Source organism: Anolis sagrei, chromosome 1 (genome assembly GCF_037176765.1).
Source record: "Anolis sagrei isolate rAnoSag1 chromosome 1, rAnoSag1.mat, whole genome shotgun sequence".
Lineage (NCBI taxonomy): Eukaryota > Metazoa > Chordata > Lepidosauria > Squamata > Dactyloidae > Anolis > Anolis sagrei.
This window is the reverse complement of record NC_090021.1, coordinates 235,158,503-235,426,258: the sequence shown is the minus strand read 5'-3', so window position 1 is coordinate 235,426,258 and position 267,756 is coordinate 235,158,503. Positions and strand designations below refer to the sequence as shown.

The following is a 267,756-nucleotide window of genomic DNA, read 5'->3' as shown; positions in this document are numbered from 1 at the left end:
AACATGAGGTACAGGGAAAGTTGCCTCAAAACTCTCCTGGAACATAATACATATGGGAAAGCTTCCAGGATTTTCTCCATGGCAACATAAATATATCCTGATTTATTATTCCTTGATATTACATTTCATTTATTGAATGACTGCTTTAAGGGTTGTCGACTTTGGCAAAAAATATATACATCAATCAGGTCTCACCCCCTAAATGGAAGACTAAGATGGATAACACTTAGTTGCATCAATGATACACAGCTATATCTGGTCAGTATCAAAGAGGGTTTTTTTATTTGTTTTAACCCCATTTTTGCCCCACTTCGAGCAAAGTCAGGGTATACGCTGGAATTTACTGGAAACTAAAGGGAAGTTGGGATAGCTGAATCACATCCTATCCCCCTTTCCCTGTACTCATCAATGCAAGAAAAGGGGATGAATCGTGCCCTTCTCAGTGCCACCACTGGCTAGATGTAGCTAGTCATGGAGATCCATGTGAGCTCCTGCCCATCACAGGCATTTCTACAGACATGAGAATAGGCTGCCAACATGATATGCATGAAGGAGTTATGTGTCTCTCTTCTTTCTTCAGGGTCACATGCCAATCTAAGAATGGGGCACTTCCATGACCAGGAAGGAGGAGGGGTTGCATGGGCATGCCATTCTGATGTCAGCAGAAATGCCCATGGCAGGCAGGAGCTGACATAGAGCTCTGTGGTCAGTTCCGAACAACTGCTGAGATGACATGAAGGAGGTGAGATGCATGTCACCAGAGTGGAGTGGATGCACTCTTTAGCCATATGAACAATGACCCCAGGTTAGGCATGAACATGCTGCATCCAGGACTGTTCCAGGACACATTTACAATAGGCTAAACTTCCAGGTCTAGACCTGCCCTGAGAAATACAGTATATTGTACATAGGATCACTCTTATCCTCTTTATCCACACATGTCTTTGGTTAGAGGGAGGCCTAAATACCTTAACGGCACACAATCCTATCTGATCTTGGTGGCTAAGTTGGATAACCTCTAATTGGTACTTGGAAGGAATACTGCTGATAGATACTAAGTGCTATAAGTCCAATTGTTTTGGACTTTAACTTTCCAGAAATCCAAGCCATCTTACCAGTTGTTTGGAATTGTGGGAGCTGAAGTCCAAAACACCTGGAGGACCAAAGGTTGGGAACCATTACAACAATGGTTTAAAATGTGCATCTACAATGCAGTGTCCCCTACAATGCAGTGTCCCCGCAGCGCACAGCCTCCCAAGTTCTAGGTAGTGAAATGTCATTGATACAAATAAAGCAACTAAAGGGTTGATTTGAGGATTGTACTGTTTTTGAGGGCCACAAACACAGCCCTAAAGGACCACAAGTAGCATCAGAGCTTTACCTTAGCTATAGTGTAAAGCAGTAGCTCTCAACCTGTAGGTCCCCAGATGTTTTGGCCTACAACTCCCAGAAATCCCAGCCAATTTACCAGCTGTTAGGATTTCTAGGGGGCTGTCCAGATAGTAACTTTATCCCAGGAGCTTCCATAGCAAACAGGAGAGTGGCCAGATCCTGTTCTCTATAAAAGCTGAAGCAATCGCTACAAAAAAGCAAAAAACGCGATATTTCCAGGTGCAGGAATATTGCAATTTTAAACCGAATATGGAGATCGTTGCATGTGTTATGTCTCTGCAATCGAAAATCGTGGGATTTTTTATCTGGGCTTGTTCCTAGGTTTGAGATGTTTGTTCCTGATTGGTCAGTTCCTAAAAAGAAGGTGACACTTGAGTAGAAGGCAAAAATTTTGTATGCCATAAACTTCATGAAATGTGTGGAGGGCACAATTTATCTGACCAGAACAAAGAAAAGAACTTTTTCTGTGATTCGTTGCAGTGATTCTCCGCATATCTGCATCTTGAGGATTTTTTAAAAAATCAAAGTTTCTGGCAGAAGTCCCATGGTGGCCATCTTAGGAGCCTCTAAATCTCACAACAAAGCATCAGGTCTGGACAAGAGAGGCAGAAATCCTGAGACCAACAGGTTTGTATGTGGACCTTTTCTGAGGTCCCGAGATTTTTTGTCCTGTTTAAAACCCGTGATTTAGTGCTGTCTGGAAGTGTGCTGGGAGTTGAAGGCCAAAACATCTGGGGACCCACAAGTTAAGAACTGGTCTAGAACCCAATCCAAGTTCAAATGATCCATAAGGAATACAAAGGTGATTCATGATTGTCTTTAATTCAATTTTCTCATAGCAACCACAAAATAGTTGACATTTCTCTTTGACATTTGGGTCCTACCTTGCCAAAAACAAGGAAAAAACATTGTTCAAGAAGACTCAATAGCTGAGACAGAGCAGTAAAGGTACAGGACCCCACCAGTGGGGAAAAAAAGCTCAAATGTGGCCCTGAACAGTGTGCTATGCTTATTTTTAATATTGTTTTTGTTACTGTATGCCTTTAAGTTGTTTTCGACTCATGACAACCTAAAGTGCCCTATCACAGATTTAAATTTGTTCAGCGGGGTGTTTCCCTTTGCCTTCATCCAAGACTGAAGGAGTGTAAGTTGTCTAAGGTTACACAGTGGGGTTTCTTTCATGTCTTTGTGGAGATTCAAACCCTGGTCTTCAGAGTTCAGTGCTCAAACCACCACATCATGCTACCCCCACCCCCACAATTCATAATTAACATATTCTGGTTTCAAAGCCGAAAAACTCATGGTTGGAATGCATACTGATGACACCCCCCCCCCCAAACCCCTTTTCCACCTCCCCCAGCAGCGTCATGTAGATATTGAAGAGGATGAGGAGTAAGATGGATTAATAGCCATAGGACTGAATAGGAACACTTCAATCCTCTGGAACCAATCTTCTGGAACCAGCCTTCTGGAGCCAAATGTAGTAGCCAGCCACTGCAGAACAAAACCTCCTGCCCCTGTTCCACAAAGCCAGGTCAGCAAAATCCCATGGCCAATGGTGTCAAAAGCACTGAGAGATCCAGAAAGATCAACATGATAGCACTTCCCTGTCTCTCCCTCCACCCCAGAGTAAGTCATCAATCAGAGCAACCAAGGTCACTTCATTGCTGTGACTTGGTCTGAAACTAGACTGACAAATGTTCTGATTTGAAACACATCACCAAAATGTCTCTTCAGTTATCCAAAACAATAGAAAATGCCTTTACATTATCATGGAGGAGAAATGGACCTGTAAATAATAGGTCCAATTTCAATGCACTTTCAACTGAAGCACCGCACATTAATACGATCTTGTCATGCAATACACAGTCAAACATTGCATTTGATAAGGTTGGTTTTTAAATAAACACACACACAAAGCATCAGTCATTAAAAACAAACCAAAGCTTCTTAAAAGCTTAACCCACTACTATTATAGCTCACTGGCTGCTCATGTCAGGGATGGAATGGATTGCAGTGTGATGAAATACACTAAGAATCTGCTGTAGTTGTGCTATCACTGACAATCGATACATAACAGGTTGAACACCTCTCTCCAATCATGCATTTGTGACATTCTGACAATTCATGTTCCTGTAGTCATACTTCCAAGTACCCACATAACTCCACCTTTTTGCACTATTGCTGTTCAATGTTTTATTTTTATTTTAGAGCAATTTTGCAATGCCAATGTGAAAAAAGGCAAATGTAAATATGAATAGAAATATGAATGTGGAAAGAACAGAGCTGTTCAGCAGTGGAACTCTCTGCCCTGAAGTGTGGTGGAGGCTCCTTCTTTGAAGACTTTTAAACAGAGGCCAGATGGCCATCTGTCAGGGGTGCTTTGAATACAATTTTCCTGCTTCTTGGCTGGGAGTTGGACTGGATGCCCCACAAGTTCCCGTCCAACTCTATGATTCTATGAAGAGGAGGAGAATCTGACTTCCTGATGCCATTTTATTGGTACAAGAAGACAATGGATTCCCACCAATACAAAAAACACAAATCCACTAAAAGTTGTGGTACATAAATGACAAAGGTCAATATTACCTAACAGTTTGTATATTACAATATTCAACAAACAACAAATTTATATAGTATAGGCATAACACAGTGTATAATGAACAACAACACTTTATTGGTGGCACGCCAGGCCAAAATTGGAATGGACCTATTGCATCAAGGTAGGTAACGGAAACATTACAGAATTTGGAGCTATTGGTTGGTCTTATCTATTAATAGTAAGCTATAAACACAGAGACAGGGCCTTCTCGGTGGTGGCCCCTCGGCTATGGAATGCCCTACCTGCGGACATCAGGCAGGCCCCTTCGTTGCTGGTGTTTCGGAGGAGGGTCAAGACGTGGCTCTATGAATAATGCAACTGAACTCATGAAGACGGCATAATTGAACAAGGAATGGTAGAAGGATTATGAGAACAGGATCTGATTTCAATGAGGCGTTGATGATTATGTGTGTGTCGTCTGTGTTGGTGTGTTTTATATTATTGTCACTGTTACATAAATTGTACTGTAAACCGCATTGAGTCGCCGAATAGGCTGATAAATGCGGTATAAAAGCGAAGCAAATAAATAATAAATAAATAAATAAAACAATAATCGAGAGGAGATGGACTGATAGCAGGATACCCATACAATGTGCGATAGGGATCATCACCAAAGGTGGCAGTCCAACTGCAATACGGGTATGCCTGTCTCATGAGATAAAGTCCCTTGAGCATGTCACAACCCAAGAGGAAAACATTGACAAACCTCCCCCAAATAAATCATGCCCAGAAAAATCCTATGCTAGGATTAACATGCACTGGAAGGCAAATAACAAGCTAAATAAAGAGTGTCCCCTGGTGACAATATGTACCCATTAGCTACATTGTCTGCAGGATTTTGAAAGCCACAGCCAAAGAGGAAAAGACCACCAAAGTGGGATTCATATTTAAATAGAAAACTACCAATGCAACTGGTGGTTTCTATTTCAGTGATGCAGTAAGTCCTCTCCAGGTTTAAGCCAGAGCTATCCAAGCTGGTAAATCTATTTGGGGGATAAGATTTAACACCTAGGATGTCTTATTTAAAGTTCAGGCCGGTGTTTATTTTAGGTTCTCTCAGGACAGAATAAGTTCTCACATTTTTCTACTCTACTCAGAGAAATGATGTTCATATATATATATATATATATATATATATATATGGGGTACAATACTCACAATCACCTGTGGATAGGTTGATACAAGGTTTTTATTTGATTTTTTTGACTAAAATTTCTGATACACAAAAAATACCCGGCCATAAAAATAAGACAAGCCAATGTCATATATGTACCCAGACGCATGATCAAAGCTGGTCCCGTGGGATTTCAGCTCAGCTCAGAAACACAGCTTTCAGAAGCTAAAGACAAGCAAAAGTGCAGTCAGCTAATGGGTTAGTCAGTACAAATGGTTCCCGGCAAGTAACAATTTCTTTGAATGTCTCCAGTCATTAAAGATAAATGCTGGATTCAGATTGGGTTTAGCAGACAATTAGCTAATATTTCATAGAAAGTACTTAACTGTAATGGAAAACAGTTTGAGATTCCATTAGTCGCTCTTTGTCAAGAAAGATGTGTTATTTTTTTGCTTTCTGAAAGTAACATTATACTGTATCACTCTGCCTAAAAATATACATGCTGCTAGACAGAATATCATCATAAAATCCAATGTTAAATGCTGAATCGTACTCTTGTCGATAGCTCTTTGCTCATCATAGTGGGCGGAAAACATGCTGTTCTTTCTCCAAAAATCCTTTTTTTTAATTGGATGACTAGAATTTCAGTTCTTCCTTTACTCAGTATCTAATTGGGAAACAACGTCATACACCATGTCAAATCAGCAACTGACCAATATGAGGAACCTGCATTATCCCTCTTGTACGTGGTTCAGTTTGGTTAGTGCAGTGTGGGTCAAAGGTGATTTCTGTGTCAGCGAACCACCCTGAGTCCCTTCAGGGAGAGAGGATGGGCTATAAATAAAGTTATTATTATTATTTGAAACATAGCAAGATTAGTACACAGCAAACAAGATCACTCTGCTTGCTTATGTATTGGATCACACATCAGACACTTCCCAAGTGTCTAGGACTGTGTGATGTATTGGTGAATAATGCATGCAAATCCCAGTGGGGTGGCTTTTTGCAGCTGACAGATGGTAATTTTGTCAGCGCCGATTGGTTTAAGTGCAGGCCAAGGTCTTTAGGCACTGCACCCAGTGTGCTGATCACCACTGGCACAACCTTTACTGGCTTGTGTCAGAATCTTAGCAGTTCAACCTTTGAATCCTCGTATTGTGTCAGCTTTTCTTCAATCCTGCTGTCACCTGGGATTGTAATATCAATGACCCATACTTAGTTTTATAACACGATTGTGAGATCAGGTATATTGTGCTCCAAACTCTGTCAGACCGTCAGAAATCCCAGAGTATTTTGACGTGTTCATTTTCGGTAACTTTTTCAGGCTTATGATCCCACCAGTTCTTTGTCGCAGGCAGATGGTATTTGTGGCACAGGTTCCAATGAATCATCTGAGCAATGTTGTTATGCCTTTGCTCGTAGTCTGTCAGTGTGATCTTCTTGCAGCAGCTGAGGATGTGATCTATTGTTTCATCTGCTTCCTTGCAAAGTCTACACTTGGGATCTGTCATCAACTTTTCATTGTTGGCTTTGATGGCATTTGTTCTAATGGCTTGTTCTTGGGCTGCCAGAATCAGGCCCTCCGTCTCCTTTTTCAAACTTCCATTTGTGAGCCATATCCATGTTTTTTCTTTGTCAATTTTACTCTCAATTTTTCCCAGGAACTTTCCATAGAGAACCTTCTTTTGCCAGTTTTCTCTTCTGCTCTGCATTGTATTTTGACAGTATTACCTCTTTGTCTTTGTCTTCTTCTTCTTCTATAAATAGATGAACTGAAAGAAGTAGATGTGAAAAGGATCCAGGGGTCTCAGTAGACCTCTAGTTAAATATGAGTCAACAAAATGATGCAGCAGCCCAAAAAGCCTGTGTGACTCTGAGCTGCATCAAGGCTCCACCAAATTTCAGTGACTGATCAGCATAATCCAATGTTTAAAGTGTAAAGAAGTATGCAATAGCCCAATAAACCTCTCTGCCTGAGATAGAACAGCAAAAGCCCACCATCCCCAACCCAAGCAAGGTGAATCCCTTCTGTCTCTTGGGTTTGAAGTAACACAAGGGGTATGTTACTTCAAACACAAGAGGCAGAACACTGCACAAGCTTTTCTTTCCCTCATTCTTCGTTTCCATTTATGTTAGAATCATAGAATCAAAGAGTTGGAAGAGACCTCATGGGCCATCCAGTCCAACCCCCTGCCAAGAAGCAGGAATATTGCATTCAAATCACCCCTGACAGATGGCCATCCAGCTTCTGTTTAAAAGCTTCCAAAGAAGGAGCCTCCACTACACTCCGGGGCAGAGAGTTCCACTGCTGAACGGCTCTCACAGTCAGGAAGTTCTTCCTCATGTTCAGATAGAATCTCCTCTCTTGTAGTTTGAAGCCATTGTTCCACGTCCTAGTCTCCAGGGAAGCAGAAAACAAGCTTGCTCCTCTTCCTCTCACATATTTATACATGGCTATCATATCCCCTCTCAATCTTCTCTTCTCTAATGAAAAAATTATATATTTTTTTTCATTATTGCCAAGGAGAATGAGGGAAAGAAGAGCCTGTGCAGTGTTCTGCCTCTTGTGTTTGAAGTAACATACCCCATGTGTCACTTCAAACCCAAGAGGCAGAACACTGCACAAGCTCTCCTTTCCCCATTCTCCTTGGCAATAAGGACCAATATAACAACAACAATGGAAACGATGAACCATTTCCTAACCTTTCTCCTCCACAAGATCTCCTACCTGAGACAGTCACCTCACTCTGCAACATGAAAGAGCAAGCCTTCCAAATGAGGAATTGTGCTCCATTGAATTCAGTGGGTGTTGCTCCTCAGTCAGTCGCTTGGTCTCGGTGAAATTCTGTTCCACATAAACAAGAGCCATCTCACTGATAACAAGAAGATGCTGGCCCTGTTTAAATGGGACATAAATAGTGCTTTGTAGAGGCCCTTTCCCCAAATGTAAAGGCCACCCTGTTCACAAAGAACAAAAGCTCTTAAAGAATGACTCAAGACCTCCACGTAGCCTTTTAGTAAAGCTGGTATGGGGGATATTTGGGGCAGACGCCTGCAGGGGTCTTTCTCTTGATGAAGAGGAAAAGCTCTGGTGAGTCATAGAGGAAGCCTTCCCCTCCCCTTTGCTCTGTGTGAACTCAGCAAACTGCATGGCGTTGACAGTGATGCAAAGAGAGAGTGGGAAGAAGCAGGGAGGGAGGGAAGAAGGCGACTCCATCTGTGTTCAGGCAGCAAAAGAAGGGAGAAGGGATAAGAGGGAGGCAGCTCAGGAGCAAAATCAAACCTCGGGCCTTGGAGAGTACATTGGCAGTGTGTGCAAAGGGGGCCTCTTCGACAGCCTAAGCATCTGGTGGCAGAACCAGAATTGTGCACGATTTATGTTTGTGACCATGCCACAAGGACGCAGGAGGGCTCTCAAAACCAGGGCTGACAGCTCTTCCCCACACAGCCTTTTCATCTGGGTGGAAAGCAAACAAACGGCAGAGCTATAAGTAGGCACAGATGGAATCAGCGCAGCTAAAAAAAGCACCAGCCACTGAAGCATCGCATAAAGCTCAGCCCCCAAGGTTTGAAAGCCTTCCATCATTTATTTTTCCCAATCTTCCAACCCCTCCCTGCAAAAAACACACCTCCTTCTTCATGTTATTTCAAACCCAGTCAGTTGCACGCTGAACTGAATCCCCAGTCGTAGTAAACCAGCATAGCTTTGTCAACAGTTTTAAAAGCGGAAAACAGGCACACTTGCGGATGGTATGACGGATGGGGAAGCGTGCATCGTGACTGCTGGTTGCACTGGAGCACATGAATGCAAGCAGGGGGGTCTCCAATACTAGTCCTCATTCCTCAGACTTTGGAAAAGGGCACACATGAAGCAGCTGCAGAAAAAAATGGATGAATCATGTAAACCCCAAGAACCTTGGACAGAGGAATACGCCTGCGGGGTATCTGCGTAACTCCCTGCTCTGCTTCTTTCCATCAGATTCAGCAAGGGAGAGGAGGGGGAGTGGATAGGAAAACTTCCACTGCATTACTGCATTGCAGACTGGAGCATTCAACCAGACTTAATGCAGAGGACCAGCTGAGATGCCTGTTTATAAAATCTTCTTGTGAAATAAAATAGAAAATAAATAAATACATATGAATGTATCTGCCCTGCCACTCAGATCTGCTGGGCAGGCCCTCCTCTGTGTCTTACCAGGAGGAGCAATATTTTATATGGAGGCACTGGAGAGGGCCTTTTCTGCTATGGCACCTAGATGTGAACTACCTTCCCCTTGGAGTTCTGAATTGTGACAACACTGGGCTCATTTCAGCACCTCTTTGCTTTTGAGGCCTTGGAATCATGCTCTGATTCAGTTGTGGGTTTCTCATACAAGTTGAGTATTCCATATCAAAAATGCTTGGAACCAGAAGTTTGAATTTGAATTTGGAATGTTTACATAAAAATAATGAGATATCTTGGAAACAGGACAGAAATCTAAACAGAAGATTCTTTTATGTTCCACATACACTTATACACACAGCTTGATGACAACTTTATACACAATATTTTTTAAAAAATTGTGCATGAAATAAAGTTTGTGTACATCGTACCTTCAGAAAACAAGGTTGTCAATATTTCAGCCTTGTGAGCAGTTTTGGATTATACAGCACTTCTGATTTCCAGATATAGGTTGCTCAGCCTGTATGGCAACTGCTGCATACACTGTTTTAAATCCTTTAAATTAGATTTCTCAGCTTAAAACAAATTTGAAATTCAAGATTTTTGTGTTACTGTAATTTGATAACTCTATATCTGATCAAAATCAAAAAGTAAAAAAGTCATAGGGGCGTTTTGTGGTTTCCTAACTGTACGATCATGTTCTAGTAGCATTTTTCCTGATGTTTCACCAGCATCTGTGGCTGGCATCTCTGGCTGACATTTTTAGATCCTCTAAAGATTCTAGCTACAGGTGCAGGTGAAATATCAGTAAAAAAAATGCTACTAGAACATGCCCATACAGCCCAGAAACCACACAACATCCCAGTGATTCTGGCCGTGAAAGCCTTTTGACAATACATTAAAAATTCATAATCTTTTTGTTTACTAATTTTTATGAGGAGCCTCCAGTGATGCAGTGGGTTAAACCACTGAGTGCTGAACTTGCTGATCAAAAGGTCGCAGGTTCAGATCCAGGGAGCAGCATGAGCTCCCACTGTTAGCCCCAGCTTCTGTCAATCTAGCAGTTTGAAAACATGCAAACGTGAGCAGATAAATAGGTACCACTTCTGTGGGAAGGTAATGGCACTCCACACAATCATGCTGGCTACATGACCTTGGAGGTGTCTACGGACAATGCCGGCTCTTCAGCTAAAAAATGGAGATGAGCATCAACCCTCAGAGTCGGACAAAACTAGACTTAATGTCAGGGGAAATTTTTACCTTACCTTTACCAATTTTTATTAAGAAAAAGGGAATCACAGTAAAAAAAAAAAACAAAAAGACTACAAAAAGCAGAATTTTTGTAATAATATATAATTTTAAAACTACAGTGCTAATTATCAGTTACAACAAACTACAAAACTAAATTAGAAATAAACATACTAATAAAACATACACTTATATAAGCATATACATACAAACTATACTATCAAAAGAAGAAATGACAGGTACAATTCTACAAATTTTACATTCACAATCCATTGGTTTTTATCCCTTATTGTGAATTGCAAATCGTTTGATTTATGAATTAGAAAAGTATTAGTAGAAGTATGGTTATATTGTATTATTGGAAGCAGAACAACAATTCATAATCTTTCTAAGTCACATCCTATTACATTCTAATAAACCGATTTGTTTTTTAATATAAACATTAATAAATACCTTTCCCATGCAAATAAGTTCAATTTACCCTTTATCTGAGATAGATTATTGGTCAGGGTGATTGAAGTGGTTAGGCTACTGTGACCAGCTTTAAAACTGGACTGGAAAATGGTTTGGATATCTAACATCAGACCTGGTTGTCAATCCCGGTGCCCTGAACACAACCTAAACGTTGCCATACCATACTGCTGGGGGAGATTAGATAGATAGATAGATAGATAGATAGATAGATAGATAGATAGATAGTGTCTGTCCTACCCATTGTTGTGGCATGCCTTCAAGTTGTTTGTGACCTATGGCAACCCTTAAGGTGAACCTATCAGAGTTTTCTTGGCAAGATTGGTTCAGGTTTGTCATTGCCTTCCTTTCAGGCCAAAGGTGGTTCGACACTGACCACTTATCCCAAGGCTGATCTGGAGCAGTGAATGTTGGATCAGCCCTCTGCATGGTTTAGATCAGTGGTGCACAACCTATGACCCTCCAGGTGTTTGGGATTTTAACTCCCAGAAGCCCTAGCCAGCTTGTCTAATGGTCAAGATTTCTGGGATCAGAAGTCCAAAACACCTGAAGGGCCACAACTTGTGCAGAACTGATTTAGTCTGCCACAACCCCCTTAGCTTCTATAGAGAAAGAGTCCTGACTTTCCAGTGATGTCAAACCCAGTTCAGTGTCATCAGACAGCCACACTTACCATTCTCTTCCATTCTCATTGCTGTGACAAGTGTGTACAGCATGTGTGGCTTGTCACCTGAAGTGATGTCAGCCAAGGCGTCAAGGGAGGAAGGAGTGTAGGAACTGCCCACTCCAGGAGACAAACAATCAGCATATCCAATGTAGCACCCACTAGCCATCACAACGAAAAGAATGGGAAGGGGGACAAGCCCAACTGTTTATATGGGCCCAAGTTCTCTGTTTGGTTCATATTCTGGGGGAGAATTTAGAGCAACCCGCAAGTTTGATTAATGCGTCTGAATGCTGCATTAAGCAGCTTTAACCCAGAGCAGGTCCATGTGTCATTTAGCCACCATGGAGTTGATTTGCTTTGTGGTCTGTAGATATGTCCTATGAGAGTGTGATTTGTCAAAAAGATTACCCAATAGGTTTCATGGCGAAGCAGGGAATTTAAATCTGGGGTGTATCTATGCTTATGGGAATTGTACTCTCACAAGTTCTCTAGCTGAAGTACTTTGGCCACATCATGAGGAGACAGGAAAGCCTAGAGAAGACAATTATGCTGGGGAAAGTGGAAGGCAAAAGGAAGAGGGGCCGACCAAGGGCAAGATGGATGGATGGCATCCTTGAAGTGACTGGACTGACCTTGAGGGAGCTGGGGGTGGTAACGGCCGACAGGGAGCTCTGGCGTGGGCTGGTCCATGAGGTCACGAAGAGTCGGAGACGACTGAACGAATGAACAACAACAAGTTCTCTAGCTTCTCTGCCAATGAGTGCTGGTGTCTTACCAAACTATAAATCCCAGGATTCCATAGCATTCCGCTATGACAATTAAAGTGACGTCAAACTGCTTTAATTCAACAATATAGGCTGCCTGGATCTACACTGCCATATACTGTAATTCAGTTTCTGAATCCAGATTATCTGCTTTGAATTGGATTATATGAGTCTATACTGCCATATAATCCAGATCCAAGCAGATAATTTGGATTCAGAAACTGGGCTATATGGCAGTGTATATGGGGTCATAGATACATCCATGGGCTTCAGAGTCATAGTCCAACACTCAAACTTTCACTATGCCAATTCTGGCTTTGCCCCACCCCTACTCATATTTTCTTAAATTGTTTAAATAAAATAGGTGAAATCAGCAACTGCATGAAAAGTACTCTTGCTGCTTTGTGATATTGAACATAAAAAGGTTTTGAATATATTTTTGTGTCTGCTGTGCTAAAGATTCATACTTGAATGCCTCAGGCTTCAACAGAACCCCATCTATCTATATTCCCATGTTAGTTTTATAAGTGCCGCCAACCCTCCTTAGGCACTGTATTTGTATAGAACTATTCCAAACTAATTGGTTATAATCTCTTTTTTGCACAACTGCAGGTTTCTGTATCTGAATCCTTTAATTAATAACTTGAACTGGCTTGAAGTAATGAGCTTTGTCTGAACTTAGTGTAACCACAAACATTGGGGCCCAAAGCTACTTGGTTATGCAGAGGGAATTGCAAAGGCTGTTCTCCCTTCTCTCCAAAAAGCTGCAGGCATGAATTCCACATGCCCAGATCTAATTAACACAATCGAAGCAGCATCTGCTGATTACTAGACAAGAGACATTCTCTTCTACCTCACCAAAAACGATAGAGGGCATATACAATTTCACAACACACACACAAACCACCAATTATTTTGGCACTTGAGGTGGAAAATCCCCTGACCACTTCCTCCCCTTTTCCATAGTAAAAGTGCAACAATGATGCATTACTCAATTAACCATAATTACTTTGTTGCCCTTTCATGACACCACCCAAAATCAGCGGTGCACGGTGACTGCCTCATGTGGCTCAATTATTAAGGTGGTCAGGCCCTCAAGTTCCATAGTCCAAAATCTAAAAAAAGAAAACTCAAGCCCAGTAACATTATACTCAAAATGTCATAAGCATAACACAGGAGGCCCTCCACTTTCAAGAGGGTTAGAAGTACAGAATGCCTTGAAAGTGGAAAATCAATGAATAAAAATAATTTTTTTACCTGACAGAACACTTTTCTAGGAAGATCTATCCTCCAGAGTGATTTTAAAATTTGTATAACACAGGTCAACCCCACTCCACCCCCAACATTCTTGGTGTCTTAGTTTTTAGGCCTGTTCCTGGGGTTCTTTGAGGGACTGATTCAGAAAATTGCATTTGATAGACCACTTCAATGCTAATTTCTTAGGGTGCTTCAAAGTGTTGTCAAGCAATTTAGAGTAGCTGTGGATAGTGAGATCCAAGCCACTGTGGGTTTAGCCTGGTGAGAAAAAAAGAAGCCAATATTCCAGAATAAATCTCACCAAGTTGAAACAGAAGCCACCGAGGTATTTATTTCTGTTCCAGCTGGAAAAGAATGAAGGCTGTAGTAATCTGCTGAAGAAACCGCCATCTCCCAGTACAAGAAATTACACATTTTATACTTTTCCCAGTATGAGTTTCTCCTGCCTGCCCCCAGAGCCAGCTTTGCTGTGGTTGGTCAGGGGGGAGTCCTGATGTCAGCAAGCTGGGAGGAGCGGCCAGGGGCTTGTGCAGCTCAACCAATGGGAGCCTGGGCCCTGCTTCGGCCGCTCAGCCAATGGTGTGAGAGGAGGCATGGCTACAGTACAGACAAAGGGGAATAGTTGCTTGATGGTGGGATTATGAGTGGCCCATACTGGACCCTATTGATAGGCGATCTAGGTGATTGCTGTGAGCCCTCAAGCCCCGACTTGTCTATTGACATAGAGTTTTGAAATAACATTTCTGTCTGGCCCCTCAGAGCCAGCCCACTGTCCAAAAGTGCAGTGATGCAGATATCTTGATGAGGATCTCCTGATTCAGCTTACTTGGGAAGGGAATGTCATTGTTTGGGAAGCTGCAACATCCCCTTCTCCTCACAGAGGGGAAATATCCTCTGTGAAGAATGATCAGAGTGTCCAAAAGGTTACCCAATAATTAAGTGGCCTGATCCTCCGAGGCTTAAGAAAAGGGGCCATCAAGCTATTGTCTATATTTTGAAATGCTTGAGAATCCATTCAAAAAAATGCAGACCCAGAGCAGCCTTTGGCACCTGGGTAAGGAAATGCTGGCCAGAGTTCATAAAGAGGTCACCTTGCCTCAAGTTTTACACAGACATACACATAAATCATATAAAAACAGTGACTTTAAAATATACATTTACATATTAGGGTGTATGGGAATTAGGGGGACCCCTGACACACTAAGGAGAGAGGCGCAAGGGCATTTGGGATCATGCAGGGACAGGCTAAGAGAAGTTCTTTTGCAGATTGGCCAAAATTTAACTCTTATATCATTCCAGCCTGGTGTCCTTCACAAAACTATGAATTCCCTGATTATGAACTATCTTTTATGGGGGGGGGAGGGGTCACCTCTGACTACAAGAGCAGGTTTAAGAAACCCACTCTGAAGTGTTTTTTAGTTCCCACGCCCTGGGGAAAAAAACGGGCCTTGCCCATTGGTTGTCCCCATGCATCTGGCCACCCCCCCCCCCCCACAGGGCCCTATACTCCATTAAACCCAAGCCTTTCAGGAAGGCCTGGATCTAAGAGTATCAAAGTAATTTGGGATAAAGCAGGGTTTGCCTGCTTTGTCTTGAATTTCTTCGCTTTTACTTGAGGTGTCGTTTGGACACCTCAGCTAAAAATCTGACAAGGCCTGGGATATGGGCCCTGACTGGAAGGGTCCCAAGATATCGTTATTATCATGGTTTTCCATGGCTGAGCACATGAAAACTGGTATATGGCATTGTTGGAGTTTTAAAATATACGAACCTATTTTGAAAATAAATGCTGGGTTACTTTAAGTACTGTAAGTGCTGAGTCACAGTTACAGTGATTAAGCATGAGGATAATGAAACCTCAAAGTTAGATTTGTATTAAGTGTATAAGATAATGAAATACAAGTGTATATAAGAACACCAACAGAATAAACTGGTGTCAGTTGTGATGATGTATGGTGAATTGGAGGATTCGGGAGAGAGCTGTGAATATTGTAGATAGCTGCAACAAAAGATAAAGCCTTCCAGTGGAAAGAAGCTCCTACGTTTGCTGTTTATTGCAAATAGTGCTCACATACTATAGCAGTGGTTCCCAACTTTTTTTTGACTAGGGACCACTTTGACCAGGAATCATTCTCCAACATTAGTACCAAAAGGATTACAAATCAGTTTTTGGTCAACTTTAGATTCAGTTTGGGATGCTGATTCAGAAAGTTGCATTGGTTAGATCTAGTATCCGCTCTAGTTTCTGATATAAAACATATACCATTATTATTATTATTATTATTATTATTATTATTATTATTTATTAACTTTATTTGTACCCCGCTAGCATCTCCCGGAGGACTCGATGCGGCTTACACAGGCCGAAGCCTCAAACACAATACAATAGAGAATATAACATCACAACAACAAGGCAAATCAAACAATAAGCAAAATAACATAACACCGCAATACTAAACAAATCAAACAATAAGCAAAATAACAACAATGGCAGTACGTCAGGACATTATTAAAAACTGGTTCGGCCGGCGCACTGGGGTACAAGGGTTAAAAGTGCTGAATGGCAGGAGGCACGTAGGGTTAAAAGTGCGATGTGCAGCGACAATTTGTTATGCTAAGGTGCTACTAGGACTTGGGGTGGGGATTCCTAGTCTGGGAAGGCACAACGGAACAGCCAAGTTTTTAAGTTCCTTCTGAAAACGGCTAGAGTGGGGGCCTGTCTGAGATCTTTTGGGAGGACGTTCCAAAGTCGGGGGGCCGCCACAGAAAAGGCCCTGTCACGTGTCCCCACCAAGCGCGCTTGCGACGTGGGTGGGATCACGAGCAGGGCCTCTCCAGATGACCGTAACGAGCGCGTGGGTTCGTAGATGGTGATGCGGTCACGCAGGTAGGGTGGTCCCAAACCGTTTAGGGCTTTGAAGGTGAGCACCTGCACCTTGAATTGGGCTCGGAAAACAAATGGCAGCCAATGGAGCTCCTTAAACAGAGGGGTAGACCTCTCTTGATAATGAGCTCCGGTTAGTATCCTGGCTGCTGCCCGCTGGACCAATTGAAGTTTCCGAGCCGTCTTCAAGGGCAGCCCCACGTAGAGCGCATTGCAGTAATCCATTCTAGAGGTGACCAAGGCATGGACCACCCCAGCCAGATCAGCCTTCACGAGGTATGGTCGCAGTTGGCGCACAAGTCTCAGTTGCGCAAAGGCCCTCCCGGATACTGCCGACACCTGAGCCTCAAGTGTAAGCGAAGAATCCAAGAGGACGCCCAAACTGCGGACCTGTGGTTTCAGGGGGAGTGTAACCCCGTCCAACACAGGTGACCACCCTATACCCCGATCTGGTTTGCGATCGACCAGGAGGACCTCTGTCTTATCGGGATTGATCTTCAGCTTGTTCTTCCTCATCCAGATCGACACAGCGGCCAGGCACTCGTCTAGCACCTGAGAAGCCTCCTTGGAGTTAGGTGGAAAAGAGTAGTAGAGTTGTGTGTCATCCGCGTAGAGATGGCACCCAACTCCAAAACTCCGGATGACCTCTCCCAGCGGTTTCATGTAGATGTTAAAAAGCATGGGCGACAAAATAGAGCCTTGCGGGACCCCACAGGTCAAAGGCCAGGGGTCAGAGCAGGCGTCTCCCAGCTTCACCATCTGAGTTCGTCCCTCCAGGAAGGACTGGAGCCACGACAGAACCGTGCCCCCAAGGCCCATCCCGGAGAGACGACCCAGAAGGATACCATGATCGATGGTATCGAAAGCCGCTGAGATGTCCAAGAGAACCAGCAGGGTCACACTCCCCCTGTCCAGTTCTCTGCGGAGGTCATCCACCAAGGCGACCAAGGCTGTCTCGGTGCCATGACCAGGCCTGAAACCAGACTGTGACTGATCTAGGTAGTTGGTATCGTCTAGGAAACCCTGAAGCTGAGAGGCGACCACCCTCTCCAGCACCTTGCCCAAAAAGGGGAGGTTGGAGATCGGCCTGTAATTATTCAGCACCGTGGAGTCAAGGGAAGCTTTTTTGATAAGTGGACGGACCACGGCCTGCTTCAAATTGGATGGAAAAATTCCTTGCTCCAGCGATGCATTGACAATCAGTACAAACCAATCAAGCAACCCCCCTCTGGCTGATTTAATGAGCCAAGATGGGCATGGGTCTAGAGATGAGGTGGTCGCTCTCACAGCCCCAAGAATCTCCTCCACTGTTTCAGGGAGAACAAGCCTAAAAGAATCCCATAAAACTGGACAAGCAGGTGCCTCCGTCACCTCTTCTGGCACTGCGATGGAATTGGAGTCGAGCTCGAGGCGTATCTGGGCGACTTTATCTGCAAAATGGTGTGCGAAATCACGACACCGAGTTGCGGGGTCGTCAGGGACCTCCTCCACCGCAGGTGGGTGGAGGAGTTCTCCCACGACCCGAAACAGCTCCGATGATCTATTTGCTGCAGATGCTATACGAGCGGTCGTGAATGACTTCCTGGCCGCCCATATGGCCACGGAGTATGCCTTAAGAGAGGCTCTAGCCCGTGTTCGATCAGATACATCTCGAGATTTCCTCCATTTGCGCTCTAGCCCCCTTCTCGTATGCTTCATCACAGCCAGCTCCTCGGTAAACCAAGGAGATGGCCTGTCACGACGCAACGAGATGGGGCGTTCGGGTGCGATCGTATCTAACGCCCTGGCCATCTCCCCGTTATAGAGAGTTACCAAGGCGTCGATAGAATCGCCAGGCTCCAAGGCAGGAAGAACCCTAAGATTCCTCAGGAATCCGTCCGGATCCATCAGTCTCCTAGGGCGGACCATCTTAATTTGTCCTCCACCCCTGCAGAGGTTTAGGGTCGCAGTAAGTCTAAATGTGATCTGATGATGGTCAGACCATGACACTGGAAGGATGTTTTGATCTTCCACTCTGATCAATTCATCGTCCGCCACAAAGACAAGGTTGAGAGTGTGCCCAGCTTGATGCGTGGGGCCAGATATTATCTGTGACAGTCCTATGGCCGTCATGGTGGCCATAAAGTCCTGAGCTGCGCCAGATAAAGTGGTCTCGGCGTGGATGTTAAAGTCTCCCAGCACCACCAGGCGCTGGGAGACCAAGGCCGAATTAGAGACCACTTCCGCTAACTCAGACAGGGAAGCTGCTGGATCTCGGGGTGGGCGATATACCAGCAGGAACCCCACACTGTCACGGCTCCCCACCTTCAAGTGGACGCACTCAAACCCAGAAGCTTGCGGGACAACGCATCTGGTCACGGCGATGGATTGCCGGAAGACCACTGCGACCCCTCCTCCCCGCCCCCCTTGTCTGGCCTGTTGATGCACTCCAAAACCTGGAGGACACAGCTGGGAAAGGTTTACACCCCCCACCTCGTCCAACCAGGTCTCGGTAATGCATGTCAGATCCGCCCTCTCATCCAGGATCAAGTCCTGGATGGCCGCGGTCTTACCATTAACGGTCTTACCATGGTTTCACGTTGCCTGCCACAAGGAAGGAGTGGCAGGCAACGTGAAATAAAATAAAGTGAAAGGAGGCTCACGGACCAGATTTTTGTCCTCACAGCCCACTGATGGTCGGGAGTCCACAGGTTATGAACCACTGTACAATAGACAGTACTTTAATATTGCTTGGAGGTTTTTGCTGACAAACTCTGCTTCGGGTTGAAAAAATACATGACAGGCATATATTCTGTATCTCAAAAACTAGAGCTTTTAGGGGGAAACTGGTGCCATTTTGGGATCAGCAAGTCAAATATACCCAGAAACAAATCTAGCATTGTATGTTTCCCAGTATAATCTATCAGTATTTTTATATACTTTATACATCCTTCAATTCTTTAGCTGCTGGCATTGAAAAGAAATTTAAAGGAAGATTTAATTATTGTGATCAAACATCTGCTGAGTTTCCCCTTTCTTGAGCCAAAGCAATAAACAGAAATGCTAAGGAAGTACTCAGCAATCATCTAATACAATCTTCTGTGCAAAATGATTTGTAGCCACCTTTCATTGGTTTCCTATAGCTATACATCATATTCCTCATTCAAGACATAGTCTTTGGAAGCTATAGCCACAATAAATCAATTAGTCTTTGAGGTGCCAGAGTATTTTAATGTCAGAATATTGGCTACTGCTGAGCTATCATCCTTAATTTTGGAATCTATATCCTGAGCATCATTTCATTATCTCAATTTCAAGAAGAACACTTGCCCCCCCCCCCCCCACTTTCTTAATAGATTTTTGGATCTACACCCATCTTTGGAAATTCTTTATTTCTGTGGAACATGCCCTGCAGTCTTCGTTTTATCAGCTTTTAGAACAGGTGGAGAAATTATGATATTATTATCATTTATTTATGTTGTTCCATCAAATGTACATGCCATTTTATGGTAAAACAAGACATTGCTTGTTACTTAGTGGCTCAACACACTAACTTACTTACTTAGTGGCTCAACACAACACCAGCTGAAATTCTTTCTACACAGTCATTAAGGAAAGAGGAGCCCTCTCCAGTTTTTTTAATATGGCAAAACTGTAAATATAAGCTTCAGATCATAGAGACAAGGTATGTCATCAGGCTTTTAAAATGTTTGATGGGATTATGGAGAGATTGTGTGCTGCCTAGTTCTTTGGTCCTCCAGGGAGAGCAAAGCTATGAAGAAGATTTAGGGTATTTCATTGAGGGAGCCACATTTCCACCTTCTGGCAAGCATTCAATTGCTTGCCAGAAGCAATTCAACCCTAAGAGATACTTTGAAACTGTGGTGCCTATAGTAAGGGAACCAAGTACAGTACTCTGTGTGTGGTTAGAGAAATGTGAAGTGCAAAGTTTACATTGATTCCCACATCCAACAAGCCTTTGGGGTTTTTTCTTGGAAAGGTAGGTTTCAAACATTGCTAAGGGGTACCTTTGGATCATTTGAAAGCTTCTCACACAGAAAACAGTAGAAAAGCTGAACAGAAATAATTAATATCCAGTTTGTCCATCTCAGTCGGATCTTCATCTGAAAGGCAATCTGGGTGGGGCACAATAATTCACAGATAATAATATGGAGCTTTAAATGCCTACACAGAACTGGATGTGAAATGAACATGTGCATCCCAATGCATCCTCTACAAAATGCAAGGTCTCTATGGGTGGTCCATAGAGATACGGAAAAGATTCCTGAGAGATAAGAAATCTAACAGAGAATGGCAACTTCTACAGCAGTACTGTGCAACCCGTGGCCATTCAGATGTGGCTGGATGACAATTTCAATTAACATGGGAGTTGTTTTTCAATGTCATTTGGAAGGCCCCAAATTGTGTGCCGCTGGTTAAACAGGCAACTTTGACTGGATGGCCCTGAGGACCTACCCCATGCCACACAAAGCTTCCAGAGGTGAGAAAGCCTCCCCTTTTTCTCATGGTGAAGCTGGTAATTGGTTTGGACAATCAAAAATGGATTTGGGACCATGTGGAGCTCCTGGGCTACATTTTGCTCACCCCTGCTTTACAAATAGATTTATTTGCATCTCTGTTTGTAACACAGTGGCATCTAGTGTCTTTACTGGGAAGTTGTTGGTGACTCAGGAAAAACTCTTGAGCTTCCTGTCTTATTACAAATCTAACTCAAATATTGATACGAGTGTATAGCATAAAAGTTGAGTTCTTGTCATTAAAAACACATAATTTTGTTTAGTTTCTTTATTATTATTATTTTTATTATATTTCTATCCCACCTTTCTCAAGCCTGAAGACAACTCAAGGCAGCTTACAAATTTTTAAAAAGGTTCCTGTTTTTGTGTTGTGGGTTGTAGCAGTGGTGCTGGTAGGTCTCTCAGTTTGCCTAGCCACCTGCTCTGGTGTCCTCACAATCATATATGGGGTACAACAGTTGAGGAAATGGCCATTTAAGGATTGACTGCTATATACGAGCAACAATTAAAGAGATGAGGTGAGGACAAGGGATGCAGAATTACAGGGGTGGGTGGGATTTCTGACATTCCTCAAATACCTTTCAGAACAAGATTGTCTGATAGTGTTCAGCAAGTGGTCCATGCAACCCAGCATGGCTACAAAAAACTTGTATGACAGAATCACCGCAACAACCTGAAGGTCCGCAATAACCGCAGAATTAGCCAAAGTCTAGTTATATGCATAAACAATGGATAGAGGCAAGCTTTCTCTGAAGAGTTATTTCATCAAACTCTTCTTTGTGTCCCTTTATTCTCCCTCCCTACAATTTCTGTCATGCTCCTTTCCCATTCCCACTCCCAGCCAGCCTTGAAAAAAAGACATTTATCTTGATGATGAAAGCAAGTCAGTATTTTGATTGGGAAATAAAGAAGAAACACTATGCTTTTCTCTGATTTCTTGTTTCCATGTGCCTTCAGCAGCCAAAAGTCTGTCGAGCAAAACAAAATCCTCCCATGGTGAATGTAAATCTAAGCATATATGCAGTGCCGGATTTACCATTGTGCTTAGGTGTGCTTAATCACGGGGCCATTAGCCTGGGGGCCCGTCTTCCTGCCAAATAAATAAATACATTTTTACGATTGATTTTGCTTATGTGGTGCAATTTTTAAAACATTTATATTTCTAAGATCTAGCCTTGGGGTTCTGTGGTTTTTAACTTTGAATATGTTTTGATGGATTTTTTAAACTGTGAATTATTTAGTGCTGTTTGTGTTTAATTCTGTTTTAATATTGGCATATTTGTATATTTTAAATTGTATACTAATGCTTTTATGTCAAGCCACTTTGAGTCCCCTTTAGGAAAATAAAGCAGAGTATAAATAAATATTATCATAATTTTTTAAAAAATTCTAAATTTGAAGGCATTCTGTTTTGGGGTGATGCCAGACAAAATGAAAGAGTTGATAGTCTCGGAGTGTGCCAAAAAACAGGCAGTGTAGGCGTACTGTGTCTACCTCCTTCAGGCCTCAAATAAGGGGGTGTCATAACTTAACTAGCACAGGGTCTTATTCGTCCTAAATCCGGCACTGCATATATGTGACCTTCAACATTTCTGAAAAAAAATCTGAAATCCATTACCAATCAAGAAGGCACTGCTGAGCAACTATACCATGATTACAATCAATCAAAATGCTATCGAAAATATGTCTGTTTCCAGCTTAATTGAATAATCATGGCATTTTCATCTGGTACAGGCAGGTAAACACAAAAGTACTGGATTCCCCCAGAGGATGGGAAAAGACTTGATCCAGATGAGTCCCAATATGAACTCGTCAAAATCGCACCAAGCACCAGGGCCGTAGCCAGAAAAATTTTTTGGGAGGGGTTGAAATTTTTGAGGGGGGGGGTTGAAAATTTCACGGGGGGGGTTGAAAATTTTGCGGGGGGGGTTGAAACCTGCCTCCTAGCTCATGCTGAAGCAAAGAGCACATCAGGGGGCAGAGCAGCCTTTAATAGCCTGCAGCTCTGTCCCTGTCAACCACCTCCACCAAGTCTGGCCTCCTTAATGAGAGCATTCAACACTCCCCCCCCCCCCCAACTTGGTTCCTTCGCTACATCGGCTATTGCTGCAAGTAATGACAGTGTGAATAAATGGTCAATATTTGCTTGAGATAGTGCTTGCAGTTCTGGAGGGACTCTTAATTTTTTGCATCTCATAGACTTAGCAGCATGGGGATTTGGTTAACCAGTTAAAATTCATGAGTAAACCAGGTTTTTTTAAAAATCTGAAACATTTCGGGGGGGGGGGTTGAACCCCTAACCCCCCCCCCCCCTCGCTACAGGCGTGCCAAGCACACACGTACCCTAGGGCAAATCACTTCATCCAGGAAATAACATAATCCCTTCACAATAACCCCATTAGTTTCACAATGTACTTGGGAAGAGCCCTGGGGTTTTCAAGATGCTGTGGAGCCTTATATCTGGGGTCTCATCCTAATCTCAAACATCCATTCAGACCCCCTCCCTAGGAATCCATTCAGGTCATGCCAACATCCTTGTCACTCATTTTTTGGCCAGCTGAAACCCATTGACAGGAATGAAGCTATTAGCCCCTATTAACTCAGACCTACCCTCATTCTTTTCCTCAGGCAGACCAAGAAAACAACCATGAGACTTCAAATTGAACAATGACAGTTTATTAAAATTCCCCCAGTACTATGAGCCAATCAGCGATGACAGCGGATAGCACATCTCAGTCAACCAGCATACGAATCCTAGCTATCCCCAGTCTGGACCAATCAGCAATTACAACAAAGTCATTTGTTCCAAAATGCTATCAAATTGCTATAAATATATCTGTATATTTGCACTGAGTTATATCACTCTTTAGAGCACAGATTCTGCTACATCTATGTTGGCCAAGGTGAATAAATGACTCTTTTCCTTTTGCCTTCAACCCGTCTGTGTCTTATTTGGCTTTGGAGCTTGGCATGCTGGGCCCCCGAACCCACAGTTCTGTGGAAGCTGAAATCACATAACATTGGCAAGGTTTGTTTGGGAAGGGTGGGCAGGGGCGGCTTTTCCATTACGCGAAGTAAGCGACCGCGGAATACTTTGTTTGTCCCAGGGGCGGTCACGCGCCTCCTTAAATGCCCCTCCCTCCAATTGGGCCTCGTCCCATGAGCAGCGCCGGTGGTGGGGGCAGCAGCGGGAGGAAGCAGAAAAGCCGCGCATGCGGCAAGGGGGAAGGGAAAGGCGCGTGCCTTTGTCCTTCCCCTCTCGCCCTGCATGTGCCTTTCCTAGCGGCAGAGGCAGGAAAGGCGTGCGAGGGAGAAGAGAAAGGTGCACGCCTTTCCCTCCCCTCATGCCCCGTGCACCTTGTAGAGTGGCGAGAGGAGTGTGGGGCAGCAGCGAGGCTTGGCCATCTCCTTCTCCTCTGGGCTCTTCTTCCTCCCCCTCTCCGTTTAGACACCTCCAAATGGAGAGGAGGAGGAGGAAGACCCTGGAGGAGAAGGGGGGCATCCTCGCTGCTGCTGCTGCTCTGTGCCACTCTCTTCTCGCCCCCTTCGAGGCCTCGCCTCGAAGGGGGCGAGAAGAGGAGCGTAGGGCTGCAGCAGCAGCGAGGCTTGGCCATCTCCTTCTCCTCTGGGCTCTTCTTCCTCCCCCTCTCCGTTTAGACACCTCCAAATGGAGAGGAGGAGGAGGAAGACCCTGGAGGAGAAGGGGGGCATCCTCGCTGCTGCTGCTGCTGCTCTGTGCCACTCTCTTCTCGCCCCCTTCGAGGCCTCGCCTCGAAGGGGGCGAGAAGAGGAGCGTAGGGCTGCAGCAGCAGCGAGGCTTGGCCATCTCCTTCTCCTCTGGGCTCTTCTTCCTCCCCCTCTCCGTTTAGACACCTCCAAATGGAGAGGAGGAGGAGGAAGACCCTGGAGGAGAAGGGGGGCATCCTCGCTGCTGCTGCTGCTGCTCTGTGCCATTCTCTTCTCGCCCCCTTCGAGGCCTCGCCTCGAAGGGGGCGAGAAGAGGAGCGTAGGGCTGCAGCAGCAGCGAGGCTTGGCCATCTCCTTCTCCTCTGGGCTCTTCTTCCTCCCCCTCTCCGTTTAGACACCTCCAAATGGAGAGGAGGAGGAGGAAGACCCTGGAGGAGAAGGGGGGCATCCTCGCTGCTGCTCTGTGCCACTCTCTTCTCGCCCCCTTCGAGGCCTCGCCTTGAAGGGGGCGAGAAGAGGAGCGTAGGGCTGCAGCAGCAGCGAGGCTTGGCCATCTCCTTCTCCTCTGGGCTCTTCTTCCTCCCCCTCTCCGTTTAGACACCTCCAAATGGAGAGGAGGAGGAGGAAGACCCTGGAGGAGAAGGGGGGCATCCTCGCTGCTGCTGCTCTGTGCCACTCTCTTCTTTAAGGTAACTCTTTATTCACCTCTACCTTTTTTTTTCAGTGATTGGTTTTTTTGGGGGGGGGGCGCCAAAATAATGTTTGCTTACCATTGAAAATTACCTAGGGCCGGCCCTGAGGGTGGGTTTGCCTTTGCCTTTCTCTAAGTTGAAAGAGGGTGACTTACCTGAGGTTACCCAGTAGGTTTCCATGGCCAAGCAGGAATTTGAACCCTGGTCTCCAGAATCATTGTCCAACTCTCAAACTGCTACACTCCACTGCACTTTATTTATCATTTATTATTTATTTATTTAGAACTTTTATATACCGGTCTTCTCGACCTCTAAAGAGGGACTCACTTTGTTAATGATGACTAAGATCAAATGTACTGGGGATTTTGGTGAAGACCATTTGCTTTTGTTTTCACTCACTTCTGGAATGTAGCCACTGGCAGATTGTCTGGAGTAGAATTTGGCTCACAGGCTAAAAATGGTTCCTAGCCTTGTTGTAGTCTTTTAAAGTGCCTTTTTGCCAATTATTTTCAGCTGCTACTGTTGCTATTTAGTATACCATCCCACTGCTTTAATTGGGCATAAATAAATGCAAATAAAATTAAAACAAGCTTTTTAAAATGTCATTTGTCACCAAAGATTAATAATAATGAATACTAGTGTTGTTACTGAAATTGCTTTTTTCCAAGGACATAAGTAGATCCTTCCAAAGAGAGAAATATCTTAGATAGAATATACTACGCCCAGTTAATTTACTGCAAACTATCAAGGATGAGCAACTCTAACAGATTTGGGAGGCAATGTTCTGTTCCTGTGACACTCCAGAGCCACAAGGATTCCTAAATGCCATGCAAATAGGAGTGGAAGGACAAAAGAGGGAGGAAATCCATGTCTTCTTTTTTAAAAAGGGGGCATTGTTTAAATGTTAAACAGCACAACAGTCTATTTGAAAGGTCAGTGTATGTACCCAGAGGCTTCTTGATGTAATTTATTCACTCACTCATGCATATATGTGTGTGTGTAAATACACACACAAACATACGTGCACACACACATACACACACATATATACAGATATACATATGTGTGTGTGTGTGTACACACAGAGAGAGAAAGATTGATAAACATATATGACAGAACAATGGTAATCTGGATTAGGGATATAGTTTGTCATTAATTTCATCCTGGAAGGAGAGGGTGTATTTATTTTTGCTTCCCATTATGCAAACTGAACAGTATTCTGCTTGAGAAAGAAGGTCTCTCACCTCCCAATAGATCAGTTGTTCTCAACTTGTGGGATCCCAGGTGTTTGGCCCAGAAATTCCAGCTAGTTTACCAGCTATTAGCATTTTTGGGAGTTGAAAGCCAAAACATCTGGAGACCCACAGGTTGAGGACCACTACAGTAGAGCATTTTCTTATCTCTGGCCCACCCACATGGCAAATACTGCAGTATTTGATTTACCATAGATATTTAAATATTTGTTGTGTATGTGTGTATACCGATTCTCTCTGTTTTCACAAACTCCTACCCTGACAGCACTACTGTTTATATCAGTGCACTTGCTCTACTGTGGCCCCTTTCACACAGCTGTATAAAATCCACATCGAACAGGATTATATGGCAGTGTGGACTCAGATATTCCAGTTCAAAGCAGATATTGTGGATTATCTGCCTTGATATTCTGGGTTATATGGCTGTGTGTAAGGGCTCGTAGTTACAGTAATTTAATACTTTAATGTCATCTTCTAAAATCCTGTGATGTATAGTTTGCTGAGAGACAGATAATCCCTGTAGACAGTCACTAAAGCTTCATCCCAGTACATTGTAAGTACATCATTGGACTAGAAATCTCAAGATTCTATAGGATGGATTCATAACAGCTGAAGTATCAGGGTAGTTCAATTATGCAAAGAGGCACCCAACTACTTCATAATAATCCTTGTAAACCACAGCTGCTGCTTTATCTTCTTTCTTCCTCTCTTTTAAAGCTTCTTGTTTTTAATTCAGCAATGACAAACAAATCAATCACTACCACGAAATCCCCTCAACTGAACATGATTATAACACTAAATCGAGTACATTCATGTATTATCAAATCAGTTTTTCTTTTTATCCATATAGAATGTTCATTATCAGTTGCAGTGTTGCTATGATATATTAATATCTCTACAGCAAAACTGATTTGTCAAAGATCCATCTTTAACATTTTTTTAAAAAAATACATTAAAATGAATACCAAGTTGCTACAAAGTTCTCTGTTATTTCTCTTCTCACCATATGCATAACAGCTGGTTAATTTTTCTGCCAATGCAACTGACCATATTAGGATATTTCTGGAATGAATTGCCTTGGGCAATTTTTCAAGTTCTTGTCTTAACTCTAGACCTATCTTTTCTGGCAGGCCTACCTGGCCAGTTTTAACTATGAATTTTAGACTCACATCTTCTGTTCACTATATTTTAATATTTGTTCTTTTAATATGTGTGTTTTGTAGAAATACACTGCAATATGTGCATTTTATATAATGTTTGTGATGATTATATGTTTTTAGCAATGTTGCAACCCACCTCGAGCCATATGGAGAGGCAGGTAAGACATAAAAGATATTATTATTATTATTATTATTATTATTATTACACCTCCTACAAGTATTGCAAGCAGTTCTTTGTAATACAGTTCCTTGTTTCCCTCAGCAAATAATGAAATAGCAATACAGATTATATGGGTTTATTACTGTTTGTTTTGTTATTTTACATTTATTATTCCACTTCTTTTGGCAAAAAAAATCCATGACATTCAAGTGTTCCCTTTATGGCACTTCCAGACAATACCAAAACGCAGGATTAATATGCGGGATAAATAAACCCAGGACCTCAGAGCAGGTCCCCAGACACATGGTCCTGGGCTTTCTTCCCCGCCATCCTCACAGCCCTTCTGTGTCTCAGAATAAAATGGAGCGCAGACAGGGGGACATCTGCCAGAAGTTTTTTTAATCACTCAATTACTCATTGATGCTTATATGCGCACATGCAAATATCCTAATACAAATATGGAGAGATTTCATCAGCATATAACGGTGAGATTTTTTTTAAAAGGTCACTGGATTTCCCTCTTTTCCCAATTGCTTTTTTTACAATCTATTTGATATTATAAAGTTTAAAATAAACACTTTCAGATACCTCTAATGGCTCTTTGTTTCTCCTCTCTTGAAACCAGCTGGAAATCAACTGTGTCTCCATTGGTGCCCTGTGAAGAAGCCACCAATTTGTAATGATGCCACCAGTTTGTAAACATTTGTAAAGAAGCCACCACTTTGTAAGGACTTACTAAATTGATAACTAATAGCTTGTAATATTGATATGTTCTTTCTTCAATGTGTAGCGTGGCTAAACTTGAAAGTATTTGTAATGGAGACTTGGCTTTAGAAGGAACTGTAACAAGTTTATTGAAGTATAGAAGAAGCTTGATGATTTCAATGTTTCTTAACTCTTAGAGGCACATATCTTCAAAGGTTACATTTATAACTTCATAAAAAAACTCTTAAGAGGATGATTCCTTCTACTAAACAGGTTTTAAACTTATTTTCCTTCAAAATGTGTTTTTTTCTTTAACAGATTACTTCAGGTACAAACTTGTTTCCTTATGTTATTTCTGTTGCAGTAAAGATTCTTATTAGGGTTCTCTCCCCTTTTTACTCATACACTAACCACTAATCTAAATAAGTCAACTCGACTTATCTAAACTACACAGGTTAAAAGCCAAAACCTTCCTGATTCTCAACACAGTAGAATCAGGCTTTCCCTGTAGTTCTGACTACAGACTACCTTTCAGGTTCTCAACACACAACAGAATCAGCCTTCCCTGTGGTTCACTGACTACAGACTAACTGTTTTAAAATGGCTGCCCTGCCAAGTGGCAGTTGGCTCCGCTCCTTTTTCCATGGCAACCCAGTTCGAAGTGAGTTGAACTGGCTACCATCCCCCCCCCCCCATCCAGTTATGCTAGTTTAAATACTTACCCTTTTAAATGCCTGTCTATTATTATACATAACTGTTGATTAAAGCTCACACTTCACCACAGCCCGAACAGCTAAACAGCTGTTTCGGGTTTTTTAAAACCCGCATGGGCAGGAAGCAGTCTCCACAGGTGGTAAAGAGGGAAATCCTGAACTTTACATGACAGCAGAGCCACACAGTCATGAGAAAATCTGCTTTTTTCACTTGGAACCAGGATAAAGGAGGACCTTTTTGAACTGAGTTTTCCCTTCATTGCTGCTATTGATAATACTAATAACAACAACACTTTATTTATATTCCACCCTTTTCCCCCGAGGGGACTCAGAGTGGATTACAGCATATAAACAAACACAGGCAAATATTCAATGCCTTGTTACAATGAAATACAATGACATACAAATACACAAACAAAGGCAACTGCTTTTCCTTTCATTTCCAGCTCTGGAGGCGGAGCTCATCTTGGACTCGGGCGAGATGCTCATTTCTAAGCCAAGGAGCCTGCAGTGTCCGTACACACCTCCTGGCCATGTGGCCAGCATGATTGCATGGAGCATCTTTTTGCCTTTCCCGCCAAGGTGGTACCTATTGATCTAATCATATTTGCATGTTTTTGAACTGCTAGGTTGAATGAACATTTAGCACAAACGTGATCTCGCTACCCCCCCCCCCCTTTCAACTCATTCTCTCCTGAATTATAGGTACTATTTGGAAGTGCCCTTTGACCACATTTGCTCCAAAACACACCAGTCAATAATTTTGTGGAACACGAGGAAACATAAAATCCACCTGTCAATTAATTCTGATACCATTTTAAAAAGAAATAGCTGATATACAATTATAACGCTGCAATGACCAAATTCTAGCCCATACATCCTCTGACATGCTAATATTTATGTTCACTTTCCACATTAGTTTGGTTGCTCTATAATTACCATATTTATCCTTAATAATAATTTGATAAATAACTGAGACTAATTGTTTCCATTTGATAAACTCTTCAGCATAATAGTTTCCAAATATTGTTAAGTGTCCTCATTAGGCCATATATATTATACAAATACAATTAGCCATCAACATTAAATGGGATTAGGGGCACTAAAATGAAAAACCATTAATAAAAATGCTATTTTTTATTTAAGAGAATGTCTCACTGGAAATGTTGTCAGAAGTTGATCATAGGGTTACACTAGAAAACCTTGAGATTTCTAAAAAAAAAAAACAGCTTAATCAAATCTGTGAATAATCACTATCTCCAGCCTCATCTACACTGCTATATATATTGTGGTTTCATAATTTTAAATCCTATTTTTAAGTAACAATTCAACAAATTAGATACAGGTTGGTCACTTTTTATTGGAAATCTGAACATCCAAAATACTCCAAAATCATCCACATTGGCTGAGGCCAAATATACACTGCCATGTAATTGCAGTTTCATAATGCAGTTTAATTGCATTGAACTGTATTTATATGGCAGTGCAGACTCACATAAAGTAGTTCAATGCCATTAAACTGCAATTACATGACAGTGTATATTTGGACTCAGCCAATGTGGATGATTTTGGAGTATTTTGGATGTTCAGACTTCCAATAAAAAGTGACCAACCTGTATCTAATTTGTTGAATTGTTACTAAAAAAATAGGATTTAAAATGTGTTTGTGTTCATAAAAATCAATTGTAATTGGACCTATGGAACCCAGAAATTAGCACATACTGATACAGAATGAGGGAAGAGGAGTCTGCTGGTATTTAGATGAGGCTTTGACACTTTCTGTCTCTTGATGCCCTTCCACACAGCCATATAATCTATAATATCAAGGCAGATAATCCACAATATCTGCTTTGAACTGGATTATCTGAGTCCACACTGCCATATAATCCAGCTCAATATGGATTTTATACAGCTGTGTGGAAGGGGCCTGGGTTTCAAGGTCTTTTCAGTTTAGGATTTTGGTAGATTTATCCCAAATGTCAGAAAAACTACGTCATGGAAAAAAAAGCAAAATTGCCACCCACCTTCTTGTTCTCTTGGCTTCCCATGTGTCTCTAGAACATAACAATTATCACATTTTTTTGAGATGGGGCTGTCATAGCTGAGAAAGAATGAGTGATTGCTGGATTGCAGTTGAAGAGTGTGAATAAAGAGAGACTAAGATCTTACACAGAGTTACAGTTTACTTCTATGGGAATATACACAGAAACACAACGTAGGTTCATGAGGCAGAAAAAGCTAAAGACCTTGTAAAACTGCAATGTGATTCCATAGCTTTGCTCCATGGCAATTAAAGTGGTGTCAAACTGTGTAGATGTGACCTTAGTTTCATTTTAATATTAAGATCATACACCTTGTAGTTCAGGGATTGAAACCATTTACTGTTGGGCTGCAGTTCCCAGTGTACCTGAATATTGACTGTGCTGGCTACAGCTGCTGGGAGTTGCAGTTCAACAACATCTAGACACCCACACAATTCCCATCTAATCTAGGGCCCTTGTACATATCCATATAACCAATAATATCAAGGCAGATAATCCACAATATCCGCTTTGAACTGGATTATCTGAGGCATCTTCCACACTGTTGAATAAAATCCTGCATTATCTGCTTTGAACTGGAATATATGGCAGTGTGGACTCTGATAACCCAGTTCAAATCATATATCGTGGGGTTTTCTGCCTTAATAAATGGCTGTGTGAAAGGGCAGAGTACACACTGCCATATAATCCAGTTCAAAACAGATAATGTGGGATTTTGTACAGCTGTATGGAAGGGGCCCTATCCGAATCACATCATAGTTCAGAGTTTATACGGTTGCAATGAGGCTGACACTGCAGTCATTCTATTAATATTTTTTCTGGCAGATGTTCTCTAAGCCTTTGTTGAAATTATTAGTCTTTTAGAGAATAATATTTAGAATCTGCAACCAGAAAGCACCTCTGATGCCTCCCGCAAACGACAAACCCCACAATTCCATAGGATGCAGCCATGACAGTTAAACAGGAATCATAGGCATCTTCTACGCAACCCTATTTCCCAGGATCTGATCCCAGATTGTCAGCTTTGAACTGGATTATATTAGTCTCTACTGCCAGATAACCTGGGATAAGCGGATAATCTGGGATCAGATCCTGCGATATAGGGCAGTGTAGATCCAGCCATAGTGTTATAATTCTGCAGTGTGAAAGGACACATTGGGTACATCTTCCTTATAGAATGAGTACCATCTGACACTACTTTAATTGTCATGACACAATGCTATTGAATCCTGGAAGTTCTAGTTTTATATGGTCTTTGGTTTTCTCTGCCAAAGTGTGCTGGTGCCTCACCAAACTACAACTCCCAAGATTTGTTGTGAGCAGATCTGCTCATTTGCATATCTGAAGTAGCTGCTCTAGTTGTGATATCCACTCTGACCTGTTATGGCACAGGCTGTTCCTTAATTATGTTTATGAATTACCTGATCTAACAGTGGAGATCTTCTAGGATTCAAAACCAAGAGTGACATTTAATTTTCCCTTTGGAACTGGACCAACATACTGTGCCTTCATCAGTTTAATTATAATCCTGCAGTGATTCTTCCTGTAGGTTTACAACTTTCCAGGAAGTTTCACACCTCCCACTTGCCTAGACAGAAGGAACATGCAGGGGACCTTTTTTCTTGTTTTCTTGAGAGGATGGAATATACTGAAGGCTTACTTGTGTAATATCTGATTATTAACAGATAGCAGTTGAACAAGGGAGGCACATGGAAAAGGTTGTGCTAAACCATCACCAGTATCACCAAAGCATTGGCACATCTTTACAACTCCCATAGGCTACCCCTTGGAAATAGGTCCAGCGTTATTTGGACAGAATAAAAAAGATCTCTATCTTGGCCACATTATTTCCAGCATGACAAGAAATATGTGACTGACCCATATTCTACATCCTAGGGGCATCAGGTGACCCATCAGGGAGCACTATGCAAACATCTTTCTTTAGCTATTTATTAAACTGTCGGAAACCCAGATAGGTGCCCAACTGTGCACAGATTAGCAAAACAAGTGAATTGTGTTTTAGTAAGCAAGTCAAGCTGGCAACAACATCAGAGTTGGCTAAAGTTATATTTTTGGATTACAGTTTTGAAAATGTTCTAATCGGAATGGCTAGTGGTTGTACTTACTGAGGCTGAAAGGAGATATTTCAGAGGCTAATATCTTCCGGCTCCAGAGAATATCCTTAGGGTACATCAACACTGTAGAATTAATGCAGTTTGACACCATTTTAGCTGCCATTGCTCAATGCTATGGAATCATGGGAGATGGAGTTTAGTGAGGCACCAGTATTTATTGAGAGAAGATTGAAGACTCTGTAAAACTGCAACTTTCATGATTCCATAGCAATGAGCCACAACAAACTACATTAATCCTACTGTGTAGATGTACTCTCTGTCAGAGTATTGGAGTATTATTCCAAACCTTGCTACCTCCAGGATACAAGAAGCTGTACAAAGAATAAGCAGGATATATTTATTATCCCTATCCTTTTCAATTCTTCTTTCCAAGCGAATCCCCAATTTTATTTTTATTTATTGTATCACAAGCAAGCCAAAGGTACAGTTGTAATGTTTTTTTTTTAAAAAAAAACACACACACACAAAGGTTTTTTTTTTAAAAAAAACTTGGCATTATACTAAATGTCCACTTGAAATGCCTCTGGTGTTGCTATAAGAAGGTCCTCCATTGTCCATGTAGCAGGGCTCAGGTTGCATTGTAGTAGGTGGTCTCTTCTCCACACTTGCATGTTGTGGACTCCACTTTGTGGCCCCATTTCTTAAGGTTGGCTCTGCATCTCGTGGTGCCAGAGCGCAGTCTGTTCAGCGCCTTTCAAGTCATCCAGTCTTCTGTGTGCCCAGGGGGGCGTTTCTCATTCAGTATCAGCCATGGCTTGAGGTTCCCCCAATGCCCCATTGCTACTGAACATATTCAGTATCCACTGGGTTTCTGTTGGGGAGAGAATTTGGATTTTATATACAGTTGGCTTTCACGTTTGCAGGTTTATTTGATTATTGGCAGTTTTGAGTTGTATGTTCTCTTTAGAAAACTCAGATCCACCAGGTTGACTCTATAGTCAACTTCCATAGAGTCACACTATAGAATTCTAGGAGTTGTAGTTTTTCAAGGTGTTCAGCCTATTCTGACAAATATTGCTGTTGCCTCACCAAGCTACAACTCCCAGGATCTCATAGTATTGAACCATGGCAATTTAAATGATGCAAAACTGCATTAATTCCACACTGTAGACGTGCCCTTAGAAATGACCATATTTTCACATCCAGGTACGTCCCAACAACAGGTACAGCAGTTTGATACCACTTTCCATGTGACAGCCACAACCTGTGGACTGCTGGGATTTGTAATACAGCAGATCTACAGATCGATAGAGCTAATACCTGTATCTCACAAAATTACAGATACCAGGATCCCATATGATTGAAACATACAGTTAAAAGCGATAAGACACTGATATAAGTGTCTGGTGCAGATGCACCTAGAATTTCCCTTTTTCACCAAATGATTAGATGGGAGGGAGATAGATCTGTGGCGACATCTGGTGGACATGTTGAGCACTACAGCTGATAACAGCGGCAGCGTCACACACACTATATAATATTTCCAAGCTGTGTGTCAGGATACATTGGTCAGCTGCAGTGTGTAGTTGTGTAGGATACCAAACTAAGAAACATCAAGACTTGTTTGATGAAAATGATAACAAGAACCAACAGTTAATCGATAAGAAAAGGAAAGCCTTCCAAATATGGCAAAGAGACACCAACTGTGCTGGTAAAAATAAGATCTACACTAGTGCAAAAGCTGAGGTCCAAAGAAGAACCTGAGAACTCAAGAACATCTGATGGACAAAAAAGATGTCTATGCCGCAGGGGGATTCTTTAATACTTCAAAGATCATCTATGGCCGAACAAATCATGGCACACACCCTCTGCACTCATCGGATCAGGCATGTAGCCGGGGGGGGGGGGGGGGGCTTGAGGGGCTTGAGCCCCCCCCCCCCCCCGAAATTCTCATGGTGGTTCGCAAAAAGGCCTTACTGGTGCATTATTTAAACTGTTATGTTTATTCATATCATGATCTGATCACCATGCTCAATATATCTCATATGCATGGGGGTATTGGGGTAACGATACAAAAGGTTTGCTAGGGTAGACCCTCTTTCACTCAGACTCAGCCCACCCCCCCCCCCCCCGAATCGAAATCCTGGCTACGGGCCTGCATTGGATGAAACAAAATCACTAAAGGACAAAAATAAATTGCACTACATTGGACAGAGAAGACTTCAAGGACACCACTATCATCACCCTTTTCAAAAAGAGGGAAAGAACAGATTGTGGGAACTATCAAAGTATCTCCCTTCTAACCTCCGCTGGGAAAATCCTCGCATGAATCCTTGTAGACCGCTTTCTGCCCCTCTCAGAAGACACCCTCCCAGAATCCCAGAACAGCTTCGGCCCCTCCAGAGGAACAGTGGATATGATCTTCACTGTACGACAGCTCCAAGAAAAATGCAGGGAACAAAATCAACCACTGAACATGGCATTCATTGACCTTGCAAAGGCATTCGACACAGTGAATCACAATGCTCTCTGGATCATCCTCCTAAAAATCAGATGCCCTGTTAAATTCATGAACATCCTGTAGCTCCTCCTTGATGACATAATGGCAACAGCCTTGGCCATGCTCCTGTTGCTGCGTAAGTGTCCCTTCTGCAGATTGAATAAAACTTCTATTGTTTGCCTTCATACTGGTGAGAGCCTGATTTCTCGACTAGGAACATTCACAGTTAGCAGAACACACCAGGTTTCCCCTTCAGTATCCGCTTGTTTGCAAAACCTCAAATTTTTGGCTTCACGTTGAACTATGTAAGTGGTGTCAAACTGCATTCATTCTACAGTGTGGCTGCACATCATGACAAATCCTGGGAGGTTTCCCTTAGAGGAAGTCCAATTGTTCTCATGGTCAAACTTGTTAGTTCTTAAGGTCTGGACACAATGCAAAAATGTATCTACACCAAGCCTGGGCAAACTTGGGTCCTCCCTCCATATGTTTTGGACTTCAACTCCCACAATTCCTAACAGCTTTTTCCAAAAGTACCAATCAGAGCCCAGGAAAATGCTGGCTGACTCCTCCAGCGTGAGCCAATCGGGGGGGGGGGGGGGGGGCTGGGCGGGAGTTTCAAACACATAGCAATGTTAATGCATGGAACCCTTATGTATATATATGCCCGCCTTTCCCATATTCAATATGCTTATATACTTTGAATACCCATTGCTATGCAAGTGTTCCTTCTGCAGATTGAATAAAACTTCTGTTGTTTGCCTTCACGCTGGTAAGATACTGATTTCTCGACTTGGAACATACGCAGTTAGCAGAGCCCGCCAGGCTTTCCCTGGGTATCCGTGGGTTTGCAAAAACTCAATTTTTTGGCTTCACGTTGAACTATATAAGTCAGGGGTCCTCAAACTTTTAAAACAGAGGGCCAGGTCACAGTCCCTCAAACTGCTGGAGGGCTGGATTATAATTACAAAAACATGAATGAATTCCTATGCACCCTGCACATATCTTATTTGTAGTGCAAAAAACAATACAATAATCAGAATGAAGAATTTTTTTAACTAATATAAACTTATTAGTATTTCAATGGGAAGTGTGGGCCTACTTTTGGCAGATGAAATAGGATCGTTGTTGTTGTTGTGTGCTTTCAAGTCATTTCAGACTTAGGTTGACCCTGAGTGAAAGCTAGGTAAGTGACCTTGGAGGGCCATATCCAGCTCCCGGGCCTTAGTTTGATAACCCCTGATATAAGTGATGTCAAACTGTGTGGCTGCACCCCAAGACAATTCCTGGCAGATTTTCCTCAGAGGAGGTTGAATTGTTCTCGTGCATAAATGTGTTAGTTCTTAAAGTTTGGACACACTGCAAGAATGCATCTACATCAGGCATGGGCAAACGTTGACCCTCCCTCCAGGACATTGGACTTCAACTCCCACAATTCCTAACAGCCTCAGGCCCTTTCCTTTTCCCCTTCAGCTGCTTAAGCCTGAGGCTATTAGGAATTGTGGGAGTTGAAGTCCAAATGTCCTGGAGGGCCAAAATTTGCCCATGCCTGATCTACACTGTAAGATTAATACAGTTTGACCCCACTTGATCTGCCATGGCTCCATGCTAAGGAGTTGTAGTTTTATGACGGTTTTCACCTCCTCTGCTAGAGAGAGCTGGTGCCTCACCAGCAACGCTCAGGATTTATTAATTTATTTTGAATATTTGTACCCCACCCTTTTCAACCCCCGGGGGGGGGGGGAGGGGATCAGGGCAGCTTCTAATCGACAGCAATTTGATGCCTCAATATATACATAATAAAAACAAACAGTCAATAATTATAAATAGTTAAAAACATTAAAACAATCCAATTAAAATCTACTAAGAATTACCACTCTGGTAGCATTAGCCAAAAACTGTGGTTGGATGCGCCATCAAACTTATCCACAATCCATTTCCAAGCTATTGTCAACATTGTCATTGTCACTGTTCGCTTAATGACCTGAAGGCCTGGTCCCACATCCAGTTTTTAACTTTTTTCTAAAGGTGAGGAGGGATGAAGACGACCTAATTTCCCCGAGGAGTGAATTCCACAGGCGGGGGGGGGGGGGGGGGGGGCACCACTGAGAAGGCCCTGTCCCTCATCCAGGCCAAGCGTGTATGAGACATACTAAGGATTCCTTAGTATGGAGCCATGCCAGTTAAAGTGGGGTCAGACTGCATTCACACACATTATCTGAATGTGGACTCAGATAACCCAGTTCAAAAAAGATACTGTGGGATTTCCTGCCTTGATATTCTGGGATATAGGGCTGTGTGAAAGGGCCCCTACAGTGCAGGTGAAACATAAGGCTTTCCTTTACAAGAGAGGCCTCAGGTGGAGGTGGCCTCAGGTGGAGGTGAAACCTGGGTGGGATCCTAGCCTAGCTCTCCTCTAAAGGCTCAGTGCGTTCAGTGGGGCTCCTTCCTAGGGAGAGGACGGGGGGAGGAGTCCTTTTGAGCCTCTTCGGTCCGCTTTTCTGGCCATTTCCAAAAGGGAAACCAAGCCCACAGCAGTTGCTGTTTTGGAGACGGACACAACGGATCCCAAGAGCAAGAAAAGAGGTGCCACCCAAACATGAGGCAGAAGCTCCTGGTGGTAAGCGCTGCTCTGCGGTGGAATATACAGCCTGGGAGCATGGAGTGTGGACCCTTCTCTAAAGCAGAGACTGGATGGCCAATCTGTCGAGGGCACTTTGAATGTGTGTTCCTCCAATGGTAAAGTGGGGTTGGCCTGGATGGCCCTTGGGAGTCTCTCTCTTCCAACTCTGCGGGGCGAAAGAAGGGCAGAGTTCGCGGAGGCGAGGGCCCCGTTAATCATTGCAGTGCTTTCCTTTCAGTGGGAGCCGCAGCGCCGCGGTTTGCAAGCGCCTCTTTCCCGGGGGCACCTTCCGCCCTGCTTGCATTGTGGGCCTTGTAGTTCAGCCGAGGCTGAGGCCAGAACTACAGCTCCCAGCAGGCGCGGCTCCCCACGTGCGAGCAGGCGGGCAGTGCCCACGGAGCTGGCCCTGGTGCAGATAACTGGACCCAAGCCGGAGGTAAGGAGAGTCTCGGGAGAAGTGGCTCCCTCTCGTTTGCTCTCCGGAGGGGGAGCTGGGCTGCATCTGCAAGGTAGCATTGATACAGTTCGGCACCACTTGGCTCCATGATGTGGGATCCTGGGAGTTGTAGTCTGGGGAGGCACCAGAGAAGGCGAAAGACCCTGTAAACAAGCAGCACCTCTCCTAGGATTCCATAGCCTTGAGCCCTGGCAGTGCACGTGGTGTCAAACCGCATTAAGCCTACAGTGTAGCTGCACCCAGGCTCTCTTGGCATGTGCACCTTCCATCTGTGGCCGAGGGAATGCCTGCCTGGCTCTCTACGGAGCTCTGCCCTGCTCATCTCATCAGCCAAGCGGGTGTTTGTGCAGCTAAAGCTTTTGTCTTACTGGGTTTGTTTGTTTACCATTAGGATGCCTATAATTAGGACCAAATGTGTTTGGGATTCTGGGTTTTGTACCTCCAGATTTTGGGATATTTGCATATACTGTTGGCCCTTTCTATTCAGAAAGTCAGCAGTCCTCAGCCTGAGTATTCTCTCCCGCCCCCTCTCTCTATATATGTATCAGGCATGGACAAACTTGGGCCCTCCAGATGTTTTGGACTCCAACTCCCACCATTCCTAACAGCCTCCGGTCCCTTCCTTTTCCCTCTCAGCCAGGGGAGGGGGAGGGGGAATGTCCATTGACAGAGAGCTATGGTGAGATAAAAAACAATAAAAGAAATATTTTAAAACTAATTTGTTTTCTGTTTTAGAAAGAATATACAGGCAGTTCCCAAGTTACTAACGAGATAGGTTTTGTAGGTGTGTTTTTAAGTTGAATATATTTGTAAGTCAAAACAGGTAGTTTTTTGAAGTGTAATTTAGCCAAATGTGTGTGTGTGTGTGTGATTGTGTGTGTGTGTGTGTGTGTGTGTGAGGGGCCATGGTGGAGCAGAAGGTTAAACCGCTAAGCTGCAGAACTTGCTGACTGAACGGTCAGTGGTTCAAATCCACGGGACAGGGCGAACTCCTGTTGGTTGCCCCAGCTTCAGCCAAACTCGGAGTCCGAAAACATGCAAATGTGAGTAGATCAATAGGTACCACTTCGGCGGGAAGGTAACATTGCTCCATATAGTCATGCTGGCCACATGACCTTGGAGGCATCTACAGACAATGCCTGCTCTTCGGTTTAAAAATGGATATGAGTCGAGTCCAACCCCCCAGAGTTGGACTCGACTTGGATTTTGAAAAAAATGGCTTGTTGTGGAAACAAGGATTGGTGAGAAAGCTTCAGTGGAGACACCTTTTCCTCATGATAATTCCTTCAGAAGTAAATTTCCCTTCCTAGGCATAGATTTATCTCACGGGTTGCCTCATAAGTCAGATGTTTGTAACTCAGAGGCTACCTGTACATTCAATGTGCAAAGCAGTCGTTTGGAACTAAATGAAAGTGACTGCAGAATAAAAGTAAAGAATTATGCCACCAAATCCCTATTTTCAGATATTAAATAAGGTGATGAACTTAAATCAGCTTTGTGGACCAACCTATAGTAGTTATTATCGCACAACTGCCTTTACTAGCCTTTGAGTCCTGAAAGGGGAATAGGTTATGATTACTGTTCCAACTTGTAATTCCATTACATGATAATTATTTTTTAAACACCTCCAGGTGATAAACTTGGAGCTATTCTTTATTATCAGAAGTCAATTAGAAAGAAGGTTCAAATAAGAAATAAGCTTTAACTTTCATCTTGAAATGCCTGCCATTTACCCAGAGCCCTTCCACACAGCCGTATAACCCAGATTATCAAGGCAGATAATCTACAATATCTGCTTTGAAATGGGTTATCTGAGTTCACACTGCCATATAACCAGTTCAAAGCAGATAATGTGAGTTTTTGTACTGCTGTGTGGAAGGGGCTGTAGAGTCTTCTCCATATTCTGCTTATTGAACAGAGTATTGTTAATGGCTTTGTTTGGAGTACTGCATCCATTGGGAAAAAATGTTGAGTAGCAACATCTTATGTAAAACAGAAACTTCAACAACAAAACTGGGTAGATTGAAATTATGAGTAAATAACAGTATCATATTTGGGTTGCTGTAGGATTTTTCAGGCTATATGGCCATGTTCTAGAGGCATTCTCTCCTAATGCCTCTAGAACATGGCCATATAGCCTGAAAAAAACTACAACGACCCAGTGATTCCGGCCATGAAGGACTTCGACAATACAGTATAATATTTCCCAAAATGATGGTGAGTCATTATTAATTTGCAGGATGTTCAATTCAGATTTTGTCCTAAGCAGGTGTGGACCTGGAAGTAGGATGCTGTAAATCTCAGGAGCGCTATGAAGAAAGGAAGGCAAGGTTATATCTGCTTGGCAAAACTAACCCAGGGCCAGTTTCTAAATCAGGATTGCCACTTTTCTTTGAAACGTGCCTTGACTAAATACAGTTAGCTCTGCACAGCAACAGCATTAAGGCAACCTGCTTTATCTTTATTTTTACAGTTACAGCCAACTCCAGGAATGTTTACTCCCAACTTGAAAGAGAAAGAAATAATTCCCCGTCAACAGCATGCCAAAATACTTTCAGAATTGAGAATTATACATTGTGCTTCTCTTGCACTTTTCTGGCTTCTCTCTCTCATTAACAGAGTTTTCTGCTGTCTCAACTGGTCAGCAAATAGCATATCTGTTCTTTGTTTGGAGAGCTTTATAGTAGATTGAGCAAACTTGTGAGACACCTAGCAGAATAGTTCGCAAGGCAGCAAAGACAAAAATTTGTAAAAATATTTTAAAGCTGTATTTCTAGTTATTTCTACAGCCACATAGCTAGTTGGTGTACTGGTTGTGGCATTTTGGGAATTGTAGTAAAAAGAGAACCTTCTGAATGTTAAAGCATTTCTTAGGTTTGTCTCTTCAGAGAGTCAAGACACTACCATAGGAACGTGAAGCATGAAAAACGGAGGTCCCTTCCACACAGCTGAATAAAATCCCACATTATCTGTTTTGAACTGGAATATATGGCAGTGTGGGCTCAGGGTCTTTCACACAGCCATATAACCCAGAATATCAAGGCAAATCCTATAATAGCTGCTTTAAACTACGTTATCTGAGTCCTCACTGGCATATATTCCAGTTCTAAGCAGATATTGTGGGATCTTCTGCCTTGATATTCTGGGTTATATTGTTGCATGGGAGGGCCCTTAGATAACCCAGTTAAAAGCAGATATTGTGGGGTTTCCTGCCTGGATATTCAGGGATATAGGGCTGTGTGGAAAGGTCCTGAGTGTGTGGGCACTTGTAACCCATTGGACCTTTATCATACTTGACAGTGTATAATGGATAGTGGGATGGTAGAGATCATTTTATGGCAAGTTAAAATATATAATTTAAGACAATCAAAATCATATGGTGGCAGCCAGTAAAGACATTGAAGGAGGGAAGCTTTTAAGCAGGTGTGAGGGGGGGGGGTGCAGTAGCAATTTTCCTCCTTTCTCCTGATGTGTTATTCCTATGTGCCAGGAGAGCTCATGGAGGACAGGTACAGTCTTTTATTTTTAAAGGGGGTTTTGGGGAAGGGATTGGTGTCCTCACTTTTTTGGGCTAATTTAGCCCAGAAAACCACAGGACTACTGCCCTCTCAAAAGCCCAGAACTTTTGAGGGTGCAGTCCAGACAGTGGAAGTAGTGGGTTTATCCCATGCCTTCCAAGAAGATGTGGAGTAAACCTACTAACATTAAATTTGTGACAAACCAGGGTTTTCCTGGTTTGGGGCAGATAAATTTGTGTTTCTCTGGGATGTCATCTGGATGCCCCCCTTTTAATTGCTGAAACTCCCACATTAAAGGGGCTGCCTGGATGTGCCCTTAGTCCTGCAGTAAGAGGACTTTGACCACCTAGATATTTCTAGAGAGATATACTCTCAAGAAAAAAAAATCTTTACATTGCTTATTTGCAATTTTCTCAATTTCATAGAGGTTCCAAACTCCAGAGAATGCAAAGGACTGACTGTATTATGTATCAAAAGTTGTTTAGGAAACTTGTCCTGCAAAATCCAATGCCTTTATTGTTCTCTTCATTGTTATCATGTGAACTCCTCCATCAGGAGTGGTGAGACCATAGGCAAATAGGGACTTGGAAATACCCAGTTAATAGTGCAACATAACCGGAGGGCCCCCTGATCCTTTTATGCCACAATGTTGCTTTTGCTTTGTGTCTGCACCTTTGTGCTACAGTTTCACATGAGTTGAGGGCTTGTATGTTCTTTCAAAGTCTCAAAGAATTGCTACTTACTAGATTTGAGCAATTTAAGGAAAAGGAAGGTGATCAGATTTAAGGATGGGACCCTGGGTGAGCAGTTTAGACTCCATGATCTAAAGAAACTCCTTGAATTTCTTTTCAGCCATTGTTGTACAAGAATTGTGTTGCTAGGTTTTTCTAATTAAGTTTACTAAAGAGAGGTTATTTTATCAAAAATGCTTTCCTCCTCCTACATTAATTCAAAACAGTGTGATCAAGTGTGCGCTTCACAGGCAATTTTCATTTTTCTAGAGCACTTTAATCATGCTAAAGATTAGTGAAGCACATTATGTTCTTATTCCTGGAACTGCCTCATTGGACTAATATTCTCATTTGATATCGCATATAAAGAAATTATATTAGCTGAACGATTCCTTTGGGTTTTATAAAGGCTTGTCAGTTTCCCCATCATTTAATTCTGGACATGGTAATTGTCACAAAATATGGGTGTCACTGAAATTATGATTAAAGGGAAAATTGCCTTGAATTGCTTGTAATCATTAATATAGAAGCATTGATTATTTATTTTTGACATTTCTGCCACACATATCTAATTATAGTGACCAATAATTGCTTTTCAGACAAACATATCACTTATCAAAATGTTACAGATCGATTCAGTAGCTGCCAGAAAAGTATTATGTATTGCAGATATCTACAAAATTGCCAGAGCAATTTATAAATAGTCTGTGAGAAGCTTTGGAAGCCAAAGAAATGGAAAACACTAGTTTTAAAAAGTATATCATCATACTTCTCATATGATTATCTGTCCAAAGGCATGCCAAAGCAAAGCCCTCCCTGACCTTCCTCAACCTTTGCTGTGTTGGAGAGCTGATCCAAAGAAGGACCCTAATGCTGATTATGTATTTATCCTTATATAGAGATAGACATGCTCCACAATGCCGTCTTCATTGCAATTGTGGGTTTTATAATGTAGAGTTATAAATCGTAACATTTCTTTATTCACTAATGCTACATAGTCACAATTTGGCAAAAGTAAATGCCATGCAAAACCTACTTTATAAAGCAGTAGATGCCCCAAGTGATGGAGATCTGTTCAGCATGCAAGTGAGCAGCAATCTCTGCAATCTCTTATGAAACCCCGTGCCTTACAGTTCCTGGGAAGCCTGGTCAAGAAACCCTGAGCTATTCTAACCTCTTTGGCCCAAAAGCAGGAATCTGATGTAGTAGGTGAAAGGATGGTGCAGATGTTTACCAGTCAGTTCTTCCAAGCGGTTGCACAAACTCAGTTTCGTGACAGTCTTCTTGGGGGGGGGGGGGGGGGAACAGGGACACAACAGCTAGAATATCCCCCCCCCCCAATGGTTATAAGTCTAAATATATAAATCCATACTTCTCTGACTACGAAGTACTTCCTATACTACTTCTCCTAATCCAAACCTACTAATATCAAAACTCAGTTATTATATTGTTGTATTGTTGAAGGCTTTCGCGGCCGGAATCACTGGAGTATTGTGTGGTTTCTGGGCTGTATGGCCGTGTTCTAGCAGCATTTTCTTCTGAAGTTTCTCCTAATGTTTCAGCTGACATCTTCACAGGATCCTCTGAAGATGCCAGCCACAGATGCAGGTGAAATGTCAGGAGAAAATACTGCTAGAACATAGCCATACAGCTCAGAAACCACACCACACTCCTATTATATTATATTATATTATATTATATTATATTATATTATATTATATTATATTATATTATATTATATTATATTATACTCTCTGTTTTCTGTAAAAAGATATTCATTCAAAAATGTTTCTAATTTTTTTTCTCTGATCAAGGTGAATACTTTGTTCATTGGGGTTTAACAACCAGTCCTCTTTTGATGGTGTTATTCTGTCTTTGTGCACTTAGCAATCTTGCTGCAGTGATCATGTATCATAGTAAGTTTAGGTCAGGCAATTTCTAATGTCCTGATCTGGCAGCCTTTGAGCATTCAATTGTGATATTTCTTGGTGTTGTGTACAAACAAGTGCTGTGTGCCTTTAGAGACATTTCAGTGACTGCAGGAGAAGACAGAATGTTTTTTGTTCTTGTAGACTTGTATTTGCAAAATTAAGTAAACACATTCCTGTTGGGATGGTGACAGGCATTAATTCATAAGGCTGCCTCACAGGAAATCTGATGCATTGCCAATTTGTTTGCTTTTTTACAGGCGCACTGACCAGTGCTAGGGACTGTATGCAGCCAAAGGGCCAAGCAGCTGACCCAAGAACGCTGCTAGTTGCCTGGAATTGGTTGAAGAGAACTTCTTCTTTCAACAAGTGAGCAAGTGACATTTGTGAGACATGTCTACTGAGGATGAGAAACCTGAAAACCAGCCCCCTGACCCTCCACCAGATTCCAAGTGGAAGCTCCTGGTCTTCTACCTCTGTTTCTATGGCTTCATGGGCCAGATCCGACCTGGAGAGAGTTTCATCACGCCGTACTTATTGGGAGCAGAGAAGAACTTCACAAAAGAAGAGGTGAGTTTGTCCAATTAATCAGTATAAAAAGATGGTTGCACCCTCATCTGGAAATGCTTGTAGTTTTATTCAGACTGGCTAACTCTAGTTTACTATCCTGCTTTGTGCTGGGTAAATTCATGCCATAGTATGACTTCTTGTAAATTGCATTAGTTTCAAATCAAGATAGGAGGCTGGGAACTACCATGCATTTAGATGCAAAGCTCATGAATGCTCATTTCTAGAGCATGAAATCATAGTTATGTTTGAACTGTCCCCTTCTCTATAAAGGAATGTTAACCTTCATCTGGCTGTAAAAATGCCACGGCATGCAAATATTTACTTTTACCTGCAAGCAACAATTCTGGTGTGATTGACTAGATAGGGGATAGAATGGGACTTTGGAAATCCAGCTCAGGTCCCTGTTAAATTTCCTTTTTAGCTTTGGCATTATTTCAGAGAATGTTTAGTGGTATGGACGTAAATACAGTGTGGGATTTATACCACTCAGTTGCAGAGGTTCAATTCAGGCAGAGGTATGCGAGAGGTAAAGTGGGAGAGAGAAGGAGGAGGAAATTAATATACAGTTCAGGCCAGAAAATGAAATTAAGGAGAGTTAGAAAAAGAAATAAGATGTAATGATCATTCTAAAAATAAAATCCAAGCTGACTAGTCACAGTTTCAAATATTATAAAGATCCCATGCTGATCAGACCAACTAATCACTTCTTTGTGGTTTCCATGTTTTTCTTTTGAACATTGTATTAACCAGTCCAGCAGGAAATTCAGGCTTTCTTGTTTTATAATCTGTCCCAGTAGACAAGGGCTAAAACCTGTCCCAAAATAGTGTATAAAATGAATGAGGTCTGTTTGTCATAACTAATCAGCCCCATTGATTAATTGAATCTACTCCAGTTGGAATTAACATTGGATTTACTTCTAACAGTGAAATTCATTAGGAGTGGCACAGTGGGTTAAACCCTTGTGCCAGCAGGACTGAAGACCAACAGGTCGGAGATTCGAATCCAGCCAGAGCGCAGATTAGCTCCCTCAGTCAGCTCCAGCTCCTCATGCAGGGACATAAGAGAATCCTCCCACAAGGATAGTAAAAACATCACAACATCTGGGCATCCCTTGGGTCCTTGCAGATGGCCAATTCTCTCACACCAGAAGTGACTTGCAGTTTCTGAAGTCGCTCTTAATATGAAAAAAGTGCAATTCAGTACTTTATATATAATAGAGTGAGAGTTAGAGTTCATTTGACCATAATCCCAGGTAAGCAAGTATAGAATTGCAACCTCATTTTATTTGTACACAACCTTGAGTCCCAATTTTTGGGGGAAATGGTAGGATATTATCTGTTGTGCAGTGTTTACAATTAGCTCCGCAGAAGTTGCTTCAGCTGTACTTAATAAAAAGAAAAATTAGTTTGTTTCGCAAGTGCTGATTTCATAACTATAAATGTTTGGTTTTGATACCTATTTTGTGTAATTTTATACTTAGGATCAAATAAAAATATCTCGGGTCAATAGGGGTCCCAAGTGGAAAAGTTTGAGAAGCCTTGATCTAGGCTACAGTGGGAATTTTGCAACTTCTTTGAAAATTTACTGCATTTCCCACATTTTTCAAAATACATTTTCGCTAATTTCACCTTTTCATATTATGGTATTATAATATGGTAATGAATACCACATTGTCAACAATATTGACAATAGCATGTTTAGTCTCCTTATTCTGAGGAATGCTGGTAAAATGCTATATTGATTTATCAGTTTACTGGAGTTAAGTGAGCAAATATTCTTGTTTTCTTTTACTTTTAGAGAACTATGAACTGCACTAAAGGTCATTTGAAATGTTTCAGTGGCCTTGCTGAACAAGTCTGACCTACTGTCCTAATTTCCTTCTAGCTTATGGTTAAACCTTTGGCCTGTTCCTGTTGTATTAGTAATTTCTAATGTCTTTGACAATGCAGCTTCTCTTTGTGCTGAAATTTGTCCCTCCCAGATCTGGCACAGAGAAGAGGGCAAGGGAGGCAATCTGTGTGCCATGGCTTCGTCATGCTGTCTAGTGTTGCCCTTTGGAAGGGCCAAAGCTCAGGCTCTCTCAGACACATTGACTAGGCATGAACAGCAAGTGCTGAGTGAGCACATGGGGTGAGGAGGATCTACTCAAATACCCGAAAACTCTATTTTCAAATACATTCCCAATCACAGTTCGCCTTCTTAGTGTCTAGTGGAGCAGTCAAGCCAGATCATGAGGAATGTCCTTCTAGTTTCCATTTTATGGAAGATTCATTGACCAGAAGCTCATATCACGTAATTGCAGAGTAGTGCATTGCTCACCAGAATGCCTCCCCACTACCTCCTAAAGTGCCAGAGCATAGTGTCATGGAGATTTATGAGCCATGGATAGATGGGAGACACTTGGGTAACATTTGGCTGTAAATAAATAATAAATATTCCACCCTGTCTCTCCGAGAGGACTTGGGACAGATTCCACCACAGAAGGCAAACATTCAATTCCTATACAATTATAATTCTGCAGCTAGGAAACGAATGCTGACATCATTCTCCTGGGTTGATGATGATTTGGAAGAGCAATCTCAGTTTTCATTCTTCTGCAAGATGTTGCCCAAATGCCTCCTAACTATACCATCCTGCTGGGAAATGACTGGGGTAGCATATTCCACTGATTCAAAGCTGCCTTTTGGGAGTGGGGAAGAGAGGCATTATATACCTCCTCCTTTAACATCGCTGTTAAGACCTACAATGAATCTCCACTGTGGAAGTAATTCAGTCTGACACCCTTGTAACTTCCATGGCTCAAACCCTATGGAATCATGAGAGTTGTAGTTTTATAAAGTCTTTAACCTTCTCTGCCAAAGTGCTGGTGCCTCACTAAACTACAACTCCCATGTAAATGGTACAATAGTCATAGGTGGGTCAAACATAAGTGGATTTTCTTCGTTTTACACTTTCACATCAGTTTCAGTATGAGGCAATGGTTTACTTAAAGATTGATGTATAGGTGAAATCCTGTACCATTCATGGATTGGATGTCAAAACAAATACAAAATCTGACAAGATGGTTGGGAGTTAGATCTGTTTACAAGCAGTCTCTATCTCCTCTCTTTGCTTTTTTTTTTTTTGTTTTTTTTTTGTGGAAATGGGACATAGCTTCCTACAGGGCCCGTCCCCCTGCACTTTCCGCATCCCTCCTCTCCTGTGGGGAGAAGTTGTTTGTCCATGTTCCAGGAAGCCCTATTTGGCCAGGGATCAGAGTCCCCTGCTGCTTTGTTTCCATGGACAAAACACAGCAAGTTCCAATAAAGTTGCTGGAAGAGGCTTAGCTGACCACCTTGGCAAGGGACATTTGGGGAGGGCAGAATTTACTGTTGACTTCAGGCACAAGATGCCCAAGATTTTTGTTTTTTAAAAAAGAGTAAATCTTTTTAATTAAGAAGCTGTGACCCAGCAGGTGTTTTTTTAAAACCCAGGGAGCTCTAGTACATTTTATGTAACCCAGCGAATTTGAATAGCACTAGATCCCACCTCTCCTGAACACAATCATATGCAGTGTTAGAGTTTGGAAATGTTACTTTTAAAATCTCCACTCCCAAAGCCTTCTATGTTGGGAATTGTAATCCAAAAAGGAGAGCTCTGGTATTGGTACAAATGCCCTGCTGTGCCCTGAATCCTATTGTTTGCCCTGACAAAAGCATTGAATGAGTTGGAATTACCTTTGTGTTGACTAAGCATTCCACCATTGATTCAGTGGGTTGACTTAAGTTAGGACTAACCAACAGGATTGCAGCCAGGGACCAATATTCAGTTAGTTACTTCTGTGTGAATAAGATGTGCCATGCATACAGGGCAAATTATTGGCAAGAGCACAACCAACATGCTCTGATGATAGAAGCAGAATTGCTCATACATTGAATCATAAAATCATAGAGTTGGAAGAGACCTCGTGGGCCATCCAGTCCAACCCCCTGCCAAGAAGCAGGAAAATTGCATTCAAAGCACCCCCAACAGATGGCCACCCAGCCTCTGTTTAAAAACCTCCAAAGAAGGAGTTTCCACCGTACTCCAGGGCAGAGAGTTCCACTGCTGAACAGCTCTCACAGTCAGGAAGCTCTTCCTAATGTTCAGATGGAATCTCCTTTCTTGTAGTCTGAAGCCATTGTTGTATGAGCAATTCTTTCATGTCTTGTGCAGTGCTGCTGTTCTGTATGGGGTTGTGAAGTGCTGGTGTAGCATGTCTCCACATCTGGATATTTACACTACATTAAAGGGATGTTGGATTGTGTTCTCTGTTCATTCTGATGTGATATTGGAAAACAGCAATCAAAATAGTCCATGCACATATTTTCTCAACCCAATATGCACATTGCTCTTTTCTTTTATTAGGGTGGCAGCAGTCACCCAAAAGACTTTTCCTTCCTCCACCCTGAGATTGTGGAATGATCTTCCAAAAGAGATCGACAACTAAGTACATTGTCTGAATTTAAAACCGTATTAATTACCGATCTCTTGCAGTAGACCTACCTATATGATTTTTGAAACTATTATATTATTGTATTGTCGAAGGCTTTCATGGCCGGAATCCATGGGTTGTTGTAGGTTTTTCCGGGCTATATGGCCATGTTCTGGAGGCCAGACCTCATTACCTCTGAGGATGCTTGCCATAGATGCAGGCGAAACGTCAGGAGAAAAATTGCCTCCAGAACATGGCCATATAGCCCGGAAAAACCTACAACAACCTATTATATTATTATTAATAATAATAATTTAAAGCAACTCTTCAGGATCATGGTTCTCAATATTGATTACAATGAGCACCTCTCCTAGCCATTGTTGCCCTCTGTTCCAAGTATCCTTTATCTGAAATGCTTGAAACCAGACGTCTATTGCATTTTGAATTTATTTTTTTTTAAGATTTTGGAATACCTATGTTTGCATGTACATACAAAACGAGATGTTTCAGAGATGGAACCCAAGTCTAAACATGAAATTCATTTATGTTTCATAGACAACTTATTCATATAACCTGAAGGCAATTTTATTTATTTATTTATTTATTTACAACATTTATATCCCGCCCATATCAGTCCGAATGCAATTTTTAATAATTCTGTGTATGAAACAAGGTTTGTGTACATTGAATCACTGGAAAGTAAAGTAATTACTATCCTAGCCACCCATGTGGACAGTTTTAGTTTTTGGAGTATTTTGAATTTTGACATTCAAGATGAGGGATGCTCAACCTGTGGTCATTTTCCTCTGGGGTTCTGTGTCTCTCCTGCCCAGTAGCAACACTTTGGTCCTTGCTTTCTGCAGTGGCAGAGTCCTGGGGTTCACCATGAGAGGGTGCTGCTATTGGCTTGTGTTTTATGTCTTGCAGGTCACCAATGAAATCACCCCTGTTCTCTCCTATTCGTACATGGTGGTGCTGGTGCCCATCTTCCTGCTGACTGACTATCTGCGGTACAAGCCAGTGCTGGTGCTGCAGTGCTTGAGCCACATCTCCATCTGGCTGCTGCTGATCTTTGGCACCAATGTCCTAGCCATGCAGTTCATGGAATTCTTCTATGGCATCACGATGGCTGCCCGGGTGGCCTACTCCTCCTACATCTTCTCCCTGGTTGCCCCATCGCGTTATCAGCGGATGGCCAGTTACTCTCGCTCCTCCGTCCTGATGGGTGTCTTCATCAGCTCTGTGCTTGGACAGCTCTGTCTCAGCATCGGGGGCACCACTTTCATGACTCTCAACTATATTTCTCTGGGCTTCATGTGTTTTGCATTGGTGCTCACCCTGTTCTTGAAGCGCCCTAAGCGCAGCCTCTTCTTCAACAGAAGCGACCCCGTGTGCAATGGCACATCTCCTTCTGAGCTGGACAAGATGAACCCTGGGAAGCCGGGGTGGCAGAAGGCCTCAGCTTGGCAGAATATGGTCATTATCCGGATGTTAAAGGAGCTGGCATCCATTGTGCGTTTGCCTCAGCTGAGGCTTTGGTCTCTCTGGTGGATATTCAATTCTGCCGGCTACTACTTGATACTGTATTATGTGCATATTTTGTGGAATGACATTTACTCTACCACCGATAACAGAAAAGTCTACAACGGAGGCGTGGAAGCTGCTTCTACACTCCTTGGTATAGAACCTTCCCCCTATCTTCACTTTTTAAGCTTGATATGTATTTAATCTCCCTCTTTCTCTTTTGCTCTTTCTGCTTCATTGTTCTTCAAACATGAAATGAAAATGGCTTAGCAGACTGTCCCAGGCACCCTCGTGCAAAGGCAAGTGCTGCTGAAATTAATTGGACTTAAACATTTGGTTTGGCTCTTCAAGATAGCTCTGTTCCTGTGGTTCTTAACTTGGGATCTGTGGACCTCTAGGGGTTCTGTGAACTGGTGCAAAAATTATTTTTATTTTTTCAATATACTTTACTCTGGAATTGGTGTTTAAGTGCTTTTTCAGCAGGTAAAGGTCCATACCTCTCTTCAGATACTTATAGGGAGTCCATGACCCCTGCTCCCAAAAGGTAAGAACCTCTGTTGTGTGTGATCCACACACAGGGATCTCCCCCCTGCCCCCAGCATGAAACCCACGGCATCTCCAGATCATTTGGGACACCATAGAAGCAGACCTTGGAAAAGGAACTTCTTTAAATTACAACTCCCCGGATCTGCTTGCATGGGACTATATTGTGTGAGTTAGGTCACCAGCACTTCTAGAACTGTGGTGCTGAGAAGATCTGATAGTTGCAATGCAGATATTATTGTGGTGACTTTAAAATATGCAGCCACTATTGTGGAAGTCACTGAGATGTTCTCAGGTGACCCAAGCCAATTTTTTACTATGGGAATTTGAATGCCCTCACACAACTTAGAGTCGTAAGATCTCAGAACTGGAAGATACTGGAAGGGCTGTCTGCTCCAATCCTATTCCGCCATGTAGGAACGCACAACTAAAGCACCCAACCTTTGGTTTTGTTCTTTGTTTTCTCCAAGACATTCAGATGTTGATTATTTATCTAAGTGATAAACTTTCTGACTCACTCCACAAGGTCTGTGTATATTGGACCCCTGTGGGTATGTGCGTCACATCTCTGCAGTAGAGAAACATGGTCAGCATGTAAAAGGTCCCAACTTCAATCCATGGCCCAAGGCAGAGAAAAGTGCTGTTGCCAAGGAGGAAATAGAACAATTGCTGGTTGGTTGCAGCTTCTTTTAGCTGTCTTGTCTGAAGGAAGTTATGCTTAGAAATAGCACTGCCCTTGTGTTCTGCAGTTTCCCAATCCACAATATCACGTTTTGTTCTAAACATAACATCCACTTGAATGTTGCTATGGTCTTACATTTAAAAATGCTGTTTGGTTGTATAGTTGAGTCATGAAAGGACATTAAAGAAGTATAAGAAATAATATTCTGGCACCATTAAGACTAACAGATTTATTTTATCTTAAATTTTTGTGAACAATCCACTTCCTCAGATGCATTGACAGAACATGATACTCAAGCTTCAGGTGCATAAGCCTCAGCTAGAACTGTAGCATGCAGTTATTCAGCTACGTCTCCGGTGCAGATTTTTCTTGGGTCTGAAGGCCATTCTCCTCTTCCCCATGATATTGGGACGAACCTGCTGATTTCAGTAAAGTTCAAGTCTAGCTGGTTCTAAAAGTAAAAAAAACAACCAAAAAACATGTCATGATCAGAATGATGAAATGTTTTAGGTTCAGTTTATGTTAGCTGGTGTATAAAGATGGTGGATATGTCACTTTAAAAAACTGAACTGACTTGAGAGGGTCTGTTGGGTGACATCTGGGTGTTGATCTGTTTTGGCGACTGTTGTGTCTTTTCCCAGGTGCCATCACCTCCTTTGCTGCTGGATATGTGAAAATCCGCTGGACGGTCTGGTCAGAGCTCATGATTGCTATTGTGACGGCATTCCAGGCAGGCTTGCTTTTGCTGATGAGCACAACAGGCAACATCTGGCTATGTTATACAGGCTACATCCTTTTCCGGGGTTCCTACCAGTTTCTGGTCCCCATAGCTATGTGAGTGGTAAGAACAATTGTCAAAGTCTATACAGGAAGGCTGTGGTGAACCTAAAAAGGGCCCGTCGGTCTCTGGAAAAAGTACTTCTCATTATTTCATCATGAGGGGAGAAAGTATATACATCTGCCTGTTTTTGTGCCTGATGGGTAATTGCATAGAACAGCTTGTCTTTCTAATATTCGTTCTTTGTTCAAAGAAGGCTTCTCAAGACGAATTTAAATGTTGCTAATAGTCCCAACCAGAGTCGATCCATTGATTTAACTATGGAATAGTAAAGCAACATTTAGTTAAATCCTGTTGATTTAGTAAGTCTGCTGTATTTGGGATTGCCAATATGATTCACCCCCCCCCCCCCATATATATATATATACACACGTGGCAGATAGATAGATAGATAGATAGATAGATAGATAGATAGATAGATAGATAGATGGCACATGTAAAGATGCTAGTGATCTGTATGATAAATCAATTACGTATATTAGGAATGACAAGGATCTAAGTACCAGTATATCTAATCTTTTTTTTTATTCCCATGACGTGTATGTCATTAGAGGATTCTGGTTTGTTTGTTTTTTTAAAATATATACCAGAAATGTGACAATAAATGTTCAAGAGATATGAGCTAATCTCTGGAAAATGACTGACAGATAAGGATATACCTAAATGCAAAATACCACAGCTTTAAGATATTTTTCCAGTATCTTTCAAAGGCAACAGGTTGTAGGTATTGTGATTTGTGGCTGGTATTCACAAAGGCAATTCCAAATATATAACCTATGCCTGGCTTATATCCACGATCTCTCTATATTCACCTGTTTAGGGGATATATATTTCTTTTATTATTTATTTGCAATATTTATAACCTGCCTTTCTCTATCCCAGCAGGGGGACTCAAGGCAGCTTACAATGGCACATACACGGTGCCTCAAAACAACAAATTCACCTAAAAATAGTTTAAAATTACAATATATTAGACACGATTAAAATATAGGGATTGTGAGGCTCCCAGTCCTCACTTACCAGGCAGCAGCCACTGGGATCTACTGGGATCTGTTCCCTTGCCATTGTTTGGGAACCAGAAGTCTGATTTTCCCACCTCCTGTCTTTGAGAGAGATCTGGTGGAAGGAAGAATTGGAACAGGGACACCTTTTATTGTGTCATCCAAGATTGCCCATGTTGAAAGGATGGACACATCTTTCAGCTGCTTCCCAGAATTTGTGGCCATCACAAAACTGCTAGCACCCGCTGTATTGTAATTTAGCACCTCAGATTTTAATACAAAATCTTTTCAGCAGTTCCCGGCATTAGTGCTTTAGCATGCCAGCCGAGACCACTATCCAAAAAGTCAGTCTTTTCTGTCCTTAGTATCTTTTGCGCTTGCTGACCAAAGTGACTTCCATTCTTCTCTCTTTTGTTAAAGCTTTCAGATTGCAACTTCCCTCTCCAAAGAACTCTGTGCGTTGGTGTTTGGAATCAACACTTTCCTTGCCACAGTTCTCAAGACTATCATCACCATCATCATAACAGATAAAAGGGGCCTGGCTCTTTCAGTCCACCCTCAGGTAAGGGGCACATGTTCACACGGTGTTCATAGTAGGTAGCTATGAAGATACTTGGTGAGTTAGAGAGGTTCAATTCAAAACGGCCCTCTCCTGCTTTGCTTGACCCAGCACTTTCTTTTGCCTCTTGGTTTGTACACTTCCCTCAAACAGCACAATTATTTTCAAATTCACTCAGAAGTTTCCTCCAATGATTTTGGTTGAAGTGTCCCTAATTGGAGCTGAACCCTCAACACCAGATAGCTTCCCAAAATATCTGGTGTTGAGGGGTGGCCCATTGGCTACAACTGTTTCTTTCTGGCAACTCACTGAGGACTGGAAGTTAATGGATTAATAATAGTCCACGGAACACTACTTTGCATGTCACTAATGTAACGGAAGCAATGGTAGTAATGATGGGATGTATTTTATTATATATGTATTTTAATATTTTACTGTTGTATGATGTTTTAGACTGTATTATTAGCACTGAATCCTTGCTGTGAGCCGGTCTGAGTCTCTCTATGGAGGTAGAGAAGATCGGGATATAAAAGTTTTAAATAAATAAATATTGTATACACGTATAATATTGATAATAATATTATAATAGAATACAATATAATACTAATAATACAATATAATAATTATATATTTCATATCACATGTAATATTACTAATATTATTACAGTATAGTGGTATAGTACAATATGGGAATGTATAGTACTAATTTTGTGCTATGCTAATAATATAATATATTGTATTTACATATAACTTATAAGCCTTCGGGGTGAGAAGGGTGGCATATAAATGGCATAAATAAATGAATAAATTCTGCCCCAACCTTGCCATATGTTCCCAAGTTGACCTGCAACCATTCCATTGAATTACTTCAAAGGTTTAACCGTGGGTGCAAGAGTCTTGCTGTAATATGCCAGTCCTATGATTTGAGTAAAATTTGTTGCCAGGGAAACTACTGGGCAAACAAAACTACCTCCAGAAACATAGATACAATTACTGTAAATGATCCCCATTTGCTTATTTATCTTGCATGGTCTTAAAAGGGAAAACATCAACAGTAAAAGGATTATGCATAAACATTGGAAATCTGCAAAGCAGATACTCTGGTGGATTAATGGAAGAAGCTTGATTTATGTGGCAAGGGGGAAAAGCGAGCGAAAATGGCAGGATTTATGTCCCCTGCACCAGTTGTGATTTTTAGGTGGAATTCCTGTGCTTCACAGGAAGGAGATTTGGCTTTCTTTCATTCACAGAGAACACCGTTTTCAGAGGTGCTGTGCCAGCAGACAAAAGTTGGGAGGACTGAAGTCAGTTTACCCACTTGGGAGCTTTGCACAAAAGGCAACTGGGTCGCAGAGCTTGGAAATCTTACTTTGGATCCCAAATCAAGTTGCTGCATTTTTCCTAGAGTCACACAGAAGTGAGGATGTAAGCTAGACCAGCAGCTTATTTCCCCAGTGCCTCATTTCCTTTATGGAAATATGAGATAAATCTAAAATTGGATCTTACTGTTCCTTTTCACTTGAACAGTGGCTGGGATTTTAAATGAATGATGTTGTCTGTAATTTTAAAATGCTGCTTTATTGTTATATTGTTTGCCTCGTTATTAACTGTTGATTTAATTGTATTGGTTATATTTATGTGTGTTGTCGTCGTCGAGATGATTTGTATAATTATATTGCTGTGAGACTTTCCAAGTCTCCTTGGGGAGATGGGGTGGGATACAAATAATGTTATTATTATTATTATTATTATTATTAGTAGTAGTAGTAGTAGTAGTGTATTATTTGAAACACAAAATTAGTACACAGCATGCTGGCTTTTGCATTTGATCACACTTCAGACACTTCCCAAGTATCTAGGACTGTGTGATGTATCAGCAAATAATGTGTGCAGATCCCAGTAGGGTGGCCTTTTGCAGCTATCAAATGGTAAATTTGTCAGCGTCGATTGTGTTTAAGTGCAGGCCAAGGTCTTTAGGCACTGCACCAAGTGTGCTGATCACCATTGGGATCACCTTTACTGGCTTGTGCCAGTCTTTGCAGCCTTTGTATTTGTATTTGTTGTTGTTGTTGTTGTTATTATTATTATTATTATTATTATTATTATTATTATATTGCTACTGTGCTCCCATCTTTTGGTAGCACAGTGTACTAACAAGATTCTGGCCTTTGACTACAGCACCCAGAATTCTTCAGCATTCTGAGATTCCTGGTCAAAAAGTAAACTTGCAAAGTAGGATGGTGATCTGATAAGCCTTTGGTCTAATCCAGCACATTCCTTCTGTGGATCTTTTTCAGCAATGTTTTGTGCTTCTCTTTGTTTTTGATAAAGAGCCATTGCAATTTCAGTTCTTTTTGGTGCTGTGTTTTTGCTTTCATTTCAGTGTTGCCTCTCTCTCTCTCTCTCCCCTCCCCTTTTCCAGTTCTATGTGTACTTTGGCTACTTCACACTCCTGGCTGTGGTGTACCTTGCAGCAAGCTTGTATGTGGCCATGAGGCACAATGTGTGCAGAAAGCCGCAAGAGGCGCCACCCGCGGAGGAACTCTGCAGCCCAGTTGTGGAAACCCTGGGCAAGGACAAAAATACAGAGCTGGCTAGCTCCGAAGCCTGAGAAACCCAACGGATGGCAGAGAAGAGAGGGATCTCCATGCACGCTCCCAATTGGGACGGGACTGAGCCTTACTCGCATGACAATCAGCACTTACAAGGTCAAGACACCTTTGATTTCCAGAATATCATGTTGCTGTAGAAACGAAGGAGATAAAAGCAGTGCTTGACATTAAGAAAAGGAACATGCAGTGTGTAGCTGACAGACTGCAGATTCCTGTACTTGGTCTGGGTCTTCAGTGTGCAGTCATTCCACTGCCCCACATATTGACCAAAGCTGCCATTTGCAGGGACAGCATTGCTGATTCTGTGGGTGTGCATTCAGCAATCGTGGATTTGATTTTAAATGTTGCTGTTACTCCTCTTCACCTACAGGGGAGCCAACGGACAGGGCAAGAACTTTTTTTTTTTTACAAATAGACAAAGTTGTTTTAACTTTTTCAAAGTTTCTGTATTAATTTGACACCAGTAAATGTACTGCGCTGGAATTCTTGAGTTAGCACCCTTTGTTGAGGATTGGGTTGCTGTGAGTTTTCTGGGCTGTATGGCCATGTTCCAGAAGCATTCTCTCCTGACACTTCTCACACATCTGTGGCAGGCATCCCCAGAAGTTGTGAGGTCTTTTGGAAACTAGGTAAGTGAGGTTTATGTAGATGTGGAATGTCCAGGTGTGGAATGTCCAACAAAGGATTCAATAGGTTGTAAGTTTTTCGGGCTGTGTGGCCATGTTCCAGAAGCATTCTCTCCTGACGTTTTGCCTGCATCTATCCTCAGAGGTTGTAAGGTCTGTTGGAAACTAAGAAAAGTGGGTTTATATATCTGTGGAATGTCCAGGGTGGGAGAAAGAACTCTTGTCTGTTGGAGCTAGGTGTGAATGTTGCAGTTGGCCACCTTGATTACCATTTAATGACCTGGCAGTTTCAAGGTGTGGCTTTTTACTCCTTGGGGGGGGGGGGAGTCCTTTGTTGAGAGGTGATTAGCTGTCCCTGATTGTTTCTTGTCTGGAGTTCCTGTTTTTGAGTGTTATGCTTTACGATTCAACCTTTGTTGAATCTGCTTGCCCAAGAAAACTGAGTTTCTTCTTGAATGGGCCTTTGGCATTCCAGTCTTCCCCACCATGCTGGCTCAGGACCCTTCCGCGCAGCCATATAACCTAGAATATCAAGGCATATAATCCATCATTCAATGCCATTACAGTGTAGACTCAGATAACTGTGTTATCTGGGTCCACACTGCCATATAATCCAGTTCAGTGTGGATTTTATACAGCTGTGTGAAAGGGGCCTCAGATGCAGGTCTTCAGCTCCACAGGGGAAATGACTGGGGGATAAAGGAGTACCAAAGAAAGTATCTAGGGCTCCTTCTTAGCAATCAGGAGCTGGTGTTTTGTTCTGACACATAGTTTCTCCTTCTGTTCTCCCTCTACTCACAGCCATAAAACACCAGGGTTTATTTTCAAGCCATTTTCAGTATCCCAGGATAATGACAGTGTGCCAAAAATTAGAACTCCAGGGTCTGCTTGGGATCTTCTGTGGTTAAATATTTAATTTTAAAGAGGTACGACTCACTGTAATGCCGTTGGATTTCTGTCCCATCTTCATGCCATTTTTGAAAGGCACTCTGCACTTACTCAGAGGCATCTCTTTTATTAACCCATTCAGTTAAGGCCCACCACTCTCTAGATTCCCATGCATAAGGACACCAAATATTTAAAAGAGAATACTTTCCTTTATTCAGTGCCTTTAGAAAACAGTTTATAGAACACAACACACAACTGACAAAAGATATAGAGTCCCATAGTCTTTAACGAACTGTGTTGAAATTTCACAAAATACAGTAGACAGTTAGAAACTGACTGTGTGACTTCCACAGATTCTTTTCCCTCCTGCCCCCAGGTATTAAAAAAAAGTTCATTACAATAATGAAAATAACAAAGCTCGGTAGAAATTTAGCACCTTGCTGTCTGAAAACCAACACAAATGGTTTGCACGTTAGTGTTTAAAACAACTGGCAGGCAAGAAGCATTCTGGTACTGAAGTGGTGGATGGGTTGCGCTGTCTAGATATCAGGCGTTCAGTCACAGTGGGGCCTATAAAATAGGAAGATTTCTGAGTGCTTTGGGGTCAAGGGTGCTGCGCTATGAACCTGTCTATGATTATGAACACCCCTTCCCCTCCTCCCAAAAAAAATAGTTTTATATCCGATATTGGACATATTGTACTATTTTGTTTGAATTCTAGCTCCCAGAATCCTCCTGCCATGATTGTAATTTGAGATTTGCAATCCCAAAAAGTACACACACCTTTTTATACTGTATAGCACAAGACAGTAGTCATTTATTTGTATGCCAGCTGTTCCCTTGTCGTAAAATCACAACACCCTTTTTGCTTTAATACTTTGGAAGAGAGGCTGAACTTACAGCTGTTTGGAATGGCTTATTACCTAGTGGTTCCTGCCACAGTGCTGGGGGTGGCTAGGAGTCGGGAAGGTGATTCTCAATTGGGACGGGGCTGGGCCTAATTCTGATTTGGGAACAGTTGCTAAGAGATTTTAGATCTGGTGCAGATTAAGACAAGGGTTTAATAAAAATCTGAGAGAGATCCCTTGATGGAGCATCACAGTTGGAGCGCTCGTAAGCCGCTTCCTCTGAGTAGATCTGGCTCTGTCAACAAAGCCATACAGACAGCTCTCCACATGTGGACCTTTTGCAGTGTCTGTTCGTTGATTCTTTTAAGGCAGAAGGGCCTTCTACATGCAACACTCGGGGCTTGGCAACTCCAGTATGGTCACTCCTGTGAGGTCAAAAGACAGGGTGGCAGTAGTTGCACTCTTTGGCAAAGCTTTTATATTTGCTCGTTCATTAGGAAACTGTCAAGTAAAGCGTGACATTGTCTCTAAAAATTTTTTAAAAGATTTTTAAAAAATCAACATTGATTTTTTAAAACATCAATTTTGCACTATTTCAGTTTCTTTCCTGGATTCATACGGAAAACATCTTGGTAAAATCACCTGTCAGTTTGTAATATTTACTATCTCTGGCTCACTTGCAAAGCTAAGACATAGTGAATTAGGGAGAAGTGAAAAGAGAGAAAACTGTGCGGTGTAACTATTATCTCAGCAGAGGTTAGAATCAGTTCAGCCACAGAAATTGTAAACAGGCTATGGAGATAGTAATGCATGAGCAGTTAAGCCAGCTTGTGAGTTAGGCAGCGGCGAGTAGTTGGGGAGGCTGTCTTGTAAACACATTGCATATAGTGATTATTCTCAGAAGGATTACCAAGGATAATCTGGTGACCCCACTTTGTTTTTAGCGATGTGTGCTAGGCATACACAGAAAAGCCTTTTAACTATGGCCATGTCCAGCAGGGTCTAGTTTATGTCCTTGAGCACCACACTCCTAAATATAAAGGCAAAGGCTGCCACAAGTGCCTAGCTGTGGGGACCTTTTCCTGCAGAAGCTTCCACAGACTGTGCCCACATTTGCAGGCTCCAAAGAGCATTAACCCCATTACCCAGCACTCTGCTTCCCAGAAACCATCTTCTGTTAAGTCAACTCAAAATAAATAGAAATTCTGGCATGTCCCACTTGGTCTTGGCTTTCTTTTTTCATAGTAGTAATTATGGAAGGGAGGGAAACAAACAGAAATTCAAGCCAGTTAAAGGGTTAAAAAAGAGGGGTGGGCTATTTTGTGCAGCACTCTTGCCTGGAGATTGCTTTGCATTCACAAGCCTGTTCTGCCCCTTCCCCTCCAGCAAGCCTGTACACTGGTATTCAGGGAAACCTTGCCAAGAGGAACACATAAACAAACAATACATAAACATTCAGCACCAGAGCTGCACTGGGAATCATAGGAAGACACTCTTTGGCTTTTTTGCTCGCGTTTATCTGCTTGGCGGGGCTGGCTGGAGACATTATCCTGATTGGGGGGTAAGGGGACCATGGCTCATTCCCGCTCCTTAAAGGAAACATTGGGGTTCCCATCCTCCACTTGCAGTCAGCGCTTCCGAGTGTGTTTGTGTGTGTATGTGTGCTTTTATTTTTTGGAAGAAGTCATGAAGCTGTTTTCAATGCAGAGGACGATATAGGCATTTTTGCAGTTGCTGCTCTTCTGCTCCAGCAGCTTGCCCGATGCCAACGAAGAAGCCTGGCCTGTCACCACTGTGTCATCCGTCCGCCACGTCTCACAGTAGCTCTCTGTTAGCCGGCGTCCCTTGGAATCAGAGCCATGCCAGATGTACTTCTGAGGCCTGAAATGCATTCAAAATTAGAATCAATTCATATGTAACCACAACATCTTTCCAGGTCTGGCAATGACAACTCCTTGACATTATGGTTTTGTATCAGGGCCTGCTGTACCAGATGGCATATTGGTTGTCATAGTCAATGCCCTTCTTAGTACTTGATGGGGGCCGGCCAAGGAAAACCAGGTATTGTAGGCAAACATTCAGAGGCAAGCAATGGCAAATGGGAGTATTCCTTGTCTTTAAAAACCCATAAAATTCATGGGGGTCACCATAAGCCAACAGACAATGTTACAGGCACATACACAAGGTAAAAGAGGCCTGGGTAGAGTATCACAGCAGAGCTTGAAATGTATTCTGTTTTTGGACTGTAATACTCACAGTTTTTAGTCCAAAACAATATTCAGCAAAATAAATGGTGTGTATAAATAAATGATTGATCAAAGCCATTTGCTCTACCTCTTTTTATTATTTGGACTCGCTCTTTGCGGGGGGGGGGGGGAATTCTGCAAATGTGATTTAGATGGAACAGGGACTATCAAAACCAAAAACGCCTGGCAAAGCAATTCCGCCTCCTCCCCCGCCATGTCTAAAAACATTTAGCACTGCAAAAGGAACATCAGGTGGTATTGGAACAAGCAAACAAACCAGCAGCTGTAAACACATCCATTCTGTTTGTGAAGAGCAGGCAAAGAGGCGACTTGGCTTTGAGGCTTTTTAGTGTTTTGGAGCCATAAAGAGACCAGGCCCAACAAGTAAGATGGCAAAATGTAACCAACACACATTCCCAAGATGAAAAAAGTCCTGTCCCCATCTCCAACCTACCATGCAGGGTTTCTCAGGACATCCCTTCCGTCAAAGGAAAGAATCCGAACTCCAGTTCTGAACGAAGCCTCAGAGCCTGAGAAGAGGTTCTCCCAGTTATTAAACAGCACTTCATCCTAGAAAAGGAATGAGGAAAGGATATATTCACCTAACCATTATTGCAAGAATAGCTTTCTGACTCTCTGGAATAATTTCACTCTGCCTGAGGAAAATCTCCCGCCTTTAATTGCTAAATTGATGATTCACTGGGAAAACATACGACTTGTGCAGCAAAGTTCAATCCCTGCTATCTCCAGTCAAAGGATTTCAGGGAAAAGGTCTGGAAGGGACCCTTGGAACACTGTTGCCAGGCAAAGTAGCCAGTACGTTAAAGCAGCTTTTCACAAAACCAATTCTGTTCCATCGTTTTGGAAACTGAGTGGCTATGACTAGGACCAACTGTTCCTCATTGCTCTTTGAAAGTCTGATACTACTATTCCCCAACTTGTATGAAACTCATGCATTGGGAAAAATGCCAGAAAGGATTTTCCTGAACAGCAAGTCCTCCCATGAAATGAGTCTAATACGCAAAATATGCCAGCTATTCGCTAATCCATTTTTTATTCCTCTGCAGTAAAGCTGGATATAAATATTGAAGTGTGGTTTGCACTTCTTCGAACTAAACACATTCTGCATTGTTGAAACCATCGAGCTGCTACAAAAAATCCCCTTAATTTCAAAACTATTAAAATGAGCTGCCTCAAATTATTTTACATTTTCCTTATATTCAGGTAGTGGCTCCATGCCATGAATTAAGATCAAGATAGTAGAAGTATTTCACAATCCTGAACAGAGGAGTCTCCTTTCTCTGTCTCTCTTATGGTGTGAGGAAAGTGCATTCTCATTTATGAGCTCCACTAAGATCCTGCTGTTCTCTAAGGAGGCAGGGTGTCCTCCAGAAATCCTGAGAAGATCCTCCTTGTTTGCTGATTTTACCTGGTAACAGAGGAAGAACCTCAAAAAAATCATCTACCCTGTGTGATGCAGAAAGCCCATTTTGACACCTTCCCAGATAGGTGGTCATCCAGCTTCTGGTGACTAGTAACTGTCAAAAAGGGAGATAAAATTAAAGTTGGCCTTGACCACACCTACCCTGAGATTGACAATGGGCACTGTGCTCCTGTCGGCTCTACGCACGATGCTATAGAGGTCTTGCAGGCGAGAGGAGAGGAATGCTCTGAAAGTACCCGTCAATCCAACCTCCCGGGCTTGCTGGAAGCACTGGAAGTCTGCTCCCCGGATTCCCCGCATGCTGCCACTCAAGGGAGTGTTCAGAGCAATAAGGTGGAGCTGCAAAGGCAAAAAGAAGACCAACACGTGAGAAAGAGCTAAGTTCTAATACTGCAAGTACCATACTGATGTCACTGTTCTCTAGATTAGACGAGGCACTAAGAAGTAAGGCTGAATCATGAGCAACACAATTCAAGCAGCTAAGAATGGGTGCTGGTTCTCATTGCATCTTGGCTGGCCTCTACTCTGCTTCCTGGCAATGGCAATCTTGTCAAATGGGGACATCCAGTCCTCTCAGACATTGCTCAAGAGATGTTCCCAGGAAGATCAACAGTTGGGCCCAAAGGAAGCCAGCATGGTGCAGTGATTAGAGAGAGAGGCAAATCAGCATTGAGGAAACCACAATTTATTTTGTCAGCCACCCACATTACTATCTGGACTATCCTAATCTACTTCCCAGGATTGATGTGAGACTAAAGCGCGTGTCAGGGCAGAGTCCGCTATGTCAACATGCAATAAATAAAGAGTTTGGGAAGTTACATTTAAGATAAAAGATAAGGGATGACTACAATAACATACGGAAACTTTTTATAACTTGTGCAGATGAGAAAGTTTAAGATTGTTGCCTAGAACCTCTTGGAAGAAGGCTGAGAGACCAGCAATTGAATAAATAAATTACACAGGAAACAGTACAAAATAGTATCCCGTGTCTCAGTGCAGCTACCACAAAATGGAGCTAAGATACATTCTGTGAAATAAATGCCAGAAATGTACTGCATTTCTTTTAAAAATAATATCCAATTTAATACAAATAGAAAAATGATGAAAAATGTTTACACTTCCTTGAATTGCTGATATACATTTAACAGTACATTCTAAGTAATTCACTGTGTGCATGTTAATTATGCTCTCCCCACCCCTGCTTCCTAATTTCCATTTCCATTTTGTGATTAGGGAAATATACCCTTCCCCTTTTGTGTCTCTTTTTACCCAAAAGCAGGAAGGAAAATATCAGAATCTGAAATTTGTCCCAAAAAAAATCCAATGCTTGCATTGCTTCCAGGAAAAGAAAACAGCTGCTTTCTAGTCTGGCTAATGTGTTGTGTTGCTTTCTAACTGTGCCAGGAGATCTCAAATAGGAATGCTTACCCAACAACTTGGGCCCCTTTTTGAGATCAGAAAAAGCAGCTTTCTGTCTGAAATAGGGCACAAGCATACAGCTTCCCCTTCCCCCCTCTCTTTCACACACACACACACACACACACACACACACACACACAGTCATGTTAGTCTGAATCAGAATGCAAAGGCATGTAGCAGCACCTTTTGAGAGACAGAGAAAAAGTTGGTAGCCTAAGATTTCATACTTCATCATATCCCTGGAGTGAGGTGTCTAAGAGCAGACCTTTATAGCTATGAATAAGTAGGTGGTATGGGAGCTCTGGCGTGGGCTGGTCCATGAGGTCACGAAGAGTCGGAGACGACTGAACGAATGAACAACAACAAAATGTATGAATAGTAATTGAAATGTGGGTAGGGTAATGAGGTATCAATTTCAATTTTAATTATGGTTGCTGGGGGACAAAGACAAAAGAAAATGTGTTTATTTATTTTTATTTCATGCACTTCTACCCCCCAAGGTGGGACTCAGAGTGGCCAAAAGCCAGAGTGAATGGATAGCCATATGAGTGGTGAAAGGAGTTACTGTGGCCCCTTCCACACAGCTGAATAAAATCCTACATTTTCTGTTTTGAACTGAAATATTTGGAAGATCAAACAATATCTGCTTTGAACTCAGTTCAAAGCAGATATTGTGTGATTTTCTGCCTTGATATTCTGGGTTATATGGCTGTGTGGAAAGGCCCCAGATGTAGGACCAAAAAGGAAATGTGATAAACTGACCAAGAGAGCTCCCACGAAGCTGGGATGTTAGCTAGTGTCATAATAGGCAATTAATACATCTGACAAAGTTAAAACAGTCTACAAAAGCTTATGCTATCAACTTCTTTGTCTCAGTCTCAAATGCACTACAAGATCCCTTTGCACACACACACAGCCATACACAGAATGCCCACAAGCAGTTTCCATGTCTGGACTTTTTCAGGGGGGTCAGGGTCATTTTTGATTATGCAGCCTTAAGTCTTTCCATCCCTATTGCTGCTGAAGGAAAAAACAAACAAACTCACTGAGGTGAACAATACTTTCAACCCTACATGAGGATTTTGGGACTGAAGCTCACACCATCCTTCAGAACTGGTTACACTATTCTACAGTTCAATCCAGATCTCAAAGCCACACTTTGTCTACTGTTGTCATACTAGTTGTTCTCATTGTCCCTGGACCAGGCCAACACTTCTTATCTCATCCAATCTGAGGCAGCCCTTGGTTACTAGAGTCAGCTAAACTTATATACCACCATACAAACCTCTTTCTGCCAGGTCAGTTGAGACACCATCGTAATGATAGTGCTCCCAACCCCAGCAGCTTCAGAAGTGAGAACTTTACCAAAATATGTATAGGGCACACTCACAGCAGGTTGGAAGTCATGATGAGTGTGGACAGCAGAAGGCACAGGCTCGGGTTGGTGAAAGAAGGCATTCAGTGGCTCTTGTTGGTGATGGGCGCCTTGATGAGGTTGTTGGATTGCAGGTTGCTCGGGAAGGCGGTGCTGATTGGTGGCCCCTTCATCCCCTCTCCACGGCTTGGCAGTGGAGTAAGTGCTAGACTCTCGGCGTGAATGCACAGGCAAATGTTGCGGGAATGTGCGCTGAGATCCAGAGGATGCTGTGTCTCCATGTGAATGGTGGACGCTGGAAAGTCTATCATACACCTCATTGTCCTAGAATGGAATGAAAATCATTATTACCATCAGCATCTTTGTGTTCCCACCTTTTCCCACCCAGAGTGAGACTCAAGGGAGCTTTCACATTAAAAATATTAAAATTAAAAACATACAAAAAGTCAACCTTTAAACCAAATTAAACTAGTAACCACATTTTAAAACTCTAAAATATTTTAAAAGTTAATCAATACAGCTTAAAACAATTAACAGCTGTAACCATGAAAGTTGCAGGATTGAGAGAAGGGACTTTTGTGAATCCCAGGGTCTGGAGAGGCTCATATTGGGAGATTCGGTCTATCAGATAGCCTGGACCAAAGCCATATAGGTCATAATCAGCACTTTGAATAATACTGCTGCACCATCTTCTATGTGTCTTCCTGTCTGTGCCATGGAGTTTGAACTACAATGTGCTCCCTTGTGCTATAACTCACTAAAGGTGATGTGAAATCTTATGTGCTCTGCTGTGACCAGATCATTCAATTGCACCCCCAGATTTTTGCTATGTGCTGACCTTGAGAGCAGAGATGTAAAGTAGTGATTTAAAGTAATATAGTTATCTGCAACAATTTACCTTTGGGGGCAGTAACAAGGAGATCAGAAACTTTTATTTCAGAAGTAATGTAAGGGATTGTAATGGCATAACTTGTATGTTTAATATGTTATGTATTTTTCAAAATTATTTTCAAATTGCATTTTAGGCATTTTAAAGTAATTTCGAAGGATTCCACCCCACCCCCCACCCCATGTTATATGCCATTCTTTCTTAATAAAGCCACATATTTTCCATATAATTGCTGGTGAGTGCATGTATTTCATATTTATAATACATTTTTAACATGTTACATTTAAAATTTTAAAAAACCAGACATACACAAAGACAGAGACTTGATTACATTTTAAGACAAGCCATTTATTGATATGTGGCTCATTGCCTCCTGGGGGACTATAGTGGACCACAACCCTTGTCTGAACCCCTGGAAAAACATGGGTACTTGCCCTCAAGTACTCCTAACCTAACATGTTTTTGCCCTTCTCTGAGCCATTTTAGATCCACAGAGGCGCCTTTTTAAATAGGGGTCACTTTCTTTTGGGAAAAAGGCCTCTCCTGGATTGAAAATGAACTTGGGAAAGCAAAAATATGCTAACTGAACACATGAACACCAAATTGCATAATGCTAGATAACAGTGTTTCACTTACCAGCCCAGGACCAGAGAGCGATATTCTTTCCTCAAGCTGAAATCAACCCAGAGTCATTATTTTAACATTTATACTTTGCTTTTTATCTATTTCAAAAACCTATGTAACAATCCTGTCTGCTGGTCTTCTTATCACTGTATTGGAGCAGCCCACCATTTATTCCCTTAGCTGTGACCACTACACTACACTGCATCAGTCCCAATTGTTTTTGTTTGTTTGTTTTATTTTCCAGGATGAATTTTGTAATTTCCCAATGCAACCCAAGGCTGGGAACAAATAGTTACCAACCGCATATCTGAACAACAAGGTACCAAACAGATAAAGACCTAACTCCCTAGCAGGCAAAACAACTGTCTCTTGGCAATATGACAAGAGTGACATTTAAAGGAACAAGGGTTGTCTGAATAAGTATGAAACAACTGGGTGTGTGCGCATGGGACATGTGTGTGTGTGTGTGTGTGTGTGTCTGTCTGTGTGTGTGTTAAAGCCAAAGAGTAAACATGCTTTCTACCCACTAAGCATTGCCTGCTAATAAAAAACCAGATCTTTCATCACAATGCTTTAGACAAGAGACCTTTGTTAAGGAATGCACTGTGGACCCATTTTTGACAACAACAGCCCGTGTTACAGAGGAAAACAGGGATGCAGCTTAAGTTTGCAGCAAGAATGGGCAACTACCAAGAGTTGGTGGATTCACAAAAACCTCTAGGATCTGAAAGACATCTTCATCCTCTGAAAAGGCTTGAACACTTAAGCTTTTTCATCCAAACTCATTTGTGAAAACTATCACCTCCAGAAAGCCTATTCTAAAACAAGTCAGGGCAGGGGTATTTTGCCTGTCACAATAGGGGAGTGCTTCTTTCTAACCTCATATTCCATTTCCATATAAATGAACAGTGTTGCATTACCCTCAGCATCTGCTTCCCATCCTACAAAGAGACAGCATTCTTTATGGCAGCTGTCCATATACAGCTAAACACTTAGCCTCCACATACATGCATACTTACAAGGATTTTCCTGAAACCATTGCGAACACGGATGTAGAGCTCTTCTCTATCCCGGATGAAAATGAGTTGCCCTTCTGGCACTTCATGAGATCTGCTCATCATGTTCTGATAGGTTGGCAAAATCCGCGGCTGTCAGGAAGCAGGTAATTTGATGAAAGAGAAAACAAAGATGGGAACCTTTCCTGCCACTGATCAGTTTGGACAATGCACCACATTTTGACTCACTGTTTCACTATGTAAATCTGCATCTACTCTGCAGAATTAATGTACCTTTGGCACAATTCACTAACAGCTATGGCTCAGTGCTATAGAATCATGGGAGTTGTGATTTTATCAGGTCTTAAGCCTTTTCTGACAAATAATGTTGGCGACTCATCAAACTATAACTCCCATGATTTCATGGCATTGAGCAGTTAAATTGATGTCGAATTGCTTTAATCCACCCTCTATCTGCAAGGCTTGTTTAAAACTAATGAACTACTCAAATTGAATCTTTCACACTATGTATTTCAAATGAAGTACAAGTTATTCCAGTGGGGGATTCATCTATAAAGCCAGGCATGTCTCTCACACCAAGAAACCCTATGGTTAAAAAAAGACCAGAAGCCACTTCATGTTTCACCAGGTTGGCCAAGTAGAGCCTGTAGAAAGCTTGACATGTGTAGGAAATGGTCCCTGGGCCCTCCAAAGTTGCCCGTCTGTCCCTACATGTTTGACATGCCATTGACTTCTCTTCTTACCCCAGATGGAGAGGATGCATCGCTACTGCCTGGAGGTCCTGGTGGCCCTGGTGGGCCAGGTGGGCCAGGGATACTGATAGCTGGAAATGAAAGGAATTTGGGTTTGTAAAGGTTCAAACCGCCGCAGAGCTGAGCTAAGTGCAATGATAGAATACAAAAGCTGCAGATGTCATCTACTCACCTTGTCTATGGGGTCCAGGGAAAGAGGGAGGGCCTGGCGGGCCAGGAGAGCCTGGGGGTCCTGGAGGCCCTGGGCGACCCTCAAATCCTGCACCAGGAGGTCCTTGGGGTCCTGGAGGGCCAGGAGGACCCCTAACACTATCCCCTTTAGGGCCCTGAAAAAATAAATGTGGTCTGAATTATGGACACAGAAGGAACTGAGGATCATTTAGATCTAGAGTGTGCAAAGGGCCACCCACAAGCCACAGGCAGCCTCTGAGATCTTTCCAGAACCCTCAGGTTTCAACAAGTGTCAACAATGTCCCCAAAATATATTCTAGGAGGTATGGGTGAAGCTTCGTCATGTTTCTGAGACTGCTCTGGACAATTTTTTTAAATAGGAAGTGAACCCAAAGTAGCATCTGCTCATTCTTGGACTAAAACATATCAAACATACCACACACTCCCTAGAATAGTGGTTTCCAGCCTTTGGTCCTTCAGGTGTTTTGGACTTCAACTCCCAGAAATCCCAGCCATCTTACCAGTTGTTAGGTATTGTGGGAGCTGAATCCAAAACATCTGAAGGGCCACTGCCCTAGAAATATATATATATATATATATATATATATATATATATATATATATATATACACACACACATACATACACACACACACACACATTTTGGAGCCAAACATGACTTCATTTAATTTAATTTCACTTTGGGATGGGATGATGTGGGGTGGGGCCCTCCATAGTCTAGCGTTCCACAGTTGGCCACCCTTACTCTAAGCCGATCCCTTGTCTAATAGCAGGTTCATCCACCATCAATATTGATTAGGTCAAGCAATGAATTTGATTCAAGCAGCCAAATCACCCTACTCCTCTTCTTGTCGCCATTTTGGCCAAGCTGTAACCAACTTGTCCTAGTCCCTCATCTAGAAACAATAATCCCCTATTTGGGCTCTGGCAAATTCCCCAAACATTCCTGCTTCCATTCCTGAACCCTAAAATGAGCAAGTTTTCCCTATCCTTCCTACTCAAAGAAACAACCTGCACATTTGCAGCTTTCCTCTGCTTTCCCTCTTGTTACTGCATTCACTGATGGTATTACTGCTGTGTTGGAAAAAAGAAAGATTTGGTGGGTAGGTTCATGGCGGAAGAAATAACAATACTATTTGCAGGACAGGTATTATCTAAATTACACTGCTCCCATTTTCTCATCACTTATAAGCAGTAACAGTCTGTTGAAGTGAAATCATGTTTGCCACCTGAAGTAGCAAGAGTGTTCCATCCAATGGTAGGGCTGGTCCTGCAAAGTGCCCTGGCAAAGGGGAAAACATAACTCCCAGAGTCAACAGTGTGGACAGGATGATCAAAAAGGCAAAGGTACACTGAGGTGGGGATAATAATTAACTGTCCCTGCATTAAACATAAGAATTCCTGGACCATGCTAAATTGATACAAGAATCTGTTTGCTTTTCCAAATGGACTGCAAAGCAGCTGTCAACCTGCTCCAGATTGTTATGGCTTCACAGCAAGAATAAGTAACACTTGACACAGAGCAAGAACATAAAATACTTTCTGTTCTTGGGGAACTACTTTTTCCCCCTTTTTATACCATCAGCAGCTTGGTGTAGCAGTTTGAGCTTGGACTATGACTATGGAGACCAGGGTTAATTTTTTATTCAGCCATGGCATGGAAATGCACTGGGTGGCCTTGGGTGAATCAAAAACTTTAAGTCCCAGAAAATCCCATGATAAGACTACCTTAGTGTCACCAGATTGGAAAAGACATGAGAGTACAAAACAACAACAACAACAACAGCCCTATCTAGGTCACCCATTCTGTCCACTTCATAAAAAAAAGATTCCAGCAGATTATACCACTCTGCAAAGACATTAGCCACCCTCCCCACTGTGTGATGTGGGATCTCTCACCGGAGGACCAGGGTATCCTGGGTGACCCGGAAGTCCAGCGGCTCCTGGTCCAAATAATCCTCCACCTCCTGGCTCTCCTTTTTGACCTTTCTCTCCAGACTCCCCTTTCTCCGGTCTTTCTCCCTAAGGAAAAGTTATTAAATACATAAATATACAGGTACCAAACCAAAGGCGCCCATCTGCCTCACCTCCAAAAGTGAGGCAAGTGTCTTCTGGAGTACATACTCCATAACTAACAGAAGGCTAAGAAAAAAATGGGGGTTGAAGCACAGTCCCAGTTTCCGCTACTAAACTGAAAGCTACCATTGGCTACAATTCCCTGCAGACATAGAAGTACCAATTTGAGTGTACCTACACTTTAGAATTAATGCAGTCTGACACCACTTTAACTGTCAGGGTTCAATGCTATGGAATCCTGAGGTTTGTAGTTTGGTGAGGCATCAGCAGTCTGGCTGAAATGGTTAAAGACTTTGTAAAACTACAACTCCCATGATCCCATAGCATTGAGCCATGGCAGTCAAAGGCATCAAACTGCATTAACAGATACCTGTGGTGCAGGTTGTATTTATCTGGCATTGACTCATTCAGTGGACTGCCAAACAACAATGCCAATAAAGAGTAGCAAAGGACCAAAGAGTAGAAAATTATATACATCTACTTTGTACATACAGAAACAAATCAAAATGGGATCCAAGTCTAAACATAAAATTTATCTATACATTATAAATATAGCCTGAATGTCATTTAATACACAGTATTTTTAATAATTTGTTACACAAAACAAAGCTTGTGTACACTGAACCATCAGAGCACAAAGGTGTCACTATCTCAGCCACCCATGTGGACAATTATGGATTTTGGAGTATTTTGGATTTCTAGAGTAGCCATGCACAATCACTAGTTTGAAATGCAAAAATATCCAGATGCACTATATCTGGTTGCTATTAAAACTGATCAGGGCAAGGAGAAAAATGTAGTGTATTTAATAAATACTTTCAGGGTTTTTTTTATTTTTCATGTCAGGAGAGACTTGAGAAACTGCAAGTCGCTTCTGGTGTGAGAGAACTGGCTGTCTGCAAGGAAGTTGTCCAGGGGATGCCAGGATGTTTGATGTTTTTTACCATCCTTGTGGGAGGCTTCTCTCATGTCCCTGCATGCAGACCTGGAGAGGGAGCTCAACCCGCTCTCTCCAGATTCAAAGAGCTGACCTGTCCGTCAGCAATCCTGCCGGCACAAGGGTTTCACCCATTGCTCCACCAAGTCTCCATACTAATGTTGTTGCCCTGCTTCACTAAACATATGTTAGGAGAAAGAAGGTTGTCAGCCCTACCCATTACCCTTAGCCCCAATGCATTCATCTTCCACTGATCCTCTCATTTCCTATAATTTGCTTCTTTATACATGTACGTTTTCCTTCTCAGTGAAGAATGCTTACCCAAAAGGGAGAATCAAATGTGCTGAAATCATAAGGAAACTGGCCTTTGTTGGGGGAAAGGAGAGAAAAATTAGTTTTGAATGACAGATATCAGTGCGTTTCAATTTGAAGTTCCTTTGCTTTCTGCCTGGAAGATACCAGGTTGAAAAAGGCTGTCCTAAAGGGATTTCTAAAGCAGAATGCAAAGGAAAGTCCTGTCCCAACTCTTGACATAAAACTAAACAGTAATGATTGACCCCTACCCACACAAAAAAGGCATAAGACTTTCTGATGGGGAAGTCATTGGCCTATGATTGGGAAACCAATACCGAAAGAGGAAAGCAGAATAAATATCTTTTAGAAACCTCTGCATATTTTTCTAGTCAGAAAATTATGAGAGATACATTATGGATTTAAAGAATGATGCTATGGGACTTCAGTAACTCAAACACCTAGACTGAGGGGGCTAGTTCCTAAAAACAAGTCCATCTTTACAGATATAATTTGGTCTCCTCACAAAACTCGATAATGTATTCCTTGGTTATGTATGCACATTTACTGACATGTACCATATGGTTGTGAATTTTCCAGCTACAAAACTTAGTGGGCGCATCAGTCCTAAATTAGAATTTTAAAAGCCAATACATATGTTTTCAGAGTTGTCTCTTCTATACATAAGGCCTTCAACCAAGCCTTTTCATGCTGGGAACAGGTGAAAGGGAAAAACCACACTGCCATATAATCCATTTTCAGAATATAGATTATCTGCATTGAACTGGATTACATGAGTCTACACTGTCATATAATCCAATTCAATGCAAATAATATACATTATGAAAGTGGATTACAATGCAATGTAGATCCAGCCTTCATGTGCCTCTTCTGTGTCTCTTCTGTATATAGCTTTGGTTCCTCTGACAATGTTACCTAAAACTGCTGGGACTTAACAACATCTGCATGATTCCCATTTCTGTCATGGGCCAAGAAGTATACTGTGGCATCAGTATTTATGGAGGAAACTCTAGCTCAGTGGTTCTCAAACTGTGCTCCGGAGAGCCCTTAGGGCTCCGCAAAGCACAGTCAGGGACTCCACAGAGCCCTTTGCCCCGTGGCCTGTAGAAACATGCCACCATTGCGGAGGCCTTATAGGCCACACCACCAGTGGAGAGGCTGCTTTTTGCAGGACGGAATTCCCTTTTTTTGTGGGGCGAGGGAGGCCTGCTTCCTGAGAGGGGCTCCCAGCCTATCTGTCTAATTGTAAAATGCAATGTGTCCCCTGTGTCCAAAAGTTTCTTTGGGCTCCATGAGAAACTTTTGTTCAAGAAGGGCTCCATGGTTTAAAATCTGTGAGAACTGCTCTAGTTAGTTTAGGAATCAAACCACAGGAGTCTTATTCCATACTTCTGATAAACTCATGACAACTCTCAGTTAAAGAAGTGTTAGTTCCATAGAGAAGCATCACACTGCAAACTTTCTTACCTGGGGGTCCTGGAGGGCCCACGTCACCCTTATCGCCCTTCTGACCTGTAGCACCATGGTAGCCTGAAACAGAATATTGGCATAAAGCTTGGTCAACCCCCAAAAATTTAAGACAAGGTACAACATAACAAGAGAGTTATAAATCAACATATAGTCAAATTTCCAGAACTCCTGGGGGCACTCATGAAACTTTAAAGCTTAAAGTGCCAAAGTTTAACTGATGATGGACATGTGCACCATTCTAATGGCAACTGCAGCACCAAAATTTAGTCATGTTATGCCTCTTCCCCATGGATTTGCACTGGACCACCACCACTCCCAATCTTGGAAAATTGCCCACTCCGTAATTTGCAGAGAGATTTTCTCCAAGGAGTTTATGGGGAAAATAACAACATCCAATTTCCTCCATTCCATCCCACTCTCCGGCTTTCTCGTATTCTTACCAGGCAGTCCTGGAGGCCCGGGAGGGCCCACATCACCAAAGGCCTGAAATTTTAAAGAAAAAGTTTCCCATGAATTGTTTTACTGCAATTTATGATAGATCACTATTCATTGCATTTCCAGAGCTAAATATAATATGCCCCTATGTTTGCACAGCAAGTGAAATGTATTTAGGCCTTTACTCACATTATTGTCATAAACAGGTACCATGGTGCCCGGAGGACCTGGTGGGCCAGGAGGGCCAGGAATCCCTGGAGGACCCTACACAGAGGGAAAGAGAAACACAAGCACCCAATAACTTCATGTGGCCTGTGAGTGTAGAAGTGACCCAGAATCTCTGCACAACCATCTTGCTTCTGTGTGCTCTAAAGCTGCTATAGTACATGTCTTCAAGTCTCCTATCAACGTATGGTTTTCTTCAGCAAGGAATACTTAGGAAGTGGTTTTGCCAGTTCCTTCCTCTGAAATATTGCCTAAAGCATCTCATCTTTGTTGGTGGCTTCCCATCCAATTACTAAAACAGGCTGACTCTGCTCAGCTTCCATGATCAGATGTGATGGATAAATATGATATGTGGTTTGAAAGAAGTATGACTGGGGCCTAACTGGGCTGAAGACACAATTCTAAAATATTGAGGCCTGGAAAACAACTACACTGCTGAACTGTAATTAAAAGTTGCTAATGAGAAGTGTGACAATGATTAACCATTGAACTCTTGGTGGAAAACAGTATGTTTACATAGTCAAAGATAATGCTCTGTTAAGAAGGCAGCAAACAATGCTCCTTTCTTAAGAAAGAAAACCAATTATCGCTTAAGGAAGTAAAGTCAACATCTGTCCAGGACCTAATAAAATCAATATGCTTTAGCTGCCTGTCATTCATTTACAACTTTTGGAGCAACATCAGCAAGAAATATTGCTATATAAGAGACCTTCTAATATTCTAAAATTGTGGCAGACCAGAGGTGTTTGGCCTGCCCGCTGCTCTTCTCCATGGGAAGAAGAGAGAGTAGGTGTATTTGCAGGGTGACAGATCTGCAATGGAAAGCAGAAGTCTGGTCGCCTGCCTCCACAGGTTGGATGGGAAGGAGTGCATTTTGGAAAAGCATTGGAAGTGATGAAAGTATTGGAAAAGTGGCAGATTTCCAGGGAAGCAATCTGGCCTAAGTGCAGGTGTTCTTCTCCAGGAGACAGAGGAATAATGGTGATGTATGCATGTAATTAATGACTGTGTGTGTGTGTAGTGTGAATGCTGAGTAGATGTGATAAAATCCCCCTTGTTTGTTAGCCAATGTAGCTTTAATTTGTTTGTGTATCCAATGTAGTTATATAGAGACTGTATGTCTAATGTCATCCTTTGTGTAAAAGTGTAGAAGTTGCTCTGATATAACCTCTCACATTGAAATTGCAATAAAAAGAACCTTTTGTTTAAAAAGTATTCATGACAAAGACAGGATATATCATCTTTAGAATGTTTAGGCCCTTAAATCTGTTCTTACTGAGGGTGAAAATCCTGGCATAGACCATGACATTTAAACTCAGGATTCATAGTCAACTCAAGAGATGAACAACAGGAAGAAAACATAGGCAGTGGAATGTACACTAAAGTTTGCTGTGTCTCTTTATCTTATGTAACATCAGCTATCGCAAAAACACACACAGTTTCCTTCCACCACCCACTCAAGAGAAGGAATAATTACTCTCCCATGCTTTGCAAAGTTCATACTGTAGCAGAAAGACTTCAAGTTATTTTGTTAGCCATCATCCATGACTAGGTTGTGCAATGAAGATATCTGAGGAAATGATTCTTCCAGTGCACTGGCAAATACCTGCATGATTTGTCTAAGGTCCTTCCCCAGAAACCAAGTGGTAGAAGCAGTGTGAATATATATGTTTCTCAAGCAGAGCATGAGAGAAAACTGGAATACTAGTTTTAGAAATATTGCCTATCTTTCTAATTCTATCCCCTGAGACCAAATGCAGAATTACACCAAAGAAGGGGGACAAATTCACAGGATAGTCTCCTATACAGTGGACTTGATTGCCACAAAGCTTCTCTGTATTCAGCTTCCGCAGATGTCTTACGCTAATACTAACTACTAGGTCAACAGCAAAAACATCATTGTTTTTAGATGCACCTTGGAAGGCTTGTGGTTTTATTCTTTTTCACATAATGCTAGAGCTTGAGAATCCCCACTCCAGGTGCTGAGGGAGCACAGGTAGAGCACAAGTAACATGCGTGCCTTCAGCATGGAAGTTAAATAGAAATGTTTCCACTCACCCTTAAACCCAACCCTCCGCTGGGATCAGCAGGGTCACCTTTCTCTCCTTTCAGTCCATTCATACCAGGGCGACCCTGCAAAGAAGAAATAAAGCATACTGGGCCCATTTGAGATGCAACACAAATGTGAAAATGTGTTATTGTTTTACTTTATTCAATTTATACCCTGACTTCCTCCCACTGAGGAACCGAAGGCAGATTACAAAAATTAAAACAAAACTTGGCTAAAATGCTACACACAGAAGTTATAAAAAGTTAGTCAACAAGTCTAATAAAAGCAAATAATTAAGAACAGTTTAAAATACATAAAAGCATGCAAGATAAAAACATACCACACCACTATCAATGCTATTTCAACATGTGAGAAACCAAAAGCCTGCCTAAATAGGAGATCTTAACCTCCTATTTAAGAAGGAGATCAGTGGAGTGTCCAACAACACTTGCCTTGGAAGGGGTTCCAGAGCCAAAGAGCATCCATTGAGAATCTCTCTTTTAATGTCCTCACAAGTGCCTGTGATGGTGGCAAAACTGAAAGCCCTCCTTTGAGGGTGTCAGAATTTGGGCCAGCTCATAAGCGTCAATACAGTCTTTTCGATACTCTGGACTCAAACCATGTACCCACAGCACTGTAACCACTATCTTTCTTTTACACATAGTATGGTGTGAAAAGGCTAAAAGAAGAAATAAACAGTATCTCCAGATCTGCTCCTTCCACTCCTGTATCCAAAAACCATTGAACAGGGAAAATGCTGAATTGTGGTTTTGTCTTGAATGACTGACTACTCAAGAGAGGGCTAGGACTGTCTATGTGAGGCGAGATGTTGCTGTGCTGCAATTCCCACTTTTCCTCATCATTGGCTAGGATGAGTTATGGCAGCTGGGAGATTGAAGTCCAGCAACATCTGGAGGACCATGCAATTCCCACCTTTGGGCTACAGCTATTGCATACACATAGATAATGACACCCTTGCTATTATTACAGATCCCTGAATAAAGTTCAAGGTTGCCTTCACATGATGACCTCTGTCTTTTCTTAGTCCTGACACAACCCTGCTAGAGTCAGTGGTTAAGATACAGGATTAGAGTATGGCAATCACTCCAGGAAATCTATGGAAGTAGTGAGTATATAAAATGGTGGAGAAGTGCTTGTGGGACTTCTTTGACACAACTTGAGTACATCTTGGCTGAAGAAAGGATGGCTGTTTCAAAATGGACTTCGGGGGAATTTTTGGCGTTAGAAGGACTGGTGTGGTCATAATCTCATCCAGGAAAGAGAAATAGATGGGAAGTTGCACAAGGAAGGAAAGAGAAGCCCGGTGTATGAAGTGAGACCTGGAGTTATTTGAAAATTATTTCCTTTTTTCCTTATTGATGGTTCAATGTTTTAGCAATTAATTTCTGAAGCCTTCTATGTAAATCACTGTCTAACTGAGAGCTGGCACTGTTTACCAGGTCCCATCCAGTTTGGCATTCTCATTTCCCACTCTACTCAAATAATATACACTGAAAAGAAACATCTAAAATTATTAATAATACTTACAGGTCTTCCAGGAAAGCCAATTTCTCCTTTCTGCCCAGGCCTCCCAGGTGGCCCCTATAAAAGGAAACAGAAAAAAAGGAAAGGAAAGGAAAATAGTAGCATAAGGCTGAATTAGAAAGACAAGAGACTGCAAAATGTAAATTCTTGTACTGGCTCTAATATGTCATGCACAATGTATGAAGTAAGCTGGCAGATGACCCTTCATTGTAACAGCAATATTGTGGTGGTTGCTGAGATGGCTGACAAAAACGGAGCAACACAAAAACATCTCAGAGTTTGCACAAATACATTAAAAATGGCCTTGATGAGTTGCCCCCAAACCCCAACTCAATAAAGATTTGGCATATTCAGAAAATACAGAATGTTCGGTTTCAACTGGAAAAGAAAACCTGAGGAAGAGAGGTACAACTTTCTCAAACTTCTTACAGTTTACCATCCTCTGTGTTTATCCTCCTTGAAGTGAGGGGAAGACAAACACGGAAATGTTTTGTGCAGTTTCTTTGTCAAGCATTGCTATATTTTCAAATGTAGGAACAAGAAAAATAACATAGAAATGATACTATAAAAATATAAATGTTTCACCAGTGAAATAATGACATGTTTACATCTATGTTAATCCCTTGTATGGAAGAAAAGATACAATTTGTAACTTACTAATGGTCCTATGGGTCCTCTTGGGCCTCCTTCACCCTGGATACAAAAAGTGAAGGCCATTAGAAAAGGATGTTTCTATTAGAGTAGCCTTTTGAAACCTGGCATCCTCTGTTGGATTGCAATACTCATCATCCCCACCTAGCTTTAGAAATTAATGTGTATTTGAATCATATTTGGAAACCATCAGGTATGGGATGGATGGTAAAGAGCATCCCACATTATTTTGCCTGGGTGATCAACATGGGGCTAAAAGGTTAGGAGATGGCAAGCAGAACTTTTCCAGTCCCAGGATAGTTTCAGATACAGCAGTGCTATGATAGCTATTGCTTTAGATCACCTTTCGTCTCAATACAGTCAATCCACTTGCTACTCTTGCAGAATTATGAAGAAAGAAGGGATGCTCTATATGAAGCACTTCTACAGTACACAGTTATACCGCTGTGATTCCACTTCAATTGACACAGCTCTATCCTATGGAATTCTAGTCCTTTAGTTTGGTTAGAGGTGCCAGAGAAGCTCTCTGGCTGAGAATTTTAAGTTACAATCTAAGTACCCATCCCGAAACTGCAATCCCAAAATCATAATGCATTGTGTAGTGTGAAAGGATTCAGCCCTCTGCTTAATGTTGAACTGCAGTTCCCAGCATAATTCGCAAGGATATCCAATGGTAAGGATATGAAAGTTGCAGTTCTGAAGGGCCACAAGATTCTCACTCCTGCTCTACACAGACAACAGGAAGGTATATCTTAATCAACACTGGCCATAAAGCACATCAATGCACAGATTACACTGTTGATAACTAATGCAAATACTGACAACAATTTGCCTGAAAGTTGCTGGAGGCCATGCCTGATGACTCCCTTGTAACCTCCTGGCCAGTTATGAGGAAAGTCTTCCAAACATAACTCCAAATAAGGTGTGTGTGCGGGGGGGGGGGGGGGGTGGTGGTGGTAGTTTTTGTCATATAACCAGCCTATAAAATATCTGCTCTCCTTCTGGACAAGAATTGAATGGTGTGAGTGCAATACAATGTAAGTCAGTAGTTCTCAATCTTCCTAATGCAGCGACTTCTTAATACAATTCCTCATGTTGTGGCAACCCTCAACCATAAAATTATTTTTGTTGCTACTTCATAACTGTAATTTTGCTACTGTTATGAATCGTAATGTAAATATTTGACATGTAAGATGTATTTTCATTCACTGAACCAAATTTGGCACAAATACCTGATACACCCAAATTTGAATACTGGTGAGGTTGGGGGGAGAATTGATTTTGTCATTTGGGAGTTGTAGTTGCTGGGATTTATAGTTCACCTACAATCAAAGAGCATTCTGAACTCTGCCAATGATGGAATTGAGCCAAACTGGGCACACAGAACTCCCATGACCAACAGAAAATACTGGAAGGGTTTGGTAGGCATTGACCTTGAGTTTTGGAGTTGTAGTTCACCTACATCCAGAGAACACTGTGGACTCAAACAATGATGGAACTGGATCAATCTTGGCACAAATACTCAATATGCCTAAATGTGTACACTGGTGGAGTTTGGGGAAAATCTACCTTGACATTTGGGAGTTGTAGTTGCTGGGATTTATAGTTCATCTAGAATCAAAGAGCATTCTGAACCCCACCAATGACAGAATTGGGCCAAACGTCCCACACAAAACCCCCATGATCAACAGGAAATACTGTTTCCTGGTGGTATTTGGCAAACCCTCTAACACCCTCTCATGACCTCCCCCCCCCCCCCAGGGATCCCAACCCACAGGTTGAAAAACACTGATGTAAGTGGTTCCCAACAGATTTTAGATGGAATTCACATCTCTGAAATCCCAGTGATTTTTTTTCAAAATCAAAAAGTAAAATGGGGTGGGGCACAACGGAGCACAGGAGCACAATGGAGTCAGAGACCCATGATCTTTCTGCTTGTTTAAGAGGGTTTTGCTCCTGGCTCAGAATCATATAATCATAGAGTTGGAAGAGACCTCATGGGCCATCCAGTCCAACCCCCTGCCAAGAAACAGGACAATTGCATTCAAAGCACCATGCACCATGCAAAATGTAGTCTTCCACCTTTTCACTGCAGAAAATTGGAACTGGGTATGTAAGCAATATTTTTCAAAGAAAAACAGAATATGTTATTTTTCTACCTTTTCTCCTTTTGAAGTAGTTGCTATAACTGTTCCATCAGGGCCAATAATCACTCCTGGTTCTCCCTTGTCACCCTATTCAGAGAAGGGAAAGACAGGAATGAAGACAAGTCTTCTATCAAATCATTAACTTTACAAAATTTAATGTAACATTCCAAAGGAAATGTATCCCAATGTATAGACCACAATCTAGTACCAGTATCTCTTATCTAAAATACTTGGGGTGAGAAATATTTTGGATATTGGATATACAGTATATTCTGGTGTATAAGACGACTTTTTAACCCAAGAAAATCTTCTCAAAAGTTAGGGGTCGTCTTATATGCGGGTGTAGTCTTATGCATGGGAGTCGTCTTAACTCTATATTTTACCTGGAAAAGTTGGGGGTCGTCTTATACGCCCCGTTGTCTTATATGCCGGAATATACGGGTATGTATATAATTAAATATCTTGGAGAAGTGGCCGAAGTTGGGATGCAACATTCATTTGTTTCATATACAACTTATTCATATAGCCTGAAGCTAATTTTATACAACATTTGCAATGATTTTGTGGATGAAATAGTTTGTGTATGGCGAACCATTCCCCATAAAGGAAAGATATCACTGCTTCAGCCACCCATGTGGAGAATTTTGGATTTTAGAGTACTTCAGATTTTGAAATTCCAGATAAGGGGTGCTCAACCTGTACAATAATCTGGTCTGCGTTTTCTATTGTATTTCTTTTCTTTTTTCTTTACCCCTTTCCTCTGCAATTCTACAACATTACACACATGCGTTGTTGTAGGTTTCCGGGCTGTATGGCCATGTTCTAGAAGCCCAAAAAACCTACAACAACCCAGTGATTCCTGCCATTAAAGCCTTCAACAATACATTACATGCATGCAATTATTCTCAAATGTTGTCCTACTTACGAAAAGATTTTTCATATATTTTGAAAACTGAGGGTTTGTTCAGAATTATGCTGCTTGTTCCAACCACTGCTACATAGGTGAACCAGCCAACAGAACCTAGCTGTGTGACTCTACACTAGAAAAGCCTACTTCTATCCATCAGCTAGATGATGGATCAGATCTACAACATGCAATTTTGCATGTTGACTGGCTGACATGAGCAAGTAATGCAAGTTTTTGGCTAATCCTAAAAGTGCCCTTTCCCTTCTCACTACTACTCCTATAATCCTCCTACTACTACTCCTCTCCCACCTTTTCTCCAGTTTGGGACTCAAAATGGCTTAAAACAAATTAAAAACACATTGTTAAAAATTCCAAGACACAAAAGTTAAAATGAGAAATTTAAGGTGCTATTATATACATTTGCTGTTAATTCTTATATAGATCTTTTGCTGTTACTAAAATAATGGGCTTTTGGCTGTCATACAGCATATCTCCTAATAAATCACTGTAACACTAAGGCAGTCCCTCATCTACCCCGCAAAAAATAGTGGATACTTCTAATTTTGGAAAGAAAATTGGACAAAACAGCAACAAGATTTAGAGCCAATTGAGAAATGTGTCCTTTTTTGACCAACATACACACTAGAAAGTTTAAAGAAAGTGTTTTGCATTGTCATACCTTAAGTCCTGGAGAGCCTGGAAAACCTGGGGATCCAATATCACCTTTTGGTCCAACAGGCCCCTATAGATGGAATCATAGAGGCAGCTGAGGAATCAAGGCAATCATCTTCAAACATAATCTTTTCAACAAGAGGCAATCAACAGAACAATTCTTTTTTCCAGCATTCCCTTCTCCCACCTCGAATATCCCCCTTCCTCTTAGGGCAATATAGTACAGACAGTTCCCAAGTTACAAACATCTGACTTACAAACAACTTATAGATAAAAACAGGGTAAGACAACAGAAAGTGAGAGAATCTATCCCTAGAAATGACTGGTTGCTTACCTGTAACCATGTTTAGAGGTAAGCAACCCATTCTTCTTTGTGGTCTCTGTGAAATCGCACCTATGGGTGAGTAGCCAGCTTCCCATCTTGGAGGAGGGAGTCATGCCACACAGGAAAAAAGCACAGCTCTGCCAAAGGCAGCATCCTCCCTGGAGAAATCATCCAGCTTGTAGTGGGACACGAAGGATAATATACTGCAGATCCCAGCCATAAAAGACCTCTCTGCAAGGGGAGCCTCAAGATGATGCCTGCAAAGAGCTATAAGAATGGCTGCTGAGAGACCCTCATGAAGGTGAAGGGGGATCATTCAAGCCATATTGTAGGTAAGGAGAACTCCCTGAACAGGGCCCATTCCATAGGTGCAATTTCACAGAGACCACAAAGAAATATGGGTTCTCTGTCCCAAAGGGCCTTGGATGGGGGAATAGTGCGAGTGGCTCTGTAATGCCAGCAACAGAATCCCCAACTGATGGGTGCTTGCATATTGGTGATCACACTTCTCTACAGGAGAGGGAGGAGGCATTGTATTGAGGTGCTTGTAGAAGCATTTTTCAAGGGAGGCAATGCCTGAGAATGAAGTGCAGCTGCATCTATGCTCCTGCAAATAGGTGAGGCAGGTGCAGGTGAGGATTTTTGCCCTAGTGATGCCAGCTGGAGTGGCATTGGCAGGTCCAAAGAAAATGCTAGCATTGCCAATTTCCTCTTGGTTTTTTTGTCCTATTTAGAGAACTGTGCTGCAGGGGCAAGGAGGGAGACTCAGTGAGGAGGGAAACCCAGTGAGGCAGCCTCCCTCCACAGGAGGTGTTCCCGCATCCATCACCCATGTCTGAAATGGCTCAGGGGTTATTGTAGCAGTGGTGACAGTTGGAGGCTCCGAGGAGCCCCTTTTCTTAACCACAAAAGTGCCCACTCGTAAAGGAGTGTCTTCAGGCACAGTTCTTGGCTCTTATTCGCTTGTGGGACAAAGGTCTGGCAGATATGGCAACCGTTACGATGTGAGCCGCCCCCAAGCAGAGCAGACACATTGAATGTCCATCTGTGTCTGGAAGACTTTCCCTACACACTGTGCATTTCTTAACAAAGGTAATCATAATTAGAAGACAGGTGAGTATGGCAGTGCAGGGAAGGAGTAAGCCAAGAGCGGCACAGGTAAGAGTAGTCAGTCCAAATCCAATGGTCAATTTTAATAGTGAGTGAAAGAGTAGTCAAAAACAAGTCCAAGCCAAACACAGGAAAAAACCACCAAGGAGGAGTAACCAAAGAGTAGTCAAACTATCCAAAGGTCATCATAAAGACCAAAGTAAGGGAAAAGGCAGGAGAATAGTCAAGCCAATCCGAGTCCAAAACACTAATATAGGCAATTTATTTAAGATAATTTCCTTGCTGCTGCTAACTGCTGCGGACAAAAGGAACTGAAGTGCCAGCCTCACATGATGGCTTGATATCCTCTAGGACAGGATGGGCGAGGCTACCACTAGGAAGCCTCTTAAAGCTATAGAGAATTTCAAGCTGCCTTGCACTTGCATACAAGACCTGTATGTGTGATTTCACTGAGACCACAAAGAAGAAGAAAAATTCATTCCTGAAAGAATTATCATGGGAAAAGGTGTCTCCACTTAAGATTTATCACCAATCCTTATTTCCACAACAAGCTTTTTTTTTTCAAAATCTAATTATCACACAGACAGAAAATGAGGCAAAATCTATTGGAAAAGGGGCACAGACAGCAAATCAAACATTACAAGAATGTTGACCCTTATGCTACCCAAAGCTTTAAAATATATATATTGGCAGGAGTTACACTTTAAAATGTAACTGCTCTGATTTATGTACAAATTGAACTTAAGAACAATCCTACAGAACCTATATTCTTTGTAACTTAAGGAAGGCCTGTACTGATGGCTTCTAGATTTTTTATGAACTAAATACTCACAACCCCTGACCATCTGCCATGCTAACTTGGCGTCATAAGAACTGCTGTCCAAAACATCAGGAGGACCCCCGATCACTAAAAGAACTATTTATTGCTCTTCTCCTGTAGTCTACTCTATTTGGTCAAACAATGAGGCTGCTCTGAGGATAAACTCAAGCAAATTACTCTCCATAAGAATTAGTTGCTGCCTTGTTGGGGACTGTCAACTGCAGAAAAATCTGGAGAAACCCTACTATAAAACCATTGAGGGCCTGCTCACATGTTTATTTTTAGAACATTTATTTACTCAAGTTCTAAAGAGGTCAGTTACATATAATGGATAGTCCTGTTGGACAATCAAAAGTAGGCTTCAACACACACACAAATAAAACCCATGCTAGTAAGGTGCAAAGTCAGAATACACGGGAAGTTCAGTCCTTTAAAATAAGAAGCAGGATCAGATCCTAGCAGCTCGTATAGACATATTTACAATGCTGACTTGAATGGCTGATGAATTTTCCCCTGTTTTCAGAAAAAGTGATAGAAAATCCAGTCTTCTGAGATCCACCTGCCCATCCAATAAGCAGCAAAACTATACAGCAGTCGAAAATTCACAACAAGAGCACAGCTTGCTATGGCTGACAATTATGACAAGGAAAGGTACTTACTGGGAACCCAGCATGCCCTTGTTTGCCCTGCAATAAGAAAATGGAATATTATCTATCAGAAAAGGCTAGAGAAAATATTATAAGCAGCAAGCTGGTGTGAATTTTTTTAGTATGTTGGGGTTTTCTTACATACATCAGAGACAGCAATGATTTAAATGTAATCACTACAAATTCAGAAAGAATCCGTAAGTAGGAGAGGCCAGCTTTGCCTCTGACTATCCATTGCTAAGGAACATGAGTGGAAAGATGCAATTGTACTTGTTCCTGCTTCTGGACATCCTCCAAGCATCTGGCTGACCACCGTGGGACAAGAAGGCTGGCCTAGAAATGCCTTTGGTGTGGTCCAACCTCACACTCGTAAACTCTTTGCTCTTGTTAACTATTGTAAATACATTTCCAGACACAAGGCACAAAATCCAAATGCCTGAATTCTAGTTGTTAGTCCCCAAAGGAGATCCACTAACTCAACTACAGACAGGTGACACAAAGCTACACTCCACTAACTCCATCCTGGTGAAGACTAGCAACAGGATTCTAGAATATTATCAACCAGTTTATGTTATAGCTTGCTATGCAGCTACTTTTATTTTCTTGGAAATTTGTATTACAGAGATCCATTTCTAAAACTCAGAATAAAGGAATGAAAACTGATTGCATTTTACTTACCTCTGGGCCTGGCAACAAAGGTAAATTTGTCTAAAAATAAAAAAAATATATTTTAGCAAGAAGACTAAATCCTGTTCTAAAGTGCTAAACAAATCTGAGTAATAATACTAAAACATTTGACGTACAGACAATAATGTCTGTATCTGACTATCCTTATAAACAATTGATAAATTCTGTTAACTCAACCATAGCTTCTAGAACATGGCCATATAGCCCAAAAAAACCTACAACCCAGTGATTCCAGCCATGAAAGCCTTCGACAATACAATCCATTCAGTTCTACTAAGGTCAATCAGCCTCACTCCCTATTAAATGTGTAAAGGATTGTATGAGTAATTTAGACAAACAGATCATACTTCTAACCTAGCTAGAATATAGAACATTGGTGTCATTATCCAATTAAAAGTCCAGAATGTTTAAGCCAAAAAAATTAACCCAAAACCTGGCTAGACTTATTCATGGGCCAATGCGACTACTGTACCCATATCAAAAAAAAGGAACGATTTCCTTCCATTGTTCTAGAAGAGTAAGAGCAAAAGGGAAGTATTTTAAAAACAGAAAATACAAATATGCTTACATCATCACTGGATAGGTGGATGATTTGTCCTGGGGGACCAGGAAGCCCAGGTGGACCTGGAAGTCCTATGCCATCTTGACCTGGTTCGCCCTCAAAAGAAAAAAAAAAATGGGAAACACAGTTGAGTTTTAGGCAGTTAATTCTGAAACTATCAGCCCACCTTCTAGCCAACTTGTATCCCCGTGGCACTGTGAAAAACACATAGGTAGAGATCTACACTGGTGTTTAAAGGATTATTGCAACACTGTTCAATTGGGACAAATCAAATTGTTCTCTTCACTTTCCAGAAAAAAAAATCAGAACTCAAATAAGAAGCAGTAATCATACATTGTACTGTACAGCAACCTTTCTCCCAATTTACCCATTAAGAGGTTTTGGCATAGAGAAACTTCCTGACTACAGGTCATAATGTTTGCTGGTAGGACAAAGGAGAAAGCAGTACACATGCTTGGTGAAATGGAGAGTTGAGAAGATATGTTAGATCACATATGTGTATAGGAATGTGCTGTCCTAAAATACTAATGAGCACAGCCTTAATAAACCACAACCACAACCAAATTCCCCATGATAAATATCAAACTCAGAAATAAACAATGATCAGTTTATCCTCAAATTTTGGGTGGTACTTACTTTAGTCCCTGTGTCCCCTCTGTCACCCCTTTCTCCCTGAAATGAGAAATAAGAGGAATTTAAAAGGCATTTTTAAGGAAGGAAACCATTTCACACAAAGGAGAACTGTGTCTAGTGAGGGAGTGTGTTGCCAGTGGCAGTCAGTGTGGTCCAGCAGATGGAAGCCTGTACTTAGTTCCAGCAACCCTGCCTGAACTCCCACTTCAGCCATGGACCTATGGGGTAACTATGGGTAAGCCACCATCACACAATCTGCTCCTCACATATACAACAAAGAAGAACAATGTTCTCTCTCTCTCTCATCAACATTTGCCTGCTGAAAGCTATACACATTAATGGAATATTTGAGTTCTGTAATCATTCAGAGATGAGGAACGCAATACTATCACTGTCTAGGGACAAATATCACACAAAAAGGATCGGAATAGGACTGCTGTGTACTTTAAAGATTGATTTCAGGAGTTCTGTGCTTCTGAACTTCTAGAGTTATTTTAATTTTCAATAAGCAGACTTTAAAAAAAGAAACCATTGTAGAAGATCATTTTCCGTGACTGATAGCAAGAGACTTTTTAAGATGGAAGCTGGGGGAATTACTGCATTGAGATTCATACTTACCTTAGGTCCTGGTAAACCCGTTGATCCAGGATGCCCATCCAGACCTGGCAATCCAGGAGGTCCCTGTAAGCAAAAGGGAAAAAAACCATCAAATTTATCACAAATTCTATTCAGCAACCCAATTCAACTTCCATTAACAAAATGCTGCTTTAAAAGTGAAGGCATTTCCCCCATATATTCCATAGATTTTATGACATGGGCTTACCTTCGGTCCCGGGATACCTGGGAGACCAAGAGTGCCAGGATCTCCCTGAAAGTTATAAAAAATACATAAAGCTTGTGTTATTGTCTAGATGAAGAATCTCACACCTCCCAAGCTACTCCAATGGTCCCAGGTGGCATACAAAGGGATTTTTGTGGTATCAGCACACATCTGTGGCTATTGAGTAGGATATGTAGTGATATGCACCCTGATTCACACATAACACAAAATGCTCACTTGCATATCTATCAGTAATCTTCTGGTGCTATTAGAATGAAGGTTACAGAATGAAGGTACCTGGCACTCATAATTTGGAGCTAATGTTAATATTTTATGGGAAATTCATTATGTCAGCAAGAGCAGATATTTTAGTTTTGTTACAAAAGACAGGTTTGAGTTTCCTACCAAACAACCAATTTAAACACAATCCAAATAATACCTTACCTTGGGTCCTGGAAGTCCTGGTGGACCCTACAAAAAGAGAAATAAACTTTCATTGGTTCTGTTAGATTTCAGAAAAAGTATGACAACATTGTCTTCTCAAAACATATTTATACATATATTTTGTGCACTTAGCATTGCTTAATATAATGGCAGAATTTAGTGCTAGAGTGTAAGATCAGCAATTCAGGTTATATATAGCAGACTCTACAGAAAAGATATGTACATTTCAGAGGTAACCTGGCATTCAACTATAATGTAGTCATTAGTAATAATAGGTACCTCAGCACTAGAAAACCTGTCTTTGCAAAAGTAATGTTAGCAGAGCAGTAGTAACACATAAAGGCTTTAATGAATGTCCAGTGAAAAACCTGCCTGACATATCTCTTGCAATAGAGAAAATCAAGACAGACTTTCTAAGGATGGAAAACTTTCTAAGACTGCAAGTCTTTACTGACAGAAATAAAACATGACCAGTCGGGAATCAAGTCCTGAAAGGACTGGAGGGACATTGTGAAATCATTAAACTGATTTACAGTACAATCCCATGCATGTTTACTCAGAGGTAAAGCTTACTTTGGATGCATCTACACTGTAAAATTAATTCAGTTTGACACCACTTTAACTGCCATGGCTCAATGCTATGGAATCTTGGAAGTTGTAGTTTCATGAGCACCAGCATTATTTGGCAAAGAAAGACCTTCTAAAATGAGAACTCCCATGATTCCATAGCATTAAAAGTGGTGTCAAATTGCATTCATTCTAAAGTGTAGATGCTTCCTAGTTCATGCTGTGCCTATATTCTGATCTTATGAAGGGAAAAAAGAAAGCAAAGGAATGAGGAATTTACCTGTGGCCCTTCTGGTCCACGTGCTCCAGGGACAGCAGAAACAAATGGTAGCCCTGAGCCCTCCATATCGTCCTAAGTGACAGCAAATGAGGCCAGTTAGTCAACAGATTTACATCTTGTAATACTTGTCTCTGTATATCTCTTTGTGAAGGATGAGCTATGACTTTAAAATGCTGTTGTGAATAAGTATGTTGTGTGTTTTTTGTGTGTGTGCATGTACACACATACTTCGAATATTAAAAAAGAAAGTGGCTTAATTTTGACACATAGCTTTTGCCTTGCTAAATTATAGTTTTATCAGTTAAGAATGTTATCAGTTGTTGTTTCCTCCCTTTCTCAGTGTTAACATTTATTTATTTATTTATTTATTTATTTACTTTATTTGTATACCGCTGTTCTCAGCCCTTAGGCGACTCACAGCGGTTAACAACAAGAACAGCAAAAACAGCAAAAATTCAATGCTACAATAACACAGTATAAAACAGTTAACCTCGTATCACATTACACAATAATATACAATTAACAACAACAGCCATTCACTAACATCTCATCACTAAAAACGTGATCCAGATCCGTCATCCATTGTTGCATTCCTATGTTCATTACACTCACTGCACTGACTATTCGAACGCCTGCTTAAACAACCAGGTCTTCACTTTTTTGCGGAATACCATTAATGATGGAGCTAGTCTAATATCCGTGGGGAGGGTGTTCCACAGCTGAGGGGCTACCACCGAGGAGGCCCAGTTTAATTAAACCTCAGTTATCTATTACCAATCAAATGGGGAATGCAGTTTAATATTAGTCTTCTAAACCAGAATGTGAAACAATCTCAAGCTTCAGTCTCTATTCTCATCCCCTAGTTAAAAACTTGTTGTTGTTCATTCGTTCAGTCACTTCCGACTCTCCGAGACCTCATGGAGCATCCCATGCCAGAGCTCCCTGTCGGCCGTCACCTCCCCAGCTCCTTCAGAGTCAAGCCAGTCACTTCAAGGATACCATCCATCCATCTTGCCCTTGGTCGGCCCCTCTTCCTTTTTCCTTCCATTTTCCCCAGCATAATTGTCTTCTCTAAGCTTTCCTTTCTTCTCGTGATGTGGCCAATTAAAAACTAAGCTATAGCAAAACAAAGCTACAGCATAATACAATTTTTCTCTGGCTTATCTTTCTCTTCTATCACTCTGTTGCTTCCTTCAGTATTGAATTTTGGATTGTAAACTTCTGTTTGTGTAAAGCACTACACACACATGTCGTCGTCATCATCACAGAAACTACAGAACTCTATTTTTATCTGCACCTTGCACATCTGGTTCTGGATCCAACTATCATATCAAACATGGTAATTTTCTTGGGTCAAAACTCAACTATCATTTCAAGCATAGTACTTTTCTTAGGTCTACATCCAACTATCATATCAAGCATGATATAATTATATATATATATTTATTACAATCAACAAATCATATAAAACAAGTAAAACTGAACAAATAATATTAATAACAAAATAATATAAAATAGGCATGATATCAAGCATGCTACTTTTCTTGGGTCAAGGTACAAGTATCTCATCAAACATGGTACTTTTCTTGGGTCTAGGTCTAACTATCATAATAAAGCATGGTACTTCTCTTGTACTCACAAATCCAGCCACGAAACCTGGGCCAGGAGGACCAGGGGGACCAGGCTGTCCACGGGGACCCATGGGCCCAGGAAGACCTGCCAAGCCAATTTGACCTGGCTCTCCTGGTAGCCCAACATCTCCATTATTTCCCTAAAAGTAAATAAAAAAAGATTGTGAATACAGCACAGAACACTGAGCCAAGATGAGTAAAGACTGAGTCAGATGCAAGCAAATCAGGACTTCAAAATAAAGCATAACACAAAACTTCTAGATGGTTTTTCCTGATCAAATTAAAAATTGAATTTAATTATCAATATTTTCTACAAAAGGAAGAGTAAAAATAATGAATAGGGAAGCCTTGTCATTCAGCTTTTTAATGGATTTATATAGCATTAATTGCTGCTGAGAAGTCACTTTTATTCCTTGCTTTCTGTATTTTTTATTTCTTCTTCTTTTTTGTATCTTTCTTCTTCCTGCTTATGTTCTGTCTTAGTTTCTTTCTATAGTTAGTATTGTGTTTTCTGTTTTAAAATAACATTTTTTTAAAGAAAAAGATGTCAAAATAGAGGACATACAAACCTGTAAGACCCCTGTCTTCTATCCATAGAGAGTACCAACTTGGGTATGGTGAATATATAAGCATTAGGCATGGGCAATCCATGCTTCTAAATGGTTCTAAAATACTTACAAAACTAGGGGGTGCTGGTGCTTTGCTTCTAAAGTGCTGCTAAAGTTCTGGTGGTGAAAATTTCAGAACTCTAACAAAACTTTCAACATTTTGTTATAAATGGCAGTTCCTAATTGATTCTGTCATAAAAATTGCAAATATTGAAAGTTTTGTTAGAGTTCTGAAATTTTTACCACCAGAACTTTAGCAACACTTTAGAAGCAAAGCACAAAACCCTCTAGTTTTGTAAATACTTTAGAACCATTTAGAACCATGGATTGCCCATGCCTAATAAGCATATTATAAATGTATGCAATTTGCACACACAGAGAGAAAGAGAGATAAACAAAGCTAAACAAATGCAACTTTAGCAATAAAAAAAGTTCACATAGTCTCCACAGAGGAAAATGCTTCAGTCTTGTCTTGCTCATCTCATGTATTAAGCCTATTTATCTGAACGTATTTCATAATGCCATGTGTTACTAAATGACATTCAGTAGTCTACTGTGGTGCAGTTTACAGAAGTGTGCACAACAGAACAGAATGAGTATGCAAACTGGCTCAAAACAGGGTAACAGGGCAGGCTACTCGTCTTGAGATCTGTAGTGCTCAGACTGCAGACTTCTTAGTGTACATAAGGCTATGTACAACACAACTAATAATTGCAGTTGTCCCTCTAGACCAGAGATGGAGAACCAATGGTCCCTCATATGTTAAATTACAGCTCCCATCATTCCCAATCATTAGGTGTATTAACTGGACTACTATGAGCTGAATTCCAATTTTGGAGATTTTGGACTGCTCTAGACTAACATAGTAATCCCACAACCTATTCAACATGCCAGGGCCCTTGTTATCATGCATCCAAACACATATACAAGCAAACTATTTCACACTCCAAAACATGAGCAGAGATGTTACCTCTGTTCTTGATTTTCCCCTAAATGGGGTTGAGTAGTAATAAGCAAGTAGTTCTAACACATCAGGAGGAATAGGAAGTAGAGTATTCTGGTTAGATGGAAAAAGTGAATGAATGCAGGAAGGCTGAGAATCAGGAAAAGGATGGTGTACCACAGTAGTCTCTCTTTTTTTTTTGTCTCTTGGTGCTATTAAGACTTTAGCAGGCAAGTGAAATATATTGCTATCAAAATGTTATGGGACTACAACTTCCACCAGCTCTAACAAGAACAGGCAAGATGAGAAATTATGGGAGGTATGCTGATGTAGTAGGTTTTCTTTAATTATTTTCAATTTGCAAGGAGCTTCCAAATGATATCCCATCACAATGCATAATGTGAAGGGATGTCATATTGAGTAATGGATCCAAACTTCTGGAAAGGATTTCACTCAAATATTGGGCAGAATTATGGAACACATTGCTTTGCAGAGTATTGGAGTCTCCTCCTTTGGAGGTCTTTAGAGGTTGGGTGGCCATCTGTCAGGAGTGCTTTGATTTTGTATTCCTGGATGGCAAAAATGGGGCTGGCCTGGACAGCCCTTCCAACTTTAGAATTATATGGGTGCAAAATTTTACAATGTAGAATTAATGCAGTTCGACAACACTTTAACAGCATGTTTATAGTTTGGTGTTATTACTGTATTTCATCGCATAATAGTCACACATCTTTTTGGGGGAAGCAAAATATTTTACCTTTCCCCACATAATAGTCTCACCCTTAGTTCATTCACCTCAGCAAGAGAATTAAGGGTGTGACTGCTCTTTTGGTGCTACTCCCAAAGCCAAGTCAAGCCTCGCAGTGCTAAGGAAAAGGGGCCGGCAGGCCGGCAAGTGAGTTCATCCGCCTGCCCGAGGAGGGAGGCCTTGTAGTTCTCACTGAAGGAGCAGACAGCTTTGCAGCTATGGGGTTTCCTTTGGCTAATAGCCAAGGGAAGCCCAATAGTCGCCAAAAAAAATTCCTCTCATAACAGTCGCACACCCTCCTTTCTCCTCCTCCCAAAAGGAAAAAAAGTGTGACTATTATGCAATGAAATACGGGTATTTGGATGCCAAGACTAAAGACCTCCTAAAACTACAACTTTAATTTTACTACACATGAAAAACCCGGGAATAACAGAATACTTGAAGCCTAAAAGGCTGTGCATATTAGAATGGTGAGGTATGTATGAATAAGTTGGACATCTTTATCTGCACCTATAAATCTGTTTAAAAAAAAGACCTAAGTGAGAAGATTGTATATAAGAGGAGGCAAAGTAAAGTCCTCCAATTGAACTACCACTTTTGTCATCCCCAGCCAGTACAATCAATGGAGAAGAATGTTGGAAGTGTGACGCGGGCATCAAATGGTGCCTCGCTTTTGTAAGCCGCCCTGAGTCCCCCCCGGGGTGAGAAGGGCGGGGTATAAGAACCTGTAATAAATAATAATAATAAATATAAGTTGCAGTACAACATCTGGAGCTGCATTTCGCTCGGTGCTGTTTTATCAAGAACACACCTGCTAAAAGAATGGCCGAAAACCACAGCTGCCAAAATACAGATTAAGAAAGCAATGAAGTCATGGACAGAGGGTATTAGGCAGCCTAGCTGTGGGCCTTTACTATGTTGTCTGATGGTATCTAAACTTGTGGGCTTAAAAAAAAAACATTCATCTTACTTTCTTCCCCACCTGTGTTTGCTAAAGCAGGGGGTGCTTTTGCAAATAAAGTTCCAGCCCTAGCAAACAGCTAGGGAGATGGATGACCACAGCCATAATAGTACTTGCTGACAACTCTACTATTATTTTTGTTATTATGTAAATACACAGCAGCAGCAGCCTGCATTGTAACTTGTATCAACAAAAGTGGTTGTGGTTTCTGGTATTTACCTTCAAGAGAGAGAGTGGAGGAAATGTTTTGATTTGTTTTCTAAAGTTGCTAACAGATTCAAGGAATTCCAATTTTTAGTTCCCTCAAAAAGTAAATCAAACTCTGCTTAACATGCCAAATAATTACTGCTTTTTTTAAAAAAGAGCATAGTTTAACTGCAGGGCACAGAATATGAGGCTCCACCTTATAAGGTAAATAGTCCTAGGTAGAGCTTGAAATGTGAGTAGATCAACTCCGTCAGGAAGGTAAGGATGCTCCATGCCGTCATACCGGCCACATGACCTTGAAGGTGTCTACAGACAATGCCAGCTCTTTGGCTTAGAAATTGAGTTGAGCACGAATCCCCAGAGTTGGATGCACTTGGACTTAATGTCAGGGGAAAACTTTTACCTTAGACTTGAAAAAGGTCACAGTAGCCATGCTGGCTGGAGGATTCTGGGAGCCTTCATAAAGAAAAATGTCCCCAGCCTCTTGCCTTGAGGCACCCATTCATTACAAGTTTGCATGGAGTCTTCCTTGTTTACCTATCATGGCCACCTCAAAAGAAAAGCAGGGAATTGGATTCCTTTGTTGTAGATCTGGAGGGGCCACTCTGGCCATCCATATGCTTACTGGACCACAACTTCCAATCATTTACCATTGGCTAGGCTGGCTAAGGATGATGGGAGTTGCAAGCCAAAAAATACCTGAAGGTCCACTATATCTTATGGCTGTTCTAAATGTACTTTTCAAAGAGATGGTGCACGGACCAGTACTAATCTAGGAGATCTGAGTACATCAAATGCAATGCTTTTAATCTTACAAAACAGCAGCTCCCAGTGTTCTTTGGGAAAAGAGTTATTCTGAAATGGGCTTCAAAGTGAAGCTTTTCACAAATAACCCTTGTTCTATTTGAAACAGATTTCAAACAAAAGTGGTTAATCATACAGGACTACTCTTAAAAAATAAACCATACACTTGCCAAAGATTAACAACAAATAAACCTCACACTATATGTTGCTGCCAACTCAAAAATACACAATTCTACTATAATAATTTCTGCAGAAAGTGAACCATATTACCTTTGGTCCAGGTGCTCCTGGGAGGCCTATTTCACCTGGTTCACCCTGAAAACAGAAAAGAAAGTTGTGTATTTTGTTTTTGATGCTTTTCACAGAGTCAGCTGCAAATTGGAGTCTCATGGTCTCCCTGTGAGCTCACTACTGCCATACAGTAAAGAGAACTTGCACAGAGGAGCGATACATACCCTTGCTCCAGTCAGCCCTGGCTGACCTGCGATCCCATCTCTTCCTGGAAGACCAGGAGGGCCCTGGAAAACATCCAAAAAGGAAAGGGGTTTTTTCGTGTGTCGGGAGCGACTTGATAAACTGCAAGTTGCTTCTGGTGTGAGAGAAATGGCTGTCTGCAAGGACGTTGCCCAGGGGACGCCAAGATGCTTTACCATTCTGTGGGAGGCTTCTCTCATGTCCCTGCATGAGAAGCTGGAGTTGACAGACAGGAGCTCACCCCGTTCCCTCATCAGCAGTCCTGCCTGCACAAGGGTTTAACCCATTGCACCACCAGAAAGGTGAGAAGTCTTTTGGAAGCTGCCAACCAACTCATTGTTATCAGTCACTTGGGCAGTTTCCCGTGGCTTCTGTTCATTTATTATTTATTTATTTACAGTATTTATATACCGCCTTTCTCACCCCTGGGAGGAGAAAGCAGGTCATGTATGCAACTAACCTTTTGAAAAACACTTGGTGCTAATACGAGGTTTTTAAAAGCATGTTGTTAATACAAGAGAAATTATTTCTTCAAGGTAGTGTTGAAAAGATACATACACACACATACAGACCCCTGTCTGAGTGGGCCTTTTAATGGTTCCCATTGGCATCAATGAAAGTTTTTTCTTATAAAAGGTTAAATTGTTGAGGCCAGAGAAGGTCTGACAATGGGATATGGATCAATACAGAAGTTCATAGGTGCATCCTCCATTACCTTCATAATGAGTGAATGTGTTCAGATACCATCAGAAGTTGCAGAGGTAAGGGAATTGCGGAGTGAGAATGGTATGTGTATGGAAAAGAGAAGAAGCGTACAGTGGAGAAAGATTTGCTAGACCTACATTCAAAACATGCCCCTCCCTTGATTAAAAAAAGAATCCTCTTTGGGTAGAATTGCATCTTGTACATTTATAAGCATGATAGCTGGGGGTATTTGGGGGGGGGTCAGTTTGGGCAGGAGTAATTCTCTAATCAAAATCAGATTGAGAAAAATAACTCATGAGTGGAGTGGTGAGGGTGAGAAAACTCTATGTCTGCATACATGTGTTGAAATGCACATACTTCCTCCACTTGCTCTTGAACTAGTCCCTCCCCTTTTTGTTCAAAGCATGTGATAGTTTGCAAAGGACTAAGCTGACTGGAACTGTGCTCGTGGGGTTGGTGGAAGAGAAGAAGCCACTCAGAGCAATATATTATCACCACCAGCCTTTCCCAAATTAAGGCAGTAACTAGATTTTTCTCCTTCTGACAGCCAGTCAAAGCATTCCTTGGAAATACTGCTAACACATAATTCCCCAACATGGCATCCCTCATAAGTACTGGATTACATCTTTCCAGGCTCCCTAGACAGAATAAATATCTAGTTGGTTTGCCAAATTAAAAGTCCAATACTGCTGGAGGACATCAGGTTGAGGAAGCCTGTATGAATGCAACATGGGAGCCTATTTTGTGTGATACCTTTAGATAGACTCTTTAGTGATCCAACTCCAGAAGCCTCACAACAGTCACAAAGCAAAGTGTGAAATTATATTCTAAGTGAATTCTGGATCTGTAAAATGATACCTAGAGGAATTACCAACTTTCGAAGTCAGTATTCTTATATTCTATTAGTTTCTATAAGCTCAAGTACCCCCTTTTAACTTACAGGAGGCCCTGGAAGTCCTGGGCTACCATCCCTGCCTGTCACTCCAGGTAGTCCAGGTGGTCCTGGAAGGTCAGTCCCATTTGTCCCAAATCGTCCAGGCTGTCCTGGTAGGCCAGGCACTCCAGGTGGTCCTGGTGGGCCAGGTGGTCCTCTGGGGCCCTGAAAAATAGCAAACAGTCTGCATACATCATCTAAAAGAACCCTTCACAAACACAAATGAACTAAAAAGAGCTATTTAGATGGCACACACCATTGGGAGAAACCTAATGAAGGTAACAGCTACCTAGCCTACATACTTACTCGTAGGTTTTCCAAATCGCCCCCAAAGCCAGAACCTTCCATATCAATAAATGTCTGGGGAGGAAAAAGAAATCAAGTGTTTAGTGCTTCTCACAATCAAATTAGAATTAGAATCGATTTATTGTCATTGTGCTACTGCACAATGAAATAAAATGCCTTCCCTAGGACACACAACAAAATAACATCCATCACTCAATACCCCGATCACCACCACACAGACCCTAATGCCAGATCAATGCGAAACCATGGAGTTCAACATAGCCACAACTCTAGGATAAAATCTATCCCTCAGTCTGTTTGTCCTTGACTTTGTTACCTTGTCCCATCTGCCAGATGGCAATAATTCAAAAAAAGAAAAATGCTGGGTGAGATGGATCCCCAAGAATGCTCTGAGCTTTCTTAAGGCTGCAGGACCTATAAAGTTCTTCCCAAAAGGGGAGAGAGCAACCAATGATTCTTTGTGCAGTAGTGGTGACCACACGCAGATGCAGTAGGCTAAGATACTCTCTATAGCACAACGGTAGAAAGTCACCAGTAGTTTTTCATTCAGTTGTTGGTTCCTTAGAAGTCTCAACTAGTAGAGTTCCTGCTGGGCCCTCTTAACCAATGCTGCCGTATGAGTGCCCCAGGTCAGATTCTCCTTAACGGTGACATCCAGGAACTTAAAACTGGCCACCTGCTCCACTTAGTCTCCATTTATGACCAAGGGCTGAATTTCAGGTCTGTTCTTCCTGTAGTCCACAACATACTCATTGGTCTTATTGATGTTAAGAACCCCGCACCGTGAGAGCAGCCAATCCACCTCATCCCAATGTAGCTATGGCAAAAATGTGAGGCTCAACCAAGTCTGTCAGAGGCTGGCCTCCTCACTGTTGGCTAAGAAAGGTTTACAACAAGCAATCATGACTATCCTAAATAAGTGATAACTAGGCAAGTTAATAAGATTGACAGAACAGTTTTCCTTCCCCCTCAAACTGCTCAGCATTTATTTATCCCAACACTTATTGCACAATTTTCCATCTTACAGTGGCAATTACAGAAACTGAAACTAAAACACAACATTGGTTTAAAATGCAAAGAGGTGTAAGAGGATAAGAGACAACAAAGCAGGATAGAAATCAAGCAAAACCAAAACTCACCAATTTGTCCAGTTTGGAACTGAATCCAGGTGGTCCTGGTGGCCCAGGAGGACCTCTTGCACCAATGCCTGGATCACCCTGGATATAGAGAACAGATGATGAAGCTGAGAACATTGGCCACATATACCCAAAAAGCAACCAAACTCAGTGTTATTCTGAAATTGCTGATATCTTTCACAAACACAAATGAACTAGAAATGAGAACAAATCAATTTATGTTCATATGACTCAAGAGCTCATACCTTTTCTCCTTTTTGGCCAGGTTCACCAGGGGTTCCAGGGAATCCTTGAGGGCCAACATCACCCTGCAAAGGAAATCAGTAAGTGCTTCCCAAATATCTCTGAAAGAGCTATAATATTCCATTTACAGACACACAAACACACCCACATGAATACACATTCGGCAAGGAAACTAAAAGTTGCGTCAAGATGACTGTGTTCTTAGAAGTAGTATTCCAGATTCACATCTTTATTTGTCCATGATAAGCAAGAACAGGGTCTAAATCAAATAAAACTAAGCTCCCTCTGATATGTTCTACAGCAATGCTACTCAGTGATGGTCCATGAACCAGAACTAATCCCTGAGACATTGGCTGACAGTCTATGGCAAGTTTCTAAGGAAGAAAGAAATAATTGTAGCCAAAGGGAACAAATGTGGTGCCAGTCATGGGGCAGTGGGGGAAACATATTTGTCACTAAGGCAATTGAGTGTTTCAACATTACAATTACAGTGAATGGATGCAGGTATGTGGCTACTTTTCTATTTTAAGGAATACAAAAATCTAGTCTGGGAATTGAATGACAGAATTAAAGATACAATTTCACTCACATAAACACCTGAATAGATTTCAGGGTACAGTCCTAAACTCACATAATGAGGAATAACCCCCACTGAATACACTGGGACTATAAGTGCATTTACACTGTTGAATTAAAACAGTTCAATGCCACTTTAACTGCCATGGCTCAATGCTATGCAATCTCAGAATGCATCATTTGGTGAGGGAGCAACAGCCTTGTACAATGATAGCTCTTATAATTCCATAGCACTGAGCCACTGTAGTTAATGTGGTGTCAAACTGCATTAATTTGACAGGTTAGATCAGTGGTTCTCAACCTGTGGGTCCCCAGATGTTTTGGCCTTCCACTCCCAGAAATCCTAACAGCTGATAAAATGGCTGGAATTTCTGGGAGTTGAAGGCCAAAACACCTGGGGACCCAAAGCTTGAGAACACTGGGTTAGATGCAGACTTAGTTTTTAGTAAACACGCAGCAGGTTGCACTTGGGTTATTTTCTCTTCCCCAAAAGCAGGACAATATCACATAACACAAGGAAAGAGAGAAATGAAAATGGTTAAGGAAAGTACTGGCAATCCAATATAATAGTTCTAAACAGTACAATGATACCTATTAAACATGAAATATTTATCTTCAAAATATGAGACACAAAGAGCAGCACTTACTGGTTTGCCATCTTCGCCAGGATCTCCCTAGTAAGAACAAAATGCAGGAACTTAGTAGAAACCTGGCTTATTCGCATTTTTGTAATCTAGCATTTTTATTTAATTACCCTTATTTTCCAAGTGCACATTCCTCGGTGAGTTTGCACTCTTCACAAACTAGCAAAATAGCCACAAAGGAAAGCAACGCAAACTCAAATCCTAATTACTACTTGCATGAACACAGGATGAATGTTTAGGTTTAATACTCTCTCTGGTTAAGGCATATAAAAAGGATGGAGGAAGGCAAGAAGATGTAGGACTGGTAAGGAGGAGAAGGTATTTTAGACAACTCTGCAAAATAAAAAAACAAATATATTCTTTTACAGAATAGCAAGTGTGCTATCCAAATTAAGTAAAAAATATGGACACAGGTGGAATGCAGAAAAAGCTAGAGGAAAAAGGTCAACAAGAAACAAGCAGAAAAGGGGGAAGAAATTATGTAGAGAAACAAATGATCATGGGCAAAAGACTGAGGATGCATCATAGAGTGAGCAGAAATTCCACAGATGAGAATTGTTTATATTTGGAGAAACTGTTTATAAGCTGATACTGTAGCACAGTGGTCTCACCTGCCCTCCGTAACATAACATAAAAACTGCGCAGCCCTTTTCAAGAGATGGCTAAATGTAGTCAACACAAAGAGACCTCCACCCTACCAAACATCAAAAAGGGCTAAAGGATTAAAATGGAGAACCTGGAGACTCTAACTTGTGGAAACCCATTTGAGAACTGGGGGTACAATTTCATCTTTGTTCCTGTCACTCCACCAGACAATACCAATATGCTCATTGACCTTAAGAGGCAAGCCTTCCCAACCACCACATCCATTCTACCCTATGACACAGCCCCTCTTTCTGAAAGGTCTACTTACAGGTTCTCCATCTTTTCCAGGTAAGCCATCCTTGCCAGGGGATCCAGGAGGGCCTGTAGGTCCTGGCTGCCCAGCAACCTGTTCTACCACAGAGCCATCGGAGTGCTTCACAATGGTGCCAGGAGGCCCGGGGGGCCCAGTTGGACCAGGAGAACCTTCAGCACCAGGCTCCCCTTTCTGACCTTTAGATCCTGGATATCCAAAGCCTGCATTTCCCTAAAGGTATGGAAAAACACATTGTGTGGAAACAATCCAAGAATGTCTTCTTGTGGTTACAGAGGTTGGAAGTGAACATCTTCTAAATATGAGACACCAATTGTTTTATTGACTTTGGTTCCTTTGTGACATTCTTGCTTTTCTCCATTATTCCAAACATGCAAATTTCTATCTGTACTGAAATGCTTTCTATAATCTGGACACAGTTTCTTTATCACATCTATGCACCATCTTGTACAGTGAGGAGAATCAACTCAGGCTACTTCGTTTCTATCTCGCAGCTTTAATCAAGAAGGAAGAGGGGGGAAGGAAGAAACGAAATGATTCTTAATCTCTCCTCTCCAATTCTTAGATCAAGGGAAATCAAATTCTGGAGGGACAAATGAAAAGTCAGGAGAAAGGTCATATTTCAGCCTCTATGTTGTATTTAGAGCAACTTTAAGTCACCTCTCCATTTTAATTCAGGTACTTAATCTTCCAAAATCTTTGATTAAATACTTTGATTCTGGATGAACTGGAATTCAACAACTACTATTGTCTCCCCCATTAGGCCTTTTATAAACAATTAGAGATGTGTTCAATTATAGGATAGACATCTATGTCTGAAATATGATTATTTTAACGAAGTGATAATAAAGGTAATGAAAAATAAAATATTTGAAAAGGGAATAGGAACAGAAGGCCCGATACAAAACATGTGAAATGTGCACAGAATAATCGTAAATAGAAATGTTTCTCATCATTCCAGAATTCTTCTCATCAGTTTCTCAGCACTTGAAAAACATTTTTCCTATCATTTTTAATGTATTCAAATTTTTTTCTATCCCTGATTTCATGATATAAATCTGCCAGAGTAAATTGTTTTCACAATACTTCTCTAATACCAGTTTCAAAGGCAAACAGCACAGCAGTAGTGTTTACTTACCTTAACACCTAGATCTCCCTTTTCTCCCTACAGAAGAAGAAACAAAACATTTCAGTGTAGGACAACCATACTTAATCCAATGCAACATTATCATACTCTGAAATATACACTCACTGATAAAAAAGGTAATTTGAAGGGAAAGGAAAGGTATTCAAGAATATAATATTAAAGCAAAGTTGGGCAATATTGGAAGAAAATGACTAAGAATGTTATATATCCTTATTTTACCTTTTCACCTTTGGCACCACCTGTTGACACAACTCCACCAAGTCCAGAGTCCCCTTTGGGGCCACGTTCCCCCTTTTCACCAGAATCTCCTTTCTCACCTTTGGCTCCCACTGTGGTGGAAAAAGCAAAAAGATTCTGAGGAAAGAAGGAAAAAACAAAGGAAAAGGAAGCAGAGCAGTAGGAAGAGCTGCAAAATGTCAAAATAAGAAACAACAGTGTTCCAATTCAACAATAAAACATTGCCATTGGGAACTTGAGAATCTAAACTCAAACAATTACATGTATCTCTTTCCAGCTGTAGGCAAAACCCAAAGGTGCCTTGGAAAATGAGGATAATGAGAAAACAGACAGCTTTTAAAACATATACAAATATACCTGAAGCTAATTTTAGCAGAGAATGGAGAAAGATCGTGGGCTGCCATGACCCCCCGTCTTTAGTTGTAAAGTCCCCATGGCCCCCTTGGTAATCCTGCTTTAAAAAACTGACAAATTTCACATTTTTAAGCTGGACCATATTCCATCTGGAAATTACTAAAAACAAAAAAGTGGCAGTTCCACATACTCCTGAGAACTCCTAACCCTCATCTTATTTTGTTACCAAACTAGCCAAAAACGATAAGCAGAAGAGTTGTGGCATGGTTTCTGATGTGCCTGGACATGCTGTTGGACATACTGGATGGGCTGCTGCAGCCCATGGGAGAAGCACTTACAGGATCTGCCATACACATTTTAGATGGTGCCAAAGATTAAACAGTCGGTCAAAATCACATTGGGTTACTACCTCATGCCTGGAGGTGGATGATATCTGAGAAAATAAAGTTTCTTTCAATCCCACCAGCTTCATTTATTTCTTCTTTGGCAATATCTTGCCTGATAAAAGAACTGCAGTTCTCAAAAGCTTGCATATTTTTGTGTGGGCCAAATCGTTCACTTGTTTTTGAATTATCATTACATACACATGATTTTTTTTCTTACAGCCAGCACAAACACCTTGCTTCGTTTGAGAAATATGTGCATTTTGAAAATCTTCTTTCCATATTATCGAGAAAACATGAATGGTCAGAGTTATACTTATGTTTTCTTTTAAAAGAAGACGATTTTGGGAAGAAAAATTGGGTTACCTCCTGCAGCAGATGGTGGCTTCTCTTTTGGCTCAGCAATATCTGTATGTAAATGGAGTTTCTCTTCTTGTTCTGTGGGCTTTTTGGCAATGGGAGGAGAAGTCACAGGTGGAGGCACTGGCAGACCTGAGACCACTGGAGTGACCTGGAGAAAGAAATAGCACTGGAGTAAGCTTTCGAATCCTCTGTATCCGATAACTGAAGGTCATGTCTGCCATTTTCTATTTGCATCCAAGCTAACTTCAGCCCCATACCTTCACAATACATCTCATTTTTACTACCAACTCCTGTTAGATCAGCAGTTACAGAAGAGTTATGGTGGCAGCTTTTTCCACAATTGCAATAAGGAGACCTCCAGAGGCGGACTTCCCTCTCCATTTGCAATAAGGTGGACTCCCGATGTGCCATGTCATCTCCATTCACACCCTAAAAGACCTTAGGATTATGCGCATATAACCAAAACAGTATGATTTTATCTAGTAAAATGTAACAAAACCATATGCTTATCTTATGCTGTAACAAAACCTTAAAATTTTCAGGAAATTTGTAGATAGATAGATAGACAGATAGATATTCCACTTGCTTTACCACCACCAGATCCTCTGAAGCCACAGATGCAGGCAAAATGTCAGGAGAAAGTTCTGCCAGAACACAGCCATACAGTCGAGAAACCACACAACAGCCCAGTGATCCCAGCTGTGAAAGCCTTTGACAATACATATATCTGTCTCCCTGGCTAAATTTTTGAAGAAATGTTACATCTCAGAATAGAAAATGCAAAATAGATAATGTGGATCAATTACATCTTTGGACACTGGGTGGCATGCTTGTTCTATATCCAAATGCAGAAGAAAAATTACATATTCTGAAACCTGACTTCTAACAATTTGTTTCTTGGGTGCATATCCTTTATGAATTTGCTTCCACTATTGTTTTGTTGTTCTTTCCCAGTTTTATGAAATACTTGAGGACTATTGTGTCACAATATGGCATTTCAAATAGTGCCGGGTTAGATTCAAATCCCCATGCCAACAGGAAGCTTGCAGAGCAAATGTAAGAAAGTTGCTCTTTCTCAGCCTGAACTCCCTGACCAGATGGTTGAGAATACAAAATCAGAGAGTGCCTTTGGATAACACAAAAAATGAACAATAAATGATTGTCTCCTTGTTTCTATCTGATCTTCGTTTTTTATATACATTTAAAATTGGTTTCCTTCAATGATGGTATAATCTTGAGAGTGTTAGGGACTGAGATGGGGGGCACGGGCTCTAACATCTGCCTGGGAGACCCTCCTCTCGGTCCTGCCATCATCACAAGCATGGTTGGTGGGGATGAGGGAGAGGGCCTTCTAAGTGGTGGACCCCTGACTTTGGAACGCCCTCAGCCTTTCACTTTATCCCATGCTTTCTCTCCATTGTCATAGCTCTGCACTATCCAATTCCCTTGTCCTATTGTTTACAGCCTGGCCATGTTTACAGCAGCTTACTGCCATTGGTTGATGAGCTCAGTTTTACTTGGTTGATGTTCTATATGCGTATGTGTTTTATTTAGTGCTATGTTTGTTTTATGTTTTGTTTTTGGTCATCTTGTGTCACATGCAAGCCGCCCTGAGACCCTTTGGAGAGATGGTGACGGGATAAAAGAATAAAATTGTTATTGGGCTGTTGTAGGTTTTTTGGGCTGTATGGCCATGTTCTAGAAGCATTCTCTCCTGAAATTTCACCTGCATCTATGGCAGGCATTCTCAGAGGTTGTGAGGTCTGAGGATGCCTACCATAGTTGCAGATGAAAATGTCAGGAGATAATGCTTCTAGAACATGGCCATAAGGCCCAAAAAAACCTACAACAACCCAGTGATTCCGGCCAATACAAAGTTTTTGTTATTATTATTAATTTATTGTTATTATTATTGTTGTTGTTGTTGTTGTTGTTGTTGTTGTTAAATGTGTACATAATATGAGTCGCAAAACAAAAGGCACTCCTTGCATGCCTTAACTGTACAATGTTCATTTTACATGGTATACCATACATGTTGTTTTGATTGCAATTATCACTCTTCCAAGAGAGCGACTGAACAATTCCAGAATTTTACTGCATTACTTTCAGGACCATACACTGCCAAAATCTTCTGAGGTCTCCAATAACTCTTTTGAAGAAACACAAAGGCTTAATGTCATGACTGCAACTCATATGGTTATATTTTCACACAAAAAAAACTGTACATATTGTACAGTCCATCTGTAAAGCATTTGTGTTCTACATTGAAAGTTCTTTCACACTTCATCACTCTAGCACAACGAAGGTCCTTTAACATTGCCAGTCAAATATCCCTTTCGTGTTGCTCAAGACCACAAGCCCCAGGATTGTGTAGGATATAGCCATGACCATTAAAATGGGACCATAGCACAAAGGAAAAAGGACCCAAGAGGACTGCTGGCTTCATTAAGCAACACTGCCTCAGAAGTTTTGCTTCTGGATCTTGCAGTCCTGGGGCAATTTAATGCAGAACATCATTTCACCAACACATAAATGGCCATATGGGAATGATGGTTTTTGGCCCACATCCCTACTGACTTTGAATGCTTTCATCCATCACTGAAAATACAGGGTCAAGCTTGGACTGTATAAAAGCATTTGTAAAAATTGAAAAGGGTCAGAAGTTGTATGGCTGTGTATAGGGAACACACATTAACTGTCATTATTCATTTCAAATATGTATGAATTGCCCAACAATCTAATGCATACAAAAAGCAATACGTAATTCAAGAAAACACAATAATGAAATAAAAACAGAAACCATCAACGAAGAGCACAAACAGAGAGGAGTGACACTAGCCAGTCATGAACTCATGAGTCTTTGATTATTGTTTTAATTTTTCTGTAATATTGGTCCAGGATTCTATGTGCAGAGAAGAATCCCAGCTGTGTAAAATACACTCTAGAAAAATAAATCTAGGGAAGGCCATCACTGCCTCTCCATAACAGTGACTGCTTTTGCAACTTGATCCTGAACTACTTCTGGCTCAGATGGTGACACTTGTCTCAATGCCAAGCTGAGATTTCTTGTAATCCCTTGAGAAGAAGCATGAAGGAAAATTTAATTTTTAAGATAAAATACAAAGCAGCTGGAAAACTATGGTAATAGGACTGAAGCCCCATCCATCAGTTGGAACATAATAGACTCCCTAATTTTATCTCTCTCTTTTTTGTTCTACACCAGCAGCTGCTCAAACAAGGAGGTGGCATTGCAATCAATTTATAGTAAGGGACTTAGATCAATATTCTGTACAGGTCTATGAAAAGGATATTGGAAGATTCAAAGAACAAGTTGGAGAGCATTGGGGACTACCTCCAAAGCCTGCATTGACATTGTGCAGCTAGAAATCAGATGTCACACTGGAGGTCGGCTATCCAGGAGGCAAACATTAGAGAACTCACACAAAGCTATGAAACATCTGCGTGATGAAGAAATCTAATACAGGCCCAACAAATGAAGACATGCATAACATTTCAAGAGATCACAGTCTCCAGAGCGAATGTCAAACATGAACTACAAATTAATATTGAAGAAAATTAATGAGAATAATTAGCTGCACAGCAAGATGAAGAAAAGGAATGGGTGGGGGAAATAAAGGATGGAATTGCTTTATGTGTATTTCCTTTCTAACTGGAAAAGCCATGATTAGGAAATGGGCACTGAATATATGTATAATTGCATATATATATTTGCAATTTGATAGATAGATATTCCAAATTCCATTTTTAAAGGCTAGCATTATAGAAGACACATGGCCCTTGGTGTAAAAGACAGTGGATTTATGTGTTTCACTGTAAGTGTTCATGAGACAGAGGAGGAACAAATCTGTTCATGAAGAACATTTTTCTATTTAGAAAAGAAAACCAGGAATTTATTTAAATAAAACCACTTTTTCCATTTGTTTTTTCTTCTTCTGAAGTTAAAAACATATGATATTCAAAAATTTAAGTTTCTTCCACATCCAAATACTTTTGCTCAAGAATCAAGAATCATCAAGAATCATCAAGATGTCTTTTCGAAGAGAGAAAACATAGGTGTGCCTTAGTCCAAGAAGAAGAATTCTGTGAGTATGTGAACCACATTTTAAAGAGCCAGTGGATTGTACTGGAATTGTTTATTTCTTTACGTCCTCTCTTTAGCTTGTTGTCTTGTACTCTAATTCAAACCAGGTTGTTGGAAAAATAGGCATCTTTCTTCCAACTCGACCTGCTCTCGCAAGGGGGAAATAACAGAATAAAAGCCAATGTTCTGAATCATGGTCAATAAAGACCAATTAGACCTGACTAGTTAGACAATGAAAGTATTTAAATAAAAAAGTTAACAGAGTCTGCAATTATGTGATGCACCACTGAAAATAACCAGTAGTATGCCAAGACTATGAGGCACTGCCAAAAAGTCAACAGCAGCAAATCCCCATTAGCAGGAAATGGAAGAGTCCAGCTTGACCAGCTGCCTCAACGCATTACTGCCCTGGATCAACCTCGCATCCTCAGCTACGCTTGGACACACTGTTTGGATTAGCATACTGGGGCAGGTTTCCAGACTACATTGCACATCTGGTGAAAAGAGGATAACTTAGCAAGTCATCTCTGAAGTCTTTGGTACAGTAGAAATTCTATCTCTGTATAACTAAAATGTCTACTTTTTGAAACCATGGTTTACATGCATAAAAAAACAAACGTATGTATAACTATATTGTATGTGACCTATTTGAGATCCAATGTGGAATAGTGTTTCAGTGTTGGACCGGGACCCTAGCAGACTACATTTCAAATCCCTACATGATCATGGATTCCCACCGGGTGATTTTGGGCAAGTCACAACCTTGCAGCCTCAGGGGGAGGCAATGGTAAATTCCTTCTGAATATGTCTTGCCAAAAAAACAAACAAACCATAATAGGGTCACCTTAGGGTTGTCAAAAGTCAGAAATGACTTAAAGGCACACAATATATAAAACATGTTTGCCATTTAACACATATTTGGAAACCAAATGAATGTATATGTTGATAACTACTTATCAACTGCTACAGTTTGGCCTCATGTGATGATCAGTGTAGTAGACTACAGAAATTGCTGCTAGCAAAATGGCATGCCTCCTTTCTTAATGGGAATTCAGTTTAGGCAAGCATATGTTAAGTGATACACTTACTAAAACAGGTTGCCAGGTTGTTTTCAAGCAAGCTTTCGCATGCAATTTAGCATGCACACAATACAAAAAATATAGACTGAACATAGTTTCCTATATGAGCCTCTATCACAAACATCCAACCCAAGTGCTGCCCAAAATCTTGTCTTTTTGTATCTAAAAGAAAATGTAAAGGTCAGAGAATTGCTGAAATTTCAGAACAGTTACACTAATAGAGTGGACAATAAATTTGACAAAAACTTGCACATTTTTACAAATGTTGCTCAAAATAACAGTGTCCATTATTTAATACCAGAACACATATTCTGTTCCATTCAGTAGTTTCAAAATCTAGAATCACTGGATATGAAACAGGGCAAGTGGTGAGAAACTTGTGGATTTAGACTATGCTTCATGAAGTTAGGTTATACTGGTTGGTTCTCCTGGTGATGGGATCTCATAAACATCCAGAAAACCATAAAGACTCTCCATACCCTGTATTTTAAAATATCAGGTTAATAGAGATTTAAAAGCCCCCAACTTGGACCTCAGAGAGCTGCTGCCCTTCAAGGTAATCGTGGCCCCATTATTCAATTTCGAACAGTCGTTCCCACCCTGTGGGCCACAGTCCACTGATGTGCCACAAGACCTAAAATAGGGTCCGCGGTTCTAGATTATTAAATATGGTTTTCTGTGAGCGAGCAGATGGCAACTACTGGATAGCATGTGTTCTGTATCAGAAACTAGAGCTGACGTGGTCTATCCAATGCAATTTTCTGAATCAGTACCCCAAATAAACAAACCAAATCTAAAGTTGACCAAAAAGTGATTCGTAACCCTTTTGGTAGTAATGCTGGAGAGGTCAAGTGGTCTCTGGCCAAAGTGCTCCCTAGTTAAGTGGTCCCTGGTGAAAACAAGGTTGGGAACCACTGATTTAGAATAAGCCAGCTCCTTATACCTTGAGGCATCATTGATCTGAGTTGGCATTCTGTATCTGTTGTAATTGCTGATGCTTAACTTCATATCTTTAGAAAAGCCCTCTTTGAATCATTCTAATCCCATTCTGTCCTCTCTTCCACTTCCACCAACTCCTTCTTCCTTTTCCTACAAATTAATGTGATAAATATCTCCCTACTCTGTTTCTTTCACTGTTCTTCCCATTCATAGGAGGTACTAAGCTCACTGGGTAAGGGGACTGAGGTATATAACTTGCTTGACATACTGATGGTGCTGTATGAGTGCAAAATAACAGGAGGAAATTAAATCAGGCTTGAAAAAGACATTATGCTCAAAATGCAATGATCCCAGCTGCTTGGCACTTTCACGAAAGGCAAAAACTATTTCTTGTTTTAAAAGGCCCTTTTGAGAATGGGGTGGCTCAGAATCAAGTTATTTGCAAGTTTATGAGCTGAAGGTGGGAGGCGAGAGGTATCAGGCTGGGCTTGGTTGGCATGTGCTGACCTTGCAGTTTTCAGTCTACCATTAACCAGACCTCTTCTAAGTTAGTTCTACATGAGTAACTTTGTTGCTTAACTGCTATTCAAAAGAAAGGCAATACCTGTTTACCAAATATTCAGTAGGGTAGCCTAAGTAGCTCACCATAAAAATATGTTACAATTTAACAAAGCATTGAATTTTCAGAGCGCAAGTTTGGATGCAGCTAAACCACTCATTTGCCACATATAGAAAAAGACACATTGAGTATAGTAAACAATTAAAAGTAGCAAACGAAGAAGGGAAGGAGGAGCCACCTGCATACATCAAAGTTAACAATAAGAATCTATTCTGGAAAGTGTTAGTAGTAGGAAAGTGGTCTTGGACTCACTCTTGCCTTTTCCGGTAATCGTGGCTTATCTTCAATTCCACTTCCACCATCTCCAGACATCTAAAGAATTTTTAAGAAGGAAAAAAAATTAAGAAGCAGTCTTCTAGGTCATCAGATATGAATAAAGGCTGGCTGGACTAATTTAATTAATGTATTTGTCAAAATCACCTGATTTTCTGTCTACTTACCAGGAATGCCAACATGCAGGCCTCGTATGTGGGCAAACTGTGGGCGGGAGCCATGTTCCAGGCATTTTTTTAATGTCCTAAATCTAAATGTTTTTAATTTTTTGGTTTTTATTTGTATGTCTGTTTATGCAGTATCAAATTGCTGCCTACTTGTAAGCTGATCTAGAGTCCCCTTAGGGGTGAGAAAGGCAGGGTATAAATATAATAAATAAATAAACCCACACAGGTTTTCCAACCTCTAGTATGGAGCAAGACAGCCAGCCAACTAGAGGCAACCTGGCAGAGGTGGGGAATGGAGCAAGTAGAGGTTTCACTACTGACCCATGGTATGCTGCTTCCCCACCACACCAATGGCCAACCAGTTGTAATCACCCTCTCCTATCTTAATGCTGGGGGATTTGTAAAGACCATTATGTTATTACTGCACTATCTCTTCTCGGTCTTTTGGGTAAGATCAAGTGTAGTGTTATTACCGCACTGCTAAGATTGATAGTGACAGCTTAGTGTGGTCTTGGTATGGGAGATATCATGTCTACTTTGGGAGTTAGCAGTTCCCATGTGATTGACAATGCTTGTGTTCTGGGCATATCTTGGAGGTGTAGACAACAACATTATCTCCAGTTTATGGGCAGATGGTTCTGCAACATTCTGAGGTATTAGGGGAATCATATGATAGTCTTTACTCAAGTGGATAATCGTGTCTGTCTTTCCAGAGCTAGGTAGACTAGGTTTCCATCAACTGTTGGGGATGAATAAATTGCCATCAGCAGGCAGGTAGGTCAGCTAATGTTTGGATCTGGACCCGTGTTCTGGACCAAATATATTCAATTGTAACCAATAAAACTGTAACCTTTTTCATTCTGACAGAAATGTGACCTACATTCATTTCTTCTACTTCACTCTCCGATTCAGCTCATAGATATACGGATTTCTATCCTGGGATGCTGGGATTTACAAAAAAAAACTTTCAAGAGAACAGAAAAGGAAACACTTATAACCTGGGCAATATTAGGAATCACTGTTTCAAATTAGGAATTATAATGAATGACAGATATTACTACCATGAAATATAATTAAATCCATGGGAAACCTCAAGGGAGCTGGATATGTTTAGCTTGGAGAAAAAAAGGCTGAGGGGGGCCATGATAACCATGTTTAAATATTTGAAAGGATGTCCACTGAAGAGGAAGCAAGCTTGTTTTCTGCTGCTCTGGAGGCTAGGAAAAATGGAGCAAATCGCAGGAAAAGCTTCCACCTAAACATTAGGAAGAACTTTCTGGTGGTAAGAGTTGTTTGGCCCTGGAATATTCTGCCTCAGAATGTAGTGATTTTTAAGCAAAGGCCAGATGGCCATCTGTCAGGGGTGCATTGATTGTGTGTTTATGCATGGCAGGGATTTGGACTGGACAGTCTGTGTGGTCTCTTCCAACTCTAGAATTCTATGATTCAAGAAAATAGGCCATTCATTTCATACGACAAATATATCTTACGCACTATAAAAACCCAAAGCCTAGGTGCCTCACTAATAGAAAAAAAGTATGTTGTGAACAAATGGATTTGTTTTTGTTTTCTCATTAGCCCATAATGCTGATCTCCTGTCCTGGAATCTCATTACATCTGCATTCAGAAAATTTCCTGCTCATCTGCATCTAATTTCTGGGAAAATCCTACACCAAAACCTAAGCTATGTTATGGGAAAGGTCAATGTTCAGTCTTAATATACTTGGCTTTACATATATAAAGTCCAAGGTTTAATCCTTAACACCCCTAGTTAAAGAATCACAGAGAGGAGGAATGGGAATGACCTCTACATACCACTGGAATAGGCATGCAGAGTAGAGAATATTGGCCTACATATAGGGTCCCTTCATATTACACTCAACCAGTAGGTTTCCATTGCTGAGTGGGGAATCCAACCTTGGTTTCATACCACTATACTACACTGGCTATCCCTCCATTAACCACAAATCCCACGATCGCAGAACATTGTGCCATGGTAGTTAAAGTGAAATCACCGTGTTATAATTCTGTCATTTGAAAGGGCTCAGGAACAAAATTGTGCACTCCCTTCAGGCGCTGTTGGACAACAATTCCCAGCATTACTCATAATTCCACCTGAGCTTGTGTGCTTCCCACTTTCTGATGCTTTTCTTTTAAATTAATTGCAGTTTAGCATGTAATTTGAATTCTTAGATGTGATTAATCTTAACTATGTTTTGTAAAAACATGATAGCTTCATAAAGCATGGTTTGAACTTTGCGTGCTTCCACTTATCAGAGTTAAGATATATTACGATTTATCAATATTCAGAAGAAACAGCAAACTGTAGTTTATTTGGAAGCTCCTCTTTGCAGCCACAGCAGATCTGAAGGGGGGACGTATGATTAAATGGTGTTTTTACAACACAACAAAGCTGACCCAATGCAAGGAACTTTCAATGTGTGTGTATGCCTAAAGATTGCCAAAGGGAGATCCACTTACCATATCAGAATCATCTTCATCTTCCTCACACTGGAGCTCAGCTGCTCGAGGATCACCTTTCACTTTCAGTTCTGCAATTACGCCCTAGAAGAAAACCGGCAGCAGAAACATCAGTCCATCTTCAGCTTCCCAGATGTATAAAAGCACCACTCCCAGTTGTGGGAGTATAGCCTCCAGGCCGACATCCTAATGATTGCTTACATTTCCCACTTCCATTTAAAGTCAAGATTAATATCTGGCACAAACAGAGTTGATTCGTACTTTTATTGGCACGAGTCATACTTCACAGAATCCCCTCCCCCAGCGCCATCCCTGCCCCCACCACAACAATAGCTGTGATACATCATAGCTAATTAAGTCAGACATTTCATTGATCCTGGTTGTGGCCCACAGATTTACACCCATTAAAACTTGCTTTTTGATTGAGAAAAGCATTAAAGTAGGAAAACAAAATCTGCACAGGTAAAAAAGGTGATGTTATGATCTTGGTGGTGAGAAACTTGGTTTTCTCCCTGTCTGTTGCACGTGTATAAATGTGGTTTATGCATATTTGTGTCTCTTTTTTTCAAAGAAGGATATGGTATTATTCTGTAGCTCCTTGTGCAACCTTCAAAATTTCAACCCCAACAATAGAGGTCATTGCAAATGTGTCTAATCCAGGTATGGGCACACCCAGGCCCAGAGACCAAATGCAGCCCCCTGGGCTCATTTCTCAGGCCCTTCTCTCACACACCATCCTAGCCTTCATTCCTCTTTCCTTCCTTCCTCCTTCTCCCCCTCCTTTCCTTACCTCCCTCTTTCTCCCTCTCTCCTTCCTTCCCTTTCACCTTTTTATCTTTCCTTCCCTCCCTCCCTTTATCTCTCTCCCTCCATTCCCTTCCACCTTTTTGTTCTCCCTTCTTTCTTTCTTTCCTTCCTCCTTTCTTTCCTTCCCTCCTTCCTTCCATCCATCCTTCCCTTCCACCCTTTCAGCCTTCCCTCCTGTTTTTCTTTCCTTCCTACTTACTTCCCTCTATCTCCTTCCATCCTTCCCTTCCAGTTCTTCCGTCCTTCCCTCTTTCCTTCCTCTCTCCTTCATGCCCCTTCCTTCCTTCCCTTTTGTCTTTCCTTCCATCTTTCCTTCCTCCTTCCCTCTCACCCTCTTTCTCTTTCCATCCTTCTCTTCCTCCCTTTTGTCCTTCCTTCATTCTCTCTTCCTCCTTCCCTTCCTTTCTTCCATCACCAGGAAGCCAGTCCTCCTAGCAGGGAGTGCTAGCATGCGGCCCCCAAGTTAGAAAGTTTGCCCATGCCTAGTCTAATCAGTGGGGAGGGAAGGAAGAGGTAGCAATTCATAGAATGCAAGGTGAAAAGATCGCTGAGAGCCCTTTTAAGCCAAGATTGAACTCAATTGTCAATGGTTCATTTGCCTCCCTACGTTTTCCCTTCCCCACAAATAACCAGCAGAAGCAAGAAAATCTTTCTAAGATTTGACAACTATAATGGGGGGGAGGGGTTGGGCTAGGGGACAGCTCCTGACCAACCATCCATCCAAAAAAGACATCTGGATGGTGATGGGCACAACACTGTATGGACAGGGCTTTTTCTTTAACCAGTTAGGTGTGTGGTTTTGTTCACAGAGTTTTACACTTCTGTTTTTGAAGTGCAAAATCATCTAAGTAAGGGCTATTTTTGTGACTATGTAATACAATGTTGCTATAATGTTTGCATTGTCCTAATCTTCCTCCACAACCTATGGATTAGCACAGGGGTCCACAAACTTATTAAACAGAGGGCCAGGTCACAGTCCCTTAAACTGTTGGAGGACCGGATTATAATTTGAAAAAAAACATGAATGAATTCCTATGCACACTGCACATAGATTTGTTGTGCAAAAACCACTTTAAAACAATACAATAATTAAAATGAATATAAATTTATTAGTATTTCAATGGGAAGTGTGGACCTGCTTTTGGCTGATGAGATAGGATTGTTGTTGTTGTTGTTGGGTGCTTTCGAGTACTTTCAGACTTAGGTTGACCCTAAGCGAGGGCCGGGTAAATGACCTTGGAGGGCCGCATTCGGCCCCCGGGCCTTAGTTTGAGGACTCCTGGATTAGCAGCAGGCTGTGTCTACGGATCAGTCTAAGCATTTATCTCCTGGTTTATATCTGGTCTCAGGCAGGGCACATGATAATTTCATTCTTTCATAGTATGATGTACTAAAACAGTTACCGTATCTTATTATCCTTTTTTAACAGCTTGTGGCTGCAATCCAATTTTCCCTCAGCATCTAATAAAAATATATGCATCTAATAAAAACTATGCTACATCAGCACTATGCAACACCATGCAGAATAGCAACGTTGTGAACTGTATGTGAATGACTGAGTGCCATTGTGCAATGCATAATGTCTAATACACAATGAGAAACAACAGCGCACAATGTGTAATATGACTGTAAAGTACATCACACAACTGCATTGCATGATGCACAATGCATAACATTGCAGTATGTACTGCTCTTTTTCTACTACTGTTGGCAGGATCCATTCATTGCACTACATCAAATAGCTCACTCTGCATGCATTGCAAGACGTAAACATGCTCATGTTATGTTTATGAATAAAGAAATATTAATTTTATTTTCTTCTACCCCCAATTCCTGAGCTCTAATGGATACTCTGTGTTATTTATAGAGCTTATGTGCTCCCTCCAGTCCACAATTTGCCACATCAGAATCCGTAAATAATAATAAATAATAATAAAACTTTATTTATATTCCGCCCTCTCTCTCCGAGGGGACAATCCATAAATGTTGTTCAGTATGTGAAATGGGGGCTCACTTTCCTCAGTTATACATATGTCAGCAATAAAAATGATTATAACTAAGTTTGGGATTCAATCAGGCCCTTCTCCCTGCAGTCTAACAGACTGTCCATTTTGACAGTTTGTTTTCACATTCGAGTTCACAGTTTCCATTTCAGACATCCTAAAAGAGCAACACTGGTTCGTTCCCGCAGTTGAAGGGTGCGATTTCTCCCCTGCCCTCCAGACAAAAAAGGTTGAGGTGATGCCCTGTTACTGTCTAGCCTGAAGATAATCGGACTATTAGATAGGCCCCACAAACAGGGACACCTTTTATGCAGTGCCAAGACTACAGAATGGGGTTGGATCAGCTGTTTCTGGTACTATAAAATAATCATTTGCTAGCTGAATCCTGACTATGGGAGCCTTTCATTCTGAGTTAACAACTTGGAAGCTGAGAGTGTGCAGCATGATCATAGGCACCAAACTGCCCTTTGCAATCCAGCAGGGAGGACATTCCTGCTCCAGCCAGCGGACTAAGAGGATTGCATAGGGAGTGGGGTTGTCCATGACTTAAATCACAGAGGAGGGCAGGGTAACATTTTCATGTGTGCAGATTGCCTTCCAAAGCTGCTGCAGATCATGACATCAAAAATACCATGGTTCTTTATATTTTAAACAGTATAAACAGAATATAAGAAACAGAAGTTATATCCCTGCAATCTTTTTCCCCGCAGCTCACAAATGCCAAGCACCCCCCCCCCCACACACACACACACACACAACTTGTAGGAAAATTCCTTTTATCTCAAACCATACTTCAGTAATCTACTGCAAACATATGAACAAACCTTCCTACAGTTTGAGGAAATTTTAAAAAAAACCTTCCTTGAGATTAGATTTTCCACCTACGTCTGCTTTACCAACCACTTTGCAAATTATTCAAAGCACTTACACAGAAATGCAAAGTTCTGTGAAATTTCAAATAAACAAGGTAGCTCAAATTCAGTAACTCCTATTCTAGAAACAAATGCAATTCAAGACTAATGCAACAAAAACATCAGAAACTTTGAAGTAAGCATTGTTAGTTTTGTAATAACAACAAATCAAGACCATTTATTTCTCAGCTTCTGTTCACAAGTAGCGATACTCTTTCAGAGGTTTGTATGAACATTTCCTAGAAAAAAGATCTTGATTTATCTCCAGGAAGGGGGTGGGGGGTTACAATATCAAATCTTTCTGTAAAGAAGATCAGGGTGGGAATCATGTGGCTCACCAGATGTTGCATTCCTCACCATTGGCTAGGGTACTAGGAAGTGCAGTCCAACAGCATCTGGAGAGCCATGTAATACCCACCCTGCAGTAAATTAGCCCATGACACCTCTTTATCTGCCAGCTATTTCCACACCTTCTAAGTCTGAAATTGGTGAATTACAGTACCCAATCAGTACTTGTGAGCAAAATGTAAAGGCTTTGAATACTTGCAGACTACCCTGGTAGTAAAACAAGGATGTGGTGGCTGGTCTAGATGGTAATCTATGGTAAAGGTAAAGGTTTCCCTTGACATTAAGTCTAGTTGTGTCCGACTCTGGGGGTTGGTGCTCATCTCCATTTCTAAGCCAAAGAACCGGCATTGTCCGTAGACACCTCCAAAGTCATGTGGCCAGCATGACTGCATGGAGTGCTGTTACCTTCCCACAGAAGCGGTACTTATTGATCTACTCACATTTGAATGTTTTCAAACTGCTAGGTTGGCAGAAGCTGGGACTAACAGCAGTCGTGTCCAGCTCTGGGAGTGTTGCTCATCTCCATTTCTAAGCCAAAGAGCTGGCGTTGTCCGTATATACCTCCATAGTCATGTGGCCAGCATGGCTGCATAGAGCACCATTACCTTCCCATAAAAGCAGTACCTATTGATCTACTCACATTTGCATGTTTTCGAACTGCTATAATATCAGAAAATTACCAGTCCAATAAAATCTTAAAATATTGGTGCTTTAATATGGATCTAGGATTGTGTCCTGAAGTCCTGCTTTTAAACTACACTTCAGACAATCTTAGACAAGGATGTTGAATACACTAGGCAGTTAGTTTTATGATGGAAACACAATGGGTAACCCTCTCCTCATACATGGATTCTCTGATTACAAATATAAGCTGACTGTATCACTGTCTTTTTTGGCAATAAAAGAGACAGCAAAGCCATTCCAAAAGCATTAAATTGAAAAGTCATCCTTTACCATTTTTTACTGAACTCTATTATACATTTCCAATAAAACTACAATCTATCCACTATGCCATATTACAAATCTGCTCTCTCCTCCCTTCCTCCCATGCAAATACAAATACACTTTTGCCCGACTCCTTTAATACCACTAGAAGATCATGAACTGGGAGGCTGCTAAGTATATTCTATATATATTCAAGAGTGGGATTTATGTATCTCATCTCACTGTAAACACATTACACAATGTACCATCTCATGCCTCTAGTCTTCAAGAAAGGAAACATCACGAGGCAGGCAGGAACAGGCCAGAGACTGCAAGTAGATGCGTGTCCAAAAGAAAGAGGACAGACAATACAGGGAGAAAAAAAGATCACAAAGTGCTTCGTAGTCTTACGAGACAGCAAGAGAATGTGGACTACCTTGACCTTTCGAGAGACAATCTGCAAGCATTTTAATCTGGTATCTCTCAAATCCGAAATGACCCACCACACCCCACAACATTCAAATGTTTGTGTTGAGGGCAAGTACAGCATGGGAGCTGCTAGCAGATGGAAATGAATGCAGTCCATTTAAAGCACAAGGTCCAATTTAAGGTTCACATTTGCAGAGAGTAGACTTTTGCAAGCTGTCTTCTTGAACCTTTTAGTGTGTTGTTCACTGCTCTCTCATTGCAATTTCTTTCTTTGCTCTGAAGTTTTGGGGATTAAAAGCATCCCTGTATTGATTCCTGAAGCAATTCCAGGCAAGAGGATGTCTGTAACAGTGGATGAAGTGAGATCTCAGCAACACCCAGGGAGCAATGGTCTTTTTAAAGTCTTCCTGATTATGTCAGATTGGCAATCAGGTTTGGCTGTACAATAATATCATGAAGCCAATTCAGAATGATGGCAATATTTCTGGTCCTTACTCTGAACAGGCAAAAAATTTCACCATTTCTCAGCCACTGCCAAACATTTCAAAATAGAATGTGTTTTATGATCAAGAAGGATTTAATGTACTCCTATGTTTCAATTTATTTTATTTTATTTCATTCAAGTCAGGAACAACTTGAGAAACTGCAAGTCATTTATGGTGTGAGAGAATTGGCCATCTGCAAGGATGTTGCCCAGGGGATGCCTGGATGTTTTACCATCCTTCGGTGGCGTCTCTCATGTCCCTGAATGGAAAGCTGGGGCTGACAGACGGGAGCTCATTCTTCTCCCTGGATTCGAACCACCAACCTTTCAGTCAGCAGTCCTGCCAGCACAAGGGCTTAACCCATTGAGCCACTGGGGGCTTTGTTTCAGATTTTAAAGATGAGGGAGCCAACTGCACTTTAAATCCATGCCAAAACCTAACTTCCAACAAAAGTTCTTAATATAAAAACCTATGTGCGGGTTTTTGTTCTTGATCAAGTGTTGCCGATTCTTTGTATGTCAAATTCCTTGTATCAAGAAGCACATTTGCTTTTTTCCCACAATTAAAGGAGAAAACACTCTGTGTTTATAAATTTATTTATCAATAGCATCCTCTCACAATCCCCTATCCATTAGCCTAATGTTACAATCTAGTTGTGTTCCTTAAACTAATCCACACTTCTTTAGCATTTATTTATCCTTAACAAGGACTGTGTACATTAAAAGCACAATAAATCCTTTCCTAAAAATCCAAAGAACTAGCCAAACCAAAACATTTAACAGGAATGGTCAACAAATCCTTATGTGAGTTATATGTTCCCAGACAAAAATTTTGGAGTTTCTTCAGCAGTAGCAGAAGTCATGTATGTGAAATAGAAGCCCAGGAAACAGCTGGTAAAATGACAAGTTCAGAATTGACTACCCTGGAATATTATCATGTTGCTGTTACTTACTGCTGGGTTATATTTGCATTGCAGCTGTAATTTAATTACCAATGGTAATTTTTAATAACTAAAAAAACAATATTACCGGAGAAAGTATAATTTAGTAAAGGCTGCATCAATAGGAGTATAGTGACTAGATCGACGTTCACTTTATTCTGCTTTGGTCAGACCTCACCTGGAACAGTTCTGGGCACCAAAATTCAGGAATAGTATTGACAACCTGGAATGTATCCAGAGAAGGATAACCAAAACAATCAAACATATAGAAGCCAAGTCCTCTGAGGAGCATCTGAGGGAGTTTGGTATTGTTTCACTTGGGGAAGAGAAGATTGCCATGCTTAAATATTTGAAAGGATGACATATTGAGCAGCAATTACCCTGTTTTCTGATGCTCCTAAGACACAGAGCAACAGATTCAAACTGCAGGAAAATAGAGTCCACCTTAGGAAGAACTTCCTGACATTAAGAACTTTTCGATAGTAGAACAAGTGACCTGGGAGAATGGCAAAGTCTTCTCTGGAGCTTTTTAAGCAGAGGCTGTATAGCCATCTGTCAGGAAAGTTTTGATTGTGTATTCTTAAATGGGAAGGGCTTGGTTTGAATGATCCCGGGAGTCACTTCCAGCTCTATAATTCCATGATTATAGAGAAGGAAAAATTAACTGGTAAACTCTGAGCCCCTTGGTGGCACAGCAGGTTAAACTGCTGAGCTGCTGAACTTGCTGACCAAAAGGTTGGCTGTTCAAATCTGGGGAGCAGATCCTGCTGTTAGCCTCAGCTTCTGCCAACCTAGCAGTTCGAAAACATGCAAATGTGAGCAGAAAAATAGGTACCGCTTCTGCGGGAAGGTAACAACGCTCCATGCAGTTATGCTGGCTACATGATCTTGGAGGTGTCTACGGACAAAGCCGGCTCTTCGGCTTAGAAATGGAGATGAGTACCACCCCCAGAGTCAGACACGACTAGACTTAATGTCACAGGGAAACCTAAAAATCTGAGCCATATAGCAAGAGTCAGCAGTAAGTCCTTTATACAGCTTTACTTATGCTGCCCTTGCATGGTGCTGACTTGTATAAGAAGTATTAGGCTTTGTGCTCAGCATCTTCTGTGTCTGAAGATTCTGGTCTCTTGTGCTCCTTCTCGTGCAGTTACAAACTACAGTGAGAGCCAAAAGTTTGTTCTGCATTTTTAAAAAGACAGTCACTAGTGGAGTTCAATCATAAAGACAACTGTTCAGCATTACAATTATGAGCCTACTTGAGGTCAAAACTCACAAGCTCCTTGCCTCCTCTTTCAAAAATATGAAGGAGATAACAGAAGCTTCTATAATCACCTCTGAACTAACTGAAGGTTCCTGTTGTTATACCCAAATTCAGGACTGTCCCTTGCCCCAACTGTGATTAGAATGAGCTCTAGCTTTCCAACCTTGCCACCACTCTACAGAACTGGAAATAGACATTTAAATATATGAGGTGTTTAGATTATGCTGAGTGTACCTTGAGTTGTACCTCAAATGGCATTTTATTTGTTTATAGGCTGGGGTTATACACATATTCTATGTGATTAAAGATGAGAACTATGCCCTTTCACCGCCAGCAATTTTCCTTAACTGAGGATCATTCTTCACACATCCAGATAGGGGAAACTGTTACATGAATTATGCTGCTATGTCACACACTTCCTGGGAAGACCACAATTGAGAAACAGAATGAAAGACAATTTTTGTATAGATTTAAAAACTGCAGCTTTCAAAAGGCATCTGCAATTTCAGGAAACAATCTGGGGGAGGAAAGAGAGAGGAAAATTAATTTGAACAGAACATTCTAAAAGTTTTTGGTTTACACCCGACCCACAATACTACAAATAACAGATGAGCCAAGTAGTAAACATTCTGGGTCTCAGCTGAACACTAAAACAAACCATTGCTGCCTTTTAAAACTGCACAGGAAGATCTGTCTGCACTCAAAGGGGTGAGGCCATGCATGTATATTTTCTATCCCAACCCAGTGGCAAGGCATTTAAGATGTCTCTAATCCTCTTTTTGACCTGAAGTCAAAACCCCTTTCATACTTGTAATTATGTGGAATGTTTCCCCATCTGGAGCTTGATTTAATATTCATGGGCAAGTTTTCTAGGACGGAATAACAAGATGTGCTCTAATCAGCTTCTTCTGTAGACAGCTCAAAGTTTCTTGCCAATTCTGTTCTTTTAATCAAAATGGAGTTCATCTCTATTTCAAAGTCATGCTTGGAGGCATTTTGACCCTCTTGCTTTTTTCGTTGTCTCTCTTGGACCCCATTTTGTCCCACCAGCTCCTGTCATGTAACACAATTCATTGATTATTACTAAAATTTAACTTTCCCTCTTGTTTATATACTAGCAGAAGCCTAAAGAAGTGATCTACTGCATGTATTACAGATAAATATCTGTTGTTGAGTGGGTAGTAAAATTTTGCCCCAAGGAGGTCAGCTTCAAAAGAAGCTTTTATCACTTTTAAAAAATCTATCTTGGGTAGGAATGCCCTGTGCTTGGTCTGCAGACATCAGCTCTGGAGAATTCCTGCCTCCCTTCACCCCCCAAGAAGGAAGAATGCAGCCATGGATTTGATCTCAGTGTGGAGGCCCAGGATAAATCACAGGGGTCACTAGACTGACAAATTAAGCCAGTGTCTGGAAATGAAGTTGCTGATGAAAAATGTTAATTATTTCTACTTCTACTTTTTTTTCACTCTGGCTGATACAGTAGAATGATTATTCAGAGTCATTTTAAAAGCCTCTCAAAAAGCTACCGAAATAATTATCTTCTGCAAAAAATAAAGTCTCTATAGATGATGAAACAGAAGAGAAATTAGTACTGTCACATAGATTTACTGGCATTAATTACATGTGGATATCCTTCTGATGATGATTGATTACATTTCTTAAAGGAAGGTCTTTCAAAATATTCTTAGTGGACATTTGTTTCCAGAAAACCGAGAGCAAAACAGTGAATGGGGGAAAAATTCAAAAACTACCAACTTCCTAATCCAGACAAACCAACCTACATTCTGCAGCCAGAAACACCCAATAACTCTGTTCTGCAGTGTTGCTGACCACAGTCGGCCTTATATGCTAAGGATGAGGAATACACCTATCAGCTGTTAACTGCCTGCCACACAAACTTGGCTACATATAATAACTATGCATGCTGACCTATATATCAGGAAACATAAGCAAAACAAAAGTTTCAAATTAAGATCAAAACAGCACCTTTAAGACAAGCACATTTCTTGCAGCATGAACTTTTGTGGATTAGAATCTGCATGGGTGAATCTAATGAACTGCACTATAATCTGTGAAATGTCATGCGATAATAAATCTCTTAGTCTTAAGAGGTGCTCACAATTCTTTGTTGTTTTGCTGCAACAGAGGAACATGGATATCCCTTTGCAAAATTCCTATTTAGGCCAAAGGGTCCTTTTTCCAGATGGTTACCTGCTCAGCTGTACAAATTAAGAGAATGAGCAAGTAAATTGGTGCTCCATATGGGCACCAGTGAATTGCTCACATAGAGATCAGTGAGTGATCCCAAGAGCCTATTGCTCAAGGAAGCTCCAACAGGTTCACAGTCATCCATGAGTCACTGAGAGGTGACACATAATTCCTGCACTTCTGAATTGTCCATGCTAGGCTTCCTTTCCCAGAAGTGAACAAGCAATATGTTGATGGAAAACCAGAGGCTAAGGCTGCCAAAGTACGAAGCTGAAGAGATAAAGACCTATGGGCAGGCCAGAGCAGCCATACACAGGTGAAATGTCCTATTATCTTTTTTTGAATTGTACAAACTAACCAACTTATTTTAGTCTTTTTTTTTCTTTCTTCCTTCTCTCCCTTTTCCTTCTTTCTTTTGCCCACTGGAGAAATGGGTCAATTTATGATAATAACCTTGCTGGAAATAACACCAGAGGCAACTGAAAGTTTCTATGTTACTGAAGTAATGCATTTGCTCTGAATTTTAGTCCTAACTTTCTTGGGGCTATCCAAGGTGCTGAATTCTATCCCTCCTCTTCCACTTCCTCAAATTATGTTCAGCATCTTGGGGAATTTCTTTGAACTTAAGACTAAAACTCAAGGGCACCTTCACCAATTGCCACCGAAGACTTTCTTGATGTTAGCTGTGCTCACCTGATATTTATCATGATCAGCTCCTCCGGCTTGTGCCACAAAAAGCCCTGAGCCATCTTCCAGTTCCATCTCATCAGGTGAGCGTTCAAAATGGACCCGCTCAAATTCCTCACAGTCCACATAAAGAACCACTTCTTCATCTTCCACACTGATCGCAAAGCGTGTCCAACGATTGACCATTGAAGGAACTGTGAATGTGGCAGCTGCATAGGAGTTCTGAGATCCAGGCTCCGTGTAATAGAAGATGATCTGTTGTTTCCCAGCTTTCACCTCTGATAACTTCACACCAACATAGATGATTGATTGTGAGGAATCTGTGATGGCAAAAAGTACTCCTGGTTTCTCAGTTGTAGGCTGTACGTGGAACAAGAGTGAGAAGTCTCTGTAAAAAGGGCTGGGAAGGTGGTAACGTGCCACTTGCCCTGTGTTAGCATCCTGTCCAAAGACATAGCCGGGGCTGTTGTCTGGGCCATATACTTTGGTTATTTGTTCTGGTGGTGGATCCCCAATCAACTCTATGAGACCAACTTCTGTGCTGAAGTTTTCTGTTGAGAAAGAAATAGAGCATCTCAGAAACAAGAAAAGCAACTCTCCATAACATGGAATAGACCCACTCATACATGGGAATCGCCTAATAATCTTAAAATGAGAAAAGTGTAGCCCAAAGCTGTCTTTAAAGGAAGGAAACAACTGACTTCTGAAATTATTTAGAGCTTGCTACATGTTTTTACTCATCCACACAGACAGTTTTTGAAGACGCATGTTTGTACCAAGTTACTGTTTAGCTAAGAGTGCATATAAATCCATATTCAATGCTGGCTGCTAAATCTTCAGTTCCAAAGGCAAATAGATCAGCTGCAACACAGTGCAATTAGGTTTCAGCACCAATAAGCAACACACTACAAAAAGAGAATCAACACTGTGATTAAGTGGTGCTATAATTCTGCAATTTAAAAGTCTTCTTGATGCTAAAGCTTTCCCCATGACATTAAGTCTAGCCGTGTCCAACTCTGGAGGGTGGTGCTCATCTCCATTTCTAAGCCAAAGACGTAGACGCCTCCTGGGTCATGTAGCCGGCATGACTGCATGGAGCACAGTTACCTTCCCATCAAAGTGGTACCTATTGATCTATTCACATTTGCATGTTTTTGGACTGCTAGTTTGGCAGAAGCTGGGGCTAACAACGGGAGCTCACCCTGCCCCGTGGATTTGAACCGCTGACCTTCTGGTCAGCAAGTTCTGCAGCTTAGCGGTTTTACCCACTGTGCCACCATGGTCCCCTGCTGGCTCTGAATATTTTCAAGAAATAAACTACCATGCACCCATAACATTCTGTAGCCATGTTTTAAAGATGTTCTGCCACAAAAAGATTTTGGGGGTGGTGATGTACAATTAAAGGTTTTGAAATTTTGATTCCATAATAATTATAGTTTCTTGGTTTTTTAAAGTTCAAAATTCAGAATTAAACCTCCATAAATCATATTTTAAAATGTTTGAGATTTAATGTCTACTTTGTCATGCTATTTGGACTCTCCAGACAGAAAATCCTGCTAATCTGGTTAAAGTAGCAAAACAAACTGAGATGCAATCGTTTAGCTGGCCTAATGTAGTTACCCTGAAGAGTGCCTTGCCTTTAAAAAGAAATCTAATTCTAAGTCTTATAATTAAATGACTTAACTACATTATAACTAATGAAATTTCAAAATAATACAATCAACATGCTGGAATACAACACTGGCAGAAATGCAAATTTTCCACCCAGGAGTACATCAGTATATAAAGATTGCACAGCGACAAATCTATACTAGGATAAAGGCAGAGTAGCAAATTGCTAGCATTAATGACCTCTCACACAATCCATTTCCATACATCTAGACAAATGTGTATAAGTTTGTAGTCTTACTAAAAATCACTGCAGAAAACCAAGTCCTTTTGCGCACTATTTTGGATGCTTTCAGAAAAAAAGTACAGCCTTACACAAATGAATACAGGACTTTGCTTTAGGGCAGCACTTTGGAATAGTGTAGGTATCTCCAGAACTCAGTTTTGATGGCAAAACTCCCTGCAGGCTCATTTTACACTGAAATGTATGTATGGACAGTGACCATAGTGCATGGCCCATGCACCAGTATCACACTTCATTTAAAAACACACGTTCATCACATGCATTCAGTACATTTTATAAGGCTACATAAAATATTTTACTTGTACATATATCCACATAAAGAAAAGAAAGACATGTGGCAGAGACGAGATTTCATAGTTTGAAATAACACTAGGCTCTCTCTCTGTATAATTTTTGTTGTATTTTTCAGTCCCCTGATTCTAAATCAGCCTGCCAATAAAACTAGTTGCCAATGCTTTTGGCACTCATACCATAAAGCACAATGGACCCATTAGGACAGCTGGATGCTCGGTTTTACAGTTATGGAAAACAATTTAACACTCATTATTTCTTTGAAAATGAATGGTTTCTTCCATTATAGGGTGGTGTAGGAGGGGAATGAAAGAATCTAAACATTTTGTGAAGGCTACCAGCTGTCACTAAACTGGATTGTAAGATATGATCTTGTCAAAATAGGAAATACAATACTGTTTACAGTAATTAGGAGACATTCGAGTAGCAATGTATGCAATCCCTACCTGAAAATGGGGGGTGGGGATGGAGTGGAGGGTTGAACATAGGAAAAACAAATGCTCTGCCATTTGTGATCCATCTCCTGACCACTGGGAGGCAGTCAGGAGAGCAAATCAAGCCTGACCTTCCTTAGAAGTCAAGATGACGAAACTGAGATTGTCGTATGTTGACCATATAATGAGAAGACATGACTCTTTAGAGAAGACAATAATGCTTAGTAAGGTAGAAGGCAGCAAGAAAAGAGGAAGACTACATTCCAAATTGATGGTTTCCATCAAGGAAGCCATGGCCCTGAGTCTGCAAGACCTGAGCTGGGCTGTTGACAACAAGGTGACTTGGAGGTCTTTTATTCATCGGCTCACCATAAGTCAAGTCTATCAGATGGCTGTTTAAAACAACAAGTTCTCAAACAGTCTTTCAAAGGAGCCCTGTGTACAGTGCATTATAGAATCCAGTTCTGCCCCGAGAAATTGGTTGAACGCTCCCTGATTCTTTCTCACCAAGAGTTCTGTATTTTTGACAGTTCAAAGGAACGTTCTCCAAACCTCTCTGAAGGGACTCATCTTTCACATCCTCTTCCCCTCCCCATCTACATCCTTGGCTCCTTATACTTCATTTTGTCAATTGCGTTATCAAAAGCAAACACACTATTCCATGGGGATAACATTTTGCTGATTCTCAAGACATGCACAAAACATGGCATAGCAAAAGCATCTGTTGCTTTCTGGCAGTGGCTAAGAAATAGGACTAATTCACACAAATAACTAGATCAGTGCTATTTCAATCTCTATTGGCTGGGAGTGTGGGGAGTCCTTCGTGAAGCACAGATGGAAATCCCTATGGCAAGTCTCTTGTGGCTGTGTCACAGACCATATTGGAAAACTTGCTGTGAGAACACGAACCCAGCATGGCCTGCTTCCTTTTCCATGCTTGTCTCAAGAGAACAGAGGCTCTTCCATACATTAAGAAAATAATAAAAGGGGGAGGGGAGTTCACACAGATACTTTCAAAGAGCTTCAAACTCAAGGAGATAATATTCCTGATAGTCAGATGGGTAGTTTATTCCAATATATACTTCTTTAAGGATTTTTTTTAAGTATATGAAGTTGGGCCAGTGAAACCATAATGATGATGATGATGATGATGTCAACCACAGATTGACATCTATTTCACAGATTCATAACACTCTTCAAAGTATTTCTTCTAATCTACAACTAAATTTAAAAGACTTGCATGACACTCTTCAAAGTATTTCTTCTAATCTACAACTAAATTTAAAGAAGCCCCCTGTGGCACAGCAGGTTAAACTGCTGAGCTGGTGAACTTGCTAACCGAAAGGTCAGCAGTTTGAATCCAGGAAACAGGATGAGCTCCTGCTGTTAGCCCCAGCTTCGGCCAACCTAGCAGTTTGAAAACATACAAATATGAATAGATCAATAGGTACTGCTCTGGCAGGAAAGTAACAGTGCTCCATGCAGTCATGCTGGCCATATGACCTTGGAGACGTCTACAGACAACGCCGGGTCTTTAGCTTACAAATGGAGATGAGCACCAACTCCCAGAGTCAGATATGACTAGACTTACATATCAAGGGGAAACATTTACCTTTACTTACAACTAAATTTAGGCCAGATCTGTGTTTAACCACTCACCTGCCACCCTGTAGTGGACTATATTTGTATTCCTCCAGGAGGTGAGGATGAGAATTTCTGTCCAACTGGGGGAAAGGGGTTTAATTATACTTTTCTCATTGGTTCATAATCCCAAACTTTGAGAACAGTATAGCTACTCTATCATCATAAAAAAGATCTTTTTTTTTGGGTGGGTGGGTGGGGGGTCTTAATCTCATGTTTCTAGTGCCACTCACATGACCAGAAATGAACAACTGAGTCCCTCCAGTTGTTTGGTAAATGTATCTCCCATAGTTTTTCTTGACTGACTATGCTGGCTAGGACTGTTGAGACTTACAGGGCATAGTTGCCAGCCATAAAGAAGAGGCAAAATAAATGATACACAGAAGGGTTGAAACACCAGATCCTGCCTGATCTTGGATACGAGGCAGGGTCAGTCCTTGGAAGGGAGACCACTAATGATTGCTAGGTTCTGTAGGCTATATTTCAGAGAAATAAATTAACAAAAGCACCTCTTAATATTCTTTCCCTAAGATAGCCCTATGAAATCCATGTAATCACCACTAGTTTCCAACCTGAAGGCAAACAAACATATAAATAGATTTACAGATGTAGGGGCCAGCAAGATCTTTACACTACTTCAAAATCATTTTTAGTCCTTCATGGAAATAATAGTATAATTTAAATACTGAAATGATACTGTTATTTCCATGAAGGACTAAAATTATTTTAACAGTATCATTTATATATTGGGACCTGAGAGAAGCCTCCCACAGGATGGTAACACATCCGGGCATCCCCTGGGCAACATCTCTGCGCTTGGCCAATTCTCTCACACCAGAAGCAACTTGCAGTTATCTCAAGTCACTTTTGACATAAGAAAAATTAGATAGATATTGCTTTTCTTCTAGTTATTTCAAAGTATTGTGCATCCCTTGTCTCATCTTTGCTTTATCCTCACAATAGCCTGTGAGACTTAGAGTGTGCCTAGGACACAGTGAGTTTAATGGCTCAGTGATAACTTTAGCCTAGAATTATCTATCAAGTCTTTATACTCTGCATGCCACCATATCAGCCTTCTAGCACCTAGATATTAAATGTGGATAAAAAGGGGTCATGTGTTTGGAATATGGAGAGAGTAAGAGGATCAATCCCTTATCTGCATCCATTCAAACATTCTGAATATAGTCAGAATGTCTGAATAAAAACCTGTGCAATGTGTGATTGCATCAGTACAGCATTAATGCATAGATTTGCAGACATGAGTCTTCGATCTCTTCACTGCAAATATCTATGTGCCCTAGCAAACAACACTGACATTTCAAACCATCACAGCTCTTACACACTTCATGGCCTTTCTGTTTAAACTCCGGGAAGCATTCATCCTACAGAAGCACTCAGCTGTGTTTGTGAAAGAGACCTGTAACAAACACATTGACTCTGGCTAGTGTAAACTGAAGTTCTAATATTTATTTAGATATTTATTTATTTATTTATTTATGCATTCATTCATCTAATTTATATCCAGCCTTTATTGAGTTTCTTATATCCCACCTTTCCCTTCAAGTAGGATTAAAATGGGGCTCACTTTTTAATGGCTTATTTGTGAAATGAGGTAAAGTTCATTGTAAGACAGGATTTTTTTAAGAGCAAGAGAATTCTGCATGCATGCTTCGAGCACAAAGCCAAGCAAATGTTGAAGAACACCAATTGCAATGACCAGACAGAAGAATGTGAATCACACTTTTCAATTTCTTAACCACAGCTACATTCTCACGTAGCCACCAGCCACCCCTCATCCTGATATTAATACTTTTTATTGCAGCACTTTCATTGAAGTGGCTGAAGACTTGTCAACTCAAAAGGATGACAAAATCACAACAGCCATAGTTCACTATCTCTGAAGAAACATGTTGTCATGGCAAGAGGATACATAAATATCATGGCAGCACAGATACATACGATATATTATTTCAGATGCAACAGAAAAAAACAAGAGCCAAGGTAGACATAATGCAGCCCACAGGTGCAAGCAGTTATCAAACTCAATTTTTATGGATCCTGAAATCCTCACCAGTCCTCCAAACCATTCAACACTTTAAAAAATGTCAGAACAATTTTAGCATAACTTGTCACAAAACCATTCTTTTTAAACTTTATTTTAGTTGATACATCCCATCAATTAACAAACTTTTGCCATACAATTCTTTTCTCGATATACATTATTCCAAATGTAAATTTACCTTATTTGACACTTTATACATTCCTTAGATGTGTATCACCCATTACCCATACCGATGCAATAACATGATTTAGAATTGTTGTTCCAGGAGGAGGGGGGAGGAATGGGGGGAGAGGATATGGATCACAAAACCATTCAAGCCCCCCAACACATGACAAAATGCCAAAATTGAATAATAGAATCATAAACACCATAGAACCTTATACTATCCCCCAGATTCTTCAGTTTACACATTCTTCAGTGATGTTACATCGGTCCCTTTCACCATTTTGAAAGGGAAAACTAGAGGAAACCTGAAATATATGGGTTTGCTGTGGTGAAGGGGACAAGGGGGTGGGGTTACTCATTGGCCACCCCTGCCATACAACAAGGGTGGGAAACAAGACCCTTCAGGTGTGGCTGGACTACAACTCCCAGCATCCTTCACAATTAAAACCTCTGGTGAGGACTAGTGGGAGTTTCAATCCAATACTGGCATAAGTTCTCGACCCTTGCTTTAGAGGAAGATAATGGCATGAATACCATATACACTAAAAATATTACACAATATTTCATAGAAAACAATACTTCATAGAAAAAACTGTGAACTTCTGATTGACCACTATAGCTTTCATTGATGGCATATTCCACCCCAAAACATTCCTGAAATTTGCAAATATGTTTTATAGACCTCAATTTTAAATAACTGTTAAGGAAAGGGAACTGCAAGGTAGAAGTTGAAATAAATACTTTTCAACTTCAAAATAAGCCATATGACAGGGGCAACTTCCATGAGCTGTAGTCCAGAAAATAAACTTTCCCAAGCTCTGTCCGAAACAATAAATGCATTGCATTCTACTTCAGGAGCAGGTGGCTTGAAGGCGGAACACATTCTGAGGGCTGGAAAAGAATTCAGTGCTTCCAGGCCCATGTACATTATTTCTTGGCAAACAATTCATGAGGCATGGTTACACTGTTCTCCCTGCCTTAATCCTGAATTCAGTACAACTGCAGAATGAACAGGCTCTTTGTGACTCAATACAGTAGTAAAGAACAGAAAAAGAAGGCTGAATGTCCTCCTTCAATCTTGTATACTCCATATGATGTAGGGCACATCTACACTGGAGAATCAATGCAGTTTTGACACTTTAACTGCTATGGCTCCATGCCATGATATCGTGGGAGTTGTAGTTTAGTGAGGCAGAGTAGGCTAAGGCTAGGCTAAATACCTTGTAGATCTGCAACTCCCATGATTACATAACATTGAGCCATGGCAGCTAAAGTGGTGTCAAACTACATTAATTCTACTGTGTGGATTTGCTCTTAGTGTCTTCTCAGCAATGGAAGCTTTCAGCTGCAATTGGAGACACGGTTGTATGAACACTCCACATCGGAATAAGAAGCAATACTGCACCTAAGGAGATTTACATCTGAGTAAACATGGCATAGTACTGCACAGAAGAGAGGTTTCAGACCTTAAAATTAAGGAGGCTGGAAGTGATTACATTAAATTCAAAACCCCTAGTGACTGACTCTCATAAGCACCTCTTAGTATGCTAAATTCCCTCCCTTTACTCCATGGGAAAGTCTCTTAGAGTGCTATTCCACGCCTCCCAATTTAACTGTACATTTTTACATTTTGAGTGGAAATGGAAATAATTAGAAAGGAAAGTACATTGAGTTTCTCTCAAGACATACTGGACTTTTCTTGTCCGTGAATTACTCTCTTACCAGCCCCAGAAGAACATCTGGCCATGTGCACGCTGACCCTCACAAGTAAATTCTTGGGTTTTGGCATTGTTCTTCATCTCTCAGTCACCCACACAGTCAGTGAGATTTTTTCCTAACACATGTCAGATCTTCACAGTGGAGCCAGCTAGCACAAATGAACTTCCTCTCTCTAAGAACATGTTTAATTCAAAATATTGTTCATAAAAGTCTTCCTTTCATGAGGAAGTTTTCAGTTTATAAACTAAAATTAAATCTTTGTTTAAATGTAAAAAATAAAATAAAAACTGTCACAATTTAAAAGACAATCAGTGGGTTCAGATCTGAAATGTTCAAATCTACTGTTCTGCAATATGATGGTGTAGGTAGGAATGCAGGACTGAAAGAAGCAACTCCAGGTCATGGAGACCTTTTCATATCCAGTGTCAAAACAAAAAAGAACCTCTGTGGAATACCTGTTGTGTGTCAAAGGAGGACTCTGGGAGAGCAAAATTCAAATACCTGCCCAGCTCTGCAAACCCATTGGGTGACCTTGGGCAAGTCTCTCTCTCTCTTCCTTAGAGGAAGGCAATGGCAAACATCATCTGAATAAATCTTGCCAAAGAAATCCCTAAGATACTGTTGCCATTAGTTGAAGATGACTTGAAGATACAGGAAAAACATCAAAATTAAAATAAATAGAATCGTAGAAGTAAAAATATGATGCTTTTTTCAAAGTACTTAGGTGCAAAAAGCAAGAACATAATTGGTTTCTCATACTTGTCAAGTATCCAGGGGCAACTACAGGAAAGAAATATTTTTCTCCAGAGAGAGATAGCTTTAATCAAAATTCCACAAAGACTTGCAGGAAAAATATCATTCCATCACTGCAACTTCCATTCTTGTGGGACAACTGTCTTAATAGACAGTATTAATACCCCACAAATATATAAACTTTACTTGCCTAGTTTTCAACAGACCTCACAATCTCTGAGGGTGCCTGCCATAGGTATGGGTGAAATGTCAGGAGAGAATGCTTCTGGAATATGGCCAGACAGCCTGGAAAACTCATAGCAACCCAATGATTCCAGCCAAGAATGCCTTCGACAAAACATTATCTTAATAGAGTTTTTATATTTTTTATTTATGAATTTATTCATTTATTTATTTAAAGGAAACAGCATTGTGCTTTTGGAATCCTTCTCACATTTTGGGAGAAAATGCAATTGTACAAGAATATGGTTTGCACAGTATGAAGGAATCATGGGACAAGGTGTAGAGTTGTCACAGATGAAGACACAAGAATTGCCACTTTAACACAAACACTTGGAAACCTTTGAGAGAAACATTAACTACAGTAACTAAGCTCACTCATTCATGAGAAACCAATCTTATCCACTTATGAACATTTGCTTTTTAGTTCACTTACAAGCAAGCTACATAACCTTCAAAAATACATTAGCATCACAAACCTAAAGTACATTTGGTCAGTAAAAATCAGACATGCAGTGTGCATTTCACTGAAAGGTTGGCAGAAACGGGTAAGAAACTGTAAACCAGGGGGAAAACATGAGAAGCAAAATGGGAGACAACTTCACTATTTCTTCTGCACATGAAGAGACAAACGTTTAATGCTTTCAACTCCATAAGATGTTGTATTTGGCCTCTGCAGATGTTATGTTCAAGCCTATAGGAAACTCAAAACTATACAGAAAAGTAGCTTTTGAGATAATACATAAAATGCACCATCCATAATCTTTCACTCCCACGCTCAAGTGAGTAACATAAAGAGAGGCTGTCAGACCTACAGCCCACAGGAAATAGCAGAGGAACACCCCACATGGCTCCCTGCCCCTCTCTGACCCGGGCCAGTGCTTACACTGTGAACAATGATAACCCTGTGTCTGTTCTGACTCACAGACTGCCACCAGCAAGATTAATGGCCCCTAAAGGATGAGCAGTCAGAACTGATTACCAGATGCTTTCTCCACTCCTCTTTATATACAGCAAGTTGTAGAAAGTTCCCAGCACAGATCTCTAGTAACACTGGCCAGCCAAAACCCTTACGGTATAGGCATGTTGGGATCAAGGGATAATGTCCATGGCTATTCTGAGCTTTAAACTTGTGAGAACACCGATCTATCTAACCAGCATCTGGCTACCACTCTACCTGTTAGTGGCTCGAGAAAAAGGCACTTCCCAGTCTTATTCCCTAAGAACATTTTTACTGGAAATTCTTGCAATTCCAGTCAGAACCTTCCTTGTTCCAAGTATGCAATTCCTCCTCCCAACTCCAGGCAACACTCAGTCAATCAGACCTGTGTAAGTGATGACGTAACACTCAGCAGTTGCTTCAATATGTTCACTCTATAGATGGGACCAGCAATTGGATTTTGTCTTTCAAAGCCTATCTTCATATATTTTACTAGCTGTATACACCATGCGTTGCTGTGGCCAACCTTCTCTCCCTCTTTCTCTCCTCCTTTCTTTCTCTCCTTCCTTCCTTCACTCTTTCCTTCCCTTTTTTCTTTCATTCTCTCCTTCCTTCCTTCCTTCCTTCCTTCTCTTCCTCTTCTCTTCCTTCCCCCCACTTTCCTTTCCTTCCTCTTTCTCCCCTTTCTTCCTTTTCTACCTATTCTTAGACTACAACTCCTAGCAGTCCTCCTGATTAATCTATCTACCTACCTATCTCTATCTAATCTATCTTCTCTATCTGGAGGTTTGCTAGGAGTTGCAGTCCAGGAATAGGAAAATGGAAATATGAAAGGACTGTGATGCCCTCCAAGAAATCCAAAGAGAAGAAAGCTTGCAGCTTGGAAGCAGCGTATTTGGATCCTCCTCCTCTCCTAAAGGGCCTAGTCTTGGGGATGCTGAGAGCTGTAATCCAGAAGGGAGTGTGGATATGCTATTGTGTGTTTTGTTTCCCGGGGGAGTTTGTGCTGTAGCATCTTTTTGCTTTTTTGGATTTTTATGTTCCTTCCACTGTGTTTTTCTGTGTTTTATGAGTGATGGTCACTTGTTTGCCTGATAGGTGTATTGTGTCCAAATTTCGTGTCAATTCGTCCAGTGGTTTTTGAGTTATGTTAATCCCACAAACGAACATTACATGTTTATTTATATAGATTGACTAAATTGCACTTAAAAAGGCAATTTACAAAAAAATGAAACAGCCCATCTCACGTACAATACCAAGTGAGCAGATGAGGTGGTTAATCTGAAAAGGCGATTCATGTGTCACCTAAATATATCACGGAGAAGGAGCCCCTGGTGGTGCAATGAGCTAAACCCTTGTACCAGTAGGACTGCTGACCAAAAGGTTGATTGTTCAAATCCAGGGAACAGGGTGAGCTCCCATCTGTCAGCTCCAGCTTCTCATGAAGGGACATAGAGAAGCCTCCCACAGGATGGTACACATCTGGGTGTCCCCTGGGCAATGTCCTTGTAGAGAACCAATTCTCTCACACCAGAAGCGAATTGCAGTTTCTCAAGTCACTCCTGACACACACACACAAAAATGCAAGTAAAAAACCTGGTGAACATGTCTGGAGAAAGTTCTGCACGCAGACTACGTTATAGGAAATGTTACAAATGTTGGTGCAATCAAGTGGCAATCCAATCAGATAATGGGCTGAATCCGAACAGGCTAAAGACTAGTAGAAATATCATGCCAAAAGAGAGAGAGATTCTAGCTGCCATTATTGCAGCGATAAGTCATCATGGTGTCCAGGAATGCAGCCCATCATTTTGTCTGCATATTTGTCCTGGCAGGACAACCTCAAATTACCCTCCACTCATTGACTGCCCTACAATGACCATCATGGTTTGCCCTTCTGTACTGGAGCATTAAACAGGGGCAGAAGTCTCTGAGTCCCACCTGCTTCTTCCACAGTAATTCAAAGGATTGCTTCCAGCTTTATTTCAAAGTCCTGAGACATATGACTGAAAAAAACCCCCTAAATATCCAAATCTCCTGGGAGTATGCATTTTTTAAAAATAACCCAACAACTTTTCCCTTTTGACCCTCAAGGCAGCAAAGGCCAATGTCCTCCCCCATCCTTAGAAACCCATCCCCTGCTTGGACTGTGTCTTTCTTTCTCTTCTCTGCTTTTCTAACCACTTGCAAGGCAGCCAAGTGTTATGAGAAAATCCTGTGATGAGGGAAAGCCAAGCAATGCACAGGGAGTTTCCTTGGAATGCATCCAATTCCATATAACTTACCCCGTGTCAGCTTCCATTAAGGCTCTAAACATGGTGGCTGAAACAACACTTGTGTGAAGTTTATGAGGACTGAGGTTTTCACACGTAATACAAGGCTTTGTAAATAAGAGTCCCTCCCTGGAAAAAATTAGCCTAGAAGATAAGTATAATAGCAGAACAATGGTGGAACATTTATAAGCCTCTTACCACTTATACATATCTAAACACGATCTGCTCACTTAAGTACTTTAATGGAGTTGGTTCCAGGGGAGAAAGAAGAGGTGAAAGAAGGCAGGTGGAAAGACACCTCTATGCCATTTGGGTGCCAGAGACAGTGCAGTAAGTAGTGCTATCCACTCAAGTGAAGGTAGTGTCCAAAGCCAACCTTTTTAAGTTGCCACATGAGGGTAAAGATCCCACAAATACCTTCTTTGCATGCCTTGCAATAGAAAAAGATGGGGGGGGGGGTGCAATAGCAACCCTTTAAAAATACTCTAAATACTCCCAAAACTATTACCTATGGTGATTTGTCCTCTTTTCTTGATAAAAGAACTAATCCTATAATCCCTGCTGTGTTTTCCCTTCTCTCCATACAGCCATCCCTATTGCTAACTGCCCTGCAGGGAGGATTCTTACGAGAACTTGGGGCCAGGTGAATATTTGTATCTCTCCTCCAAGTAAAAATAAATATTTCCCCTTGACATTAAGTCTGGGGGATGGTGCTCATCTCCATTTCTAAGCCGAATGGCTGGCATTCTGGCATTGTCCGTAGACACCTCCAAGGTCATATGGCTGGTATGACTGCATGGAGTGCTGTTATCTTCCCGCCAGAGCAGTACCTATTCATCTATTCACATTTGCATGTTTTCAAACTGCTTGGTTGGCAGAAGTTGGGGCTAACAGCAGGAGCTCACCCTGTTCCTTGGATTCAAACCGCTGATCTTTTGGTCAGCAAGTTCAGCAGCTCAGCACCATTAGCCATTAATATAATTTATAGCAGATTTATTAATGTTGTTGAAAGACTAATTTATTTACCCCTTGCTTGTAATCCACCTTAAAAGAATTTCTATCTTGAAAAGTAGAATCTAACTCCTTGAAATAAATAATGAATACGTATAGCTCCCCTACGTCACTATGGCCATATAGACATTTTATAGCAGGGGGCATATTTAATATGGGTAGAGTACAAGGCTTCTTCGGTATATTTATGCAGAGGTTTTGCTGGCTACTATGAGCCGAGTTACGGTGCAGCTGAGCCCTCCTAGCACACCACACAGCTAATGGGAAGGAAACTGTACCTAGCAATGAGAAGCTACTCTGCAGCCTAAAGGAAAAGTTTACACTAGTCACGTCTTTGCAAAACACCATAAACATCATAAAGAAATCTTAGACAAACGTCATCCCCTGCCAGCATAACCCCAGCACACTAGCATAACCCCCTGGTACCACATGCTACCAAGAAGATCCAGCCCAACATTGAACATAGCATTATTCTGTTGTTTGTTGCTTCTGCATGTGTAAAAGTAACAACCCAAGCAGATGGCACTGAACAGGAGGGTTTAATTTGTTAAAGGAATGTGCGTGTGTTTGGTGACTGTGGTGTGAGAGAAAAGAACAAGAACGTTGGGTTCATCAGATAAACATGCTGCACTTTATGAAATAGATTGCACGAACTGGATTCATGTTCAGACCCAACCAATATAGTCATTTTCTCTCTCTCTCTCTTTCTCTGTCTCTCAGATTGCTGACTACAATAAAGAAATACTATATGATGTCCTCTTGACAGCTGTAAAAATTACAACGCATGAATGCCAGCAAGTTTGGGACATGATGCAAATAGTTTGCCCTGAACTGATGCCATTAAAAGAAAAAGAGAATGTAACAGATGTTTCTGATTATGAAGCTGCCGAAAAACTCTTGCTCTTTTAAGGATGAGAAACATTTTAAAGATATTGTTGTATACATCCCCATGACAGTATGATGAAAGGGAGAGCATACAGTACTATTAGTAACTAGTATTCTTTATGGATATAGTCTTACAATGTGGATTCAACTTACTCAAAGTCAACTCTGGGGCCATTCTAGCACCCTACGCACAATTGTTGTTTGTTGTTATGGTGATGTGCCTTCCGGTCGTAGCGACCCTATCATGCAATTTTTCTGAAGTGGAGAATATATTGACTCACCCAAGGTCACCCCGGGGGGTTTCTATGGCCAAGGCATGAATTCAGTCCTGCTCTCCAGAGATGTAGTCAATTGCTCAAACCACTGCACCAAACAGGCTTGCCTAACATTGTAACATGTTTCCCCATAAACTTTCCCCAAGTTGCCAACACATTGCTTGCTAAGTGAATTTTTGGTAATATGTTACTTTCAAGATAAAAAGGACACAGGATGAAGCTGGATTAAACTTTTAAAGGCCCTCCTGTTTCATAAAAAGAGAAGTGAAAACTACACAGGAAAAAAAATTCCCGAGGCACTCCTGACCTGGGACCTTCTCAAGCAATACAGATTTTTTTAAAAAGTATTTTTATTAAGGTTTTTAATGACAGTACATCAGTAGGATGTTAATCATTGACATACTAAATTACTGTAAAAATTGGGAGAGGCAGGATAGCAAGGAAAGGAAAGGAGCGGGATGGGGGGGGGGACTATCTATGGGATGGGGTAGGGGGGTGTGAGCGAACAGTGTGGGTATCCCTATCTCATCGGGAGAGGTAAAAAGGGGGGGGGATAGTGAGTGGTAGAGGAAGTGGGACGTGGAGTGTGTTAGTATAATATTAATTAATATATTTTCCCTCTGATTCGTTATTTACCCCCGTTGATTGGTTAGTATTCGTGTGTTCTTTCTGCGTATTTCTCCATTCTTCTTATTTTCTTTCCCTTTCATCATTCTTTCTCACTTCCCATCTAAGTATTTCCTTATAGGAGACCAGTCTGTTGTCTTACTTCTTGTCGTCTGTTTAGATATTAAATACTGTGTCAGAGTATCCATATTCATTATATCCATCAGCTTAAGTCTCCACTCATCTATCGTTGGGATGTCCTCGTTTTTCCACTTGCTTGCCAACACTAGTCTCGCGGCGATCGCCATGTGAAAAAAGAGTTTGTCTTTATTTTCTTCTATTTCGAAATCAAGAATTCCTAGCAAGTAGTATTCTGCTTTTTTCTCCATTCTTAGTGCTAGTATTTTTGTCATTATTTCATGTATTTCCTGCCAGAATTTTTTTACTTTCTTGCAGGTCCACCAGAGATGGAAAAAGGTGCCTTTGTTGTCTACATTTCCAACACTTTTCAAGCAATACAGTTATAGTTATTCTGTTTTGACTGATATGGATGCACCAGCCAATCCATCAGCAATGCCAGAAATACAGCTTAGAAAATGTTGACCATTTCCACTACCTTGGCAGCCACCTCTCCACAGAAGTCAGCATTGACACTGAAATACAACAACGCCTGAATTCTGCGAGTGCCGCATTTTTCCAAATAAAGCACAGAGTGTTTGAGTACTGGGACATCTGTAGGGTTATCAAGGTACTTGTTTATAAAGCCATTGTTCTCCCAACCCTGCTATATGCCTGTGAAACGTGGACTGTCTACAGAGATCATATGCAACTCCTGGAACGAATCCATTCGCGCTGTCTCCAAAAAATCCTGCAAATCTCTTGGGAAGACAGGCAGACAAATGTCAGCATGCTGGAAGAACCAAAGACCACCAGGACTGAAGTGATGGTCCTCCATCATCAATTCCACTGGACCGGCCACATTGTCCAAATACCCGATCACAGTCTCCCAAAGCAGTTGCTGTACTCCGAACTCAAAAATGGAAAACAGAATGTTGGAGGACAGGAAAAGAGATTTAAAGATGGGCTCAAAGCCAACCTTAAAAACTGTGGCATTGACACCAAAATCTGGGAAGCCCTGGCCCTTGAGCACTCTAAGTGGAGGTCAGCTGTGACCAGCAGTGCTGTAGAATTTTGAGAGGAACAAATGGAGGGTGAAAGAGAGAAATATGCCAAGAAGAAAGCACATCAAGCCATCCCCAACTAGGACTGCCTTCCACCTGGAAACCAGTGCTCTAACTGCGGGAGAACATGAGGGTCAAGAATAGGGCTCCCCAGTCACCTATGTACCCACTGCCAGGACACCACACTTGGAGGACAATCTTACTCGGACGAGGGATCACCTAAGTAAGTAGGTAAGCATCCTATGGTCTTCTGGGCTTTGTAGTTTCAGCTGGGAACTGTAAACTGGAGATGTGAGGATTCCACAGAACGGAACCCTGGCAGTCCAAGTAGAATCATGGTACTAAGATCAAAGATGGATAGAGGGTAGTCTGTGGTTTCTCTTGCTAGATCTCTGGATGATTTCCAAAAGTATTTGGCTTCCAACAGCAAGTATTCAAAACCTTTCCCCTTGCCTTTTAAATTAGGTTGCCAGGAAAATACAAATACTGTACAGATTGTTTCTACTCATTTCTGAAGTTGAGAAAAAAAAATGAGACGTCACAGAGATCTGTGTAAGCTCTTGGCCATGGCAAGCACCCTTTTGGACACCAACAGAGGTACTTGCACAACCAGAAAGACGGTTGGGAGATCAGTCTCCTCTTGTTCATGCGGGTACCTCTGCTCATGGCATGAATGCCATGGGTGGCCATGCTTCTTGTTGGCTTGCCACTCCTGATGCGGAGCCATTGTAGCTTTTGGACTCAAACAAGTTCCCTACTAATACCCTAAATGTACATGTTTATCTCTAATTGATATCAACAATTTTGAAACACAGCTCAGAATTCACAATATTTTCCTTTTAAAACAGATAAAATATGCTCTTTCTCCCATTAAAATTGCAAGTATTTTTCAGTACTGGTTTGATTTATGAAAATACCCCAATAATGTACAAACCTGCCCCCTCCCTTCAGTAGAATGTTTCTTGAAAAGCTTACATTCCTGGATTTTATTTCCAATCATGATTATTATTTTCTTCAGCCAAACAAGATGATTTTTCTTTTCATTTTTTTTATATAATTCCGTTAGTCTAAGAGGATCTCTAAAGGGTCAACCCTTTCCCCAGCGTTTTGGAGTATTTTAATGCCAAACTTTATTTAATTTTAACACAATCATTTTTTCTGAATCTGTAACATTATTTAACAAACAGTCTGGGCTAGTTCTGAACCCTCTGATACAGAGTATAGAATAAAAACATATAACTTGTACATTTATGGTTTCATATCAAACCTGAGGTTATCCTGCTGTTCAAGATCAGTCAAGACACAATGGTTTGCCTGAAGTCATTCAACAAATGCACAACTAAGCAGCAACTCTCAACCCTTAAAACAAATCTATTTTTGTCAACCACCTCTAAATCAGTATTTCTCAACCTGGGGGTCAGGACCCCTGGTGGGGGTCGCAAGGGGGGGGGTTGTCAGAGGGATTGTTAAAGACCATCAGAAAACAGTATTTTCTGTTGGTCATGGGGATTCTTTATGGGAGGTTTGGCCCAATTCTATAATTGGTGGCGTTGAGAATGCTCTTGGATTGTAAGTGAACAAAAATCCCAGCAACAACAACTCCCAAATGTCAAGGTCTATTTCCCCCAAACTCCACCAGTGTTCACATTTGGGCATATTAAGTATTCATGCCAAGGTTGGTCCAGATCCATTACTGTTTGGTCCACAATGTTCTCTGGATGTAAGTGAACTACAAATCCAAAATTCAAGGTCAATGCCCACCAATCCCAGTATTTTCTGTTATTCATGGGAGTTCTGTGTGCCAAATTTGGTTCAATTAAATTGTTGGTGGAGTTCAGAATTCTCTTTGATTGTAGGTTAACTATAAATCCCAACAGCTACAACTCCCAAATGACAAAAATCAATCTCCTCCAACCCCACCAGTATTCAGATTTGGGCATATCGGGTATTTGTGCCAAATTTCGTACAGTGAATGAAAATACATCCTGCATATCAGACATTTACATTATGTTTCACAACAGTAGCAAAATTCGAGTTGTGAAGTAGAAACAAAAATAATTTTATGCTTGGGGGTTACTACAACATGAGGAATTGTATTAAGGGGCCACGGCATTAGGAAGGTTGAGAACCACTGCTCTAAATTCTGCAGCAGAAATTGATAATTTCTGCTATTGAGAACCCACTATCTCACCCACTTGTCCACATGACTATCAGAGTGCATTTACATCTAGTTTCCTGTAGCAATTATAAAAATCCAGGGGTACATCTACCTCTGTACCAGAGTCCATTTTGTGATATACCTTCATTAAGACAATAAACAAAAATCTTGGTGCTAGCTTTTTGAGCTTTATTAAGTGAGATTTTTTTTAATGTGCAGGGAGTGACAGCGAGGGTCATGTAGTATACATATTGTTTTTAGGTGGTATGAAAAGGAAAACAAGTTACTCCTCCCCATTCCTTTCTCCTGTATTGTTTTATACACCTTTGCCTGATGAAAGGATTTTCTTCTGAAAGCTAACATCATGATTGATTATACAATATGTGTCTGAACATGCATTTTGGGGAGACCTAAAAAAGCTATTACAATTATGAAAATGTGCTTTGGTAAAAGAAATGAGCTTTTTCTAGCACATTTCTAAACATTCCTCCTTAGTGAATGTGTTCCTTGGAAGACTTCTAGGTTTCTCCAAGTCACATCAAGGAGCAAACAGTAGAATCTGATAGTTCCACAGATCAGACTCTTTCTTTCCCAGGCACATCATGTTTCAATTGACATGTATATTGTGGTGAATGTTGACATTCGTGATTCCACTTTTGACCAAAATGAACTTTGGAAGGTCAAGCACACAGATTCAACACTCTAAAGTTCTGTAAACCAAGCTCTGCTTCCAATCTTTGTAATGATCCTTTTCAGCCCAAACTAGCAGCAAGATGAGTAACTGTGGGCACTACAGGGCTGCTGTTCAAAATTATTTCTGAACTCTTCCAAATCTGTGGTTAATTTTGTGAATGAAACTAATAACAGTGAATATTTGCAATCATACACTGATGGTCGTCATTGAGCAGTGTATTAGATTAGTGTGAACAAAAATGAGGGACTGCTCACAAATGACAACTTTCAACTCATTTCAAAGGTTTACAATAGCATATTGTGCACCTGGATGTGAGGTGCCTGTGTATCTATTTACAGTACTCTATTTGTGTTTTAAGGTATTCAAATCAGCTTTTTTATGGCAGGGAAATATCTGTTGGGTGATGGACATTCAATCTGGATCACAACCCTGCATCAATTTCCTGGTGAAAATTATCCTCTCTCTGGCTGCTATCTGTAGTAAAGAGCAAAAAACAATGAAAATGAGAACTGTAACACTCAGTAGATGCGATGTGAAAAAGAAACAAAGTCTCAACGTGTTGAAAAATAAGATTTTATTTTTACAAACAGCCCAACAGGTTTTGGCCTGGGAATATTTTATGATTTCCTTTAAGGTAGTGTTTCTCAACCTTTAATGGGGTGTCAGAGGGGTCACCAAAGACCATCAGAAAACACGGTATGTTCTGTTGATCATGGGGGTTCTGTGTGGGAAGTTTTGCCCAATTCTATCATTGGTGGGGTTCAGAATGGTCTTTGTTTGTAGGTTAACTATAAATCCCAGCAATTGCAACTCATAAATTTAGGCATATCGGGTATTTGTGCCAGATTTGGTCCAGTGAATGAAAATACATCCTGCATATCAGATCTTCACATTATGATTCATAACAGTAGCAAAATTACAGTTATGGAGTAGTAACACAAATAATTTTATGGTTGGGGGTCACTACAACATGAGGAACGGTATTAAGGAGTCACGGTATTAGAAAGGTTGAGAACCACTGCTTTAAGGGAATAAACTTTAGAATCAGCCTGCAGGGATTCTTAAAAGAGTTTCTCCAAAATGTATGTCCCGTGGAGACATTTGTTTTGGCATTCTTGTTGGGTGATTTTAAAGTTTAAACTTGTACCTGAATGGGGAATTAACAGAAACTCATCCAGAGCCCTATTCCTGGCTAGGAACACATTCTGAATTAGGGCCCTGCAATTGCTTTTCTACAAAGTAAAAGTGGTCAATTTCACCACTCTTTCTAAAAACCACAAATGGCACAATTTCTAGCTTGGCCTCAGAGTTTGTTTGTATTTTTCCCATATCAGCAGCTGGCTACAGTTTCCAGGAAAAGTCAGCTCAGCTTGGCTGGCATTAAAGCAAGCACATGAGTGTCTCTACATTATATGCTTATACAGAAAGAGGGAAAGCATCGCTTGACTGTTTTGCATCCCTCTGATTTAAAAAGCTTTCATTTAATGCAGTTTTAATCTATACTGCAATGAAAAACCCACAAAGATCTTGCTACATCTTATCACCCACTTGCCCCAGCATAGCAAACCTGGTTGACATCTGCCCTAAAATGAACCCAACCTTACAACGTAAATTCTGACCCTAAACAGCAACCTTTGGAAGATATCGATCCACAAACAGGAAAAAATGGTCACTGTGTTGAAAATCAGGACAGAGTGAAATAAGTATCTAATTAATACACTTCAGAGCACTTGACAGTGATTTTCATTAATTAATAGTTGAATATATAAGAAAATAATTTCTACTCAGATTAGAAACAAGAATAATCTTCACAAAAAGCATTTAATTGAAGTGTGTATGTGTGTGTATGCAACGGGCATCAACTTTATCTCCCTTTGCAAAATGGGGAGGGATGTAGAGAGAGGACTGGAGGCAGATCCCATGGTTTTTTTTGTTTCTGATATAGTTTTCTCATGGGACTTCAGAAGGCATTGAGCTCAACTGAAGCAGATTTGTTGAAATGAACCATATTTGACAGTCATAAGCAATGTTAAGTTCCATTGGTTTTGATATATCTGCTCTAGTTGGGGCTAATATTGAGCTGAATGAAATGATTCTCAGAGTTTGGATCTTGGGAAAGCAGGGATTCCAACACTACAAAGGAACCTAATGAACTAGTTGCCTATAACTGAAACCTAGAAAGTGCCCCATCGCAGCAGTTCTAACAGTCTCTTTCTGGCTCTTTAAAATGTGGGGAAGCAGCCAAGACACCCCCTGCTGTGCTCATGATTGTGAATGCAGAAGGCTCTTGGCTGGTTCTCTGAACCTTTAAAGGTGAGGGAGGAAGCAACACATGCAACAACAGTAATCCTGTGTGCCGCTGTTTTCAACTGGAAATGGCAGTGTCACATTGAATCCCCAATAATCTCTCCAAGCTTTCAAAGAGACAATGAAAAGAAACCCAAGAGACCATTCAATCAGCCAGTTCAGGGGGAATGACTGAGTTTGAGAACCGGCCAGACCTTCTAACTTGGAAAGAATTGAGACAAGAGGAAGAGGAGGAACTAGAAATTGGAAGCAATTAGAAATCCATCCTCAGCCATAAGGCTGCAGTTCTGCTGAGATGCGATCCCCATCAGAAGTTTTTTTTTTTCTGTCAACATTGTGTGTTACATTATGCAGTTTTCCCAAACCATAGCTATGCCAGGAACCACCCATATCTACCTGCAGGGTGAAACATTCAGGAAGATGTGGAAAAGAGGGGCTATATGCAAAGAACCTTGAGGGTAGAGTTTCTTGTGCATTTCTCATCTAACTGACATATCCATTAAAACAGGTTCAAACATCAATTTGGGATTTTAAAAGCCCAGCTGTGCTACCAAAAAAAATGGTGGGGGAAGTTAGGTGTTATGCATAGATAACTCATTTTGCAGTCAGGTAAGTTATCTCTTCTGCATCAGGAAGAAAAATAAATAATTGTGCATACTGAAAACCTTAAACTGAATGCCTTTTATGAGAGCATCACAATTTACTGTCTAGGATACAAGTATCAGAATACCATAGGCAGCAAGTTTAGTCTATTCTGAGTATTGCAATTAGCACAATTAGTGGCTGGGGGCTCTGGGACTTATAAGTAAAGGTAAAGGTTTTCCCCTGACAAGTACAGTCTTGTCCGACTGTGGGGGTTGGTGCTCATCTCCACTTCTAAGCCAAAGAGCTAGTGTTATCCGTAGACACCTCCATGGGCATGAGGTCAGCATGACTTCATGGAGCACTGTTACCTTCCCACCAGAGAGGTACCTATTGATTTATTCACATTTGCATGTTTTTGAACTGCTAGGTTGGCAGAAGCTGGGGCTAACAGCAGGAGCTCATGCTGCTCCTCATATTCGAACCTGCGACCTTTCGGTCAGCGAGTTCAGCAGTTCAGTGCTTTAACCCACTGCACCAGCGGGGGCTCCTTGTACTGGGACTTATAGTACAAAATAATAGTTTTCTATGCTCTGCTTCCAATACATGTGGCAGATGTATACACATCACTAGTACCACACTAGTTAGCCCTAAAATAATGTCATACTGATCCTAAGAGAACGAAGTACAAAAGATTGTTCTAAAGCACATGGGTAACGCCAAACTGGTGTTCTCTACATGTATTAGACTGGAACTCTCAGTATTTTCAGCTTACATGACCAATGACTATATTTTGCTGGGGAATTACAATCCGACCTATCTGGAGGCCACTGTGTTAATGTCTGCTCTATAGCACCAAAGTGCATGAAGGCAGGGTTGAAAGAAGCCACAATCCAGCCCCATCTTTCTTGAACATCTCTTGTCCTTTGAAGAGAATTCAAAAAGAAAATAGTGAATGTATGCTGAACAATTATCCTAGGTGCCCACACCACATGTATCTCACTATGAATTTTGGATAGACTCAGAAGATACCTACATTACCTGTTTTCATTTGTAAAAGTGCCTTTTAAATTCGATATTTTAAAAACAATGAATACAACAGACATGTTTAAATTCTTTTGTGTTTAACTAGTGTTTAAGGGGAAAAATGCAAGATTAAGATGAATTTTAGCTTGACAAATTCTTACTTCATGTGGGAGTTTTCATTTATCAAGCCATTTCATTCATGACACCCTGGAATGAATGGTTCTGTTTGACAAGAGATAATTAAGATGCTTAAAACAGGAGTTTCGTGCAACAATGCAGATATTGCTGTCAGGAGTTTTGCCAAGTATTAATGCAAGTTACTCCATTCTGAAAACTCTTTGTGTTAAGATTAAACTAAGTTGGGCATTAAAACACTAAAAAAAATGCTGGAGGGGAGAGTTGACCCCACAACACAAAAGTGTCTTGGTAATTCCCTTGAGAAACACCCTGAGATTAACAGAGTTATAAGAATAATAATGAAAAGTCCCTTTGCCTAGCAGAAAGAAATAATTATCATAACTGGTAATAAAACCCAAGAATGTAACTCCTCCAGAAAACATTCTAGTGAAGAAAGAGAGTAGTTGTGTATATTACTGGTGTATTTTCACAAGCCAAACCAGCACTGAAAAATACTTGGAGAGGTCACAAGAGAAGTATTAAGAGTACACATTATTTGATTTTAAAAGAAAACATTGTGAATTCTGTTCCAAAATGATTGCTACCCATTGAAGATAAACATGTACATTTAAGGTTTGGATATGGAACTTATTTCAGCTCAAACACCATATTGGTTCCAGACTAGCACATCAGGAGTGGCATGCAACAATGGGCTACACAGACCTAGAGTTTTGTCTGTGCCATCCTCAAATGTCTGGCATCTCCTAACAGAATGAGCTTCTGAGATGAGCAATGCTGACTGAACCACCATTTGAAGGCACCGTGAAGGGAAGTAATTCATTCAGTAGCCATTCACCTGCCACCTTACCCTCCCTTCTTCAAAAGGGAGAGACCTCTATAAGACAGATGGGTGGAGTTTACCAATGCCACACAAGCATCACTATGTGTACTTATTTATTGTTATTTTAGGAGTGTTGATCCCATCAAAAGTAGCTTCACTTCCCCCTTAGTTTTTGTACTTGCACCTCTATTCCAATTCATAAGGAGCTCATGCTGAACATAGCTGTATGTGCAACTTTATGACGCACAAACAGATGAAAAAGGAAATAGCCAAAGTTCTTGTTAGCATCAAGCCAACACACTACTTTACCACTCTGGTGGGTTAAAGGAATTTCCAATGATCTGAAAAATAATAACAAAAATAATATGGCTTTCTAAATCCCATGTAAGAACAGACAACCATTCTGGTATCTTAAGCAAAGAATCAGCACAAATGGTAACACAGAGATTGGATTCACAATTATTTCAAAACCATGTTCCCATCACTGTTGCTATTTCCTCTAAAGACCCCTCCTCTAAACTATAAGCTCCAGAATTCTGCAGGGGGCAGAAACTGGATTTAAAGTGGATCCATGTTCTGGTGTGATGAGGTCCTTAATTGCAAGGCTGATCTAGGTTACTGATGTTAAGCTCTAGATCAGAATATCAGTGGTTACTCAGAAGATCTATAATGACAGAAAATTATTCCTCAATTATGATCTTTCCACCATTTCCTCTGTAAATGCTAGACGTTCTTCTTATGGTACACTTTCAGTGTTCTGGGAAATCACAGAACCTTAGGATTTGAAAGGATCAGAAGGGCAATCTAGTCAAATCCTATATCATGCACCAATAAATACAGGGAAGTTGTTTGGCTGTACCAACTCTTCTCTAAACTATGTCTCCTGCTCTACACAAGCAAGAATGGCCTTGTAATTCCCAATCCAGCACAGTTAGACTCAAGCAGATACCTACCCCAACCAGCTGGGTTGTGAACTGAATTGTGTATGCATATCACAGCAAACCCAAAAGATTTCCAGGAGCTAGAAATACATGTTTTTTGAACCTCAATCTATGATTCTATGGACCTCAACCTGGACACAAACTAAAAGAATAAACTCACTCTCATTTGGCAATATTCCTTTGTGACCCTGATCCTTTCTTGTTGAAGAATTATTTTAGGTGAAATGAGAAATCAAGACAATTTTTTATCTTTCATGTCTCAATGTACAAAATGTAGCACACCAAGAAGAGAAATGCTTCCAAATCTGATTACACTTAAAAACCAGTCTATAAACATGGCCTATCTGAGATATTTCTGCATAAATAGTTCTGTGACTATAAAACCATTCTCAATTCCCCCTCCACATTGGCTTCCCAGCTTATGTGAAAAGCTATTTTGAAGAGTTGGCATCAACACCTAACTGATAATTCAGTAGAGAGGATAAGGGCTAAGACATCCAGAAATTCCTCACTATGGCCTCAAGGCACAGAGTGAAGCAAAATATGGTGCAGTCAAGCAAGACTGAATCTGAGCAACGGCTATATGAGAACCTTAAACTCTATTTAAATAGCAGTGAGATATATGTCATAACAGAAATTCACCATATTGTTCAGTTTCTGGCGTTTTCCCATCACAAGTGGATTTGAATAGTTGCAATATAGGTTACAAACTTCACCTTTTTAAAAAAGCATTGCATGTCAGTAATTTTTGTTTTGAATCTGGATTCTGCTTTTGAGTACAATAAAGTACAGTGGACATCTAAGTTTCGCATCTTAGAAGTATGTGTGTATCACAAGCATGTCACTGGAAGGATCACGGGCAAGTCTCAAGGTTAACATTCATCAATTATTAGCTTCCTGTATCTAGTAGCCACTGAGAAAAGACTGTGCCTTTCCTGCCTCAAGATGAAAACAGTTTTCTACTCTTTGCATGCCCATTGAGAAACACAATTTTGTCGCTTCTGCTATCTTAAAGAACAGCAGCACATTATCTGCTACATGGGAAGCAAGGCCTCTTCCAAACCACAGTCTACAGTTAAATTATTGTGTAATTGTAGTCAGAAATAGAGCGATCTCCACTAGATGTTTCATCCTTAACTGCTACGCCTGCTAGGCATTGTTAAATCTATTCTACCTAATGTTGCCTAATAAAAAGGCAGTTTTGCCATCAGCTTTCATAACATCCTGTGGCAATATATTCCATATCCTGAATTAATTATGTGGTGTAGGAGATATTTCTTTTTGTCTGTCCAGAATCTCCTGCCAAGTAATTTTACTGGACGACCCCCAACTTTTTAAAACTGTGAGAGAGAATGAATAACTCTCTTCCAGCCGAAAGATGGTATATCACAATGGGCATCATGTCTTGTAGGAACTTGCTTTCTGCAGAGATAGAATCTGGGCATATGGTGCTCACAGAGAATGGGAAGTTCCAGGATGCAATACATAGACACATCCAGTGCCAAGTTAGTAGACAAAAGGTTTTAAGAAATAGTTGAAGGGATACAGCTGGAATCAGAGCCCTCTCCCCACCCTGTCCCTAGATTCTAAAATGTCTTGGATGGAAATCAGTTACTGAACGCATCAGAGAGAAATTGGAAGAAAAAGGGCACTACATTGCACAACTTAACACATGAAAGTGCTGAAGATTACAGATGGAATGAAATCCCACCAACGTTATACCTTCCCAAATGCCGGACTGAAAATTATATTCATGTTGAATGCAATCTAATATGTAATATTTGTTACATTAATTGGTTCATTATACTATCTCTCATGCAAACAAAAAAATAAACTTGGTATTCTTGTTAATTGTTTTATATTACCTGATTAAAAAGACTGCCCTGTCATCTATTACTATTCATAACCATTTTTGAAAAATGAGAAATCTCGTAACCACATATACAAGCAAGGCTATATGCAATTTTAGACTAACAAGGTCTTCAATTAAGAAAAAAGTGTTAGATGAAGCAGATGAATAAAATGCTTATTAACACCAACCCAGTGCTTTCAGTCACTTCATGGAGCCCCTTGTGACACAATGAATTAAACCCTTGTGCCAGCAGGACTGCTGATTGACAGGTCAGTGGTTCAAACCGGGGGAGAGTGGGTTGAGCTCCCTCTGTCGGCTCCAGCTCCCCATGCGGGGACATGAGCGAAGCCTCCCACAAGGATGGTAAAACATCAAACATCCGGGCATCCCCTGGGCAACGTCCTCACAGACGGACTATTATCTCACACCAGAAGCGACTTACAGTTTCTCAAGTTTCTCCTGACATGAAAAAAATGGGCATTTAACAATTAATCTCTCTCTCACATACACACACATAGCGACAGAGACAGAGGTCCCATCTATCCTGACCACTTAGATTGGCAATTAAAGTGATCAGCCCTGCAGTGGCTGAATGGTACACAGAGCTCATCTGAATTCACCTGGGGCAAAGCCACTTAAAGTGGCTTTACAGTGGGTTAACCTAATTTGAGGGGAAATCTGATTCTGCAAGGAGTTGGCTTGACCTCCAAGTTAGAGACCAGCTCTTCTGTGCTCCCTGGGTTCAAGTGGCCCAGGGACGAAGGACCTGATTCTGAGGGGTTCTTCTTCCTACTATCAGGCTGTCTGGCCCACAAAGGATGAAAGGGGGGGGTCCCCTCCTCCTATCCTCTTTTGTGGATCACATGACCAGGTATTAGAAAGGAGGGTCCCTGATTGTAAGCTAGATGGCTGTGTAGCTGATGTAGCTAGCAGTGACATTGGAGGAGGGGAGTGAAATGGCAGTGGGCACAGTGAGTCCTTATTGGGGCATAAAGTGGGCCCAATCTGGCAGAGAGAGTTATGAAGATGCCAGTTGTATAGAATGCTCTTCAATTTATCCCTTGTCCAATTTTAATTTGATTCTTATTACAGTGTTAAATTACAAAGTGATTTAATTCTTGTAATCAATGAAGCCAACTATTAGAAACCAATGTGGGACAACCTTTTTGACTTGTTTGCCCAAATCAAGCAAAACTACTGGACAGTGTCACTCCAAGGCACATGAGAACCCATGCATTGCTGAGCAGGTAGTAATGGGAAGCAAATGACTCTTGACAGAGGAGTGCAGGCAAATTCACGGCCATAGCCAGTCCTATGGAGGCCTCATATTCTTGCCCAGAATTTCACAATACTTTCTACTTTGACTGAAACATTACTGGTGACAACGGCACCAGGCTGACAAGTTGTTTTACAATACAGCCTTTCCCAACATTGTTCTTTTAAGATGTTTTGGACTGGAAACCCAGAATCTTCCAGTCAGCTATGCCAATCCATATGGAAGATGCCAGATTGGAGGAGGATGATACTATGTATTGTTGTCATCAGAACTTTGTTCTACAACTGGATCACAGAGATTGGCACAAGAGAGGGAAACAGGAGCTTTCATCATGCCCATTCCCATTTTCTTGAAAAACTGTAATACATTTGGATCACAGTTGCTATCTTTAATCCCTAACTCAACTTTAATATTAGCTTACCTGGTGCTGGAGAGGAGAAATAAAAGAACTGTTAACAGATATTACCCTGACTACATTACCTGCTGAAACATTGACAAATACACATGAATATACACCATCCTCCTCCGGGAGTGAGTTGCATGATATCGGAAGTTGCCCCTCTTTCAAATGTGTCCAGCACAGATCTTTCAAGGCCTCACAAAATCCCCGACATGGTGGAGGTGTTATTGGAAGAGAAGCATTACACCCAGGTACCAGTAGCAAGCAGAAAAACCACTCCAAGTAGCGGTGACACCGAGATTTAAGAAGCCCCTCCCACTCATGCAAAGCAGCCTGAATTTCCTCCTCACTGCCAAGGTGCAAGTAATTCGGCACTCGGAAATGCTTCATGCCCAGGTTGTTGCAATATGACAGCTTGGTTGGTAAGGGCAAGCAGTGGCCAGCGGTTGGCGTCAATCCAGGAAAGAAGGAAGGAAGCCCTGTGCTACTATTGCTAAAACGTTGCACAGTGTAGGTTAGTAGAAACTCAAGAGAGTCAGAGTTATTGCCAGAGGAAAAATCCACATCATTAGTTGCATTTGAATTAGAAACAGAATCCCTAGAGTGGTTCTTAGTTGCATCAGCTACTACTATCCCAGAATAGTTAAAGAAGGGGTGGTTTTTAAGGTGGAGATGGGCTCTATTGCCCTTAGAGAGTGATTGGTTTCGATTTGCAACAGAATGTAAGAGCCAGTTGTCTAAAGCACCCACCACCTTGGATGGAATTCCGCCATGCACCCGACTGCTATGGTTAGCCCGAGGCTCCTGCAATTCCGACACATTTGCACCAGGCAAAACTCCTTGCTGGTCTGAGGATGCTCCCCAGGTTGCCCTTGTTTCTGAAGAGGTGGTACTTTCTTGCCCTGCCCGCGTAGATTCTTGGAAAGCCACCATGGTGCCAGAGACATTATCAGCTGGTGAAAATGAGAAAGAAGAACTACCTGGAAGTGGGAAGGCAGGCTTCTTTAAGAGGACACGTGTCTTGTTCCACAGAAGGGTGGGTTTTGTAGTGACCAAGGGAATTTCTTTTGGCTGTCCAGTTTCCAACGAGAGTTGAGCATCACCTGTAGAGTTGGCAGTAGTATTCTGGGTGCTCCCTGGCTCTGTACCTGGAGTAGGTGATGCTTTCAAAAGGTCAGCAGTTGCAGGTGCTTCAGTAGGTGCAGGTGCCACAGTGGTTGCAGGTACTTCAGTGGTTGCAGGTGCCTCAGTGGTCGTTGTCATCTCAGTAGTCTTTTCATCCCAGAGTTGAACCAAATTCCTGATGCCTTCAGCTACATTTAATATCTCAGCTCCTACTCCTGCAATATCTCCTTCTTTGATTTCAAGCTGGGAAGGTGATGTAACTGCAGGGGTACTTGTGGCAGTCGTGAAGTTTGGCCTCTTCAAGGTAGAGCTAGTCCACACTGTTCCCTTTTCCTGGGTACTGCCTTCAAGTGGGATGCTGGAGGTGGTTGTGGGCTCAGGCTTGGCAAGATGCTGTGTCGTCCACTCCGTCTCTTCTGTCTGCTCCTTAGGACTGGGAGCTTCTGAGGGAGGGATGGTTGTTTGCTCAGGGTCCCCCCAAAACCAACTCCTCCAGCCTTGTGCATTTGACAAGCCACAGGCCAGTAACAGCAGGAGCCCAATGCTGAGCTCAGCTCGAGCCATTAAAAAGTGGCTTCAGGGGGGAAATGTGCTGTGAAGCAGTGAATGGTGAATGGAAGAATTCACATTGATCTGTCCTCTGGAGCTGCAGAGTGAGGAAACATGCCGCTCTCTTCCAAGCAGATATAAAACTTGTGGAGGTGTGGCTAACAGAGTCCTCCCCTCCAGCAGCCTGCTTTCCATTAAATCAAAAACTTTTCACAGCAACACACACAGCCTATAATGCCCTTGGTTGCAACAGAGAAGGTGGTTATTATGAGCATGCCAGAAGATTTCTTTTTTAACCCAAGGCATAAGCACACATAAAGGCATACCTGGAAGCCAACCATTCACAACTGCTCTACAATTTAAACATACAGTATTATTGTTTTTCCTGCCCTCAAAGCTTGCAAAAGTATTTGGGCATGTTCAACTCCTCCCTGCCCTCAACCAATACTAAAATAAGGAGGAGTTCTTTCTCCAGCCTGTCTGTTTATAGCTTAATTTTCAAAATCATTAACATTAAGGGAGAAAATCCAGGCTCTCTTCTTTAGAAAAGGGGTTTCTAAAGCCAAAGAAACATAGCAGAAAACATCCTTAAAGTCAACCAAGAGCCTCGAAAAAACTTCATAATTAACAGGCATCCTCCATAGGCTGTATCTTAAGTTGCCAACATGGTCATGATCCAGTCAAAACACAGCATTTTAAAAACCAAATAATTTAACAAGACAGTTAAAGACTTGCCAGGAGTCTGTCATTCATAAGAAAAAGATTAAAGATTGCTTATATTTTGCTAGATTCTGCCCCTTGCTTTCAAGACTGAAAAAAAAAATACAATACAAAAATCAGCTTAAGAATCATAGCATCATACAGTTGGAAGAGACCACACGGGCCATCCAGTCCAACCCCCTGCCAAAAAGGAAAAACACAATCAAAGCACCCCCAACAGATGGCCATCCAGCCTCTGTTCAAAAGCTTCTAAGGAAGGGGCTTCCACTACACTCCAAGGCAGAGAGTTCCACTGCTGAATAACTCTTACCATCAGAAAGCTTTTCCTAATGTTCAGATGGAATAACCTTTCCTGTAATTTGAATCCATTGCTCCGAGTCCTTGTCTCCAGGGCAGCAAAAAACAAGTCTGCTCCCCCATCTTTATGACAGCCTTTCAGATATTTAAGCATGGCAATCATGTCTCCTCTCAACCTTCTCTTCTGCAGACTAAACATCCTCAGCTCTTTAAGCCCCTCCTCATATGGCATGGTCTCCAGTCCTTTGATCATTTCAGTTGTCCTCCTCTTGACACCTTCCATCTTGTGAAGATCTCACTTGAATTGTGGTGCTCAGAATTAGACACAGTATTCCAGATGAGATCTGATCAAAGCAAAACAGGGGGGAACCATTAATTCCCTTGATCTAAACACTAAACTCCTTTTGGTCCAACCCAAAATCCCATTGGCTTTTTTAGGCGCTGCATCACATTGTTGGCTTGTGTTCAATTTGTTGTCCACCAAGACTCCAATACCTTTTTCACATGTACTGGTTTCATGCCAAGCATCACTCATCCTGTATCTGTGCATTTCGTTTTTTCTGCCTAAGTGAATTATCCCACATTGCTTCTTGTTGAGGTTCATTTTGTTAGTTTTGGCCTAGCTCTCTAATTTGTTGAGATCATTTTGAATTCTGGTCCTGTCCTCTGGAGTATAAGTGATCCCTTCCAATTTGCTGACACTTGCAAACTTGATAAGCATGCTCTCTAAACCTTCATCCAAGACATTAATAAAGATGTTGAACAGTACTAGGCCCAGGACCGAACCCTGCGGCACTCCTTTAGTCATTTCTTTCCAGATGAAGAGGAACCATTGGTGATTTGGTCACTTAACCAATTACAAATCCACCTAATAGTAGCATATTATACTACAGTAGTTTGTTTGCAAAAAGGTCATGGGTGACCTTGTCGACAGCCTTACTGAAATCAAGATATGCTACATCCACAGCATTCTCTGCATCTACCCAGCTTGTAACTCTATCGAAAAAAGAGATAAGATTAACCTGGCATGACTTGTTTCTGAGAAATCCATGTTGACTTTTAGGTATCACAGTATTCCTTTCTAAGTGATTGCAGACTGCTTCATTAATGATCTGCTCCAGGATCTTTCCTGGTATTGATGCCAGGCTGACTGGACAGTAATTGTTGGTGTCCTCTTTTTCCTGTTTTGAAGATATGGACAACAATTGCCCTCCTCCAGTCTACTAGGACTTTAGAAGAACAGGTAAGGTATGGAGAGGCTTCCATGGGACTCTACCTCAGTTTCTGCCACAGACATCTCCTTCCTAATTCCTGGGCATTATCACTAGACTTTCCCTAAAATCATTCAGGTCTGTCCTGGTTCCAATATGTTGTATATTCCTTTTACATATGGCATTATATTAATGTACACAGATCCAGTCACAGTACACACATGCACAGTTTAAGAGAAGGGACACAAATGCTGGTGGCACAGATATGCTCAGTAAGTAAAGGTGATCTTCATGAACTTTCCTTCTGCATCTTGCATTAACAACTGGGTATATGACCCAAGACAGCCATCCAGTCCCTAAACTGAACCTTAAGTTGATCACTACAGATCTTCCTCATGTTTGTTTTATAAAGGAAATAAGTGTATTGTTTAAGGGTGGGAATAATATTTATGAATATTCAAATGGCAAACCATACAGATTTTGTTAGCTAGTGTCATGCCTGAATCTTGTCAACACATCCTCTTCATCAAAACCTACAATAAATTTTAAACCACAACATAGAGTTGTACTTGTGGTCACACTTCAGATTTAGTCCTATACAGGGGAAAAGGTGTCTCCACTGAAGCTGTCTCACCAATTCTTGTTTCCACAACAAGCCGATTTTTTTTTCAAAATTCTATTATCACAGGGACAGACAGCAAGGTGAAATCTTCTGACCAAGGGCACAGACAGCAAAACAGACACCACGGGGGTGTTAACATTTTCCTATTCTATCAACAGCTTTAAAAAAATACACGTTTTTGGCTAGAGTCACACTTTAAAAATGTACTTGTTCTGACTTGCATACAAATTCAACTTAAAAAGACGCCTACAGAACCTATGTTGTTCGTAACTTGAGGGTGCCTGAACCCCATTTCCCACTGCTTTGCAAATAAAGACTTCTGAACCTTTAAATAACTAGGTAAAATAATTTCAGCGTGTTTTGCAATTCTTTCCTCTATACAACTCTAAAGGATGTAGGTGACCTGTTCTCTTTGGCACTGAGAACAATACAAGATTCCCAACAATTTCCCACGTTCCATAAGGTAGAGCTTGCGATACTTTTCCAACATGCTGATTTATTTGCATTCAGATTTCCTCAAGCTAGAAAGCTAGACTGAATTCCCAAAATTTATTCCGCACATACTTTCTTTGATCCATTTACTGAGCCTAGAATTTAATAAATCCATTATCTGTAAATCTCATCAAAGGCTTATAACCACTGGCCCATCCACATTGAAAGGGCATGTTCTTCAACAAGGGATGTATTGCTAAAAATGCAAGGGCATAAGAGTGCTTCCCTCCATCCAACTGTCAAATTGGAAAGAAGAATAGCTTCATAAGACAGTACAGATAGGCCCCCAAAGGCTAAGATGACATGCAACTAGAGCACTAATCAGCAAAGGGACTAAAACATCGCCAACTCTTTTTGGCATTCCCATTTTCCTGATATGCTGCTTCCTATTAAAATCCAACTTGCCACGAGCAAAATGAAAACAAGGGGCAATTTCAACATAATTTTAAAACAAAGTAGCTTCTGTTTTATTTCTGTATAGCATGCCCATTGTGTACTCTGGGGGGCTCTTATAATGAGTCAGCTAGTTCCAACTCCTCTTCTCAAGCATGAATAGATGCAGAAGATCAGTGGGGTGTATGTGTGCATGAATGGGTTAGACAGTCTGATGATAAGAGAATGGTTAACACTATGCTTTCTTTCCTGCCCAACAACATTTCAGATCTCTCTTTTCAGTGTATGCATTTGCGGATAATGTGCATCTACAGAAATGAGGTTTTGTCTTGAGGATTGGCCTGTCATTTTCTAGTTCTCAAGCAGTGCAAGGCCAGATTTTCTCTTTTCAAACAGCTCTGTGCCACTGAAGACATTAATTAATTTTTTCAAAAAAGAATTCTGATGTTTTGGAGACCAACCAATGCCCATTTTCTCTCAGGATAAATGGATGGTCATTCAAGAGCCTATGATAAACAACAGAATCTCAAGCCAAGTGATCACAATTGCTTAAGGAAATCATACTGTCAAGTTGAAGCTAAAAAGAGAGGAGCCCAGCAGAGAATTGAACGCTGTCACATTACTGAACGACAGTGGCGGTGGATATGCTACTATATTTATGTTCAGATGACAGGGAGTTCTGTCGAAGGACCTTATCAGAAAGGCCTATGGATTCGCCCTGATGTAGGATGAATCCATGGTCTCTTGGCAGGGGCATGGAGCAGTCGCCTCACCATGCCCTGCATCGCTTGCCTTACCTTCCTCCTTGTTTATGGGGGGAAGCATTGTTTCCCCCATTGAAGAGAAGGCAACAAGGGAAGTCTCCTGTATTGCCTCCACAGCAACAGGCACTGCTTCACCTCCCTTTGTGGCATGGAGCCCGACCGGAAAGTCCTTTACATCGTGTGAAGGGCTCCATGCAGAAAAATGAGGTGAAGCAGTGTACAACAGGCAAATCAGCCCATCTGATGCGGCTGTAAAAGCATACTTAAAAATGAGTGCAACCTTTAATTTAAAAATGAGTGCATCTAAAACTAATCATGTGTAAAATCTATAAGTGAAATCTTAACCATGTGTCCTGGGGTTTTATTGGTGGTTGCTCCCCAGTAAATGTGCTTAAGACTCATATCAACCCAGAAAACCTTGGCCAACCCACAAAACCTTGATCAACTTACCTACAGGTCAATTTAAGTATTATATGTTAATACTTATAGCAAAAGGAACCATCCTCTTTATGCACAGAGTAGGGAAAGGTGATAACTTAACCCATCCCGGGAGAAAATAAGAACCAATCCTCTCTACCTTCTTAACCATGCCCCCCCTCCTCACCAAATGCCCTCGACTTATAAACGGATCATATCAAAATCCATAATTTTGGCCCCAAAACCTGCCCTTGACTTATACACGAGATTGGCTTATACATTTGTATATTCAGTAACTACCATATTCCATTTAAATCAGTATTTAAACAATTTGTTTCTGACTTTAAAAACCAATGACATTTCAAGAAGAGGCATCATATAATCACTTTACCTTCACAAGATGCATCTATTATTAGTAGAAGTACTAGTATCCTGCTCTCCCCTCCCCAATTTCAAAATATTTCAAAATTTAAAATTTAAGCAGCTCATAATTTAAAAGAACAAAACCACTGAAAATACAGAAAAGTAAACATTACAATCAAATTGAACTATTTATAGTGTCTAAAGAATTCAATACATCAGTAAAATAAGACACAATTAAAAAGTTTTATAAAACTCTTAAAACATGTACACGTAATGGTTTTTTTAATAAATATTAAATATCATTTACACTTTAGAAATAATGCAAAGTTACAGAAAAACATTATCATAGCTCTTGGAAAACAGATGCTAGCAAAGCTCCAGGTAAAAGGAAGAGTTCTTAATGTCCCACCCAAGGAAAACTTCAAGGAGTATTATAATTTGTTTCACAACCCTACAATTATGAAAAGGAACAGATTGAAGAACCCAGGAATGCATGTATTTACATGAGTGTTTTTTTAGAATGAAATCCTCCTAGTGAATTTTGTAAAGAACAATACATGATTTGCTGGTGACTACAAATGTTCAAAACCACTTCAACACTATTATTTTCCTATTATATTAAAAAGAATGCACTGTTTTCAATAGGTTAAAATTTTAATATAGTATAAATACAGAAGGAGGCTTGTGTTTAGTTATCACACTGTATTATAAGCCTTTAAAGAGGATTCTTTGTAAAATATGCACACACATTTACATACCACACCGAAGAAAAGAGATAAAACCAAAATGTCTATTTTGCCCAGTTTTAAGGGGCAACATGTCAGATATGAACTGTTTACATTTTTCCATTACTTCTTTCTTTAACTTTCTCTTCCTTTTCTCTTCCTTTATCTCTAGGAATGAACAAATATTATACATACAGCATGCAAAAGTAGACAACTGGGGCAGGAAAAACCAGGAATGTTTATAAATGTATAAAAATAACTTAGGCATTGGGTTGCTGTGAGTTTTCCAGGCTGTATGGACATGTTCCAGAAGCATTCTCTCCTGACGTTTCACCCACATCTATGGCAGGCATCCTCTGAGGTTGTGCGGATACCTGCTACAGATGTGGGTGAAATGTCAGGAGAGAATGCTTCTGGAACATGGCCATACAGCCCGGAAAGCTCATTGCAATCCAGTGATTCCGTCCATTAAAGCCTTTGAAAACAAAACATAGGCATTGTTTGTTCTTTGCTTAAAATGTTAAAAATAATAGATTGTAAAGGTTCCACAAACACACAAATTCCTTAAGAATTGCTTTTTTTGTACCCATAGCACCCAAAAAATCTTTATTCTAGGAAAGGGAAGACATTAAAGAGGTAAAGTGCTAGAACTAATGGAGGGAGTAAAGGCAAAGGTGTAAGATGAAGCAAGGGGAGGGAAAGGAGGGAAAAAAATGAGGTGTACTGGAAGGGAGCAAAGAAAAAGAGATAAAGGCATAAGAAGGTGTCAGATGCAAGGGTAGTGCCCTAAGATCAGACAATGATGGGAGGAAAGGGAAGGTGGCTGAGCAAGGCCAGCAATGGGCCACAAGGTGAGGGGTGTGTGGCAAAGAAGCAAAATGAGACAAGGAAGGGAGAAAGATGCAGCTGTGAAGCAAGGCAAGAAGTTACTATGAAGCCAGTGGGTGAGGAAGGGAGAGAAGATCCATGGTAGGATGCAAAGAAAATGAGCAAAACAATGAGGAAAAGTGCAAGGGAATGTGGTGTGTTTTGTCCTTGCTTTCCTTTGCATTTGCACCTGTGAATCATAGAATCAAAGAGTTGGAAGAGACCTCATGGGCCATCCAGTCCAACCCCCTGCCAAGAAGCAGGAATATTGCATTCAAATCACCCCTGACAGATGGCCATCTAGCCTCTGCTTAAAAGCTTCCAAAGAAGGAGCCTCAACCACACTCCGGGGCAGAGAGTTCCACTGCTGAACAGCTCTCACAGTCAGGAAGTTCTTCCTAATGTTCAGATGGAATCTCCTCTCTTGTAGTTTGAAGCCATTGTTCCGCGTCCTAGTCTCCAAGGAAGCAGAAAACAAGCTTGCTCCCTCCTCCCTGTGGCTTCCTCTCACATATTTATACATGGCTATCATATCTCCTCTCAGCCTTCTCTTCTTCAAGCTAAACATGCCCAGTTCCCTAAGCCGCTCCTCATAGGGCTTGTTCTCCAGACCCTTGATCATGTTAGTCGCCCTCCTCTGGACACATTCCAGCTTGTCAATATCTCTCTTGAATTGTGGTGCCCAGAATTGGACACAATATTCCAGATGTGGTCTAACCAAAGCAGAATAGAGGGGTAGCATTACTTCCTTAGATCTAGACACTATGCTCCTATTGATGCAGGCCAAAATCCCATTGGCTTTTTTTGCCGCCACATCATATTGTTGGCTCATGTTTAACTTGTTGTCCACGAGGACTCCAAGATCTTTTTCACACGTACTGCTCTCAAGCCAGGCGTCCCCCATTCTGTATCTTTGCATTTCATTTTTTCTGCCAAAGTGGAGTATCTTGCATTTGTCACTGTTGAACTTCATTTTGTTAATTTTGGCCCATCTCTCTAATCTGTCAAGATCGTTTTGAATTCTGCTCCTGTCCTCTGGACTATTGGCTATCCCTCCCAATTTGGTGTCGTCTGCAAACTTGATGATCATGCCTTCTAGCCCTTCATCCAAGTCATTAATAAAGATGTTGAACAGGACCGGGCCCAGGACGGAACCCTGCGGCACTCCGCTCGTCACTTCTTTCCAAGATGAAGAGGAAGCATTAGTGAGCACTCTCTGTGTTCGTCCACTTAACCAATTACAGATCCACCTCACCGTAGTTTTGCCTAGCCCACATTGGACTAGTTTCCTTGCCAGAAGGTCATGGGGGACCTTGTCGAAGGCCTTACTGAAATGCAGGTACGCTACATCCACGGCATTCCCCGCATCTACCCAGCTTGTAGCTCTATCGAAGAAAGAGATCAGATTAGTCTGGCATGACTTGTTTTTGATAAATCCATGTTGACTATTAGTGATGACTGCATTTGTTTCTAAGTGTTTGCAGACCGCTTCCTTAATAATCTTTTCCAGAATCTTGCCCGGTATCGACGTGAGGCTGACTGGACGGTAGTTGTTTGGGTCATCCTTTTTTCCCTTCTTGAAGATTGGGACCACATTGGCCCTCCTCCAATCTGCTGGAACTTATCCCGTTCTCCAAGAACTCTCAAAGATGGTTGCCAATGGTTCCGAAATGACTTCCGCTAGTTCCTTCAATACTCTGGGGTGTAGTTGATCTGGCCCTGGGGACTTGAACTCATTAAGAGCGGCCAGGTATTCCTGGACGACTTCTTTCCCAATTTGGGGTTGGATGTCCTCCAATCCCTCATCCACTCCATCTTGATGAGGTTGAAGACTCTCTTTTTGTGAGAAGACCGAGGCAAAGAAGGCATTAAGTAGTTCTGCCTTTTCCCTATCCCCTGTCAGCATTGCCCCATGTTCTCCGCGAAGAGGTCCTATCGCCTCCTTGTTTTTCCTTTTTCTACTGACATAAGAATAGAAGCCCTTTTTATTGTTTTTAATGTCCCTGGCAAGTCTGAGCTTGTTTTTTGCTTTAGCCTTGCGGACCTTTTCCCTACAGGTGTTGGCTATTTGTTTGAATTCTTCTTTGGTGATTTCTCCCTTTTTCCACTTCTTGTGTATGTCTCTTTTGTGTCTTAGCACAGTTAGAAGTTCTTTGGACATCCATTCTGGCTTCTTTGCACTTGTCCTATTTTTTCTCTTTGTTGGCACGGTTTGCAATTGCGTCTTGAGTATTTCACTCTTGAGAAATTCCCATCCATCCGTAACTCCCTTGTCTTTTAGTATCTGTGTCCACGGAATGCTGCTCAGCGTTTCCTTCATTTTTTGGAAATCAGCTCTCCTAAAGTCCAAAATGCGGGTTTGACTTGTCTTAGTTTCGGCCTTCCTTTGTACCTCAAATTGCAGGAGCACATGGTCACTTGCCCCTAAGGATCCTACCACTTCGACCGCATCGATCAGGTCCTCCGCTTTTGTTAGGATGAGATCAAGAGTAGCCAATCCCCTTGTTGCCTCTTCTACCTTCTGGACCATCTGAATCAGATTGCAGTTACGTTCAGGGGCTTCCTGTGACATTTTCAATAATTTGTATCTTTTTGCTATAAATAAAGAAAATGACGGCAACCACCTCTTAATAATCTGGTAAGAATACAGTAGTATTTGAAGTCCATGTGCATGACAACTCACCAGGAACACAAATAACAGGTTTACATGGTTTCTGCTCTACTATTAATCCCTTGTAAGGTACATTTGCTGAGAGGTACCCATGATCACATGCTAAGTCCATCAAAGAATAATTTGATCAAGTCCAGAACTATAAATAAATATTACTCTGGTCACTCTTTCAAAAAATTAGTTACTATAAAAAATGGTACCTGGACTGAAACATAGGATGCATCTTCACTGTAGAATGAATGCAGTTTGACACCACTTTAACTGCCAGTGTTATTTAATCATGAGTGTGGTGATGCACTAGCAGTCTTTGGCAGGGAAGGCTAAAGACCTTGTAAAACTACAGCTCCCACAATTCCATAGCATTGAACCATGGCAGTGAAAGTGGCATCAAAACTGCATTCATTCTAAAATGGAGATGCATCCTAGTGGTAGAAATAAATGCAATTATTACTGTAAATTTAAATATACACAATCTGAAAGAATAGCATGCCTAATTATAATATCAGATTTGAGGTGCCATGTATTTCTCAATACATGGCACCGAACACCGAAAGAGGCAGTGCAAACTGAATTCTCTTTTTCTTCTGGCTGTTTTGCCAGACCTCACAATATATCTCCCCGTCTCAGCCTTGGCAGTTGTTATTGACAACATTCACCTCTCCACTCAATTCTGCTTTATGAAACAGGGCTGATGCAACAATTCCTCCAACTGTGAGGCTTCTTTCAGTCAAAGCAAATCCCCTGCCACCTATGCCCAATAAAAAATATATTTTTCTTCAAATAACCATTTTACCATATTTCTCTTGTTTTCAATAGACTCTGACCCAGCAATTCTCTTGATGGCCTTTGATAGTTGTTTCCCAGGGAATGCAGTCTACAGAGATATCCTTGACGCTGCTATTAATTGCTTCCTGTCTGCAGATGCATTATGAGACTATTGTATTTTGGATTCCTGGACCAGTTTCCATAAGAAAGGAAAGACAGTGAAATCAGACTCACTGAGAAACAGATAACATGGTAGTTGAAGATCCTCCGCTTCTCTCCTGGGAAACTGTCAGGAGCCTGCTTCCTTTCCTAAACACATCTAAACAGTGCTATATGCATCTTGCTGCCAGCTAAAGAGCTAAGATGAAATGCTGTACAGTGACCACTACTCCCAGTATAACCCAGATAATGCAGAAGATCCCTGAATACCATCTCACTTGTGTTTCTAGAAGGTTTGGATCAGGAGAACATGGCCCTTGGGGACTTGCATTCTTAAAGGAACTGTTCCTTCCCCTTTGACTCTTTCAAGGGGGATGATGGCCATTGTGTTGAGCAACACATTCCAGGTGTTCTTGAACTGCTGTTCCCAGCAGCTGTAACCAGAGGATCCCATGGTGAGGAAGAATGAGAATTGTAGGCCAACTACATCTGAAGGACCACACAAATACTATCATTGTTTTAAAAGGGCAACATATATGGCCAAGACATCCAGGACTCACAATTCCACACTGACAGCTTGTGTTCCAAGGTCCGCTAGTGGGGATCAAACTTTTTTTTCATTTACACCCTTCTAGGATTCATTTGATTGGTCACATTTAATACGTTTAGCTAGGTTTGACTGCATATCTTTTTTAAAAGGATGATTGTCTTTTTATTTATTCCTTCCCTTTTTCAGTATGCTATGTTTTTAATCTACATGGGTGATTACCATACTTTTGGATTCTAGTTTATTTTTCTTCAGGGTGTGTGTGACTATTTATTACATGACCCCAGGTATATATGATAGGAATAAAAACCAAACAATAACTGATAATAGATCAGCATTTGCAAGGCTTGCTAAACAGGTGGTTTTCCTCCTTGTGGAACATTTTCTGCAGAGTCTACTGTAAATGCTGCACATTGTTGCTAATAGATTTGTGTAAATGGGTGGTATTCAGAAACCTTTCACTGTTGCCATTTTTGTGACCCCAACACTGAGCAAAAGCAGCGGTTCTTAACCTGTGGGCTGCGGACCACCAGTGAGCTGTGAAGACGAAAATCTGGTCCATGAGCCTCCTTCCTCTTTATTTATGTATTTGTTTATTTTATTGTATTATATTTCCACTCCTTTCACACCACCTGCCACCCCTTCCCTGTCACTGACCAACCCTTGGAAAGATCACATCAACTCTAGATTGTTAAATATGGTTTTCTGTGGGCAAGCAGATGGCAACTAGTGGATGGTATATGTTCTGTGTCTGAAACTAGAGCTGATGCTATCTATCCAATGCAATTTTCTGAATCAGCACCCTAAATAACCAAACCAAATCTAAAGTTGACCAAAAACTGATTTGTAACCCTTTTGCGACTAATGTTGGAGAGTGGTCCCTGGTCAAAAAAAGGTTGGGGACCACTGAACTAAAGGGACTCCCATTTGGAGTTGGGACCCACAGTTTAAGAAGCAGCGGGAAAGACTAGACAGCCAAAAATACTCACACTAGAAATTAAAATGTCTAAACTAAAGCTATCCCCACTTTGGACATATCACAATTAAATGTGACTTACTGAGAAAGATCATAAGGTCTGGTAATGTAAAAAGCAGTAGGAAGAAGTGGACTGAGTCAATCAAGGAAGCCTGAGTTTGCTCTGAGTTTGCAAGACATGAGCAGGGATGTTGATAACCAGAGATCCCTGAGACCCCTCATTCATAGGGAGGTAAGTCATGAGGTTAAGTTGATGGGGTGAAAAATAACAACTAAACAAACTTCATGGTGTTTATTTTATTTTAAAATATATTTCTGCTTTTTCCCCTTACTTCTTAATTGTTTTTAAAAGTTCACTTTAAATCAATGCTTTTTGGAGTGAATTTCCTCAAAGCCCAGGGGAGAGCTCTCCTCCACCCACACAGGCTTCTTGATTTACACTCCAGGCTTCAAGCGAAGTGGGAGGAAGAAGCTGGGGCTTGGCTGGCAGTTTCCTCTGCACTGGGATTTTCTTTTTGACATATTCAAGATAAGCAAGTCAGTTTAACTCAGTTTAATATTATTGATCTTCAGTGAGTCACTGGTATAGCTATACTACTCCATTTACCTATCTCACCCGGGGTTGCATGATTTTATCCCTGCATGTGGCCCAGCCTACTGTGCCCAACTCTTGCTTTTTAACTTTTTTATTTTATTTCATACCCTGTGTTTACCCTAGTGTATTATTTATTGTTTGTATTTTATTTGAGTTATTACCTGCTGTATGTATTTTATTTTGTTTTATTGTAATTGTTGGGCTTGGCCTCACATTAGCCACCCCGAGTCCTTGTGGGGAGATGGTGGCGGGATATAAATAAAGTTTATTACTATATTTTTTATTATATCCATTGCAGTTTGGTCCCAGGATACCAAATCTGTGGATGCTCAAGTCCCATTATATAAAGTAGTGCAGTAAATGGTGTCTCTTATATAAAATAGCAAAATTAAGAAATGCTTTTTGAATTGGGGGGAGGGAGTACTGTTTTCAAAATAGGGATGGTTGAATCCATGGATACAAAATCCCTGGATAGAGGTCTGCATAAGGCTGTAATTTCCCACAAGTAGCTTTCCAAGAACTCATGTAACAGGTTCTACATACATGTCAAAATGCCACCAGGATAAATGATAATCACCAACACTCTTCAGTTAAGTAAAACTATTTAAGTGCAACCCCTGAAAACTGGAAAGAAACATAAATGGAGATAAAAGAGGCCGAAAAGGATATGAACATTTGAATTAGCTGTTTCCAAAGTTATGCAAAGGCATTAACAATGAGGCATTTCTTTAGAAAGTGCAGCCAAAATTGATTTCTCATGCTGGTGAGTCAAAGACCAAAGGGAGGGCTGCTGCTGTCTTAGTTGCTGCAAGGAAAATATTTTGAGTCACTGATGTACAGCTGGGCTATTTTATTTGCAGCCAATAAAAAATTAAAATTTCCAGCTGTACCAATTTCTTATTCCAAAATATCAGTGTCACACAGTCAGCTCTGTTCTGGTTGGGATGAGACTCAGCAGGCATTCTGGATTTTCTCCTGTTAGCAGCATATGTTCACGTTTCAAGGCGTCTCAGGATGCATCTACATGAGGGTAACCAAAGTAAACTGTATATGATAGCACTGTGAATCCTACTGAGTTCAATGTAGTTTGTATAAAGAACTGTGGCTATACAACTGAAACCTGAATAGATATTGCTTCCATATATGTTTAGTGTCAAAATTAAAAGAAAATTCCCACTACAAATTCATAAGTACATCACACCTGTGCATCTACACATATCTATATCCCATCTAAAGTGTTTTAGCATCTATATCCCATGTAAAGGGTTTTAACTATGAATTTTACACTCACATCCTATGTTTATTGTATTTTAATCTTTGTTCTGTGTATTTTGGTATACGTGTTTCATAAAAATACAATTTAATATAGGTATTTTACAGATTTTATTATTATGTGTCTTGAACTATGTTCTGTCCTGCCTCAAGTCATGAGGAGAAGCAGGTAAGAAATAAAATTATTAGGTACTGTAATGGTTTTGGGTAATGGGGAATGGTTTTCCTCCTTCAAACCCCTCTCAACCACATCAAATGTACTACCCTTTTCCATCGAGCGCCCCTTTTTGGTCTCTGCCCAGATAATGGAACGTTGTTATTGTTGCTGTTGTTGTTGTTCAGTAACTTTTGTGCTGCCATCTATGCCAGCCAATTGCCAGCTCTTTGTGTAGTTTTTCTCAGCTATTATCTGAGCAGTCAGGATCTACTGTCTCAACATGTTTCTAGACAGGCAAATTACTCAACGTTTTCTCTTAAAATTTCCATAAAGTGTCTTTATAAGCAAATTATACAGTTATACATATTTTATAGTTCTTTTACAGTTAGACACCAAACAAGATTAAATTTCTAGCTTCCACATTCAGTTCTTCCAGGAAACAAGTTTATACACCAAGTCGGGGGCAGGGGGAGATTCTAAGGTGGAAAGTTGCTTAATACATTAAGCAATGGAATACATTAATATTTCCAAAATATTTCCTTTGTAACTTCAGAAAGGAAGATAATTTCTATGCTTTGTCAGTCTCCACTCATTCTTATCTCCTTTACGCTTTCCTCTTCATATATCAGTTCCATACATCATCACATCATCATCATATTACATCATCATCATCATATTTTTATTTCAGTTAACACTGAATATGTGTCACAAAGATATATCTTATCGTCAGCTACATGTACAGCCCTACTTCCTATTTGGGAATGTTCCAAAATTGCTGCATTAAAAAATTAGCACCAAACACTTTATCCACTTAATAGTAATTTCGTATTTCTAAAGCATCTTCCATTAGTGCCGTAACTAAAGATAACAAAAGTATGCATGTCTTTGTTTTTAATGAAACACTTGTTATAACTTTTAAACCTGCAAATAAAAGGTGACTTGTCCAAGATTATCATAGCAAGGCAGGAATTCAAATCCTGATCTCCAAGTGTTTTAGTTCAACACTTCAACCACTACACCATGCTAGTTCTCTAAATAAAGCACTGACTCTTTTATTATTATTATTATTATTATTATTATTATTATTATTATTATTGGAGCACATGGTCTCCTGGTCTCCTTTAGTTTCATTTTAATAAGAGACAGAGGCAAGCTGTCGGGAAACTTTGTGCTTTTCCTGCATGGAAGGGGGTTGGACTGAATGGCCCTTGCGGTCTTTTCCAAGTTGATAATTCTATCTATAAATCAGACACAAGACCAATTAAAATGATATCCACAATGGTATAAATCAGTCCCAAGTGTGAAGCATTCCCATATCTCAAGTTCTTCTTTCCTTCCATTCAAACTCAGTCGTCCCTGTCCCCTTCTCCACCCCATTTGCAGTTTTTACTTTTGAAGATTTGATTAATATGCTTTATCTAGGCATCTCAACATCCCACAGTATGACACTATGGTCAACTTCCTCCAGTAATGCTGGAGGACCTAGAGATTTCAAGAGAGAACATCTCTTTAGGAACCTCTATGTCCTCTGGTGGGATTCTATGGTCAGCTTCTAACCAAAGTTGGCCATACAGTTGAACTGGAAGACCAAGAATTTACTAGAGAGATGTTCTATTAATCAAAACTAATAGCAATTTCTTTATTCTTGATTTTTCACTTTCACAGGAAGTCTTGTGCCCCTAACCCCAGTGAACGTGAGGGACTGAGTGTAATCCTAACCACATGCTTCCAGCCTGATGTGTTTGTTCATCCAGTAACACACACACACAGCTAATGATACCTCCAGCCTGTTTCAACTGAGCTCTTCTATGAGTTGTCCATTTACAAAAACTTTGCAGTCATGTACTTGTTCTTAATCCCATTACACCCTTCTCATTTGTGTTGCTATGTTACTGTCTCTGTGTAATGGTTGGTTCCTGAAGAACAATGACAATTTTATCAGACACAGTGCCATGGCAGATTCTGTGTGAGCATACCATACATTCTTTTCCCATGTATATCAGTTATAACATTTCCCCACAGAGCCTGGCAAGGATAAGACAAAGGAATACACTGATTTCTGAACCCTTGCCTGCCGATGAGTTGCCGTTTCACATCTTTAACTAGAAGCCTATAATGAGCAGCAGTCAGGATCCAGGCTGACTCTTCCCAGAATAATAGTAATTTTTTAAAAGCTGTCAAATACGTTGGTGTCCTTTATTCAAAGCGCTCCAGTGCACAGGGGAGGAGAGAGGGCAGAGTGCCATCTCGTGGGGCCCCAACTTGCCTTTTTGGCTTCTGACAGTGATTATAGCAATATTCTGAGCTCATGCCAGCCAGCAACTACCATTTTGATGTAACAAAGTGAACAGAATTCCATGATACTATGGCAACTTGAGCACCAGTGTAGTGGTTTGGGCATAAGCCTATGCCTCTGGAAACCTGGGCTGAAAACCCTGCTCAGGTATGGAGACTCATAAAGTGACATTGGACAAGTTATGCTCTCTCAGCTTCAGAGGAATACAAACTCCCACTGAACAAATTTTGCCTGTGATATGTTCATCGTGGAGTTGCAATAAATTGGAAATGATTGAAAGTCATACAACAACAACATGGTAACTTTAAATAAGTCCCCAAGAAGGGAAGGGTTGGGTTGGAATCCACAATATCTGCTTTGAACTGAGTTATCTGAGTCCACACTGCCATATAATCCAGTTCAATGTGGGTTTTATCCAGCTGTGTGGAAGGGGCCTTAGACATCCAGGAGTGTGCGGTGTATCCAGTAAAATCAGCTTTCCACAGAGGGCTGTATGTAGGAGCCAGGTGGAAGCAACTTGTGGATATTTTTCATGGCATATTTAAGCAATTACCATATCCTCAGTACTTGGTCTCCACCCGGGTTTTGGATTGAGGCTGTTTATCTGCCTTGATATTCTGGGTTATATCGCTGTGTGGAAGGGCCCTGAGTCTACACTGACCATATAATGTAATTTTGCACTGTACTTCATTGCAGTGTAGATGGAGCCTGTTTCAAACAAGCGGAGTCTCCTTGCATCTTTATGACTACTGCATTTATTTTCCCATAAACTTTCATGGATTATAATACAGGGATACATCATGTATCCACAAGGGTACACTGCTGTAGGTCAGATCAGAAGGAAATTGGATGCAGAAGGTGATAATTATAATATTGACACCAGCCATAAGCAATTAATATGAATAATCTGGTAATAAGCAAATCCCTTAACACATGATGAACATTTGTAAATGACATCCACGTATGTTTTGCATATATTATACTCCATTTTATTGTAACCCATGAAAGCTTGTGGTAAAATAAATCTGTTCATATTAAAGGTGACACAATCCACTGTTGAAAATTATGTTTTAAATTATAAAATTACATATATAGACCATAGAGAAAACAGGGCTACCGGATGTCATTTTTACCCTCCAATATTACTTAAATTTTTGGGAGGACTAGACACTATTATTACATATGAAATGTACAAAATCTCTGGTTCCAGTACAATTTGTTTATACAATGCAAACAATAATTTCATAGTTATAATGAGTGTTCTTAATACACTTCTTTTGAGCTTATAATGCAACTCAGTAGTGAACTGGACCTTCAAATCTTGTTGCAAATTAGTACGGCACTTCAATTCACCTTTCCCATTAAAAATGAGATTGCAATGACCATCATCTTCACGTGACTTCCATAAACACAAATTTCAACAGTCTGTCATCCACTTTCCTCACACCAAGAAATAAAAGAACAATTGGTGAACAAAGCTGCTATCAGATGTAAACCACAAAAGAACTGAAGGATGTAATTCTGGGAATGTTTTGATAAGCATAACTAATCAGTTTGATAGCTGAGCAATTAGCCACCCGCCCACACAACAATTAGCAAATTACAAGGTCCTTTCAAGCAAGCAGTTTTTCTAAACATAACATTGCACATAAGTACAAAATGAATACACACTATGATAAAGGGGGGGGGGGGCTCTTTAAAGGTATACCAGTTTGTGAAATTGACCTAAGGTCTCATACTCAAAAGAAGGGGATAAAAGTATATGCAATTCAAGGAAATTGGTTTGTTCCTACGTATTTTAGCTCATTGCTTAAATTGATTAACTTTTAAGCTATGCACTTATTTTTATTTTATTTATCGTGTCATCAGCAACCATTGTGTTACAATTCTAACAGAGCAAAACAAACACAGAGTTTAAAAAGAAAAAGAAAAAAAAACCACACAGATTTTGTAAATTTGGTATTTGGTTAAATGTCCTTTGACCAGTATCTGGCCACTTGGAGTGCCTCTGGGGTTGCCACAAGAAGGTCCTCCATCGTGCATGTGGCAGGGCTCAGGGTGCATTGCAGCAGGTGGTCAGTGGTTTGTTCTTCTCCGCACTCGCATGCCGAGGATTCCACCCTGTAGCCCCATTTCTTAAGATTGGCTCTGCATCTCGTGGTGCCAGAGCGCAATCTGTTCAGTGCCTTCCAAACCAGACCAGAGCTATGCACTAACCGAACACCTATATTAAAAATGCAAACTCCAATAAATAGTCAGGAAGCAGACTACAAAAACAAAATATATCTTCATCATAAAAATATTTCAAAGTACAAAACCTAATTAAAACCAGAATCAAGATATGTGTGCCAAGTCGTAGAAACCCAAAATCTTTTCTCAAAATACCTAGAAGAATTGAAAGGTTTTATTACTCATTAATTAATCATAACTTCTATTAATATTAAAAACTTATTAATGTGAGTCATATTAAAGAGACTTATAATATGTTGTGATCAGTTCCAAGATTCTGAGTATTACTGTCCAGATTGAGCATCCCTTATCTGGAATTCCATAATCCAAAATACTCCAAAAATCTTTAAGTATCAACATGGGTGGTTGAGAAAGTGACACTTTTGCTTTCTGATGGTTCAGCGTACACACACTGTTTCATCCATGAAATTATTAAAAACAGTGCATGTTAAACATATTCAGGCTATTAGTATGGGTCCTTCTACATCAGTGGTTCCCCAACCAGGGACCACTTTGACCAGGGATCACTCTCCAACATTAGTGCCAAAAGGGTTATGAATCAGTTTTTGGTCAACTTTGGATTCGGTTTAGCATTGGATAGATCACATCAGAACATATGCCATCCAGTAGTCGCCACCTGCTTGCCCACAAAAAAAATCATATTTAATAAGCCTCAGCACTAAAAGAGGGTTGTGCAAGACCAGTCGCTCTTGTTGCAATGGTGTAGTAATGGTGAGGCTGCGGACCATATTTTAGTTATTGTGGACCTCTGGTGGTCCACGGACCACGGGTTGGGAACCACTGATCTACACCGTAGAATCAATGCACTTTCACTGCCGTGGTGTGAAAGCATGGGAGGTGAAACACCAACGCTATTTGACAGAGCCTTTTAAAACTACAGCTCCCATGATTCCACAATACTGAGTCATAGCAGTTAAAGTGGTGTCAAGTTTCATTAATTCTACAATGTAAATCTGCCTTGTAATACGTATATGAAATATAAATGAATGTAATGTTTAGATGTTTGTCCCAACTCTAAGATTATGTACTTATATGCAAATACTAGCCACCCCCTGCCACGTGTTGCTGTGGCCCAGTCTATGTATATGTGTTTTGTGTGTGTATATTTGTGTATATGTGTATAAATGTAATTTTGCGCATGCGTTGTAATGTATTTACTTTTCGCTTTTTAAGTCTCTTCCGCTGTGTTTTTGTGTTTTTATGACTGATGGTCACTCGTTGGCCTGATAGGTGTATTGTGTCCAAAATTGGTGTCAATTCGCTCAGTGGTTTTTGAGTTATGTTAATCCCACAAATGAACATTACATTTTTATTTATATAGATAGGTATTCCAAAATCTGAAACAGAAGTCCAAGGATTACTTCCCCCCAACACTTTGGAGTTTCATTTCCATCTCTCAAGGCTGGTGCTACAGTAATTATTATGCATTAATTGCCAGATGTTTTCACTTCTCAGATCCACAAAGCCCTTGACCTCTCAATTTTAATTCATTCTCAATCCTAACTCCCCTATGGACTTGTACAAGCTTGCCACACCTGCCACACCTTTGCAAAACACTAGCTGGCCAATAGATCAACTCCTGTTTTTTAATGAATTGATTTATATTTCTTTGCTAGGAGAACACAAAGGAAATTCAAGTTGTGTTAGAATAAAAAAGGCAAAATACAACTACAAAAGACCACACAAACCAGTCACATGGGACAGCAGTGAATTAGTAGTTTTGTAGTCGAATTCTGAAAACAATAGAGCACAGTAACATGCACTCAAAACAGGTTAGACCACCGCAAGAATCCTGGATTTTCCTGATTTCATAAGTGAAACACTTCAGGTGTATGGCAAGACACACAACTAAACTGGTAGTCTTTTACAGAAAGGAAGAGTGAAGTTCCTATACAACTAGACTTGGAATTAAGTTGAAATATGATATTTATTTCATAAGTAATTGCAATAACAATATATGAAGAGCAGTAGAGCCATGCAAAATCATGCTGAACCATATGCAGCCCAGCAATTTGTTCACTTAATGACCAGTCAACTACCAATGAGAAGAACACTGGCACCACAAGATCTTCCTATTCATGCTTCTCAGAAGCTTATAGAGAGAGGCATTTTCACCCTCTGATGCTAGCTAGATTATAATGTAAGGACTAGAAGCTTATAATAGCTAGATCACACCTTTCCACCAGTGAGTTCAAGGCAACCTATTTGGCTTCCCCCACCCTCCCTTTTCAGCTTTATCCTCACAAGAATCCTATATAGAAACCAAGAGAGTTTCATGGTTCAGAAGAGACTTGGACCTCCCAAGTCCCAATCGAACAGACTAGCCACTATACCACCTTTATTTAGTCTCTACATATTTATGTTTGGGGTCCTTTCATACTAAGGAATTGTAAAACTATTGTGGCACTTCTTTCATGGCTCCTGCCTTTTGAATGCAGTTTGGGAGGAGTAATTTCAAATTCTCAGCCAGAGAGGTCTTCTTACATAGCTAAGCAAACTATAAATGTCACAACGGCATAGGATGCAGTCCTGGCAGTGGATGTGGAACCAAAATGCTATCGTGGTGTGATATGAAAGAGTTCTTGATGTCTTGCTCCAATCTTGAGGATAAAGATTAACTGTATGTGTTACATTAATCATGAAGTAAAATCATTCATCATGATCATTCATCATGAAGCATGAGCTTAAACCTTCCACTGAAATCAGCAAGATCTAAAAATGGGCTCCGGCAGGGCAGCACACCCCATTCTTTCATTCGGTTCTGACATATGTCCAGCTCCATAAACTTCGGGCTAGGTTCATTCAGTTTTTTCGTTGAGCCTTTCCCTCTCTTGCCCTGACTTCATCACGGTGTGGCCTGGCATAGGAACAAGCCTTGTGCTGCCCATGTCTTGCAGAGACAGGAATAAACGTGCTTCACTCATTAGATCAGCGTATGGCACACATCCTGGGAACAATGGATAAGACCCGCGGTGTTGCTCTCCAAAAACCACTGACACGCCTATTGTAGATACTTCGAAAGATGCATAACTGTACATAGTCTTTTGGCAACCGCTTGCTGTGCTGAAATTCAGTCTTGGCCTGAGAACAATTCTGATCTCTTTACAACCTCACCCACTTTAGATTCATTTTATTCTTCTAGAAAGCCTTTTATTTCTGTCCATCTCTCCAAGTGTGCTTGGGTGTTTAATCTAACAATCTTTGCTTTGCATTTCAGCAAGAGTGGAGCAATGGAAAATGAGAGATAACATCAGACGTAGGCATACTAGACAGACACAGCAGCTGATTACATGAGGAAACCTGAAGGGCAATATTCAATTTATTACAATGCAATTATAGGGATGCCAGCTTCCTGCCACAATACTGTCAGCTTGGGTTTTTGCAATCTGTGCGGCTTGATACTGCTCTGCTCTGTGTGGCATTGTGATACGGAGGCTCTTTCAGTTAGTTTGAATATAGCTTTCCAGGCTGAAGAGAAAGGCCTAAGATTGTCCATTCAATGCATAAACATGCACCAGCAGTCAGAGTACAGAAAGGACAGTCTGCTCTTTTGGAAACTCTTATTCTTTAACATTCTTCTCTATGTCCATGACTTATTGTGAAAAAAGTACACCATACAGAGGGTAAGGTGCTGGTTTGTGATGTGGAGGAGACTTAGGACGTTTTCCCATCCGTATTATAGAACAGAAGCTATCATCTGCCAATTACTGCGAGTTGCTCCTGCAGAATTCTGGGAAATGTAGTTCAGGTTGGAGCCTTTGAAATTCTCAGCTAGAGAGGTCCACAGCTTCCCTAAACTACATTTCCCAGAATTCTGCAGGAACACATCGGACAATTGGCCTCTGTTCTATAACTGGTTGGAAAACATCCTTAGGGAGGCTCACACACAAAGTTCACTATGTAAGTTCAACAGTGCAAGTTCAGGCTGGTATATTAGTTTGAGTGTTGGACTTAAACACTATAAGATTCAGGTCCCCACTTGTGCAGGTCATATTTTCTCAGCCTGGGAGGAAGACAAGAGCAATTACTTGCCGGGATAAAATGGATTAATGGCAGATACTGTTCAGTAGAACACTACAGAAATAATAACATTGCTTTAGAGGTATTTTGGAGCCCCCGGTGACGCAGTGGGTTAAACCTCTGGGATGCTAAACTTATTGACTGAAAGGTCGCAAGTTTGAATCCGGGGAGCAGGGTCTGCTCCTGCTGTTAACCCCAGCTTCTGCCAACCTAACAGTTCGAAAACATGCAAATGTAAGTAAATCAATGGGTACCACTTCTGTGGGAAGGTAATGGTGCTCCATGCAGTCAAGCTGGCTACAGGGCCTTGGAGGTATCTACAGTCAACGCCAGCTATTCGGCTTAGAAATGGAGATGAACACCAAACCCCAGAGTCGGACACAACTGGACTTAATGTCAGGGGAAAACCTTTACCTAGAGATATTTTTGTAATAAATAGAACAATTATTTGGAGAAAAAATATGACATAAAAATTGAGTATCTCTTATCCAAAATGCTTGAGACCAGATGTGATTTGGATTTAGGATTATTACTTATTTTCTTTGGAGTTAAGAATACCTGAATTTATATATAATGAGTTATCTTGCAGATGAGACTCAAATCTAAACATGGAATTCCTTTAGGTTTCATATGTATTGTATAAATTTACATTTATACAATATTTTTTTAATAATGTGAATGAAACAGTTTGCATACACTGAGCAATCAGAAGGCAAAGGTGTTGCTACTTTAGCCACCCACATGGACAATTATGGATTTGGAGGATTTCAGATTTTGGAATTCTGGATAAGAGATACTGAATCTGTATCATCCTCCCCAGCTTCACAAAGAAAAACAAAACAGAAACCAATTGTGTTCTCAATCCCAAGGCTTTCCATTACCTACAGCAGAGCGAAGGAATGTGTGTTGCTAGCTTGCCTAAAATTCCCATCAGCCCCAGATGGCATGGTTGATAGTGAGGGAGGATGAGAGAAGAGCTGCATGATTCCCATCTCCAACGTACATCCTCTGGTTAAGACTCAAACCAATCCACACTTTGTTTTCTAGCCTTTCTGGATGTCAAAGCAACAACTTTCCATGTGGTCTCCCTGACAGAGCCACAAAGCTTCTCAGCTCTAGACAGAATTATTCTGCATCTGGCTTCAAAAGCCCATTGGGCCATGCAGCTGAGCTTTTGAACCAACCCAGTCTGGGTCACCTGTATCAGCTGAAATGATCAATCAACATGAGCATCCTCTCCTTCCCCTCCTGCGGCCTCTTTCCACATCAAACCCCACAAGCTGTTAGTGGCCCATGCAGTTCACATCTGGTCACCTCCACCCAGGAGGATTTCTTGTTGCTGCTGCTGTTCTTCCTGTGGTTAACTTTTCCGTACATGTTATTGCCTCCAAATCTGTTTATTTATTCAAATTAAAGCAATATACACATTGTTGGTTGTTTTGCCAATAGTTTTAAAAAGTGTTGTTGGGGTTTTTGTTTTGTTTTGTTTTTTAAAAGGCCAGCTGACGAGGACAAAAAGTGTTTCCTGTGACTAGTCTGGGCCAGCAACATATTTCCCAGGATCCAGCTTAAAAGCCCTGGTGGCCCCAGTCCACTGTTTAGCAATTAGGAGGGTGGGACACTTTGTGTTGGCAATCACAGCAGGGAACGAAAATTAAAGGGCAAGTGAAGTGGAGTCTTAAGGCAGCATAAACACTTCCAGAGCACCCAGGATGTTCCTTGAGCACCAGCTGAGGCTAAACATTTCATGTCACGCTAATATGTGTATGTACATGCTTTCAAGTCATCATCTGACTTATGGCAACTCCATTAATATTACAGAATTTCTTAGGCAAAGAATAGTCAAGGTGGTTTTGCCAGCTCCTTCCTTTGAAATGTAGCCTAATACAGTGCACAGGAAATCTCTGATAAAATACTTGAAATCACACAACGTTCAGAAACAAAATCATCCCCAAGAGATCACTCCCCCAAACAGCAAGGATTATCAGCATAGAACACAATACTGCTGAAGAGATCATGAGCCCTGTTTTCACGAGGCAACTAAACAAACAAATGTTCAAAAAACCCACTGTGAATTCCCCAAGGGCCATTTCAGAGTTGCTTAGGTAATCTGATGGGGCTAACAGGCAATATCTCAGCTACCTATGTTTTGAGTTAATTTTATTTATTTTATTATTTATTTCCAGTATTTCTACCCTGTCCTTCTCAGCCCCCGAAGGGGGACTCAAGACAGTTTACATTTGGCAACAATTCAATAGCACTACATATAACAGAGCAATATAAAAACAATTAAAGCAAGAAATAGAAAATTAATTAAAATAATAAAAACAGTGTTGCTCTGTTTTGGTAAGTCTTAAAAGTCTTTTGTCAAGTCTGGCATCTGCAGACCCAAGCAAAGAAAGTATATTCCTAGCAGAGTCGTGTTTTCCATGCAGTCATGCCGGCCACATGACCTTGGAGGTGTCTACGGACAATGCAGGCTCTTCGGCTTAGAAATGGAGATGAGCACCAACCCCTAGAGTCAGACATGACTAGACTTAATGTCCGGGGAAAACCTTTACCTTTACTTAATAAGCAAACATTTGCCACACATATATCATAGAATCAGAGTTGGAAGAGACCTTGTGGGCCATCCAGTCCAACCCCCTGCCAAGAATCAGGACAATTGGATTCAAAACACCATTCAGTATCACAGCCTTTCTCTCCACCTGTATCAAACTTGATTCCATTTAATTAAAAGTGAACACAATTGCAACTTCATTCTTCTTTCACCTGCTATTGATGCACAGAATGCATTATTTAAAAAAAGTCCTTCTACCTATCAGTTTCAATCATCATGACTCCAAAGAAGAGTGGATGAAAATATCGGGAAAATGAAAAGAATATGGCATTATTTAGAAGTGTACATTTCAAATAACAGCAATTTATGTTGTAAACATCTAACAAAATCCATGCAATTACTGGTTGATACAAGGCAACCTTCCCCAGTCAGCATGATGGATCAGTTAGTGGGACTTGCAAGATTGGAAACTCTTATCTCTATCAATCATACTGCCGTTACTTGTGGGCCTTCCAAGGAATAGCAGGTTGCTCGCTGCTGGAACCAGATTCTTGGATATCAGGGGAAGTTACTTTTCAGTTACTATGATTGTTGATTTTATTACCTCTCTTTTAGTGTTCTTTGTCCCCATATGGCCAAGAAAGAGGGTTGATATGCCTCCAGACCATCTTAACTGACAACATAAGTAACATCTGGGGCTGGATCTACACTGTCATATAATCCAGGATCTGATCCCAGATTATCTCCTTTGAACTGGATTATATGAGCCTATACTGCCATATAATCTAATTAAAATCCAATAATCTGGGTCAAGAAACTGGATTATATGGCAATGTTGATGATGCCTGAGACAAAATGTAGGGTAGTGATTCCTTTTGACGTGATTTTTAACATTTTTGCCTCATCAAGAAGCCAGAAAAGCTTTGCAAGCTTGAATAATGTATTTTCTGCATTTTTGTTATCAAATGAAGATATTGCTGTTTTATGGATTCTGGATTTTGTGATATGATTGTTCTCTGCTCTCTCCAAAGTGCATTTCTCATTGCAGAGGCATTCACCACCATCTAGTGGCCAACAGCATAATTTCCCATGCAAAATTGATGGAATTTTGGGAGCAAAGTAAATGGAACCTCAATGAGCCCATTCCACTGCTGGATGAAATTATAATCAGTTGATAGCTCACAAACAGAAAATATATTGTGAAAGTTTGTTTGTTCAAAATAAATAAACAAACACCCAGATAACTTATTTAGGCAGGGGGGCTTCTTCAGATGCGGACAAAACCACAGAGACAATATCCCATACACTGCCTAGGGAGACATTAAGCAGTGAAACTTTTTTCAAAGTTTTTGAAGCATGCCCCAACCTCCCCTGGGGGCTTATGCCATCTCTTAAGACCAGGAATCCACAAACTACGGCCCAGGGGTCGAATGCGGGCCTCTACGCTCATTTACTCAGCCTCTACCTGAAACTTTAGACTTAGCCTAAGTCTGAAAGGACTTGAAGGCACACAACAACAATCCCAATTAACTTGACTATATCGTTAGCTAAAAGTAGCCCCACACTTCTCATTGAAATACTGGTAAGTTTATGTTGTTAAAATTGTTCTTCATTTTCAATATTGTATGGTTCTTTCATGTTTTTTTGCACTACAAATAAGATATGTGCTGTGTGCATAGGAATTCATTGATTTTTTTTTTGAAACGACAATCTGCTCCCCTAACAGTCTGAGGGACCATAAACTGGCCCTCTGCTTAAAAATGTTGGGGACCCCTGTCCTAGACCATAATAGTTGCCCACTCCTCTATAGAGAAATGGCCACAGTTAGCATGCCAATGGTGCAATACAGTGATGCACAGCATCACAGCCAAAATCCAGAGTGTTTCTTCTTCTGGAAAGGGCATTCATGTCACTTACAGCTCTCTAGGCTAAGGTTGTCTATTGCCGCATTGTAAGTTTGACACCATTACATAAACAAGCTTCCTGTTACTGGCAAAAGATAGATATTAAGAAATTACTACAGTGTTGTTTTTAAGATCACAAGTTATATTCGGTAACTATTCCAAATTATTTTGAAAGAACATCGTCGCTCTCTGGGTTGCACAGAACAAACAAAACTAGACAACCCGATTTTACAAAGACTGGACCATGTTCCATACCACTAGAGGGCGGTACAGAGTTGATTAAACTTATACAGTGCAGTTTATCCCAAAAATTAAGTTGATATGCTACAATGAGGAAGGGACATTTACCAACAGGAGCTACTGGGATGAAAGTGTACACAAGACAGCTAATCACCTCCCAACAAAGGATTCCCCAAGGCAGGAAGCAGTCAAGCCTTGAAGCCGCAAGACTATTTAATGCTAATCAAGGGGATCAATTGCAACACTTGCGTCAAACAGACAAGAGTTTTACTCCCACCCTGGACATCCCACAGGTATATAAACCCCACTTGCATTGTTTCCAACAAACCTCACAACCTCTGAGGGTGTCTGCCATAGATGTGGGTGAAATGTCAGGAAAGAATGCTTCTAGAGCATGGTCATGCAGCCCGGAAAACTCACAGCAACCTACTGTAGATAGATAGCCTTTCTTTTGACACTGAAAAGCTTTCAAAAGCAGACATCCCCCATCCCCAAATGATATTACTACTCTAAAGTTAGCTAAAATGCAGCCATTCTTTCCTTGCTTTTATCTCAGCAGGTGGGATGGAGCTTATTTATGTTCAAATCATACCATAACATACTCCTACTCAGTGCAATTTTCTGGCCACACAGAAAGTAACTGTATTACTACTAACAGTGTTTATGGTGGAAGGCAATTACCAACAAGATTGCCACAGTCTAATCTGATTGTATCATGCTCATTTAAAAACTGCGAGGCACTGTGTATAAGAACAGATTTTTTTCGCCACTTTGAATCCTATCCATGGGAGAAAAGCGGGAGAAAATAAATAAATAAATACCATATGCCAATCTATCCTATACATTCTCCTAGTGCATCCACATTACGTATTTCCACCTGATGGTGATGATGATGATTTTCCATGAACATAGTACATAACAAATATCCAGAAGACAGACAAAAGAAAGTTATGTAAAATTGTATTTTCCCTCTATGTATTTTGACTTGGTGCAAATGTTAATATAGTGCTCTCATTTATGTTAGCAGACAGCTCACCAAGGTCTCAATGAGGTCAAAAGCCAACTAGAGATGCACCCATAACCAAACTTACTATCATGATCCTGGGAATGGAAGCTTGGACCCCTTATACTCTTCCTTATACAAAGAGAAGAGGATGGAGAATTTGAGATGGTTTGTGCTTTGAGCAACAGTGAAATAACCAAGCAATTCAGCATCCAAATCTGGAAAAAAGGTCTATGCACTGTTGTTCTCTTCAACATATTTGGGCTGAAAGGATGCACAGGGTTCTTTTAAATCTTTTTATGATCCTCTGAGTAAACAACAAACCAACCATCCTGTAGCTTTCAAAACAGCAGTCAAAAAGAGAAAAAGAACAAGTGTACATTTAATTCATTATGTTGTTCTTTGCCCACTGAAATATGGCTCTATGTCTCTCTAACACAAATAAGGGTAAAGGTTTCCCCTGACATTAAGTCGAATCCAACTCTGGGCAGTGGTGCTCATCTTCTAAGCCAAAGAGCCAGTGTTGTCCGTAGATGCCTCCAAGATCATGTGGCCAGCATGACTGCATGGAGCACCGTTACCTTCCTTCAGAAGTGGTACCTATTGGTCTACTCACATTTACATGTTTTTTAACTGCTAGGTTGGCAGAAGCTGGTCCTAACAGCGGGAGCTCACCTCGCTCCCAGGATTCAAATCTGGCACTATGTCTCTCTAACACAGTGGTTCTCAACCTGGGGTCCCCAGATGTTTTTGGCCTACAACTCCCAGAAATCCCAGCCAGTTTACTAGCTGTTAGGATTTCTGGGAGTTGGAGGCCAAAAACATCTGGGGACCCCAGGTTGAGAATCACTGCTCTAACACAAATAAGTGCATCCAATCCCAACAGAAAGGTAGATCATAGAATAGTTATCCACATAACTCCTTTTGCAAGCATTTTGCAACCCCTGGGTGGCAATGACTCACCACTGAAACTCAAGCTGGCTGGTAAGAGAATAGACTTGTCTCTCTTCCTGCTAATCCAACCCATTCACTTGCCACTGCTGGCTTTGTGGGACAAAGGTTTTTCTGTACATCCAAACCCCTAGAAACCCTCACATAACCAGGAAATAGTTGCCACAACAAATGGGCATGCAGAGAAATGAGGGCTACCTATGCACTCCTGGCACTCTCAAAATCAAGTGTATGCAAAAAAGAGTCATGGCTTATCTGCTGTTTGGCTTATCCTGGCCCTTCCCAGAGAAAACTTCAGCTAGCATCATGTCTGGAGCCCTATCTACTCATGGAACATTTGCTGCCAAGTAGGAGGTCTGGACATTTGTGCTCCGGCTGGTCAGCTGACTGGCAACAGCTGAGTCCTGGCCAGATGAGTTTTATAGAGATCCCAGTTCTCATGAACTCTGACCAAAGTTAAAAGCACTTTATAGGCTAGCAATAAACTGTGTGACGGAAAGATAATCACCCATGAGGAGAAACTCAAAATAGAAAAAGTACCAAGTCAGCAGGGCTGTATGTTCACACATACCTTGCAATTTCAAATGGTGTCATAAAAGCATGTAAAGGCTCTTTTTACACTGGTGTTTTTTCACAACAATCCAAAATATGTTTGTTTGTTTGTTTAACTCACACAATGGCTGTTTTTCCTAACGGTTAGAGACTAAGTTAAGATAGCAGAGTGGCTATATGTGTGTGTGTGTGTGTGTGTGTCTAAGTTTTCTTTTAAATAATTCTGTTTATTAAAATAAGTATATAGAAATCCCCAACATAGCCTTTCAAAACAAGGAGGAACTGGTCAATACCCGCAAGTATTATTGTTACAATAGAAACTCTAGTCTTTTGTCATTTAGAAGTTTGAAGTATAATGTTGACAATAGAAGAAAAAAACAGCATTCCTTTCTTCTACACCATATCGTCATTTTGGGGATATTCGAAATATCGTACTAACTGTCAGAAAACCCTTCCGTTTATTCTGATGGACCTCACATTTGGAACAAACAAATCATTTCCAAAGAACTACCCAGCTTTCACAACTACTGGCCAAGTCCTTTTCAAGTTACAAGAGGATTCAGGCCTGGATGTTCTCTTCTCTTTGCATCCTGTTCCAAATGTCATTTTTTCCTTAGTTGGAAAAAAACCTGGTTGCTATTAAGGTGTGGGTGTAGCTGATTCAATTTCCAAAGCATGAAGTGTAATTGATTATACCCTAGTTGCAAATTATGATGCATGCTTCTGAGCTGTGGTTAAGTGGATTAATTTACAATATTAGCACCCCATGGCAAAGTCCAGGGATTTCTCTCCATTGCTTAATGACTATGGGCTTCAAATTAGAGAAAACTGTAAAGCGGAGGAGGAGGAGTTGGCAAAAGTGCCTATCAGGAACTAACACTGAGCAATAGCTTTGGCAGACAGGGTGTCTCCATTGCTTTGCACTCCAGGCTATTAGCAAACTGCCTGAAAGCATGGGGCAAAGGAGTAAGAAGGCAAAAAGACATGTGCTGCTTACATTCATGGATTTCTCCACCACCATCAGCAGCCCAGCAAATGAAACATAGACAAAAACCAATGGACTAACATTAGTCTTCTTCCTTGGTTTACATGTTCACTGGCAAGGGTTATTCTCTTGGGAGGGAAGAGATCCAACCTTTCAAACTTGGTTCTACCTGTCAATGACTGAGGCAACTGTGCACCTTGCTTACCTATAATCAGGCCTGGAAAAATTGCCCTTTGTGGACCACAGTTTTCAAAAACATTCAGTGGCTGTTCTGTTCTCGGAATACTGGAAGTTGTTTCCCAGAAAAATGTTTACAAACTTGCCAATATTGGTAATTGTCTGAAACTCCTCTTTAGCATTGATAAATGATGGTGGTGGTGGTGGTGGTGATGGTGATGACGATGATTAATGCTTACCCCACTTTTATTCTCAGGAACCAAGACCCAAAGCGGTTCACAACCTTTAACAACTATACAATATAAAAACCCAATAAAAGTAAAGGTTTCCCCTTGACATTAAGTCCAGTCGTGTGCAGCTCTGAGGGTCGGTTCTCATCTCCATTTCTAAGCTGAAGAGCCAGCGTTGTCCGTAGACATCTCCAAGGTCACGTGGCCAGCATGACTGCATGGACCACCATTATCTTCCTACCATAGTGATATCTATTGATCACATTTGCATGTTTTGGCACTGCTAGGTTGGCAGAAGCTGGGGCTAACAACGGGAGCTCATCCCATCTCACAGATTCGAACTGCCTACCTTCTGGTATACAAGTTCAGCAACTCAGCGGTTTAACCCACTGTGCCACCATGGCCCCATTAAAAAAACCTACAAAATATAAATACTAAAATATAATTAAATGTTATCATTATTAAAACAAGCCAGTTAAAATCATAAAAATAAATACATATAAAACAGTTTAAAACAATTCAAGTACAGTATACACACCATCCCCTGGCCATTCTTTAAAACTTTCTGCCATAAGATCCTACCTGAATGAATGACATCAGTAAGACAACAGGGACCGGGCCATTCTAGCCTTCCTGGAAAGCAAATTCCAGAGTTGAGAGGCAGCCACTGAGAAGGCCTTTGCTTGAGTCTCCACCAACCATGCTTGCAATGGTGGTGGGATCAAGAGGAGGGCAAATGCTAATCATTTCTGGTACTGTGTTGGTCACAGCAGTTGCAAACTATCTGGCCATGAGCAAGATAAACTATAAATTCGTCCATCCTTCCCATTTCCAAACAGCCACAGGAAAAACTCTTTAACTGAGCAAAATGCTCTACCCTCTTGGAAGGCAGTAAATACTTTTTGTAACTTCTTGCCTCATTAAGAGCTCTGGAAAACTTGAAAGGCTGGATATTCTGATTAGCCTAATAAAGATTAATGTGGATTTTCAAATTTCCCTCAAGGCCAATATGACTACCATCTCTTTTGCTATTGTTTATGCTATCTTTCAAAGACAAAATACACAGTTAATTTATGGAATTGGCTGTCACGCGATGTGGTGATCCTTTCTATGGCTTCAAAAAGGATTTAAAGTAATTGATGTAGGATATAACTTGCTATTGGTCACAGCTGCAATATATTTACCTTCAGTATCAGAAATAATGCAGAGGCTAAATATCCCAAAGGCATCAGATCCTGTCTGATCTTGGCAAGAAAGCAGGGCGAGCTCTGGGTAGTACTTTGATGGGAGACCTCCAATGAATACTGGGTGATGTAGGCTAAATTTCAAAGGAAGGAACTGTCAGAACCACCTTGCCTAAGAAAGCCCTTTGGAATTTGTGGAGTCCCCATAAGTCAACCAGCAATCTGAGAGTGCAGACACACAGAGATAGGATGGTTCTCAATATCAGTCACTAGAGAACGTAAATAAGATGCTATTTTGCCTGTGAACTTCCTGCAGGCTTTTAGCTGGCCGCGCACAGGACTCAATGATGGTAAACTAAATGTACTCTTGTCCTAATCCAGAGCTCTTTTTCTGATATTATCTTCTTGAAATGAATGGTAGTGTTAGGATGTCCTAGCATAAGAATACCACACTGATAAAACAGATTATTATATATAGCTAATATACTTACAAATGGGAATTGCTATTGTACTCTAGCTTTGTTGCCACTGTTGACATTACTGTCTAGATAATTAATTTTAAATATTATTGTAACTGAACCTTTGGTGGTTTTTTAATTGATGTTCTTTTTTTTTTGCTAGATAAAATTTAATTGACAGGTCATGTTATTATTTATCCACCCCCGAGTCTCCTTGGGGAGAGAGGGCGGAATATAAATAACGTGTTGTTATTATTATTTTATTAATTCTAGGTTGTATGTTATAATTTGGGTTTAGATGTTGGTTTATTTTGGGATTTGGCTGGTTTGTTATTGTATGTGTACTTATGTTTGTATCAAGGCACTGAATGTTTGCCTTTTTTTGTTTGTTGGAATCCACCCTGAATCCCCTCGGGGAAATAAGGTGGAATACAATTAAAGATTATTATTATTATTATTATCATCATCATCATCATTATTATATAACTAACACTTTCTATCTGTGACAGCAGGATTTAGTTAGCTACCTTCCATAAGAATAGTCTAAAGACCACAAAACTCAAGGGATTTATACGCTATGAGTCGTTTGACTTCACAGAGGGAGCTTTTTGCAAAATCACATTCTAAGCAGGAACTTAGGAGCCCCCGGTGGAGCAGTGGGTTAAACCCTTGTGCCGGCAGGACTGAAGACCGACAGATTGGAGTTTCAAATCCTTTGTGACCTCATGGATGAACTCCTGCTCCCCATACAGGGACATGAGAGAAGCCTCCCGCAAGGATGATAAAACATCAAAACATCCAGGCATCCCCTGGGCAACGTCCTTGCAGACAGCAAATTCTCTCACACCAGAAGTGACTTGCAGTTTCTCAAGTCGCGCCTGACACAAGCACAAAAAAGCAAGAACACTTGTGATATTTGTATTATATATTGGAAGTCTAATCTGTGTTCTATATTGGAAGTCCAAACGAAGAAACATGATTCCACCAACCCAAAGAAGACAGCTGGGGAACAGGTTAATTTTAACCCCTCCCATGTTGAACCCCAAGAGAAACAGAAGGAAAAGAGAAGAAAGAAATCTGCTTCAACAGAAAGAGCATTATTCCTCACCATACTGTACAGCTGGCCTTTAGACTTTATTCCATTTTATTCCATTTACACAGCTACATAAATAAATTTTATACCCAGTACTGCATCTGAAGAAGTGAGTTTATATCCACAAAAACTCATACATTACTTTAAAAAACAGTCTTATGGGTGTTCACATGCTTTTTTTTCCTTCCCTCTTCTTCCTCCTTCTTATTCTGCAAGAGGCCAACATGGCTATTTCTTTGAAAACCTTACAATTCAGTGTCAGAAAGGGTCAGTTACAAGGACTAATTTCACATACTTTTTCCCCCTTTCTCCCCCTTTTTAAAATAAGAACTGAAATTGAGAAGATGTTAACTTGACAATCTGGGGCACTGCATTTGCAAAGAATTAAAACTCAGATCAAGTACATGGGTGGCCCACAAATATCAACTCTCTTCTTTTTGACCGATAAAAGAATCTTCACACGTGTCTTTCTTCTGTCGCTGTGGTTATCACCAATCATGAGAGGATACAGCAGTGCATTATAGCATGGTGCAGTAAATGGGATAGCAGCAATTTTAAAGAGAATCCAAAAAAGTATACACTGATGTTTCCCACATATACACAAACATATTTTTAAAAAGCTGTAGAAAACAAAAAACAATTATTCCAGAAGGCTGCAAAAGAAAGAGATCCCCCTCCTTCTCCCTGGTCATATGGACCATGAGAAGGGCAGGGAAAATAGAACTGTGTTGATGTTGTTGTTTATTTGTTCAGTCACTTCCAACTCTTCTTTGTGACCTCATGGACCAACCCACGCCACAGCTCCCTGTCAGCCGTCACCACCCTCAGTTCCTTCAAGGTCAAGCCAGTCATTCAAGGATACCAGCCTAGCTGTTTGAACGATCCACTCCTATGAACCACCTCAGAGATTAAGATTGCCTGGGGAGGCCCTGCTCTCAGTCCCAACTTCTATGCAAGCTCAGTTGGTGGGGACGAAAGACAGGGCCTTCTCAGTGGTGGTCCCTCGGTTGTGGAACTCCCTCCCTAGTGATATCAGGGGAGCCCCATCCCTCCTAGTGTTTAGAAACAGAGTCAAAACCTGGCTCTGGGAGCAGGAGTTTGAAAAATAGAGCAGTGCAGGTATGTTAGTACAGAATATGTGCAATTTGACTAAGGTTTGGCCTTTAGACTACGACTCTGGATGACGTGATTCATTGAAATGTATTTTTATTATACTTATTATGTTTTAATTTTTAACTGATGTTTTAACTGACGTGTAATTGTAAGCCACCTTGAGTCCCCCTTGGGGTAGAGAAAGGCAGGGCATAAATAAGGTAATAAATAAATAAATCCATTGGGACTGTGCTATTTTATAACAGTCCAGCTTGCACTGGAGCCAGTCTTCTATCCACACTCTGCCTGAAGTGCAGGTCTGTCCTGGAGTTTCAGAAAAACTGTGGAATATTCCCCAACTTTGTTTAATATGGGATCAAGCCAGTTTAACCTGCATTAAGGACTGGAAGTCCTTGGGCATTGCTTGGATATCCATACTTCTGGCACACTTCAGGTTATAGGACTGGTGTGACTGAGCCAAAGATTTCTTTCTGATAGCTGAATTTTGCTAAACCTGTGTGATGTTTGAGTCAAATGTAATGAAGAGCTTATGGGCGAAAAGCAGACTGAGAATAGGATCAGCTGTTTAAATAGTAGAGCAATATCTTTATTCATTTCCAATAGGAAGTGTTGATGTGCCAGTCATCTTCCTTTATGAATGTTAGGCACTGACAAAAGGCTTTGTAATCTATTACATGGGGTTGATGAAAGCTTTAATGCCACTCATTTTTAATGCTCTGAAGTGCTAACATCCCAAGGGCCTGTGAGAAACATTATTGCTGATGGGAGATTAATCCTTAGAGAACACGGAAGAGTTATAATAGTTATAATAGTGGGACAGCTTGGACTACAGCTTGGATTTCAACTCCATTTCTGGGAGCTGTCAAAAGAGTGGCTTAGATAATAGGACTTTAGCATGACAGTTTGGAGCACACCTTAATTTCAGAAAAAGAAGGAAATGAACTTGACATTTCCCAATACCTGAGAGTCTTTTCATAGGTAAAGGTAAAGATTTCCTCTTGACATTAATCTAGTTGAATCCAACTCTGGAGGGTGGTACTCATCTCAGTTTCTAAGCTGAAGATCTGACATTGTCTGTAGACGGTTCCGAGGTCATGGAACTGGCATGACTGCATGGAGCGCCATTACCTTCCTGCCGAAGTGGTGCCTATTATCAACTCCCATTTGCATTTTCGAACTGCTAGCTTGGCAGAAGCTGGGACTAACAACAGGAGCTCACCCCATCACGTGGATTCAAACCACTGACCTTCCAGTCAGCAAGTTCTGCAGCTTAGCAGTTTAACCCGCTGTGCCACTGTGATCCCTTACAGATTTTTCATACTATACAATTGTAGGTCTAAGGGCAATTCCAGACAGCAATTTATTGCAGGCAAAAATGGGTTAAAGTAACCTACTTTTGCCAGCATTGTTATCCCCACACTCACCCAAAAACAACGGGCTTTCCCCGTTGGTGTCCCCATGCCCTCCTGGTAACTTCTCACTGTAGAAATGGCACACCAAGAGGCCGGGGTGGTTGTGCAGGAGCATCATTTCTACATGCCAGGAGACCTGCCAGAAAGGGCTAATGGTGCCCTGTAAGTTTCTTATTTTAAGGACTCTCAGAGGGGTGCCCACTTTGCTTCTCCGGGCTCATGCAGCCCGAAGAAGCAAAATGGGCTATGGGGACTGACCCCGGGGCTGTGGTCAGTCCTCACAAGGCCCATACTCCATTAGACTCGGGCCTTTCAGGAAAGTCTAAGGGAGCATCAAATTAATTTGAGACAAAGCAAGGTTTTCCTGCTTTGTCCCAAATTAATCCTCTTTTACCAGAAATGTCATTTGGATGCCTCAGGTAAAAGTCGGACAGGGCCCGCATTTTGAACCCTGTTCAAAAATGATTCCAATTCTGGGATTTTTCTGGAGAACCAGTTGAAATTTATAAATATCCCTCCATAAACTACAAATCCTGGATTTTGTTGTAATTGAATAACAATTGACACAGCAGTCTTGTTCTTCTCTCCCTGCACTAATCTCTAAAGAAACCAATGAGGCAATTAGTCAAACAGATAAAGCAAATGCTGGAGGTTAAGTATGTCCATGAAAGGGGAAAGGCTGAAAAATTCTGGAGACAGATGGTATCTTTAAAACTTTACAATTGTTTGTGATTACAATCTCAGTTTGAACTGAACCAGAAAAAAACCGATAGCCCAGATACTCATTGACCAACATTTGTTTATTTACTGGGAACCAAGAGGAAATTGCTACATCCCAGATCAGCTGAACTCAAGCTCCTGATAAGATATACACAGTTTAATTGTAGAGATTATGTTGCCTTGGAGTTATGCCAAATTTAGGGATCTCTGTTTATTAGTTAGATATGCAGATGTGTTTTATGTAAATATAAAAATACCAGGCTTTGAAAACCAAGAAATAAAGGAATGTATTTCATATTATGCTGCCTAGGTGTTGAGAGATGGCTAAGGGGACCAGCTATTAACCACACATACAGATGGGGATATGTATGTATCACTTTAGTGTAAAACGTTCAAGATTTTTATGTGAAAATAACTACTGCGCAAACATTTCACATATTACAAATCAGGGGAATCTTTAGAAGTTGTCTTGTTACTCAGAATTTTATAAGTTATTATTGGCTCTTGTCATGAACAATCTCCACTATTTGTTGACTCCCTATAAATTCAACTTTGAGCCTTACATGAATAGCCCATAGCTCCTTAGAGACTATTTTACAAGCATCATGTTATGTTGACTCACAGTCATTGCAATGAAGCAAATGAAAGATGCCCATCAATCATGATCATCTTCATCATCATATTTCCATACATAAAAATATAACCATGTGGATGGAATACAACTTCATATTCCTAAAAAGGATTGGTAAAATTCACAGGTTCAAACTACTTTCTTGTGTGTGTGTGTGCGTGTGTGTGTGTGTATCTGTGTGTATCTGTGTGCTAGAACAAGATGGATTCCATCCTTAGTATAAGGCTTAATTCAATGTGCCATTAATTCAGAACAACAAACATGTCAAAATTGTATAAGCCGCTTCCCTTCCATTTCCAAATAAACACATAATTTGGATATTTCCTCCTATAACATCCAAGATGGAAGGACATTCAACTCTAATAAGCTGGGCACTCATCCCAAAAAGTGATTTTGCTACCAGCCTCTTGTCAACCTCTCTAAATTAATGAGGAAGTGTGTCATAATGTTCACTGCATGCAGATAATCCTAGTCATCTTATTGTTAGCAGTATTGACAATAACCTCATAATGCTCAAGGAATGATTAATTTCTTTGAGTAAAGAAGACCCCTTTCAAGCTCATCTCCTTGTGGATTCTTTAATCTTAGAAATTAAATATGAATTCAATGTTAGTTAATATTTCACAGCACCATTAGTGCCATTCATAAGGGGACCTTATAAACACAATTACTCTGAACATTAACTTTCAGAAAAGCACTTTGAGTTCATAATTGCATGTGCAAGGATCCAGGGGACTGGAAAATTAATTATTGATACTCTATTCCTGCATATAGTACAGAGAGCAGAACTGAAACCTACCTACAGGAAGGATTAACAGAATTGTGTATATTCTTGGGTATTGATAACGTATAGCTATGGACATGACTACAAGGATTCACTTAAACCTAGACAGAGCTTGGTGTTAAGTAATACAGTTTCATATCTGAAAGCATACACTAGCAATTTCTGGATTCTAACCATAAACATTAGGATGGGGAAAACAATCTGAGTGGCCTGATTAACCATACTGAGCAGATAAACAGCAACTAAATGTCCTTGGCCTATTTTTAAGTGACCTTCAATTTCCTTTCCATTTACAGCATCTCTCCACAAAAGAGAAAAGATGAGCAATGTAGGGTAGCACCACCCACTGTTTTAACCTTGTTGTTGTTGTTGTTGTTGTTGTTGTTGTTGTTGTTGATGATGATGATGATGTGTACCTTCAAATCATGTCTGACCTACAGCATCACTTAGGTGAACCTATCAGAGAGCTTTCTGGAGCTGAAAGTGACTTGGACAGAGTCACCCAGTGAGTTTTCATGGCCAAACCTGGATTTGATTCCTGGTCTCCTCTCCAGAGTTGCAGTCCAACACTCAAACCATTACACCACCCTGTTTCACACTCCTAGCATACAATCCCTAAAATAGAGAAGCCATGAACAGCAAAAGATTCCTTTCCCCATCTTATGTTAAGAATTAATGACCCCCTTCTAGATGAGGACTGAGTAACAGCACCAAAGAGTCCGGAGTGTTGTCTTGTTTCATCGTAAGGCACTAGATTCATCCAAATTAACAGAGTACATGGAGTTTTATTTCCTACTGGAAATGGTTTTACTATCCTTAGTTTACAAAAGCTTCTGAAAGAATGGGACATTTATTAGTCTACTTGACACCAGAAATCTATAGCACACAGGGGTTGTGTCCATATCTGCACAATTATAGCCGTTTGACATCATTTTAACTCCTATGGTTCCCTCTTATTGAATCCTATGATTTCTAGGTTAGCGAGAGGCTTAGAATTCTCCAGTGCGATCTAAGTACCTCATGAAATAGGATTCCATAGGATATAGTCATAGTTGTTGATGTGTCATCAATCTGCTATAATTGTGCCATGTGGATACAGCCAGGGACAGCTTCAGCTAGCTTGAAAAGGATGCATTCTTCCTACGCATTAAGACTGTTGGTTATTTGGAAATATTTCCGAATGGAATTTAGTGAGACGGCAAAGTAAAAGTGGTTAAAGTCTGAAATTATTACAGAAGGGTCAGAAAAATCTTTTCTAACAAATGAGGTTATAGCAAGCAAGTTTTGGAGCAAAAACAGCTGGAAAGCTTCCTTTCCTCTGAATTTTAAAGAATTTTAAGGAATGAATATTAAGGAATGAATATTCATTTTTAGAAGTACAATATTTAAGAGAGAATATTAGTAGTTTACACACACAATTGTGTGAAAAGCAAATGTTAGGAAGACAATTAAAGGAAGATTAAACTTCATTAAGTCACATCAGACAAAAGAGACCACACACATCACAGGAAGAGAAAAAAAGTAAGCACCCAAATGGAATTTGCTTAGGAATAGTTTTCAAAGTCTGTTTGAAAGACAGCTGCATTTCTACTACCAGAGGCTTTCAATGTCATGCTTTGGACACAGTGCAAAACATTTGGACATATAAAGGCTCTGTGTAAGGAAAATAGTTCTTCTACAGTACACAACTCTGTATGTGAAATTAAAGGGTAAATGGAAAACTATCACACAAGGCCATGGACAAGAGAGAAAACACAGGCAACAGGATCACAGTTTGAGTGAACAGGTTATCGCAATCACTTACCTGAACAATTTAAAAATAATATTTGCTGACATCTTTTTTTTACAAATTTAATTAAAGCGGCACTGAGGGGGTTTCGAAAGCTGGGAGTGGAGAGAAAGGAAGAATTCCACTACTCTAAATGTTTATGGAATGATAAATTAACTCTGTTTTACTTCACCTCCGGCTAATTGACAGCTTGGAGATAAGGTGACAGGGGGATATGATCGGAATGTGACCTCCCCACAGAGCGCCCCATAGACCCCCGCCCCATTTCCCCATTAATAAATTACCTTCCAAACTAAGGAGGGCAGAATGGGATTTGAGAATGTTCAACTAACCATCTTGCATGGGGAGCAGGAGATGGTTTGTTTAACCTTCAGTCTGTTTGCCCACACTGTGCAGCTCCGTTCAAGCATTAAATAATTCAGACAGAGTCAAAATAGGCATCTGATCCATTTTCTTTGTTCTCAGCAGAAGAGGAAATCACAGTGATTGGACATCTTTGCAGAAAGAATTTGTAGCAGAATTGAAAAGTATCGGTTGGCTTCCACGGAAGGTGGCCTTTAATAGAAAGTTCTCAGATAAAGTAACGGTGCTGTTGCATTTGCATGGTGTTTCTATACACTGACAGCAGCAGCAAGTGGATAAAATAGGATTCTCCTTCAGGGTTAGAACTGCTATTAATCCCTATAATTACCACTTTCCAAGAAGAACTTTCTACGTGAAAAGAAAGAAAGGCCTGTCATTCCAGTTGGAAATTACAAAAATCAAAACATACCCATAGGAACCTGAAAGTCCACAGATAAGGCATATGACTGAATGAGGAAAAGAAAAATTGTGTGTGAGAGAGGGGCCATTTCATAAGATATAATTAAAAGATAAATGTCTGCATAAACATAAAATATGAGCAATGAAAATTCCCTTTTTGATTGATCGTATAGACCACAGTGAAACCACATCCGTAATAGTCATATCCTTTCTTTACTTAGTTTGTTCATTACAATCTAGTCCCATTACTTTATACAAAATGTACATATTTTCTTTGCTGTAGTGATAAATAATAAGTTTGGTAAGCTATACACTCATACCAGTTTGAAAGTAAACTTGGAACAATGAATGTGTACAACAGAGACTTCCCCACTAGCTCTTTTTCTAGTAAATGAAGGTTTCTGGGAATAAAACATTTCCCCAATTTTTTCCATTTTTTCCTTTTAATTCCTGGGGAAAGGAAATACTCCAAATACATAGAAGGTGCTTCTGCCTGATTTTCAGAGATACCCTCATTGCAATATTCCATAAGTTGCAGAAAATGTTGTGGGATAAAGGGCAAAGACATCTGCTTCCACCAGACTAGCTGCACGCATTGAAATCCAACCCAGTATCTATACTCTATATCAGTCATTCTCAACCTTTGGTCCTCCAGTTGTTTTGGACCAACTCCCAGATATCCCAGCCAGCTTACCAGATGTTAAAAACTGTGGGAGCTTGAAATCTAAAACACCTGGAGGTCCAAAGGTTGGGAACCACTGCCCTATATTGATCCTGCATTGCATTGGAATAGATATCATTCAACAGCAGGATAAATTTCACATTGTATATCAAGTCAGGACACCTGTAGTCCTCCAGATGTGTTTGCTCTGCAACTCCTATCTCACTTTACTTACTCCTTCACTGCAGGAGAACATGCAGGTCAAGAATAGGGCTCCACAGTCACCTATGTACTCACCGCCAGGACTCCGCACTTGGAGGACAATCTTACTCAGACAATGAGGGATAACCTAAGTAAGTAAGTAAAGTTAGCTAAAATCATCTAGAAGGCTACAGCTGCCCATTTCCTACAACAAATATTAATCAGATCTTTGATGCATCTGCCCTATACATGAATGTGATGTAAACAGTGAGCATCTACTAGCATTTAAGTCTGATGGAAGCTTTGGTCACTACACAAGCATGTAACACAAATTTCTTGAGATATTATTAATTTTGTATGGCAGCTGGTCAATAAGAACAAGATTTATAGTGAATAGAAGTTTGTAACCAACTCATATGGTCCAGATTGGCGCCCATGGGGAGGAGCATACTCAATGGCAATAGAGTATTCATATACTGACAAATCTGTGCCTAGCCTTTGGATCTTATTTGTTTGTACCAACATTTCTTTGGGTATCTGCCTTTTGATTCAGTCTGCAAAAATACTGATTCATGCTTTTTATTATGAAAGCAAAATAATTTTCTTCTCCATAAGAGTAAAACAGACAGACTACATGATTCATGAGCTTTGGAGGAATATACAAGGGAAAGCCCTGGCTGGGAACAGAGATAGATTCTTGAGTGTCCACCCTTTAAAAGTTATATACACAAACTGAGCAAAATGCTAAGCATTGCTATCCCAAGCTGAAAGTTTAAGAGTCTATCTGACTGAATGTTGTCCCTCTTTGCACGCCACATTAAAATGAGAGTTTAAAACATACTTATTATGTAAGTCATATCTGTTTAATCAAAACTAATGGCTATTTCACAGAGCACATAAAGAATGTTTGCTAATTTGTGAACTGTGCATTTGTGAACTGCGCAGATTTCATGCAGGTATTGATGTGTACTGCTTTGAAATGTATGGATCTGATAATTTTTATACATATTTGGAAATGAATAAATAGATAGATAGTAGATCATGGTCCCTGAGTAAGGAGGTTCACACTCCTGAATATAAGGTCCACAGATGTTCTGTTTTCTAAGTGATGTCAGTCCCATATTGGTGTCACAGGGACTCCCCAAAACCTTGACTTGCTGAGAAAGCACTAGCGGTGCTCCCAAAAGACCAACTATGAGCATTTGGTTTGCAGCAAGAACAGGTAGCACAAGCTCCAAACATACCCTCAAAAGACAAAAGCCAATCTGAGGTCATGTTTCTGCATACTGTATTCTCTGAATGTGGTCTGTTGAGAGTGCGATCTGGAAAGAACAGATGCCAGTCACAGCCACAAGAGACCAACTGTAGACAATTTAGTATACAGCAAAATGGCACCATACTGGGATCATGCAGGACAAGAGTAGCTGATGCCCAGTCTTCCCATTCTCAGATGTACAGGTGACTGAGAGAGAAGTATGTGAGACCCACTTCATGTATCATGAGAGGAGGGTGTCTTGAAAGCATCCAAGGCCCCTGACAGATCTCAGATCTCAAGATTTCTTTCATGAGAAGTCCTTTTCTCTCATGATTTGAGGCAGATCTTATATAAGTTGAGGTAATGCATACTCGCCAGTCTTGAACTGTATGGACAGTAATGAATGCTGATCTATATCAAGGTCAGAAAAACCTAGAAACCCTACACACTGCACAACAAAAATTTTATGAGCTTAAGAACAGTAACTTGTGACCTCATCATATGGGCTGCCAGAATCACTACGCAGTGCCTGTCCAGGGTGTGGAGAACCCATCATCCCACATCGCCCAGCTTACCCATTGCCGTATCCCACACGGAGAAGCATCAGCCACCCAGTTTCCCTCCGTTGATCCAATACAACATGGGAGGCTGTGGTGGCATGCACCAGTTCATTTTTACTTTTGTGGCGGAGCCCTGCTGGAAGAAGCTCTGTGTTGTGGGATGGGAGCCAGCAGGCTCTGTCACAAAAGTAAAGATGAACCAGCACATGCCGCTGAACAAACTCTTAGATGGTTTTTGAATCATTTTATCACCAAAATGATACAACATCCAATAATCTCAGTGAAAATCAAGTGGGTTTTCAAATGATTGAGACAATGATATAATTTATCATGTATCAACCATTTGAAATTCCACCTGCTTCTCACTGATGTTATTGGCTTCTTCCCAAGTCTCCAATCCAGAAATAATGGGAGAAGCAACATTTAACAAATATATTGGTCTATGGGTTTTTCATATATTGGTTGATGTATTTAAAAAGAAATTGGAGCAACCCTGCTAGACAGCTGCCTGAAAAGCAGACTCTCATTCTATAGTGTCCTAAAACTGTATCCTTCACATTAGCCTTTCCCAACTGGGATGCATGACACATCTCATCATCCCCAGAAAAAAAACCAATGGGAGTCAAAGACCAATATTTGTGGAGAGTGCCAGGATGGTAAAGGCATTACATCATGCAGATTGCAGTATGCAACAAGCACAGAACAACACACGTATAGTACATGTGTGCCAAGAGTACCCAAAGGCAAGGAAAAGCCTAGTAAAACAACTCAGGTGAATTAAGCAAGGGAATAAATCCACATTCTAAAAAGGTGTGCTCACTCTGCTCAGCCCACATTTGCTAGTCAAAAAGAGCAGGGGGTGGGAAGATCTCTCTCATCCATTACCAGGACACTAAGATCCCGAGCATGAAGCAAAGTCCTACCAACCCCACATTAACAGAAAACTATTTATTTTATTTCAACAAAAATTCCCTCTCCCTCTTGATGTCCCCAGTCCCAATGGATAGTAACTGAGGATAAAACAACAAGCAACAACTTACATTAAGACACTTTCTCAGTTGGTATGTTATATAGTTGTTGTTGTTTTTTTGTTTATGGATTGCCTTTCATCACAAAAAACAAGGTTGTTTATGACATAAAATCAATGTAACAACAACATCAATAATAAAACATGTAATAAACTATCCAGAGTTCAAGAAAGTTGAGTATGAAGATCAGAGCCACAAAATACTTCAACATGCCTGCATGTTTTTACAAACTTGTGGAAAGCCTAACTTATAGGTGTCAATGGTATTTTTAAGAGGAGAGAACTGCATAACATGGAGAGCACAAAGGGCCTGGTTTAAGTTAACATTGTATGGTGCTAGCTGAAATGGCACAGTTAGGGCCCTTCCAGACAGGGCTGAAAATGTAGGCCCTGTCAGACTTTTACCTGAGGCATCCAAATGACTGGAAGCACCCTGTGTTCCAAATGCTTCATGATTCCTCTCGGGAGATTCATCTAGATATTATATACATAATTTGAAGTCAGAGGAGTACCCTTTTACCCTAACTGCATAACTTTCAGGAGGATAGGCTATAGTCAACTAGGGCTGAAACATGCTTCTGGGTAGGGGGGGAAAACCATATACAACTGTGTCACTAATTTCCAACCCATAGAAACATTGATAAGAATACAATATTTAGTGTGTCAAATGCCATCAAAGGGTTGAGTAAAAGCAAAAGAGTTGCTTTCTCCTCTCAAAAATCATGGAGTAGAATAGACCACAGACAATTCAGTCCCCAAACCAGGTATGAATTCTGTGTGGTATAATTATATTTAATCCACAGACAATACCCTGCTGTCTAAGATATTCTGTGACTTGTTAAAAAAATGAGATTTCAAAGCTCTGATAATCCATTTCCTCCATAAGCGTTGGCAACTGACTTGCAAAAGCAACTTGCCAAAAAAAGGGGAAGGAGTGTATTCTCAACCAGTCTGTAGTTGTTCAAAACCTTTGGGCACATGGTAGGTTTCTTTCAGAATTGACTACTACCACCTCTCTCAAGGTGACAGAGATTTCTCTCATGCACAGTGATGCATTTAAAACCTTTTGAAGCCCCTCAACTAGCTCCAATAAACCACAATGGAGAGGATTCAGGAGTACAGACTCTACAAGTACCCTGTCCACATGCTCTAGCTGCTCCTACAAAACCTAGCTAGATGATTCATCAGACACTTCTTAAGTACTTGCCACAACATTGGCATTTAGACTAAAGAGGAGCAAAATATCCTCATGGTGCATAGCAAATGTGTTAAAACTGGCTTTGAGGGCTCTACGGCTCCAGTCACTGGGCTTAACATTAACAACCCATGAGACACCAAAAAAGAAACCTTCTTGCTGACAAATTGAATGTGTACTGGAGGCAGCAGTGTAAATTTTCTTTGCTACTTTCACAGCCATACAACAGACCCAACCATCTGCTCTTGTGTTATGATCAGTCAATGGATAGGGAGCTATGGAGCAGACAATTAAAAAGACTCATAGACCAAATGTTGCACAAGAGCCAGGGGTCAGACACTACCAAAAGTCCTTCTGCATTCAACATACATTTACCAAACTAGATAGCTTGACCTTTGGACAGATGCTTCGTGTTAACATTTAGGGGCAAGTCTACGCACTGTATTTGAGTTCTCAGCTTGAAATTCCCAGCACAAAGTCCAAAACACCTAGACAGCTGAAGTTTGCCCATGCCTGCTGTAGACGATTGCAAGCAAAAATGGAACAACATCTATCTTCTCTCCAAGAGCTCACTGGCACATCTCTTCTATGGTCCATATTTCTAAGTATTGCTCTTGGATATTGTGGTCATAGTATGTAATTTCCTGGAAGTGCTGGAAAGATATTTCAAGACCCTTACAATAAAGTGTGATGAAAGAAAGCACTTTTCCTAGGCAGGGGACTGTATGTCAATTTGCAGGCGATCCAGACAGCATATGAGTAATGCATTCCACAAATGCTGGAATTGTTCAGAGATAGGTTAGTGCAGATCCGAACGTGAAACCAACAAGGCGTGGCACACTTCAAAATATACTGCTTTTTTCCACCCTCAGGGACCTAATTTCTCCCAAAACCTAAATTTTAAGGAACACCTGAAATCTGGCCTGCACAACTTGTGACCTGTCAAGCTAAGCATAGCCTACATGTCATCTAAGGCACTCCAGGAGAAAATTGATTCATTTCCATTTTTTTTCCTGCCAGACCTTGTCCATACATCATCATCATCATCATCATCATCGGAGTCCCTGGTGGCGCAATGGGTTAAACTGTTGTGCCAGGAGGACTGCTGACTGACAGATCAGAGGTTCCAATCCAGGGAGAGAGTGCAGATGAGCTCCCTCTGTTAGCTCCAGCTCCCCATGTGAGGACATGAGAGAAGCCTCCCACAAGGATGATAAAACACCAAAAACATCTGAGTGTCCCTTGGGCAACGTCCTTGCAGACGGCCAATTCTCTCACAACAGAAGTGAGAGACTCACGTCGCTCCTGACATGGGGAAATCATCATCACCACCACCACCATTACCATCATCATCATGGGCCAAGTATGATTGTCTTCCAGAGGTAGAATTTTGGTGGTGGATCCATAAATGACTGTGAAGACCTATTCTGGATCCACATCATCTTTTATACTGAGGGCATAGATTTCCACATGGAGTGGTCCTGACAAGGGTTTGCTTGATGCACCTTCCTCTTGGCACATCTCTTCCTTTCCCCTTGTATTTGTGCCTCTTCAAATCCCATAGCACTGTTGGTAACAGTGACCTCCAGTTACAACGCTCGAATACATACACATGCATCAACAACTAGACTTACATTTCTTTTCCTTGAAACCTATGAGCCAGTGGTGATGCCATGTCATGATGAGGGCCTGCACTTCAAAAATTAGTATTGGATTTGCACTATCCCTTAGTTATGTCAGGGAAAGTTTATTTTCCACTTGGTGACTCTGCCTCCCCTTCTCCAGTCTGTCCCTTGAAACTCCAGAGATAAAAAAGCAAGTCTTCCCTTTTGTTGTTCTCTGGAATGTTTTTTACAAACCCCCTGAGATGGCCCATCCTGTTCTGGTGTCAGTAATTTGAAAAGAATCTTAAACTAAATCTGCCTTGAATATTATCTAGTCCTGTCAGTTAATAAAAGTTCCTTTACCACAGCTTTCTCTTTCATCTGTCTTTTCCACTGCTTCAAATAAATCTATTCCTTTTAGCATGAGCTCTGAGAAAGATTTATATTCTTGCCCGATTCCAGAATCTAATCTCATCCACTATGCCTGATCCTTTGTGTATGATTTAAAACAGAGCTCAGAAATACAAAGTGACATGGTCTTTTGGTATTTTGAGGAGTAGAAGTGTTACGTTTGGTAATGTGGATGTAATGAAATTATGTTTCAAAATTAACAAAACTAGGAAGTGTGCTGTGAGGCCTGATGGCAGGCCCGGTTAGTTCTTAACCATTTTTAGGGCTATGTATTGTTGAAGGCTTTCATGGCCGGAATCACTGGGCTGTTGTAGGTTTTTCGGACTGTATGGACATGTTCTAGAAGCATTCTCTCCAGACATTTCACCTGCATCGTTGGCAAGCATCCTCAGAGGGCTTTTTTTCGGGGGGGGGGGTATAAGGTGTGAGCACTGTCTTGCCTCTTTGGGATCCAGGAGCCCACCAAGGTGCAAGATGGGTGTGTGGACAGGCCCCCAAGGAGTCCCAGGACTCCCCAGCAGTCTGTCCCGACAGGGCCCATAGCCCATCAGACCTGCACCTTTCACAAAGGCGCAGGTCTAATGGGCTATCCGATTAATTCTAGATCAGGGTTTCCTGCTTTGTCTTGAAATAATCCTCTTTTATCATTTGGACACCTCCAGTAAAGGTGCAACAGGGCCCGAGATATGGGTCCTGTCTGGATGGGCCCAAACAAAAGATAGCATAATGATAGCATAATAAAAAGATCCCGACACTCCAGCCCTTCTCCCCCTTCCCCCCATCAAAAATGTAAGGAAAAAAGGAAAAAATACTTTTTATACTTATGTAAAGGTTGACATCATATACAATTTTGGTGGCAAAAATTATGGATTTTGATATGGATAAGTTGGGGTAAAGCTCAGAACAGTTATCATCAGATCCATTCAATGGAAAGGCAAAAGTGCCAGCTCCACCTCAAGGGGCCAGTCATCCCTGGACACCACTGCCACCATTTTCCCACCCAAGTATTCCAAAATTGTCTTTTGCCACTATAGAGGAACTTCTGCTTTCTCTAACAGCTTTTGTAATGCTTGGATGGAAAATGTTACAGTTGATAGCTGCTTTCCCACCTCAGAAAAGATGCAATTTTTGTCTGGCATGGTGGGGAAGCACCAAGAACCCCCTGTGATGGCATGCCCGAGCCTTCGGGAAAACTATATTGTCTGGCTTTACTCAGGGGCTATTTGTATACTTTCTGTTAAGATTAAGACTCTTAGCAGACAAAGGCACTTTGAGGCAAAGTGAAAAGATTACCAAATGAGTTTACTGAAAAGAGGATGAATAAAGGGTTAACTCCACCCAGGACTGTCATAAGATAACTTAAAACAATACATTACAAACAGAGATCTTGCTGGATGCAGTCATCTTTTGGGGGTCTTTGAAAGTCTCTCTTGCCTCTTGTGCAAAGTGGTGGATTATAAATTGTTGCTTACGAACTGTCTTAATCTTCTCTCCTGTGATGCTTAGGCTGGTCAAAAGCTTCTTTTGTCCTTTGGACTGTTGGTATAATAATACTGCTAAATGCAGCAGGTGCTAAGAATGCCTGTTTGGTTTGATTGGCCTAGGATTGCCAGACAATGCCCCAAGCCTCTAGTGACTGTAGAAAAGGAAGGAGTCCAGAAAGAGCTCTATACAGGGAAATGAAATAAACCAACTAAGATTGGCTTCTGGGGGGATTTTAAGCTCCACCCAAAACCTAATACAAAGGAAGATATCTACACTATTGGGAAGGCCTTTAAACAGGGGACACTAAAGCAGAGGAGAAGGCAAAGCCAAGACTTCACACCACCAGAGAGAGAGATTAAAAGTGGTTGTTTAACTCTCTCTCTCCAACTCTCAGAACTTACTTTGTGCTGAGAAAGCCAGAAAGAAGCCTCTTTGCTTTCTCCTCTGCAGCAGGAAAGCACCAAAAGAGCCACCAAAGAAGAGTGCACGGGGTCATTAAGATATGCCATTTTAGTATTTCTACACTTACTAACAGGCCTCCATTAACCGTAATGGTAAAAACAATAATTTTACATCTAGTTCTGTGGTTCTCAACCTGTAGGTCCCCAGATGTTTTGGCCTACAACTCCCAGAAATCCCAGCCAGTTTACCAGCTATTAGGATTTCTGGGAGTTGATGGCCGAAACATCTGGAGACCCACAGGTTGAGAACCACTGATCTAGTTCCATTCTCTCCAAGAGGAATAGTCCCCACTCTCTCATTCAAATAACTAATATGGTTTCAAAACTAATAAAACTTAAAATAAGTTCAACAGAACTGGACAACCCGAACGGGATGATTTTTAAAAAAATATTCAAAGGTTATAACAAGAGCACTCTGTTAAGAAATAGAGAACAGCATTGTTCAGTAGGTGGCCCATAGTAGTGGGGTTTCATTGACGTCATGGTTTCAAGTAATGTGAAGTTCACTTGATGATTAATAATGTTAAATCATCACAGTTTTCCATGAGATCTGAGTGCAGCCTACATACTTTCACAACATTCCCCCTCTGTTCCCACACTTAGTCACATTTGTCAGCAAACAGACGAGATATATACACATTTAAACTTGTTTACAAAAATACAAAAGGCCAGTTGAGAAATTTAAAGTTATTTGCCATTTGTCTTACCCATCTACTTCAGTAATCATATTAAAAAAGAAAATATTTCCCCTTAAAATCAACATGTTAAGCAAACACAAAACCAAAAATCTGAGGAAACATTTCAAATAACATAGATATCTGGGTTGTTGTAGGTTTTCAGGCTGTATGGCCATATTCTATCAACATGGCATACTTCTGAGAGAAAATGTTTATCAGGAATCCATGTCATGACTCAGAATAACATTTTTGCTAACTTTAAAATGCACCTAATCTAGTTCAGGGAGCCCCTGGTGGCACAGTGGGTTAAGCCACTGAGCTGCTGAACTAGTTGACCAAAAGGTTGCAGGTTCGAATCTGGGAACCAGCATGAGCTCCCCCTGTTAGCCCCAGCTTCTGCCTACCTAGCAGTTTAAAAACATGCAAATGTAAGTAGATCAATAGGTACCACTCCAGCAGGAAGGTAACGGCGCTCCATGCAGTCATGCTGGCCACATGACCTTGGAGGTGTCTACGGACAACAATGGATCTTTGGCTTAGAAATGGAGATGAGCACCAACCTCCAGAGTCGGACACGACTAGATTTAATGTCAGGGGAAAACCTTTAACTTTACATAATCTAGTTCAGAAAATAAAATTTCTTCATAGATAAACTTAGCACATCCCTTCGCTCCCCACATGAGGATTTTCATAACATATTTTGGTCAAGGCTGAAGGAGATAAAAGTGTGTAGTGTCTACACAACAACATTAAATGTACCCTTTCAGGGAAGATGTGAATCTTAACCTTTTATTTTTAAGAACCGATGTGTGCATGGAGATACGTACCCAACGTGAATCATGCCCATATAAATTGAATCTTAACATTATGCTGAAGAATTTGCTCCTAGGGTTTCTCCTTTTATCCACAATGCTTGCATTGTTTGCCAACAATTGTTAATTATCAACAGAATGAAAGACTCTGCTATTCCCAGCCTACAGAAATGGGAAGTTGGCTTTACGGTGAAGGTCCCTTCTGTCTACTAGGCAACAAGCAGGTAGGATGAAGCTGGCAAGGCTAAGGCAAGAGGTCCTTTCCAGTATTGAAGATAGCATCAAATAAAAACAACAAATACATTAAAAACACAGCATAAGGGTCTAATCAACAACTATGGATTCAGAAGACTGGTGGAAGAATAAACAAGCAAGAAGACTCAGAAAAGCAAAAATATTCTTAGGAGGTCTTGCTCTAACCTTTTCTAGTTTGACAATATGCAAGCATAGGCCAATCTCATATTCAGTGCCCTCCCAGTTGTATCTATATATGATCCCCTGTCCAGTAAACAATAGAGAACTTCATTGTGAAAGCCAGTATGACATAGTGCTTGAAGTGCGGGAGAAGTCAATTCAACCCCCCCCCCCCCCCAGCTTTCATATTTATTGAGATTCCTTTGGGCAGTCACTTTATTTTAGGCTGTTGTGAAGTTAACATGAAATAAAGCTACTGCCTGAACCAATGAACCACATATACTAGTTCTAAATGCCTTGGAGGAAGGGCAGGATATATTTCCAGCTTCACATTTTCATCTAAATATAATACAAGCAGAAAACGTAGAGATATTCCAAAGAAGAACCACATCCCCGGTAGGTAGCCCTCCTAAGCAACATGTGAGGGCAGTTCAGTCTATAAAATATCTGTCCCTTGACATACCAGACTTCACCATAATGAAGTGATTGCCCACAATAGACAGGTTACATCCAAAATTTGCTGATTGTGGGGTTTTTTCCTGAATTCTCCTTTCCTGGCTTTCACATCTATTTTAAATATATATTTAAATTCTTCCAGAGGTAATGGAAAGCAGTAGTCATGTGCTAAAATTGATCTGTTTCGTGCTCCGACTTTTCGTGGGGCCCTGATCCGTTTTTGTCTGAACCTCCCGAAATTGGGAGGTAAGATATTTGTTTTTCATTTTCATTTTCATGAACATTATTTGGGGGGAGGGACACTTCACCTATAGGCCCAAAGCACCCAGGCCTATGGGTGCAGTCTTTGGGCTTATACACCTAGGCCTGGCAGGACCTGCAGCCGAGCACCAAATAAGGAGCACTTCTCACTCGGTGCTCAGTTGCAGGCCCTGCTAGGCCTAGATACATAGCCCCCAAGTGTCTGGATGCCTGCCGCCGAGCGCCAAGTAAGGAGCACTCCTTACTCGGCACTTGGCTGCAGGCCCTGTGAAGCCCGGGTCCGGCCAGGCTTTGGGGCTGTGGGGCCTGCATCCGAGCACTGAGTAAGGAGTGCTCCTTACTCAGCGGTCAGCTGTAGTGCCTGACAGGCCTCACGCAATCCATCCGAAAGGCAGGCCTGCCTGCCTTTTGTATCGATTGCACTTTCGTTTCAGGAGGGGTCTTTCTGTTCCATGCCATCCAAATGGATGGAATGAAACAGAAGCATGAATGAAACAAATGGGGCAAATATTGGGACCATGACTAGAAAGCAGTAACATCGTCATATGGCATTAAAGGAAATATCTACATTCTGAACTGGAATCCTCCTGTGCATAATCAACCACTGTTTATTAGAATATTTGGAAGACCAAGAAAAAAACATGGACAGATTAGAAAAGAGCTTATAGCAAAAGATTCACACAAATTTCAGTTACAAGCATGACTTTCCCTGGCCCCAAGGCTAAATGATGGCAGATAGCCTAACACTGTAAATTAATTAACCTAGGAATGTTTTCCACCCAGAACTTTTTTTCAGTGATGATCCTGGACAATGCAACTATTCTGCTACTTCATAATCATAATTCTGAACCATGCCTCAAGCCAAAAGAATCCACCATGTAGAAGAACAATGATGCAGATTCACTATGATCCTACAAGCTACGTGTCATCTTTCCCAGCCACATGAAGGAGAGGGCATTTGTGCATGTCATCAGGCTAAGGACAAACAAGAGAGGACACAAAAGTCATGATCAAATTGTGCTACTCCATGCAGATCAGCAAGGAGCTCTCAGATCAGACCAAAGACAGAAGATGTGGTTTCAGTGTGAGAGAGAAATACACCAATCCATAGCTAGCAACAAAAGACCTCTATGTATGGAAAGTTCAAGGACCAAGCCTACAAGTGCCCAATGGTGTGGCTGGTAGGCTTCTAGTTAACCCAGGAAAATGTAGATGAGCTGACTGTATATTCATATGGGTGCTGAAATACACATGGCCACCAAATGGGTGCAATGATTTCAACATCCTCCATATTAAGATGTTGGTGAAGACAACCAGTTCCCCTCCCATACAGTCCTGTCCAACATCCAGACCCACAAGTTGCCCTCCCCATGCTCCCTCAAAGGGATGACATCAGAACAAACCAATGAACAAATTAGATCCGCCACCCCCATCTTAACCATACATAATGTGTGGCATAAGTTTGAAGAGCAAGCCGGCATGTGTCCAACGAAGTACTGCAGTTAATTTCTAGTTACTTATAATGGAGAAAACATGGGAACATTAAATCTTTATTAATGAGTCCCAGGAAAAGGGTTTTTTTAATCTCTGCCTGGGAACAGCAAGTTTTACTTTGAAACTCAGTCACAATGGTTTAATGCATTAGCTTTTAAACGGAACCATAACAAACCTCATCATGATCCTCTATAATTTCCACCAGTGAAGGTCAAATTAGAAAGTTCTCTAAAGTAAGAAGACCTCAGCTAATCAGTGTGTTTTTGTATAGTTACCTACCCTGATTCTTAGGAGTGAAGCAAACTATGAAAACCAAATGAGCAAAAGGTTAAGTACTGGAGAAATAAAATTACCATTTGTATAACTCTGATGAACTTCAAATAAACCATTCTTGGCTGCTTTGTAGGAAAGGCTATATAGAAATCTGAAAACTAGGTATCAGAAGTTTTCTAGATATCCATTACCTGACAGTAGACATCCAAAGATGACCATTACAGACCATTACAACTGTAAAACCCAGAAATAACATTTTAAATTTTAAATTAAGATTTAAGCAACATATGGATCTTTTTTCCTCATGTAAAGTGCAGTGTTCTCCACCAAATGTGTAATATTTCTTTCACCTGAGATTAATATAATATTTTCTTGACTTCTCCAGTCATTCGTTTATTTAAATGACTAGGAGGATAGTTTTTTGCAGATATAAAATCTGTGCATCCAATTTACATGCTTGCTGCACTGAATTTAATTTCACTTCTGCCCCACACTGCTCCCAAAAACAGAGAAATACACCAGGAGATTTTAGCCCAAAGCAAAGAAATACATCAGAAGATTGGAAAGTAAGGGAGAAATTTATATTGAGGCAAAGTAAGGGCAATGTTAATAGCCTCAGCCACATCATATTGATACTTCCTTTGAAGCTCTATTTTATTCTCACCCAAAGAAATGTGCTTTAAACTTTTAATTCATGTCTTATGTTTTGGTCTCTGTCCCATGTGATTAATGTGCATTTTATATAAATGTTTTGATCTGTATCTTTTATTAGAATGAATTTTAATTTTATTTGTAGAATTTTTATAGTATTTGTGTGTTTTTAACTGTGCTGTGACCCGCCTTGAGCCATGGGGACAGGTAGGTAAGAAGTAAAATAATTATTATTATTATTATTATTATTATTTCCCTGTAAAAATCAACAGAGTGTCTCATAGACACAAAAAGACAAAAAATTGTTTACTTTTGGGGACAGCAGTATCCCACTCTCTCCCATGGTCTGAAGTGGGAGAAGTGCTACTCCATTTACTACATTGTTATTTTTATTTATTTATAAATATACTTCTTCACAATGTATCAATAATAGCAGAGTAGTGTATAACGATATTGTCACCTGCCCATCACCCAACTTAACTTTTCTGTTTATTGAAAAAGAGCCACACTGGTCCTGCCAGCCTTATGCAGGCCAAGGAGGAAAACATCTGCCAAGTGAACAAGTGAGCAGGCAGGAGGTGAAGGACGTGTCAGATTTATGCACCAGCAATGAAGAGAAGAGCCTATTGCCACTGTTTTACAAGTTGGAGTTCTTGAGTCAGCTGGCAAAGAAAGTTAAAGCAGAATTTTCCCCAGTTAAAGTGTTATGTTATTGTGTTCTGCAACATTTTAACTGGGAGAGGAGCAAATTATACAAGGAGCTGATGTATATTTACTTTTCCCTCTGATTCCTGCTGATTTCCTTACTATAGCCTGCATTTTCCCTGCCAATCATATATGCAGTACGGCACTTGCGTGGCTTCCTGTTGTGTACAATTGCCTATGTATGCCAACAATTGATGTCAAAATAACTAAAATTAAACTACAGGAAACTTCTGTGCACGACAAAAGTCATCATAATCTCCATCATCATCACCATCATCAATCAACAATCCCTGACCTTGACCAAATCCTGCATAAAATGCCCTCAGATGCACTTTATCTCACCTTCGAGTGCAATTAAACCAGATTGTTTCGTCCCACCTAAACCTCCTTCCAGATACACTACACTGCTCATCTCACCTAGGGTTTTTAAAACTTTTAATCCTTGCAACTGGCCCTGCCCACTGTGTTCAATTATTATGATTTTATATTGTATTGTGTGTTTACTTTTTGTATTTTTATTTTCATTTATTTTATTGATTTTTTTGTTGTATATTGGCTTTGTTGTAATTGTTGGGCTTGGCCTCATGTAAGCCTCCCCAAGCCCCCTTGGGGAGATGGTAGCAGGGTATAAATAAAGGTTTTTAAATAATAATAATCATCATTATCATCATTTGTATTGCATCAGCACTGCACAGGGCTCCTTTCATAGAATCATAGAATCAAAGAGTTGGAAGAGACCTCACGGGCCATCCAGTCCAACCCCCTGCCGAGAAGCAGGAATATTGCATTCAAATCACCCCTGACAAATGGCCATCCAGCCTCTGCTTAAAAGCTTCCAAAGAAGGAGCCTCCACCACACTCCGGGGCAGAGAGTTCCACTGCTGAACGGCTCTCACAGTCAGGAAGTTCTTCCTAATGTTACATGATCCCCTTTGCCCCTTTTATCCCCAGAAAAGCTTCTAACATCCTAAGCACATCCATGAAAGGGAAGTAGAAAACTTAACATTACTGCCAGTTTCACTTACCGTTTCAATCTACAAACTGTGTGTGAACACCTAAGATTATAATGTTTACTTCACTTCCAAGTTTTGTCCTGTTAACTTCTCAATAAACTTTGTTCTCTTTCTTTATGATTCTCTGAAACTGTATGATAATTTGACTCTTTACAAACAGTGTTGCAGAACACTGTTTCTAGTGCAGGTCTCTGCCTCTACAGGACACAAACACCAGATAAAAGGTATCAAAAATCTCTGCACCAGGCACTGAATTGAGCTGCTCATACTAGAATATTTGTAGCACGTGCCCTTACCAATTTGGAGGGACCGGGTCTGTTAACTGTAATAGCAAGACAGAAAACCACAATCAAATAAAGATTTTTATCAACAGACGTTTTCCAAATGTGAGTGTCGATTTGTACTGTATTTCATCAGTCATTGCAACTTTGCTGATCTTTTTACCCATTTGACAATGTGTTTGGTTGCAAGTCATTCATAGACACCCATAAAAAAGAAAGCTAGCCAACAGCTAACCTCAGCATTTCTCGTTCAGAACCACAAACCATGAAATACTGCTTGTCAGATACAACTGTCAAGCTGCATTATTTGTTAAAACCAGCTCATTGGATATTAGTCTGAATGTGGATACATCTCATCTTGCCCCGATCAGTACTCTTCTTCCTTTTGTTAGTATCAAAGCTAGTATCCCATTCAACAAAGTAGAAATCTTCATATGATAGATTGCTTAAATTATATCTGGAACTGGACAATGCTTGACAATAAGGAGACGCTAATGATGTTGTTTTTATTGTTGTTGTGGTTTATGTAATTGAAATGCTTTAAAATGTTCTATGATACTGTGTATACTGTTTTGTTGGAAACCGCCTTGAATCGCCGATAGGCTGAGAAAGGCGGTATACAAATACAGTAAATAAAATAAAATAAATAAATAATCCTGCGTTTGTCAGTAACCCCTTGCAGCACCAAGCCAGACTGTGCATCTGAATAAAAAGAAAGAATACTCTATTCCGCTTTGGTCAGACATCACCTGGAAATTGTGTCCAATTCTGAGAATTACAATTTAAGAAGGATCTTGACAAGCTAAAACATACCCAAAAAAGGCTGGTCAAAATGAGAAAAAGGTTTGGAAGCCAATCCCTGTGAGGAACAGCTTAGGGAGCTGGGAAGGCCAGTTATGAAAAAACTAGGCAAAATCCTGAAATGTGAGGACACATATATACTGAATATCAAAGATAGGATAGTCCACGCCTTTGTATTTCCAGTTTCTATATATGGTTGTGAAAGCTGGTCTGTGAAGAAAACTGATAGGAAAAAATCAGCTCGTTTGAAACGTAGTGCTGAAGAAGAGTTCTACAGATACCGTGGACTGCTAAAAAGACAAGTAAATGAGCCCTAGAGGAAATCAAGCCTGAACTCTCTTGGGAAGCCAAGCTTATGAACTGACACTGTTGTATTTTGCACACATCGTAAGAAGGTATGACTCATTAGAAAAGACAATAAGGCGTGGTGAGCTTAAAAGCAGTAGGGAAAGAGGAAAAATGCATTTTCGATTGAGATACTCAGACATGAAGACACAGTACTAAATTTGCAGGGATGGTGGTAACAGGGTAACTTGGAGGCCTCTCATTCATGGGGTTGCCAAAAGTCAAAATTGATTTGATAACAATTAGCAACAACAAATAGATAGATAGATAGATAGATAGATAGATAGATAGATAGATAGATAGATAGATAGATAGACAGACAGACAGACAGATAGACAGACACATCATAACAATGTTTTGGGAGGGAAGTTGCAGATAGGATTACTGACATACTGTGAATAAATGGGGAGGGAGAGGAGAAAGGCAGAGGAGGAGAGAGGAGGGAGAGAAAGATAATCTTGCACACTTTATTTTGGTGTTGATTTTCTTTTTTACCATGACCAACATCAGTTTATACCACACCTTTGCTCTCCCCTCCAGTACCAGTCCATATCAGTTACAGGGGCGAGGGCAAGGGCAAGGGGAATTCCCAGGCAGAAATGCTGATTTCTGGAGTTTCCTGACAAACGCAAGAAACAAGCTGGAGCAAAGGAGGTAGTACAGCTTTGGCACCACATACCTTTGCAAGACTCAATGACTGTCATCGTCATTCTCAAACATTAATCCACGTTGCTAGGCAACTAGGCAGGGAAGAAATGCCGTACTTTCGGATTAGCGTCTAGACTGGATGACCTTTCCCTTGGTTTTCTGGGTATAATTGGCACTAAAAAAAATCTGGGCTCACGAGTAGATAGCCTTTTAAAGAAAAGTAAATTATTTGCAATTCCTACAGGACAAGACTGGGGGCAGAGAAGGGGAAGTGAGGCACATTCTTGCATCTGAAAAGGCCATTAAATTACCTGTTTTAGGAAAGTGATGTGCACAGAGGAATTTCAGCCCTTGCAATCCAACTGCCAAGATTTTGATTTGCCCAGCAACCAACTCCGACAAAGGGTTCTTTCACTCAAGGGGATAATGTCAACTCTTCAATTAGCAAAGAAAGGACTGAAAGAAGATTATTACCTCCAGCACTGGAGGGTGGGAGAGGGAAAAGAATTGCCTCCTCCTGATATTTTCATTAACTCTTTTATCATTGTGCATAAAAATGTTCAAGACCACATGAATGCTGTCTTGGAGCTTCTCATTTCTACATTCAGCTTTTTCCTTCATATTAGATCGTTCCCTCTTTCCTTCTAAGAGACATACACAGTGTCCCAAAACTTTAAATACTTCCTCCTTACGCAATTTAAAAGTCCCTATTTTCCGTTTGAATCCCCTGGGGAGCAGGGAACGTCTGACTTTCAGCAGAACTCAATGCTGCAGGATCTCAGCATCTGACAGTAGATCCCGTTGGGTGCACCCTGCCCGGAGGCCTTGTAAAGATCTGGCAGCCACTCTAAAATGAAAGCTGACTAATGCTCCAGGAAGGCATTTTATCCATGATGGAATAAATAACTGGCGGCACTTTTTTTAGAATTAAGGTCATATCTGATGTTTGCCTCCATCTCTGCAAGAAAAGTGACAGATGGAGTTGACAGAGTCCCACAGCTAAACATGGGTGTTGAGCTCCAGTAGGTGGATCTGACCATTGTCACTTCCTCTTACTGAGCATGCGCATTCAACTCACCTATCGACTTGTGGTGACTCTATGACTTCAATAGAGTTTTCTTAGGTAAGAAATACTCAGAAGTGTTGCCAGTTCATCAGAAATATAGCCTGCGGCACCTGTATTAATTGGCGGTCTCCCATCTAAGTATTAACCAGAACTAACTTGATTTAGCTTCCAAGATCAGAACATATTTACTGAGCGACTCTTTTAAAATGGCATTTGTAGGGCTGCCTTAAGTGTGCCCTACCAACTTAACTATGTCTGAAGAAAATATGTTCTCTCTAGGCATCTACTACATCTACTACAGACCCCCAAGCCAGGAGGAAGATCTTGATGAAGTCTTCTGCCAACAGTTGACCAAACAGGCACAGAAAAGAGATGTAGTAGTCATGGGCGATTTCAACTATCCCGATATTTGCTGGAAAACAAACTCGGCCAAGAGTACAAGGTCCAACAAATTCCTCGCTTGCCTTGCAGACAATTTCATGGTCCAAAAGGTAGAAGAGGCAACAAGGGGATTGGCTACTCTTGATCTCATCCTAACAAATGCGGAGGACCTGATCGATGCGGTCGAAGTGGTAGGATCCTTAGGGGCAAGTGACCATGTGCTCCTGCAATTTGAGGTACAAAGGAAGGCCGAAACTAAGACAAGTCAAACCCGCATTTTGGACTTTAGGAGAGCTGACTTCCAAAAAATGAAGGAAACGCTGAGCAGCATTCAGTGGACACAGGTACTAAAAGACAAGGGAGCTACGGATGGATGGGAATTTCTCAAGAGTGAAATACTCAAGGCGCAATTGCAAACCGTGCCAACAAAAAGAAAAAATAGGACAAGTGCAAAGAAGCCAGAATGCATGTCCAAAGAACTTCTAACTGTGCTAAGACACAAAAGAGACATGCACAAGAAGTGGAAAAAGGGAGAAATCACCAAAGAAGAATTCAAACAAATAGCCAACACCTGTAGGGAAAAGGTCCGCAAAGCTAAAGCAAAAAACGAGCTCAGACTTGCCAGGGACATTAAAAACAATAAAAAGGGCTTCTATTCTTATGTCAGTAGAAAAAGGAAAAACAAGGAGGCGATAGGACCTCTTCGAGGAGAAGATGGGGCAATGCAGACAGGGGACAGGGAAAAGGCAGAACTACTTAATGCCTTCTTTGCCTCGGTCTTCTCACAAAAAGAGAGTCTTCAACCTCAGCAAGATGGAGTGGATGAGGGATTGGAGGACATCCAACCCCAAATTGGGAAAGAAGTCGTCCAGGAATACCTGGCCGCTCTTAATGAGTTCAAGTCCCCAGGGCCAGATCAACTACACCCAAGAGTACTGAAGGAACTAGCAGAAGTCATTTCGGAACCATTGGCAACCATCTTTGAGAGTTCTTGGAGAACGGGAGAAGTTCCAGCAGATTGGAGGAGGGCCAATGTGGTCCCAATCTTCAAGAAGGGAAAAAAGGACGACCCAAACAACTACCGTCCGGTCAGCCTCACGTCGATACCGGGCAAGATTCTGGAAAAGATTGTTAAGGAAGCGGTCTGCAAACACTTAGAAACAAATGCAGTCATCGCTAATAGTCAACATGGATTTATCAAAAACAAGTCATGCCAAACTAATCTGATCTCTTTCTTCGATAGAGCTACAAGCTGGGTAGATGCGGGGAATGCCGTGGATGTGGCGTACCTGGATTTCAGTAAGGCCTTCGACAAGGTCCCCCATGACCTTCTGGCAAGGAAACTAGTCCAATGTGGGCTAGGCAAAACTACGGTGAGGTGGATCTGTAATTGGTTAAGTGGACGAACACAGAGAGTGCTCACTAATGCTTCCTCTTCATCTTGGAAAGAAGTGACAAGTGGAGTGCCGCAGGGTTCCGTCCTGGGCCCGGTCCTGTTCAACATCTTTATTAATGACTTAGATGAAGGGCTAGAAGGCATGATCATCAAGTTTGCAGACAACACCAAATTGGGAGGGATAGCCAATAGTCCAGAGGACAGGAGCAGAATTCAAAACGATCTTGACAGATTAGAGAGATGGGCCAAAACTAACAAAATGAAGTTCAACAGTGACAAATGCAAGATACTCCACTTTGGCAGAAAAAATGAAATGCAAAGATACAGAATGGGGGACGCCTGGCTCGAGAGCAGTACGTGCGAAAAAGATCTTGGAGTCCTCGTGGACAACAAGTTAAACATGAGCCAACAATGTGATGTGGCAGCAAAAAAAGCCAATGGGATTTTGGCCTGCATCAATAGGAGCATAGTGTCTAGATCTAAGGAAGTAATGCTACCCCTCTATTCTGCTTTGGTTAGACCACATCTGGAATATTGTGTCCAATTCTGGGCACCACAATTCAAGAGAGATATTGACAAGCTGGAATGTGTCCAGAGGAGGGCGACTAAAATGATCAAGGGTCTGGAGAACAAGCCCTATGAGGAGAGGCTTAGGGAACTGGGCATGTTTAGCCTGAAGAAGAGAAGGCTGAGAGGAGATATGATAGCCATGTATAAATATGTGAGAGGAAGCCACAGGGAAGAGGGAGCAAGCTTGTTTTCTGCTTCCTTGGAGACTAGGACGCGGAACAATGGCTTCAAACTACAAGAGAGGAGATTCCATCTGAACATGAGGAAGAACTTCCTGACTGTGAGAGCCGTTCAGCAGTGGAACTCTCTGCCCCGGAGTGTGGTGGAGGCTCCTTCTTTGGAAGCTTTTAAGCAGAGGCTGGATGGCCATTTGTCAGGGGTGATTTGAATGCAATATTCCTGCTTCTTGGCAGGGGGTTGGACTGGATGGCCCATGAGGTCTCTTCCAACTCTTTGATTCTATGATTCTATGATTCTATGATTCTAGGCATTTTCTAGGTTCTCGAGCACAATTCTATGGTATCCTTGCTGGACGTGGACTATAGATTTATGCTAGAGGACTTAGAAATGCTAGGAAGGTACATTTTCTAGGTCCTACAGCATGTTTCTATATATGCTTTCACTTCAACAGGGTTTGCTATTATCTGTAGTTTTGTATTTCCTGGTAAGTCTAGGAATGTATCACCTGTAGTTGTACTGTAGTACAGGGCGCTAATGTTGAAGATTTTTTAAAAAGTTGTTTTAAGGCCAAGGAGGCTACAAACACAATTCAATTTAATTGTTTCGCAATTTATGCATTGTAAATACTACTAAAATAGGAGTGAGAGGGAATTAATAGAAACAACGCCAGTTTCCAATATCAGTAAGATCTGAACAATCATATCCTATAGATTCACATAAGGAGTCCTAGATTGCCTCCACACGCACAATCCTGCCTGGTGCCTAAGATGAGAAGGAGAGAAGCCCCTTCCCGTGTCCCTTCAATGAAGAGAACTGTGAGGGCACAATTGATGGTAATGAAAGACCACCAGGAAAGGGATTTTAATTGGCTGCACCAATACGTTACACCTCCTCTCCAGTTTTTACTGGCTGGTACCACATTAAGCTTCCTTGCTGAGAGTTAGTTAAATTTCCCTTCTACATGCTTCAAGTCATCAGCTTGGTTAGGTTTCCCTGGACTGCTAGTTATGTAACACAAAAACGCACTTAATTGCATTCACAAAATTAAGTTCACACCTAGTGTGACCCTAAGATTGGCTGGAACACATTCAAAGCAATAAATATCTGATTCATAAAATGAAGATGCATTAGAAATGGGTCAGAGCAGCAATCCCTTTGATTTCTGTGAACATTAAATGAAAACTACCTTGCAGGAGATTTCAAAGAAGTACATTTCAAATGGAATTTTATTTAAAACTAAAGCTAGTTGCCCACGGTTCCCAACAACAACAACAACAACAACAACAACAACAACAACAGCTTTATTTCTTCCCCACCTCTCCTCATGGCTCAAAGCGGGTTACAGCACTAGTAAAACATAAAAAACACATAATCATTTTAAAACACTTCGTAAAATACACATATTAAAACATACCTCTGTAAAATACGTATCAAAATACACAAAACAAATCTAGGCATACAATGGAATTTAAAATTCACCATTAAAACTATCTTTAACTACAATGTGTGTGCATGCACTCTTGTGTACACACACACCTTTTCGCCACTTTACATATGGAAAATAAATGCATGCATTCTTCAGAGAGCAGGGCAGAAGAAATGCTTTGGTTTGGAAAAGTTAATATCTGCACGGTGCACTTACCCCTCTGGGCCTTTCATGAGAAAGGTATTTCCATCTACATAATCATAAGAAGATAAAAAAAAACCTTCAAGTAAAGAAAGTTTGCTAATTAATATTTGGAAGCCATTTTTTCCAAGAACTTTCTGAAATAATCTCAAACTGATTTACAGATAATTTCCCTGAAAATACTAAAGCTTCTCTGATTAACAATCAGCATTTTTGTTGGCAATGTTTCTATTAATTTAAAGCATACATAAGAAGGGCAAATTTTGGAAAGTAAAGCTGTTCACTGGCATGAATATGCACTCATAGGGAAACCTTCACCTACTAAATTATCATTGGGCGCTGACAACAAAGGAGACCCATGAGACAGAAGGAGAAATTGGGGAAAAGATGGAAGGGGAGAGAGGCAACCCTTAAGGGCCACTTTGTCAAATGAGTCAGAAGAGCATTTCTGGATAGCAGGGACAAAAATCCACTGGGGCTAATGGAGATCAGGTTGTGGTCATCAATGTCAATGCTAAATGATCACTAGAGACCAAGCCAATGACATCTAAGCTGCTACCCAGTTCCCTTCCTTCTGAAGGCTAAGTATGCCTTTACTAAAGTCACTCCACTAGCTGCCAATTAGTTTCCGGGCAAAGTACAAGATATTGGTTTTGACCTTTAAAGCCCTACATGGTTTGGGTCCAGGTTTCCTAAAGGATCGCTTTTTCCCATACAATCTGCCCCAAACACTTGGGTCTTCTGTGGGACATCTGTTCCAGCTTGCCAGAACCTGACTGGCAACCACCACCCAGAGGACCTTTTCATCAGTCGCTCCAGAACTGTGGAATGAGCTTTGACAACCGGATCAGCTGTTGGAATGCAAGTGAAAACCTATCTCTTCCGGCACGCCTAACCAAACAGTTTTAATGATGAATTTTAAACTCCACTGCATGCCTAATTTTTGTTTTGTGTATTTTAATATTATCTTATGTAAATATGTTTTAATATATGTATTTTATGGAGTGTTTTATAATAATTATATGTTTATTTATGTTTTAGTAATGCTGTAACCCACATTAAGCCACAAGGAGAGATGGACAAGAAATAAAACTATTATTATTATTATTATTATTATTATTATTATTATTATCCCAGTGGTTGGGAGTATGTGAATTAAATGGGGCCCTGCCCTCTTCTGACAGAACTACTCCATCCTTATTTACTCTTAACTGTAATCAATTATTGGCAACCTACAGTAGCCCTAGGAACCTGTAGAACACCCCAGTCTAGTTCAACATGTCAACTCATGTAAAAAGCTGGTATAGTTTGAGATTTATGTCCTGTTCAGGTAGGACTGGCCACCATAACCCACCCCTATAGAAAGTCTGGGATAAGCTCCACTGAATGCTAACAGGTAAATCTCACAGGGCAGCATAGTAACTCAGCATAGTGAATACAACTTCAATTAGCCACCACTTTGGAAAAGTATCCTTCCCAAACTGGGAGAACTACCCATCAGACCATAGGTGTGAATTCAACCAGACAAAGAGGCAAATGCTCCGGAGTAGCCTGCAGTTGGCAGCAGCACCACCAATTTACTGAGGAAATTGCCCTGATTAAGTTGATTATTTTCAACCAGCCTTTTGTTCTCCCTTTTGTTTTTCAAGCATTTTTGGAATTGGTATCAATGCAGTAAGGGACTGATCCTCCTCAGCCACCTTTTGGTTAAAATACATGCCTTTTGTCAGGATTATGTTAGCATGGTAACAACTGACCTTTTGGGCTTGCCCTGCTCAGAAAATACAGGACCTTTCTTTTTTTTAAAAAAAAAAAAGGTTAATATTTGCTTGCACTTTCATGTTTCATGCCATGATGGAAGAAGGCACTTTTAGTCGGAACAATGGAAGGGCAAGTGTTAACCATTCCAGTTGCATAGTCTCAGTCTAACAGGCAGCGTGACTTCTATTACCCATTAAGACATGTCACAGCTAATGTGATCTTTTCAGTGGTTTTAGATATTTCTATTTGCCTTTTGCATTATGGCACTTTTACTTCCGTCTATCTCTATTATGCACACACAAATGTTAGTTTATTCCATACCTTGTAGAAAAAGAGATATATTAAAAAATTGTGATCTTTCTTTGCCTATACCGGAGCCAAAGCAAAGCCATGCTTATTTTCTATAGGCTTATCTTCCACATTTTTGTTGTTCATAGCTGTATTTAGAATGTAAATCCTTCCTGCAATCTAACTGGTACCTGACACTGTCCAGACACTGAACATATTATCATGAATATGAATAGCAGTTTGCTGCTTATATATAATGTCGTTACATGCATTTAATTGAGTGTGATTCATAGAGACCCTTTCCTAAGGTCAGCAAAATTTATTGCCTTCTTCTGATGCTGAGAAAGTATGACTTAGGGCTCTCCAAATGCAGCTGAGTTCCAAAATACCAACCTGGGCTTCTTGTTGTGTACCTTCATGCCAATTCCATCATATGTTGATCCTATCCCATAGTTTTCTTCAGGGGAGTTTCGTCATTATCTTCCTCTGAGACCAAGAGGAATGACTTGCCTGAAGTCATCAAGTATGTCTCCATACTTTGGTGGGAATTCAAACCCTGATCTCTTTGAGTCCAACAATCAAACCACTATACCATGCTGATTATCAATACCTAGACAGGCATAGTATATTTTAAAGTCTTCTCAGCGCCCTTCTCAGTGATGCTACAAAGTCTGTTTTGATCAATGATCTGTCAAGTATAATAATTAAATCAGTGGTTCTTAGACTGTGGGTCGCAGACCACCAGTGGGCTGTGAAGACGAAAATCTGGTCCGCAAACCTCCTTCCTCTTTATTTTATTTCATTTCATTTCATTTCCACTTCTTTTGCGCCCCCCGCCATTCCTTCCCTGTCGCTGACCATGGCATATGTCATGCATCAGAAACTAGAGGTGATGTGGTCTATTCCTTGCAATTTTCTGAATCAGCACCTCAAACCAAATCTAAAGTTGACCAAAAACTGATTCATAACCCTTTTGGTACTAATATTGGAGAGTGGTCCCTTGTCAAAGTGGTTCATGGTCAAGTAGTCCTTGGTCAAAAAAAGGTTGGGAACCACTGAATTAAATGAACTCCATCAGTCTTGGCCCTCCCTATTTGCTGACACCACTGATTTGCAAGGTGGCTACCAAGTACTCTTTTCTTAAGTTGGTAATTGGCTCACATTAGTCCAAAATCCAATTCAGAATCCTGTTGCCACAATACATATCACAGTCTGACAGAACTCTGTTATTCATAACAAATAAATACCATATCAACACTGAAATCTATTAAGTCAAGGCTTTTTCTCAAAATAATAACATATTTCAATCAACATGGGATAGTAGTTTGAGTATTAGACTAGGACACTGAGAAACGATAGCTACTGAGTTACCTTGAATAAGTCTCTCTTTCTCAACCTCAGAGAAAGACGATGGTAAACCTCCTCCAAACAAATTCTACCAAGAAAACCCCCTAGGATCAACATAAGTTAGTAATAACGTGAAAGCACACAACAATTTTGTTTTGTTGTTGTTGTTGTTTTATTGTTAAAGTCAACTACATATGCTATTATTACATATAACAATTGTTTAAAGTTCAGTGACGTTAGTAGGCAGCAGCTGAAGCCACACAAATACACAATTCAAAAACAAAGTTAGTCCTTTAGAAAGGCAGGTAGCAGGATGCTTTGAGAAGTGCCATTTAGCTTGTGAACATTTAATCTGTCATCAAGCAACATGAATCTGATATTACTGAAAAGAGAGGGTATATACTCCATTTCAGCTACTTTATGTACCCAATGGAGCAGGAAGGAAGCCTCATTATGTATTTAGAATTAATATATTGTTAAATTTCTTTTGAACTTAGACATATTTTTTCATGATTAAAGAAATGAAAATAAATTGGTGACTGCAAAGAAGATCTGAGTGATGAGATAGCATAAGGAAAGAATTAGCTGAAATTTTCTGTTATCTTTTGAAAATACAGAAATAGAACAATGGAGCTTCCCAAACCCTAGAAAGGGGTCATTTCAGAGGCAAATTCCACATCTTCCAAGAGAATGACTAACAGTCTATTCTATCTTATTATAGCTGTTCTATTCCCATGAAATCTGGGAATGAACTGCAGTCGGGCATAGAGAGAAAGGTTAAATGCATCATAAAATCATGGTGCCTTTTTATATGGACCAATGGGGATTTCCCTCTTGCCTGTGCTCTCTGATGCATATCTAAAATTAATCTCTACTTAAAGTTATTTAAACAGTAATGACACCTTTTAGCCTCTCTTCTGTTAAGGAAGAGGGACAACAAATACAGAAGCCACAAAGCAAATCAGAGCCATCAGAAAGCAATATTCCAAGAGCAGCTGCACCCAGCAACAGTTGACTCTAGCTGCTACTGATACATCAGATACTCCACAAACAGCACATCCTTTGTCCCTCAAAATGCCTGGGGTGAAATCTAAACTCTTTAATACCTCCAACACACCTTTCCCTTTTCATTACCTGCTACAGTGAAGGCTTTCTTCCTGAGACTTAATCAAAATGAGAGCACTCAGTTCACTCCCAGATCCTGCTACTACATGAATTTCTAAAATATCATGGTATGAAATCATATATTAGCTACACCACAATGTATTTTCTTAGAGCTGAATAGGTGAAAGAGAAAGGGCTGATATAGACTGAATGTATGAGATAAAAGTTGCAAGCATAGGTACACTGAGTGGGTTATGAGGGGAGAAACACTTCTTGGCATGCTTCCAGCACCAAATGCTTCCATGCTCCAGCCTTTTCCTGCAAAAGATTTCTAGGAAACTTCCAAATAAGAAACAATATTTTGAGGCAGGATCTGAAACATTTTTTCTAGTCACTAAATCTGTGTGAACACAATCTACAATTTTATTTATTTATTTACAGTATTTATATTCCACCCTTCTCACCCTGCAGGGGACTCAGGACAGATCACAATGCACATATACATAGCAAACATTCAATGCCATAGAACCGCAACATATATAGATAGACACACAGAGGCTATTTAACTTTCCAGCTTCATGAGGGTATGTTTAAATTCTGGCCACTGGGGGAGCTCTCGCTTCACTGTCCACTTGCGATACCTATGGAGAACTTCCTCATTCTTTGCACGCTGCTGGAGATTTTTTTATGGCATTTTAAATTAGTTAAATTAGCCTCCCCGCATAAGTAGTAGCTAAATTTCCTACTTGACAGATGCAACTGTCTTTTGGACTGCAAAGATCGACAGCAAGCTAGACAAATGGTCAGGAGCTTACTCCGACCCGGGCTGGCTTCAAACTCATCACCTTTGGGTCAGTAGTGATTTTAATGCAGCTGACTCCTAACCAGCTGCGCCACAACCCAGTCCTTTAAACATTAGAAATGCACGTAATTTTCCACAAAGGATGAACTATTTAACCAGCTCCACTTAAAACTGTGTGAAGAACTATTGCCTAGCATCTATGAATACACAGGGTGCTGCGGTGAGTCCACATGACACAGGGGCTAGATTTGAAGCATGATTGCTTCATCCAGCCATTACTCCACAAAACAGAACATAGAATTTACTCCGGAGCTGTCCACAACTCCAAAAGACCCACCACTTCATAGCCATCATCAAGCAACTTTCTCCAAGAGACTTGGCAATGTTTCATTTCTGGTGATAGCACGTTGGGTGCCAAACCACATGACCAGAAATGGGATGTCACCAGAAGCTTCTGGGAAACAACTGCTTCTTGACAGCAATGCAAGGGTGGCCCCGACATGCCTGCAACCCACCTAACCATCCAAAGGGCTCTGGGAATACTCTTGGGGCTAGAGTTTTGTTTTGTTTTGTTTTTTGTTTTTGTAAGTGTAGACATGGCCATAGCAGGGTAATGAGGATGTAGCTATAATTCAAAAATAATATAATAAACAAGAGTGGAATGATTTAATTGGTGAAATAAATAAACAGTCTTGTTATCTTCAAATATTACTTTTTAAGGACATTATTTGAGGCCCCTACTCAAATTATCTGCTTTAAACTGGATTATATGAGTCTCCACTGCCAGATACTCTAGGATAAAAAGATAATCTGGGATCAAATCCTGGGATATAGAGGCAATGTGAAAAGAGCCATAGATATTTTGACAAGATAGGAGCATGCTGTATGAGTGAATGAAAAAGCTCTCTGTTATCCTTTTTGGGTCATTTTATTATACAATCATCTCAGGGTGTATTATACTCACAAAATATACATTCTATTCATGACATTACATGTAAGGTATTACCCTTTCATAAGGAATTAAAATGAACTGTTATATTTTTGGCTTTTTCACTAGCAGGCATTTCTATGCCACAACTCATTTGACTCCCAATTAACCCTAGATGACTAGGAAATCTGTCATGGTGGTTTGTCAACTAAGGCCCCTTCCACACAGCTGAATGAAATCCCACATTTTTTGCTTCAACTGGAATATATGGCAGTGTGGACTCAGATAATCCAGTTCAAAGCAAATATTGTGGGATTGTCTGCCTTGATATTCTGGGGGCCTTCCACACAGCCATACAACCCAGAATATCAAAGCAGAAAATCCTACAATATCTGCTTTGAACTGGGTTATGAGTCCATACTGCCATATACTCCAGTTCAAAGCAGATAATGTGGGCTTTTATTCAGCTGTGTGGAAGGAGCCTGGGTTATATGGCTGTGTGGAAGGGCCCTAACTCTAGTAAGTAGTACTGCATTTGAAACATAGTTCTATCTGTATTTCTGTATAGGCTTTTGTAGAAGCTGACGTCTTGTATTAGTTCAATTCATGCAATAAGGTTTAGGGTAGAAATTATGAATTTTGATCTGACCAGTGGATAAATTGAGGGCCATTACACAGAGAGGGGAAAGTACTGCCTCAGGTGGTCATCTGCCCTTAGCCATTCCCATTTTCTCAAAAAAGTGTTTTACTACTCGACTCAGAGAAGATGATGGTTCCTTTTTAAAAATAAAAATTAAGGCAGAGAATAAAGTGAGTTGATGTTTCATTAAGGATATCCAGGATAAACCAGACTCTCATCTTTCACCATTCTAATCAGAGAAAGGAATAGATAGATTAGATCAGTGGTTCTTAACCTGTGGGCCGTGGACCAACAGTGGGCTGTGAGGACAAAAATCTGGTCTGCAAGCCTCCTTTTTCTTTATTTATTTTATTTTATTTCAACTCCTTTCACATCCCTTGCCACTCTTTCCCTGTTGCTGACCATGGCATATGTTCTGTATTAGAAACTAGAGCTAATGTGGTCTATCCAATGCAATTTTTTGAATCAGGACCCCAAACCAAATCCAAAGTTGACCAAAAACTGATTCGTAACCCTTTTGGTACTAATGTTGGTGAGTGTTCTCTGGTCAAAGTCCTCCTTGGTCAAGTGATTGTGTATGTGAAATTCCAGGAATAAAAAAGAGTGTTTCTGCAACCCATCATTTCTGCACATTCCCATCCTAAGATAACTCAGCCTCGGCTTTTGCGATCAGGTTATGACTCATGCACAATAAGAATAATTTCACAGGCTTTGTTCAACAATATGACCCATGAGAACAAGACAACTATTTATGGATTGCTAACACTGGAATTTGGACCTGCCGCTGTGTTGTCCCTCTGCTGCATAAATAGGATCATATGCCACCTCTCTCCCACGGTGAATGGTATTTTTGTCACTGGCAGAAATGTAAGTCTCTTATGTGGATGTGAACCCATTTCACCCATCACATGAAGCATAATATTGGGAGTGACCACATTTTCAACTTGGGCCAGCTACTGCCGGAAAGAAAGATGTATCTTCTAAATATGCTGAGGAGAGGAGAGTACTTGGTTCCCCAGAAGAATGAGAAGTTTGCTACAGGGCTTAAAAGAATAGCTGTGTTCTACCTGCTCCCTCCTATATACACACCACAGGTTTTGAACCAAGTGTGTAAAAAATTAAAAAGAGCAGAGAAGGTGGTGAGTGTATTTGTTGATGAAACCCAAGATGTAGCTTAAGAACAATGCATTTAGCCTATTTTTTTAAAAAAAAGTGTACTTGAAATAAGAATTGTCAGTTCCCAATTTTTTTATTAATATTGCCATTAATCATAGGTTGCAGTTATGACAATTTATGACACTAGCAAGGAGAAAACAGAGCAAGGTAATCTACAGGTAGATAATTTACAATGTAGATTACCAATGGTTTCTGCCTTGTGGTTATTGTAGTGATGACAAGAAAAAAAAGTAACTTTTTGTGACCGATGTTAATTCAATCAAAACAGGAGAAACTGTATGTAAAAGAATCTGCACAAGGTCCAGTTCAGATACAAAAAAACCCCAAACGTCTGTGTTTAGTATGTGCTCAGGATTCTTCCACAAATGCATGTTCCGTTTCCTGAGGCATTGTTTTGTTCTTGAGTCCAGCTTGCGGACATTGGGATTCTGTGCGTGCATGTGCCTTAAAATTACCTGTCCACTTATAGCAACCCCATGAATTTCATACGATTTTCCTAAACAAGGAAGGAACTGAAGTTGCTCTTAGGGCCCTTCCACACAGCCATATCACCTAGAATATCAAGGCAGAAAATCCCACAGTATCTGCACTGAACTAGGTGATCTGAGTTCACACTACCATACAGGCGTGTCAAGCCAACCCCAACTGGGACTGCCTTCCACCTGGAAACCGATGCCGTCACTGTGGGAGAACATGCGGGTCGAGCATAGCACTCCACAGTCACCTACGGACCCACTGCCAGGACACCACACTTGGGGGACAATCTTACTCGCACAACGAGGGATTGCCTAAGTAAGTAAGTACACTACCATATGTTCCAGTTCAAAGCAGATAATGTGGGATTTTCTTCAGCTCTGTGGAAGGCCCCTTAGTTGTTCTTTTCATCCTGCCTGTGTCCCGTGTATGGCACAATGTGCTGGCGGATGCTGTGCAATTTACCCATCAAACATTTTAATATGCCACTTAATTTCTTCATCCTTCCACCCACTTTAAGTTTCTTTAACTGCTGTTTTCCTGTGTAGACACCAAATACTTTTCAGACTAATCTGTTTTAATGGTTTGAAGGATTACATTTAAATAACAATTTCAACGTGTTTGGTCTGTTTCTTTTTAAATATTTGAGAGTTTACCAAGACAGGAATTACCATAGGCATCTCAAGGGAGTTCAAAGTGATAACAGAGACATCTGTGACTGAACAGTGGGATATAGATCAGTAACTCAAAGCTGTAAGATTAATAAAGTATTTAAATGATCCTTAAATATATTTGATGGCAAAGCATTTAAAATACTTCAATTTGTAATCTTTAAAAAGATGCCATACAAGAATGTTCTTGAACCAAAAGAAAATGCTTTTTTCTACCCTATGAATTAGCAGGAGTTTTTAAAGGCAGGTGCCATGCGTACTTTTTCTTACAATGTTATTAGATGAAATGTATTATGTGTATAACGTACTACCTTATATATTCAGAGGCCGCCCTGAGTCCCCTTGTGGGGAGAAGGGCAGCGTAGAAATGTATGAAATAAATAAATAAATGCGTCTAGAAATTTTAGTCAAAAAATCAACCACAAAAACCCGGCTCAACTTACCCATGTGTCAATGTGGATACTATACCTAAACTTTAATGAGATTCCTTCCTAAATCTGCGAAAAGAAGTAATCTTTCCTTCCTTCCTTCCTTCCTTCCTTCCTTCCTTCCTTCCTTCCTTCCTTCTTTTCTTTCCTTCTTTCACCTGCAACACATATGATGAATTTTGGGAGGAAAGCTGTCCTCCCATGATTCATGGCTAGTGAAACAGACAGACACTGCTGCTTTATGTCTGGTTGCCTACTGTTAGGCTGATGTCCACTAGCTGCCAAAACCGCACTTCGAAAAGAAGAAATTAACAATGGTGTGATTGTGTTTTGCCCACTGAGGCACATTATGGAAATCAAGCGCCTCAGGGGACATAGCACAACCCATCTTTACGCATGTGTTCTTGGTCCAGATCCAGACCTGAGTAAATTCTGTTTTTAAGAAGTCATTATTCCCTTTTGTTAACTGGAACTACAAAGTACAGAAAGATGGCAATGACTTCAGGTAAAGCAAATGAAAGAAGTTGCACATATATATAATTACACAAAAGAAGGCTGGTTTGCAGTTTCAAGTATATGCTACTGACAGTAAACTTTCTAGCTGTGGTCCACTATACCTGTCAGTAATATGGGAGTCATATTCCTTGGGCACACAATCCTTTCCTGGGCTACACAACCCTCTTGTAGCTGCATTTTTCAGTCAACTCATGCTATTTCTTGTTGTTGTTGCCAAAGATCTTCAGGTCAACTCTGAGAGTAGACCTACGCTGACCCATAACCTGATGCCGATCCAGCATGACAGACACTGGATTGGCCAAGGTTATGGTCTAGAGAGGGAGGCCCCCAACCACTGTGGAGGTAGGATGAAGATCCCACTGTCCAGCAGTGCTAACTAATGAGGTTCAGCAATACTGGTCAGCCACTCCAAACTGTTCCCTCACTCCCTACCCATGTCATGGCAGTCTCCAGCTATGACTATGTCTTCTGTTGGATGTGATAAAGTCAGATGGGCAAATAAAGTATGCCAAGGGCCTTTCTAGTAACTGCCTCCTTTGCACTTTCCCTTTCAAAAAAAATCCTGCTCTTCCCTAAAAACCTTCAGTCCCAATCCTAGATGCATTCTTTTTGTGTTAATACAATTATCATGGCACTGTTAATTGGTCAAGCCTCTCAATTGCCTCTCAATTGCCTCACAAGGCAGATAAATATCATCCTACATTCATATAAAGCTAATACCACACATTTTAGCACCATACTAAGTTAAAAGGATAAGGGTCACCCATATAAACTGCTGAGACAATTGATTATTGGGGTGTTAAACAAATGTTCCAAGGTCCCAAATCAAGTGTCTGCCAATTGCATTAATCCACTGCTCTGTACGAACAAATGGCTCATCATTAGTGATAATAAAGGGTATCCTTAATAGATGGCTCATCAATCCTTTCCCTGTAGTTGTTCCTTGCTTAACTTTCAAGAATCCAAGCTCCATAAAATTAAATGTTTTGCCTTGTTTGGCAAACAAGGCAAGGAAGTTTGTTAGCTTTTACAGAGCTCTTAAAACCAGCAGACTCTTATGTTTGTTTGAGCAGAAAGCCATCACTTTAAAGGCACCCAAGTTTGTTCAACTATACTTTTGTTCTGCTCCTAAAGTATTTGGATAGTGTACAGGAAGCCCAAAAGCAACTGACAAGGGAACACATTGAAATGTAATATTTTACTGAACAAGTTACTTAATCAATAAGTGTAACCTTTCCCTTTCAATGGAAAGGACAAGCTTTCTTGTATTTGCATTTGAAGCCTAGTATGTTTGATATCTGGGAACTGTGTATTACTTTAAAAACATTAGCTATCCTTAGTTAGCTTAGGGATATTGGGAAGAAAAATAATCTAAAAATAATGTTGTTGTACACCACCCTGATATAACTAAATAGAGGACAGGAGACTGGGGAGGGGGGGAGGGACACTAAACAAGCAAACAAACATTTGACTGTTTCCAGTAAGTATTATATCCTACTCTAAATATTTTAATACATGTGGTATTAGATTTTATTTTTATGCCCTTGTAATCACTAATCACTGAAATGAATGTCAATCTGTGTTTTAAAAACTATACCAAAGTTTTTGACTGTGTAGGTCATGAGTAATTATGGTTTGCTCTCAAAGAAACGGTTGTACCAGAACATCTGATTGTCCTTAGGCCACTTTCAGGACAGAATATGAACAGAATTTGTTTCCTATTGGCAAAGGAGTCAGGCGTATCTGTTTATATGTCGAACATCTCATAAAGAAAGCAGAATTAGGCTCAGAAGGAGACATGAAAATTGGAGGATGGAACCTCAACAATTTAAGATATGCAGGCTGGCATCATAGTACCAGCAGAAAAATAGCAAAGGCTTGGAATGCTGAAGAAAGCTGCATATCTTAAATTAAAGTAAGAAAATGCCAAACAGGCTATATTAAAAAGACAGTAATAATGTCCACTGACAATTTACGCAACTTTAAAATGAGTAACAAAGACATTGACATACTGAAAGATACCCTATACTTTGGTTCAGTCATTAAGCAAACTGGAGACTGTAGTTGAGAAATTGGGAGATTTAGGGCACTTCCAGGCATCACCAAAACATGGGACAAAGAACTGGTTTTCTAAAATGCGGGACCTTACAGGGAGTCCAAACACAGACTTATCAGTCCCGCTGCAAGTCCCCCACCGTCCTCACAGACTTTTTTTGTTTTTGTTTTTTGAAGTGGATTAAGATGAGGGGCAGATGGGGGACATCTGGTGAAAGTTTTTTTAAATCACTCCAGAGATGTGCATATGCGCATATCGTGTCCAGCATATGACAGAGCCATTTTTAAAAAGAATTCTGTCTTCCCCCAATTGTTAATTCAAGCTCTGTTTCACAGTACAAAGTATCAAAAGACAGCATTTGAGTGAGTTGTATTTACTTTCCACTTGTGCTTCCCTGAGCCACTTGTGTTTCCGTTTGACAGCTGATCAGCTGTGTTGGGATTTTCAGAAACATAGTGGAGGAGTCTACACAGGGAGGAGGGAAAGAAAGTATGTGTTTTCCATGACAATTGGGATACACATGCATGGAAAGGTGTGTGTTCCTCAGGAAGAATCAGGTTTAAAGAGCAACTTTTAAACACATTTTTTCCAGCCCTTAACCTGATTTCCCCTGATTCCTCCCACACTTTGGCTAAATATTATTGAGCCACCCGCCCACTCCTTTTAACCTGCTTCCTCTTGGGTTTTAATGCATGTGTAGAAAGGCAGCCATGAAGGAGCTAAATAAGACCCTCAAATGCATCAAATCTATATAATTAAATACCAGGGTCAGAATTATCAAGACCATAGCTTTTTCCCATTTCAGTGTTATGGCTGTGAAAACTGGACACTCAAAAAAGCTGACAGGAAGAAAATTACTAAAAAGAAAAATGAATGGGCCCCAGAGCAAATCAAGCCTGAACTTTCACTAGAAGTGAAGATTACATTGAGGGTGCTGTGCTTTGGGCATATCATGAAATGGCATGACTCACTGGAAAAGACATTTGGTAAAGCCGAAGACAGTAGGAAGCAGAAGACCACATTTCAGGTCAATTAACTCAATGAAGGAACCGCAGGACTGAGTTTTCAAGAACTGGGCAGGGTATTTGATGACCATTTCTCATTCACAGAGTTGCCTTAAGTCGAAGTCAACTTGATGACAAGCAAGACCAACAAAATTGGTGAGATCCATTGTAAATCACTTCATGAGGTGGAGTCCTGAACAAATGCTACTTCATCCATTATTCCATTCATTCATGTGTTTGAGTGTATGTGCCTTCAAGTTACTATCAACTTATGGTCACCCTACAAATTTCATAGGTTTTTGTTAGGAATACTCAGAGTAGGTTATGCCAGTTCCTTACTCTGAAATATAGTCTACAGCACCCAGGATTAATTAGGAGCCACACATCTAATTACTAACCAGAACTGGATCTGCTTAACTTCCAGGATCACATGGGTTCTGGTGTCTTTAGGGCAGGGGTACTCAAACTCTTTAAGCAGAGGGTCAGTTCATGATCCCTCAGACTTTTGAGGGATTGGACTATAGTTTGCAAAAATGAATTCCTATGTACACTGCACATGTCTCATTCATAGTGCAAAAGCGCACACGCGTGCACACACACACACAAGAACAATACAATATTTTAAATGAAGAACAATTTTAGCCAACATAAACTACCACTATTTCAATGGGAAGCTAAGCTTTTGGCTGATGAGATAGTCAAGCTAATTAGGATTTCTTTATTTCAAATGGGAGATAAGCCCTTTCCACAACCCAGTTGCAGAAAAAAGGAACCTATCTTAGCACAGTGACAGAAACAGGGCATAGCTCTGATTGATAATAAGCCATTTTTCCATTCTGGTGCTGAAGTTGATATAATGTCCAAGTAAGGGGAAAGACTCTATAAAAGTCGGGGTCATCTAAAGTTCCATAATTATCAGACCCATAGCTCAGAAGTACCCAATCCTCACCCCAGCCCCAAAAACCTGTTGCAATCTGTTACCACTTGAAAATTGTTGAAAAGCAGCACGATTTTACCACACTGGTCTGGTCTGGATGTAGATAGAGCAAGCACAGCTAAGGCTAGTTCTGCTTTCTCTGGATTGGGTGCAGGGAAGTTGCTAAAAGACTACTGACGACGACACTTGTGCTTTTATAATCAACAACAAATCCAAAATGATTACCAGGCTACAAATTTACTCCTTCTGAGGGACTGCAATCCCATCCGACACACCAGGTCTTCTACTAAAATCAGAAAATCCCCCCTCCTAAAGGGCTTTCACCTAGTCTGGATTAAATTTCAGAGCATTCACCTTTAACCATCTCATCCAAGCACCTATTCAAGAGTTCCACATTTTCCCCTGGCATATATATATATATAGAAAAAGCACAAGTGTCGTCGCCAGTAGTCTTTTAGCAACTTCCCTGCACCCAATCCAGAGAAAGCAGAACTAGCCTTAGCTGTGCTTGCTCTATCTACATCCTCTGACATTAAGTCCAGTCGTGTCTGGGTGTTGGTGCTCATCTGCATTTCTAAGCCAAAGAGCTGGCGTTGTCTGTAGACACCTCCAAGGACATGTGGCCGGCATGACTGCATGGAGCACCATTACCTTCTTGCCGGATCAGTACCTATTGATCTACTCACATTTGCATGTTTTCAAACTGCTAGGTTGGCAGAAGCTGGGGCTAACAGCAGAAGCTCACACCGTTCCCCGGATTTGAACTTGCGACCTTTCGGTAAGCAAATTCAGCAGCCCAGCAGTTTAACCCACTGCGCTACCGGGGACTCCTGACAAACAAAAAATAAATCATTATTTTGAATTGATAATTATGTAATCAAAAAAAGCTAACAAAGGCCCATAATATTAGTTTCTGAAAATCAGAACACCTTTTTTCCTTATCTTCCTTTTTTATATTCAACTTGCTTTTATCTCTCCCTGAAAAAATGTAGGGCTTGAAGTATACCCGCTTAAAAAAAAGAACTGTATGGAAAGCGGTGGTGAAGAAGATGCTAGGAATGCTAGCTGGTTAAAATTTCTCTACTTCATAATCAAGAAAGGGAGTGCAAGGTTCTTTTATTACATACTTTGACAGCTACATGGAAAGGACCAGGAGAGTTTTCAAAGGGAGCAAGTAAATTCATAAATCAAGCTGGATTTAAAAGGATTAGCCATTAGGCTGAAGATGACATGGAGTGCAGGTACAACCAAGCTGGTGGGAGGCTGACACAGTAAAACCAAATAAGTGTGTCTCTTGCTATGGGCAGCTGCACTTTTCAAGTATAACCCAATTTGTCAAAGGCACCAACATCTAAAGTGTAATGCACACACTGCTCCCATCCTCTGCAATACCAAGAGAGAGGCTTTTCTGAAATTATATTACTATATTCATAAGCATAGAAGCTGGCCACAGCAAAATCCCACTCTTTAAATATGCAGCTAGGTCTGCATATGGTGATAAGACTATCAAGGAGCATTCAAAAAGTGATGCATGAAATCCTCATTCTAGCCCCACTAATTGATCTCATGCAATTCTGCACCACAAATGGAACAGAACCAACATGGCATAGTGGTTTGGACAGTGGACTACAACTCTGGAGACCAAGTTTTGATTCCCCATTCAGTTATTTTAAAATTCCAATGGGTGACCGTGGGCAGATCACACCTTCTTAGCCTCAGGTTACCCAGTTATACCAGTGTTTCTCAACCTGGGGGTCAGGACACCTTGGGGGGTTGCATGGGGGTGTCAGAGGAGTCACCAAAGACCATCAGAAAACACAGTATTTTCTGTTGCTCATGGGGGTTCAGTGTGGGAAGTTTTGCCCAATTCTATCGTTGGTGGGGTTCAGCATGCTCTTTGATTGTAGGTGATCCAGCAACTACAACTCCCGAATGTCAAGGTCTATTTCCCCTGGACTCCACCAGTGTTCACATTTGGGCATATTGAGTATTCATACCAAGTTTGGTCCAGATCCATCATTGTTTGAGTCCACAGTGCTCTCTAGATGTAGGTGAACTACAACTCCCAAACTCAAGGTCAATGCCCACCAAACTCTTCCAGTATTTTCTGTTGGTCATGGGAGTTCCGTGTGCCAAGTTTGGTTCAATTCCATCGTTGGTGGAGTTCAGAATGCTCTTTGATTGTAGGTTAAGTATAAATCCCAGCAACTACAACTCCCAAATTACAAAATCACCCCCCCCCCCCACACACACACACACACACACACACCTCGCCAGTATTCAAATTTGGGCGTATTGAGTATTTGTGCCAATGTTTTTTCCAGTGAATGAAAATACATCCTGCATATCAGTTATTTACATTAAGATTCATAACAATAGCAACATTACAGCTATGAGGTAGCAATGAAAATAATTTTATGGTTGGGGGTTCCCACAACATGAGGAACTGTATTAAGGGGTCACAGCATTAGGAAGGTTGAGAAACACTGTTCTAAGGTGTAATACACAAACTGCTCCCATCCTCTGCAATACCAAGAGGGGGGCTTTTCTTAAATCGTACTACTGTCCTATATTCATGTGGTAATAATCAGAGAAGCTGGCCACAATAAAATCCTACTCTTAAATACGTAACTAGGTCTGCATATGGTGATAAGACTATCAAGAGGCATTCAAAAAGTGATGCATGAAAGCCTCACCCTAGTCCCACTATTTTTATTTATTTATTTATGTATTTATTTTTGTTGTGTCAGGAGCGACTTGATAAACTGGTGTGAGAGACTTGGCCATCTGCAACAACGTTGCCCAGGAGATGCCCGGATGTTTTGATGTTTTACTACCCTTGTGGGAGGCTTCTCTCATGTCCCCACATGGAGAGCTGGAGCTGATAGAGGGAGCTCATCTGCGCTCTGCTTGGATTCAAACCTCCGACCTGTCGGTCTTCAGTCCGGCCGGCACAGGGGTTTAACCCACTGTGCCACCAGGGGCACTAATTGATCTCATGCAATTTAGCACCACAAATGGAATGGAACCAGCATGGCACAGTGGTTTGGGCATAAGATTGCAACTCTGGAGACCAAGGTTTGAATCCCCAATTCAGTCATTTAAAAAAAAAACCAATGGATGACCTTGGGCAGGTCACACCTTCTTAGCTTCAGGGAATCCAATTATAGTGTCCCCTTAGGACTGCCATAAATGGGAAATACTTTGAAGACACACAACAACACCATTCTGCAGAGTTGGGAAACGCTTCTTAAAGAATGTTATTCCCAGAAATCCACCACCAAAACTGTCCCAAACATTTGTCTCTGAAAATTTACCTTAACAACAACGGCACTGTCATTGAATTATTAACTTCATCAATGACATGTTAAAGCGTATAGAATTCTCTGTGACAAGAGAGGCCAGCAAATGGAGCTTGGATTCTCAGCAGATTTATGAATGTCCAATATGTATTTGTAAATTAAAATAAGAGATATTAGACAAAACTGATTTCAGCAAATAGTTGTCTAATAGTACACAACTGTCTCTGTACTTATGAAAGCAACGTAACAAAATGTTAGCCTAGCATCTTTGAAGACCATTTAAAGGTGGTCCTAAAGGCTGTAACTAAAAGGTTGGCTAGGACGGGCTGAACAAGTTGATTCTTGTCAACTGCTAAATTACTTTACTGGCAGATGATCTACTTTCAAGTGCTGGTCTAAATCCCTATAATAGTTTGGCATTTGGCTACCTTAAGAGTTGCCTCCTCTCATAAGAACCTGCCTATTATACTGTATGGTTTTAAGCCATTATCTGAGGCCCTTACATTTGGGGGTCAGGAAGACATCAGCCTCATTTCCTCAGACTTGGAAGACTTTTCTGGCTACTCATCTTGAATCTCTCTAGCAAACGATGAACTCCCATACCCAAGATTTTCAAAATGCTGCTTAGAGCAGTTTTCATTTTACAGTGAGTTATTCTGAAGACAGATATTTTCACACACCTTTTTGTAAACCTGAACCTATTTCATAGTGCTTTTCATGTATAAAATACACCGGGCACTCAGTATCCTCAGATACCAAAATCCATGGCTGGTTTCATTATATACAGTGATACAGTAAATGGCCCTTATATAAAATAGTGAAAGTAATGTTTTCTTTCTGGATTTGTTTTTTAAAAATACATTTTCAAGATGTGGATGCTGGATTGTGTGGATGCTGAATACAAGGGTACGGAGAACAGGAGGACAGGAGGACCAGCTGTACTGACTTTCACAGTGGAAGAGATTTAGCCATGGCATGCCCTCTGTACTTTGGATATAGGATATATTTACACAGCTTTCTCTCTTGCTTTCTTTTTAACAGGTACACTGGATACACCATACACGCTTAAAATGTATTTAACTGCTCCAGGTGATTAGGCTACCACATACTTTCCATATTTGATGAGATTGGAAAGTTTGCATCCAGTGTGCAAGCAATGTATGCAGGTATCTCACATACAGAAAATGTAAATATATAAGTATACCATCTGTCACTTCAAAACCTACATAAGTAACCATAGATCTCAGTTATGAACTTTATTTAGGGCCACAGCTTCGAGTTATTCATGTAGTCTGAACATCAAACAGCAAGTTGGTATTTCCTCAGCCGATATGTAAAAATAAATTTGTTGTTCCTGCCAAGAACAACCTATCTAAGCACAGGAGAAACTGACACAGCAACCCGCTAACTGCTTTTAATTTGTGCCATCAGAACAGTTTGCTTACATGCATCTTTATAAAGTTACTTTCAATGTCAAAGGAGAAATCAAATTCCCTACCAGTTAGCTGTCCTCCCTCCCACAAAGCTTCAAGTTCTCAGGGTCAGTTATCTCAAAGGGAAGGTACATCTTAGGGAGGAAACATTTGTAGATAAAGAAAGAAACACAGCAGGGGAAGAGGGAATGCAGAAAACAACTCAAGCATTTACTTTCTGTGGTATCAGTCCTGAATTTGAATGGACAGACCTGGGTTTCTGAAAGGACCAACTATCCTGCTGAGATGTAGCAATGAAGAAAGTCCAGGAAAACACAGCACAGAAGAATCCAGCTGACCACAGAAGATACAATATTTAGAACAACTATTTTATTTTCAATATGCAGGTACCTGTCAGATAATGCTTCCAACGACATTAACATTGGAGACACTTTGACAAAGCCTTTTCTTTACCCACAGCAATCTTAGTATAGAGGTATCAATTTCTCATCCAGAAGAATTCCTCCATTTTCTTTTCTGAGTAGTGAAAATCACGGTAGAACTGGGCGGGGGGGGGGGGGATATTCTATATGCCAGAATATCAAGGCAGAAAATCCCACATTAACTGAGTGTGGACTCAGATAACCCAGTTCAAAGCAGATGTTGTGGGATTTTCTGACTTGATATTTGGGATATAGGGCTCTGTGGAAGACCTCTTAAATGATGGGAGGAAATCAGGTATATTTAGTTTTTCAAAAGCACTTCTGTATTAGAAAACCAGATTAGATACCTCTACAGATCCAAATGGTTCCCATCTTCATCATATGTCCAAACACAAGCTCATCATACTAAACTATATTTCCTGGTTTGCTGAGCAGCTTATATGGTCTGTACAGGTGAGTACTGTTCATTCACACTGCAGTTTAGTAAGTCAGAATTCCTGGCTTGTTAGGTAATACATCTTTCTGTCCAGAAGTACATGGATATAAGGTCTACCAAGTGGCCATCTTGAAAGGGATCTAGCGTTGTTCCCTACCATTCATTGCTGGTAGAACCCATACTACAGAAAATGCTGAAATGCCTTCAAGAATTACAGTATTGAATATGACAATAAATATACTCATTCTTAACTGATCAGTAAAAGAAACTATCCAAACAACAGAAACCTGCATTAAAATGTGTGTTAAGAAGTCAATAAAATGATTCGGGAACACAGATTGCTGCCAGCAACTGGTAGTGTGATCTTCTCCTTACATATTTGATAATAACTATAGAAATATGAGCTAAAGTACAACATTTGAAATACAACCCTCCCCCCACCCCCCGGATGCTATATCACTTCTGCACATATGCAAATACAGCCTGAGAAGAGTCTACTACAGGCAAGGTGTCCATTACATCACCACCCAAGCATTTTGTGGCTGCCCTCTGAAGTCTACTTTGAGCATATTTTGACTACCACAAATGCAAATTATATAAATGTCTACAGTAATATAGAAGACACTACATATATTGGTTCTTTATCTACTTTTCTATGAATATTGAAAGGCTGCAATTAATTCTAATTAATGATTAAAGTGTTACCATTTTAATTAAATGATTAAAATGCTGCTATCAGCACCTCTTGTGAGTATTGCTATAGTGCTATAGTACATTTTGAGAGATTAATAGTATAAACCTCCCTAAGGGGAAACATGGGGGCTTTTCCTAACATGCACTAGGAGCCATCACTGTGATCCCATTGTGTCATGCAATATATTACAGAAGTACAAAGATACCATACTCAAAATTCAGACATTTCTGGACTTATGAAATTCCTTTCAACAGAAGACTCATATCAAACATTTCCAACCCCAATTAACAGGCAATCAAATTAAAAATGAAAAATTAGTCCAGACTTTAAGTTTGCCCTGTGCTCCACTGCCCACACAGAAGAAGGCAATGGCCTTTGAAAAATAGAAGTCTCCCCTCGACACCAGTTACACAACAAACACGAACTCACATGGATTCTACCTTTTGGGCCAACTAGCTTCCATCTACAATGGCTTCCATCTACAATTTCACCAAACACCTGTCATGCAGAAACAAGCAAGCAAGAATTTTCATGATATGAGGGGAAACAAAGTTCAGTTTGCCATTCAAGAGAGCGACACAGGGACTCAGTTATGATGTTGACAGCCAAGGCACATCAGTCCAGATCTTGGGGACATTATTTTTTTACCACATCTCCCAGAATCCCTTAAGCATCACAGTAAGCATCCATTCTGGCAGTGAAATTCTAGGAGCTGTCATCCAAAGAACATACAAAGGCAAAATGAAGAGAATTGCTTTCCAGTTCACACCTTACAGCTGGGTTAAGTTTGAATGGAAGCCAGCATCCAGCCTTCGCAGATGGCTAGCAGTGTGTGGTATTATTTGTGCAACAAATCCTCACAACTGTACTTCAAGATGGAGATAAAAAGGAACTCTCAAGTCAATCTTACTATTAACTGAACATGTGCTATGCTACAACAGATTCTATCACAGATTCTATGTTTTGTGTGCAGATTCTATGTTTTGTGTGCATTTTCTAGTAATAGTCTTTTCCAAATTGTATATTCAACATATGCTTTATGAGTCATCCAACTAAAGAGAGACAGATATACATTTTCATGGACTGTATCTTACCAATACTTCTGCAAGTATAAAGCCAGCAGGACTGTGATGCTCTCCTACCTCCATCAGAAATTGAGACGGGAAATTTTAAAATGATGCATATTCAGAAGTTATAACTAAGAAGAACATAACTAAGAAGAACATCATCCTTGCTATTAAGTGGTTACATCTGGACACACATGACGTTTACAAGCAAGAAACCACAATACGAAGGAAATTTGACATCATTAACAAAGAAACGTGCAACTGGAATCAACAAAAAATGACATCATGCATTTAAGAGTAATAAAGTACAGTCTGTGAAAATTAGCACATACAAAAATGTCTATATTTGTCAGAAGTGGATCAAAAACAGATGAGACAATTAAAATAAATGTGACTTATTTGGCTTAGGAGACGTGACAGAAAACAAAACCAAATGCAGGGCATTTAGTAATAATTACTACATTGAGAATACTGGTGCAAGTCCCACTTTGTACAAATTCAGAAAACAGCAAAACACCCACAACCCAACTGATGGGAGTGGGGAGAAAAATGTCACAAATAAGACTACTTTTGGCTACAAACTGCAACTTCTACTCAGAAACCATTATCTGAGAATAAATGTTGTGTCCTTGCCACCGTGGGCTATCTGGTTCCTAGTAATCTCATGAAATGAAACAATATTGAATGTTGGATAAATCCATATACCAAACTGGGTTTTACTGAAGAGACCCCCTGTGAGTACTGCCATAGATATTGCCACTATGAAATCCATGAACAACTGATACATTCTACCGTAGTCAGAGCAGCAAATCCATTCTGGGATCAAGCATTCGCGGATTAGACTGACTTGCTGGCAAAGATACAGTTTTAATGGACTATGATGGACTGCTTTTAGGATGACAACTTAAATTTGACGAACTGTTTTAATTTTTTATATTGTCTTATTATAATATGTATATTTATGCTTGTTTTACTCTGTTGTTCGCACTGTGCTGTGCCGGTTGGTAGCCCCCCTGAGTCCCTCTGCGGAGGTTGAGATAGGACGAGATACAAATTCTCTAAATAATAATTTTACTGCTTCTCCTCCTGCAGGGTTGAAATGGAGCTCTACCAGAGTACAGTGGATTCATCACTTTCTCAGAGGAAAGTATTTGGACTAGGAGGAAAACCACCCCTATTATCACCCAACAGGTCACATGTACACCCTAACAATATTCCCAAACACTTCTAACGTATTCTGAATCTATCCCAAAATGGTGACAAGTTGGCATTTTGGGAAGAATATACATGGGGTTGGTTTTCAGGTTTTAGGAGTTCTTGGCATGCTTTTTTTAAAAAGGGGGATGGTCAAACACAGTGCCAACCTCCTGAAAAAACAGTTGGGGGTTGGCTTCTTTGAGGAATTGGCAAAGGCTTGCAGCTTAAGGGCCACACTTTGCCTACCATTGCTATCAAGTTGGATTTGTCAGCTGTTCCTAGTGCACAAAGAAATATTCTGTAATGGATACCATGTTAAGGTAAAGGTAAAGTTTTCCCCTTGACAAAAGTTTAGTTGTGTCCAGCTCTGGGGTTGGTGCTTATCTCCATTTCTAAGCTGAAGAGCTGGTGTTGTCCATAGATGCCTCCAAGGTCATGTGGCCAGCATGACTGTATGAAGTGCCATTACCTTCCCACTAAAGCAGTACCTATTGATCTACTCACATTTACATGTTTTGAACTGCTAGGTTGACAGAAGCTGGGGCTAACAGCAGGAACTCACCCTGCTCCCCAGATCTGAACCGCTGACCTTTTGGTCAGCAAGTTCAGCAGCTCAGTGGTTTACTCACTGTGTTAAGCAGGTATAAGAGTTATACAGCCTTCTAGATGTAGCTAGATGATAGCTTCCAGCATTCCTCACCCTGGGATATGCTGTCCAGAGCTGATGAGAGTTGTGAGTCCTATAACATCTGGAAGATATCACAGTTTCCTGCTACCCCCTGATGGTTAGGTGTCTTTTTTATAACCAGTAGGGACAACTTAGGAGCCCCCAGTAATGCAATGGGTTAAACTCTTGTGCTGGCAGGACTGCTGACCGACAGGTCAGAGATTTAAATCCAGGGAGAGCATGGATGAGCTCCCTCTGTCAGCTCCAGCTCCTCATGCGGGGACATGAGAGAAGCCTCCCACAAGGATGGTAAAATATCAAAACGTCTGGGTGTCTCCTGAGCAACATCTTTGCAGACGGCTAATTCTCTCAGACCAGAAGCGACTTGCAATTTCTTAAGTCGCTCCAAACACAGAAAAAAAGTGTGAAAATTGGTTTTGCCCCCATACCAGGAATATTTGTCCCTGTATCTTTCAAAGATTATGAGATTGGGTCTACAGCTATTCCTCCTTCAGCTCTGACTGACAAGGTCAATGCGGCACAGAACAGCTGAACCACAATGTGCCAGTTCGCACCAGGAGGCTACCATCCTTGTTAATTAAACCTGCCACAAAAATATGCGGAGTTCCATGCTTTTTCTTCCTTGGACAGAAATTGCCTACAGTGAAGGGGGAGAGCGAGCGCTGAGGAAAGCTCCATTTGGCCTCGGCAAACCTTCCTCTCCTTGTCCTAACATGTTGGCTTCCCTGCAATCAAATTGACGTTAACCTTAGAAGTCAGAGAATGAAACAGTCCCAAAGCTCCCATTAAGGCATCTTTTTTTAAGGGGGTCTTCCCTCTCCACTTACCAGTCAATACAAGCAGGGCTTATGCTCCTTGGAATGTGCGCATTTGTTGACAGACCGTCCCGCTTTGGGTTCCATTCAATGGCAATACATGTGTCTCACACTTAAACACCCTTGAGCTTTAAAGCCAAACAATGTTTCACCTTTAATAGTTTAGCTAACAGTGCAGAGACACAAGACTTTTATAAAGTCATGATTCATGAATAGCCAGAGGCATTTGAAAGAAACCATAAAGAGCTCCTGAACACCTGTCTGGCAAACACTTAGGTTTCTAAAGTATCCTTGACTTCAATGGACTACTTTCTCATACATGTTTAGAGATCGAATCTTGTAGGGAAAATGACACAAAAGTCAGTCACTCCCCTAAAATGCAACTTCTACTTTTATTAACCTGAGCAAATTGCTTTCAAGGGGACTGAAATGCATTTAATCTATAGGACTAAACAAAAAACCAATAAAGCCTTGGCATTCTCCATCTCATGCGACACAGATGTAAGGAGGAGGGGAAGGATTCCTCTCAGAGCTTCCTACACATGTCATGCCATCAAAGGTACAAAATAATGAAATTTAGGGGGAAAGATGGTACTATCAGGAAAGTGTCTGTGGGTTAATTTCTTGCATATATAAAACAGTGTAGAAATTCAGAATGAATTTAATATAAGAATGTAAGGTATGAAAGGAATAAGTAAAGGATGAAATGACAAATGGGAAAGCAACTTTCCTGACAAGTGGGAAAGCAACTTTGGAAAGTGGGGCATATATGTGTGTGTTTTCATCCACATACATACCATAGAGAGAGAGGGAGGGAGGGTGTGAGGTGTATTAAGAGTGATTCCAGGTGCATATATACCTGCTAGTTTTTGTAAGAGAGTTTGAGCTTTGGGTTTGTGTCTGATAGCACTATTTTTCTTTCTTTCTGCTTATTTAGGTCTTGTTGTGCCTTGTGGTATTGCTAGATATATTCTATGTTTTCGGTTATATGTGTGTTTCTGTATGTAATTGTTTTTTTAACTTTTGTATTGCACTTTTACATTTGTCTAGTGTAGATAGTTAGCTGCCTTGAGTCCCCACGGGGAGAAAGGTTGGGTATCCATAAAGTTACTAATAATCATTAAATATATTTTTAAAAATGTTTTAAATGGGGCCACATTAGCACAGCAGGTTAAAGCGCTAAGCTGCAGAACTTGCTGACCAAAAGGCAGTTCAAATTCGCAGACGGGGTGAGCTCCTGTTGTTATCCCCAGCTTCTGTCAACGAAGCAGTTCAAAAACATGCAAATGTGAGTAGATCAATAGATACTATTTCTGTGGGAAGGTAACGGTGCTCCATGTAGTCAGGCTGGCCACATGACCTAGGAGGTGTCTATGGACAATGCCAGCTCTTTGGCTTAGAAATGGAGATGAGCACCACCCTCCAGAGCCAGACTCGGCTAGACGTAATGTCAAGAGGAAACCTTTACCTTTACTTTATGCTTTTAAAGGTACTAACCAGAGATTTCTGGTTACCAGTGTACCATCTGGTCTTAGGTATAAAAATTATGTGGCATGGCAAGTTCCCATGCTTTATCACTTATGACTACATTGCAGACATGTGTCATAAAACAATATACAGCAAACCCACTACTTTTAAACCTTCTGGTTTCTCTCTGAGAAAAGTTCCACAGAATTACTGATACTTACTTCTTCTTTTTCTTTTTTTAGTATCTGTGGGAACACCAAAAGCACATCTGTTGCTTAGTATGACACTAAAACACACGTTTGTGGCTTTAGGTTACGAGAGTGGGTCAAAAAGTAATGCCTCCATCACTCTAACTTCTATTTCTTTCACAGCTACTGGACTATGTATGCATGATATAATAGAGATAACCTTAATCTACTGATATAGGGTTTTTTTTCTTTTTCCAATTGATGGATTAGAATCATAAATCTGAAGCTGAAAGAAAAGTCATCACTGAATTTCTGGCTAAAGAATATTGTGTCTCAAAGATTATGCCATGCATGTCTAAGTACATGCGGACGTTACAGTGAATAGAGTCCCCGGTGGTCAGGCCCGTAGCCAGGATTTCGATTCGGGGGGGGGGGGGCTGAGTTTTTTGGGGAGGGGATTTTGGGGGGGCTGAGTTTCGGGGGGGGGCTGAGTCTGAGTGAAAGAGGGTCTACCCTAGCAAACCTTTTGTATCGTTATCCCAATACCCCCATGCATATGAGATATATTGAGTATGGTGATCAGATCATGATATGAATAAACATAACAGTTTAAATAATGCACCAGTAAGGCCTTTTCGCGAACTACCATGAGAATTTCGGGGGGGGGGGGGGGGGCTGATGCCCCTCAAGCCCCCCCCCCCCCCCACCAGCTACATGCCTGCCGGTGGTGCAATGGGTTAGACCCTTGTGCCGGCAGGACTGAAGACCAACAGGTCAGAGATTCACATCTGGGGAGAGTGCGGATGAGCTCCCTCTGTCAGCTCCAGCTCCCCATGCAAGGACATGAGAGAAGCTTCCCACAAGGATGGTAAAAACATCAAAACATCTGGGTGTCCCCTGCTGGCAGCCAATTCTCTCACACCAGAAGCAACTTGCAGTTTCTCGTCACTCCTGACATGAAAAAAAGCTTGAAGAATGTTTATGATTTGGCCCCTTCTGACTTCTAACTGTTTGGACCTCTGAAAAACAACCTATGTGGTTTCAGATTCAATGACTTGAATGAGTTTGAAGCAGCTTTAAAATTATGCATCACGAAGCAAAACCCTGAATTTTTCCAAAATGGTTTTGATGCCTGGGTTAAACAATGGCAGACATGTGTACAAATTGATGGTGACTATGTTGAACAGTAATTTTGTGTAGATGATAGTTCAAGGTATGATCTGTAGCAACTTCTGCTGTTATATGTTCATTTGTAACGTATTTAATGACACAGGAGGCAAAACTTTTCAACCCACCTGCATATATTTCCCACATGGGTTGAGTTTGAGGGACACAACGCAGTCTGCAAAATGGGATTTCTAATAATGCAACAATGCTGTTCTGTGCATCACCCTGCTTGTTGTGTTTTTCATCTACATTTCCTAGCACAGAATGCCAAAGAAGGGGGTGGAAGGGTCAAACCACCCGCAAGACAATGTAAGAGGGAGACCTGAAGCCCCCAAAGTGATCCAGTAAAACTAGACCACCAGCATTCCTGTCTAGTTAATCCCCCCTCAGGAATGATCAGTCAGAAGAAGTACTTTGCTATTGATTTCATGGTACTCAGATTGCTACCAGCTTTAGTCGGAGCAGGAAGACTCTTTCAATGTAACATCTTATGTTTTTACAAAGCAACAAAAACACACCTTACATCTGCTAGTAGTCAATTAATAACAAGCCGCCTGCCAATATTGGAGCCCTCCCCGCTTTCAGGGTCCCCGCTCCCTATCATTCTTGATGTAGAGTTTCCTATAGTTCTGGGTGATGCCTAGGAAGCTCCTCTGGAGCAATTTTAACTCCTATTCCATATAAACAATGCGTCTTCCTGCATTATAGCCTCAAGGCCACTTCCTTAAGCCTCAGAGGATTTCACAAGTGATGCTGAGGATGACTTTTGGTCTGGAATGAATCACTCCTAAGGGTTGATAATGGAAGGAAGGAAGCGGAAAAGAAGGCATTCCCAGGCCAAAACACATATAATATTTAGCCAAGATACATTGAAGATCTGTATCACAGAGATGCAGGAATGTGCACCCATTGTGAGAGCAACCTCACAACGCTCCTGCGTTTGCCTTAATAGCTCAGCCATGAAATCTGTGGATGAATACATAGGTTAAGTATTCCTTCTCCAAAATACCTGAGACCAGAAAGGTTTAGATTTGGGATCGTTCCAACACATTTGCATAATGTGTTGTCAAAGGCTTTCATGGCTGGAATCACTAGGTTACTGTGAGTTTTCCGGGCTGTATGGCCATGTTCTAGAAGCATACTCACCTGACGTTTCACCCACATCTATGGCACGCATCCTCAGAGGTTGTGAGGTCTGTTGGAAACTAGGCAAGTGGGGTTTATATATCTGTGGAATGTCAAGGGAGGGAGAAAGAACTCTTGTCTGCTGGAAGCAATTGTGAATGTTACAACTGGCCACCTTGATTAAAATTTAATGGCCCGGCAGCTTCAAAACCTGGTTGATTGCTGCCTGGGGGGTTCCTTTGTTGATTGAAATTTCCTTGTTTTTTGAGTGCTGCTCTTTATTTACTGTTCTGATTTTACAGGTTTTTTCAAATACTGGTAGCCAGATTTGTTCATTTTCAACTGCTAACAAGTACCATGTCAGACTACACAGCGAAGCCACTGAAATCCACAAGCATGAATGTTTCAATTGGCCACATTGATTAGCATTTAATGACCTTGTAGCTCCAAAGCCTGGCTGATTGCTGCCTGGGGCAATCAAGGAACATGAAAGGCACCGCAGACTACTTCAACCAGAGAAGTCAGCCATAGCAGAACACCTGATGAACCAACCTGGACACAGCATATTATCTGAGAAAACAGAAATGCTGGACCACCATGTCAGACTACAGAGAGAAGCCAATGAAATCCACAAGCATATGGATAATTTCAACAGAAAGAAGGAAACCATGAAAATGAACAAAATCTGGTTACCACTATTTAAAAAACTCTAAAATCGGGACAGTAAATAAAGAGCAACACTCAAAAAGCAAGGGAATTCCAGGCAAGAATTAATCAGGGCCAGCTAATACCCGCAAAAAAGGATCCCCCAGACAGCAACCAGCTAGGCTTTGAAGCTACAAAGCCATGAAATGGAGGCTCTTCCTCCCACCCTGGACATTCCACAGATATATAAACCCCACTTGCCTAGTTTCCAACAGACCTCACAATCTCTGAGGATACCTGCCATAGATGTGGGCAAAACGTCAGGAGAGAGTGCTTCTGGAACATGGCCATACAGCTTGGAAAACCCACAGCAACCCATATATTTACATACATGAGCATGGTGAGATGTCTGGGAGATGGGACCCAAATCTAAATTCCAAATTCATTAATTTTTCCTACACACCATATATTTGCTCATCCGAAAGCCAAGGGGCTTCTAGCTCAGATACATGTGTGGAAACTTTTGGAATTTGGAGCATTTTGGAAATCTGGATAAGGGATGCTAAACCTGTACTTATTTATGAATGGAAGCATGATATGGCAAAGCTCATAAGAAGTGTATTCTATAAGAAATAAAGAAGACAATGATGCTGGGGAAAATGGAAGGAAAAAGGAAGAGGGGCCGACCAAGGGCAAGATGGATGGATGGGATCCTTGAAGTGACTGGATTGACCTTGAAGGAGCTGAGGGTGGTGACGGCTGACAGGGAGCTCTGGCGTGGGATGGTCCATGAGGTCACAAAGAATCGAAAAGACTGAATGAATGAACAACAACATAAGAAATATGGTGTAGTATGGTGCAGTACTTTGAGTGTTGGACTGAGACTCTGGAGACCAGTTTGAATCCCTATTCAGCCACAGAAAGTGACTAAGAGTACAGCTTCGTTGTAGAATTAATGCAGTTTGACACCATTTTAACTGTCATGGCCCAGTGCTAGGAGATCCTGGGGTGTGTAGTCTGGAGGGGCACAAGGTTAGCAGGGGTGACTACAGACTTTATAAAACAGGCTTTGGATAATGTGGACCTTCCCTCCAGTGTTTTGGACTCCAACTCCCACCATTCCTAACAGCCTCAGGCCCCTTCCTTTTTCCCCTTGGCTGCTTAAGCAGAAGGAAAGGGCCTGAGGCTGTTAGGAATGGTGGGAGTTGAAGTCCAAAACAGCTGCAGGGAAGTCCCAAGTTTGCCCATGCCTGTTATAAACCTACAACTCCCATGGCTCCATAGTACTGACCCAAAATAGTCAAAGTGGACACAAACTGCATTAATTCTACAATATAGATCAGACGTGGGCAAACTTCGACCCTCCAGGTGTTTTGAACTTCAACTCCCACCATTCCTAACAGCTGGTAGGATTGTGGTGGTGGCTCCTTCTTAGGAGGCTTTATTTATTTATTTATTTATTTGTTTCGTATACTTCTACCCTGCCCTTCCCAACCCCCGAGGGGGGACCCAGAGCGGCTTACAAAAAGGCACAATTTGATGCCTGCATAGTAATACAGATAAAATATAGACAGCGGTTACAACAGTTCCGACAGTTAAAACAATCAATATACATCACAATCAATAAAAAACCAATCTTATGCTCAACGTTTGCAACTCAGAGTCCATAACTTCATTCCACAATTTCCCATTCCTATCAGTTGTCGTTGTCCTTTATTTCTCTAACTGCCAGATTGCCCGAACACCTGGTCCCAAATCCATGTCTTCAATTTCCTCCTAAAGGAAGGGAGGGATGGCGATGATCTAATTTCCCCGGGAGTGAATTCCATAGGTGAGGGGCCACCACTGAGAAGGCCCTGCTCCTCATCCCCGCCAATCTCACTTGTGATAGAGGCGACCGAAAGCAGGGCCTCCCTGGAGGACTTTAAACTCTGAGGTGGGACGTAGAGGGAGATGCAGAGACTGGATGGCCATCTGTCGGGGGTGCTTTGAATGCAATGTTCCTGCTTGAGTTGGACTGGATGACCCATGAGGTCTCTTCCAACTAGGATTCTATGAGGATGCCTACTCTAGTGTGGTTAAGTTACAGGTCGACATCACCTAAATCGGCACCGACGGCCAAGAGGCTGGACTTTCTTTCTTTCTGTCTGTCTGTCTGGGCGGCTTTGCCACCTGGAGCGCCTCCGGAGGCAACTCCTTGGAGCGGGACAGGAAGGAAGGAAGGAAGGAAGGAAGGAAGCAAGGGAGAGAAGGGGACCTGGACGGGGCTTGGAATGGCGTGGAGGAGCGACCGACTTGCCCGCCATCGGGGAGGAGGAGGAGGAGGAGGAGGAGGAGGAGGAGGAGGAGGAGAGGCGGACTTTGCGCCCTTTGTGCGCTCGCTGACAGCCCCTCGGAGGGAAGGGGTCCCTCAAGCCCCTCCGCCTCTGCCGGCACTGGAGCCTTGCCCTCTTGGAAGGCAGCCCCGGGTTCCCTGTCCCCATCCGAGGCACATGGCTGGGAGGAGCCTCCCGGGAGACCCCGCGGGGAAAGAAGAGCAGAGGAGCCCCAAAGACAGCGGGACACTGAGGCACCGATCGCTCCGCCAGACTTACCTCGCTGGGAGGACGCGGGCGCAGCCAGGCAGACAAAGAAGCCGAGCAGGAGCCCAGACGGGAGGCACCTGCGGAGAGAGAGAGAGAGAGAGAGAGAGAGAGAGCAACAGGTTGGAGGGAGAGGGCTCCCGCAGGCAGACCCCGTCCCCATTCCACGCCGGCACCCCAGCTTCCCTCACCTGGCCCGCATGGTGTCCGCGCTGGAGAAGGAGAAAGAAGCCCAAGGAGAAGGGAAGGAGGAGCTGCCGCGACTGCCACTGCCTCTCCTCGCCGGGCAGCCAGCTCCGAAAGGGACTCTCTCTCCGTCTCCTCCACCACCACCAACACCCCCTTGGGTCTGGCGGCCGCGTGGTCCTAGCGCCGCCTCTTCCCAAAACCCGCCTCGCTCATCCAAGGATGGAGAGGGCATCTCTACACTGCGGAATGCCTTAGTTTGGGCCCATGCGATGGAAACATGGGAACTGGAGCTTTACCATATCTTTAGCCAAAGACAGCCAGTGCCTCAGGAAACTGGGGAGCCTTCCACACAGCCCTATATCCCAGAATATCAAAGCAGGAAATCCCACATTATCCGAGTGTGGACTAATAAAACCCAGATATTGTGGGATTTTCTGTCATAATATTCAGGGATATAGGGCTGTATGGAGGAGCCCCTGGTGGTGCAGTGGGTTAAACCGCTGAGCAGCTGAACTTGTTGACCGATAGGTCACAGGTTCGAATTCGGGGAGCAGTGTGAGCTTCCACTGTCAGCCCCAACTTCTGCCAACGTAGCAGTTCGAAAACATGCAAATGTGAGTAGATCAATAGGTACCACTCTGTCTGGCAGGAAGGTAATGGCGCTCCATGCAGTCATGCCAGCCGCATTACCTTGGAGGTGTATACGGACTACGCCAGCTCTTCGGCTTAGAAATGGAGATGAGCACCAACCCTCAGTGTTGGACATGACTGGACTTAATGTCAAGGGGAAACCTTTACTTTTACTGGGTTTTTATATTGTATAGTTGTTAAAGGTTGTGAACCACTCTGGGTCTTGGTTCCTGAGAATAAAAATGGTGTAAGCATTCATCATCACCACCACCATCACCATTTACCAACGCTAAAGAGGAATTTCAGACAATTACCAATGGTTGGGGCAGGGGTAAAGTTTAGAAACTTTACTCTTTTGGAAAACAATTTTCAGTATTCTCACCGGCTCTTGGAGGTGTCTATGGACAATACCAGCTCTTCAGCTTAGAAATGGAGACGAGCACCACACCCCAGAGTCAGACATGACTGGACTTACTGTCAAGGGAAAACCTGAACCTTGACCTTAGGGCCATGTGGAAGGGCCTTGGTGTCTCCAACAGAAGATGTCAAGACTTCCAAAGGCTACTCATACTACTTCGTCACACTAGAGAGTGAATCCACTTAAATCCAGTTTCTGCCACCTTCAGAATTCTGGGGTTTGTAGTTTAGTGAGGCTATTACAGGCCCCTCCCTAAACTACAAACCCCAGAATTCTGCAGGAGGCAGAAACCAGATTTAAGGTGGATTCATTCTCTAGTGTGATTAGGTCCATAGACAAGAATCCAAGATAAAAGGTAAAGGTTTTCCCCCAACATTAAGTATAGTCGTGTCTGGGGGTTGGTGTCTAGTCAACTCTGGGGGTTGGTGCTCATCTCCATTTCTAAACCAAAGAGCCAGCATTGTCCGTAGACACCTCCAAGGTCATGTGGCCAGCATGACTGCATGGAGCACCAATTCGAACTTTCAATCAGCAAGTTCAGCTGCTCAGTGGTTTAACCCACTGCACCACCAAGGGCTCCTAGACTAGAATCTAATCCATGATTATTTTGACTCCTGTTATTCCACAGCAGTGAAAGTGGTGTCATACTGCTTCAATTCTACAATGTAGTGCACATCAGGCATGGGAAAACTTTGGCCCTCCAAGTGTTTTGGACTTCAACTTCCACCATTCCTAACAGCTGGTAAACTGGCTGGGATTTCTGGGAATTGGAGGGCCAGCATTTACCCATGCTTGGTGCACAGGCACGCGCTGTTGCTCCTATTTGAAAGGAAGCAGCACTGCAGAGGGGCCAAGCTTGCTTTCTGCTGCTATAGAGACCATGACTCAATGGAGCAATGAATTCAAACTGGAGAAGACTTGAATATTCAGAAAAAATTCCTGAAGGTGAGAGGTGTTAGACCAGTGGTTCTCAACCTGTGGGTTCCCAGATGTTTTGGCCTTCAATTCCCAGAAATCCTAACAGTTGGTAAACTGGCTGGGATTTCTGGGAGTTGTAGGCCAAAACATCTGGGGATCCACAGGTTGAGAACCACTGTGTTGGATAGTGTAATATGTTGCCTAGGAGTATAGTGGAGTCTCCTCTGGAGGTTTTAAACCAGAAGCCGGATGGGCATCTGTTTGGAGTGCTTTGTGTGTTCCTGCATGGCAGACAAAACCAAGGTCACGCATCTGTTATAGAACTCCAATATGCTGATGAAAAAGTAGTATGTGCACATTCATAAGACCTACAAGCCACTCTAAACACCTTTGCAGAAGCAAACGAGAAGCTCAGCCTCTCATTGAACATCGAGAAAACCAAAGTGCTCTTCCAGCAGTCCAAATCCAATCCATCTGCAGTGCCCAAAATACAGCTGAATGGTGTAACATTAGAAAATGTTGACCTTTTCCACTACCTTGGCAGCCACCTCTCCACAAAAGTCACCACTGACACTGAAATACAACACCGCCTGAGCTCTACAAGTGCAGCATTTTTCCGAATGAAGCAGAGAGTGTTTGAGGACTGGGACATCCATAGGGAGAGCAAGGTGCTTGTTTATAAAGCTATTTTCCTCCCAACCCTGTTATTCGCCAGCAAAATATGGACTGTTTACTGACGTCACACTCAACTCCTGGAACGATTCCATCCTTGGGAAGACAGGTGGACAAATGTCAACATGCTGGAAGAAGCAAAGACCACCAGCATTGAAGTGATGCTCCTCTGTCATCAACTTTGCTGGACAGGCCATGTTGTCCAAATGCCTGATCACCGTCTCCCAAAGCAGTTACTCTACTCCCAACTCAAGAATGGAAAATGAAATGTTAGTGGACAGGAAAAGAGATTTTAAAATGGGCTTAAAGCCAACCTCAAAAACTGTGGCATAGACACAGAGAACTGGGAAGTCCTGGCCCTTGAGTGCTCTAACTGGAGGTCAGCTGTGACTAGCAGTGCTGCAGAATTTGAAGAGGCATGACTGGAGGGTGAAAGGGAGAAATGTTGCAAGAGGAAGGCACGTCAAACCAATTCTGACTGGGACCTTCCACCTGGAAACCAACGCCCTCACTGCAGGAGAAGATGCAGATCAAGAATAGGGCTCCACAGTCACCTATGTATCCATTGCCAAGGCACTACACTTGGAAGACCATCATACTCAGTCAATGAGGGATCGCCTAAGTAAGTAAGTAAGCATGGCAGAATGGGACTGGACTGAATGGTCTCTTCCAACTCTAGGATTCTATGCTTCCTCAGAGTGGGGCTCCTTTTCTACAATGTTCCCAGATATGGCCAAAACAATTCCCTTCTGCACCAGCAATGGCTCATCACAACCCCTTTTGGGGATAAGATTCAACAGTTTGGAAAGTTCCTCTCCAATTTTTAAAATTACTTTTTATAAGATTTTCCTCCCAAAAAAGAAAGCTTAAACCAAACAATTTAAAAAAAACAACAACAGAGAGGCACTAAAATAGAAAACAAACGAAAAGTATCCAATTCAAAATTATCCCCATAATATTCCTGCCCCATTACAACCCCCTGCCAACTAAACTAACAAAAAAACTCTACCTCCCTTAAAAAAACAACAACACAAGCCCAACTTCTCCCCTCCTCAGGCAAAGACAGCTAGTGAATTATTATATATACTTCTTGTTCTACTTATTTGTATTTCAGCTCCTGCTACATATAAACAAATCTATTTAATATAAATATGTAACCACAAGTAATACTGATATAAACAATGTAGCCATTTTGACTAAAGGTCAAATTCTTGTAAATTAACCTGTAACTCATCATCTCAATACTGAGGAGAGGTCCTTTGCAGTTCAGACCAAAACCCAGAGCATATTCACTACTGCCCCAACATAAAAGCCACCATTTGCTCTTTACCACTTGCCAGTTGCCAGATAAAGTGAATTGCGGCTGTCCCCAAACAGATGTTTAGAGGTACAGTGTATTTATCACAACACCTTTTTAATGACTTCCAATCCCTCTCTTTCAAGGTATAAAGATATGCATATAAAGATATCCCATCCTAGAAGCCTTCCTTGAGTTTTACAGCATTTGAACACCTATGCTTATTTGGACCACCTTGACCAAATCCCTGGCTATCAAACTTCTTGAGCTTTCTTTCTTTTCAGCTTCCCAGCCTTAAATATTCCCATCTGTCCAATGCTCTGGTGCTCATGGTGGTTGTTTTTTCCTGCCAAAATGACAAAGACTGCTTCCAGATCACCACATCCTAACCTGTCTTTTATTGAGTGAAGTTGACATTTCACCACAGGCACACAAACAGCCCTCTTTGTCAACATTATGTTTTTAAGCCTCTTCATAAGTAGAACTTAAGGTGTCGTAAGTCATCTTCATATTATTCCATGACATCCTCCTAATAGCAAATTATATAAAAAAAGAGCAATCATGGGCCACGGCACATTTTAATTATTCCATATAAACAGGTGCTTATCTGTATTCACAGATTCTGTATCCACAGATTCCACCATCCATGGCTTAAAAATGTTTTTTAATCCAAAAAGTAATCTTCAACTTTGTAATTTTATAAAAGGTAAACCATTTTCCTATGCCATTGTATATCATACGACTTAGTATCCATGGAGGGTCCTGGAGCTAAACCCCAGCAGATACCAAGGGCTCACCACAAAACATATAAAGCCAATATACCCAATATGTTTGTTGGTATCAAAACTAAATAGCAACTGGAATTTGAGTAAAATCAACAAAAGATGGGATGTGTGTACTATCCCCATTAAAAAAACCTGTAGGGATGGCACTCAGGTCTGTTAAAAAGCCTCTTAGTAGCAATAAATCAGACCTGGTCATAAGGTAACACCTGATTCCTTTTGTTCATCCATTCAGTCATTTCCGACTCTTCGTGACCTCATGGACCAGCCCACGCCAGAGCTCCCTGTCAGCCATGACCACCTCCAGCTCCTTCAAGGTCAAGCCAGTCAGTTATCACCTGATTCCCAAATAACCCTTAAGATAAGGTTTGTCCCCTGATCTGGGCAACAAAGGGATTCTTACTGTTTACCGGGACTGCAACTTGATAAAAGTCAAGACTGGGTTCTCTTGGTAATTATGTGTCACTTGGGGAAATTTATTTACATAGCTTTTTTCCATTCTAACCTGGAATATGCATATATGTGGCCAATTGCAACATTCACACTTTCCTCCAACAGACTAGAGTTCTTTCTCCCACCTTGGAGATTCCACAGGTATATAAAGCCACTTGCCTAGTTTGCAACAGATCTCACAACCTCTGAAGATGCCTTCCATAGATGTGGGTGAAACGTCAGGAGAAAATGCTTCTGGAACATGGCCATACAACCCGGAAAACTCACAGCAACCCTATATATATGTGAATATGTCTATGACAACTGTATATTGTGTATATGATTACTGCGCACTTTTATATAATCACCAAACCAATTTGGACATCAACTGCACCAAGCACATAATAAGTATGGCAACTTCTCTGGCCCCATACCTCTTGGAAACAGAAGTCTTGGTTTGGATGTGCTACGTATTTATTGCAGCGACATCTGCTGGCAGGGACATTGTCCTTCATGTGTTCAGAGAGGTGTATAACAATTCTTCCTTTAAAAATGGACACAATCCACTGCAAAATAAAAGATTGGTAACCAAACTAACCAACAAAACCCCATGATAGCCTCACCTTAAGTCAGAAATGGCTTGAGGACATGCAACAACAAAATTTAAAAGCCCCAGATCCCATCTCATCTTGAGATGGGTCAGCCCTAGTCAGTACATGGATGGGAAGACACAAATCAAGGAACTTGAAAGGCACTGCAGACTAATTCAACCAGCGAAGTCAGCCATAGCATAGCACCTGATGAAGCAACCTGGACTCAGCATATTATGTGAGAACACAGAAATCCTGTTCCACTCTAACAACCACCATGTCAAACTACTCAGAGAAGCCATTGAAATCCAAAAGCATGTGGACAATTTCAACAGAAAAGCGGAAGCCATGAAAATGAATAAAATCTGGCTACCAGTATTTAAAAAACTCTAGAATCAGGACAGTAAATAAAGAGCAACACTAAAAAAAAAAAAAAACCCAGGAGAATTCCAGACAGGAAACAATCAGGGCCATCTAACACCTCCCAACAAAGGATTCCCTCAGACAGGAAGCAGCCAGGCTTTGAAGCTGCAAGACCATTAAATGCTAATCAAGGTAGCCAATTGCAACATTCACACCTGCCTGAAACAGACAAGAGTTCTTTCTTCCACCATAGACATTCCACAGATATATAAACCTCACTTGTCTAGTTTCCAACAGACCTCTCAATCTATGAGGATGCCTGCCATAGATGTGGGTGAAACATCAGGAGATAATTATTCTGGAACATGGCCATATAGCCTGAAAAACTCACAGCAATCCACAGCAAAAACTTGGCATAGACTTTTTTTGATAGAAAGAAAATGGCAAAACCATATCTGAATATTTCCTGCCTAAGAAAGCACTATGAAATTCATTGGGTTGCCATAAGTCAATATAATAAGACTTGAAATCACATACACATGCACAAATACCTCAAAGCACCCATTCCTGTGTCATCTTGGAAGCTGAGCAGGAGCAGGCCTGGTTAGATGAGAGACCAAGGAAGAACATGTGCTTGTAGATGATGTTTTAAAGGAACACAATGTCAAACCACCACTGAAGGAATGGAAAGAATATTTGAAAATTGGTACAAAAATGTGTTCTTGGATGTCAAGAGCTCCCTCATGAGAACTATGCTGGACTGACAACGTTTCCTGCACAGCAATCCTACTTTCTTCAAAAAAAAATCAGTTCCTATACAAAAAAACCCTGTTTTCTGCACAAAACAGACATAACAAATTCTGCACAGAATCAGTCACAAAATGCTAACAGGCTTTGAAAATGGCACAACTTTTGAAATTTTTCTTGTAGCAAAAAAATGTTGCTACAATTACTTGTTGCTTCCTTTAGAAGAAAATTAGTGAGAAATCACATCCTTTCTTTGTGTACATGTTGTTTGAGCAAAGCTTACAAGATTTATGACAATGGACCTACATTTGCTTCAAGAATAATCCTTACATTTATAAGGAAATGAATTTAAACAAAGGGACCAAATAGAAATTCTGAATTTAACAGAAATACTCATTATTTTTCTGTATTACGCCATGGCTCTTGAAATAAATTGTTATGGGATTACGTTATGGGATCCAATGAATAAAAGCAAATAAAATATGTTTTTATTGATGCCTGATAACTACTTGATATACTTACAAAGGCAACTTACTAAACTGCATATTTCTTTCTACTCATTATCTTTTCCCGCTAGGGGTTTGGGGACTAACCTGTGGCATTTCCCGCCTGTATTTTATCCTGGCAGCAACCCTGTAAAGCAGGAAACCTGGAAACTGATGTCCTCACTGTGGGAGAACATGCGGATCAGGAATAGGGCTCCACAGCCAAGCATGGACCCAACACCAAGACACTACACTTGGAGGACCATCATCCTCGGGCTACAAGGGATGGTCTAAGTAAGTAATCTACCAACTACACTGATACTCCAAAATGTGATAATTCATTATTTTAGTCATGATCAATATGAATTACATATAAAAAAAATCGGTATCTTTCTAATTTTGCCTTCATTTTTGAAATGTTTATTTAACCTTTTGTGAACACAGTGTAGAGATACTAAGGAATTGAAATCCTTTTGGAATTAGGAAGGTCTAAGGTATTGTGCCCCTTTCTTTCTATGACATTCCAGTTCAATGTTCTGTAATTTGCCTCCAGAGCCTGTATTTTTACACAAATCATTGGGACTGGGGTTAATCTAGATTAATTGCACATAAACCTAGATGGATATCTTCTGTCATTCCAAATGCTGGCAAGTCTGAATACCATGCAAATTATGCCTTATACTTAAAGTGAATTAAATGTGTTATGACATTTCCTTTGACTATAAAGGCTGTACTGACTAGAATGTATATTCAATTTAAAACAACTCCCTTCTTTGAGCAATCCCAATCAATAAACATGGTCTCAAAACAGAGCTCAGCAAACTTATTTTGCAACTACACCTCCCAGAATCTCCAGCCACATTAGTTAAGGCATTTTGAGAGTTGTCATCCTCCTAAAAATCTGTCTTCCTAAACATGTTTACTCAGAGGTTCTACTGACTTTTTACTATTTACTCTACTATTTACTCTTGGGGGCATGTTTAAATTGCACTTTAAGAATACTTATGAACTGTGCCCATCTTGTTGATAATTTCATGGTTTCAGTTCATTTTTGCTTAACCTTTCATGTTTTTTGTACTATCCAATACCTAATGCATGTTGTCTTGTGCCTATTGTGTTGTGCAAATATGGTGCCTGGATTTTCATGGTGTCACTATAGCAGATGATATTCCAAGTTGCCCGAATGCCTGAGCACTGTCTCCCAAAGCAGTTACTATACTCTCAACTCAAGAAGGAAAAACAGGACAGGTAGTGGACAGGAAAAGAGATTTAAAGATGGGCTCAAAGCCAACCTTAAAAAATGTGGCATAGACACAGAGAACTGGGGATCCCTGGCCCTTGAGTGCTCTAAGTGGAGGCCAGCTGTAACTAGCAATGCTGCAGAATTTGAAGAGGTACGAATGGAGGGTGAAAGGGAGAAATGTGCCAAGAGGAAGGTACATCAAGCCAACCCTGACCAGGACCGTCTTCCACCTGGAAACCGAGGCCCTCACTATGGAAGAGCATGCGGATCAAGAATAGGGCTCCAGTCACCTATGGACCCACCACCAAGACACTGCACTTAGAAGGCCATCATAGTTGGATAACAAGGGATCGCCTAAGTAAGTAAGTGATATTTCTAATTTTGGAATTCTATTTTAAACAAGTTAGAGGAAAGAAACCCAGTCAAGAAAAGGTCCAAGGATATTTACCCTTCCTATAAAAAGGCAACCTTGATTGGGTTTCTTTCAAAACACACTTCAAATAAGAATATTAACATGAATAAATTTGAAAAGTAAAGAAGTTTTCTTCATATTTATTTAACTTTCAGTACATTTTAGCTATTCATGCAATAACTTCCAGATGTTTTCAGAGCAGATGGCACAGACTTAAACAAAGTTACTAATGCTTGGAGTAACACTGAATCCTACCAACCTGCCGGTTGCAGACAAGGCCTTCTTTTCAAAAGCAGCTGTGCAATGTGTGGGACACATGTAGTCCCCCCTCTAATTTTAATCCCCTCCTTCCTAATCCAGGAGAGGCCAGTCCTTGCCGAGGGCCTCTGAATGGGAACTTTTTTACATGACAATAATGGTGGTCGTCTATGACCCCAGCGAAAGGGACTCAGAGCTGGGCTAAACTAAAATCAAATCCTTCCTCTGCCTCCCCCATGCCTTTTACCTCTTCTCCCTTACTTTCCTGGCACAAACCTTAAGACTCATACAAAACATCAAAGTAAAAAGGTCAAAGCCTGCTACTCTCTTTATTAACTGTAGTCATTCAGATAACCATTATAGTCATCCGGAAGAATGAGAGCGCTGAATTCTTAAAAGTCGTGGCTTCAATGGGCTGAGTGGCTTTCCACTCTTCCTCTTGATATAAATGGCTTTCACACAGGAATTCAAATGTCTAAAGAGAAACACCCAGCATACTAGTTTAATGATGTTTATACAGTCCAGAACAGCTTGGCAAATTCTCCTTTTTTAATTACAAATAATGCTCTATTTTTCCACTACAGGACGTAAATTACCATCCTGGCAATATTGGTGAATGCACAAGCTATGGAGTATTTATACATTTTTAATCAACATATAATGTTGCAATATTAATAACAAAATGAAAAACACATGATGGGAACAAGGCCAAACATAATGGATTTTTTTTTTTTGCCTGCAACTTGCTATACTAGTCATAAACAAGTATTCCTACTAAATTGTAGGGTAAAAGAAAAAATTAAAACTAACAGGTCAGCATCTATTAAAATTATTGTTCAAAGGAGTGGTAGGGAAAGATTCAGAATCTGGATAATGCTTTCATTTTGCTAATTAAAGTTTCTAAAAGCTTTATAGTCATGTGCTGTGAAAGTCAATAATAATCTTTTTGATGTTACATTTTCTACAGAATGGCCTATATCCAGTCATTAGTCTGAACTAGAATAGACTGATCAAATAAATAGGAATTCAGTACGGCATATACAGGTACAATAGAGTAAAAGGGATTACATGAATTAAGATAATTAATTTAGATGCAGGCCACAATATTTCAGTTGTAATAGAGAGCCCATGATGAATACAGATTGAGAATCTGTTCTTCAGAATTCCAGAATTTGAAATATTCCAAAATCTAAAATTGTCCACATGTGGCTGAGATATTGAAACCTTGGCTTTTTGATAGTTAAATCTACATTTTGTTTCATGTTGAATATTATTAAAAAATATTATGTATAAAATTACTTTCATGCTGCATATAAAAGGTGGGCCAAACATCATAAAGAGGTTGTGCATATGCCACACATAATGCTATGGTATTTCAAACTAAAAACAAAAAAATATTAGCCCATCGTGTGTATGAGGTGCATATGAAACATAAATGGATTTCGTGTCTAGGCTTGGATTCCATTCCCATTACGAATATGCAAGTATTGCAAAATCCAAAATAATCAAAAATATAGAATACTTTTGGTCCCAAGCATTTTGGATAAAGAATACTCAACCTGTATATAACAAGATAGTTGAAGGCAGGCTTACTTGAAAACCAGCAGAAGCTCCAGATTTGAACTAGAAGTCCTCCCATTTCTAAGCAACCATTGAGTTGCCCTCTCCTACTGAAGCTGATCAACACAGTCTATGCAGTGGTTCCCAACTTTTGGTCCTCCAGATGTTTCAGACTTCAGCTCTCACAATTCCTAACAGCTGGGAAAATGGCTGGGATTTCTGGGAGTTGAAGTTCAAAACACCTGGAGGACCAAAGGTTGGTTTAACCCGCTGCACCACCAGGGGGCCCTAGTGCAATTTGTTCTTGTTGTTGTTTATTTGTTCAGTCGCTTCTGATTCTTCATGACCTCATGGACCAGCCTACGCCAGAGCTCCTTGTCGGCCATCACCACCCCCAGCTCCTTCAGATTCAAGCCAGTCATTTCAAGGATGCCATCCAGCCATCTTGCCCTTGGTTGGCCCCTCTTTCTTTTTCCTTTGATTTTCCTCAGTAGCAGAGCTAATGATCCAGACAGAGGGTTGGCAGAGTGATTCCAGCTGGGCAAATGCCCAGTCACATTGCAACCTGACACCAATCCTGCCTAAAACAAACAAAATATATGTGTATAGGAACCAGAGTGATCTAGTGGTTTGAGTGTTTGACTCTTCTGGAGACCAGGGTTTGCATCTCTGCTCAGCCATGGAAACCCACTGGGTGACATTGCGGGAATAATATTTTCTCAGTCTCAGAGGGAAGCAAAGGTGAATCTTCTCTGAACAAATCTTGCTAAACAAAATATCTGATGGGTTCACCTTGGTTGCCAGAAACCCGAAATAACTTGAAGTCATACAACAATAACATAGGGGCTAGATATTGTTTTACAAATGACAGTTAATCGCAACATGGAAGGGGCACATACTGAGGTATCAGTGGACAAAGAAGGTACACATCCCAAATAGTGCTCAAGTCAACAGGGAGGATGCATTCTGCAACATTTCCTTAATCTCTCTGAGGCATAGTGAAACTTCACAGTAGTCATAGAAACAATGCAAGTTATGCAGTGAAACCTGGAAAGTTATGTGCACAATCATACTAGCAAAAACAGCAAAAACTGTGGTGGCACCTTCAAGCATAACCCGTCTTATTGGGCATAGGTTTTCATGGATCAAATGAAACAGGTTGCAGACCATGAAAATAAAATCAAACCTTGTTTGTCTCAAAGCTGCTGCCAGACTCTTTGTTAGCATAAATAATCCCCTAGATCTAAGGAGCATGTGGCCTTCTGAAACATTGTGGGCCCTTTTCATTCCTTTCGTGCTGCACATTCGGTTGAGGGGCTATCTTTCTTAACATCTCTCCAGGAACAAGCTTTCTTCCTGACTGGGTTACCTAACCGTAAATCACTGTCTAATTGGTATGAATGGCTAAAACCCTGAAAGAGGCCTGTATCTACAAGCCTGTGCTCATGATTAATTGGGGAAGGTGCCGTTCCTTTCCTCTCTGAAGTTCTTAAGTATGGCAGCAGGGCCTTGACAAATTGACAAAAGCTTAGGCTGACAAAGAGCAAAAACTTGTGTCCGGAGGCACCATGTTTGCATGGCAAAAAAGGTGTGTTGCGTTTAGCAAAAACATGGGTGAGGGAATGGTCTTACTTCTGGTTTTTAAATTCAAACTTCTCAGCCAGTGTGTGGGAGTGGATGTGTTTTCAAGTTGCGGACTGGTGTCCAAGCAAGAGCCTGGCAACCAATTAAGAGCTTCCCACACAGGAAACCTTCAGGCCAAAGCCGCAGCCATTCTATGGCTTCCACAGATTTCCTTTTCAAGAAAAACTTCCTAACCTGAAGAGACAGATGTTCCTCTGCCCAGACTCATTTTAGAAGGAAGAGGTTTCATTGTTTCCAGGTCAAACCAACGTACCAAGGAGGGTTTCTCTGTTTTTCTCCATTTTCTTATGGGCAGAAAGAAGAGTTGTCAACTTGTAAAATCCCTTCTTCTAGAAATTCTTGAGTAGATCTAGGCCATTTATACAGTAGTGAAGTCTGTCTTATTTATGGACTCAAGATAACATGCATAGCTTCACTCCCTACTTTATCCCCACAACAACTGTTGGAAAAGAGGAAAGAGAAACAGAGGGAGGTGTAAAGAATATTAAGAATATTCTTTTTCAGATCTCTGAAAGAACACACTTTCTTTATGAAATCAGAATGGACTAGAACCTGGATTTTCCAAATCCCGGTGCAATGGTCCATCCAATGAACAACACTGGTTGCCATTACCCACAAGTGTTGTTCTATCATCCTAATACAAACAACTGATAGAAATGCCAAAGGGCTGGGCTTGTTGTTGTTTATTTGTTCAGTCACTTCTGACTCTTTGTGACCTCATGGACCAGCCCATGCCAAAGCTCCCTGTCGCCATCACCACCCCCAGCTCCTTCAAGGTCAAACTAGTCACTTCAAGGATGCCATCCATCCATTTTGGTCAGCCCCTTTTCCCTTTTCCTTCCATTTTCCCCAGCATCATTATCTTCTCCAGACTTTCCTGACTTCTCATGTGTCCAAAATACTTCATCTTTGCCTCCAATATCCTTCCCTCCAGTGGGCAGTCAGGCTTTATTTCCTGAAGTATGGACTGGTTGGATCTTTTCATGCACTCAGAATTTTCCTCCAACACCACAGTTCAAAAGCATCTATCTTCCTTCGCTTAACCTTCCTTATGGTCTAGCTCTCGCATCCATAGGTTACTACAGGGAATACTATTGCTTCAACTATGCTGACCTTCGTTGCCACTGTGATGTCTCTACTCTTCACTATTTTATTGAGATTAGTCATTGTTCTCCTCCCAAGAAGTAAATGCCTTCTGATTTCCTGGCCACAGTCTGCATCTGCAGTAATCTTTGCACCTAGAAATAAAAAGTCTGTCACTGCCTCCATGTTTTCTCCCCCTATTTGCCAGTTATCAATCAGTCTGGTTGCCATAATCTTGGTTGTTTTAATGTTTAACTGCAACCCAGCTTTTACACTTTCTTCATTCACCTTGATTAGAAGGCTCCTCAGCTCCTCCTTGCTTTCAGCCACCGAAGTGGTATCATCTGCAAATCTAAGGTTGTTATTGTTACTTCCAGCAATTTTAATTCCACCCATGGACTATCCTATAGTTAAAAAATATCTTGTATAAAATCACTAATTTATCTGATTCATATTACAGATCTTTGTATTTTCATATGGTTTTGCTTCCTAGATATTTCTTTTAATGGATGCTGTGAAGTGTTACTATACAATCATAATAATGGGCTGGGTTGTTGTAGGTTTTCCAGGCTGTATGACAATGTTCTAGAAGCATTCTCTCCTGACATTTCACCTGCATCTGTGGCAGGCATCTTCAGAGGTTGTGAGGTGACAACCTCTGAGGATGCCTGCCACAGATGCAGGCAAAACATTAGGAGAGAATGCTTCTAGAACATGGCCATACAGCCTGGAAAACCTACAACAACCCAGTGATTCTGGTCATGAAAGCCTCCAACAATACAAAAATAATGGCTGTTCACATTTATGGAAGAAGAAGATACAAAAAGATAGCCTTCACCATTCTAAAAAAAAGGTTCCACAATAAATTTTCCCCAAATTTTCTTGGGGAAAAATGGAGCAAGCTCATTTTATTCTAAATTTCTCCATTTTCTCTCCTGGCTTCCACATATTTTCATTTGTCCTGAATTTATTATATAGAAGATGAAAACTGAGTATATCCACAAATAATTGCCACCTGTATAAGCTGCTTGCATGTTCACACTTTTTATTCCAGCTGTGCTTGAATTTGCCCACCTCAGTCTTGAAATCCTCTCATTTCTACTATTCTCCCTGTGTTTTAAAAAGCATTCTCCAATATCCATACTAGAGATCTAAGTTCAGTTTTAAAGAACAGGCCAGTTTTTAATGGTGGGAGGAGCCTGTACGTGCCATGAATCAAGTACAACATGCAGGATTTCTGGAGCTTGACACACTTGGACAACACCGAACAATTAATTAAGAAAATGTAAAAGATGGTGAAAGAAAGAGAAAGACTTAGTTGAAGAAAGATCACAGGCACCTGGGGACAATTGGTAACTAATCCTTAACTATTCAAATGTAAATAGCTTTGGTGGGGGAGAGAAGTAGCAACTCCAAGCAGGAGAAACTGCTAAGCCTCTGCAAACAAGAAAGAAGGGGAAAGTCTGATTTCTTCCCCCAGATCTACTTTGACCCTTTGGGTAACTCCAACTTTCCTGATTTGGCATTAACAGTCCCAAATAATCCTGCTTTTTAGAGGCTTTTAAAATGTCACAGTCTTTCCCTTTCTCCCACTCCCCACTCCCATCTTAATAGCATTGGTTGAATCAAGTGAAGGAGATCCATTCAGCTGGCAATCAGAGCACAAGAAGGAGGGTGTTTCCACCCACCGCAACCCTGGAATGAGCAAGGATTTGACATGTGACAGGAGTCCTGATAGTCACAGCTACAATCACTGCAACATAAGGGTGGGAGCGTCCTCCTTCTTTTGCTCCATTCGCCAGCTGAATGGCTCTCCTTCACCCAATCTGGTGGCTGACTCTTAAAGTAAATTGGAGTGGCATTAACAGGAGATTAACAATAAGACTATTTATTTATTTATTTATTTATTATTTCTCGTATTTCTACCCCTGACAATTTGATGCCGTTATATATAACAATTACAATAAAACAACAATTAAAACAATAAATAGAGCATTCACATTACATAATTATAGTGTCTTATTCCACTTAAACTGCCATGGATACATCTAGTGGATCCTGCGGTTTGTAGTTTGGAGAGGCAAAGAGAGTGACGTGAAAGAGCCCACCATTTCGGGAAATGACTTTGTAGATCTGGAATATTATAATGCGCCTTTCTAGTTGCAAATTCCAGGATTCATGGGATAGAACTATGGAAGTTAAAGAAGAAGAATAGTGCTAAAATTCAATAGTGAAAACGGACCCTAGTCTTAGGGTGCTTCCAGACAGCGTCAAAATTCGCATTTTAAATCTAAGACAAAAAAAATCCTGGGCCCTGACAGCAGGTCCACACACAGACCTGTCAGTCCTGGGATATGGTCCCCTGCTGTCCTCATAGTCTTCTTTTGAAGTAGATCAAGATGAAGAACAAATCTGGAACATTTGGCAGAATTTTTTTTAAAAAAAAATCCCTCTGTTATGTGCTGGACCGTATATGCGCACATGGGAATATCTTAATATAAATACAAGTAGATTTGCATGTGCACATATGAGGTCCAATGCATAATGGAGAGGATTTTTTTAAAAAAAAACTTCCATTGAATCTCTCTCTTTCCCCAGTTGTTAATTCAGCCTCTGCTATGGAACTCTCTTCCTGGTGAGATTAGATTAGCCCCATCCCTCCTGTCCT

At 41.0% G+C, this 267,756-nt stretch overlaps 2 protein-coding genes across 10 annotated transcripts; one reads left to right on the top strand and one right to left on the bottom strand.

Annotated features, from left to right (window-relative positions):
* Nucleotides 1-38,538: 38,538 nt before the first annotated feature.
* SLC19A1 (solute carrier family 19 member 1) lies at nt 38,539-61,682 on the top strand. 3 transcript variants are annotated; one of them, XM_060771397.2, is made up of 6 exons: nt 38,539-38,685; nt 45,583-45,892; nt 51,274-52,024; nt 53,737-53,929; nt 55,355-55,496; nt 57,916-61,682. In XM_060771397.2, the coding sequence occupies exons 2-6, from the start codon at nt 45,716-45,718 to the stop codon at nt 58,102-58,104; spliced, it is 1,452 nt and encodes a 483-aa protein (XP_060627380.2). In that variant the 5' UTR covers nt 38,539-38,685; nt 45,583-45,715; the 3' UTR covers nt 58,105-61,682. The 3 variants fall into 3 exon arrangements, with proteins under 3 accessions (XP_060627380.2, XP_067318245.1, XP_060627381.2); XM_067462144.1 differs by lacking the exon at nt 38,539-38,685 and adding an exon at nt 38,832-39,124; XM_060771398.2 differs by lacking the exon at nt 38,539-38,685 and adding an exon at nt 39,263-40,188.
* COL18A1 (collagen type XVIII alpha 1 chain) lies at nt 59,809-251,801 on the bottom strand. Of its 7 annotated transcripts, XM_067462128.1 has the most exons (44): nt 251,557-251,801; nt 251,378-251,445; nt 187,731-187,781; nt 125,739-126,283; nt 114,727-114,810; nt 112,058-112,117; nt 105,070-105,214; nt 103,949-104,058; nt 103,721-103,747; nt 102,580-102,795; nt 101,670-101,696; nt 100,449-100,511; nt 100,207-100,284; nt 99,068-99,121; nt 98,768-98,926; nt 97,104-97,166; nt 96,919-96,963; nt 92,386-92,517; nt 90,747-90,818; nt 89,900-89,926; nt 89,459-89,503; nt 89,254-89,316; nt 88,639-88,674; nt 88,009-88,098; nt 87,432-87,461; nt 86,766-86,792; nt 83,859-83,921; nt 82,285-82,359; nt 80,132-80,167; nt 79,478-79,531; nt 77,938-78,012; nt 75,844-75,918; nt 75,660-75,702; nt 75,217-75,279; nt 73,759-73,802; nt 72,324-72,446; nt 70,405-70,558; nt 70,224-70,303; nt 69,484-69,612; nt 68,477-68,512; nt 66,967-67,275; nt 64,299-64,496; nt 63,168-63,283; nt 59,809-62,348 (listed from the first exon to the last, which is right to left on the bottom strand). In XM_067462128.1, exons 1-44 carry the CDS (start codon nt 251,784-251,786, stop codon nt 62,135-62,137), a joined length of 4,434 nt encoding a protein of 1,477 aa, XP_067318229.1. In that variant the 5' UTR covers nt 251,787-251,801; the 3' UTR covers nt 59,809-62,134. The 7 variants fall into 7 exon arrangements, with proteins under 7 accessions (XP_067318229.1, XP_060627372.2, XP_060627363.2 ...); XM_060771389.2 differs by lacking the exon at nt 187,731-187,781; XM_060771380.2 differs by lacking the exons at nt 187,731-187,781; nt 251,378-251,445; nt 251,557-251,801 and adding an exon at nt 155,274-156,084.
* Nucleotides 251,802-267,756: the final 15,955 nt, after the last annotated feature.

Bases quoted from the DNA above. Each gene is read 5' to 3' on its own strand.
- SLC19A1 (XM_060771397.2), top strand. From the start codon at position 45,716: ATGTCTACTGAGGATGAGAAACCTGAAAACCAGCCCCCTGACCCTCCA. The intron at 45,893-51,273 runs GTGAGTTTGTCC...TATGTCTTGCAG, and splicing joins AGAACTTCACAAAAGAAGAG to GTCACCAATGAAATCACCCC. The intron at 55,497-57,915 runs GTAAGGGGCACA...CCCCTTTTCCAG, and splicing joins CTCTTTCAGTCCACCCTCAG to TTCTATGTGTACTTTGGCTA.
- COL18A1 (XM_060771359.2), bottom strand. From the start codon at position 155,226: ATGGTGGCTTTCCAAGAATCTACGCGGGCAGGGCAAGAAAGTACCACC. The intron at 126,284-154,373 runs GTAATGTAGTCA...CTTTCTCAACAG, and splicing joins ATTTGTCAATGTTTCAGCAG to AAAACTTCAGCACAGAAGTT. The intron at 82,360-83,858 runs GTATGACAATGC...TTCTCTGAATAG, and splicing joins CAGGCTCTCCAGGACTTAAG to GGTGACAAGGGAGAACCAGG.